The sequence below is a fragment of the Anas acuta genome, chromosome 4 (genome assembly GCF_963932015.1).
Source record: "Anas acuta chromosome 4, bAnaAcu1.1, whole genome shotgun sequence".
Lineage (NCBI taxonomy): Eukaryota > Metazoa > Chordata > Aves > Anseriformes > Anatidae > Anas > Anas acuta.
The window spans coordinates 46,112,313-46,400,670 of NC_088982.1; the positions used below are offsets into that span (position 1 = coordinate 46,112,313).

The following is a 288,358-nucleotide window of genomic DNA, read 5'->3' on the forward strand; positions in this document are numbered from 1 at the left end:
TTACTTCATTCTGATACCACTAATATATCCTATGAGAATATTGATGTCCTGTATTTTGCTTAAAGTAATGACTAACAAAGAAGGCTGAACGTAAAGACAGATTCATTCATCCACTCCATTTGACACAGAAGTCACTTTGGTGGAAGCTGTGTCAATTCTTTTAAAAAACACAAAACATCTGCAACACACATATTATATATATATAAATATATAAATGCTTAGGGATTGGGAGCTCCAGCTGCCGTGAGACTGAAGAAATCCTCATGACATCAGAAAGCAGGAATTATATTTCATTCACCCTTTTTGCCATGGTAAAAAAAAAAAGTCAACATGATCCAGATGTTCCGGGTGTTAAAGAGCGTCTACTTGGTAATTATTGTCCGAGACACAAGCTTTTTCTTTATAGTGCTGAAATAATTGACTTAATCCAGAAGTAAAGAACTCAGAAATACAGCAGCCTTCTTCCATTACTCTTCAGGGTGGAGGACACGGTTCAACATTTTTTCACATTTTGATACTTTAAATGAAGTCACATAGTTTAGCCGTTAGATAAACAAGTCAGAAAACATAAACCAATGAGCTGATATAACTAAATAATGAAGTATTAATGTGGTAAGTTATGTTTCCTACCAACTTATATGAAATAATGTAATTTTTTGTAATAGACGTCACTTAATATTAACAGAATTTATTTGTAATTATTTTCAGTTCTTTATAAGAAAGGTTCTGCTTCTCTTTTTAAAGGGGAGGGGAGAACCCCTGAAGCTTCGAGTGCAAAGCGTATTGCAACTACCTAGTACACATTCACTTTTCCTTTTAAGCTCTCTGCACTTATTTTATTCAAAAATGAAAACGACACTGGCACGAGGAGGCAAGCTGTGAAAGCACCTTGCTCCTCTAGGTCAGCTCAGGCCTTGGGAAATGCACTGAGCACCATCAGAGGTTTACACTGGCCCTCGGTGCAGACACTTAGGGTGCGCTACGGCACAGCATCAGCACCGCTGCCCTCAGAGGCACCAGGGGAAATGGCAGCTATCCCAGCGTAACAGTGAGGAGCAGGAAATTGCTCTTAAATGTAAAAGCTCACATACAAGTTTCCATCATTAAGTTATAGTGGAACAGCACAGTAAATATTTATGGCACATCCTCTGTGCTAAATCTATTTTATAATATTACCAGCTGTAAGGAAAGCACATACCGGTTTTCCTCAGCCTCCCTCACTGGTGAGCTCCCTTCCCTAACTTCGCTGATGACAGCCATCATGACCAAGGAGAGAGCAAACACGGGGGAAACCTTGGAGGAAACCCATCCATTGCAGGCAGGTACCTCCCAGCTGGGGCCTTGTGCTGGGATCATGCCCAGGACCACAGAAAGCAAACTGCAAGAAACGTTCAGAGATCATAACACACCAGCAGGAATGGGCAACACTCTCATCTCGGGCTGACGCTCATGTTTTGGCATTTTTGGCTTTTGCCACTCCAGCTTCACATCAAGCATGGAGCAGGTCAGCAGAGGATACATGCTCATAGGTGTCTGTTGGGGGAAGATCCTCAGTAATGTACAGATCTGGATAAGCCTCCTTCTGAATTGATTTGAATGGACAGAGCCTTGTCCCTTGCCTCAGATACAGTGATGTGATCTACCCCTCACTAGCAAAGAAGAAACGTAACGATAAGCAACAGAAGATATCGTGTTAGGCCATGTTGCACAGCCTGTGCAAATTCAACAGCAGCATAACATTGCAAGCATAACAGGTTAATCAGAGCAGCAGAAAATAAAGTATTTTTGCAACATTCAGACTGCTTCCTCTTGTGCAAGCTCGGAATAAAACAGTTTATTCAACTGCAGGATGCAGACAAATTGAATAAAAGCAGCACGTAAGGAATGCTCTGGCTTTGCCTCTATTTCCTTCAGCCTTCTTGCCGTTACCTTAACATCACAGGTATGAATTCAAAGCCTCACAGGTAATTAGGGCCACACCATTCTCATCCCTATAGCGGGCAATCTGTGGTGATGCCTGGAAAGTCTCCTGAACTCCAGCATACAGCAACCGATGGAATTGGCCAGGCTGATGCCAGGCTTGCAGGTAATGCCTGACCTTAAAAACTCCATCAGCTGGAAAGCAGACGCGAGCCATACGGTGAAGCAACTTATGGCTCCAGTTAACTGAGTCCTTATAGACAAACAAAGTTTGTTTCCTCACACGCTCGCATTATGCACCAAAAAGAGATTGTCCAGAAATGCTGGTCTTCTGATACTGTTTAAGTGAACATGCTTGCAATGGGGATGTATTTTTACAAAGGGTATTTTGACTGCCAAACACTGCAGATCTACACAAGCTGTGACAGTGTTTGCCCACATCCAACTCGCGGTATCAGAATTAATCGCGTGTTGCTGCAAAGCCTGAAATCTGCGCTACCTCCTTCCAGAGGAATCCAGATATATGGCACAAAACCCGAAAGCCTCTGGAACAGCTCCTAGTGAAACTTCCCTGAGGTGATCAGCAAACTATAAACTACAGTTAGGCTTTTATCTCTATCACCCACCAGGTTTGTGAATTAGCTGTGAAAGGAGCTCTTCTAGGTAGACAAACACTGACTGTCAGAGGGGATGTGATGCCACACTGCTGTTTGACAGCAGGCAGGGTAGGAACTAATGAAAAATACGGGCACCAGGCTTATGAAGCTGGCTGGAGGTTCACGCCTCAGCTAAGATACAGGACATTTCAGGAAAAGTAGCTAAAGCACAGATGAAATTCAAGCCAAAGTGCTCATGAAGATGTTACAACAAAGACATCCTCTGCTGAATGGTTGGGACCTCTTGAATAAACTTCCAAACAGAAAACACTAACACGCACTTAAGGGAAATCCTATTAATCTGTAAGGGTTTCAAGAATGTGTTGAAGTGTTTTATTGAGCAATGATTTCCTCACAGCTTTGTAGGTGAGCAAAGTGTTGGCTTAAACCTCCTGTTATTCTCATTAAAATGAAATAAGTCCAGTCTTAAATTGCCCCTGTATGAAATAAAGAATGAGAAAACAACCAGCCAAAACCAAAAACTACACATCCAGAACTATTCAACAAACTACTTAATTACCCAGATCATTCTAACCATTTCTAACATTTTTATGAAAAGGGAGTGAGGAAACACCACCACCACCCACCTCCAGTTGGCTGGAAGACTGAAACTTCTAATGAAGCTCTTTATGCAAGCACCCTGCTTCCAGCAGCAGCAAACATTTTGAGACCCCCCCCCCCCCCCCCCCCTTTTTTGTTTTTAAATCTTCATTGGTTGTGTAAGAAACACACTTACTAGATTCATATTACCAATAATACCCATGAGCAGCATGTTTAGAATTGACTTGAAAACAGAAACTCTATTTCCTTCAGAAATCATTAATATCTGAATTAATGATGATGCCATCAAATAGAGTTACAGACAGAAACACCTAAAAATCAGCAAAAGATTTTGTCTTAGTATTTCTGCATCTAAGATCCCCATTTGCAGCTAAGAGACCCTATTAACACTTTTGCTTCGACTACACAGTAATCCATTAGCACAGTCAGTCGGCAACTATGGGTTAATCAAACTTTTTTTTAATTATACTCATTAAATGTAAAATACTAATCTCCTGATATAAGAAGAAATATTTCTACCACTCATTACACCATGAAGAAGGGTCCCGAAACAGATGGAAAGATCACATCCTAAAGTTGTCTCATTCTCTCCTAAGATTTTTTTAATGAACTCGAAGAGCAGTTAAGGGGCAGGCATCTACACCGGGAAACTCCCATGCCCAGTTCCAGGCAAAGCCTCTGGGTTGATGCAATTTCAGCATTTAGGTGCAAGAATTACACCATTATCATTTCAGGATTATTATTATTTTTTCTAAACATGCATACAAGTCATTTCAGTGCCACCACAAACATTTTATATTCCATTTTTCACTGCAGAAGTGGGGAGGAAAGAGAAAACAAAACAAAAAAATAGCTTGACAAGCAGAGTAGGAGAAGTGTATTCTGTTTTTGTTCACCGCACACTGCAACTTCCCAGAAAACAGGACTCTCTCCTCTTCTTTCCTCCCCTGTTAACACATCAGTAATAACCTTTATGGCAGAATAATCGGAGGTTATCTGACAGTCTAGAGGATTGTGTGTGTTGCAAAACAGCAATTCCATTTGTTTCAACATATAAAATCTTCTCTGGAATGAGAGAAGTTAAAACATATGCTTAACTTAATGAAATTCCCACAGTGAATATTTACACAAGTGAAGATAAGTCTTCATATATGTTTAGTTTTGCAGCAGCCTGGGCAGGCAGGGAGGGAAGAGAGAGAACCATATTTTGTGCCAAAGTGAAGACATCTCATTGTGTTGTTGTGGAAATCATCACACAAATTCCTCAGCCTGACCAGTTATATAGGGCTTGTGCATTTTTGCAGGAAGAAAGAGAAGGCCAGAAAAGACAATAAATGACATCAAGTTGTATAGAAACAACACGATACAGCGAGCTCTACATTCACTTCAGCAGGACGGAAATGCATCTGGATCATCACTCTTTTGTGTCCTGTCTGTGATGCCACCACCAGACTAACCACATTTTCCTTGTTTAGCCCAGTGGCTCGGCATCTCCTATAGATGAGCAAGACAAGGGAACCACTTGGTCACACTCAGCTCAGTCCTTGTGAATCCATAGCTGCTGCTCGTTTGGTGTAGCTGTGAAAGCCACGTGCCACAGCCTCATGGTCCTCAGCACGGAAACCACCACCCTAGCCCTTCATTATAAGCACCACAGTTATCAAATATAGCCAGAGTAGAAGTTCACAACAGACCACAAAATTATACTTGGTGTAAAAGCCAGAGTGGTCCTCCATTTCCACTCACACCTGGTTTTGATCAGTGTATTGGCATGGCATTTTGGCTGCTTGAAGCAACGTACTGGATATGATGCTATACATGGCACACCGTCCTGGAACAGGGGACCACAGAAGCAGCAGTCTCACATGCAACACCGTGCTCCTCGCCTGCTCCCACACTGGCAGCTTTTTCCTCCCCCCATTCACCCAACTAAAGAACAGGGATTGTATATTTAAAACTCCAGGGAAAACATGGCAATGTTAAGTAGTCAAGTACTGAGGACAGAATAATCTGATTTATTTTTCAAAAGCAAGTATCCAATTAGTAAAGGAAATACAATTTACTATTTTTCACCTGCCTCCAACAAGAAAGTGAAGTAAGTCGGGAATAGTTTTTTTTTTTTTTTTTCCACTTTTTCATCTTAATAGAATTAGTGACAGTGTCACTAAGATCACAGACAACTTTTCATACATATTATTATAGTGTTGATGTCAGCTCCAAATAATACATAACCCTATCACTACTGTATACTTGAGCAACATGGGCATGGAGGTGGAGGGCAAATCACTCCCCATGTCATCTTCTTGATGACTGTTTGAGGAATCAGAAGAATTTTTTTTTTTTCAAAAGGGATGGAAGACAAATGCAAAAGCATTTACATATCAGAGGATGAGGAAAGATGCTTGCTTAGGATTGAGACTGAACAAAAACTGTTCTCATGGTCTTAGTGAAATACAGATGTGCACCTATTTTGCATCTGAGGTAAAAAAAATAGCTTTGCACCTAATTTGAACATATTAAAAGGTAATAACATCTCAGGCAATTACAATCATACTAATGTACGGGTGGGTTGAAATGATTGCTAGCAGTTATTCAGCAAAACTCATTTTTCTTTCCATTTACTCAGAAACAGGTATTATCTTAATTAACCTCCATTAAAAATGCTTTATGATTTCTTTTATTAATGTGGTTATTAAATATCTAAAGACAGCACTTGAAATCTAAAATGAAGTATTTTTCCAGATTTTGATATTAGAGAACGGAAACTTTTCTTCTTTTGAAACACGATTATACCAAGTTACTTTGTCTCATTTAAATAGTATTAAAGTAAGGCTTATAAATAGCTTTCGCTGGAATCCTCCTAACATTACCATGTTGCACGTTTAAAAAGATGTGGGTATACTACGCCTAATGTAGCGTAAGGCTCTGGATAAATCTGAAGACAAGGGATCAAGGTGAGTAACCTCGAACAAGCACCCATTTGCAGCTGTATCTGGTGATGGATTACTTTCACCTGAAGCACTGTCAGGCAGATCACCCTGAGCACACCAAGTGCTGTACATGGCACACAATGACCATGGAGATAGAAGTGCTTTATTCCTACAACAGGAGCAGCTTAGAAATAGCCCTGTATTTATGGGCTCCAATTCACTAAACATTTGTTCCTATGAATAACCAGCAACTAACAAGAAAATCCCTACTGAGCTGTAGGGATTCATTGCTGGCAAGAGAAGCTCCTGGCAATAGTAAAGGAATAAGCATTTGCAGAAACAATGTTTCACACATCTACTCTTATTATTTGCCTCATTTTAGAAAACCAGTTTGTGATGACGATTAACACAAAGGTGCTTAGGCATTTTGAACCTGCCAGTCTAAAAGTTTCATTCCCCGAAACTCATTTGTCTCCCACCTCCCCTCAGAGGTGCCCATATTTTTGAAGGGGTTAAGCAGGTGGCTGGGCCTCATCCTGCACAAAGGCAGGGATTCACTTCTGGACTTGCCCATAACCTTGGCAGAGCTAGGCAAGAGTGCAGGTGTGAGCCCTGCCAAGATCTACAAAGCAGATCCCCTTCCTTGCCAGGCTTTCTCGGCCTAGGAAGCATTCTTTTGTCCTTATCATTCTTAATGCGTTTTTTCAAGCAACACCACCAAAGGAAGAACTCTCCCCACCACCACCACCATGTTGTCCATCCCCCTGCCCCATCTATTTGGGAGACGGATCGGGGGTCAATTTAGCCCAGCAGTACCCTTACTGGAGCACCTGGCCCAGAGGACAACATGGGGCTTTAAAGTCACATCTGTGCTGAAGGACATGGAAAGTAAACATCCAGGCTTGGTTACAGGGCTATCTAGCATCTTTCTAAACAGAAGTGACTTTACTTATGTGGAAAAATTACTCCACAGGCCTCTGAGAGTGAGAGAAATAAAGATCATAGATGAGCGCATACTCCATCTCATAGTAAATGTTAGAAAATTGGGTACAGAAAAATGCAAGCATAACTGCGTAACTTAAGAGTTGGAGCACTCATTCGGGATATGCCAACTGGGCTTTGTGTTTGACATTGAGCATGCCATTATTTAATGAAAAATTGAGCAATTCCACAAGCAAAACCAAGAGTGCTCCCTCTCAGACTGCTTCTCAACTCCCTGGCTTAAAGCATTCCCATTAGAAATAGTTAAACGTGGTTCAAACCTTCAGTTAGAGAAGGGATTTCAGCTCTGGCTTCCAAAACCTGTGCCACTATTCTCACCTCTAATTACATTTTTATTTTCCTCTTAAGAGGTTACTGTTCCAACAAGGTTTTCTTTTGGATAAACTTATGAGGAGTACAACATGATGGGATGGCTGCAGTGCAGCCATGTCCTGTGGGAATAACCAGTTCATACCTCTAAACCAAGCTTCTGTGGTTTGCATCTTGGGAGCAGAACTGAATTAAAACACAGCTCAGTATGCCATTAAGTGTCTGATTAACAGTACTCTCCACGTTATTACATTCACTGACACTGGATTTATTAAATCTGTTGAAACCAAACAATGGGGGTCGGAAAAGGAGTGCCAGCAAACAGTATCTTTCTATGTCTTACAGTGCTTCTTCCTTAAGGGCAACTGGAGGCTGCTACACTTCCAAAACTTTCTGGAAGTTGGCCACAGAACATTCTTTTCAAATTGCCATAGACACAGATCGCTCAGATATGGGACACAGAGAGATATAAACAAGACACCAAAAAAAATGAAACCATAGCTGCACACAAGCAGTTGCCAGCAACACATCACAAAAGGACTTTCCGCAGGTCTAGTACTAATCTTACTCCTCCCAAACATCACTAGATGTAAAAGCTACAGACACAGGAAACCATCTCTTAACCTTCTCAGACAACATAACTACTTTAAAGCATTCACAACCTACTGTGCTTTTTCTTAGCCTTCTACACACTTAAGATTTTCCAATTTTAAAGTAAACACTTACCTTTATGACAATGAGGATTACAGCTCAGCAACCTGCTTCTCAAAACAAGGCAACATGACTGCCACAGGAACACCGAGGAGAAGAATGAAGTTCACAACTGTGTGTATGCTGGAAAATCTGTGTACTCATGCAAGCACACTAAACTGCATACTAAGGGTTCAGCTTGCAGAAATTGCATGAACAGAAAGCCCAACAGGTGTTTGCAATAGTCGTCAGCTGGAGAGCAGCAGCAAAATGAAACTGCACCCAACTGTGGAATGATTACTTCAGGACTCCCACCTGCCTCGGTCTGGCTGCCTTTAAAAGATCAGGACTCCAAAAAACACTCTACTGTGAAAAAGGGAATGGGGGCAGGTGATAGCAGAGGGAGGGAGTTTAAATGCTTTTGATTTCTGGGCTAGCATGTTCAGTGTTATTTTATCAGGTGGGTACCAGTTCTGGTAACAGCTTTGTTTAAAACAACAACAGAAATGACACAATGACACACGCGGAGCAACATAGATCATTTCATAAGAGATTTTGTCCAGTTGAGATCTTGTCTGTGCATGCAGCAGGCCAACAGGACTGCCAGGAGCAATTGTAGTGAGTTCCCAGGCTTCGGAGAAACCAAAGACACCGCCTGCTTGTGTCCCCCAGTAAGGACAATGGCCTGGAGGGACACCTGGAGTGGCAGATGGGTGTGGAAAATCTAGCCTGAGGTGCCACTCACAGGGGATCTCTTGCTTTCTGATAAAAACTTGGAAGGTCTTAAACCCTTCTAAGGCTTCCCCTGGAGTCAGCCCCAGTTAGAAACTGTTGAGAATTTTTTGGCCTTCTCTTGCTAATTGAAGTTTGCAGTGACTCATTTTTTTGTGTGTTTCAAAAGTTACTGACAGAAAGGCAAATATTTTGTAAAGTTCTGTAACCTTGCATTTTGTAAAATGTTTTGGAAAACAGCATAACTATAAACCTTCTCCATTTGCTGTTCATGTATGTATTCCTCGTCTTTCTGTATAACTGCTAGATATTTCTGTTTTGAGTGTTTATTGCAGTCTTGAGCCAAATGCCATCTATATAGTATAAAATCCCAATGCCAAACTACCAGCTTTTCAAGAAATTAGTGTAACTATGGGCTAATGTTCCAGTACTTAAAAGAGATGTGATTTGAATCCATTATTATTTACACCATATATTAACTTATAGTTGTGATGCAAATAGTTGCCTTTCCAGCTTAGGAGCATTGGAATTTATAACTATTAGTTTCATAGGTGCTAAGAAACACAGAAGATGCGTATTTTGGTAAAAATTCCTGGCATTGACTGATGGTTCAATTTTCCATTTGAAAGACATTGCTGTTGAAATGTAGTTGAAATGACATTATTCTGAATCTTCCAACTTTGGTAAATTAACCCACTTTGTTATTTTCATAAAATCTGTAAAGTCATGCAATTTTGCAAAGTGAAAAATCTAATACAGAAAATTTCTGCTTCATCAGGATAAAACAGTAAAACAAACCAAGCTGATTTTCAAGAAAAAAAAAAATAAAATTATAAAAGCATCAGTTGCAATGACCTAAAATAGAAGTGCTGCAAGAAATAAAATTAAAAATCTGACCTCCTGTTGCATGCTGTTACTGTATTGCATATTGTTACTGTGTGTTGCCAGAAAGAACAAGCAGACCGTGGTGGTGGTGTTTCTTCTAACAATCCAGCAATAAATGGCTCTGATTTTTAAGAATATGGAAGTCTTACACCCTTTACCATTTTTTCTTATTCTAGCAGTGAATTTCTGCTTAGCAGAAATAAATAGCAGGATTTCATTTTGATCTCAAGATCATAACTGTTTCCAATCTCTTATTCAATACGCAAAACTAGACTTATGGCAAATCATGTGTAGATCACAGTAATTCATTTCTGAAACCCTTCCCCTATAATCAGGTGGAATGTACGCACCCAGCAGTGTACCTGTTTTCAAAGATGATGGGAAAAGACTGTAGGTTCATTGAGCCAGTGGAAATTCCTTCACCTTTTCAACATGCCAATAACCAAACCAAAAAAGACAGCCTTCTGAAAACAGTACAAACTCTTGCAGAACCATATAGCAAATCTGAGTAACCTATAAGGCAAGGTGATGGCAGCATCAAGCTTTACCAAGCAAAAATGCTGAGATCAACATGTCATCGGCTAGGAAGTGCTATATTTTGAGCAAAACATGATTTAAAAATCTCTGTCATCGTACCTCTTTGTGAGCCACAAGCATAGGATGTTATGCATCATCCCTGAAAGCCACTTATAAAGCTTAGAGGCTTCTGAAAATGTTTGATTGGTTTTCTGAAGAATTAAAAATATTATTGAAATATTAATTTACTGCATTTCTTTGGGACCCAGAAAAAGTACACAAAGAAACAGAAAAATATAAACCAGGAGATATAAACTGATTCAAGACAAAATGAAACCAGAATGACTATTTACTTGTGCAAGAGTGGTGGTATTTTCCTTCTGGAGCCAGCGAGTGGCAGCGGACAGTATTTCTTCAGAGAGAAAAATTGCTGGTGGAGCAAATAAGGCCCACTTTGAGCAGCAGACAGATAAACAGACTTGGCAGATTTGGGCAGCAGAGCTAGAAACATGGCCTGCTGTGGCAGTATGGAAGACCATGTGCCGTGCTGAGCCTTACACACTTGCTCTCATCTGCCACGCACCCCTGCTACAGTCAGAGAAGGATGCAAAGGGAGGAGCTGACGCGCTCTTGCTGGCTCCTGCCCCATTGCACAAAGCTGCCCACGGTTGCTCATGCAATGGCACAGGCAGCATGTGAGGAGATCTCTGCAGGAATCACATCACATCCTACCCTGAAGCATGGCATTCAGTTTCCTTCATCCAGCCACATATTTTCTCTGCAGACTACTCTGCCTTAATGAGGATGAAGAAGTAAGCAGTGAGATATCCTTCTGTGCTGCCACCAAAAAGAAAAAATAAATAAATAAAGAAAAGAACAAGCTTTCCAAACAGTAAGTCTTTACCTGTCATGTCTTGCACTGCACCTGATTAAAACTGGGCAATTTGGGGACAGATTCTTGATGGCTGCATGGCTGCTTTGTGCCAGCCCGCACTGCTGCGCTTCTGGCCAATGGCTGCAATCAAGGCAAATTTTAAACAAAGCCTAAATTAGGGCACTCCTCAAGTTGTTTTACTGCCTGTGGAAGGCTGCCCAGTCTGCAGGGGACCACACAGCTGCAGGAAGACAGGAAGTGAGAAAATAGGCCACTGTGAAAACCTTGGTGATTCTGGGCATGCATGGGAGTAACTGAGAACTGGCATAACCTGGAGCCATCCATCTTCACTTATCCATTTGGAGAGCTGAGGGACTCAAGACGTCTTTGGAAATAAGAAAGAACTTGACTCTTCTCGCAGGAGCTTCTGATGACGGGAGTAATATTATTACAAACTTGCAGTGGTGCAGGCAAGGAAGCAATGGGGGCTGGCTCCCTGCCCCTTCCTATTTGCATTCCAGAGACTATTTTTGCACCGGCTGTGATCCTGTTGCAATATCTACGTGGGAATAAATCTTACGCTCAGACTTTATCGCAGATAAGACCACACATGGCAGTAGGCACAGAGCGAGCTCCCTGGGGCCCTGTTCCCAGATGGGGCTGAGCCAGCTCCTCTCGCGTGGAAGCAGCCAATCAGCCGCTGCCAGGGCAGCTCCCCCACTTGCTGCTCCCCGCACGGCCAGGGCACTGGGGACGCAGTCAGACTCCAACTGGGAGAGGAGCTGAACAGGGGATTGTGCTGGTCAGCCTTCCGTAGTGTGTGAATATCCTTCACACTCCAGGAACAGAGGGAAACTGACTGCACGGCTGTTTTGTACCGGACCAGAACAACATATCAAGCCAGCAGCGCTAGGTAAGGGCTGAAGATGTGAACTGCAGTGCCTGGTTCGGGTGTTTTTCAGCAGCTCTTGATATCACATACAAGGAAAATGCCTGTCTGAAGATGCCAGACTGTTCAGAGCCCATGGGAAGCAGGCACCTTTCACATCACCAGCCTTTATTTATGTAGTATGCCAGAACATTGGACCTATCTATATTCAGGCATAGCTTTTGCATGGAAATCTGCGTATACCAGGCAGGTCTCTGGCTTGTTTTTCATCACAAATCTTACAGGACAAGAGCAGCAATTTCAAAGACTTTTCCAAGGAAGCCTCAGGGCTTGTTTGCCAGACTTGCAGCGTGGTATGTGGAGCATGGTATGAGCTGCCCGGCTCCCACTGATGTTAGCAGTCAGGAGGCTAATGGCCTGTGCACAGCTCTGCTGATGTACCTGCAGCACCTGGCAAGGAGCCTGCTGACATCCCTCAGCCCTTCTGGATGTGATGTAAAGCAGGGCAGCAAAACGAAACGGAGAGTGGCAGCATAGTTTTCCTCCGGCTAAGAAATTCTGCAAAGCACAGTAGCTTTGGGGGTTTTGCCTCAATTTTTACAGAGAACCTTCCACTTCCATATAAACTTCCTTAAGTATAAGGTATCTAACAGCATTGCAAAAAAAAAAAAAATTAAAAACAAAACAAAACAAAACAAAAAAAAAACACACCATAGTAAGCAGACAACAAACCATTAGCAACACATTGGCTTAATATGAACAAGTAGGTTAGGAGTAACACAGGACTCATGGTCCTACCAAAATTCTAGTGTACTTCAATTACATGTGTTCCTTCAAAACTGGAGATAAAGGAGGTACTTTTCTAGGATCAAACATGGGGCTGTTGCACAGCTGAAGCTAGTAGCTAATTTAAAATGTAACCTGTGTTTAAAAAAAGTTTTGATCCTTGATTCTCTGTTTATGAACACCTGCAGTTTATATCACACACATTTTCATTGGAAACAATCTGTTAAATCTGTAAAATTATTATGGTGTAGTCCCACAGTATGTCACACTGTGGCAGTACCTTTGATCTCAGCCCCTGGGAAACATTTTTTCATGTGGGCAGCAGCAGCAGCTGTAAATACAATGTTAATACTATTGGGGTATTAAATTTCCCTTTTATTTTGCTGGCTGAAGTCTGAGGGTTTATGCAGTTCTACACTTCCCATATAACACGCTTTCAAGTTTCTGAAGTTTCAAGATAATCTAGTAAATGGTCTGTCTTAGATACTTTTACAGCGGTGTTACAAGGGAAAAAAAGACCTCTCTGTTTCTTTCAAATCTGGGAAAATATACTTCAGTGGTAAATCTTAATCTCTCAACATCTTGATTCTCCCCTCAGTCGCCTCACAATTGACAGCTTTTCTGCTTTAACCTGATTAGAAACAACCTGTTGGCTAAGGCACCCAGCTATAACCTACAGATACCCTGCATGTTGCAGTTATTCACATGTACAGTCCCACATTAATCTGGAAAGAGTCTTTGAAAACCATCTCTGTCCCTGTTGGTTGTCCCATCACAGCTCTGCAGTTCAAGGCCATATGCTGACTGCCATGCCCACACAGCACAGAAATCTGCCCTTACCTTGCTGCTGTGTTATGGAGCCCGTCAGCTGCCCAACGCCCATCCCAACCACACCTGAGGTCAGTGGTACAGAGAACAGATAATGAGCTGAGCAGATAAAAGAATAGCTTGACCTAACCTTTATTGGGAGAGCTAATCCAACTCCTCATTCAGCTGTAGCTGCTCTGCAATAATAGCTTACTTGTTCGAGTTTTATACTGGGAATGGTATAAAGATTAGCCTCTTCTTTAATCTTCCAAGCACTGAATATATTTCTAGAGTAAGAATATTTATTAAATATAATTTAAATAAGCACGCACATTCTGTTAAACAAAAATATGCATATATACACAGATCAGGTTTTTGCCTTCCAAGAACACTTACATTAAAAAGCCTTTAAAAAGGCAGTTCTACCAAATGGTATGAAAAGATTCTGAAGTGTCCAAATTATCTCGACTTAACCTTTCTTATTCACTCCTTTGCATGCTGAATTAGATACAAACCACAAGACCTGTTCTTCTTTGCATGCTTTGTACGCTCTGCTGTCAAATGTGCATAATGACACCCATTTTTGCTCATTTTCGAATACCACTCTAATAGCCAGTTGTGTGCACACAAAGCTTTTAAATGCATGTGCTGGGTTCTGTGCCTTAGGGCAAAACTCATTTTGTGCTCTTTGGTATCAGTATAGTTTGGGAATGCAAGGACTGAAGACTAAATTCAGGTCTAAAACCAGAAAAAGATATAAATAACCTGTTAGAGGAAGGAAGGGCAGGGGGAGAGGAGCAAGCAGGCATGCAGGCAAGCACACTTCCTACTGAGGCAGGTACCTTCCTTTCCTCTCTGAGCTGTGAGTAGAGTTATGCATCCAGTTGGGACTTACAACAGCCAGGAGGCTAACGTCTGTAAATTTTTTGTTAATCAGTCATCAGCTGCAACTTTTAAAACAACCGCTAGCAAGGACTAGAACTCATCCCTCTCCTTTTCCCAAAGAAGAGCTCTAACTGCCCCAGGACACCACGATAACATGACTGTCCTGGCACAATTTCTGCACACACTTCTTCCCACCTCCTTCCATTTACTTATAGGTAGATATTCCTTTAACTGCAGAGCTGTTTCATAGAGGAAAGCCGTACTGAATAGCTGTCAAGCTGAAGATTGGGGTGAAAGGTGGGCAGCTAGAAAGCGAACCCAGGCTGCCCACATTGCCTGCTGGTACTCTTGGAGCAAGGAATGAGGACAACCACCACCTCCTCCTCCTGCTGTACTCCACCCGCGGTCTGCACCATTAGTCATGCTAAGAGTGTGCCAGCTGGCTAAAGCCCCTCAGGTGAACCAGTCTGAGGAATGCCTTGCTTATGAATTCAAATTAGGCTTAAATGTAAATGATGGTCGGGCCACTCCACTCTAAGGTAGTTCTGGGATGCCCAGGAAAAAAGAATTTAAAGCCTTCAGGAAATACTGTTAGGTTTTGTTGTTGTTGTTGTCGTTTGTGTGTGTGTGTGTGTGTTTTTTTTGCTGCAGGTTCAGTCTGCATACCCTCCAACCCAGCCCCACCTAAGGCTGCTCCATCTGAGAAGCTGGACAGCCATGCCAGTGCGGTAACGTGCTGAGGGCTCAGAAAAATGCAAGACAAATAAAGGATTCTGGTGGCCCCAAAGTTATGGTGCTGCTTAAGGGAGTTATAAAGGCTGCAGTATGGGACAGAAAGCCTTAAACTGAGCATTAGGGACCTTTGTTCTTTCAGATTTGTCCTCTTTGGACTTTCTGCAGATTATTGATATGTTAGAAAACCCTGGTTAAAATAATCCAAAATTTTAGGGAGGAAAATTTCACATAACTCCAGGTGACTTTGGGGAAGAATTACACCATGAGGCTGCAAAAAGGTGGTAGCATGGAAAAGAACAACTTGTCTGAAATTAGCAAAGGATGGAAAAGAAGGAGAAATACGTGCTTCTGCAAGAGACGGTCTAAAGTCTAAACAGACTCAGACTAATGATTTAGAGGAGAAGGCCTGAAACACTACAGAAGGCTCAGGGAAAGTACATTTGCTGACTTCACTGTGGAAAGGGACAATCCCAAAATACTTTGTAAGAAAGTAAAAGATAAGATTGCTGGTAGTGGTGTTCAAGAAGAATAAAGAGTTTCTCTACATTAAAAAAGACATGAATACCCACCTAAGTATTTGTGTGGTACATCAGTGGTAAACTGAGAGTTTTCTTTTTGGTAGGATACAATTCTTAAGTTGACAGTGAGTAAGTTTTTGTTTAGAAAGTAAGTAAGTAGGAAATTCTGGGCTGTGCTCTCAGATTCTCCCGGGATTCCACAGTGCCTTGCTGTGGCCAAGCACTTGTGGTGATCAGAATTTGAAACTGGTGAGCTCGGGCCTCTGAGAAGGGGGCAGCATCGCTTCTTGAGGCCTTCCAGTTGTTTGTGGGATGCTGCTGAACGTACGGAACATGGAGCTACGTGAGTACCAGCTCTTTTTTGTAGATAAAGGGTTGGGAAGAGGGGACATTTCCCAACTTTCCAGTCACTTGCTCTAAAACAAGCACATTGCACACGGGACTCGGGATGCAATCACATACTTTAGGGCTTCCATCTCAAAACTGCTCAGGTTATCTCCCAATCCAAAAATTCTGTTCCCCAACCTCTTCAATTCTATGTGCCTACAAAGTTTCATAGAATATGATAGGAACAAAATAAATATATTCAAATAGGAATCATTCTCAAAACAACTATAATTAATGAGAGGACAATGCATTTGCTATGGCAGCTTTAAACTATGTTAATGATATTCTTTGAGGACTGTTCTGCTAAGTATTTCCCATTCATTGCTATCCTAGATAGAAACAAAAGAAAGAATATGCAATTTGCTGTATAAAATCAATAAACTGCATTATGCACAAAGTGCAAAGAACTGAAATTACTTTTGTCTGAGTAAATATTTCTTAGCTGTGTGGCTTAAAAATATTGCAGTATCGTCTATTAAAGAGTTTTTTTTTTTTTTTTTTTTTTTCCTTTAGTTTAGAAATATGGGCTTTGGTCAAAAAAAAAAAAAAAAATTAATAAATATCCAGAAGTACTCTTTCCGTTCTCACAGCATCCAGATACACAAGTTGGAACATTATGGCCTGGATGGGTGGTCTACCAGGTGGGTGAAAACCTGCCTAGGCCCTCAGGCCCAGTGGGTGGGTGGTTAATGGCACGTGCTCTACCTGGAGGCCGGTTATGTGTTCTCCAGGGGTTTACCTTAGGACCTCCCTTGTCTTATATCATTTTTAATGACCTGGAGGGGAGCCTAGAGTTCATCTTCACTGTCCTTTCAGATGACACCAAACTGGGGGATGTTGTCACCCTTCTTGAAGGGGGAGCCACCCCCAGAAGGACGTAGGTAGGCCAAAAGGATCAGCTGACATGAAAAATGAAGCAAGGACAAATGCAAAGGTGTGCGCCTTAAGTGGATGAATCCCCTTCACTGGTAGAGGAAGCCCTGAAGATGAAAGGAAGACACTGATGAACTGAATCAGGTTGAGTGAAGGGCCACCAAGATGGCTGGGGACTGGAGTAGTTGTCCTGTGAAGGGCACTTGAGGGCCCTGGGCCTGCTGAGCTGGGAGAAGGGATGGCTTCAGGAGGACCCAACAGCAGTACCTATGGAGGTTTTCAAGACCCAACTGGACCAAGCCTTGAGCAGTCCAGGCTGACCCTGCTTTGAGCAGCAAATTGGACTAGAGATGTCCTGGGGCCATCTCTAACCTGAATTATTCTGACTCATTAGATGCCTTAAGTGTCCTCCTGGAGTACAGAAAACAGTATATTTCTTTTCTGAGGAGCTTTCTAATCATTACCTTTTTAACTTTCCTTTGTTTTTGTTTAAATTAATGTTTAAAAGTACATCTTCGAAAACAACTGTTCTAGTTTAGGTAAATACTATCATGATATATGTATATATTTAAATTCTGAGTACTGAAGGCCTCTTCATAAAACAATGTAAGCAAAAGCACACCTTTTAAAATGAGATCTAGATGAGTTATGTAGGAATGAATTAATGCCTAGGGATATTCCATCATATTTAAATGTAGAAAAGTGTAATTACAAGTCTACGGCTAGAAAACAGAGCGTCTTAGAGAAATTAAGACTTATTTAAGAAAAATAAAATGAACTGCAAATGCCTGGATGACTTAAGTTTCCTTTTGTTACTATGGCTACAATAAAGAATTACCAAAGGAGGTAATTGGATTGGTATGGTATTAAAGATTTGGCATGCTAATTAGTATTCTCCTTTTATGACTCTGATAGCCACATAATCCAGAGAAATTTCTTCTTAATCACTTAACTTAGAATATTTTAGCATTGTTTTGCAAGAAAGTGCCAAGGCTTTCTTATACCTCTGTCTGTATTAAAAAAAAAAAAAAAAGACTTGGTTCAATTAACATATTTTGGAAGTCTAGACTTTGCCATTTTTAAAACACTCCAAACAAGCATTTACTATCAGCTTTCTAGTGATAGCATTTTCTTTTGCACAAGTATATTTTATAGTATATATATATTTTTTTGATATATAACCATTTGTGCAGTGCCTCTACATTTTTGGCCACACAAAACTGTATGCATGTTTGAACATAAGCTCTTCCTATCTATAAAACAGTCCTTTTAAACTGAAATACATCCAGTTTTTATACCATTTTAACTACATATTTTCACCTTATTTTTCTAACATTTTAAGAATATCTTTAAAGATAAGTCTTTGTGTGTTTGAAAACTGACACATTGCATTTTTCATCTGAACACATATTCTTGTGTGTGTTTCTTTTTTTTTTTTTAGTTCTAGGTTTGCAAGATGTACGTACAGAAATAAAAGCAAAAACATGCAAAGCTGCTTTAAAAAATTAAAGAGAGAAAGAAATAAAAACTTTTCTTGGACAGCCATGTATTCAAATACCAAACTGGTTAGTGAAAAAGAAAGATCACTAAATGGAAAAATCAAGAGGTGAGTTATTTCCATGTGCTAGGCACTGAGCTTGGACTCACATTTTGATTCATTCTTGGCTCTGCCACAGATGTGATAAGGGACAGGCTATATCTAATCTTCTTCTGCCTGAGGCTGTAGTTCCTAAAGCTGATCTGCCCGCTGGCTGCCTCAGTCCTGCCATCCTCCCCTCTCCCTCCCTTCCTCAGCTCTGATGGTGGCTGAGCTATTTCAGTATGAAAAGACATATGAAAGGGTTTTGTTCTCCCCTCCCTCCTTTTCAGCTTACTTTTCTATTGCTGTAAGACACTGACGCAGCCCAAAGCAAGGCTGGATAAACATCAGAGCTCGTTCAAAGAAGAGAGGATTGCTGGTTCGCGAGCAGAGACAAACATGAACATTAACAGCTCTAAGTGGTTATGCTGCCTGGCACAGCAGCTTCAATTTCTCTGTCTGTAACACAGGCTTAGTGTTCATTCCTCCCCTCTTTCCTCTTTATTTATCCTAATTTGTTACCTGTACCTTTTAGGTGTATTTAGCAGTCACCTTAGTTTAGGTCTGAAAAATATTCATGGCTACTTATTAGCAAGATATAAAGAACAAATGCATAAGAAGCACTTAAGGACTAAAGTTAGAGGCACCATGAGGAGAAAACAAATGGATTTCTGCCAGTAATGTGTTAAAATTAAAGGCTTCTGGGAATGTGGTTCAGCAGACGTGTAAGAGTCTGATAAATATTTGAAAGCACTGGAGGATAGTTATACTCTTGCTCTAAATCATTGCTATTAATAGGTGTTTTTATAGATGCATTAACAGCACAATCTGCAATAATAGGACCAAACAAACACGGGGGCTCCCCTGAAAACCTTACTAACCCAAAGGCAGAACTAGGGGTCACCAGGCCTTGGCCACATTTTCATCACAAAGTGATTTGTTTGCTGTTATGTCTGGACTGGAAAGAGTATTCTGCTCCAGAAATGGTAAATGGAACACACTTATCCAATCCATCCTGCTGAGAATCTGAGCAGACAATAATTTTATTTGGCCTTGCCTAGGTGACGTTAAAACTTGTTTCCAAAGCAAAAAGAACAATTGAGCATCTGCCTGGAGGAAGGGCCAGACAATCTTTAAATTAAGGTTTGCAAAACCTTTGTAGGGGAGAGAATCTGAAAAGATGTAAATCTGAACAGAAACACACCGGTGTCCTCACATTTACCCTCTTGTGCCTCATTTGCAAACTGTCTGGGGACACCGAGCATGACTATGTGTGTGAAGAGAACGCTAGTTTTTTTACAATGAGTGGATAGGTGCAATTGCCTAGAAATCCCCCAATCCTGTGAGCATGGAAATCCATTGTGTGTGTGGCCTGAGAATAATTCTTAACGATGCCCATCCACCTGGCAGAGTTTACAGAAATATCTCAGCAGCAAGGGGGCACAGCTCAGTTATGCGCACAGTGGACAAGGCAAGGATCTGCATGACAGAGCAGGCAGCCAGCACAGACAGCCCTTACAAAGAATAATGCTGTGCACAAAAGCAAGTATATTCAGATAATTTTTGAAGTAACCGTCTACAAAGGCTTACAGGAGCACTTCAATGTACATAAGAGGTCTCATCGAGTGCAGTAGGACTGCTGATGTATGTTAACTTAAGCCCATCTGTAGGCCCTTGCAGAAGAAAGCTCTTGGCACATACATGAAGCGTGCCAGTGACAAGGAGTTGCTGACAGTGAGGTTCCTTGAGAAACTGAGAACAGAACTGAGCGCTGGGGAAAGGACTGGTGCTCAAGCACCACAGCACCACAGCTGCTACCAACAGGTGGGCAGCAGGCCTCACACAGGGAGCAGCTTTGGCAGTGCCACTGGGAGAGGTGGGGGAAGGAAAGGAGACATGGGTAGCAAAAACAAGGAAGGAATACAACAGGGGAAGTTGCATTTTCCTTTGCGTATGGCCTCTTATGAGAGGGCTTCTTTCATTCCCTCACAATTTGGTGGTAACTAGCAGACACAGAAAAAGCAAACACTCAATACAAAAGAGAGGTATTTGGCAGCTGCTGCTCTAGTGTCAATCACTTGACATGCAGAATGAAATATCAGAAGAGAAGGACACGGAGTAGACAACCTTGGAAATGTATTTTCCATTAATCATGGCTTTGTAGAGCTGCCAGAGCTGCAAGAGTTCTGCAGCACCAAGAGGTTCACCAAAACCCATACACAGCCCTTACAAGGACATCAAAACTGACCTGGGAAGCTTTAACTTAGTGGCTACCTTGAATTGATCCCACCTCAGGAAAAGCAGCTACATCTTTGAAGAAAACCAGTAAATACATTAGTAAAAGAGTGATCTTTGGGAAACTCTAAACCAGACCAAGGTGGGTTCAGTGTTGTTAACACCACTACCAATACTCTCATGTGCAGAGGACAGACAAAGCCTCTGTAAGAGGACAGCAGGCAGATCTAGACCTGACCATCTTTAGAAAACATTGCACAGATGTCTTCTTTGAACAAGCCTTGCCAACATCAGTGACACTCACAAGTCAAGTACTACATCTGTTACCAGCATGTGACAACCCTGTCTCCCTGCCCTATGGAAACAAAGCAAAAAAATAACAAGTAAATTTCTGGAACTGTCAAGAGTACTTGAATTGTTTTAAGGTCTACAAAAGATTATCCTACTAATTTCATATGTAAAATGTTCAGGCATTACAGGGATGAGCTACAATAAAAACTCACCAAGGAGTCACAGATAAACTTCATTTCTGTGACCTACAGAAAAATAATGCCAACACTTCCCTGACACAAATAATTCCAATAATTTTCTCCAAGCTAGAAAATAGATATAAAAACACAAGGATATTTATCAGGGGAAGACTTACGAATCAGCTGATGACACATCACATCTTAAAGGGGGGTGAATAACTACTACTTCAACAATCAAACATTTAATCTTCATTTGATGCTATTGTGGGGCAGGAAATGGCACACAAGCACAAACATGATAATTGCTGTGTGGCACTAACAACTTATATCACATATGGGTGTTCTCTAGAACAGAAATTCAAGAAACTGCAGTCCAGACCCTGTACTTTCCGTCCGATTTCCTCAGACCCATGTACATCTGTAAAGAGAGCTGTGGAGGAAGTATTCGCATCAACCACCTGCTGTTTGCTGCTATGAATGAGTCAGATATTCTATTAAGCCCTTGGAGTAGGTGGGATTTTCAGTCTCTGAATTGCATATTGAAATACTGCAGTCAGAAGAAATCAGTCGTGTCTGGCGTAATCACTTTGATAGGAAAAAGGCATTGGCATCGCACTGATGTATTATGTAGGCACAGCAGAATTTAATCATAACTCAGAACAGTTAAAGCATTTTTCACTTCTGAAGCTAGAAGCTCCTATAATTAGGTTTCTCTCTTCTCTAAACATAATTTCTCCTAAAGAGCGATAAAAATAAGTGTGAGAGGAAAGGAAAAAATCTGTCATCAATTCTTATTAAATTCTTGCTTGCAAATAGAGATTTCAGCTCAAAGTCTGTAATAATTCCAATCTCATCACAACATAATTGAATGAGCCTGGACTCATTTTAGAAAAAAAATTAGAATTTCTTCATTTTCTTTTAAGACTTGTCCCATATCTTATTCCTGAATAACTTTTTCTATATTAAATAGAATATATATTAGAATTTAAACTAAATGTAGATTAATCAAACATAAATAATAAAAACTCTATTTCATGATCACAATTAAAACATAAAGAATTCTGGGCATGATTTTCAGTACTGGCCTATTCAGATTCTTTTCAAAGTGAATGCCCCCTTTTTTTGACATAAACTTATGAATGATATAAATTTCTGCAAACCACATTCAAATGCATGCTTACCTCATCTATTCAGCAATTAACTTACTGAATATTTCCTAAAAATTCCTAGGTGTTCACTGATTATATAGATCTTTTCAATATATCACAGCAATCTGCAAAATGTCCTATACATTCTAGTGTGATTTAATCTTTCTCTGATACCTTAAAATCAATAAATCTCCTTTGTCCTCCTAAACCCATGATTTCCTCTTTGGAAAAAAAAAAAAAAAAGGCAAATAGGTAAACAGAAAGAGAATCTGACATACGTGTTACTCAGTGTGTTACTCAGTCAGCTGCATGTGTTATTTTTTCCTTTAAGTGGTTACCACAGTGCCTACAAAGGCTATAGCACCTAGTCTAACAAAATTCATTTGCTAAGAGCTGCTATTTCTTTTCCTAAATTTCCACCAAGACCTTTCTTCACTTGAAATGGTTCACATTTCTAGATTTTATCATGCTTTTTACCTACACATTTCCTAAAATATAGGCAAATGAGCAATCAATCTGATGAATTGTGACTGCAAACTACTCAGATGCAACATTGACATCACATAATGAGGACTGTTTCTCCAGAGATGCCTCATCCTTGGTATCTTGAGAGATACGGGTATACTATCCCCGTATTTATTAATAAAATTAATACCTTAATTAAGAATATTAGATGACATTAGCACAGGCTAAACCAGGAATCTACATAGTTAATCACTGTTTCCTGAAATTTCAGAATGCTAGTGTTAGCAGCTGATAAAAACATAAAGGAAGACGGAAGGCTTGCTGGATGTTCTGCTAGCTATTATTTCTTTGCAGTGCAGTCATGTCATGCATATTACTTTATGTTGTACTTTTGTTGTTCAGTCAATGTGTGTCTGCACACGTAAATGGGCAAGTGATGTGTGTTATGGAATGGTGAAAGGAATATTGTATTTGCCAAATCGAACAAGTATGAGTGCTAGTCAATGAGCTGAAGATGGTCTGCATGTACAGCTCAGAAATTGTCAGCTGCCTGTCCCTAATTAAATTTAGCTCACAGCTTGGAAATGAAGGCTTGAACAGCTCCAGTATCAGGCCAATCATCTAAATGTCTAGTCCCTCTTCCCTCTTCTCACATCCTAAATCTAAAAGAAAGCTATTTATAGCCCAGTACTCCCTGAGTCATTTCTTGGAATAACTGCTAAAAAGGGAACTCTGGGAATTAAAAGCAGCAGGAAAAGGCAATTCACCCATCTGCCTTCTTTGTATGAACTTAACCCTCCCACTCATTTAACAGCTATCAAAATCAGAATTCCCACTGAAGAGAGAAACCTGCCATGGACCTCCTCAGGACAACAACTAGTTGCACTGTCACCTGGTGTCGCATTTAACATCAGTCCTCTCCCGATGTCTTCTGCTGGGGTTGTCACCACAGGTACAACATACATTTATGTCCATTAAAAAACGTACAAACAGTTTTTCATGCCTTGTCCAACTGACCCACCCTGATCTCAAGCAAATGCTTGGGTTTCTTCAAGAGCACCTAATGCTTACAGAAGAAAACTTGGAGCTAGAGCTTTCTTATGAAGTAAACATTTTATACGTACAGTTTCTTAACAGAAATTTCATACAGGACCATATACTAATAGAAGATCCATAAAACATGTCCACTCTGACCTTTCTGCTAATATTTGTGAGAATTCTCAATTTTCAATTTCTGAAAGTGGTCTGATTCACTTCATTCTTTGGAGTTTACCTTTCACCAGCTTCCTAGCACAAATGGGAGCCTCATCAGTCAAACAAAGGATAAAAATATATGACTGGCACCGTATTAACTCAGCAAACTCAGTTGAATATTCTTTCCAATTTCCACTTTTCCTGTGACTTAGTGAAATCACCTAGAAATTTATACATCCATATAACAATGAATTCAAGGCAAAACAGGGAAGGGGAAACAAAATAGATAGCATCTTAAGAAAAGAAGAAAGTTCCTGGAAACAAAAATAACTCTCAAAATATATGCCACTCGTAAGGAGCAATTACTGTGAGGAGTTTGTGTGATAGTCTGGTTACTCTTTATTTCATCTGCTTTCCAGAGACTGCATAGTCTATAAAAGGACTGGAAATTCTCATAATGAATACTATAATGGCATTTATTATGCCAGCAGAATTAAGCTTGTGTCAGCACTTCCATTATAAAATCTTGATTTTAAGAATTTGTAACTTGTCTCTATAAATACTGCATGTCTCACTTCATTTCTGAATAAGTCAAAATATTATTGTCTCACAGCATACATTGCTGCAGTGATATTACTGATTTGAAATGGACAAAGGTCTTGATTAACAAAGATGAAAGACAGAAAATAACCTAATTGTTTTATCATTAAATTGCTTATTCTTTTCCAGCATTCTTTTCTGATTCTTTCTGTGGAGGAAGACTAGGGATTTTTATTTTTATTTATTTATTTTTTCCCAAGCTATGTTACAAAATTTACATTTTAGTTCCTGTTTGAAAAATGAGACTTTACAATTAGTGTGGGGGATGAAGAAGAAAACAGTCCCTACACATCTGCAGAAGCAGATTAAATGGTATAAAGGGTGCAAGAGCGGATGTGCCATCCTTCCCGTGCTACCTTACGTGACTTGTATTCGCTGTGACAACAGCAAAGCTGATGTTGCACAGGAACAAAGCAATGTTCAAAGCCTGTGAGTTAATACTTGCTGGATTTATGGATTTACTTCAGAAAACTCAACTTTGAAAGGAGAGAAGAAACCAGGTGTTGGAAGAGCCCACGGTAATTAGACTGGGGGTGGGGAGGGAGCAGCTTTTCTGTTGTCGCTGAGCATAAATGTAAAATATACAGCACTGAAGGCTTCTATGTTTGAGAGATTACTTTCCATGTAATTTGGACTTTTTACTACCCATTTCTTTGTTAATATTTATGTGCTCTTTGTTTTCATGAAACTACTAGCACAATAGGAATGACAGCACAGCGAATTAATGAAAATACTGAATGCACAATATCTGTAAGGTTCATGAATAGATGATAGGAAGACAGGGCTAATTTCACATAAAAGGCAACAGCTGAAAGACAAACAACCAGGGATGTTCTTCCATTAAATGAAAAAAAAAAAAAAAAAAAGGAAAAACACTCATATACATCTAAAGAAGAACCAATTCCTATTTTGAAGCTTTAATACCAGAGCTAGCTAACTCAGTGTCAGTCTGGAGTTACATTACTAATTTCATTTTATATCTATAGTCAATGTAGTTCTAGGGCCTTTCTGAATTATACCTGTTTGGATAAACAGCCTCAAATTTAATTCTCCTGTTATTAAATTTTTATATGTGTAGCTACCAAAAGGAGTACAAATTGGGATTGCTTACAGTATGAGGAGTGAGAAAGAGGAAAAAAATATATATTCAGAAAGGTATTCAGATATAGGATACTGCAAGATGCTTTAGGGTAGAAAGAAGCACTTGTCATGTCTACAAGGAAAACTAAAAAGAATAAAATTCATATTATTTGAGAAACAGTCCTTAAAAACAGAAATAAAGACCATTTAGTTTCAGCTCAAAATGGCTGCTAGTGAAATACGGACATAGATTTCTAATATAGGAAAACACACGGTAGTGGAGGAAAGACATCTGATCTTCTTCCAGGGTACTAAGTGATGACCAGATGAGAAAAGAAAAACGTGTTTCTATCTCATTAACCCCCACATGTCCAAGTAATCCATAGACAGTAAAATTATTTCCTTATTAACCTTCCAACCGTAGGTTGTAACACACAACAGCAGGAAAGACACAGATGCTGAAAAGAAACAATTAATCCTGAAGCACTGGCATTTCACGTAATTCAAGCTGTAAAAATATGATCTGTATTAGGTTGTATTAGCTCAGAACTAGTGGAGACAGACCAAAATGCAAAATATAGAATGTAACCTTGAAATGGTGCTACACCAGCCCTGTTGATTAGGCAAGGAAGCTACACTAACAACAATGTGCACTAATGAAGAGGGGAGGGGAGGGGAGGGGAGGGGAGGGGAGGGGAGGGGAGGGGAGGGGAGGGGAGGGGAGGGGAGGGGAGGGGAGGGGAGGGGAGGGAAGGGAAGGGAAGGGAAGGGAAGGGAAGGGAAGGGAAGGGAAGGGAAGGGAAGGGAAGGGAAGGGAAGGGAAGGGAAGGGAAGGGAAGGGAAGGGAAGGGAAGGGAAGGGAAGGGAAGGGAAGGGAAGGGAAGGGAAGGGAAGGGAAGGGAAGGGAAGGGAAGGGACTTCATAATCTACTCATCTGTCCATGCACTGAAGATGCTTCTGGAGTATCACAAGGCTACAAAATATACAGACATTTTAGTTTAGATTATGCATCCATCATCTAAGTAAAGTCAAATTTAAAATCTACAGTGTCCTCGGAGCACATAATAATCTAACTGCAAACATGGCAGAGTACATTAAGAAAAGATCAGTACTAATTTGCACAATTCTTCCTTAAGAAGAATTACCATTAAAAGAAGATTACAAGCTCTTTTTAACAAATAATCATACCAGTAGTCTTCCATCCTTAGTGCACATTCATTTGTGAAGGAGCTATGCAGGTGCAGCATGATACAAATACTGTGATCTGCAATACACAATCTGTTTAGGTATTCACATTCATTTGTGCTTCGAAAGTGCACTCCTCCTCTAAATAAATGTTGTGCAGGCACATCCATAGAAGATCATGTGGGAAATTGAGCAGCCAACATATTATTTGATGGGACACCATCCAACTCTTACAAACAGAAGAAAACAAGATGCTCTGGAGATCTGTATGCTAGGGAAAATGTCAATACAAAGGGGCAACAAAGCATTAAAAATGGAGATAAGAGGTCTGTGACCCTATTTCCCCCAGCCTGAAGGAGAACATGGTAACAGTGCTAAACTTCTCTTTGCTTCAGCAGTGTCATGAGCCAGAGGAGAGGAAGTACTTGTGTCAGGCAGCACTGTGCAACACACAGCCCTTCCCTCTGTGCATCCCCAGTTCATCTTTGTGCCCACCCAACAATGACGAGAACTCTTTGTTCATACTGGCTGTGTGAGGCCTTCTTCCTATGGCAGATAAAGCTAATTTCACTGCCAACATACTTGAAAATAGACTGACCTTCTTTTTTAGTGTCTCCTAAAAAAACACAGAGGTATTGGGCAAAAAACAAACAAAAAACAAACAAACAAAACACAAATGTCAAAAAGCTTTTCAATTTAGGAAAAAAGCTGATTATTCCCAAATAAATATTTTTAAGATTTCTTGCAGAATGAATGAATCACATTTTTTTTCCTGTTCTTCCCACATGAAGCAATTTATTTCAGCTGTGGGCTTCATCTATGTTTCTGCAGAAAAATGCACTTCACAGTATGTAGCTCTGGTAAACAACTTTGCTGGAGCTCAGATGAAAAGGGAAAGTTTAAAACACTAGAAAATTAAACATAATGCCTCTGATTACTGAAAATACTACACCCACAGTAAAAATGAAATCAGGCACAATAGCCTAAGGGAACACCAAGAAACAACACAGCAAATAGGAGACTAAACTTTCAAAGTAAAGATATTCTTGATTGCATAGTGGGAGAAGATTGCTATGAGATGTACCCAAACTATTTTTTGAAATTCATTTCCCATGTGCTAAACTTAAGTCTCGAAGTACTCATGTCACATAAATGGCAATTGCAGCAGTTCACTCCAACTGCAGGGATTTAGGATTTGTTGAATTAGGTGGTAAGAGACGAGATGTGAGAAGACTTGCTACAGGAATTAGGAAATGGTCAATATACTCAAACTTTTTTTTTTTTTTTTTTTTTTAAGCTACCCATTATTCAGTTTCTCCAGTCACGGTAGATTTATATCAGAGGCTTGTTCCTAAGTTTTTCTGCATATTGCATCTTTTAAACTAATGCTCAGTCTCATGAAATCTTCCTCAGCCACATGCAACCGCAATGAGTTCTCAGGAACGGCGTTTCAGAAAACAGAAACAATACTTTCGCCAGGCCTCCGGGAATTACAGCTCAACCTCCCAAAGCATATCAGGTCATGCAGGACAAAATGTCTCAGCTCAGAGGCTGTGAAAGCGTTGTGCTGACAAACAGCACGAGCCCTCTCTGCCTCCTTCTCCTCCTCCTCCTCTGCGGTATCAGCAGTATGACCCATGGATCAAACATCCTTGCTACAACTATAGAAGAGTTCAAGTTTCAATGTACTTGCCCAAAAGCCAGGTGCTGCCATCAGAATCAAACGATAAATGTTGTCTGCAATCCCACCACAGCCTAATACCCACACAGAGTCAGAAGCTTGTGCAACATGACAAAATTACAGGTTTTCAAGCATCCAGGAGGTAGTGTTTCCCACTACTGCATTTCTTCAAGATGGAAGTAACCATCCACTGCTTCATCAATGGGGCGGCACTTCCAGGCTGCAGCCTTCCCCTCCACACTCCTTCTCCACAGTCCAAATTCACTGACTGATGTCTCTGAGCTACAAACTTTGCCATCCAACTCCAAAACCAGCTTTCTTCTCTTTCTTTCTTTCAAATTAATATCAATCAACTGGGTTATCGGAGACCCTGGGTGCACTTGGAGCTAGCACCAACACAAACCACAATCCACCAGCCTAACCCCCGTTCTGGCTGAGGCGCACTGTCAGGAACTGCAGCTCAGGTCAATGACAGACATACTTTTACTAATGGCAGGATGGCAGACAGAAAAACATACAAGGAAGGCAAGAAAAAGGAAAACATTGTGACAAAACCTACTTCTTTTATGACTTGACAGAATAACAGCATTGAGAGGGAACTGTGGGAGCTGGGTTTCCTTCTGCAGCCCGAGGGGAGCCTTAACCCATAGGACATGGTCACAGCGTGCTTGGTACCCACCAGAGGGAAGGCACAGCAGATCTGCTGAGCACGGCGTGCCCTCTGCCCCAGGCGTGCTGGCACACCAGCCCAGCACATGCCACTGGCAAGGCTTCTACATTCAGCTCCCAGAGGCAAGGTGCCCACTCACAGGCAGGTCTCCGGCACGCTTGTTTCAGCACCTTACGCTGCAGGGCAGACTCGCAGCAGCATAAAACTCAGCTCACCTGGCTGCAATTGAGAGACATACCCTAGCCCTTTAGAGCTCCTCAGATACGAAGGCCATCAGTCCCCAAACACTGCTATCTCCCTTTGTAAACACTGCCCTTAGCCTTGCCTGTAGTTCCTTCAGCCTTCCCACACCCAGGTTCCTTTTCAAAGAAATGTCCCTGCCCTCATTTTCCTTTAGCTCAAAGGGGAGATTTTCAAAGACAATACTAAAGCCAGACCCCTCTGCCCTTAGCTCCCAGGAGGTGCCAGCCTGTTACTTGTGTCTGTGAAGAGTTCCTCTGCCTCTTTCCTTTGTTGTCTGTAGAGATCCTGAGCTTTCTTTTTTTTTTTTTTTTTTTGAATTGACTAACTGCTCTTCTCTGATTACCAACTCCATTGCCTAACTACACTGATACTAATCAGAAACTTCCAAACTTCCCCAAAAGCTTGAGGGCAGGGAGAAAATGCATAGGCTCAGGCAGTCCGCATTCACTTCTTACATGGCAGAGGAGCTTGTACGAAAAGAATATATGAAAGTGAATAAAGGTAAACATTAGATTATAGGATCCTTATTTTAACCCTTTTACATTTTCCTATGAGAAGGAAGGAAATTTAAGTTTTAAGAGGCAAAATAATCCTAACCAAGGCATGGAAGTCCCCTTTATCCCAGTTGGGAATCATTTCTTTAGCCATTTTCCTGAAACTTAAAAATAAATCTTTGCCTGGCCTCTTCTCTTGCATTTATATAAGAGTGATTTCATGACCTCAGTGCTTAAAACTGTCCCACAGGTCACAGAGAAGAAATTTTTTACTGCAGCCATCACTCAGATTGACCTTCAAGGAGACTATGAGGGCAGCCAAAATTCTAAAATCCTTTAAAACTGCTTAAAATAATTAAAATCTAAGCTACCATATCTCAGGCAATGGTTTTACTCCCCACACAAAGTGGCTCAACAAGATCGAGTGTTGTTAGTATAGCGGTGATACGTTAATGCAGGTACTTTATAGAGTAAATTACTTATATAGAGGATCTTGCTCACTGCTTTCACACTGGAAAGAATGCTGCTCTTACCGACTTAAATGCCACCCTGGAGCATGAGTTAGGGGAAATGCAGCGTTGCTTAAATAAATAAATACTTGTTCTTTCACATTCCCACAGGGCAAGAAGAATTTTTAAGTATCAGGATATTTTAACTAGATCTTCATTCCTTTTTTTTTTTTTTTCCAGGAAGAGACTAAGATGATGTCACTTGCCTTTACATATTCTCTCAAATTGCCTAACGAGGACAAGTCTGTCTTCAAAGAAGTGGCTCCTTTCAACAGTGGGCTCCCAAGGGACACTGGTCCCAGCCCTGCATCCTGTGGGTATTTACTTACTGGCCTATCTGTGAGCTGGTGGTTATCGTCGTCCTGTGTGGCACTGTTCCTGGCATTGCTGCCCCCGGACAACATTGCTGCGATGTCACTTCCTAAAGGACTAGCACCTCCGTATCCCGGTTCGTGCTTATGAGGTACCTTTTGTCAGGGCAAACTTCAGTTAACAAGCTCAAGAGGAAAATAACTACATTCTTATGCACAATGTGAAGCAAAACTGAAATGCAGAAGGACTATTAGGTAAGCTATTTGGTAAGAGTTCAAAGGCTATCACTTATACAAGAAACTTGATCTTACTTGAAAAATACAGGTGTGATTTCACACAGGATATTAGCCTAGATATAGGCCTTTTCCTATCACATAACGTAGGATTAGATTATTTCACACCCTTATCTTGAGATTTTAACTTGAAAGTAATGATTAACAAAGCAGATAGGAACCCTTAGAAGCCTATTTCAGGAAAAACTGAAGTAAAGGAATTTGATATTTATCAGATCATAAACATTACAGGGCAATTTGACACTTAGGTATATCCTTCGTGACGTAAGGAAACACTCGACTCTATGCTTACTAATTCTTAGTCCTATGATGATTTTAGTATCTCAGTATTAGGTGAGAAATTGCATGTGTGCTAATCACAGAATCCAGAGGTGGGATGAGATCCCCAGAGCCCACTTGGTCCAATCCAGCTCATGCAGCAGGGTGCCCAGGACCACGTCCAGGTGGCTTTTGAAGATCTCCAAGAAGGAGACTGCACCACCTCTCTGGCAGCCTGTGCCAGTGCTCTGTCACCTGCACAGTACAGAAGTGCTGCCTGGCATTTAGAGGGAGCCTCTTCTGTTCCAGTTTGTGCTCAGTGCCTCTTGTTCTGGAGCTGGGCACCACTGAGAAGAGCCTGTCTCTGTACTCTTTGTCCACCAGCACCCCCAGATCATTTCCCCCAGCTGCTCTGCAACTGAGCATCCCCCAGCATGTGCTGGTGCCTGGTTCCTGCCCAGGTGCAGAACTTTGCACATCACCCTGGCTGAGCTTCATGAGGTTTCTCAATAGTCCCATCCATCCAGGATGTCAGCTACATCAACCACTTCCCCAGCTCTGCATCATCTGCAGACTTTTTAAGGGTTTGCTGTGCCCCATCATAATGCAGGTGTCAAAGGGGGCTCTACCTAGCACTGAGGCCAGGGTACCCTGCCAGTTACCAGCCTCCAACTGGATTCCTACCACTGATCACCACCACAGGGGCTGCCGCTTCAGCCAGTTTTCAATCCATTTTACTGCCTGCTCAGTCAGTCTGCACTTCATGAGCTTCTCTAATGGAGCTCTCTAGCTTAGTTTCACAAACTGCGTGGAATAAATTATTAATTTTACAAGTAGAAAAGGAGCTACATTACTCTGGCATTAACATGCCACATTGCTAAACAGCTGGAAATGTAAAATTGCTAAGGCGTCTGAAAAGAATTTCTCACAGCCACAGATTTCCACTGTGGTTTAGGCCATAATTTTGTCTCTTTTATTTGAGGTGTTAACAACTCATCCCCATTCAGATAATAGTTACACTTTCAGGTTTGTCTCTAATGCTTTCTGGTTGAATCATGGTTAGCAGTGATAAAAACTTAGCTTTGAAAACTGCTAAAATGGTAATGTATCTGAAGCTGATGAAAGAAAAAGAGACCATGCCAAATGTATGAGAAAAGATTGTCTGACCTGACCAATGCCTTAGGGATAACAACATTTATAGTAAGAAAGAATGTATGGCATAGTAACAACACTTTGTAAAAGAATGATTAGTAATTTTTTGTTTGTTTGCTTTTTTTTTTTTTTTTAAATCCTTCCACCAAACAAATAGCCTGTATGACACTGCAGCTTTTATTGAACACTTCATGGTACCTGCAAGTTTCTTGTTTTTTCCTGTGTAAATCATCTGTTCTCCACTATTTTCTTGCCTTTTTGGTAGTGAATTAACTAATCTGCCCTTTTCGAACACTTTGGGAAACAACAGCGCTGAAGTAGATGAACAAGTGGTCTAAAGCAGCACAGACCTTTTGCTTGTTTTCATACTCACAATCAGACTCCTAATTCTCTGTAATCCAGAACCATTTTTTGAGTAGAATCCAGCCTGTGACCAAGGACCATACACAGTTCACATCTCTCAGCAACACATGCACACTGCTCCCCAAAGAGTCAGATGGCATAAAACAGCCAAGAAAGGATCCCCTCCAACCCTGCACCCACAACCAAGATGTGATTTTATTGCACAACTAAGAGAACTTGCAGGTTTATTTTGCCTCTGATTTTTGTTGTTTCTGCTTATATCAAAATTTTGTGCTTAAGCTGTGAGATTTAACTACGCAGCGTAACATTGCATGAGACTGTTGTTATGGCTTACTGAGTGAATTGTAGCTCTGGTTGCTTAAGCCTCTGGATGAAAAAGCTTTTTTACAGCTCAGATATACGTTGTCTTTCAACACATAGCTTCAACGTAAGAAGTGGGTCACAGGAAAACAGACTTCTTTTAAGGCTTATGGGGCATATCCCTTCTGAAGAACAGTGGCGAAAATTTAGATTTGGATTTTGTATGCCCTTCAGCTGTATAAAGTCTGCTATGACTTCACAATTTTGTGAAGTCTCTAAAAAAAACAGTTTCTGCCTAGCACCTCCTCAGCATAGCTATATCAAAAACAAACAAAACAAACAACAAAAAAACTGCTTAACATCTCTAAGGAACTACACAAACTACACAAGCATAAAGATATTTGGTAGGCAGATCACCTGTTTTTCTTCGTTGAAAAGTATAGTCACAACAAAAGAGAGACCTCCCTGAAGGCAGAAGGAATTTGGAGGATCCAGCCTTTTAACACCTGAGGACAGAGAGAGATGTGTTTATTTCACTATTTTGAAGTGAAAATGCTCAGTTTATGACACAAGGATAAAAAATATTAGTTAGGAGGAAGAACTGTCCCTTCTTTTCTGAAATTGTGGAGAACCTTGAAAAGAATGAAGTCAAAGCTTAAATATTATTTTCTTCTGGTCAGTCTCTAACTGAAGCCTTTAAACAAAGCAGTGTTGTTCGTTTTTCATGCAGTTGATAGTTCACAAACATGCTAATGGTACTGATCACTGCCATTCTTCAAAACAATATTCCCTAAACATCATGGCCTTCACTGGCCTCTCTTAAATGAGTCTGATGTAGGTGCTATCTGAGGTTCTGAAGCATACTGCATGGATATGACTGAGGCAGGACTAAGTGAGACAGATAACCAAGATGTATTGCTAACCTTGTTATCTTACTGGAATACTGTCCAGTGAAAGAAAGGCAGAGTATACTGTGAGTTTTTTCAGACTCCAGTCAGAACCAAGCTGTGTGGAACATGTCTTCAGAGTGGCAGAATCTCAGGAAGGCAGCATGGGCATGTTGTGTTCAACTGTCACTTCTGACTTTTGTTCACTAGGCATAATAAAAGCTTGCCAAATCAGCTATATGAAAAACCACTCCATGCTGCAAAACATCTTGAGACTCTTTGAGAAAGAGAAGTGTCGTTGTTGTTGTTTTTGTTTGTTGGTGTCCCTCCCTCCCCCCACTTCCGAATACAGGCCTGTAAATGGGGTGTTCACCTTGATTAACTTCATACATCTAACAGAGCTGCCTCAAGTGGGAGGGCCAGACTTTAACTCTATTTAATGAAGACAGAGAAGCTCAATAGTGACACAGAGCATGATTCAGAGAAGGAATCTAGCTTACGTGCTCTGAATCACACTTTCCAACAACCCGTCACCTTTCTTGCAGGACTTATCTATACACTTATTTTTCTGTTAAAATTTTAGGTGAGCTTCAGTGAAGCAACAGGCAAACTATGTCTTCTCTGAACAGCTTTGTCCAATTTATGCTGAAAAAGTGGTCATGTTTTCCCTTTGTGATTTTGGCAGATAACAAAGAAACAAAAACAGTGCCACTGGGTTTGAAAGGTGCATAAAATGAGTTTGAAAGACAAGTTGTTTGATGAAACATCCCATGAGAATAATAATAAAAAAAAATATAACGAAGAGCAAATTTACCTAAGCTAATTTAAATATCAAATTGTCCCAAACAGCACCAGAAAAGTAGGTTAGATTACTTAGCTTCACCGCCTGGTTTGAATGTGAATATTGCAATTACCATTCTTTGAGAATTTCTGCATGGTCTTATGAGAGAGCTTTGAACAGTAGCATTACTACACTATCTTTAGAAGTCAAATAGAAAGTAAATGTTTCCAATTTTTATGTCCAGAGTTTGCTGCAATTTAAATGAGACTATTTGAGCAGCAAATATCTGAGCAGCAGTAGTATCTGAATTGCAAATTTAAGAGCTTTGACACAGTCCTCCATTAGAAAGAAAATAAGGTAACAGCTTACAGTAGCTGATGCAATATCTGCTAAATAAGGTAGCTTTGTGCTCCTGTCTTTCTTTCCCCTCCATGAACTCTGTTGTATGAGCCACAAATAATTTTTTCTCTTCTTACGCTGAAAAGGAGTTGCAAGCCCGTGCAACCAGGCAGACAAAGAGCAAAGAAACTTATAAGAGTTTAAGAGCCAACAGATTGCAGTTAACGCCCTTGGTGACTAAAGTTCTTGTGCTGCTTCCCATCACTCCCATGCTGACAAAGGCTGACAGAAAGGTTCCAGGAATGTAAATATCTACAAAATCCGTAAAACAAGGCTCAGCATCAGTCGGCAACTCCCTACCTATTCCTCTAGGGGAATTAATTACTTTTAGCCTAAGGCATTTATTAGGAATATGATACAACCTACAAACACAGACTACGCTATTTGGATTTTGTCTATTTACAGGAGCTACTTTATTCCATTCCGTTGTTGGCCTCAGTTGTTGTTGTAGGCCTACTGGAAACAGTCATTTCCCTCTTTACTTCCAAACACTGATGCTTACATTAATACAGTTCAGCAACTCATAGCCTAAAATAGACAGCAATCATTTAAAAAATGCCAAAGACGTAAAACTGAAGCCCACAACTCTATTTCACATTTAAAATCATTAACTTTTGATCCACATTTGCCAGTCTTTTCTTACACGCATGGCATCCTGTGTGCTTAGCTGTGATGATCTATAACTGTGGAAGAGGCACCACTATTTGCTTGTTCACAATTCAAGATTAATAACTTCTGTTATTTTTTACCACTCTGCTGTCTTTTTTGCTTAGAAACAACAAGACATAAATAATTACAATAAAAAATAAATAAAAAATAAAATAAAATAAAAAACACCCTGAGAGGATCACTTCCTGAATGTTCTGTGGAATTGTGGATGTAGAAGCCTCGGCTCACCTTGAGGCCGTGAGGAGTTACACTCCTCAGAAAAACCTGACTGAAAAATTTCCTCCTCAGGCAACAAAATCTTCAGAGGAAGAAACTAAAATGTTATAACAGGAATTTTAAGTACATCAGGAGACTGTAGTCATCAGCAGCGTTGCTCTTGCCCTCTTCTGCTGCATTTACCCCAGTGCTGCTGGCCCAGCCCGGCCTGGCCCACCCAGGCCTGCAGCAGCGGCAGCGCAGCCCTGCTGCCCACACCCCCCCCCACCCCTTTGATTTTACCTTAGTCCCACCTCTTCCCGCCTGCTATTGGAAATTACCAATTTTATTTTTTTCCACACCAGCGTTCCTGTGCTGTCAGAAGGGCGTCTTCAAAACTTCTTGAGACTTTTCTGGGTGCAGGCCCCTGGCAAGCCCGTCCGGCTGGCTACACAGGGGCAGGGTGCAGCATGGCCCCCCGCCATCAGGCCCCCAGGGTGAATTATCCATGCTCGGGGGGGGGCAGCTGCTCTATTAAACAGGAAAGAGGATGTAGCACAAAGCAGGAAAGCTTCACCCTTCATTGCTTAGCTTGTTAGCAGGTTTCCCAAATCCTGTCCTTTAAAACAACTGCATCCACTATGTGTCCCAGCTATCCTGGAAAATGAGAGTGTGCCCCAGCACACGGCAGGTGTGCTGCGCTTCCATGTTCCTTCTATGCCCATGATCCCTTTCCAGAGGTGGCAGCAGGTCCCAAAACCTATAGCTCACACATCTGTCTCACACACGACTTGCTATAGTCCTCCATGCACTAGGCAGTGCAGTAGACTAGCAGTGGCAGTGAGAAGACACAGCTTCAACATGGAGCTGAGGATGGAAAGAGCTCAGTAGGGATGGGCACAATAACGGAAAGTAGGAGCAATGGTGATTTTGGGTCACATTAGAGAGAGTGCTGGGAACGGGGATGTAAAGAGCATGGGGATAACAAGTTCAGATGCAGCATTGTTGGGCCTACAGCAAGCAGCTGGGAAGGAAACTGGCACAGGAAGTATGGGCAAGGAAGGAAGTGAGCCAAAGGCAGAAGGCAATAAAAGAAATACTTGTCACTTTTGGAAAACATCACCCTCCAGATCCTCTGTGCTTCCAGCAGCTGCCTATTCCTCTGCTGCCACTAAATACCTACCCCAAAATGCATGCCATGCCTTCTTTCACTAGCAAGCCAACCGACTGGATGAGACCTCCTGCATTTCCTACAGCAGAAATTTCTGTAGGGGAATTACATTTTTCAGTTCTTCTAATGAATTATGGTACCAGAGGCTATAATTTCTGCTTTTATCCCAAATTGCTTTTTAAAAAAGCTTTTGACATCACAAAGAAATCACAAAATTAATCTTAAAAAAAATAAATAAATCTCTTCAAAACACTTTATTCTGGTCAGGGACTCAAAATTCAAGTAAACCACATTTCCTGTGTGCCCACAATCTGCATTCTGAAATAGGGCTAATGTTCAGACTGGATGATTATATGCTGCATTTACACCAGATATTTGTCTTACTCAGTAGGAGACCAAGGGTGAGGTAAAATAGGCCAGTAAGATAGCATCAGATTTCACCTGAGAATTTTCCAGAACTGGTATCAGAAAGTCATACCAACATGCAAAACCACCATCAAAATGCATTTTCATAATAGAAACAATAACAGATGTTATTTCTAGTTGATGGCTTCTCATCCACACACTTTTTAACATTTTAAATGTTTATACAAACACCACCACATTCTCCCCCACCCCTTTTACCCCTTTTTTTCTTTTTTTTTTTTTTTTTTTGTCTCAGAGTTAAGCAGAATCAATAAAACAAGTGAAAATCTTGGTAACAGAAGACTTTCATTTTTTAACTGACTTTCAAACTAAGTAGAAAATCGCCCTCTTCACTTTTTTCTGTTTTTCTGTATTGACCAGATACAAATATGCAACCACACAGAAACATATATTCTCCCAAAATTAGCATTATTACTTTATTTGGTGATTCATTACAATCTGCAAATCCAATAGTCAAAAAAAAATAAACTAGGCATAATGTTAAAGCATTTTACAAGCAAAATACTTTACTGTTTTCTTTTCAATTTGCATAGGGTGGGATAAGTGTATTGGTTAAAGGATACAAAGTACAGAAGAAATAAAACTGTATTTCATCAAACTGTACCAAAGTGTTATGATCCTGTGAGTGAACAGAATTTAAACAGCTATAAATGTCAATGGAAAACCATACACTTCAACATTAACAAGGCTGCCTTCCCATGACCGTGATGCATCACGAAGGCTGTAAGTCACTGAGCTTCTTATGTCGTAGATCGTCCTACTTAAAAGAAATTAAACAGTTAAACAAGCCAGAATGCATCTATCTATGCTCATTTCTTTTCTACTGGAACAAAGGCCAGAATGGAGAGAGGGAATTATTAACATCAGCTTCTGAAACCACTTACAGTAATGTCTTTCTCTTGTATATTCAGTATCATGGAGCTAACAAAGCTTTGAGCTTCATCCACACATCTCTGTTTATTATTACTGTGCTTCCAAGTTAAAAAAAAATAATAATGTATTTTTTCACTGTGTAGCAACAAACTGTAAAAATATAGTGCTCCTATCCCATTTTAACCACATCTCTGTTCCTTCAACTGTACAAATCTGGCTTTAAAGTTTCACAAAACTAAAAAATAGTTGATCTAGGTTGTAATAAAAAAGAATATTAAATACCTTTGGTAAAAATAGATATATTTAACAAGTTTAGAAAAGCAAATAGTTATATCGTCAAAAGGAGAGTATAAAAATGTACACGATAAAAAATAACAAACAAACAAGAAATCATCGGCCATAGTAGTAAGAATAAAGGCGCTGTTCTTTTCAACGTTTGCTTCCTTAGCTCATGTTATTGTCCAGTCTTCTTTCTAAAAGGCAGGAGCTTTGCTAGAGCATATGGAAAAATCCAGTCTTTCCTACCACCATTAGACAAATTAAGTTTAATTCGGTACAAGACAGTCTGTTATAAACCAAGTTTATAAAACAGAGAATGCTTTGAGTACATAGGAGTTGTTGAACACAAAGAAAGATTTCAGATGTTTTCAGCCAGAGGCTAGATGTACTGGAGCTGTAGAAATGAGCCAGCCAGCAGGATCAAGTCTCCATGATGTGAGCCTTCTAACTTTAATTTTTCTCCTAAATTATAAATCCATGTATTGTCAAAAAAAAAACTGTGGGGGACAAAAACAATACATATATTTTAAATCCCTTATTGATGCCTTTCTCCCATCCTTTCACTGGGCCTCCAAATAGAGCTGTCACACAACATATAATCCCAGTTTGGCTTCTCCTCTTTTTAGAGCTCACTGTAAATCTTGAAGATGGAAGATCCCCAAAGCAAACAACTGAGATTACAGAAGGAGATAATGCACAAGCCCCATAATAGAATCAGCCATTGATTGAATGTGCTTCAAAAGAAAAGAGCACAATTAAATCATGTTTATCCTTCAGTATTCCCTTTGCACACACAGTCACACTCCTCATGGTGTTCCAAGGGTACATCTGTCAATGATTTATGCAATCCCCGAACACCAGTCCTTGGCTTCAGCTGAAGAACCTGAAGGAAAAGAAGGAAAGCATCAAGAGAACAGCAAGTGCTTTATCAGACGCCTAGACTATGAGTTAGACTACACTGGAAGCACACAGGATGACAGGAAGCAAGAAATTGGCTTTCCTCAGCTGAATTTCTACATTTATTCCACCCACTAATTTTTATTTTTGCTTTTACATCGATTCCTTCACAAAAGTGATTAAAACATGTTGAACAGATACTTGCTTGTATCAAAGAAAAGAGTCTTGCAGTTTCATATTTCTACTTCATTAACTTTAAAGGCTAATAATACAGTTAAACCGATTGAATTGTTAGGTAATTCAGGTGTAAATAATTTTAGTTATAACTTCATAACAATGGAAATGAGACAGATACCTCTTCCTTCATGGAGTTTATATTTACCACTAGAGAAAGTTGAACAAGGAGGTGTGGTTATGATGTATCCAAACTGCACCAGTTAACAAATACCTCAGAAACGACTTAACAGTTCCACAGAAAAGTACTTTAACAAGAAAAATACCTTTTCTTTTTATGTAACTCCTCATTAACAGTAGTTTAAAAAAATATATTTACTATAAATGCAGCACAATGTTAAGATATATATTGGCACATTCCTGTAGTAAAAAGAAATTATTTAATTTGCTTTTAGTATTTCCAAACATGCAAATGTAAAAAAAAAAAAAAAAAAAAAGTGCATACCTCATGATATTTTTTGGTGACTTTTGTTGGTACACATTGGCACTCATTGCAACTCTGATGACAACAGGCACAGTTTCCACCACAACGTTTAACCAGAAGACACAGTGGCCAGAAAATGGTGTCAGTTCGCTTCAGCTCCTCCCTCAGTGACACTGAGAAGTTGCGGGGGGTACAACTGTACAGTCGTACTTCCTCCTTTAGGAGGTTGAGATCAACCACTGCAAAGAGATAAACAAACGAGTGCTTTTCTGATTCATAATACAACTTCATGGGTGGTAATCCAACTTGAACACTGCAAAACCCTTGAGGAAAATTCAATTTTGTGCAGGCCATACAAGTTCAGCACACAGGTGTAATACTGTAGTTGTATGAATAATATGAAACCTAAATTGAAAGATCTTTGTTTAGGAGTATTCAACAATTATTTTATAACTCTAGAGGGGTTGGTTCACATTAAATAAAATAAGCTTTGTCTGCTTTGAGTGTTTTTTGAGTGTTGCTATTCTATATTAATTATGGATTGGAGAAACACACGTGACATTTAAGAACACTACAAAACTTCAAACACATTTTTGAGTTAGTTTGCATAAACCATTCCAACCTCTCCCCCACTAAAAAAATGTCAATTACAACTTTTTTTCAAGGGTGGTATAAGTATAATTAAGTACCTCTTGGATATAAATACTTTCTCACTTCTGTGGACAAAGAAATTTAAGAAGTTACATCATCACCAATGAATACTGTATAGACAACAAATAACTGTCCAAGTATGTGTTACTAATCTTAGTATACTCCATTTTTCAGAGGACCCCTTCTCCTTCATAGTAACGTATATATGAATTTCTGTTGCTTTTTAGGCTTTGCCTTCATTTCATGTGTCTTAAAATATTGCTCCACTTTCTAGGCACCTCCCTTGAAATACAAAATAAAGTTATTCATATATGGCACCAGTTTCCCTATAATCTGTTTCCACTGTATCATGCCAGACTTTCACTATATCCAAACTGCTAGTTCATTAAAAGATCAGAAAGAGGGCACACCACTTTAGGTTCCCCTTAGCTGCATAGCCTAGAAATAACAAACCTTGAAAGAGGCATTTAAGACTGAAAAAAACTGGGATTGGTTTAGTGAAAAAAAATAACACATCTTTTAGTGTTGTAAAAATCAGTGCAACTTAATTTCTTTCAAAAAAGCCAGACTAAAATTATCATGATGTGGCATATTTCATCTGAACTGCTTCTCTCCAAACCTACCACCATTAAGGAACAGAAGTAGCGTCCAGTTCACATGTGCATTCCAACTGGTTAGTATGATTTTATCTTCCTGAGCAAAAAGAAAAAAACCTGAAACCCTGTGGTGATATGGCTTTTGAGACTATGAAAATATATGTCTTGAAAGAGCAGAGAGTTTGAAGCCAGCTGCCTCTGAGCTAACTCAAGAATAAGCTAGGAATATAAAATAACACAGTGCAGTTTAAAAATCATATCATTAACCAGTAACGTTATTTCAGAAATCCTTTGTAGTTATTAGTAATAGTTCATAAATAAAATGCTATCAAATAAAGCTGAAATGTGTTCCTGATCTGAATGACCCTTTGGAGAAATACCTTTTCTTCCCCTGTACTAACCATGTGAAGAGCCCATAGATCACCAAGGAGAACTTCAGTCTATCAGCTCTATTTAAACACATAGGGAGTAGAATTTAGAAGATGCACTTCCCGAGTAGACATGCTCACAGGTACTGTCTCAGGAGCAGATCTTTGGGCAGAAATTTCATTCCACATTTCTTCAAATATTTTCTTCACAGACCATATCCATACACTGGCACCCATAAGTCAGGGTTTACTGTGGTGAAGGGTAAGTTAAACACACTGAAGCCTTTTCTCTGCTGACATTTACAGTGAATGCCAAGCTGGTGCACTTCATTCCATCACTATCAGGTTAACATAGGCTCCTAAATAAACAATCTGATTTTTAAAAGTGAGGAGTGTGTAATAACTCCAATAAAGTTACTGATAGGGCACCACTCTGCCTCCCACACTGCAAGAGCATTCCTTGGAGAAAGCTGAGAAGGGAGCAGAGAAAAAAAGAGACAAAACTTACTGGGGAGAGATCTGCTGTGAGAAATTAAAAATGATTTAAATTCTTCTGATCAACTAATAGCTCCAGGCTGAGTCATTAGAGAATGGACATGCCTACCTCCATTAATCTAGGACTGTGGAACGGAGAACTTTCTCCTGTTACATTTTCAAACATGTAAGAAGTGAATTGTCTGAATGAGGATAAAATGCCTCGTACACAAGAGGCATTTCTGTTATTTTGTTATTCTGTTATTTCTGTTATGTTTCTCGTACACAAGAGGCTAATTCTGTTATGCTTTCTACTGGTAGATTTCTACAGAGGCTGAAGTTGCCTGGTACAGTGAACTTCAAGAGACTACACTTATGTATCCTAACACAACTTCTGGTTGGCCCTTCACCATGAGAAGCTGAAAGGAGAAGTTGGGCACTGCTGCCTTTTTTCCAGCAAGGCAGCTGATCCACAGGAGAGGGATGCCTGTATGGCATTCAGCTTTCCTGAGAACTCCAGTCTTTTCACAACAGAAAAAGAATGCATCAATTTTCTGGAACTAGATACAGTAATATGATAGAGAAAAGGGCAATGTGTTAAAATAAGCAGGAAGTGTATTGCACATTTTGCCCCAGAATTGGAACGAATTTGAATGGACCCCCCTCAGATCTACAGGCCCAAATTTTAAAAAGATTCTCTGCAAGAACTCATTCAGCTCTTGGCCACTAACTTTTAGCATCTGTTGTTGTAACGATGGGCTTCAGGAGATATGAAAAATGTCATATTTTGTTGCCATGCTTTACAGTGTATAAAGGTATATTGCTATTATACCTTAAAATGAACCCTTGCCCTACCTTATGTAATTCAATTCTATTAAAAGGTCTGTGGCAAATTTATCTAGTGCTTATATAATCACTTCTTTGAAGTGTGTGAATGAAGCTGTTATTTTTTCAAAGAGTATCTGTCTGTCCAAAATTTATTTTAACACACTGTGGGCATGAAGCTAGATGAGAGAATGTATATATTCCCTTAAAAGTGTTTACTTAACCACAATAAAAGGTTATGTGGATTTCCCAAGTGCACTGAGTTACAGTACCTGTTATAATGTGAACATTTAAACACTCTTTCAACTTGGCTTCCACTCATGTATCACGTTTGACAGAACAGTCAAAGTTCTTTTGTTCAGTACTAGCTCAGGAGGAATGGAAGGTTCTGAAGTAGCACATGAATGGAAAACACTAACATAAAAATAAGGGGAGCAACAAGGTGGGAGCAGAGAAAAATGTAAGTGCAACTGTCTAGCATCTTCTTGGACTTGTAGCTAGTACCACAGTGAACCCTTCTTCTCCCGAGTTTTTATTTTTATTTTTTCCAGGTGGAAATCATGGTTGCAACACTCGTGTGTGGGCACAGATAGTAACAATGGTTTGAGTTCTGAAGCATCTTGGAGATGTTCTTGGGAGTGTACCTTCTTACTGGCTCCTACGATAGCACAGGGATTTTACAAAATTGGTTCTCATGCAATTTTTGGACTGCAAACAAGGAGTACAGAATAAAAATCACTTAACATTTATGCTAGAAAAGTATCTACTAAGTACCATGGTTATATTTTGTCTCTGTGCTTTGTAAAAAAAAATGCAGAATATGGCCTGATGATTATGCAAATATTTCTGTGGGAAGCGACGCAATCATTTTTTGCACTGTAATATATATTTTATTTTAAAGTATGTTTAATATTATAAAAGAATTCAGGACTATACTTAGACATCAAAGCTTGGTGCTTCTTCTTTCCTGGCTATAAGTTTTTGGAAACATTTTATCCAGAGAAAACATCAGACGTAGAAGTTCTGTGGAATTTAGGTTATCTAAATATAGTTCTTCATACAAATTATTAAGTAGGAATAGAGGACAATACTATTCTCTGCATAAAATAACACACACTTTCAATTAGACTTCCATCTGATCTAGATGTAAACTGGTATTTATCAGTTAACCAGTACAGTAATTTGTTTTTTACACTGAAATATTGCAAAAACAAACAAACAAACAAAAAAACTTATATTTAACTATAGGAAAGTAATTTCCTATAATTTGGAATAAGGAAGAAAACAAAACAAAACAAAACAAAAAAATAGGGCATGTTCTTCTCCCAAACATTTCTTAAGAAAGTTTTAAAATACAGCAAACATGCCAATGAAAGGAATAACAAACAAAACAAAACAAGACAAATAAATAGTTTGCTTTCCCTATCTATTGAATAGACCTAGCAGTTAATATTATATCATCTCAACTGGACATATTTTCTGCCCCAAGCTATTAAATTACACAGTAATGCAGTCTGAGGGTGGTCTCTTCAAGATGAATGTGGCAATAGCGTGATATGTTTATTCAGTTGAAAAACCTATTTCAGCGTCTAATTAGAAGTCTTTAAAAGATTTACTCTGATAGTTTCTTTCAAAGATATGTCTTGCAGGGAGTCATTTTTGTCTATATAGATGTTATCCAACACCTGCATTTTAGTTTATGTAAGGTTTCACAAATTACATTTTGTTTTTCTCCCACTTACTGTATGCTCATGGCATACATTTGGTAAATACGGAAACCCTTTAATTAGGAAAGCATTAAATGACTATCTGAAAGACACAGTCCACTGCTGGAAGCTTTTACAGAGACTTCCTCCTCTTTGACTCTTGATTTAGTTGTTGTGTGCATAGCTGTAGCAACAGAGGTAGGGATGAAGGACTGATTTTTAGGCTCTGATCCAAGAATCAGCTGTCAGAAAATTAAATTTGAGTTACGAAAGGTTTCATCCCCTCCCTTTTCTTGCTGATCAGACGATAATCTAGTCTACTTTGCCAAGAGAGGACTCTGTTCAGTTACTCCCGTTTGTCATCATTTTCTTGCTGTGTGGTGGGCAAGGAAGGAGGTATTGTCTGTGTGCTATCCATGCACATGGAATCCATAAAGATGAAATAGTGGGCAGCATCTGGATCACATGTTGTGGAAAATGCAAAAATGTCAAATGTAGATGGAAGAAAATGAGTTGCTGAACAAGAAACAGCTCCACAACTCTCAAAATACATAATCTATTTTACATGTGATTAATGAAGTTGAAATCTCCATGGTCAAACTGGACAAGGACAGTGATTTCATGAGGTATCACCAAAGATAAATATTTAGTTCACGTGATGTAGGGACTGGAACAATTCGAACAAAATAAACCAGTTGTTCATACAATACAGTAAATGTATCAATCAAAGCAAAAATGTTATCCTCCATAAAAAAAGAAATCCACAAAGCTAGATTACATCACTCAGCCAGGATGCCCTGCCACTCTGTGGAAAAGAAAGAGCTCTCAGTGCCCTACAGAAAGATACCCTTTCTGCTTATATTTTTTTTCACTCTGTTACTTTATACTGCTAAGTTCCTTTAAGCTCTACATTTAGCCATTGTCCTTTCTCAGATACCATGATCGCAAGAATAGCTAACAATAATGATCTCTAATGTATTCCTTTCTTGGAATCAAATGTTTGAGGTTGTAGAATGCTCTTAATTACTGTTTCTTCATCAAAAAGCAAACCTGTAGAAAACTGCAAGGCCAAACAGAAAAGTAATTTACCTCTTGATTTTCTTCCATGAATATATGCCTTTCCAAGAAGTTGCCACGTTGGCCTGTACAAGTCTTCCAAATCCAGCTGCCACCGATCTGGCTCAAGGTACCGGATAAGTTCTTCCACAGTACTAAATCCAGCAACGGCATTGTTTAATACATCTAATGGTAAAGCTGACGGGGGTAGCAATGATGGGCTAGGTGCTTCTGTGTGGTGCTGCAATCAAAGCCAAGAGAAGAGTACCAGTCAGAGGTTTAATGGATCTGCTTTGATAAAGTATCGTACTTTATGAAGTTACATAGCTGGGAAAGTTTATAAGTGGCTAGTTTGTTTCCAATGCACAGTTTACCTAATAAGACAAATGACAAGAGTCAAAAAGTGCCTAATTATTCTTCAGCGATAAGTGTAAACAACCTTCCACAAGACAGCTTTCCCACTTCTTACATTCCTAGCCTTAAAGATAGCATGCTGCTATACCTGTTCTTTGAAGAAGTTCACTAAGTGATGGACAAAATTTTAGAAACAGAACAAAGAGTGACTGTGAAAACATGGCCCCATTAAGCACCAGTTACGTTTCATACAATGCTACGAATTATGTTTCTGGTTAAACAATACTTAACAGTAGTAACATCTGACATTGCTATAAGTATTTCTCTCCCAAGAAAAAAATATTCTGAAAAATATCAAAGGTACTTATATGCTGAAACTCAGTACTATAAAAATCTCTGTACTTTCCCGCAGCACAAACTTACTGACAAACTTGCACTTGCTGGTTCAGGGGCACTCAGCAGCAGGCAATTTGAGCAAAGTGAGATTTCTGATTTTGTTCACTCTACTATCCATTTAAAAACTATCTACTGATTTGTATTTTTCCAAAGAATAGAAAAAGGCAGAAAGGGAAACCTAGGCAGAAAGCTCTACAAATGTTACATCCCAAGGCAATTTATCTAAGGACTGCATAAGGAGGAGTAAAGATTTGAACCTACTGCTTATTTAGGAGACAGGAAGGACAAGGAATCTTCAAGTTAAATGCATAATGTTATGTGTGCATTGCTGCCCTCAGCTGTGGTGCATGCAAGAGGGGAAAATTTATTCACTATAAGGATGGTCAAGCTTTGGAGGAGGCTGCCCAGAGAGGCTGTGCAGTACCCACTGCCAGAGGTTTTCACTGCCTGACTTAGGGTTGAAACCCTGAGCCACGGTCTGACCTCAGAGCTGACCCTACTATGAGCAGGAGGTTAAACTAGGGACCTCCTGAGGTCCCTTCCTGAATTTTCCCAGAACATCACATTAAGAAAGATGAACTGGATGTTCCTCCAATATGTGAACTAACATTGTGATCAACATATCTCTATATATAATTATAATATTTAATATATAAATTAATTTAAATCTTAAATTTAAGATTTAAATTAATTTATTTTAATAATTTAAATTATATCTATTTAATATAAGTAAAAATATAAATATGCGTATATAATTCCTCAGCAGACTTAGTGTCTAAATGGCACTCTTGGTACTCCAATGTGAAGTGTAAACATACTTTGTAAGAGCAGTTGTGTTTCTTTACCTTTTCAAAATGATCACAGAAATAGACTGATAAGGAATTTCCAGCTAGGCAAGAAAAAGTATTTAATAAAACAACCCTCGCAGCACTGCATACTAGGTAGCAGTTTTCTAAAATACATATGCCTACCATAGCTGTGTTTCATACCAATAAATATTTTTTCCCTTCTGTGCTCTCAGTTTTGTTATGCATACATTTTTGCTTTTGGCTGAATCTGAGGTTGAAGGGGCAGCAAATGGAAGTAAACCACCACACCCTTCCTATTTTTTGCTTCAAGGGCTTGTCTCTGTCTTCAGGAACTACAGGGACTAAAATGATCTGTTCTGTTTTTTAGCTGTGAGTCTTGTAAAGATAACACAAAACATAAATCTAATGTACTGGTATTAGTAACTTTAGTGTATATTTATCTTGCTTTTCTAATCATATTTTCAATAGTGTGAGTGAAATGGTTGCTTCCCATTCTGGATGAATGTGGAGTTCAAAACGCTGAAGTATTTCTTTCCCTCTTCTATCCAATGCCCGTATTAAAAAAAAATAACATGTTGATACCTCTATTAGGTTATGATAATAAAGCAACAGATTCTGGTCTATAATTTAAATATTTGCTCGTGGCAAAACATACTACTCAGCAAGTTTCAAAATAGTGCTGTGACACTGTAATTCAGCTGGTCAAAAAAAATTACATTTTTTCTTCCTGTTTTTCTCCACAATGTTGTATTTGTTAGCAGGCACATTTCCTGGTTTGAAAGTGCAGGGTTTTGCTAAGGGGAAAAATAAAGTAAGGCACAAATGGTAGAACTAGTAACTGAAGAAAAAAATTCTTCTATTTTGTTTCCAGATGAAGAATTTACTTCAGTGTCTCACCTATACTGACAACTTTTGTTTGCAAATCAAACAGATGAATTCCGGATGAAAATCTGTTGATCTAGAATCTATTTTCACATTTCACAACCTCAAACATGCACACTTAGCAATATATACATAGAAACTAATCCATCGGTCTATGTTATTCTGGATTCAGTAGGCATTTGCCAGAGTTAAAATATTATGAGGAAATGGTGAATCATCATGCTTAACAGTAGCACAATTAAAGTTGTCATCACTTTCTCATCATACTCATAGCAAACCAAACATGAAGAAAAATTAACTGAAACAGCAAAATTGCACAGCTTTTTTGAATAAAGATCAAGATTAATGATGTATTTCCCAATAATCCTAGCCAATTTAAATCAAATAGTTAAAATGCATCATAGAAAATCAATATCGTAAAACTACATGCTGTAATTTACGACATAAATGAAATTTATGAAATTTCAATTGATAAACTTAAATATAAACGTTAATTAAAATGTACTCTATGTACTCTACATTCCTTTTACTTGCTAATAAGTATTACATTTGTTAGTTAAATCTTTTGGATAGAAAAGGACAGCAAAAATGGTACTCCTTCCTTTGACTAAAGTAATCTGTTGGAATTTTATCCAATTTACAGTTTCACTCAGTTTTATCAAAGTTTTTTATCAAAGTTTTATCAATATTTTAGGCTTCAGACCACCTTTTTATTTTTATGCCTGAGGATGCATAATTCTCCCGAAGACAGATTTTGAAAAACACCTCAACAAGGTTCTTATTTCAATGTGATTCCTCTTGTAAACAAAACACTCTACAGCTTTTGTTTCTGTGCCCAGGAAACAATTTCAATTTACTTTAATATGAATAAAGATGCTTAAAACCAAGATAGCGCCAAGAGTTGTGTCTTTACTGTTAATAAAAATGATTGAGGATGAAAACCAGAGCAGAAAACTTAGGATTTCTGCTACCCTGTAGAACAGCCAAGGACGACAATTAGTGTTGGATCAAAAAGAATTTTCAGTAGGTCCGTTTATATTGTATTTCTGTGTGTGTACTTGACTCTATCAAAACAAACACCTTATAGAAATTCCCTAAGGTGTTTACAAGTGTAAAAGAAAGGCAAATAGACCAAATTTAGGCAACAGTTTAAGATACTGGCTTGGAAAAGAAGTAGGAAATAATATGAAGTCTTCACAAAAGTATCCAGCCCTGACAGTTACATTTAACAATAGGCCTCTGGAAGAAACCTAGGGAGTAAAATTCACATTATTGAACTCAGAACACAAGTTATGCCCTGTTGAAGGAATCAAAGCTACCTCCTTTCCCAAAGAAAAAAGTGTATGACACATACATGGAACATACAAGGCAACACCCATCAGTGAAGCCATAAATCTGAATAAAACCCTGCAACATGTGAATTTGAAATTACCCAGCTGAAGCTAAGACCTACAGGATGAAGTAGCGTGCAGCCTAACTTAAATACCTGTGATCCATTTCTTGTTCTGACATGTATTTCCTTAGCATATAATTTAGGCCACAGCTTCATGGCAGAAAGCATCTGGCAGCAGCAGCTCCTTGTTATGTCAGCATGACTGTGTATGTGGCTGCATCATAAACAAGAACTAATCTTTCTAAAGAAGAACATTTCTCCTTTCCATTTTTCTTTAACCACAAGCTTATTCACAGTGCAGACCTCCAACAGCTAAACCATCACAACCAAAAGCACAGTGGCCACTAACACAAACATTATTAGGTTCGCTCTGGCCCCAGGAATTTCATACCATGGAAGCTGCCTCACAGCCTCATCAAATCTTTAAAGTAAGCATAATGGCAATTCCTTGGTATCACAAGCTCCATGAGAGAAGGGATACAATAAACATTTATTAGATACTCAGCATTTTATCTGAAGAATCCGTAAGTATTTTAGACAGATGAAGATCAAGACTCTGGATGTTAAACAGTATGTTACAGCCTTTCATCTTCTGCTGCTATCCATGTGCTATTCCCTTGCACAGAGCCTGCTTCAAGGATCAACCATTCAGAACAAAACAGTACTCGCCTACCACTACACCAGTGAAGCTCTTAAAAACCACCTGCAATCTAAGCAAAGCCTTCCTTTTGGTCCTGCCTCATAGGTACTGACTGTCAAGGTCCTGGTACTGCCCCTCTCCAGTCAGAGAAGAAAGAAGTAATTTTGTTAGGTTGCTGTTGCCAAGAGTGATGAATTTCATGTTTAACAATTCAACCACTGAGTTAAGACTAGTACAACAAAAACAAGTGAGTCAAATACTTGGCAGGACAGGACATTTATGAGTAGTGAATAATTTGTCTACAGAAAATTCCCTCTCTGCAGAAGAAATCCCTTTTTTCACTTCTTTTCTTGAAGGAAACATTGTCAAGAAGTTCCTGAGTGAAAACCCATTCACCAGCTGGCACAGCTTGGAGAAACTATTAAATATCAGTATGGTTTCATCAGGCTAGAAGGCACTCTGTAACAACAAAAAAGAATTCAGAGGAATCTCCCCAAATCTCCCCAACGACGATCAGTACTTTGAAGGAAATAACATATTTCTTCTAATGAAATATCCTTACAGCTTTTATTATTATTATATAAGAACAGATTCAGAAGTATGCTATTAAAACTAGAAGTACATGCACGTTCCTGTAACACAACGAAGAAAGGCTATTTTATTCATTTATAATCACAGGTAGCCCTCCTATTACCATCATTATAAGCTAGAGGGAGAGCAGATATCCAGCTCAGAAAGAGTTTGCCCTGAGGACACAGAAGCTTCTTGGCATAACAGTAACTCTTTCTTTTTTTCTCTTCTCCCATAAATAGATGCAGTGGTGACTCTGAAAACTGTCTACAAATCATTGCCTATCTGAAAAGAATAAACTTACTTGTGCTCATGTAAATAGTACAAGAAAGCTAATCCTTTTGTGAAAGTGTGTCGAGCAAGGATGCTCCGTATCTGGGCTGGTGGGCAACCACCAAAGCAGGTTCCAGGATCTGTCTCTTGCATCCAGCAAAGAAAAAGAAGGAGGAAAGGCAGGTGACCCATTTAGGCTGCCAAAGCCATGTAGTAAGGCAAACGTGTTAACCTGCATGTGACAGAGATATAAGCCAGGGAGGCTGGGGCAGTTCCTGCCCATTGCAGCACTTGCCGCTTTTGCTGAAGTTGCTATTAAATACAGAATCACAGAATCACCTACGTTGGAAGAGACCTCCAAGATCACCTAGTCCAACCTCTGACCTAACACTAACCAGTCCTCCACTAAATCACATCACTGAGCTCTACATCTAGCCGTTTTTTAAAGACCTCCAGGGATGTTGACTCAACCACTTCCCTGGGCAGCCCATTCCAATGTCTAACAACCCTTTCGGTAAAGTTCTTCCTAATATCCAACCTAAACCTCCCCTGGCGCAACTTCAGCCCGTTTCCCATCATCCTGTCACCAGCCACGTGGGAGAATAGACCAACCCCCACCTCGCTACAGCCTCCTTTAAGGTACCTATACATATTGACACAGGACAACAGAGCCTCCCACAAGCTCCCTAATTTTTCTCGTCTAAGCCTCTCTTCATATGCATCCAGGCCTTTCCTTTTATCTCAGTGAGACCCTTACTTTCTGAGTATCCAGGGAAGGTTTTCCAAACTCTACATCAGTAGTTTTTTTAAATGGCCTTTAAGTTGTACACCATTTCTACTCTTGTTTCCATAATCTCCAACAGGAGAAAGGTCACAAGGGAAAGTGAATGGATTGCTTCCTGTCTGTCTTGTCCTGTCACAAGCGTGAACAAAAGAATAAAGACAAATAAAAGTAGTGTTGGGAGCAGCCTAACATTTCCTCAGGTTAGCTGACAGTGTTGAGATAAAATATATTTGGAAAAGTCCCACATATTCCCCCAAATAGAGTTTCTGTGCCGTTCACAGAATTGTAATGGTGATGGAAACAACTGGGACGTGCTCTCAAGGAAATTGGCTGCATGAAAATTGCACAGGATGTCACTAATCATCAGCTTTCTTCCTGCAAATCACAGCTTTTTGCCTGAAGCCTGTGCACCTTCACACCCTTTGAAATACATGGTATAGGAGAGAGAATCACTCATCTGAAGCCAAAGCTGACACCTACCTAGAGCAAGTTCGTGAACTCTCAGAGGATGACATCGATAACAATAATTTCTGGAAGCCATTTTCAAGAAAATTTTACTGATTTACTTTATTCTCTTCCTATGTTAATTATCTGTAATAACATATGTATATACGTGTGTATATATGTACAAAAATACATTTTGCTTTTTCCTGTGTTCACATGTATCAGCAATAATTCACACTAACTCATTTAGAAAATTAGAAGGCGGCAAAAAGAAGAAAATTAAAGCTCACAGTATTGTATTCACGATAAGGCCTTCCACACAGTGCACTTTGTTGTGGTAACTGTAGTGTCTCCTACTCCTATGAAGTGCCTACACAAAGTATCCTTCTTGGATCTGGCTGCATGGAGTTACTGAATTTTTCAGTGTATCTGGATAAGTCTCAATGAAGCAGCACACAGTATTTCATCAGGAATTCATAACCAGTACAAAATTACCAAATTTCTCTGTCTCGTCCTCTGATGGTATTACTACAAAATAACTCCGTGACTCTTGCATTCTTTTGGGCAAGCACTTCACTGATTTATTCTTTCTTTCAGTTAAGAAGAGGAGACAGGTCATTCTACTTGAAACTGCATCACCCGTATCTCTGGCAAATGCAGAGGTCTCAAACCATGACATGTACAATGTCTGCTCACCCTAGAATCCATAAAGCTTGCAGACTCAGACTGCTAGTAGTTACAAGAGGAGTCAATTTTGATACATTTCTACCTTTGCCGTGGGTTTTTACCATATTCGCTTACTTGTGGCCATAGTACTGAATGATAAAAGATTCTAGACAGAAGACCCAAAGAAATGCAAGATCTCTTATGACTCAGATGTATTTTGACTCAGTAGCCAAACACTCAGATATATGTTGAACGTGTGTCCTGACATACTGAGCTGAACAAAGAGCATTTAAAAGCAAACACAGTGCTGCAATGAATCAGGCCTAGAAGGACAGAACAAGTCATGGCACAAACTATCTCCATGACATAGAAAGTTTCAAAGTCAAATCACTGTCAGTTTTCATCTGCAGTCCTTCCATCAAATAATTTGTCTTTTTTGTTGTTGTTGTTGCTGTTTTCAGATTACTGCTGATATGCAAACTAACTTAAGGTATGTAATCCCTGGGGTTTCGTTCCTATAAAGTATATTTGTGAACGTTTAATATCTAAACCATAACTACTCCCAAAACCTTAATCCTTCATAAGCACTAGCTTCTTGTTTATAAATCCCTCTCTTCTAAATAAGACTTTAAAGGAAATTTACAGTGAGCTCTCTTCACTCTGTGCGAGAAGAGCCATAAGAAAAAGAATCTCTACGTTTCTCTTGTGCTCAAATAGTGATTAAGATAGTAGTGTACTTTGTGACGGTTCATAGCGACACTTTGGACTAAAATATTATTTCCTAGGCATACAAAGATATTTGAATGGAAGACTAGAAAGCTGAATAAGTTGTTTTTTTTAACACTTGAATAAATAAACCCTTTGTAAACCCTTGATAGCCTTATAAACCCTTATAATAACCCTTGGTATATTTTTATTCATTACATGTTATTCTCTGGAATGTCCTATTTTGATGAATGCCATCTTAAACCTGCAATTCCTTCCTACAAGGGAAGTCTTATAAATTATGTTATATATCAAATACTGAGAGAGAAAAAAAAATGCTTTTCTGAGTATTAGGATCTCATTATAAATAAATTATTTTTTTACAGTTCAGACCAAAACTCAAATCTAATGCACAGAAATCCTTGGCCCCAATATTTAGCTGAATGTTTGTGGAAAGGTAGAACTAAAAGAATACCAATTCAAATTAACTTATTTCACTGAAGATTTGAAAGCATGCAAGTCCTGTATGCATACGTGCTGTAGGCTGAAATGGGGAAAAGTTTACTCTTCAAGTCAAGGGAAGATTTGCAAAAAACAATCCAAATTATGCTTTAGATATGAAATTATCATCTAAATGGAGGAATATTATTGTTGGACAAGCAGTAATGTAAAAGTCTCAGTGCACAAACAAGTCAATGAAAAAAATCCTATAACCACAAGACTTCAGTAAGCATTTAGACATAGCAGATGGAACGTTAGCTCTTACTGCAAATTGGGTTACTGTGATTATTAATCACCTCATTTATATACACACCTAAAAATTCATACAGGAAACGCACTTGCATCTGTTACATTTATGATTTATAGAAGGATTTTGTTGTTCTGTACACAAAGCTCTAGTTCTTGCTTGACAGACAGTTGTTTACAAGAACTAAACAGTCAACACAAGTGCAGTTGTTCTGAATAGAGGATGTGGTCAGCCATAATTAAAGGACATCATGTTTGCAGATGTATTTTTTTTTTTAATTACTCACTTAAGTCAAAATATGTGGATACTTATAAAAAGATTAACCAAATGGAACAACAGCAAGTGTTTGGAGTCAGGGAATGAACTTTTTTCTCTAAGTTCCCCTTAGGTATTAGAAATGGGTAGTTGTTTTTAAGAAAATGTTTACTTTTCCCAGTAAGTTCATAGGAGGTTCATCAAATGTTAAACACTAGGAATGACTGTTTATTACAACTGGAAAGTGTATTTGGCAAGGGCAATGAAAATGACTTCCACAGTATATGCAATTTTAAGGTGATCCTTCAGTATACATACTAAATTGCATTCCACAACAGGTTTCTGTTCATTTCATATCACAATAAAAGGAACACACCCAACATTCCTGTACAGCAGATACTGCAAATCAGAGCTTGTCCTGCCTTGAAGGTAAAAAGTCCTTGAACAAAAAAATTACTTTGCAAGGAACGAACCTCAGCTCTGTCCTCATGTATCATTCCTTAGTGTCATCAAACATGCTACAGATTTAGCATATTAAGATTTGTGAAGAAAAGTAATTTCTATAAATTTCTTTATATGTAATATATACGTCATAACCTAATGACCCTCTGCCCAAAGGTAGAGGCTATGACTGCATTGACCATGTAGAGATTATCACACTGTTTGAATAAGCCAGACTTCAGATCTGAGCTAGCTTTTGCAGTCCTATACAACTAGCCATAATAGTGTTCTAACATACTTGTAATGTCCAGCTGTATCACTCTTAACTCCATATTTTCTACTATATCTCTCATCTAATGTGACTTCAATATATATATATTTTATAAATTATGCAGATAAAATGCATGATTACACAATAACTAAAAGGCACAATAGTTTGGAAATGTATGCTTAAATGGAGAAATTTCTCTTCCTAAGAAAAACGTATTCCAATACAACTTGCATTTAGAAGTAAAAAAAAAAATTGTAAACAGAAGTTCAAAATCCTAAGCACTCTAGTAGAAGTCCTGGAGTAGAATAAACAGAGGTACAGGAGACCAGAAATTGTAACAAGAAATAGAAGACAATGTGAACCTGTAATGAAGAAGGCAGATCTCATTCAGATGTATTCAGAACAGCATCATAATGCTACACTACTGAGCTGCCAGAGGTGTCTTAGCTGAAATACAATGTTCAGTAATACAATGTTCAGTTTTACCTACAGCATTTTTAAGATACAGGCAGACAGAAAACACTCAAAGAAAGAAAAAAAAAAAAAAAAAAAAAGGAAGAAGAAAAAGAAAACATGAAATACGATAAGATTGAGTGATACAAGTTTCTTTAATCTAGACTGACAGGAGATGTGATAACAAACATGTAATAGAGCATCAGATGATCAGCTGTTCCCTAGTCCATCAATGACAAGAAATAAGATTTATGTTGGGAAAAAAAATATCATAATATGTAAAGCAGCGCAACAGATGATTGAGCAGATCTGTGAAATCTTTACCCCTGAACTTCAGGAACAGTATAAATATATAGCAATAATAAACTGTCTATCTAATCCCTTCTAAGAGTGGGAGAATGGCTCAGAAAAGATCCTACCCAAATTCCCTTCTAGCCTTGCCTTTCTGTATTCTGTATTACACAGAATCTATCTGGTAACCATGTAGTTTCAACAAAACATGTAAGATTATGCTGAGGAAAATCCTGAATTTTAGAAACAAACTAATGCTAAATCATTTTTATATTTACTCCGTTGACTAGATATAACCCCAATTCTTCTGTATACACAATCAAACCGTACTGCACTTTTTTTCCGGTCAGTGATTATTTCTCCTTTTGTACATTTTAACCTATTTTAAACCTTAAAAATTGTTATATTAATGCTGTAATAAAAAGCAGTAACTGCATGCCTATATACTTAAATATAGAATATCTGGTGGGAAAAAAAATATATTTTTTGTTTGCATGTCAGCTCACACGCCTTTATTCATATGAGAATATGGAAATTAATAAAACTACTTCCAATTTTAAACTTTAATTTGGCTACTTTTTCTTGAAGAAAATGAGAGAGTCACAGGTTATAAACAGGACTTCAGAGGAACAGGTTTTTAATAAAAGTTGGTTGGTTGGGAGCAGCAGAAGTTCCTTTGGCAGTATCATTTACAATTTCTTTGAAACCTCAAAATAGTATGTAATATAACCCACTTAAGAAGATGGTTTTAGCATCAGCCATAAAGTAAAAGTAGACACGTTTCTTCCATGCTCTATTTTTTCAATCTGTATGGCTGCTACTTAAAACGGAGCCTTGAAAGATGGTTTGAAAGCAGACTGCTTCATTCTATTTCAAGTACTCTCCCATGAAGTTTTGTGCTGCTTGCAGCATGAACAAATCCATTAAATTAGAATAGGTTGAATTTTAAGGCACCGCTGCAAGTAACTGCCTCAACCTGCTTCTTGGTATTATTAAATATATATATATATATATATAAATAAATAGCCTAATTACTTTTATTATAATACATAAATACACAATGTTTTCTTTTGCACATGCAATTCCTTCTCAGCCCTTTCTGTTAGACATGTAAACAAAGACAGAAGGGAAATCTGCCAAGTAGTAAACCCATGGTATTAACAAATCCAATGTGTTGTAGAGCAAAGTCTGATTCTCCTGAAGACTGCTAATAAATCAATCAATTTTCATTTAAGCCTGACAGATGTTTGGTTATAACACTGCCACTGTCTTCAGGTGTGGTCAAATTATCCCCAACTTTTCTGGTCAACAAGACCAAGTCTTGATTATTTTTAACAAGGTCTTGCTAACGTAATATGAGTAAAACTGGCACTCTGTAACAAAAATGTTTGAAAAATCATGTTATCTCGTCAACCAGGCCATTAATTTTCCTCATCAAGTTTTAAGAGAGACTATTCAGGTTATCGATTATGGCCCCAATCCTACAAGCAGAATTGCTAGTACTATCATGCTGACTTCATGGAATCTTGTCTGTCAGATGGTTGCATCTCCTTTCAGGTTAGTTCTCCATTCTTGCACACTCCAAGACACTGGCGTGTCTTGTAACACACCAGTTATCTGCACAAGAAAGGATGTGCCACACACTGACATAACACTGCACTAATCCTAAGCCTTTAACAGAGCACTGTCCTATGATATAAACACAGCGAGTTGTTTTTTTCCAAAGCAGTAATTTTAGTAAAAGTTCCAAAGCTTTCTGCAAGGTCATTGTTCATTTAATTTCTCATGGACCCTTTTAAAAATTGTTGTTAACATCTGTTTGAAAATTAATATTTATACACTTAAACATACTTTTCTGCTTTCATTTTTTGCTAGAGTTTGTTTACACTTACATTATTTTCTTCCTCAGTCTCCTATTTTCCTGTTCAATGAATCAGGAATACTGGGTGTTTCTGATGATTTCATGGAGAATATATGGAACTAATTACAGAACACAGACATCAAAAACTGTGGTTTTCTAAGCTTTAATTAACTGCGGTTTCATGGGCTGCTATTCATCACAACCTAGGAAGTGGTTCAATGTGGGGTTTATTATCAGTTTAAATAGTCAAAGTGTGAAGCATTGATTCCACCTGAATTTTCTAGCCCATAAAAAACATGGTTTTCTGTGAACTGCAGACATTGTTTACATTCTGTTGAATCCAACGTTACATAAAATCATTTATTGCATTAGCGTACCAGACTGAAAGATCTGGTGAGATCTTTCAAACCACAAGATATCTGTTGATCTGACAGAAAGTGTGCCTCAGAGCCATATGATCACAAAGGCCGAGACCAAACTTTTTCTCTACAGATATCACTTGAATGCTTGACAAAACAGTTTCAGATACATGACAAATAAGAATATAAATTGAAGTGATAGTAAAAAGGCATGTTTTAGAAGTACTGCAGGTGGGATTTCTTCCACATGACCTGCAAATTGAAGCCCCATGAAATAATCTTTTGTTTAGATAACAGAAACCAATTCAGAAGGTTCTCAATACCAAAATGACATGTAATTGAGAGGTACTGCAAAAATTATACTTAAGAAGCCATGTCAAACAAGTCACCTAAATTGACTACAACGACTACTGTGCTTTGCTGAAGAAAGAGTCAATCTACTACTTTGAGAAAATCTTTTCTCTGTAAACAGTCATATAGGTAAGACCTATATGACTGGTCATATAGGTAAGACCTGTTTGCTGAGGTGCTGTTATCATCATGTTCTTAGCTTTCTCCATTATATACTCATAGAACCACAGAATGGTTTGAGTTGGAAGGAACCTTAAAGACCATCCAGTTCCAACCCCCTGCCATGGGCAAGGACACCTCCAACCAGACCAGGCTGCCCAAAGCCCCATCCAGCCTGGCCTTGAACCTTGATCCTTGTGGATGCCCCAGGGACGGGGCATCCACAGCTTCTCTGGGCAACCTGTGACAGTGCCTCACCACCATCTGAGTGAATAATCTCTTCCCAATATCTAATCTAAATATTACCTAAATACACAACTTAATTTAAAACAGTTTTGTATCTTTATCTGTGCAGTCCCGCTGGACAAACATGATGATTTGCATGAATGAAAATTAGTAACAGGATATGTCAGTATAATCCACTTGGGGAATGGGAGAAGAAGAATTGTCATTTCAAGTACATCATTATAAAATTAATATAAGTTGACTGAATTCATATGGTAAAAAATTCCCTCTCTAAAATTATACTCGAGTTTAAAAGTCAGAAGAGAACATTTTGACATTTACAGTTACATTGTCTGCTCAAACAACAGGGATGTGGATTACCTTAAAAAGAACTGCGTTATAAAAAAAATCAGAGAAAAAGACATTTTAGTAAGCAACAAAATTACATATTGACATATCTTTTTTTTTTCCTATAGAAATTACTATATCAGTATTTTCACAGCAAACTAAACCAGTATGAAATTTGAGATAAACACTGATTGTGAGCTCAGTATTATAGTATCAATGCTATCCTTAACACAATTTCCATCAAAGTTAAATTTGTCTTGTTAATCTTTACTTCACTCACTCAGAAGTTTAGAGGAATAGGTAGCAACACCTAGTTACACCTCCATGGACAGAACATTATTCTCAATTTAATAAACAGAGACACAATTATTTGCCAATTAATTGATATATATTTTTAAAATAATCTATTTATATTTGGGTAGCATGGTCATTGCTTTCATGATGTGGTCACTATTTTTCAGAGTCCAATACCTAATATTTCCTGTTGAGGGCAATGGGATCTGTTTGTTTGAAAATCTGTCTGCCAGCAGTCATGCTACCTGCACAACAGAAAAGAGCTAATCAAAACATCCACACATTTCAAAAGCTTATAAATTGAAAAGGGTAACATTATCTATTATTGCAATTTGAACTGTGTGCTTATCACTAGATGAATAGAAGTAAAGAATGTTAAATTTACATGCAATAATAAAACCAAAGATGACACACTGTCAGAATAATGCTTTTTTTTTTTTTCTTCTCCCTGACAAAAACTAGGGGAATATCATTTGTACTGAATGATCCAACAAAGACAGTCTGGACAGTTTTCCCTCCTTAGGTAACTTGACCATAATTTTCACCTTCTCCTTGAAACCTCAATATCTAGCAGCCAAAAAAAGCTGCCATCCTTTTCTGAAGCAGAAAATATCAGTGGAAGGAGCAATGAAGCAGTGGCCTATTACACGTGGTGTTCTGTGTCCAGTAACAGCCTGCAATATTCAGAAGAGATTTTGCTTTACGTCTGTACAGTGGACTTTGCACAAGGCTCAGCTTCACCTTCTGATCCCCCCTACCATATCATAGATGTGCAGGTGTGACCCTTAAGCTCTAGTACTTTTAGATTCATTTTGTCAGAAAAGTAGTAAATTAATTCCAAATTGTTTATCATTTTTCATCCATCTAAATATTTATTTCTAAATGCAACTCAACTTTTTATTCTTAATGACAATTGGGAATATAATTGAAAAAACATTCGACAATTTTTCTTTTTTTCATTGTACTGCTGATTTCACCATATGTCTTTTAGTTCCTGGTGGAAAGCTGGGCTGTATTCTGAAGTCTTTTATAGCAGCAAAGTGTTGGTTTCAAAGTTATGAGCCTTAACTCTACATTTATGCTGCATCAAGAGACATACTTCTATTTTAGAGCACCTAATTGCTAGTTTTCTTTTTTTCCACATGAAAGGTGCCTATGACTTTCTTAAGCAGAAAGGCAATTAAAAAAAGTAAGTACAGTATTTAAAGTTACATATATGGACAGACTGCGAACAAGAGGAGAAGGATTATAGAATTTACTTTGACTAAAATACATGAATTCCAAACCAAAAAGACATTACACAGATGACTCAATAAATGTATTTTATTATTAACCTTTGATAACCCAGAACACCTCACACTGAAAAACCTGAAGACAACCATGTTCAGAAGAGTTCAGTAGATCAGAGTGATTTTTAAAAGATAAGCAAGGGTAACCCTATTAATAGCTTACATATCAAAATCCTATACGTATGGCCTTACAACTGACACATTTTAACGTTGTGGCATTTGGCCCTTTCTTCCCGAAGAAATACAGATGTTTGAATGACCTTGATAACTCAGGTCAACTCAGTCATCTTATTCTCCTTGGCTACCTAGTCAGTTCAGTCTTGTCACCCAGCAGGGAAGTTTGGGGTCAGTTGCATAGAATTCTTTTGACATAAAAATAGTTTAAATAAACCTACTGAAAACAAAACATTTGAGAATTCAATTCTTCAATTGTACTCACTACACCAACTATTCACCAAAGCATGAAAATATGGACTTCTAACAAAATTAACATAGCATAGCATCTGTCTTGCTAAAGACTATCAGGTTGTTCAAGAGCTATTTGCCGTGCTACTAGAAGAGCACTTTGAACAACAGATCTCCCCTGAGAAACTTTCAGGCTAAGTGCTACCAAAAGACATCAGGGCTACGTACTAGAAAATAAAGCATTGGGTTGATTTAAACATGCACATCACTACACTGAAATTCCCCTGATCACTTAACAAACAGCTCTAGTGAGACCTGAGAACTGTTGCACATGGTGTCAGGGCAGAGTTATGGAGTTTCCCCTAGGTATCCTTTTGCAGCTGAGAGGGAAGGGCTATTAGCAAATATCAGCTTCACACTGTCTATAGGGTTACATGCAAAATTTCTTCCAAAGGGTGCGCCATCTGCTTTCATACATCCATTTTTCAAGTGCCTTTAAGCCAGGTCTTTCATGCACTAAATTGCTCCCTTCAATTTGAAGCCTAGCAGTTTAGTTCTCCTCGTAAATGATTCTTAGCATTTTTCTTCCTACAATTTATTGCCCAGTTCAAAACTAGAGTGAAATGAATACTCAAGCAGCCTGAGCCCCTGGAAATGTCTTTTGCCAAACAGAAATTGCCCTCTGTTCTCACGTGCAACGTTTTTGCTTGTTTCCATTTTTTAAGCAATAAAAGTTCTTCATCGGTGTGTACTACCTATCAACAGTCAACATGGAAACAACCCTCCTGAATTCTTTCTCCACCACCCTAGTCAGAGATAATTGAAAGAACAGATTCAACAGCTTTGTGATTATCTAGACTTTCCCATGAAAACAAACCCCAAAACTTTTCAACAAATATCCTGGCTTCTTCAGCCAAGCCTTTCATCATCATCATTAAAAAAAAGTTTTAAGCACTTATGAGAAGCTAACAAATGACAGCTCATAATCCCCATCTGTAACACCAGAGGCCAGGTACTGCAAAGACAAGACAGGTGCAAATTTTGGTATTCCCATAGTGCTTATTACCTATTCCTTTTTAGAAAGGAAACGATTTCTCTTAACGCCACCACCAATACCCCACATTAATCTTTCCTCAAGCAAACTCCCACCCTGAAGCTACTACACAGTGTTATTACCCTGTCAAGAATTTTTCTCCTGAATTTAAAGAGGTGCTTCTGCCAGTTTGTGGCATTAGACTGTGCAGTCATCTACAAAAGCACCTCCATTATTCCATTGTTTTGCTTGTAATTCTGCAATTACTAAGGGTCCTTTCAGATCTGTACCGTATGTAAAAAGATGGACAGATAAACTACACTAAGTAACTTCTCTTTGTCTGTCCCAAAATTTCTCCTTACATTTCTGTTTTCATCTTTCCCTACCAAAATTATGGTAAGAAAAAGCAGCACAGTACACACAAATAAAGAGTTACCAAGCCCCTATTTTAATAGGATAGGACTGTGGCATGACTAAGCTAAAGATAGTAAAATGGATAGGGACATGTCATTGAATGTAACTAAAATAGCAAAACTGAAAATTATGGTGCTGTCTGAAACCCAGTGCCAAGTGTACATTTGCTTACCTCTTTTCTACTATCAAGCATGTCAGACACAACATCTCAGTATTTGAAACCATAAACAAAACTAGGACTGCGCTAGTTACACATTGAGAATAGGACAGAATCACTTTGGTTTGGGATTTGTAGAGAAGCCATCGACATGCTTTCTCCAAAAGCTGTGAATAACATGTTGATCCTGGAAACTGGAAAAAGGGATAGTCAACTAGACAATTATATAATGATTGAAACAGAAATATATATATATATATGTGTGTGTATATATATATATATTATATATATATATAATGTATATATATGTGTATATATATACACATTATATATATAATGTATATATATATATATACACATTACATATATATATATATGTGTTTTATATATATATATAAAATGAGTATATATATATATATATACACACATACAGACAAAAGTACCCCAGGAGGGGAAAAAAAAAAGAAATACTCAAATACTAATGAAAAATGTGAGAGTTGTTTTTTTGTTTGTTTGTTTATATCAGTTTGTTTAATGGAGCCATTTTTCTCATTAAGAACTCAGTCTGAAATGGCAAAATGAGATGAATGACAACCATTTATTTAGTTTTAAATTTTCAGTTTTGATGTTTAACTGTGTTTTACCCTAAGTACACAATCTCATACCCAGAATATACTCAAGACTACAATGGTTGAAAATTATTTTCATTATTGATGTGCTCTTTGTTTATTAGTATGTGTAAACTTCATTGTCTATTAAATCAAGTTGAAGGATACAAGTAACACCAAAGGTAACTGCTATGGTAATCCACAAGGCTGGTATCTCCCCTAAGCCCATCTTCTCCATGTTAATGTATTCTATTCTTTACATCATTAATGCCGACTAGAGTTTCCATATTAGTATCTTTCCTAGATTAATATACAAATTATTATTATTTCTGCTTTCTCATCAGTTGGCAAAATATAGTTCTTTCAGATCATTCCCAAACAGAAATAATATTACGTAAGATCCCACAAACACTAATCAGACCGCTCCCAGAGTCATCACATTCCAGGAGAATTTTGAATTGTCTCTTTGGAAAAGACACAAACACTCCTCTTTCTACGTTTAACTTTTCTTTCAGACTTTTTGATATAAAACAAGGAAAAATAAAAGAGCACACAAAAGCAGAACATATATGTAAGATTACTTGTAGAATACTACAATAAACTAAATGATAAGCCATGTAAAATATGTATTTTAAAATTAATTAACTATGGATGCATGATCTTGATTGAAATACTAAGAGAAACCCCAAAAAAGTTTCAAAAAGTTTGCAATTAATGAAAATAATCACTTACAATAATAAATATTTATTACTAAATGCAAACCTAATAAAAGCTCTTAGCAGCTTATAGACATGAAAGATGAAAGGTAGCATCATGTATTTGAAATACTTTTCCAATCTATTTCCAACATTTTTCCACTTCTTAGGGCATTTAAGGAGGTTAAAAAGTGTTTGCACTGAGCTGTCCTGGTAACTGCTTTAATTTTTTTTTATGGTGTCCATGTGACAAAATGAGATATAGTCACAAGGAAACATGACATTATGATTTTATTAGAAAATACCCTTCAAAGGTTCTGTCTACTTCAAAGTTTTCTTTTCCTTTCATTGTAGCCGCATGGATAACAGGCATCTTCATTTGTGTACTCTTTGTAGTTTTTTGATTTACATGAACTGAACCTGAAGCATGTCTCTATCTATGTATTTGTGGGTAATCTTTAATATCCCACATTAAAAAAAAAAAAAAGTAAACGGAATTCTTTAGTCCTCAGCACAAACCTAATGAAATCCTCAAGGAAAGAATTAGTATAAAAAAACCCCTCTGACTGGCAATGCATCATTCTTTGCCACACACAAAAATTCAATGATCAAATTTGCAAACTTGAGCATCTTTAGAAGTTTATTGATTCATCTGGACTTAGGTTTCACTGTACATAATCAGTGAAAACTCTGAACGCAGATTTTTTTTTAAGAGTCCTTCCCAATGTATGAAGGATTTTCAGTCCTCTTTAGCATCATGTGGCATTCCAATGTGCTAAATAACACTTATACTCTCCCACTGCTGCATTCAACCTTGTCTAAAACTACCCTGACATTATGTTATTTCTCTTCCAGATACTTTAGATTTCTTCTTGAGAAAGTGCAGCTAAAGCCCCTTCTTCACCTTTGTTTAGGAGAGCAACAATGTCCTTTGTGATGTTCCTGGACAGATTTTCAGTTTTTGCAGCCAAAGTTAGGCCTCTCTTGGGCTTTGGTCCTAACATGTGAGATACACATCTGATATCTCTGGAATCTGTGGGCTTTTCAAAGAAAGCGAATGCTAGGTAAGAGTTTTCTTTTTTCTCTTCTTAATATGCACTTCTTCTATTAGTATTTTAATTTTATTTGCATATTTTCATTAAACAAGCTCAACTTTAAAAGATTCTACAAAGAAAACTAACATGCTCAACATCAAAAAAAATCAAAGCTTGGATAATTTGGATGAAATAGAGGAACAATTATTAGATGGCTGTAAACAGATTATTAAACATAAATATCAATATATTAACAATTAATATATTGCTATATTAATTTTTTAATATATATATATATATAAACATAATATTAATCTTAAGTATTACAGTTAATAGCAAGAGCACTACTAACATCATCTCTCCATCAAAGAAAAAAAACACACCTCTCTTGGATTGAAATCTAGGTAGCCATACAGGTACTGCACCAAAATCACAGAACACCTGCCAAATCACTTTTAAACCAGGTCAGCCATTTAAGACCCTTCTCGGATTTTGCTCTTCATCTTCACTTGCATAGAAGAGGGTTAAGTCTGTTCTTAGCAAAGATCTTTGGCAAGATCTTTCATGACAAATGACATGCTACCATATGCCAAAAAAAGAAGGGGGAATATAGTCACCCCCAGCTTCAACTTTAACTGGAGCTGCTTTGTTCTGAGTGCCCTGAATAATTAATAACTACTTTGGCAATCAGTCATGCATTCCTTAATGGCACCTCAGGCATCAAGTATCCCATTCACCCGCTCCCCCAAGTAACAATGGACTTTATTACATCAAGTTTTCTATGCCAAACTTGTAACTGACATAATTTAAACTAAACAAGTCACTAGGAAGACTGAAGCTCCAACACATTGTAGGAATTTATAAGGTTTCCCTCAATTGCATGTGGCTACTATATGGGTTAGAGTTGTAACTGGGGACAAGTGAGAAGAGGAAAAGAAATGAAATACGGATTGCTTTTTGCAGTAAATTTCTAGGAGGTTTTGGTGCCAAATACATGACTTTTAATAAATGCATAGCTGAACAGTCAAAATGCAGAACAACCACTAAGAAGCCCCTAGTGAATAATGCAGCTCACCAGTAAGCGCTGACTAAGTGACAGGGCATAGCATGAAAAGAGTGCCTAAGAATAACAGTCATGCCGAAAGTAGCAGGAGAATTTTAAATTAACACAAGCTAAATTTTCGTGGCAGAAAAAAGTTTTTCAACACTTCCTTCCACTTTACAGTATTCCAGACTAAATGAACTTGCAGCTATAGAACAAAGAGAGCTAACCAAAATTGCAGAATGTTCTTCTAGATGCGCCCAGACCACACAATTTAAGTTGGAAGAAATTCAAGTAATTAAACTGAAGTTATCTAGACCCTCAAGAAATCTTCATGATTTTCTCAGCAAGCATTCTGCTTGTATACAGTATATGCACTGCTTTTAAGCAGTGCCTTATAATGCTGTGTTAAACCATTCTGTAAAATGATGTTGCATCTAACAACATAAGAACTGCTGGGAGTCCTTTTCAGAGGCTAAATCCTACAAGTAAGGTAACCAGATCAATAGCTGGTCTCCCCCTACTTATTCATCATGTGAAAAGTTCGTTTGAAATATAATATACAAAGTAAAAATATATATATACGATAAATTACAGGAGATTTAAACAAAGCCATTCCTCTTGCTCTTTAAAAGACCTGAAAATGTGTCCGGTGCCCCTCTCTGTGTGTGGCCTCCAAATACAGAAACAAGCTTGCACTGTTTTATTTCAGTTTTGCTTCATTTCTCCCCAAACAATCTCTCATTGCTAGTCTACCAGGCATCTACCCCTCCCCCTTTCTTTCAAAAAATGAAAAAATTATTAACTGTTTAGGACCAATTCATATAAGTGAATCACTAGGCAAATCAGTTGTTTTTGCAAGAATTATTTAAAATTTACACTTATTCCTATGGTTGACTACTGTAAATTTTAATTTATCTTGAAATGTAGGATGACGTATCCTTACAATTTTAAGGAAAACACAACTTTCAGTTTTCAATTGCTTTAGGTACAAGCAGCAGAAGATCTAATCTTGAATCTTATCAACACAGACTGCATTTACAATCCAGACAGTTAATTATGCAACCTGAAATATGAAATTGTATTTTGTATAGCTTATTAAAACAGAACTTTTCATGAAAAATCTCTTTATTAAAGAGACTTGGAAATTAATTCTCACAAACCTGTTGTTATACCGTGCATTTTGAATCTGGCTAAGAATTTCTGTGACAGGAAAGGGGCTGCTCTTGCCTGTTACATATGTGAGACAGAAAATAGCTTGGTTTCTGTAACAGTTTATATGTGTACTTCTGATGCATGTAAACTTTATTAGAGGAAAAGAGGGACTAAAAAAATGCATCCTACAATCTCAGCTCTTTTTGCCTACTGAACAAATGTTCAGCGTTAACGATCTAAATATTTTGAAGATTAAAATTGTTTTGAATTGTTGATAATTTAAATCATAGAACCATAACATCATTTAGGTTGGAAAAGACCTCTAAGATCACCATATCCAACTGTTAACCTTGTACTGCCAAGTCTACTGCTAAGCCATGTCCCTCAGCACCACACCTTTTGAACACCTCCAGGGACAGTGACTCAACCACTTTCCTGGGCAGCCTGTTACAATACTTCACGACCCTTTCAGTGAAGAAATTTTTCCTAAAATCCAACCTAAACCTCCCCTGGCACAACTTTAGGCTAAACTGAGTCCTGCATTGAAGATAATTATGCTTACATTTTGGTATTTTTAGGTGCTTTTTTTTAATCCATTCCACAAAAATTGTATCATACACAAGTCAGATAGACATGTAGCAGATAGGATGTAATACTGGAGGGCATCTACAATGAAATCTGTCCTCAGCCCACACAAAGCATCTATTTATGGATTTTCTTTTACCATTTTCTAAAAGTAACATATTTATTACCTTCTGCTCTCTAGTATAAAAAGAGCTTAAACCCAGCCATACCCCAGCTGGTTTGCATGCCAACTGACATTTTATTTAATTTCAAAATTCATCATCTATCAGTCATACTATTCTACTAACAAAAGTGCCCAACTCACGAAAGAGACAATCATGGAGATCAAGCCCTTAATCATTTCAGGGATAATACTTAGTTAGGCCTAAATATTTACAAACATTTAGAGGAATACAACAAGAAATAGCATGTATATATACTACTACACTTCACTTACATCATCAGTACACTAAATGTATTAAATATAAGATTATGTATTGTTGAATAAATGCACAGAATTATTCTATGCTTCTCCATAACTGAAGTTTTGCAAAGGAGGAAAAGAGGGGAAAATGCAAAGCAGCAGAAGCAGTAAGCAAGCCAAATGCATCAAGTGAAGCACATGTCAGTAACGTTAGAACATGGATTCTTTTGATCAATTTTTTATTGAGTTTGCAGATATTTCCAACCAACCAAATACCACAAACCACAAGATGACTTAGGAGTTTCAAAAAGTGAATTATGAGGAATTTAAAAATATTCTTCACTCTCTTTAAATACAGAATATCTACTCTGTAAAAACATGTCAACTTCTGTTCCACTGCATCCTGATGCTTCAGAACATTATCTCATCCTCAAAACTCTATAAACATTGCTTTGCTATCAGAGATCTTTTACATTTTCTTTTTTTTTCCCACCAAGTGACAAATTTGCTGATGGTTAAAATACCCATATTTTAGGCAGTGACTAGTGTTTAGTTCCTGTGAGTTGCAAGTGTTAACCAACATTCAAGAGAAGTCTAAAGTACATTTTTCAGGAAAAATGCAGTGGAAACTGAGTAGTGTGCATTTTCTACTTTATCACTATAGTAAAACAAAATAACAACTTTGTTTTTGAACCAGGTATAATCATTTGGCTGTGTATGAAGCAGCTGACTAACAAGAACATTAATTTCTTCAATCTTCTCTGTAACTTCCCAATGTCCTTTAAGTGTCATGCAGCTGATTTTTCTTATGCTGATTTTTCTTCTTCTCAAAGGAAAAAAAAAAAAAGAGGCTTTTTTGCAGTACTGTATTAGGAATACAAACATTTTATTCAAGTTTCCACATAAACAACCAAGCCCACAACTTCCCAGTCCAAAGCCATCCAAGATGAACCACAAGAACACTTGGTTAGTTAAAAGGCAGAAACAAAATGTAAAATTCTGGAAGACAGATTATTCATTATTGTTATTATTGAGAAATAAACAGTAATTAATCCTAAACTTTTCAAAGATTCTTTTGAGCTACCACTTCAAAGATTTTGTTTTTCTGAAATGCACCAATCCTGAAACATGTTACTTACTGGCACAAGAAGTGTATAATGGATGCAGAATCCAGGTTGAGAAGGAAAATATTCATCAGACACAAATCTTATTCTGATCTGGTTTCCTTTGGAGATTTGTCTGCTTGGCACACTACTGGAACCACACCAGCGCCCTAAAACAGTGCCATCACTAGGCTCTTCAACTTCTACAAAGTCATACCTGAACAGAAAAGAAAATTACATGTTTATTTACTGGTAAATTTCTGTAAACTTCCTCGTTTAATAAACAGAGTGACTCTGTAGCTTGCATTTTTTATTATTTTTTTTTAATGCTACAAGTATGCTATCAAAGCCAGCTATTTTAAACGTAGCTTCCAAGTTGCCACCGGCTTAAATACATAATAAAATCATGCAGTGAGGTTAAAAAAAATAAGAGCTAAGTTAGCATTTTGAACAGACCATGAGTACGACTGCTTGTTCCTTTTATGGGAAACAATTACAATATACAGGATAGGGCAGAATGAAGTCAGAGAAAAAACTGAAATTGCTTAAGCCTGGCATAGTAATTCATACTACAATATCACTAGAAATATACTGCATGTTACCAGGGAAAATTCAGTGGTTTTTTGGTACTGAAACCTTGCCCTCTTGTAATAGCAGTGGTAAGCAGGCTCCAGGAGGTTAAGGTGGTTTAGGGAAACTTGGAAGCACATTTCAAGCTTATGCATATCCCAGTGAGACATTGGTGAAGCAAAGACCTAAATGTACCACGTGTCAGAAAGAACCTGCTATTTTGGTACTACTGACAAGAGATATATGGGTTGGGAGCTTTAAAAGAATGAAACGTACACGGTTTGATTTAGTTTCATTGGTTTTTAACGTGTGGTCTGAGTATCCCTGGGGATCCGTGAACTTCAAATAGCTCCATGAAAGGTAAGTAAGAAACGCCAGTCAGTTGTCATCCATAAGCTTAAATATGCCCCGCAAAGGTCCTCGCTTCCACTGCAGAATGTTTAGGGGCTTCTCAAGTCATAAAAACACTGAAAGCCACTGCTCTAGAAGGCATGTCTGGTTTTAATATTTTAACCTGTTTCATGTCAGTTCCCCAGCTGCCTACTGACAGAATAAACAGTAGGAATTTCAGTCACTTTTCCCCTGCTGGAGCTTGAAAAACTCTGAGCTGCAGCACTCAGAGAGGCTGAGGAAGGCAGGAGAGTGCTGGTGAGAGCACGGCTGGCTTTGGGAAGGCGACCGCTGCCGTTGCCCTGCTGCAGCCTGCTCGGGGGAAGCCTCCCCAGCTGCACTCTCTCTCAGGTCCTGCCATGCACTAGGGACACCCCTCATGGAAATCTAAACTGGTAAATATCCCTCGGTCCTTTCCGAGGGTACAGACAGACCTACTTCTGATGACAGCAAACATCCACACTCTGAAAAGGAAAACACACACACACGCACTCTGCCAAACACGCCGAGCAACGTGAAAATTATTACCTTAAACGTTTTGTATTGAAGCTTTTTCTTGATATTTTTTTTTTCAGTAAAGCTAATCTTTATAATGATTCCCAGTTCCCTAGTTAGACAGAAGGCAATAAATTCTTGTGTTGCATGTTTGTGCAAGACTGACTTGCACATTTATTATCTCCATTTAAAGGACCAGTATTTTTTCCACTTAATTAGAAATGAATGCAATGAATATGCTCATTAACTGTGTTCAAAATGTATTACTGCCATGTACCACAGTTTTAAATCTTTGTTGAACTTATGATACTAATTACTTCATCACTGTCTTTTTTTTTTTTCCCCCCAAACCACTAATTCCTTTAACTGATCCGCCAATGTTTTTACTTTATGATCAGGTATACAACATATCACAAAGGCAACTTGTACATTAATTGCACTAAGATTTCTGAGTTCACCATATTTATCAAATTGATTTTGCGCACTAAATTTTATTTTATTTCTTAAGATCAGGTTACAAAATTTCTAACAATAACCACCTTTTTATTTTTCTAGTTAAAAGTATCAAATAACTCTAACTACTTTCTGATTTGTAAGGAGTGAGTAAGTTAATTATTATGTTTATCAACTTAAGCTTAAGATGTTTGGGGGTTCAGCCATAGTACAGGCATCAGTGCTGCTACCACAACGTACAACTTTCTGCTGCTTCCACTGGTCTAATGTGACCACTGAAGTAAAAGACAAATTCAAATTCCATAGTTTAAACTCTAATTCTATTAGTTGAGACATAAGTTAGAGGACATTCTGAAAAACCCCCAAAAATTCAGCTTTCTGAAAAACACACCAGGTCCAGATAACTCTGTTTCTCTGTGTGTTTTTTAACTTTTTTTAACTTCGGTCATTCTCTCCTTGATCTCTGTATGTGGTATTTGTCAGCAATCTGTCTTTTGTAATCATAATCATTTCCAATTTTTTCAGTGTTATCAGTCCCACGTTGGCCGTGTTGTTTCTCAGTCACCCTCTCCCACCCTAACACCCTTTTGACCCTCAGAAACCCACTTGTTTCCAAGGGATCGATCCAGACGTACCCTCAGCACTTTACAGCACTCACAAGTTCTGCACCCAAGTGTGCACAACTGCCGAAATCCCCGTTTGAAGGATTTACTAAAACCTACTTTATAAGCCAATCAAACATAACTTTCTCATGGCAACTTGATACAGTGCATACAGCACTAAGTGGTTTACAGTGATTGTTCCCTTTCTCTAAAGTCTCCCTCAGGACATGTTGATGATTTATGGGTTTTGTTGTTTTGCCTTTTTCATTTGTTTGTTCAACAAACAGGTTTGGTGCTTGTAGACAAAGTTTCTGTTTTCAAAAGCAAATATGAGATATGAGTACTGGTTTCTTATTTCTGGACACAGATGTAGGCATATCTTTAAGAACTTAGTCTACATCAACAAAAAAGAGAGACTCTCACACATTTCCTGGACATCATGACACTTTTAGCCCCTAACTTTATTCCCATCAGTTATCTAGGTTGAATGTGCTGCAAGAGACTGCCAAAAGGATCTTCTGTGCACCTGAGAATCTCTAGCACTGCACATGTTGACTGAAGTTTGAACTTGCTGTGAAACACAACAAAATAAAGAGGTTTGGATGCTTTAGTGTTTACAAGACTGCTGTGCACAGTGCTGCAGCATTGTGTCACAGGTCTAAAGAGTGGCAGGGCCATCACAGCCATTAAAATTATCACAGAATCACAGAATTTCTAGGTTGGAAGAGACCTCAAGATCATCGAGTCCAACCTCTGACCTAACGCTAACAGTCCCCACTAAACCATATCCCTATCTCCCCATAAAGAGAAGCTTCTCCTCAAAAAGCAAGAAAAGCAGGATAAATAATCTAGAATTGAAAATACATTTTCTACTTGTAATGGAGTTAAAAAAAAAAAAAAGTTTAAATGCATGTTGAAACCAAAAATCCTTCCTTTTCGTGCAGCGTACAAACCAGAAAACCCAAAATTCTTTGGCACAATGACTAAAAAAAATGCTCTTGTGCTGCATCTATGATCAATACATTACTTAAATATTAAACTTGAGTAGTCTCATCTACTTTCCCATGATGAAAGATGCTTTTGCCCTTAGTCACAATGTCGATAATGCCCTCCCAGATATCTGATGCAGAATGTGTATTCCTCTTCCCTAAGGCTGAGATGCCCAGGACCCTGAATTGCATTAAAAACCTGAACAAAACAATTTATTTGAAAGGGACAAAGAAGCAATGTAAGGAGCTCTGAACTTCAATGCCTTTCCAACCAGGAAATATATTTTCCAAGGGAATGTGTTTTCCTCTCCTTTCTCTATTTTTCTGTGGTTTGCACTGTCATTTGCTAAACGTTTTCTGACAGGCTGTTTACTTTGGCTTACAGTTTTGTGACCTTTGCGCAGCCTCCCTCTGCCTTCAGAATCCCACAAATATATCAATGAATGTAAGGTGCAGAAACCCACATGGTAAAACATTTTGTTGTATCAGTGACACTGGATCTTTCCATTTCAAATAGATGTGCTAGACAAAAATCTAGTACACCCATCAGAACAGCTTGAGAAAAGTGAAATTTATTTTACCTTTCCCATTTGATAAGCACTGAATTCTTTTTTTTTTTAATTAAGAAAAAGGAAGTTGATAACAGTCCCTGTCATTTTTTTCCCCTGTGGGATGCTGCATTATTTCTCTTCCAGTTTGTTTTAAAGCATATGGAATTTCAAGGTTTTCCTGGTGACAGCAAAATAAAATACCTACCTCAGACTTGGGCCAAAAGCATCCAAGGTATTCTGGCAGTTCACCAGACAAACTGTTACTGAACAGAACTTAGATGGTTTATATTTGGGCAGCTTCAGTTTTGGAAACAATGGAAATTACTAAAAACTGTCATAACGAAAATACTGTTTTTGTCTTTTTCCAAACCAAATTTTGTAAGGAAAGTTTCTGTGTCCTCTTCCTCTGCCATTAGTATTTAAAATAATTTTCATTTTTATTACTGAAATATTTAAATTTCCTATGGAATAGAATTTTTAGTTTCCATCATTCAAGCTAGACTGCATGGCTGTATAGACAGAAGTGTCAAGGTGCTGGCAAAACCTCATGTGGTCTTCACCTCTTAGATCACTTAAATCACAGCTGCAAGTAATCATACTGTTCTTTGTGAAATAAAAGAAAGAAAGAGAGAAAAAGAGAGAGAATGAGAGAGAGAGAGAGAGAGAAAGAGAGAGAAAGAGAGAGAGAGAGAGAGAAAGAAAGAAAGAAAGAAAGAAAGAAAGAGAAAGAGAAAGAAAAAAGAAAAGAAAAAAAGGGAAAGGGAAAGGGAAAGGGCCAAGCATTTAGCTTGAAGGGTTTCTTTTATTATTATATTTATTTTTTAAAGTTTGCCTGCCTCACTTGTAATAAATTCTGGAAGCCTTCGTTAAGCAACATAGATCTCCAGTAACACTTTATTGGGAAAATTCATGTTTATTTGGGTGGAAAAGGGAATACTGAGGCATGACAGAGGCAGTCAGGTCCATGGTATCTAACAGCAGACCCGATCTGTCTAACCAGCCTTGTTGTTGCCCATAGATCGATACATCGTAAAATCTCCAGCAAAAATGGATGATGAGACATGAAGAATGAAAAGCTCATGATAAAGAGCAGAGAAAATGTGAGGACACTTAGGAGAAGTTCTTTGCTCTTACCCTTACTGCCGCTCCCTCAGAGGTAGTTTTCCTTAAACACTGAGGCTCAGACAAACAAGATACTTCATGTGAAATAAAAATCAAAATGAGATAAGAAATCAAACAGTTAGTTACAGTACAGGCACTTCTGCACTATTTTTCAATTTGTGTGAGAGGAAATCTTACTTTTTGTAATTTTTTCCTCTGATGTGGCCACACAGTAAAACCACCTGCCACCCAAATTTGCAAGCTTTGGAATGGTTATTGAATTTGTTTGCATTCCAAGTGCATTAATTTACTTCATACTGTTTTGCATTTATCGCCAGTACACCATGGTCACCTGAAGAACCGTGGACTTGAAAGGACTGGCCCATCAGTCCACCAAGAAGTAAACGCAAAGTTCCTGAAATCACAAACCTCTAAGGGCGCACATCTGTGCAAGTTCACTATTAATAACTCAACTCACCACCCAGGTGGCAGAGGAAAAAAACTTTTCTATCACAGAAAGCAAAACTTCCAGGAGGAAGGGAAGGGAGAGGGCTCACTGTCTGAAGTGCTGACCCTGTGGCAGCATCTCAGCGCAGCGTAAAACTTCAGTAAATCTGATCCCACTCTGCCTTAACAGAAAATTTTGACTGGGGGCTACTTTGAGCAACAGTAACAAAAGGATATTGGAAGAAAACTCTCTGTCAAAGACTACCAGATAGAAAATTTTTAATATTTAAAATACTTTCTCTCCATCATGTATTTCCAAAAGGAAGCTCTAAAAAAAAAAAAAGGCTCCAAAAGCATAGGACTCCAGAGCATTGGCAATTCCCCTCAGCCTTCATCCTTCATCATGGAGGACTTGGAAGTGCCTTCGCTTTGCAAAGGTTGCAGATTATCCAACAGTTGAGAAATGAGTCACGTTCCACTTAGCAGCTGACAATTTCTGTCGTGCTTGATGTTTTAACGTAAAAACAGAAAAGATGTAGACACAGTAATGATTTGACATGCAATAAACTTCCACAGTTGTAACTGTATTTGCTGATCCTACACATACTGTGTTTTAATGGTCACTGTTAAGAAACAGCATACCCAGAAATAATCCAAATAAATAAGTGATGAGGTCAGCTTTTCATTCTCAGAAAATGATGTTTAATTATACACAAGCATCACTTGCAGCCAATACGGCAAATGAGTATATTATATAAAAAAGCAAGTATCCTGCCATGCCTACATTTTCCATGAAATGAAGACACTCAAGGTATAAACAGAGAACATTTCTAACTGCCATTCACCAAATATGGATTGTAGTTTCTGCGCCAACCTACTCTGAATACATCTATTTTAGAATATGCAGCACTGTACGCTAGGAAGTGCCTTATGGAAACACAGATTCATTCACAAATGTTATAGGGTTGCCATGGTTCTCTCTAATCTTTTCTCATACTGATTAGTAACAGCCTGAAGCTCCTACCATAACTGCACAACTCCTTTGGTATCCTACCTATCCTTTGGTAACCTACCTTGTTATTTAGGATACATTAAAAAAAAAAAAATAATAATCTTTAGATTTCAGTTTTCTTCCCCTTGATTCACTGTATGCACTCATAATCCAAGTGGTTTACATTTACAATGCTGCAAGCAAAAGGGAAAAATGAGACAGGGCTTAAACCCCAGATTTCTACTCTTCGAACAGCTGAACGTTTTTTGTGAAAAGGATGCACTGGTTGTTCGATTTCAATTAACTGTTGCATAACCACACCGCTGCCTACCAGAAAATGCTTCCGTTTTCTGTGGATCTGTTGAAAACTTGGGGCAGCATGTGAAGCTGAGACACCTACTGTTTGTAGGGTAGCTGTTGCCACTTGGTGACAACACACTGGATGGAGAAAAAAACAACTGCTGAAAGCATGTCTTTGCCCTGATGAATAGCACTTTGGCACACAAACACATTCAAAGAATAAAGCCCGACTGGTACCTACATGCACTGGTAAGTGCTTGAGCATCTCCAGCTGAAGCCCATGAATACCATGGACCAAAGGTAACTTTTGCCTTCTGGGGAGAAAAGGGCATTAGCTCTAAACCAAAACAATTCTGCATTCAGAAAGCAACCCTGTAATTATTTAAGCATATTTTAAACATGTCATACAGATCAAATATGTACTTTCAGGAATACAGCAACCACAAAATTCAGTCCTAGATAGCCTGTGCCACAACCTAATTTGTACTTCTATAACTTCTACTGATACTTTTTTCTCCGTCACTTGAATAAGTATCCTAGGATACAGAAGATGATACTATAATCATGCATATAAAGAGTGGACATAAGAAAGGAAGAAGATGGTTTCCCAACTGTTCCTTTTAAAAGACTGATTCCATCTAAAATACAAGAAATAAAAAAAATAAAATTAAAAAAAAATCCACCAAAGCCAAGAAGTCACATGGATTTTTTTCCTTAGTAATACTTACCTACTATTCCTCTGTAAACCCTAAAGAGCATTTTAGCTTGGGAATCGTTTTAGCTTAGTGATCATAAAAATCACATGTTCTTTCTACACAGATTAGTATTTTGTACAAAATCAACAACACTAATGGTGCTCAGAGTTCATATTGACAGTCAATGTTGTAAAGAATTCTTTCCAGTCTACTGTAAGCTTCTACCTGTACTCACACTGTTCACCACAGTGTGTACCTCTTTCAGCTTCTCTGAACCTATGATTATGTTTTTTTGTCTTTTTTTTTTTTTTTTCTAGCAGCATTTTCAATATTTAGTCTAGTATCCCGAACGGTAATTCTTCCTTTATGCATAACCCTTATATCCGGAAATGCACCTTTGGCTCCGGTCAATGATATATTCAAGAGTAAATTTTAGAAAACACCAACAAAGACATTCCTAAAGGACATTTTAAGCTTGCGAGGGGCAGTGCAGGCAACACCCCTTCCCTCCAGCACCCCCAATGACACAGCAGCGTTACCCCTCTCTTCCCTTTCCCTCCTTCCTGGCTGCCTCAATGGAATATCTATGTGTATTTAAATTAAAACACTTATTTCTTTTGTTCAGTGATGCAGTTACATATGGTCTCCTGCCTGCTACAGTAGCACGCAGGATTTACCAATCCAGCGCAGACCATTTATCACAAAGTCCAATATCCTGCTTCAGGACAGGCTCATAATTGCTACTTGAAAAGAAAGTGAAAAATCTCTGTAATGTAACTGAGGAGTTGCAAAATACTGCACAAGGCAGAAAAAACCTGTCTCCAACCCTAGCAGGAGATCAGTTTACACCTAAAGCATGAGCGGAGTTTCCTCTCACTTTGGTTTATACCTAGTTATAAGTTTATAGTCATAAAATTATGCAGACCTACTTTTAATCCATCCACAGCATATGAATCAGAGGCTTGTATGAAACGGTATTTCCTAATAATTGCTGCTAGTTTACTGGTCTCCCTGTTCTTGTTAGTGTCAGAAAGGGGAAGAGATCTATTTAGTTGACCTTGTGAACACCCCAGGACACTCACACATGATCATCTATCCCTTTTCAGGATAAGTAATCCCGCTTTTTGCACTCTCACATGCATCTTCTCCAATATCCTGATGATCTGACAGCAACAGATTAATGTAAATTGTATTATATACTTGCTGGTGCTGCTCCCTAACTACAACTTCATTTGAACAACTTTGTTAAAATGTTGATGCTAGGCAAAGAAGGCAACCGCAGTGTGTAGTGAGGAGTGAGGGAATGAAGAAAACAAAAGGAGGAAGAGATGGGGAGAGAAAATAAAAAATAAAATTTAAAAAAAAAGCTGAGTAACAGGTGAGGAAACAACTGTCTGCCTTGGAATAGGAGAGTAGGAATGCTGATGCTATTCCTACTGATGAGGCAGGAGAAAGCTGCCCATAAATCTGACAGCGAGCCTATGGGCTTAACCATACTTAGACTTCCAGTAACCAGAAAAAAACAACACGGGGAGGAGAGCATGCTACGCACAAACTGAAATGCTGAGATGCCACCCATGGTAACTTCATCTTGCGCTGCGGGGCCTGTCTTTGTAGCTTGCCTTTCTCTTGACACCGGGGACCAAGGAGAAGCACGCTGGGAAGTGCAGGTGGCTGCACGGTGTGCCCCCATCCTGCAGCCCGGGCAGCCACGCAGCGCTCCCAGCACTCACTTACTTCTATCTGTTCATGAGCAGCAGGGAGGGAGCGGGGGAACTCCATCAACAGTAATTGTTCCCAGAGCACCCCAGACAGAAGCAAGACCCGGCAGTGCCACGCTCGTTTTCAAAGAAAATAACTTCAGCCCACGCCGTCAGAAACAGAGCCAACTACGGTAACGTGAAACAATTTTAGAAGCAATAAATTAGGATTAGGATCGTTTACAAAAATATTTTGATACTGTGGACACAGTTTACTTTATTCAAACGGTTTGCTTGAGATTGAGAGGACCAGGAAGGAATTTTAAGGAGCCTAAAATGTTTTCTAAGTCAATGAGTGTAGTCTCTGGTGTGAAAAAGGAGTAAGGGATTATGTCAACTGCCCACTCGTCAGCAATCACTCTCCTAACACTCAACTGGGCTGTGAAAATAGATTTTAAATTACTTGTGAAATAATAGCCATTATAGGGTCCTGTAGCAATGGCAGATTCTAAAAACGAACACTGGATTTACATTAACAGAGGAAAAATGTGGGTGGGCAAGAATGCCATCACAGCCCCTAGGTTTGTGCAGCATGTGCTCCTGATCGTGGCATGCCAGATCCACTGCCCTCCCATTCAGACCAGGGAAGCTCCTTGTTCTAACTCCCTCTGTCTTCATGAGCTTTGATTTGCATAGAGAGTACAGTTTTGCAGCTATAAACCACTGCTGTGGAACCAAGTGTAATCTTTCAGAAACTTAAGAACTGTGTTTTATAGAGCGGTCTCAGTTATAACTGTACTATACTTTGGTCTTCAAGTTTTTAATCTTCTTTTACTGTCTTTGATGTCTGCTTTGTTACATTTACAAAATTGTTATCACACAAATGGTATCCAGCAACTTTTAATATGCAGTAGAGAACCTAAAAGAATGCTTATAATTAGAAGCTTTATAATTAGAAGCCAAGTTCAGATTACAAAATCTGGTATTATTTTTGTCTCGTGCCATGAGTTTAATCATGATTGTTTTTCCTTTCTGTGAATCCATCTACTTTGAGTGTACTGCGGAGGTTCAGCAGGGCAGGAGCTTAGGAAAGGCTTCACTCAACCTTGACCAGTCCAGAGCTTCCACCAACTGCAGCCTCTGCTGGGCATAGTACACACCTCTGCCAGCATCAACTACTGGCAGAAATTAAACAGCAAAATGGGAACAGCTGAAAGATGAGTTACTGTACAAGTGATCACTTAGTAATCAAAGAGACAATTTTACTGGAACCATGGGAAAGGCAAAAGAAAGTCCTTTCTAAAGTAAATAAATAACAGGAACCACAATTGTGTCCAATGAATGCAGAATAAGAAACATTTTTCCTTGTATTTAATTTCAGAAATGTGCCTAATCCAGACATACAGAAACAGATCCATTTACTTCTTTTGATGCAGAAAAACGCTCATTTTTTTCTACAAAACATAAGAAAGCAGGATGCACGAGTGTATTGGATTCCTCTGCATTCATTAAATTGAAATTATATTGCTACAATTGAACTCATATGAAAGAAATAACCTCTGCAGTACTGATCTTCTTTCTTTTTATGTAAAAGAACAAGTTTTGGATAAACAAAGAACTCTGGCCCCAAATTAATTTAAGTTCTTAAAAACTTTGATTCCTACAGCCCATTCTCATCCTCCCTTTGAATCAATTCAGCATTTAAGCCTCTCTTGAAATGGTACCACTATTCAGTTGTCTCGCATCAACTGGAACAAGCGACTAAAAATCAACAACAAAAAATCAATCACCAGAGAAATTACTCCACCTTAACTGAAGTTTCATGGCATTTTCTACACATTGTTCCTAAAATGCCACCTTCCTGCCAGCCGTAAAACCTTTATGTTGCTACCAAGGACTTCAGCTTAAATCACTCGTTTCATAACATTTTTTTCCTATCAGTATTTCAATTAATCTAAGGCACTTGAATACTAGAACTCATCCTGGACATTTAAATTATATAACCCTGTTTCAAACTTTGAATAAAAATAATTAACAAGGAATTTATATGTTGGGGGGAAAGAAGGGTAAAAAGGAATTGTATATTGAAGAATGACAGCTCATATGCTTTTTTTTTATGTATATAATTTCAGCTATTGATGGAATAGCTCCTATCCAAATAGATCTGAATGTAGAACACAGCTACAATGAATTTTAACTTTAAAATGATTTTACTTTTGCTGAACTTGTTATATAGATAGTGATGAAGGAGACATTTAAGTATCACAGATAAGTACAATCATCTAAGCAGAACCCTATGTCATCTATGTACACAGAATATCATAAGGACTAGGTGGCTACAGTTAAACACATTGAAATTCCAATGCAATGGTGGTAAGAGCTTTAAGATCTTCACTGTAACACATCTGAAGCCTTAGAGATTCTAGGGGTACTCCTCACTGTTTTCTGAATTTTCAAATAGAGGTGGCAGCAGCAATTCCTCTAACCTTGAAATGATAAAGCCCAGCTACTTAGTTACATGGGTCACCATGAACATTGTCTGCACCCATTCCTCTTTAAATACAGTTATTTAAAGGTCTTTGTCCAGTTATTCAATGCCAACTTGAACTTTGTACCTACCAAAGGGACTTCACCCTCTGTAATCACAGTTTCTTGAAATAAAAATGTCTGTCAGAAGCATTTAGGACTGTCAGACAGCAAGGACATGTCAAATGTTGAGAGGATGTATTTCATTTGGAATCTACGCTTGATAGTTTGTTCTTAGCACATACATGTGCGTTAATACTGCCACTACAATGTTCTCAAAGCAAAAACAAATAATATGAGGTTGGTTTTTGTTTGTTTTGTTTTCCCCGCTGCAGATCCCAGAAGAAAAAGATGCTGGATTTATTGTTTCATGCACATGCTGTTGATGCAGTTAGGTGCTTCCAAGACGTGGGCCAAACAGAAGTGAAGCATCAATCATCTTTTTTTACTGAATCACACTGGAGCTGCAGCTATGCATTTGTATTTTACTCTACAGGTTAGATGGAGAGATAATGTTGTAATCACAAGAAAGGAAGCTCCATGTGCTCTAAGTTACTCATTGGGTCTTATATTACATGGAAAGCTCCCTTTAGAAGATTATGTAACAAAATGTTTAGTCTTTTTATTGTGTTTACCGTAACTCACCACTGCACAGTATGCATCTGACATAATTTATGTCAAAAAGACAGCTAAGCAAATGTTTTCCTTCTTCATAGCCACTGACTACGGATAATGTCTTTATATTTCTTCTAAATACACTTGTACACTTGTATATCTTCAAAATTTTAACCCTTATCAACACTTTCCTATCACTACATTCAATAGGAACACACAGGATTGATTAAGCAGTTTGGCTGATGGTTTCTACCAAAGACCTTTGATGTTCCCAGAATTGAAGGGAGTAGCTGGGGTGCAGTTCAGTCAAGCAGCTCTCAGAAACGTCATGGAAAGGAGAGGTAGTGAATTTATTGCACATGGCTCTGCATCTTAAAGCATCATCTTAAGTAACCTCAGAGGAAGAACATTCCTGGCTTAAAGAGTTAATTATTTAATTTCATGTGAAAGGAGTGCAAGAGCCACAGTACTACTCAAAGATTTTATACCATGTTACCACTGACAGCTTCCTTCGGTTTCCTAATTTTCTTCAGGCAAACGTTCAACATATTGCACATTAACCAGAGAAGTTTGGGGGGTTCTTTCAAAACTTTTATAGTTCTGTAGGTGAAGCATTTACCTGCATCAACAGATTCACATTTGCAGCTGCCAAAAGCCTCAACCAACAACAAAGAAAAGCCTACAGAACAGACTACAGTTCATATTTGGAGTTATTAGAGGAATGAAGAGACATGGAAATGAATATACCTATCCTAAAATGAAGATGATGTTCAGGTGACATCGAGTATTCAACAGTCTGTCAGTTCCACATTCCACTTGTATATTGTAATCCATATAATCTTATCTACAGTAATTGCACTTTGGATTTGAGACACATTTCTCTTTTATTAGATATAATAAAAGTCAAACAGACTGAAATCACCTGATAATTAGAAAGAACAGCTGCCGCCACCACTGAGATGAACAACTGTTCCCATTCTGTGCACAGCAAGAGTGAGTTTGGCACACATTACTAATGTAGGCAGGATATTTTTTTTCTTTTCTTATTGCAGTTTTGTGATGTAACTCTGCGATGCACAACCTAGTTACAACATCAGACTGCCTGGTAAAGGCAAGCATAGCATACAGGGATAAAAGCTTTGTGATAAATGCCTCTGTGTCAGGAAGGCACGGATATAGATTTCCTCCATGAAGACCATGTATGTTCTCAGAGAAAGAAATCAACAATTTCAGAAACAAGCAACAATTGAGCAAAAAATCAGTCCCTCCTGGTCAAGGAGAGTTACAGCACCTCCCTGATGATAGGAGCTGTCAGGCACAGAAGTCTAATGGCCTAATGATTAAAACAGCGTTGAGGGGCTAGCATCATGAAAATAATGAACTGTCACATCAGCAAAAGAAGAGTTGCTTTTCTTCACCAGAAAAGCTGGACATGCAGAATGTAAATCCAGTATGTCTTTGCTAGCTAGAAATTCCCTTATGTAAGGAAAATTTACCAGCAGTTCTGTCATCTGAACAACACTCCATGAAACAGCTAGGAGACTGCGTCCTTCTTTTGTATTTGTTTTGCTTGGTGGGGAATTGTCTGTTCATAACTTTTTTTTCAAATCAAAGCACACAAGGTGAAATCAAAGTGCACAAGACTGAATTGACTTTAATATTGCAGAGATGTATGTACCCATACCATCAACAAAATAACCTAAATCTATTCAGAAATAAATGCACGGATCTAGTTTCCACATAAAAAATTAAACATGGAGTAGAAAATAGCCATGCAGGATCATTCTGATCCAGGTTCAGGAAGCTACTTAAAGTGGAGGCTAAACTGGTACCTTCAAGGTATCTGCAAAGTGTTATGCTCGTTCTAGATGAAAAGACTGCACAGAATAGCTAAAGTGTTGGAACTGACTTTTGGGAAATCCAAATGCAGAGGCCACGCCAGTCAGATGTAGGCTTCTAGCCACAGAAACAGACAAAAATTTTGCCAAAGCTTCAGGATGCATCCAGGACATTTCTTACCTATCATTGTTTTCTTGTTATAGAACAAGCAAAAGAAGTGTTTTATATGGCTAGATGGGCTTTTGTTTTACTTTTCCCCCTATGTATGAGCAATATTGGAATGACTGATATTTAAGAAGCTTTTAATTATCTTAAACAAAGATACTCCAGTGTATACTCTCAGTGGTCAGATAAACTGACACTATAGAGCCCTACTACCTACAGAGAAGGCTTTTGCATTACACAGAACATGCATCTTGAGAAGCAGGTAGAAGAATTGAGAATATGGGACAAGGACTACTGTAGGTGACACATCAAGTCCTGTCATACACTTCAGAAGGGGGAGAAAGGAAGCCTGTTACAAACTGCAGGATGTTGGAAAGAAAGCCTACCATCTCTGCGCTGCAGATTTTACCTGGTTTCAGTCATAGGCTAGAACTATAGGATCAGGCCACTGTAAGCTCTAGAGTTACACTCACAATAACACATTAAATGTCATACTTTTTTTTTTTTTTTTTTCTTTCTTTGTCACATAAACTTGGCTTTGGAGAAAGTGTTGAGTACTCTGCAGAAACAATACTGATTTGTGCCTTTCAAGAAGGCAGAAACACAGTGGAGTCACAAATAGCATGGGATGCAGTTAAAAACCCTTAGCTTTTCCACATAAAGTACTGGAAAGACATTAAAATAATTTTACTAAGCACTACAACAGCTAAGAAATACAAGACATTACTTATAAAGAGATACTATTGTGATAACTTCATAACTACTGATAATGCAGTAACTTAATTGGCTTGTGTAAATTGTTTTACACAATTAAACTCTGCACTTCAGTTATTTCCTCCACTTGTCACTTACTTCTACTCACTTTGCATCAAAAAAAAGGTACACTTTCCCTTCCTTTAGTGAGATTGTTACTGAATTTAAACTGCAGGAACCCTATCTGTGCTTTCTCTTTTGGTTAAAAAAAAAAAAAAAACAATTTTTTTTTTCTCTCCCAGAGGGTCATATCTTCCAAGTCAAAAAGCACAGTATGTCCTCAAAAGTGCACATACCAGAATTTGCATACATACAACTTCCTGGTATCCATACACATGTATGAGCATGATAAAATTACAAGTGAAGATTATGAGTGACTTATTACTGTTTTTCGATTTGACTAGTGCTTTTGTCACCTTGTTTACTTAAAATAAATGTACTCCCATTAAAATACTATTCAAGTTTAATATTTAAAATATTTTAACTTATCTCACTTTTTTCTTTGCAAGTGGATGGATGAGTCACCCAACCTGGATTTTCCTTCATTTGCTACTTCACTCTGCCATGTGCAAAGAAAAGAAAAAGCTATGTTTTCATTAAAAAAAAAAAAAAGTTGTGCAAAGGGAGTGCACTCATCTGAGCAAAGGTGTACGCTTATAGTTCTTAGTATTTTATATTTGACATGGTCTTGACAATTATTCCCTTCATTATTATGAAGATGATATCTGTCCATCTGTTGTGAACCTCAGCTTCCACATTAAAGCTAAGCGCAAAAGTAACCTCTAAGAAATTCAAATTTGTAATCAAACATTGATGTGAGATATAAAAACAAGCGAAGACCAATTAATTAGAAAAACTGAAAGCAACCATCAAATAAGCATCCAAAAACGAAAAAAAAAAAAAAAAAAAAAGAAATTAAATTAAATTAAATTAAATTAAAAAACAGAACTATTTGGAAAAGAAGGTCTTGTGTGAATTACCTCCCCAGGAACACATCAAAGCAGGATATACCAAATGACATGTTTTATCTGTTAATTTACTGAAAGGAGTTCAGACAATGCACCATTATTCATACGTTCATTTTTTTTACGATCTGTTATTTCTATGGCAGATAGATATGGAATAAAAGAGATTAGGATCTCTCCTCTTTCACCCACCCACAGGAAGCTCATACAACATCTGCCCCTGTTGTCACAAAATACCCACAACGTGATCAATCAGACAGCTTGGCTGAGAACTACATCCATCCATGTGCGTAGTGTTCTCGTTGTTTCTCTCCCAAGCTAAGCAGCCTTCAAATGCTAATCACAGGAAGGAAATATAGATTCAACAGAAACCTGTGCCAGTCATTTAGCAGACAGAATACTTACTGAAGTCATGAAAAAAACAATACTGTTGGAGAATATCAAACAATGAATTACTTTAAGTGCTGTTTTTCATAGAAAATTGAGAACTTGACCATTAAAGGCCATTAAGGTATTGTCTGGTAGTTTTGTTTGAACAGGGATGCTGTACCTTGCATCTTGACCTGAATTACACATCATGTAATGTGTTTATCTATTTTTTCTCTGTAAAATTAGATACTCGTTCCTCTAACATTGATAGTAGTATTTTCCCAAATGTCAAAACCTTCAGCTTAGACATAACAATATTAAACATTCCACATTTCTGTATCCTTGTGTATCTGGGGCCCTGATATTGAATGCAGATGGAGAATGGGGGGACTCCAAAGCTTTCAAGCATAAAATAACTTTCTAGCACTGCAAATAAAATCAGAAGCTAATAGCTTAAGAGATGCATTTTTATAAATATATTGACATGCAGGTGTCATTTTTGCAAAAGCTGAGCAATACTCTTGTTCCATCCCCCACACCTTCCTTCAGATATTGCACAAGTTTAAGCAAAAGTAAACCTACTTGCAGATGTCATCTTCTGGGTCCTCAAGCCCAAATCTTTCGTCAAAAGTAAGCTGTATCCATACATTTTCATCTACTGCTACTAATCTCCACACTAGTACAGTGTTGCGCGGGTATGTATGTGGAAACTTGGGGCTGTGAATACTTCCATTTGTAGTCACAGTAATTATCTTCTCATGCTGAGGATCCTGCACTCCTACAATAAAGAGAGAAAACATGCATCAGTATTGCATTTCTCCTCCTTTTCCTGAAGTGTCTCTATAGCATGCACAGAAAAAGGCCTTCTGTTTTGTTCGCTTCTTTAAAGGAATTCCTGCATGGAAAAATATAATATAGTAAAAACAGACAAAGAGATAAATAACATTTTGCTGGCAAAAAGTTATTCAAGCCCAAGCCTCAGCTGATGTTCAGAAAGCAGAACATTAGTTCAAGTGGAGGTAAGAGAAATGTGTCTGCATATTTCCTTAGACTGCCAAGACTTGAACCCAAGACAAGAGTCCCACAGAAACCCAGAAACCCAAGGGACTACAGCACACAGGCTGCCAATGGCTTCAGTCCTTTGTGACTGGAAACTGCAGAGATCACACAAGGTACAAGGAGAGGTCTGCTCACACCTTACAACTGCCACAGAAGGACAGGTTTCAATTTGTCTCTTGTGAGTGGAGACTTATATTTGTTGGGTCTGGTGATAAGGATTTTGATGGCAGCCTCCCTGCTGAGGGCTACATCAGAACAGTTACCCTGATACAGGAACAAAGCTGGGACATGCTATGAGAAAGCCACCAAGTATATGAAATTAGACATTTACTGACAAGCCCCAATAGAGGGCATTCCTCAAAATTCTTCAGCATTGTTAGACTACAAAGCACATGTAAAATTAAATGCCTTATGTGGCAGCAAATAAATTCAAAAGAAATAAGCCAACTACTTTTGATTTTAAAGCACACAGGAACTATGAAACTGCTTAAAAAAAAAAAAAAAAAAACTCTTCAGGTGATGAATTCACAACTGCGAGTGGTTACCAAACAGAAAGGACTCCTTTGGTCAGCAGTAGCATTGACTATCAGGGACACACAACAGCTCTCTTCGCAATACCTCAAACAACCTCATTCCCAAGTGCCCAACATTCCCAGGAATTCATACTCAGCAGCTGGAATCAGCTTATGGGGGGGATTTAGCTGCAAACAGCAGGCACTGACCTAATCTGCATACCTTTCAACATCATGACATGCAATGACAAGATCCCTAATTGACAAAATTTAATTCCATAAGCACATCAAAGTATATAAAAAAAGCTATAACACAAAGCTTCTACTGTATTTAACATTTGCTTAAAATCTGGGTACAGGCAGGTTTGACGTTGCAGGCAGTAAATCATAGGAATCATCAGTTACCTAATTAATTTATTAACTACATATGCTTGTAGTTTTATACTGGAAAATAATTCACATTCTTTTTGACAATTTGTTTCACTCTGCAGTTAGTTACTTCATTTTCATTTGTTTTATAAGCAGCATTATGATGAAGACACATTTAGAGCTATGTAAGATGTCTATGCTTCAGTCTACAATGAAAACATACACTGCAATTGTTCCTTATTATAACTACATGTGAAGGCTGACAACTAAATGAATGTACTGCAAGAAAAGAAGGCCACAGAAACAGCATTGCAATTTTAAAAGAATTAATCTATACTTAAATGTAATTTAAAGTCTGTCAGACTTTTGCCTTCTATTCTGATGGACTCATGCTTTCTACTTGTGGTATGAAAATGGAAATTTTTCTTTTAAGTGGAATTGCTGCTTATATAAGCTTGATGGAGTGTGGTTTTGCCAGTATCCACACACAGAACTGACAGTACAGTCTTGTGTACACATAAGGGAGGACAGCACGCAGTAATAAGAAAGAAGCACAAACAAAGGAGGCATGAGAGACAAGGTTCCTAATTTAGACACTTCCCTGGGTTTTTGTTAGCTGAGTCACAAGCATTTTTTCTCCAACGTATAGCATGTCAGCTGAGAGCTCCACATTAAACACAGCAGCCAACAATAATAAGTGACTTTCCCAGAGATTGGTACACCAGAGTGTTATTTCCAAAGTATGCAGAGGAACACCATCTCACTGATGACACTATATTCAGTGGTTCTTTTTGTCTTTAAAAGCACACGCGGGATTCCAAATCACCTTGTATCTCACAACATAGCAAGCGTTTCATTTTCTATCATCGATACAATGATAACCACAGCACTGCAAGTAGTCCAGGCATATCAAATGAGAAGTCACTAAAAAGGGCAAAAGAACAAAAAGGTATATTGCAATTTAGTGAACAGGACTTGCCTTCAACTCCTTCATTTGTGAAGGAAAAATGTGTTTTAAATACAACGTTGTTCCGCAAAAACATCACATTCTCACACACATCACTTGCTCCATTTCAAATATTTGCTCTCGCACAGTGGAATTTCTTCTCTTACAAAAGAATTATTTTGTATGACTACAAAGGCAAGTAATTGCTGTCACTGGAGATTTAAGCTTGCTATTTGTCTTCAGATAAGCTGCAATATTCCTTTTTATCCATTCTACGTAAACAAATTGTACCACCATACCATAAAAAGCTAGACTTCTCCTTCTGAGTTCATGCATGTTCTGAAAATTTCTTTTGAGTAAATTGTCTAAAGAGTACGGCCACCTGAACTTGGCTAAGTTGACACTATAGTGCCTATTTTTGTGCGTGCGCGTGTGTGGAATGGCTTTACAATTATTGCCTTTATTTTTAGGGATAAATTAACCCACCTTACACTTAAAAAGGAAGAACAAATTCAGCCAGATTTACAGCAATTGTCTGTGTAACTCCAAAGATACATGTATCAGTCCCTGCTGCCATGACTTGTCTGCCTTTCTGTTTAGCAATCTCCACCCCCAAAAAGAAAAAAAACATGTATATGATTGCACAGACAGCACCGATCAACTCAGAAGCATCTGACTGGGTGAGACTAAGGTAGGAGAGGCACCATCCCAGCTTGGGGGCAGCACTACAACATGAGGGCAACAGGACAGACAGTGGCTTCAGTGAGAAGCTTCTTCGAGAGATGGGCAACAGAGATCACCTGCAGCAAAAGGTTCTGGAAACGGGGCACACCAGATGGGGAACAAACCCCTAAGCCAGCCCTGAGTTATGACACGGTTACAGTTATTAGGGAAGGACAGCACACACTTCACAGAGCCTGAAGCTGAAGAATGAGTCGCTGCAGTTGTCTTTGATGTGGTGCAAGATGCTATCACCAGATTTATTTATCTATCAATGTAGAGAGCCTGTCCCTGAAAATTACAAGATTCCAGGCATTCTGAATGCACGGCAGTGCATTACCCTTTCACTGCAATGGTAACAGATGAAAAAACACGGTATCACCAAGCAGATCAGCAGATGCCACTGTAAACTGAAATTAAACCCACCGACGAGACAAGCTCATTCCTGCCTACTTCAAAGTAGGCCTCTTTCCCCATGGGCACAATACATTTCACAAAGATCAGCGCTGACACTTCTTAAATATAGCAAATACCTCTTCCCAGTACGTTATAATCACTACATCTTAGCGAGGGTCACAGGTAAAACTTGGACAAACCGAGTGCAGCTCTGGAGACTGAAGAGGAGCACCAAGGAAGGAGCAGAGAAACGGCCTCAGCCTTGGGTGCCGCCACGCTGAGGGCAGGTTTGCTGCTGAGGTGGGCAGTACTGATAACAGCAATTTCCAAAGCTTTCTGCCAAACCTCCACTAAGTTCAGAAAGCAACTTTTCTGTAAATAGGACGAGTCCTGGTAATCACAGATTATTAGTAGATATTTCATTGATTTTATTCAGTAGCCCTTAATTAAGAATAGGAGCTTTTAGGCCTTCAGAAATCACCTTAGACCATATATGGCTATCAATGCTTGAAAAACAATGTCAAATTCAAAGAAAATTCTCAACTCTAAATGTTTATGGATTAAGATTAGAGCTTTTTCTGCTATACAGTAATGTTGTAGCATGTGAGAGTCCTCTGACTCAAAACTCAGTAACAAAAGATGACAATAACTATTTGTTCATTACCACAGAACTTCAAAAAGGATGCGTTTTTATTATTTGAAAGGATTTCCTGCAACAATCCTATAACTTTTTATTTTTTTTAACTTAACACCATATTATGTACAGAAACAGACTTTGTAGAAGAAATCCTTTGAAATGTAACATAACATGCTCTTTTTTCCTTTTTACCAAACTTTGAAAAAGCAGCAAGCCTACTTTCAAAAGTAATAAGGAAGGGAATAGAGGAATACCTCTTTCTATCCTCTGTCTCTGGTTCAGTTGCCTCCAGGCATTTCATAGCTATTATCTGAATGTAGCAGTTGAAATGAAATTTAACTCTTTTGTCAGGTACAAAGGAAAAACTGGAAGATGATCTGTTACTAGCAGAAAATTGAAGACAAATACCTCAGCTCAATATTGTTCAATGTGTAAGATAGGTATCAAGCTAAAAGCACCCAAAATCATAAGGATGCTGCTATGAAAGGAGCTGTGGAGACCTCCAGTCCAAGCTCCTGTCTGGGTTACAACTGCTCACACCACAGGAGGTCACTCCACTGAGGCATTTCTTAGCCAACACCCAAAAACTTCCATGGATGGGAACTCCACAGTTCCTTTGGATAACCTGCTCCAGTGCCATACTATCTTCCAGGGTAAGATGTTTTCCTAATGTCCAATCTGAACCTCTCAACTTGCAATTTCGCATTGTGTTTCTCTTGGAGGAGGAGGTTGTTTTGTTTTTATGTGCACTGTGGCCCGCGGCAAGAGTTTAACTTGGTCATGGCTTGTAACCACTCTTCAGGCAACTGTAGGCCTGCTATCAGACTTCCACTAAGTCTTTTCTTCCCCACCTAAACAAGCCCAGCTTCTTCACCCTCCTCCACTAGCTGCCAGCCACCATTAGTCCTGGGCCTTAGAGCCTGGCAGCCCAGATGGTTTTCAGGCTACCCAGCAAGCAGTCAGTTCTTCCAAACCAGAATGCCTCAAGTACCACAAGAAATGCTTTTGAAGCACATAGGGTTTGTTTTCATTATCACCTTTTCAAGTAGAGAGCAAAGAAAACTTCACACAGACTTGCTGTATCTACTAAGATAGCTTTCTTAAGTAGTATGGTTTGTGGCTTCTCTGGGTTAAATCTCCAAGACACATCAAGCCTTTGGTGGAGTTTCCATTCTGAGTTGTTTCGATGCTTTGATATAGCACCTATTTGAAATGCTGATGTGATTCTTCAGCTATTACTAAAAAGAAACCACAGAGAGAAGTGTACAAACCTGTAACACAATATACACGTATGAGCTGTCAACTGTCACTTGATAAATTCACCTTCTGACTAGAAATCTGCTAATTTAAACAAGTACTTGCCACCAAAATTAAGCAAACATAGCAAATACAAACTTACAAAGTACTATATGGATTTAAAGTAACGAATCAGAGACGAGCAGGAGAAATATTACATCTTGTTCAGATTATTCCTCCCTCTAACACACTTACACATATGAAAAAGCATGTAAAAAAATTCAGCTCACACAACTCGAGATGCATACAGAATTGTATTTGTTTTTACTATCACTTTTTAATCCTACAATGTATCCTATTTCTTCTTTCCTTCAGTTATCATTTTGAGTTCAGATTTTTACTGTTACCTGAGGCACTGAGTAACATAAGATTTATCTGCTGGCTAGTCCTTCTCCTGCAGCTAGGACATTACGTGAAGAGGTACACACAGACAAGACGAGCAGAGAAGAACAGCAGAACTGATCTTCAGGAAGCCAGGGTTTGGGAAGCTGGCCAATGAAGAAAGGACAAAAGGAAGGATAAGAAAGAGAGGGGGGAAGACATCACTGGAGAGCCAAGCATGGAACTGTAGTAACAGATGTAATGAAGTTTCCACACAGCTGCATGACTTAATGTCTTGCAGAAGATAATCATGACTAGTCATACACTAACAAACCTTCTTTGATTCCAAATTGCATCAAGAAACAAAAATGAGTTGTTTTAAAGTAAAATACTTTATTTTACAAGTTTATACTTTATAACCTTCAAGTATTCTGCCAGCCCTTTGCCTAGTGCTCTGGCTTCTGCTCAGAGATGAGGATGGCAATTAAACATTTTTTTGTGGGTGTTTTTTTTGTTTGTTTGGTTGCTTTTTGTTTGTTTTCTTCATCCTGTGCATGGCAAATCTTTTCAAAAATAAAAGAAACCTCTATTAAGATCTTTTTTCAGACCAATCACTCTTGGAAGGCAATCTTGGTTCTGAAATTCTCAATACCTTTTAAAACTAGATAAATACTGTATTTTAGCCAAGATAAAGAATTCCTTTTGCTAAATGTTAGATGAGGTAACTTTCTGGTGTTATCACATGCTCTAAGATCTAATTACTCTGGAGTGTTTCAATAAGCACTTTATTCCAATGTCCACAGGTAAAGTCTTGGCTTCACTGGAATCAATATTCAAGCTGGCTTGAATATGAAAGGCATTCCATCCCTATTAAATACCTAATGCTGTTGGAATAATTACTTTATAATAGACTGATAATAATATCATCTGCTTTCTTCAGTCATGGGCCAACAATTATCCTGAAATAAATATGAATATGCAAAATACCAACAGTCCTCTAACAAATAGGATTTCAGTCAAGGACTGCGCCCTAGTGCCATCCTCTTCCATTAAACTACAGAGCTGCTACTTTGAGTGACCCAAATCTTCTCAAACAGATAAAGCTGTAATTAAGGACAGAAAATTCTGCACTCTTTCCTCAACCCAAAACCCTTTAGATAGCTAGTGAATTAAACCAGAATCATGACTTCTGCTTGAGATGGAAATGAAGAAGAAAGTATTTCCAACACAAAGTTTACTGACGACTACACTAAAGCTGATTCCAGGAAGATCACAATTATTTGTGGGTGCACTGTTATTCCAAAATGCACACTACAACTGTCCACTCTAAGATCAAAAAAAGGTATTGGTAATTGTAAGAATGTACATATTTAAAAGACTACAGACTGGGTATAAAAGAGTCCACTTGACAAATGCAGATGGAATAAAACATTAAGAAGTGACTGATTCCACATCTGTAATTTTTAAGCAAAAAGCATATTAGACTATCATTAGAAGCACAAACTTCAGCAGTATCTTTATGTTGTTTCTTCTGAAGATTATTTCATTGGTCTATATGGTTTAGATAACATCTAGGCATGTAACTCATCTATATGTCACTACTGTATTAGATTCAGTGGAAGAATTATTCATAGTTCATCAGTCAAGGTGAATGAGATAGAAATAAAAGTACTTGTATGCACAGCAGAAGAACAGCTGTTTATATCCTTATTTTTCTTTTCTTTAAATGCTTTGCAATTCATTTGTATTGTTGTGATGACAAAAAAAAAAAAAAAAAAAAAAAAGCCATAATGATCTGTAACTACTCTTTTATTTATTTTTTATTCCTAGAAGAGGAGGGGGGTGAGAAGGGGAGGGAAAGGAGAAAAAAAAAAGGGGGGGGGGGGAAGAGGAAAAAACACCATTCTGAGTGAGTCACTCCCTTTATCCTCTCAAGGACTAACAGATAGTAAACAGCTTCATGATCAAGTGTCAAGGGCAGACAGCAGATACAATCAACCTAAATACCTGACCTTCATCCATCAACAGTGTGAGGTCATCACCACTTCCTCATCTTCCCACAACAAAACCTCTTCCACTTCCTGAATTTCTTATAATAAAACCTTTATTAACATTAGTCTTTTCTTCTATATTCCAGAGAATCAATCAATGCGCTACATAATATTTTAGATGTTTTCAAAATCAGTTTCAAATTTTTCTCTTTCACTGACAAATAGGGAAGTTTTACATATTCTGCACTTCAGTCCCTCTATATAAAATGACATGAACAGATGCTGTAAGCTGTCAGACAAAGTTGAAACAAAGCCTAACAGTATATATTTTCCAGGTATCTTGTGAAAATCAAAACAGCAAGAGCTTCAGTATTTTTTAATAATAAGCAGGTAAAATGAGTAGTCTTTGATGATAATGGAGCTCAGCTAGGGAGGAACTTCTGAAAGCTACATACCCAAGTGTTAACAAACACTAACAGTCTGGGACAGGGGGAATTTTGAGTCTCCTTGAAAAAGTACAACTTACTATACATGTACATGGAAAAAGTTTTCAATAACAGAGAAATGCTGTAAGGGTTAATGCTGAAAGAGAGCAGAAAGCAAGAACAAACAGTAAACTAGTAAAGATTTGTACCTACACCTACTAAGAGATAAAAAAGTTATTTATTTACTCTGAAGGAAAAAAAAAATGTTAAATGTTTGGGAAATTTGTGTGGAAAAGCTAATGAATATTTTTGAATATGAAATCTTTCCAATAGTTCTGCTACTCAAAACAGTCACCTTTTTCAAAGCTTTGCTAAATCAGTTTCCGGTAGGAAAAAAAGCAAACTAAATTCTTAATTAAACACAATCAATACAACAAAAATGAGTACTAAAATGGTATCTATGGCAACAACAGAGGCTCAAGTGAATGTGAACAACATTGCATATAAATGTTCAGACCTGGCATTTTGAATTTGTTTTCAATTTTATTAAGACAGAACTTAAAAACTACACCCAAAATAAGCTTTGTTAGTACTGGAGACCACACACATGCACACACACGGTATCAGTCTGTCTTGAAAAACTGTACAGTCTGAGCAAGGTAGAAACAAGGGAACAATCAGCATTGCTAAATTGTGCATGGCACAGGAAAGGTTACAAGTCCAAAAAGATAACTTCAACAAAACCACTAAATGAATCTGGATCTCTTTTAATCTCAGTTAGAAGCATTAGTTTCAATGCCAGCTCTTAAAACCTTGTATCTCATTTTCTGGTACTAGATATGGCTGCCAGTATGCTTTTAAATACATGTGATTCATGTCCTTTACAAAAAATTCCTCAATCTGACCCAATTGAATCTTGATCTCAAGTCAGACTTTGTTGAAAAGCAAGGCTTAATTTTATTATGCCCTTTTTCTTTATGGTTCCTTCAGTTTATATTGTGCAGCACTTGTTAAGAGCAGATACTAGTAAACATTTGGGAAAAAGATTATCCATGGTCCATGTGGAATTCAGCCTGAATAAATAGACTCCATGGATACGGTATGCGTTAACTAGCTACATCTCATTTTAGCTTTTATTCAGAGTGAAAAAATATAAACCTGTCTTTAACAGGTTTCAGGAGGTAAAAAAAAAAAAAAAAAAAAAAAAAAAATCCCTATTGTTCAGAAATACCAGTCCTGAAGTGTATTGCTTTGTTTTTTCCATTATTTTGGTATTTGCGTGGATTTTGCTTTTAATTCTTCCACAGTACAGCACTATAATGATAGTGATTCAAGTATTTATAAAGATCACCAATCATATTTCAAGTTCTGAAAATAAACTGTTCTTCAAAAAACTGTTCTCAGAAATACTACTGCTCAACTAGAGGAAAATATAACTCTCAAGGATGGTAAACATTTTTAGTCAGAAAATTACAGTGATGAAATTCTGTAAGAGGAGACAAAAGAAAACCAAAGATCTAAGGGTTTTTTGTACACTACAATTGAAATGTGACTACAGCACATCGAGAGCTAGATCTAACTATATAGCAAGACTAACCAACTATAAGTGAATCCAATATGACCTTCAGTTCACTGTTAGAAACGCAGAGGGTCTTAAGCAAACTTATCAAGTTTGTGCCAAACTTTTTGTACAGAAATAACATTGCTACTGGAAACTCTACAAGCCAGATTAAAGCTGCCCGAGGCTCGCACTGTATGTACAGAAAACGTACCTCTGGCGTATATCTATGTCAGAAAGGCAAGAAACAAAGAAAGTACTATAACAAATTTATTTGGGATCTATTTAGGTTATTTTCAGAACTGGACTACACCATAGTCTCAACTACAGAGATACAAACCATTCCATCTTTAATATCTATTAAAGTAAAAAATATTTTAGCTGTTACTAACCTGCTAAAAAAAAAAAATGGAAGACCATAATGCCTTCATCTCATTACAATTTGATTCCTACGAGACGATTTGGAAGAAAGTAGTTATGCAATATAAATACCGATCTACAGGAATATCTATAGTGCAACTGTTACTGAACTGGAAGAAATTTAAGCAGAAAGAACCCAGCTTCAGTGAGCATGATCATAAAGGTGTCCGAGAGCGGCCACAAAGACCGGTATCTCACGGCATGGGTAAAGCAGTAGACTATTTTAAGCAAAATCACTTCCAAATGACTCTTTTGCTAATCTAGTATAGCAGGTGTTCTCGAGGAGGACTAACAGCAGGGTGCCAAGGACCATCGCAGTCGCAACTTATTTCCCTAAGAAGATTATACGCCCTGCTGTATGAAAATCATTGGTATACTAAATCAGGCTTTAGTCCCTGGAGTGACCACAGTTCAACATATTTCACATTTAACTTATTTATTGACATACAATTTGTTATTTCCCATTTCACACAAGAAGCTCAAACATTTATCACTGGATCATCTAACATTACTTTCTGCCTACTTTTAATATCCGAAATCTTCCAGAATGCTTACATGGAATAATCTGAAAAAGCTGCACAATTGTAAAAATGAAAAGTGAGACTTGGAACTCTCAAATCACTCCAATATCCCTAGTTCAGGATAACTTTCCAATTTGTAAGCCTTTTTAAAACTACACAAGGGAACTATTTTGTTCCCAATAAGGGTCTTGGCAATGCTGTACAGAGATCACCTCTTTTAACGTAATTTGATCGTCCACAGCATCATATCAAAAGCTACTGTTCAGTTTGAAACCCAGTGCAACCTCCAGGGATGCCGCTTTCCACAAGGGTCTTTCAGCTTCAGTACTGCTTGGAATCATATCTAAGCAATCTATGGATATTCAGTCAGATGTGTCACTTTACATTTTTTCTTATGATCATGCTAAAACATCTGTAAAAGTTTTCAGCATTCTTAAACTTCTTTGGAAAATGCACATGGGTATGGTGGTGATGAGGGCTGGGGAAATCAAGGGTTAAAATGCACTTTACCTAATTCCCCTGCAATTCTAGAGAAAAAGCAAAGGGTATAAAATGAAAACAGACCCCTTGTCTTAGTGGTGTGGCTGCATGACTGGCTTGAGTGGCCTAAGGGAACATGTCCACCAATAAATAAGAGATGCTTCTCTGATGACTTATATTAGGTCAGCTGTGTATTAGGTCAAGATATTTGATGAAAAACATTTCACAGTCCCTTCACATGCTTTTCAGATTGGGTTTTGGATGCCTAGTATGGTTAAGTCAATATCCTTGCTTGAACTCCTTAAGGTTGAAGGTGGAACTATTAATTTCACAGGCATAGAGCTGCATTTGTTAACTGTATTTTGAACAAGTTGAATCCAAAGTTCGCATCATATTGCATGCATCTCAAGCTAAGGAAGAAATTAAATCCCAGGACTCTATTTGTTAAAACAAGTAAAAGTGATTTTGCCCACTCACACTATAAAGAGACTTAAGTTTCAAACCCCATGCTGTAATTATAAGAGAACTGTCTACTTTAAGATAGAAGAAAGCTGTTATAATTTCAATGGATTGAAATTGTGCCATATAGAAAGGCACTGCATTTCTCCAGTGCATAGCAGCAGGTTGCCATGCAGAAGAGAACAGCTTTTATAATCACAGATTAATCACAGAATTTCTAGGTTGGAAGAGACCTCAAGATCATCAAGTCCAACCTCTGACCTAACACTAACAGTCCTACACTAAACCATATTCCTAAGCTCTACATCTAAACGTCTTTTAAAGACCTCCAGGGATGGTGATTCCACCACTTCCCTGGGCAGCCCGTTCCAATGTCTAACAACACTTTCGGTAAAGAAGTTCTTCCTTACATCCAACCTAAAACTCCCCAAGCAAATAAATAACATCTTGATGCACACTTCATTTATAATGTTATGCCCAAGAATTCTAATGTGTTCCCAACACAAGGTATTTATCAATGATGCAAGTAGATGAAGCTGGTGATTCAATTGCAAAACAAGATAGGAACATCAAGCCCTCAAGCTTATGCTCTCACGTAAATTAGAACAAACAAAACAATATATACAGAGTCTAACCCAGCACCAAAATTAATGGGCTGTTTGAACTGCTTGGTGATAAACAGTCTACAATAGCTAAGTGTGCAGATCTGAAGCACACAATGGCTGAAGAAAAAATATTTTTCATATCTAAAAGTTCACCTCTGCAGAATTTCAGCAATACCAACATCTACAAGCTTTGATGTTCTCTAATTTTGCTTACTTAGCCTACCATAGCACTGCATAAAGAATTATATATACACACAATGTTTAAGATGAATCTGAAATTTGTTAATTCAACATTTATTGAAATTTCCAGCCAAGTCAATCTTTTCTCCTTATTCCTAAAACGCATTAGCTGAAGTCTATTTTATGAAAATCTTGCACAATAAAAAGAGTCCAAAGTGCTATAGCAGCTGTTTGAAACTGAAGGCTTTAAGCTAAGATTTTAATATGCCACAGGTAAAGTATTATCTGCACATCAAAGCCTCACTGCTGTAAAGAAATATGAAGTGCTGGATGCCAAATGTTGACTGTCTCCACTCTGAAACTGAATGAGAGCAAAGATTGCTGAGTGGCAAAAAAAATCAACTGAGAACCTGGCTTTTAAAAAATAATATATAGATTACTAACACTTTAGAAGTATTTCAAATAACTAAGTACAGTGAAGAGTCTTGGCCTGTTGCAGCAAAAGCAGACAAGTTAAACAATGCCCTTCATAAACCTGTCTTGATAACTGGAGATTTTACTGTTTGAAGGTTCCTGCCTCGTTGACTTGGCTTCAGGGAAGTGATTTGATTTGCCTCTTGCTGGTTGCAATTTAAGTTAGCACAACTCACTTGCACAGTGACAGAATGATGCAGTTAGCTTCTGATAACTCTCTGTGAGAAGAGTATTTTAAAACATCGGCACTACACGTAGTTTTCCTGAAGATGATCACTAAACAAGCAAACAATACCCAACCAAACAAAACAAAAATTCAAGCAAGGTTCAGAGGCAATTATTAAATCCAGAGCTGTCTTTCGTTCACCTCACTTAGGTGTAGGTCCTCAGCAAGCCTAAGGGCATAAGAAGGCGAAGAGCAGAAAGAGGAGGAGGATTGGTATGTTCTGGTATTGCCTATTTACATAAAATTAAATGTCTCTACGTACTTTACACTCCTTCTGGCTCAGGTGCTGCTATTCATCCTGCCACTGTGGTCCTTGTCTGTGGCCAGGGTAGTGCAACTGATGTACTGCAGAGTCCGTCTCAACATGATCAACCCTGTTAGCCAGCACATTACCAGCTATGTACTACTGAACATGTACATAGCTGGTAATGTGCTGGCTATGAAGCTACATGCTTCATGCCTGTTACATGCTTAATGACTAAGCTCAAACAAAAGAAATAAGGCAAACACCTACTTATCAATGTCATTTCTGAGAGTATAATACTCAATGCTCTGGTCTCTCAGTAAGGCCCTGCATGTCTAAACAAGTGTTCAGACACCCAAGTCAGGTACTGAAAAAAGTATAAGCTCCAATACATAGTCAAATATTATACAAATATATTGCACGAGTCCCACATTACTAAAATGGTTCTTTTCACTGTGAGTGTCATAGACCCTTTGCACTGAGAAAAGTTTCAAATGAGCCTTTGAGTTGAGACATCATTGTTAAAACAAGAAAGGCTGAAACACAATAGATGAAAATAAATCTTGCTTTAAAACTGGACTTCTTTTAACCCTACTAAATACAGACTAGCTAAAAGAAACAATTTCCTTCATATGGTACTGACTTTAAGATTCTGTTTTCAACTCTCATTTCCACCAAAATCTTATTTCAGAGAGAACCTGAACTATCAACCTGTTAAAGATAATTAGAATAACCATGGACTGCATCCTGCAGTAACATACACATGTAGATAGGAAGAACTGATTTAATTACATATTTTAATAACAATTTAAAGTAGAAAAAATCCCTATATACGAAACTCTCATCTAACCTATTTAAACATTCTTGAATGAAGAATATGAGGCATACCGAGTTGACAGCTGCACAGAGAAACCACGTGCATTTATATATGGGAATTGACTGAAAAATTATGAAAAATACTTAGGCTCTTCAATCAGTTAATATCTGTTGTATTCAGCAGAAATAGCTCTGTGATCTGTAAAGTCTTCTCAGGTTTTATTCTTTGACCAACCAGGAAAAGATTTCTAGGAGTAGGATCTCATCCTAATCTTTTCCATGTTTATGGCTTGACTAATTATTGCTAAGCGCTCTTCTGGGAGCAGTATCAAATCTACTTGTAAGATCCAGGGAGTTCACAGCACAAATGAGAAAGTAATTAAGAAGAACACCAGCGCCACATTATCATCTCATTGTGAAATTGGCCAGATCTGATGAAGCAGCCTGATCCGACCAGGGTCTGGGATAGCACTCTGGTCAGTATCTTTCTTTTCATACCACGGTAAAAAGCAATTTCTTTAAACTTGCTGGTCAAAACAGTAAGCAGGACATGCAGTTTACAGTGGTGTTGGCACTCTCAAGCAAAGAACAAATTGGCTCTTCTGGTGCACCATTTTCCTTGGCCACATCCTAACTACCTACTGTGTTAAGAGGATGCTACTTAACCGGGAGATAACAGATAGAGGAATTAATGTGTATTAGGACATTTCATACATTTAGCTTACTGATAGGATTTCCTCTGGGAGACTTTCCACAAGGACTGGAAGTTTCCACAAGTGTCTGCATTTGCACTTTGTCCAGCGTTGCTTATTATCCTTACTACTTCTAGGGACTAATCTAGGGAAATATTAGGCAAAAGCCCAATTGAAACAAAGTAACCTCTGTAAAGTAAAAATAGTATAGATTAATAAAGGGGCTGGAAGCACAGCTCCTTTCTTTACTTTGGCAGCTTTTCACTTACAGCTCCCTCCAACCCCCAACAGTCGGAAAATCAGTTTTCATTCCATTTGCTAGTACATCCTGCAGACGACAGTAAACCTGCTTTATCCATTTACGAAATCACTTGCTTTCCTTGCAATCGCTGCTAAAATTCAAGCTGATAACAAAAACACTCGCTCACTCTCAGGCACGCACCATTCCCCTAGCCCCCTGTGCCCTGCTATGGGACCAGAGCATCACAGGGGATACAGAGCCCGCAAACTGGACACCCCCTCACAGCTCAGCCCCAAGTCCTTCCTTGTTTCCCAAATCAAAAGCATTCAGTTCCAACCATTCAGATTTCCTAGTCTTGTAACTCCCTCCCTGGTACTTCTGGAAAATGATGCACAGAAGCATCGAGCCATATCAATACTTATCAGCACTTCCCAATTACATAGCCCAGGGACTTGTTAAATGCATCTTTTACAGCTTCAGTATTTACAGTTACTGTAAGAAGAGGAGAGAAAAACCTGCTTCCTTACTGCTGTTGTACATTTCATTTTAATAATATTTATTCAAATTCTGGTTTTGAGCCAAAACAATCGTCTCTCCATGTTAAAAGGCAGAATGTCTCTAAACCTTTGATTCTAACTCCCGTGTAAATACAAACGACAAAAACAACTAGTGACAAATACTTGCTGTGTCTATCTACTTACAGAGATAAATCCTGAAAGCTGATGAGAGCCATTCTCTTTTTCAACACAGCACATAATTATCTTTTCACCAGGCTCGTATTACCAACCAGTCTGGGCTAGAAGACCAATCTTACATTGTTAACATAAATTCAGTTGTAATAATGGTGTAAGATTTCATTGTCTTAAGTCAAATCACAATGTTAACCTAAAACAGCTAATGACCTCCAAATCTAAAGAACACACATTAAACTGTTCTTCTGTGTGTATTAAACAGTTCAGCATTAAAGTCTAGATTTTACTATTATCTTACCATCAGAACACCAGATATTCAACACACTTTAAAATTATTTATTATTTAAAAACAAAACAAAACTAAACAAAAAACAGTAATCTGAGACTTTTTTCACTATTAATACCTGAAAGTTTAAGAGAGCCACAGTCATTTGATGACACAATCTACTGGAATCCTTCTCATCTGCTCCTGCCCTCTTTTATTCCATTTACATTACAGCTGGTAATGTGGAAGAAATCCAGATGTTATGTAAAACAGCTGCAAATGTACTTCTATCTAAGCCTCCAGTGCTTTTACTCATACACAGAAAATGCTTATACTGTCATTGTCTATGAAAGCAGTGCACCAAAAAAAGAAAATAGGCAGCTGCTATGCCTTATTAACAGCAGCCAAAAGGAACCCTCAGCCAAACTATGATCTTGACCTAAACTTGGGTACCAGTTGGTTATCCAGTTATTCATTTAATGAAAAATTGTATTATTTTGTGCATCACATCAGGGGCTTTTTTCCTGTGAATTACCATTTTTCACTGTATTTGACTTTTTCATTTTGATCCATGCACAACAGCACTACTTACAAGTTGATCAACCCTTCTCTTGCAAACCTCTTCAAATCCTGTTTAAACCTGCCATCCTAGTCCATTAATGAAAATGAAAGCCTATTTTTTCTCCCATTCCATTGCCTCAACATGAACTCATGCTGTTTCCAGTCACAATACAGTGTTTAGATAGACTAAGTGTTAATCCTGACTGGTCAAAGTAGGAAAAAAAAAAAAAAAAAAAAAGAAACCCCAAATAAATGAAACTTGAACATTAATATGTGCACAGAATACAACCATGTTAAGCACAATTTATACAGAAAGTTCATGTTGTTGGTTTTGTTTTATTTTGTTTTTAGTACCATGCTAATATCAGATTTGTGAAACAGAATAAGAAGTATCAAATATCAGTGTTTGCATACATGTTAAATATGAAAAATAGTATTTGACCAATACTGAATTAGAAAGTGAACCAATGACAAATTAGGATACAATCTGGGTAAACCTGGTATATTTGACAGTTTACATCCGGATGGTAAAAAATGATTCCAATTCTTTATGCCGAAACACACACACCAAATGTGAAGGAATACTTAACTGCTATATTTCTATTGCCAGGAAAGACTATGGGGAAAAAATAAAAATATATCCACTTGTGATTAAGCAATTTCATCTTGAATGGCACTATGGACTTTGCCAAATTTTAATTACTAGTCATCATACTTGTTCCCAAGACTGGTGTCTTTGCAAAGAAGGGAGGGGAAGCCACCAGGAAAGAAGATCTGCCTTTTACGATGCAGAACCTAGTCAATGCTTTTGGCCAAATTAAGAGACATTCTCTATGTACACCCACACACATACACACTCACACACACACAGACCCCATCGCGTGGGCTCTCCGCAGTGCTGCTGCCCAGCTCTGTATCGCCCTTTCCTGTTTTCCACCGCGGGGTGCTCTCACAGCACTTTTGTGTAAATAAGCAGCTGAATGCAGTCTGACACAGTGAATAATAAAGGTACTAGCATGAACATTCACTATAAGGCATAAATTTCAGTACATTTGTTGTTTTCCACTTACAGGGACAAATTTAAAGCTTTCCACAGAAAGCACAGAAATTCCTAGATATTCTCATTTCAGCATAGAGGTCAAAGGCCTTTTCTTTAACCAACTTATGCAAGCAAAGGGAGAGATGTACTGTCCTACCTTCTGCAGAATAACCCCATTTTCTAAAATAATAAGTAAATAAAAAGCCAACACTAAGTTGCTTTCCATTTTTTTTGGCAGATTAGTTTAAGCTACTTTCATCTCTACAGAAAGATAAAAATCTAGACAACAGCAGAATATAGATCAAAACACCTTTACCCATCACAAACAACTCCAAATTACGGCTTGCAAAACAATAACACTCCAAAGTTTATTCGCTGTGTCTTTGCTTCAGAAAGATTTTTTTTAGACATTTCTTCTACAAGCTTACCTTCTCTCCTCCTTCTGCATAACTACAAGACAAGTCTAAAAACACAGTGGACCAAAAAAGTTCCTGAGAGCTGCAGTAACATTGGCATAACTATCTTAGAGTATAAGGGTAGACTATAACTCATCTGCACAGGTGCTTACAATGTTTGAGTATTTTGCCATTTAATTTCATTTATTACTATCTGGGCACTTGTGCAGCAAACATGAAAGAGTTATAAATGCTTTCTGGAGAGAAAGATGAACCATTTTGGCACCCAGGGTCAGCCTGCAGGACAGGGTACCACATGCATGCAGTTAGGGAACAGAGCAGCTAAACAACCTGTTTGTACAGCTTACTGTTTCAGCTGTCTTCATGCTCTTACTACAGCTGGACAAGCTATGAGAAGTCCACGACAATTAACTATTTTGTTTTCACTTTTCTTCCCCTCCCTAAAAGATGTAATCAGTCACTTTCATTCTTAAGCTTGTAATATACAAAATTACTGCCATGGTAATTTAACAAGCGATACTCAGTCCATCAGAATGGCACTTACAGTGTTAACTAATGTGCATCCATAGTGACAAATTACTTGCAGTAGATGCTTCCAACAACAAAGGTCATTTCTCTTTTGTTTGCAGTACTATCTGATAAGGAGGTTTTTTAAAAAAACATTTCCTAGTAGGAGAAAAAAAATAAAAAAAAAAAAAAAAAAAACACCTCCCAAACTTTCAAGATTAATTATTAGATCCTTATGCTTTGTTATGCAGTGGTGCTGTCTCTACTCCCTTGCCGGGGTAACCTAGTAGGACTCTAACATCCTGCTGTTACCTCCTTTTTTCTGTCAAGCTGTATGTAAATATTCATAATTTTTGATAGCTGTATTATGTAAATACACTTTAAATAAATCTGTATAAAATATCTGAGAGCTTACCCAGTCTAAATACTATCCCAGTATTTATTCTCACTACTATTTGTGAGGTCTCTGATTTCTGTAATCACTCTTGCAACTTACAGCTCTCAAAATCTAAATGACGCACAAAGAGAGCTTCTGCCACCTCCCTGGGGTCTACTCTCAGAATAACACATTATTCATAATCATTAAGCCTACCAGGATGTGCTCCTCAGGAGTATCAGAGCGGCTGAATTAGCAACATTTTCAAAGACAAAAAAAAATAATTCTTCAGAGTAAAACTTTTCTTTCAGACTACATCTGCCTGAATTCCAGAAGAAAAAAATATAACCAAAAAAAATGAAGTTAAACCTGTGTTTGCATGGCTCACAAATGGAGAGTCAACTTTTGTTTCACAGAATCCAAGTTACAGTTTGGAAAGTTATTATAAGCACACTTGCCATCTGTACTCGAATGCTAATGGCGCAACTGGATTGACTGTATATGGACAGAAATGGTCTCAGAAAGATTTGGATTACAAAACAGATAAAATATAACAGATGTGCCCATCAGCAGGCAGGCTGGCATTCACTCCACAGCAGCTGAGGCTTCCAAGAGTAAGCATAGTAGAGTAATTCACATGAGCTTGCAAGTCAGAAAAAAAAAAAAAGGCATAAGTTCAAAAGTACCCTAAATTTGAGCAGAGGAAAAAAGAAGAAAAAGATGTCTGTCTTGGATAACAGATTATGAACAAGCTGTAGCTTTAGACTGTCTGGTATTGTTCCACTCTGGGTGTACTCTCAACAGACTAGATACCCCAGCCCTGCAGTGATGTGGGCACATCAGCTCCGTCCCACAAAGACTCCAGACCCGCCACGGCCCACGTGAGGAGAGGGAGAACCCAGTGATGCCAACCTGGAAACTACTTTGCTCACCTGGTCCTGGGCATCAGAACGCCCACAGGCACCCAGTGCCAGCTGAATGCTCACGCTGAGCAGCATCAGGCAATGGTGAGAGGCAGATTGCTTTGCCTGTGGTCCTTGCCGCAGGGGAGAGCACTGCCTGCAGCTGGCAGGAGAAGCACGGCACACACAGTTACACAGCCAAACCTCGGCTCCTGCTCTGGGGGCGAACACTTGAACTACAGCTAAGCATTAGGCACTTCTATCAATTAAGCACCACTTTCTTCCCAGGAAAATAGAGATGGGGAAAAGCCTGGGAAAGTCTCCTTGAGCTAGGAACTGACCAGTTTCCTCAATCCCATGCAAAGAGGACTACCACCATCTCTTGTTTCTGAGTAAAAATTACCAAAGCCGGTTAAAGATTTATACTACTATTTATTTTCTTTTAATCCGTGTGCTCTGACAGTGTTTCATTTGTAAAGACCATAATTTACTGTGCATACAACCAAGTCCAAGGGGGGACAGAAAAAAGAAATCCATCTTTTGATATTTGCCAAGCCTCTACCAGAATGGCAAGCACATCTGACAAAGTTTTATCCTCTTTTACTAGTTCTGGGAAAAATAAAATACAATAAAAAAAATTGACAGATAGAAATACTGTTTCCAAATAGAAAGACAGAATCTTGGAGGAAGCCCAATTTTCTTCCACTCTACTTCATCAGGTCATTATGTCACTCTCAGATCAGTAAACTGCCAAATATTTCTGAAGCAGCCTTCAGGAGCACCAGATGGCATTATTCAGAAGTCTTATAGTCCTGGTTGTACCGGATGGCTCACTGGCATTAAAATTTTTATTTTCCATATGAAGTCCTACTTCTGACCAAAAGAATATTTCCACTAGAAGAAGTGTACGTGCTTAGAGATGACGCAAGGCAGACTGCTTTTTGTCTAATAAGTCTCCAGTCTTCACATGAAATTAATACATAGTTAGGTGGCAGACTAGTTAAACATTAATAGAGTATCTTGTTTAAGACTCTAAAGAAATAGTTCAAAATCAGATGTTGGAGATTTAATGCATCCCAATCAAGTCCTGACAATTCTGAAAATTTCAAGTTCTTGACTCGTTCTAGTTAGAATACCAACATAGCTACATAGCTTCTAGTCTTGCATACAAACACTTTACCTTTCTTTTTGCCACTTGCAAACATGGTTTTAAGAATAAGCATCAAAATCTCTTAAAGATGTCTCTAAAGGCCATTAGAAGTACTGTCTGCAGAAGAATTAAATGTCTGAGTTTAATGCCTGAATTTAAGCAACATAAGAATATGGTGGATAAAAAAAAAAAAAAAAAAAAAAGGAATATTAATATCCCACGTAAAGGAGGTACTTTGACAATGTCCTTCTCTCTTCCCAATACAAAGAGGAATGACATCTAATCCACTTTGATGCAACTGGAACTCTGTTGGTAGAATAAATGTGAAGAGTAAAAGCTGCAGCGCTTAATTTTAAGTTGTTTTCCTGGCTAATCTGGTCAATTGCTTAGGAAAAGAAACCAAACAATGAATAATGGTACAGGCTACTACCACTAAGGACTGATATGCTGGATACCTTTGAGAATCAGTGCATAATGTACAGAACTAGACTTCAAGTGCACATGATTTACAAAAGCCGTTAATTATCGATTAACTTTTCAGAAGTCCATTACACAAAAAAAGGGCAACAGAAATGGTGAATGATACCATCCTGGCTATGAAAGAGTTCCCCTCCTCCTTCTCCCGTTTCTGCTTCAACTGAAGCAAAAAATTTAGTTCTATTTTCAAGCTATCATGCTCCTGTTGCTAAAAATGGGATGAGCTTAATCCAACGTTCCTAATTGTGTTTTTCTTAGATTTCTGGGGGCATTTATAAAACAATGCAGGTTAACAGTCATGATCAGAATTAGCAAGCTATCTGGACAAGATGAACACATGGTCTCCAGGAGACTGCATATGAAAAGAGCTGACATTTCCAAAACCTGCCAGTTGTACATGGGACAGATTGCTTTCAACAGCAGTCAAACATCATAGTCTTTAGAAGCAAATCCATAATGTAATGTCTCCAGCGTAAGATAATTTTAATAATGAGACAGACACAGACAAAGAACAGTTGAGCCAAAAATATCAAACATTACTGGAAACGTTTCTCTTATTTATATAAAACACCCAACAATGTCTTTGAAAGGTACTGAAGTAAATTAATATCAAGGCATGCAGCAGCTGGGGGAAGTCTGGTATTTAGCAGGGGATCCTCACTTGCAGGTCTTATTTCTCTAAAGCAACCACGAGCAAAAGGCAGTGCAGGTTTTTGTTCTTTGAAGATTATTCTGTGCTGTTAATTTTGATCACTCTGAAATAAGAAAACAATGTTGCAACACCTTGGTATGTTAATGGCAACTTTAATAGTTCTTTATATGGACTGTAAATTTACAAAATCCCTCAAAACAAACAAACAAAAAACCACATCAATAAGATACTTTTCTCCCTGTGAAAGGGCTTGTTATTTACAACCTCAGTTTTGAGAGCACTTATTCATGCGCTTAATGTTAAAAACTGCAGTCAGTACCACAAAGGCCAACGAAATCACACATGTAGAGTTATATCTACAAAAAAGCACACAAGCAAATTGCTTTTAATATATTTTGTTTTAATAGAGTATCTATAGAAACCTTCATTAAAAAAAAATATTTTTAGATGACATAAAAGAGTGCCTCAGGTCAGTAGTGGTTCCTGCAAAGATTAATAATTGGTATAAGACAGAAAATGAAGGGCAGGTATGTGTTTGTTTTTTTTTTTTAATTAAGAAAAAAAAATAAAACAAGAAACAGTGTTGTGAGCACCGCTGACAGTGTATTAGTGATTTTATGAAGCAGGATAAAAAAGATTTGACAAAAAAGTTAATTAGAACAGCCAACTTTTATAAAAAACACCAAAAGCATGAGAAGCTGAGATGATAGTTCACAATTGCCAATGATAAAACTGGATATATTAAGCATCTAGGCACACTCAGGAACAGTATCTCTAAGGAGACCCTTTGAAAATAGCAGGTCAAACTTGAGCTGTGATCAGAAACATAAGCAACATAGTAAGAATGTTATGCCAAAAAATAATAATAATAAAAAAGGCAAGGAGAAGGATCCAGAGAGCTGCAGTCAGCTTCAGTTCAATTCCCAGGAAACGACCAGAGCAAGTCCCAAGAGAAATTATTTGCAGACACAGGAAGGTGACTCACAGAACCAACTATGCCCTTACGCAGGCTGCATGCTCTCAAGCAACCCATCTTGGTGGGCTCTGTGGAAGAGCAGGCAGCAGCCCAATTCATTTACCTGGACTTTGGCAAGGCTTTCAACACTCTCCAACACAGAAGACACTGCACTTTTCCTTGTGGTCAAAATGAGGAGATATCGACTGGATGGGTATCACCCATCCAGTTTTCACCCACAAGGTGGGTGAAAAACTGACGGGGCCTTCAGGCTCAAATGGTAGTGGTCAATGAAGGAATTCATATCAGGGCTGATAGCTGCTTAATATTTCCACCAGTAGCCTAGGCAAAAGGAAGCAACACGTCCTCACCACATCCAAAAATGAAAACAAAAGGGAGAAAAGTGCAGGCAGGCCAGAGGGCAGGGCTGCCAGCCAGAGAGGCCTCAGCCAGCTACAGGAATGGCCCCTTGAGAACCTCCTGATGAGAGGATGCACTGCGAGCTAAACACGTACCCAGCCAAACAAGCTGATGGGATCACTCCCCTTGACTCTGCATTCGTGCATGATACTGCATCAAGAGACCTGTGCCCAGTGTGACGGATGTTGACAAACTCCATGGAGTTTGGTGGAGGGCCACTAAAACAGCCAGGAGTGTTTGCAGCATATGTTGCAGGAGGAAAGGCTGAAGGAAGGACATGGGTTTGGTCAGCCTGAAGAAGGCCATGGCAGCATCAAGACACAATCTTCCACTACCTAAAGTGGGGCGACAGAGGAGACCGTGACTCAGGGGTACAAATAGCAGGAAAAAATCCAGTGGCTACACACGGCAACAAGACACGTTGACTGAACACATGAAGCAGTCAGGCACTGGGACTGTCTCCCAGACGGCTGTAAATCTCCATCTTTGGACCCCGAGCAGCCCCAGGAAACTTCTTGCTGTGAGCAGGAGACTGGACTAGGTAACCTCCACGTTTGTCTTCCAGACTAAATGAGTACATAATTCTCTGAAGACTAACATGTTACATCCTCAGTATGATTCCATGAAGCCAGAAAAGACTCAGATTACAACTCCAAAAGCTAAAAATGAACTTGTCATACTCATTAATATAACAAAGTTGATTTCTTCAGACTCCAAACACAGAAGTTCAACCACCAAGGTCTCAGTTATACCTGAGACCTGCTTTCTGAGGCACATCTTCCCATTACCTCTGCAGACCGGCTCCTAAGACACTCAGTGTTAGGAGTGTTGTCGGCATAGGGACAAAGCTCTGAAACATCTGATGATTAAGTAGGTGACTGTATGTAAGGCCAAATCTTTTCATGTGTGCTTTTCCTGTATGCTCCAGGCTGTTATCATAAAGAAATATAAATGGGAATCCAGAATACAAAGAGCCATTCAGAAATGCTACTGCTGTTGTATGTCGAACTACTGAGAAAGGTATGTTTTAAGACGAATACAGAGCTAGATTACCTTTGACATTAATTCTGTTCATAATACAAAAAAAAAAAAAAAAAGGAAAGAAAGAAAGAAAACACAAGGAATTTAAATAGTGAATCCGAAAAGATAAAGTACCTAAAAGGCTCTATCCATGGGTTTGATTCTTTCTACTTTTAACACCCACAATATTAAAGCAAATATAAGGGGAAAAAGTCTTAATCTTGAACTTTTGAGTGGTCTGTTTTCATGGAACACAAAACCTTGCAGAAAGCCTTGTTTTACACTTTCCAAAGTAGAAGTCACATCTCCTACATTCACAAGCTGTGTTATGACAAAACAGAGTAGAACAATGCAGTTAACACTGAAAATTCACATGAAACACCAGCAACAAGCTATAATTACATAGCATGGAAATACTATATATGTTAATATATATGCATACATGGAAAAATCTGTGTTTATGTATTAATGATAAACACTAGCAACAATCAAAAGCAGGGATGATTTTTTTTTTCCCAACTCCCTCCCCCAAATCTTGAAGAGGGGAGAGACTTGACTTTTATATTTCAAAGGAAAAACCATAAAATCCTATATGCAAGTTATTAGTAAATGTAGCTGTCCCTCTGATAAGAAAAGCAGGTGTTGCTTATAATTCGAATGACATTTGAGCAGTATTGTCTGCATTAACAGGATTATGCTTAGTAGATGAAGTCTGCAATTTTGCACAAACAGGATTTACCATAGGACTGAATATTGAGAAAGTTAGTAAAACATGTATTATAGGAAGACAACTTTGAAAAATACAAGAACAAGACATTCATTCCCATTTAAGGTTACACTATCTCATGCAGCAACATGTACAGAAGTTACGCAAGATAGTCTGTAAAGTTCTACTAAACAGTAACAGAAACTGCTAAAAAACTACTACTGAAATGCAGCAGCTTTGAAATAAACAAATCTCCTTAAATTGAATTAAGTAGAAGAGTATGAAAATGTCTACCCATGGCATTTCTCCCTCATGAACTCAGAAATATATTTTTGGAATTTCCAACATGTTTCTGCTACAATGTATCGTAGCAGAAAAGTGAACAGAAGCCCTATGATTACACCTCACAGAATTTTTAATAGACGTTAATACTTTGATTCAGAATTATGACAAATTCTACCAACTGACACTCTCATCAGGCTTGAAAAACTATTCTGAAAATTTCCGAAAAGACATCCTCCAAGTATTCAACTCCTTTTGTGGAAACAATAGACAATGCAAGATGCAAGAAATGAAACATTACTTGCACATGCTGCTTAAAACTGATGTAGGCATATTCATCAAACATTTGCAGCTGGATCAAATACTAAAAGTCCCCCCTTATACAGAATTCGTAGGTGTATGTGCTATAGAAATATTCCAAAGAAACAAAAGGATGAATATATTGGTTCCACCAGCTGGAAGATTCCTACCTACATATCAACATTGAGACATTCCCAAAGGCCAGTTGTATAGATAGATAGATAGATAGATAGATAGATAAACTGCAGAAGAAACCAATATGTACAGCTTGACCTTTCTTGCCACCATTCTAGTTCCTCCCCTCAAAAAGCAAGTCAATTTTTGAATAAAAATAACTAAAAAAATACAATGTAGTGTGATCTAACCATGCCTTTTCTTTAAGTTACCATATTTTTCCACTTAGTTTCTGCATGGCTTTCACATTTAACTGAACCTGAGTGCAAAAAGAGACTGCTTGATTATATCCAAAATTATCTAAAAGAAGACAAAATAGCTATATTTCTCTCAACTCATAAGGTGTGAAGCTTCTTGAGCTAAAATGGAGAAGAAAAAATCTTAGTTTGCGTAAGATGTCATCTTTCTATATTCAAATTTCTGATGAGAAATTGGAAAGTGACATTGCAGGCATGGATTAACTCATTATTTTATATAGTCTCTAGCAGTGACTTACATGCCTGTGCAAATCAAGTAGATTTTAAGTGAAATATCCACTCAACTCGATGGTTCAATCAGTTTGTTCAAGTTACCTTCTGTCTTTTTCCATTTATCTTAAGTCCTCCAATCCCTTATGTCATACCTGAGTTAATGCTTAACACCACAGACATTTCCTGCTAGCAGTTGTTATACCATTATTCTCACAGGCTGATTTCTACAGGAATGGGCCCTTAGATTACCATGAGAAATTGTAAAGTAAGTGTATGGAGCCACAAACTTTATGATTCCGTAGATAATGTTAGGAATAGCCAATCAATCAATACTAATGTGACATACCACAGGTATTGAAAACATGCAACAAGGCTGAAGACAAATGAGCAATAAAAGTATATGATAGTAAAGATTCTTCTTTGCTAATGCAGAGGAGTCTCTGGCAGAGGTGGTTGGGCAAAGTCCTCTAGACTAAGCGTACCAAATCAGCCACAGCGTGCTGCCAACCAGAAACAGTGTCTCTCTTTGGGATCCTCTTGCCTCTAACGCTATGCCCAGCTAACTGGCAGTAAAGCAGATTTACAGAATAAAAACAAACGGGTATTATTTCTTCCTGACTCTTTTCTTCTGATTATCTTCTGAAAGCTTTGTAATTGAGCCAAAGGTAATTTATAGCCAAAGTTAAACAAAATGAACAACAGGAAACTGCAAAGTGTTGGATTTCTTTACAGGGTAGTACTCCTAAAGGTAGACAAAACAAACTGGCTTAGGGAGGCAGCTATAGTAAACTACGCTTCATTAAACACGTGAAGAGTATAATTCTGTTCAGTAAGCTTTTGTTAGATTTCTGCTTCCTTGAAATAGAATTGGTCATAAAAAAGAAAAAGTGAGGTAACTTTAAAGGATTCTAGCAGGAAGGCATCTGTCGTTCCGCAGACATTCGATGCATTCATTCCCTGTTAGTGAAAGGGCTGAGGGAAGCGAGGAAACTCCAGCTCCTCAGGACTGCACAGCAGCATGCTGTTCAAGCTGTCCCACAGTAGGATGGCCAAATGAGGTTAGGGATTGTAGCTTTTAACACATTTTCCCCAAAGCCATGCTGTGGTCATTGCTCCTGGGACCAGCACTGCAGGAAAAGCATTTCCACCAAATGAATTTTCTCTTGTGAAGGACTTAAGAAATAGACCAGCAAACACATCCACACAACAGCCCACACAAACAGTTCATAACCCCCCTTTTTCAATACATGTGTATTTCAAACACAAGAATTTCACTGCAAAATTACCCTTACAGCGCTTCAGCAGCTCGCGCCCCGCAGGAAGCTTTCATTTCCTTTACTCCTACATTCTCTCTGCACAGCACCTCCATTTGCAATTTCAACAAGTCAAACCTTGTAAGTTAGCCTATGCTTCAGTCACCTCACGTTCCCTCCCAACAAATCATTAAAGAGATTCAGTTGTATCTCTATGTTCAACTAGATTGACAAGTACATCTGCAGAAAAAAAAAAGAAAAAAAAAGTGAGTAATGTTTTTTTTCTTTCAAGGGCCACACTGGGTTAGTCGCTTCTCAGGTTAGCTGGAAGCAACCAAAATCCTGCAGACCAGCACCAGACACATCAGCAGCCAAGAGGAGGCAGGGTTTGTGTCCTTCAGGTACTACCATTTCTCCAGCCACTGCCCTTACCAGTACAAGGGGCTGCTTTCAGCCCACATAGGAAGCACACCCTGGCTTGTCCTCAGGACATTACAGCTCCTGTCTTGCTAGTGTGCTGTAGGGTCAGAAAAAAAGTTTAGAAAAGGCAACAAGAATGCTATGGAACAGCTTCTATCCAAGGAAGAAGTAAATCTATGACTTAGGATTTTTCAGCCTGAAAAAGTCACAACAAATGGTAGCAGGCAGAGCAGGGGGCTCACAGAAAGATGGGTGAGAAGGGGTCCAGCCACTGAGGAACTGCAATTGCAAACGCGCAAGACAGTTGTTCTTCATGAAAATCCATGGCTAACCTGTAAACATTTTTGCCACTGAGTACTATGAATACTGAAAGTATACATAGATTAAAGGGCAAGTTGGACTTGGTAACCAAAGTCCACTGTGCAGAGAAACTGCCTCGGACTCACAAAGTCTCTGAACTACAGACAACTAGAGCCTGGGGGTAAATTCAGTGATGGTATACGCTTACTCTCTTATAGATTTCCCAATCTCTTTACTTCTGGACACTGATCAGACAGGGAACATTGGCCTGAGCATACTGCTGAACACACGTATGACCATGTTTTACAGAATGAGTTATATATTTGCTGGTTTTTCTTTTAATCGCTTCCAATATTCCACATTTGCATCACCACTGAACTTCTACCGTCTCCATTATCCTAAATGAGAGGCTAGCGTAATGGATATGAAATATATTGATTTTTACATTAGTAATTGTTTCAGGTCAAATCAGAATTAAGAGTACCTTGCCGTTATTTAGCATAACTCCATTAAATAACATTGCAAAATGCAGAAAAAGGATGACCATCAGGTTATTTAAGTACCATCCTGTAAACTGCATCACAGTCACTAATACAAACGCAGGATGCTTAAACACAGAAGTTAGAGGCCTAATATATTCCAAACTACATATGCACTCCCTTCTGTTTTCTCTTTGCCTTCAGCAGGACCACCTTCCCTGCTTGCCCACAGCAGAGCTCCTTTCTCTGCTCTCCCTCCAAGCACCTCAATACTGCATTCTCTGGTGCCCCTACAGAAAAACAGAAAAAAAAGGTGCAGGACCACCACTTCCCCAGCCTTCTCTCTCTTAGGAGAAAAGCAGAAAATTGCATCTAAAACTACCTCCTATGCTAAAGCGGGCATTCGACCACTGCTACGTTTTGGAACAAGGAAGGTCAAGGCACTAGGTTTTTCCTCCCGTTGAGAAGGAAGATCAGAAACAGTAAAGAAATAATTGATTGGTCCTATTTTTACCCATGCAGGGCAGACAGTGCCTGTTCTTTTTCAGCCTGATGCAGATAACTAACTACATATTTCCTGCTGCCTATGATGAAAAAAATGCATTACTTAACCACAAAAATACAGCCAGTGTTGACAAGAAATTGAGATGCAATTTATAAACAAAATGCGATACAAATGACTTTGGCTTCCTTCACTGACATTTAGCCGCCAGTACATGAAAAGGTCCTAAAAATGAACTACAGACTCTAGGCTAAGAAACAATCATTTTCTGTTGTTGTTATTTGTTCTTCTTAGGAAAAAAAAAAAAAAAAAAAGAAAGAAAAAGCCTAAAAACATAAAAAAGAACCACACTTTGTTTATAGCCAATTAATTTCAGGCAGACTGCCCTGGATCAATATTTATAGTATTTTAACCAACTGTTGTTTAAAATAAATTATTTAATTCAAAATCTATTAAAAATAAATTCCCCAGGCTTGCAACCTCTGCAGTTTTACTACTGCAGCAGCACCAAGCGATTGGCAGCAGCGCGAGGAATGCAGGTGTTGAAGAAGAGTGCAGATGGGAACACGGCCCTTCAGAGGGCTTGCCTCAAATCTACCCCGAGCTTTGAAGATAAGGATATTTCAAACCTCTGCCGAACGGGGGGAGGGAGACAGCAAACAATCTTAACTCTTCTCTTTCAAGAAGTGTTTGACTAATAAGGGTGGTGGTCTCCTGTGCAAACTTGATGTTCGAGCTTGGGTTCAAAGTATTCTCGGGAATACACGGGCTCCTTTTGTGCAGAACAAAATAGGTTTGCTCCAGCAGTTCAGCATACAGAGCCCTGCATTAACTGCTCAGGAGGGCAAAGTGGCCAATGCAGAAAATCTTGCTCCACAGACTACCAGATTAACAATGTACAGGGTGGAAATAACTTTACTAAAGACTTCTCAGATTCACATTGTTTCATATGCAGAAGGCTAGCCAGATCTGCATTCTTCTCCCCCACAGAAAAAAAACACCCTCAAAACCCCTTCTGTGGTCCAGCTACACTGATGAGACCTACTTTTCCAACATCCATGGGAAGTATTGCTCTTCTTTTTCCCATGTCTCTTTAGATAGAGACTTTCCTCTTAAAGCACATAACCTACCTATCTCGAAGAAGCAACAGTGAGCAGAATCTGAAGAATGCAAGCTTATTTTGGACATAAATGTATTATATTACTTTCTAATTCAAACAGTAATACACAGCAGCAAGTTCAGATTTGCTACGCACACATCCAACGCCACCAAACATAAACATCTTCCTTACAACCCGTAACAATGGGCACACCGCTTTCAAATGCGATGATCACGTGCACCCAAACCACAAACATCCATTCTTAACCCGAGCTGCTGAAGCCCTTCTTCCCACTGTAAGCACTGACTACAATACCGCGTGCTCCTCAAGCAGCAAACTCGCCTATCTCAGCTCCTCCTAATTAGAGGACAAGGCTAAGCTGCTGTCTAAATTTAACAGGGAAGGCTGAGCTGGGAATCTTAATTCTGGCCTCAAGAGTGCTCCAGGCATGTCCATGTCCTCCAGCCACAGCCCACAGCTCTCAGATCCTCCAAAGCCAGTAGCAGGACTTCTGCCTTCCCTGTCTGCAAGGAGCTGCTCAAACTGTACTCAGGAGCTCTTTGAAAGCCTTGCAATAGAAAGCCAAGTCACTAGACAAAGAATTTGTGACTTTCCTCAACATCACCAAATATCCATAAATTCTTAACAGCATCCCTTCAGAAAGGAGTCTCAAGAAACATGCAGTTTGAGCCACCATATTCTACAGCGTAAGTAATTCACTTTAAGGGAAGTGGAAATTAAAAGGATAGTGTTGAGTATTTTGTTTCCCCCCTTCTCCTTTCTCCTCATTTACAGGACAGAATTGGTGGAACTTAGGAAAAAAAAGGAAGAAGTTCTGTTACAAAAAATACAATTAGTGGAGATTGCTGCATCTCACTTCATGTTGTTTGTGGGTTTCAAATCTCTCAGGAACTGTTTGTGGGTGCATGTTAAAACATGTGCTCATTCCCCTAGTATAGCCAACCTGCATGATTTGTGATATGCAACTTTGAATTAAGAGCTGCAGCCTCACTACCACTGTATCACTTACCACGTATCAGACAAATAAAGCATTAAGCAAAAGACTGAATTTATATCTCAGAACTTCACAAAAAGAGAAATAAAGAGGATTTCCACAAAACACTTATGTCTGAAAGGAAAACAAACACACTAGAAAAAGTTTCAGACTCACTGCTTCAGTCCTGTTAAGTATCTGAAACATGGCTGTATTACAGACAAATCAAAGAACAGAAACACGGTACCTATTAGAAGGCTTGGTTTGAACTGAACACCATCACAAAGTCCTTAATTCAATGCGTTTTAAACTGCTAGTTTCCACATGAAACTCTTGACCAACCTGCATATATCCCAGATTCATTCTATCAGTCACATCGTTTATTCATTTTATTTCGTCTGCTTCCAAAGAAACACACCTCCTTAGAGGATGCAATTTCTCCAGTGGCAGGTGCATTTCACTACCTTTCAGTCATTTCTTTTTAAGTGTTCGGTCATTGTGTATCTAAGTATTAGGTTTAAATTTCAAAAGGTTTTGTCTAATTCCATGTATTCTAAAAAGGATGGAGCCATTCACAATCCAGGTTTTTCCCATACCACACACAACCATTACACATTTCTAAATAGAAAAGGTGTTTAAGAAGCAAGGTAAATTTCTCAAACTCAACTGCATCATAATTAAACACAGTAAGCAGTTAAGGGGAAAATACAGGAAAGACAAGTTGATTTATAGTTAGTAAATCTTCAGAGAGGACAAAGGTTTTTCTTTGAAGTTTGAGGAACGCAGCTGTCACTCTAATTTTGACTTCAATAACTCTTGCTTTGCTGTAAGTAGTCATATTTGTCTTACAAGTCAATCTTAGCGTATCTAAGCGTTTTACTGATAAAAGGTAGGATAACCTGAAATGGTTCAAATTAAATTTGAATGGTCCACTGAACCGTTAATGATGTCTAATCCCTTCCTTTTTGAGAACTTGGATGTATTTTCCAGGAGGCTGTTGAATCAACTACCTTCAAATAAGCCTAAGAAGCTTCTTAATTCTCAAAGAGATTCAGAACAAGAGAGTAACCAGATCCAACTTGAAAACAGGAAAGAAACCTAGTGCATAATTCCACTTAGCAAGTTAATGTAAAACACACAAACCCAAGTTTTGAAAATGGAACCCAATATGCTATATATACATGAAGCTTATGTCACGATTTTAATACCTATTTCATAAAACATTCCCTTGCAATAACATCTTTTAAAGATGTTCAGACTCTGTTAAATATTTAACAAGCTTTCAGATTGAAAACTTTGTGAATGCTTTTGCTGACTGCAATGCCAAAATAGTCACCAAACCCTCTTAGTTCTAGCTATAAACTACCTTAATGTTAATTATTAACCATCTTTAGAAAACTTCACATCTAAAAAAATAGAGAAACATTAATTTATAGAAAGATTTGAATCCATTTACATACTTTCACATGTAGCATAAGCAATAATCTAAATTACACATAGCTTTAAAGGCAAAAATCAAATGTCTTTTCTCCACCAATGAGCAGTTTGTAAGACTGAAAAATACACAACTAAAATCCAACACCTGCATTTTACTACTTACCTAATGATATTGCTTTAAAACAAGAGTTTCTTGGATGTTATGATGTTCTTGGAGAGGTAAATTAAAAAGCAGCATTCCTTAAAAAGGGAGAATGCAGGTATCACTGAGGCATATTTGGGGGCTGAAATAATAAAACAGCCACACCAGAATTTATTCCAAATGACCATGAACTCAGCTGCTCTTTAAAAGGAAAAAATATGATTGTTGTTAGTTCCTCTAAAGCAAGACTTCACGTGGTGTGAACTTTAGAATATCTACACTGAAGGACAGTGGCTCAAGTGCAACTCACACCTGGTTCGCTGCTCATGGAGGTAAAACATCACCAAGTTCTCCCTACTGCTTTCTTCCATTGGAAAAGACAGTGCCCCACTTGCTCAGATCATGAGCATGCTCCAAAACCAGCACCATCAGTCAGTGACTACTCCTGAAATTGTGGTGACCACTAAAATGGCTCAATCTTACGTTATTTTTAAAGAAAACTTGATGTGTTTTATCATGAAATGAGGATTAACATCAGCAGTACTGCATTCTGCACTTTCTAATTAACTGTATATTGAATGACAGAAGTTTAAAACAAATATAAAGCTGTAAGTCATTCTTAGCACTCCAGGGACCAAGGCCTCAACAGTATCTTTCACCAAATCTCTCAAAGGGATGGGTTAACATGTTCAGCTGCCTGCACTGCCTTCCCTCCTTCCCTGTACCAGGGATGTTAATGGGGGTGTAAGTACCATTCTGAACTGTTTAATGAACACAACATATTTTAGATTTTCCCCACTCTGCTTCCTTTAGGAAGATAAAGGTTACAACACCTGCCTTAGAACACCTGCTATAATACATTTTTTGTAGGATATTGTGTTTTTGCAGCATAACAATGTATATAAAATACTGTCTTATTCTGCATTTCTAAAATGCAGAGGTAGGAAGCATAGGAAGCTAAGCAACTGACAGAAATCTCAAGGGAAGCATGTAAACCAGCCATTTCTCAGATCATGTATCCCTGTCCTAGTAAGAGGTCTTTAAATGATTATCAGCAGCTTCCCTGAAAGCAATGCCTGATAAAAAGAGAAAGCTGATGTATATTCCACTGCTTCATACTGGAAATAAGCACTCTGTAAGGTCCCTTGACAGTTTTCATCTTAGATGACTCTTGGCAGGAGGACAGGATGGGGCATGACAACACAACACACACACAAAATAAATTAAAAAAAAAAAATCAGCATTCACAGCTTTCAGCATCCCTTTAATATTCTTTAAAATTAAAAACTATTTATAACATATATACATATAAAATATATATTAAGACATTCTTAACCTCTAACGAGTAAGAGGCAGTGGAGAAAAATGATTTTCCCAGCTTAAAAATGTTTGTGTAAGCTTTTTAGTTTGTTTGCAACTCTTAATTATCATCATTTTCTTTACAGTTCCTGGGGAGCTGCAGTGAGAGATGAACCTTGCAACGCTAATCAAAAAGTTTAGAATAAACCTGACTTAGAAAACCAGACTAAGAACTGTTAGTGAACTGACTCTGGATCAATTCTGAACAGGACTGGTAGCACATAAAGCTGTGTCTTCAGAACAAGCATGCAAGTAAAGAAGTACTAACGTGAGGTTTTCACTGAGCTAGTGCACAAGTTAAGCCAGCCGGCAGTCTCCAGTTCTATTTCTCCGTAACCAGAGGGAACTCTGAAGTGCACTTTTGTAAAGTAGCTTGAATTTTAATAAATAAATACCATTTAGAAATCAACAGGAGTAGGAGAGGAAATCAGTTTTAAAGGTCTGGCAAGGCCACGGAAACTACACAGCCCAACATATGCAATGCATGGCAGAAGTTCACCCCATCACTCTCCTCAACCTCGGTATCTTCTGGGTGGATGCAGCACAGGGCTGTTTAGTTACCAGTTTTTCCTCACACACACCTAAATAACTTTTTTTCTCCCTTAGAAATTCAGTCATCTCAACTTTTTTTTTTTTTTTTTAAGCTTTATTACATTTGCCTTAGGTATTGCTTAGCTAAAATGCACACATTCAACTCTTAATTCCCTATAAATAACTCTGCAACTTTCCTTTGAGCTTTATCCAAGCCGTAACAGTATCTAGCTCCAAAACCCAGCTCCCTAGGGTGCTATGCTCTAGAGGAAAGTTACAATTGCCCAGCATCTCTGCTTTTCATACATTAAGTTGAAAGAGTGTTCCTTTACTACCACATAGCCTCACAAGTTTCCACTTACTTTTCAGAGTCCTCCCTGACACAGCTATTTTCACTGCTTCTTCCTTGGCTTGATATGACTGGAACATGGCCATTCAAAGAGCAACATTGTCTTCTATCCACTTTTCTCAGTTCTTTGCTATTTGGTGTCCATTTTTTAATCTGTGAACTTTTTTGATCTGGGAAATACTCAGAGACATTCTTAACGTCGGATTCTGCTGTAAATTTTATTATGTTATTTATGTTATTGCAATAACATTTTTCATCACTTTTACTAGAAAGAGAACAGTATCAAAACACCACAATGCAATGTCAACACTTCGTCAGCTTTGCTCTTCCGAGATTCAGGTGAACTGAAGAACGGAATTGGAATTGACTCCTAATTTAAATATTCACAGAACCACAGAATGGTTTGGGTTGGAAGAAACCTTAAAGCCCATCCAGTTCCATTTTTTTTTATTTTTATTTTAAGTTTAAAACCATTGCTCCTTGTCCAGTCATTATCTGTCTAAGTAAAACATTGATCTCCATATTGCATGAAGTAAGTTCAGCTGAGTAGCAACCTTTCGCTCTATTTCCTTATATCCTTCCTCACAGCCTCCCTACTTTCCATCTCCCTCCAATCTTCAAACAGGAATTTGAGACAAAAAAAGAACCTTTAAATATAGATATTAAAAGTTTATCCTGCTGCAACAAAAAGTGTGAATTGCTCATTAATAAAGTTCTATAGTTCAGCAAACAGAGCAGCCTTGCACATGCATAACCTTTTACTGTTTTGCTCAGAGAAGAAACTAATTCATGAAATTTTCAGACTATGAAACCTTATCATTGTTACTGCTCTAAAATGCTTCTAATGGAGCAAAGGCAGGTCCCTTTATATAAACCTCTGTTGCCACCATCTCCAAATCTAATCCTGCACTCACTAAATTCAATGTTTTCAACTTGTTTTTAAAGCAACACCTGATTTTTCAAGAATTAATTGTAAGACACCAACATATATTCATTTGTCTTATCTATCAGTAAAAATAGGTTAAAAAGAAAAAAGTATCATAAAACATCATTATTTCATTCTAACATTTAAGACAATTATGCAAATTTAAATTAATCAGTTCACTTCACACTTGACTGTAAGGCATTAGGACTAAGCAGTACTTCAGTGTTCAGAGTTTTTCCCCTTATATATTAAAAATTCTGTTGTCACTGATAATGTTCCATGGGGAAAGCTGGCAGAAGGCACCATAATTGCCTTCACTTGCACATTATCAAATTTCTTCTCATACAAACTTCAGGCTCCACAGGGGAAAAAAAATAAAATGAATATAGAAAATTAAATATAAAGAATACAACAACTTAAATATATAGCAACAACATGTTAGAACAACAACTCAATATCAAGTACTGCTTTGAAAAAATATCATCCCATGTAATGGAAACTTTTTTTTTTAAAGACAATTTTTCACGTGAATTTTAATATATATCTTTGCATAAAATACTATGCAGCAATTTAAATAATAATAAAAAAAAAAGTTGCTGTTTTTCCTATTTCAGCTTGGGATGTCCTCCAAATCCTTTTATTTTATATAAATGCTTCAGCCAAAAGTTTTTCCTTCAGTACAGATGAATGGTTTACGTTAGTTGGACTTTGGAGCCTTTCAAGACTAAAAACACATGCAAGTCCACTCTAAGGAAACATTTTGCTGTAATCCAAGATTAGGACTTACAAATTAAACATACAATATTGAATAACCCAGAAATTTGCTCAAGTCTACATATCTGTACTTGACTGTAGTGTTCCTTATCCTTGTCCTACAGTAGGGCAAGCTTTTGTGGTCTCTGAACTGTAGAAAACAAAAAATTGTCAGAGTAGAAAAAAACTAAATCACACAAATCCTTTCTCCCCCCTCCCCCATGTAGTTTTATTTATAGGATTATGAAAATAAAAAAAAAGAAGTCATTAATGTATGAACACTGGAAGACAGCAGCTAACCTCACAAGAAATATCATTGACATTTCAGGTGTGTTTCCTGGTATTCCTTGTTCTTAGAGAGGGAGAGGAAAAAAAAAAAAAAAGTGGATTCCTTCAATTCCTTCAAATGTTGCCAGGAAACAACAACTTAAACATTTTTAAAAGAAAGGAAATTCAGGTTTACAATGTCATGCCATGTACTACACAAGGACGTTTCCTCCACATACCAGGTGTATCTAGCAAAAATACAGATACATTGCAGTGGAAGTCGGTCTGCCTTGAACAAAGTTTAACAAGCTTGTTCCAGTGCCAAAAAAAAATGATTGCTTGATGCTAAGAACAACTGGTTTATATTTGTCATTCTGAGGAAATCATAAATTGTATTCTATTTTTAAGGTTTGTGTTATTCAGAAAACTTCTATGTATAAACATTACAGAAAAAAATACATATTAGTTAAAAATACTGAATATAATAATAAAGTAACTGAAGTACATGTGAAACTTCATGTAGCTCTTGGCTGGTCTTTTGCCTTTGCAAAAGGATGACACAAAAGAAAGGAAGCAGGATTAATAGTGTTTGTGATATGAAGACATTGAAGTAACAAGCAAAGTGTGAAATTGCATTGCTAAAAAGGCAAGTCTACATTATCTTCTCAGAATGGGACCTGACAATCAGTTTCTTCACCGTATGGCTGCATACTGTCAGCTTTTTAAAACAAACAAACAAACAAAGGAAAAAAAAAAAAAAAGACTATACACTTTGGCTTATAAGAAATAAAACAAACACAAAAACACAACACTAACAAAAACAAACAAACAGAAAAACCACCACAAGCTTAGACTGAGCAGGACCAATTATGTCAATTAGTTGCAGTCTTCCCAGCCATCCCAGAGTATTTACCATTTTGCTGTTCCCAAGCAGATGGATTTATCGGCACATGCATCTGTTCTTCTGAATCTGCCATTTCTTTCATTTTTCTGTTCCACCACAGAAGAGGAAAGGAACTGATAAACCTTCTCTTTCCTCTGATTTCCACATCCTCTCTGATCGGATGGAAAGGAAACATGAGAACTAAGTTTTTCCTTTTATTCCCGATCTCTCAATACAGATGGGTATTCTCCTCTCTATAGGAAGGCACAGAAATTACCCTCAACCACCACAGTATCCCTTGCTAATGCTCTACTTCTCTTAAGAACATTTTTCTGCTGTGAATTCAGCTTCTTTCTTCTTCACCACTTAAAGACTCAGACTCAATGTTCTCACAAAATTCCTCAAGCAACTACCCTGTCGCTCACAAGAATTTCCCATTACACTATTTGAGAAAATAAAAACACAGGGTACGTGTGTTTTAACCTTTATACAGGTCAAAGAAGACAAAGAAGTCCTGTACTACCAGCTATTGGAAGGAATAACGAGCAGCAGGAACAAGGGCAGGTGAGATATAAAGCAAATTAAAATTATTCAGCTTCACTTTGGGCACTGACCACTCTAACGAGGAACATCACAAACCCCTCACAAGGCATGGGAAGAACACGCTCTGTTTGCAAGAGGAGAGAACAGTTTAATGCATATATAGCCGAAATGTGTCTCCTCAAAACCTGGGGTTTCTGCGGAGATTAAACCAGCAGGGAACACTTCCCCAGGGAGGCCTGCTGCAGCATGCCTGGTGGGCCTCTGCTGCAGAGCCCGCTGCTGACAGGAGCTGAGCACCACGACCTGTCCAAGGCCAGCCAACACACCTGGAGATCAAACAGCAACTTCATTTAATAAAAATTAAAAAATAAAATAAAATAAAATAAAAATCCCCTTGTGATCGTTAAGGAAGAAGTGGTTTTTAAGATCTGTTCTCTGTGTCACTGCTGCCTGAGGGACTCACAAGCAGGGCCTCCTGTCAGAGCCATGGTATCAGAGAGGGCCAAGCAGCACAAGCACCACTCAGGGTCAAGGAAAGGATCCCCAGTGACTTCAGCAGGATTCTGTGTGCCCACAGGCACTGTGCATAGCTGATGGCTCGGCCATCCTCTTGTGCCTCCTGTTTTTATTTATTCAGATGTATATTTTTAAAAAAACAGTTGTCTGAGATGATTTATATATGATTTATTTTCACATAAGAAATGTGAAATGGTTTTCAAAGGCATCTGAGAACAGAATTTTGTGGTTCTGCATTTTCCAGAGAATTAACTACAATTTCACACATGCTGTAGATGAACTACAGCCCCCTCAATCGAAACAGATACGAACTGTTCTTCAACATGCAGAAGATTGTCATTACTATCAGAGTCGAGTACACACGATTCAGAGCATTTTAGCATTAGCAGAAGATATAGTACAGGCAGTGTTACAGTGACACTGAAATTATCACGCCTCTTAATAGTCTAACTTCTGGAAGTAAGAAGAAATCTGTGATTTTTATGAAATTAAGAAAAAAAAAAAAAACAGCAATTTTATTCTTGTAACAAGCCTGAAATTATGTAGAAAACACCAGGTTCGAGTTCAAGTGACAAAAAAAATAATCAAAGCATCAAAACAAGACACTTGTTCCATATTATATTCTGCAAAGGTGGCAAGGCTGCTGTTTGTTCACTACGAGTTGCTGAGGCAGTCATTTTAAACCAGGTGTCTTTGACATTTTTTCTGGCCTTTGTCCTTTAAACTTTTCTGGAAAGGGCTACTTAGGAGGTAGACCAGGGAATAATAGTATCAGCTTTAAAAAGACAAATGCCCATTGCTGTATCCACTGTGGTTTGCAATTTTGTTCCGTGTTTTATATCACAGCCATTGACTATGAGATCTGTAAATTTCAGGGCACCTGAAATTAATGCAGTCCATGGTGATGATAAGCTGCTGATGTGAGCAGGCGTTCTGTGGTTATGAGGATGGTTCTGGTGCTGTGAACATGCCCATAAGCAGAACCCACCTCAGATACAGCCACAGCCAATGTACAGAGCAAAAGCAGAACCATTCCTTGCAGCAGGTGGCAAGACAGTTTGCTGTTTTAGGAACACCTAGCACTGACCTGCAACTATCTCAACCTCTGTTGGCTCATAAGACCTTCCTTCGGACCAGACCCAGCCATACAGCTACAGACTTGGCAAAGTAGGTAGCACAACTGCTGCTGTGTCACCACAGCAATTGTGCCCGTGCAGAGCAGAAGGCGAGAAAAAAAAAGCCATCTTTTTATTTCCTGGGAAAGAGCTCTCTATCTGTTCCACATCAGGTCAGTATCAGGTCTAAATCCTAAGTAATGGAGTACATAATGCAACAGCAGCACTTTACTGAAAGCTGAGATTAATGCAGACATAAGAATTTAAAACCAGTTCAAAATATTCTTAACAAGCCTTGTACTATTTCACTGCATTTGTGGGGGCCAGAGAGGGGCACTCCCTTATTTTAAAATAAGCAGCAAGGCTTCCCATATTAGCTTTTGGGAAAAGTGTGCATGGGATTCGATGTTTGCAGCCCAGTGTGAAGCTTTGAATAGTGCAACTTTAAACTGATAAATGTGTGACTAATTCACGGATTATTTAAATAGCATGCACGATATTATACGGACGCTGCTCAGATTTCTAGCACTAAGGATTTGTCCATGTTCTTTCAGTGAATTCCTGCTTTTATAGGGATAGAATTAATATTTTGTAACCAATCTGGAATGGAATGGCTTGCAACACTTAATTTCAAAAGCACTGCTAGTTTTGTGTACACTAGCATATTTATAGGGCTAAAAATTCAACCATATGCACAAATTTAAGATTCTGTGACCCCAAATTTATAGTACATTACACGTCACCTGTCACTTCACTACATTTGTTACTTCTGAGAGCTTTGCTTAGTTCCAGGGATCTTCAAAGGCTTTTCTTCAAAGCTGCTGGGTGTGGGGGTGATACCAAGTTTTGCTGTTATAGCATTTTCCACAAAAATGCCGTATATACATTCATATGCTTGCGTATATACACACACACATATATGCATGTATAAAATACACACCAGTCAAAGAAAAAATCCAGGCCTTATTTTATCACCTATTTGGCCAAAACCAAATACCCCTTCCTAAAAACAAGCTAAAAATAGCTTCCCTCCCCCCCCCCGATAACTATGCTTCAAAATGTCTCTTGCTTCTATTTTCTGTTGTGTGTCAGGTTCCAAACTCATCTGCATCTCCACCAGGTTATCACGCAACTGCAACAGCACATCTTGATGTGCCTACAAATCAAGACAAAATGCTCTACATAACCAACAAAGTAGTCAGCTCTGCAAATCCTACCAGTTTAATTGACTTTCAATAATATCTGCAAAAGAATATTTGGGATTTTTCAGTTTCCAGTTTAGTTGTCCAAGATATTCTACATTGCAGGACCATTCCATCAGCACATTTTCTTAATTTCCTGTTATTTTCAGCATTTATGATTTTTGCAGAACCTGTTTCTGCTGCTTCTCTGATGAGTATACATGTATATATATATACACTTCTCTGACAGTAGAAGTGTAGGAATGCAAAAATAGATCTTTAAAACAAGCTCGTGGGCCAGAGAACATTACAAGCATGCTATAAACTAGAGCAACAGTTCAAAGTTAATGTGTGGGACAGAAATTTAGATCTCAGCAACTTTCAGATTTTACTTCTAGGCCAGGAAAGCTGTTACTACTAGAAATGGAACTTCATCAACCACCACTTATATGATCTTGGGGACTACTAAACAAGTTTTACCCAAAGAAATAATATGTAAAGTAAACTATTACTGTTATTAAAGGGTAAACAGCAAAGATTGATGAAGCAATTCACCGGATACCTTAGAAACATACCCCTCATGAGAAAATCTGTGCCTGCACACTGATCTTCTATTTCATGCATATCCCAGAACATTTTGCAAGTTATGTGTAATTTATTGCTGTCTTGCATACATCCTATCTGTTGGTTTCTAGCAAGATCAGTACTAAATGTAAAAAACAGCGTAATTCAAGCAGTCTCCTCATACTGCTCAAGCAACCACTTTTAGAGCTTCTGAGAGGACCACCTCTGTGAGCTCAACTTTTAGTAATAAAACTAGGATTAAAAAAAAAAAAAAAAACACAGAGAAAGAAAGATAATGAAGTGTGGAGGGGGCACGGGTGGGGGGGAAAGATGAGACTCCTATGATTCATGTTTTAGATGTAAACACATTGTCCAATTCGTAAATAGCTCTCACTGCTCAGCACTGGTGTCAGCAAGGGTCAGGGCTTCAGGACTCCAGCCACGTTCTGATACCTGCCGACTCAGAAGAGAAGTACTAAAAAAAAAATAAAAAGAGTAATGGTGTCAATAAGAAGCACCAGCCATGGCAGTTCAGTGCATTCAGTGTCATTCATTTCACCTTCGTAAACAGGAAAAGAAACTCATCTCACATGTAACATCAGGGCTCTTAAGATCCCCAGGTGTTCCAAACTATTTCTTGGCTTTCGGTCTAAACCTATAGGGTAGCAATGATCTTACAGAGCACAGCAATGTGAGAGGTCTTTTAGATGTGTGGACATAACATAGGGCCACAATTTACCACTTCAACAATAAGATATTAGGACGCTGAGCCTGTAAGCTCTTCGGCGTTTCATCGGGATCGACTCCACTGGCTGTGACTGACCCCAGTTCTTGTACAAAGCTGTATGCCAAAGATCAGGGGTTAGTTCTGCCTCCATACACACACCCAACAGGATTTTGCTTGTGCCTTCTTACGGAGGAAAAGGCAGCTTGGTTGAACAGTGCTGCACTGCTTCGCATCCAGAGGACATCGCTCATCTGCCTCTCATGTCCACACAGTATTTTAATGCTGACAGCGTGCCTTTGATGATAAACTAAAAGCCTTTTCAATTTTAAATCTTCTTATCGCTCTGGTTTAATGTCTCCTCAATTTAAAGCAAGAAAACTCTCCTTTTATGGTATCACGCCGTGGGTTTATATAATAGATGGCTTCCCTTCCATGAGAATTTGGCTGCAACAGCCTTCAACAAGTTGCTTACATGAAAATCCAGCTTTTCTCATGCTTGTCATGCAATTAGAGTTTTGTGGTCGCTGAGTATCTACATGTTTATCCACACTGCAGTTCTTAATAGTAGTGTTGTACTAACAGTACACTTCTTTGCACTGGTTTGTAAGCAGAAAAGATTTGCACTGGAAAAGATGGGGGAGGGGGGCAGGGAGATGATAAAAAAAATATGGAAGTGTCTTAGAATACTATTCTAAGAATACTTAGATTACTTGGATGTATTTACATTAAGGTAAAATGCAAAAAAAAATCAAAAATTTTTTAGTAACAACTGGAAAATGGGAGTTATGCGTCACCCTTACTAGACGTTGCAACTCTTTCTGATATAAAAACAGAGCTTTCCAAACTTGCGGCAATTACATTCAGCACTAAATTGGGAAAACACTACGACAGTCAATCCCAACTCCAAATTCAACTCATCCAAGTACATTTGTAACTTCACATGGACTACAAAAAAATAATAATCTTGTAAGTCCCAGTGGACACTGTTTTAGTTTACTTTCTTTCCATTTAGGTAAGGCCAAAATTACTTTTTTTTTTTTTTTTTTTTTGTGTGTGTGTGTGTGTGTGTGTGTAATGAAAAAATGAAAAGAAATCAGCAGAAAAGCCATCAAGCCACAGTTTCCAGCACATCTCTTCTAAAGGTCTGTCCTCCAGCGCTATGGATGTGAAAGCTGTTCAGCTATGATGCTCTTTATCCACATTTATATTTATGAGTTTACAAGACTCACACATCATGCTTCAGTATGCTCGTACAACAGAAAACTAGACCTCATTTGCTGCTTTATCTCCACTGATACACGAGGTACCTAAATGAGAAGGGGACTTCACTATGTATCCTACGTACTAGGGATACATAAAGGGGTCTCATAAGTATCCCACTATATCTCAGTTTTATTTTGTTTGCATGCTTCTAGATACTAAAGCTATATAAGATTCTCTTTCAAATTTGATATATTATTGAGACAAACACTGGAGGAAGGAAAATAACGGTGAAATGAAGTCAAGAGTTTGAACTGACTAACTCTGCCCACAGTACAGCTGCTTTCCTAAGTTTGTATTTATCAAGTGGAATAAGATGCTAAAAATGCAGCCCATTAGCAGCAATACTATCTATTGATACTGATATGTGAACTATCAAAGTCTAAGAATTTAAATACTTTACTGTATGAATATATTTTCACAGGCTCCTTGATAATGAAGCACTATAAACATAGCTCTCAGAGCCATATTCCACAGATCTGTGCTTTTTCTTCCCCCAGTATGGGCTGTTCTTTTAGCAGATCAGCTTCACTCAGGGCTGTATGAATGAAATAGGCACTGTCACTGCTTTGTGGAGAGCATGTGCATGTAAAATGAGCATGATGTACAGCATGATTACCAGTTAGAGCCCAGGTGAGAAGTTCGGCCAAGGAGCATCACCTGCCTTGGGAGACAGCTCATGTGATGACAAAGCATCACCTCAGCTTGCTGGAGGTGAGGTATTTCTGGATATGCACGAGAGCAGAGCTTTAGGCAGTCAGTAACTACTGCTACTTAGGGCATCAAGAGGTGTCAGCTACCTCCAGGGCTAGCTCATGTCTCAGCAGGAAGATGTAAGACAGCCATTTTAAGATGTTGAAGGTAATATTTGGAAAAGACCATAAATACTTAGCCAGAATCATAGGAGAAAAACCCTGGGAAATCTAGAGAATGAAGCAGGCTTCCAACCCAAGGTCAAGTGCCTTAAGTATAATAAAACCTCACCTTCCCTCATGCTCATCCTGTGCAACACACAAACTTTAACAAAGACAGAGAAAACACTTCTGTCGATTACATTAACTTTGAACTATGTAAGTTCAAAAATATTCTTTTTTCACCACAATTTTAATAAATTAGCCTTAGTCCTGAACTTGAGCAGTAACCAAGACATACTATTATAAATGTAAAATTGGCAATAAAATCTACTTTAGTTGAGTCTAATGTACTAATACTTAGCAATACTGCCTCATCAGTTTAACAGTACTTCAGTTTTCTTGTCCAAAAGCTTAAAAATCCTATTTAATATTCTATGAAAAATACAATAAATACAAAAAAAAAATTACTGTCTGCTGTGAATACAAGAGGTTGATTCTAAACAGACAGAACTGGAAGAAGTTGTGAAAGCAAAAGATGCAACAGCTTCACAGTTCTGACCTTTAGAAGGACCCAGCTCTTTAGCAAACATGAATTCTTTTGTATTGGAGGTGAAATGGCAAATATTTCCTGTTATTAAGGAAGGTTTTGGATTACTTTCTCTTCACTCAAATGCAGGACTTCAGATAACTAACCGCAATGACAATAAAAAGACTGTTAAGACTATCCTAAAGCTGTAATAAAAAGCAGATCACACTGCTGTTGGAAAGAACAATAAAGTAGCACATGCGGTCATCACAAAAATTGCATTAAGCTTTTTTTTGGCGGTGCAAACAATTTCAGGGCTCTGACAGCAAAGAATTATTCATCTCCTAATTTCAGGTAAAAATGACAACATCTATGGAACATAAAAACTAATGACCTACTGCTTTAAAGGTGAAGAGATCTGAAAATAGGCTGATTTTTAACCCTTAGGTGTCACTACAGTCAGAGCTCCCACAGTTACAAATATAGCTCAATATTGCAACTTAGGCTACACAAAGCCTGTGGAATTTCTAACACAACTTTGAACTACAGAAAGGTTTTGTCTGTGGGGCTTTTGATTGATAATTCCAGAACTGCAGAGTTTTGCTCCTTTATTTTCTACATACCACTTTTTCAGCTTCAATGAGTATAGAGAATGTCATCTGCCTCATCGTCATTCCAAGCAAGAGGCAGTCTTTAAGTACCCAAACCCAAACCCACTCCTGTGCAGTTCAGATAAACAAGTGATTTTAAATGGAGATAGACTATAAGCCAGACAGAAAAGGGCTCTCCAGTTCAGTAAGTGCAGGTAGTCGGGTGCAAATTAGCATTTTGTAGTCCCAATTTGTGATCTGACTACACTAGAAGCTCAATGGTATAGTGCAGCACATGCTTCTATTTCAGAATGCCCTAATGTAACAAACCTATATAGTATGAATGTATAGTACATGACTGTGATACTCATGTAAAACATTAATGGACTCCATGACACTGTGTACGGCTAACTGTGGAGCGAGTTTCCTAGACAATCACAAGAAACAGATCAATATGACCTTTGAGTAGTTCCCAGTCCATCCTCCTGCCTTCAGCAACAACATCATTAACCATCAACTACAAAACCACACAGAACAGAAAATAACAGCTCCTATAATCAGCCACCAAGAACAATCACAACAGGCTACAAGTAGGAAAAACAGTACAACAGGGAATCAATGTGATATGCAGAGGGAAGGAGGAGGGGGGAATAAAAAGGTAAAATAGCAAAATGGTGTCCTGGCTCATAGAGTGAGGCTTCACAGAAGTCTAACATCAGTAAAAAGGCATTTAACTCATCTTGTATTTTCTTTATTTTATTTTTTTTTAAGTTACGTGCAACTCCAGCTAATGACACGTGGCACACCTTGTGGCTGGAGCGATACTGGAACACCCTCAGTGACAACAATAACTGAATTCTAGGAATACACTAGATCCCCCTGAGGCCCAATTTTCTCTGTTTTAATCTGGCTCACTTATTTCCACACTTAAGTAATAGCTTTGCTTCTTGCCTCTGGCTGAGCAAAGTTCAGGATTACGCCACTAATTAACTAGTGGCTCTGGGATTTTTAGCCTACACAAAGTAATGAAGAGCTAAGTTGAGAAAGTGCCCTAGAAAGCCTATTATGTCAGTGATTCTTGCTTCTGTAGAACAGAAATCGCCTTTTTGGCTCATCTTAAGGCAAGAGATCATCACATAACTATTTTCTCCCCAGTAAAGCTTTCCCAACTTTCACACATGTAAATTAGACAAGAACATGTGTTACCAGCTGCTTCGTGAGCAAGATATGGCAAGCTGCAGGTGAGAGTTCACCTGGAAGTAAATCAGCAATAGGACAGAATTGGCAAATCCAGTCTTCTTGGGTGTCGTGCCATCATTCCTCCCCCCAGCCCTTTTCTCTGTTCAGTAATCCCCTGGTGGCATGAAACCTGAAGAAGTTTATTTCACAGCCAACCCTTTACTCCTTATTAAAAGAGGAGACTAACGGCCCACAAAACTTAAGAGTTTGTGGCCTGTGCAAGGGCTAGCAAATACAAGCACTACCTTCTCACTCCTTGAGAAGTGTTTAACTACATATTTTCAAAAAGATTACATAAACACTGGGCAATGCAAGAACACAACCTTGGAGAGAAAGCTCCCTAGATCATGAAAGCATCTGCAAGGTAACCTCAGGAATTTAATTCTTGCCTGAATCCCCACTCATACTGACTGACTCAGAGAACTTGCGCACACACACACAGCAAATTTAGACTTCTGTGGTCTACACTGAAGCATGAGCCAACTGGGCATTTGCAGAACGGTACAACCAGAGACAGCTTAAGTGAAACAGAGCCATAAGATATATTTATTTTATTTTATTTTTTAAGTACAACAAAGCAAGCTACCAAAACACTTGATCTCACGTCACAACTGAATATGTAAAATGTTTGAGAGCACTAGAACTCAAAATATATTCTTGTTATTTATAATGACATACTTTTTTTAAAATCACAGCAAGCTGAATATTGTTATTTTGACCTAATTAAACAGGCCAGCAGTTGAAAAAGCAATGGCAAGTCTCACATCTTACAGTGTAAGGCACCTCCAGGAAACTAAGTGAGAATTTGGCAATCTACCCCTTTCAGTAACTGGCAAGGGATTACTCCTCCTCCTGTAGGCATTTTTTTCCCTCTTTTCCAGCAAATATTAACGTTTCACAGCTTTATCTGAAGACAGAAAGCAACTGGTTGAAGGAAAAGCTATCTGCAACCTTTTAGTATACCAGCCAGAGTGGAGCACTGTGTGTGTCACAGCATGAGCACTGAAAACATTTTTTAATAGCTAAAAAAGCTATAGGTCTTGAAGGGTATTTCAAGTGTTTCAAATGATCCACTCCAGATTATTTGCAGTCTTCAAAGCTGTGATTATCAAAAGTCATACAGTCAGTGGAAAATGAAATTCCACCTGGGCACATTTTTTGTATTGCACATTACAGTTTCCCTAAAGCAGTTCACCATTTCATACAAGAGAAAGAAAACATTTCATTTGTTATGCCCTCTGCAGCTAACTTGTTTCATCAATACTGTTTCATTTGTGCCTTCTATATAATCACTGAATGTTGTAGTATTTTCATTTTTAAGTAGCACTGACATTGAGGTGTTCTGCATCCAAATTAAGGGGCTGGATATCAGAAACTGAATCAAAGATTTCTTTGACAAGTGAAAGTATAGGCCTGGTAGTAGTTACTATTTTTTGAATATTTTCATACGTAAACTTTTAAAAAAATCACATTACTGCTAGCGTATGTTGATCTACTATGATCAAATGACACTGAACAGTTGGGAAGAGTTCAGTCCCCTAATAAGCAGTTATCAATTGAGTCTCTCCTGATAAGCAGACATTTTGAAAAGAAGAAACATGGTCATGGGAGCTTGATCTAAGTGTTATTTTTAGAAGTAAAGCTGACTGAGGCACCTCTACTTACCAGGAGCACAGAATGAAAAACCTCTTATTCTAAAGTATACTTCTACTGCAAAAAGAGAAAGATTTTTCTGCCTTCAACCCCCCCAAAGCTCTTTATTTAAACCCAAGTTTAGGAAGTATTATCTCCAAGTTTCGGAGCGGCATACTTGGAAATGTGTAGTTCTCTGGGCAGCTCGCAGGCAGGGGGAAACACCCCTTCCTGACCATAAAAGGTCCGAGTGCATGTTCTCAAGCGGAAAATGTGTGGGATCCTATTTACAAATGTATAAATACATGCCATTCCTTTGCGCTCACAGGCACAGTTGAAAGCCAGCCAGAAAAGGAAGTACCAGCAACTCGATCCGAGATTTCCACTACATTTCCCCTCGCATGGGTTCACTTTGGCCTGTATTTTCATAGAAGTCTGATTATTTTAGTGAATGAAACCACATCATAGTCTCCAAATCAAGAAAAAAACATGGAAGGGCTTTATAAACATTTCAGTTAGCATAACAGACATCCATTTCTCTTCCTTCATCCCCCCAAAACCCTTAGCCCCTCGTCGGAGGGATACAGGAGGCCAAGGAAGAAACCCCAGCTGGTCAGTATTGGATGCAGCAGCAATCAAGAAGCATCTCATGGTGAGTGCCTTCCCCTCTGAAGTTTCCTGAGGATGAGACCCGCTGGCAAGCAGCACGCCACCAGCTCATCCCTGGGGACATCGCTCATGGTCCCCATGAGGAGCCAGGCTTGGACGGCTGCCGTCGAGGGGGGCCCTACCCCACATTTGTTCCTCCTCTAGGAATCCATACAAAGAAGGAAAAAAGAGAACTAATAATTTAGAAATTCAGCTGGCAGGCTATCTTTAAACATAGAAAGCAATCTTGAAAATTATTTCTTGTAAGACATCCCAAAGGCAAAAATGCTTACCAAATAACTTCCCAGTGTAAGCTTAAAGCTGAGCTTTCAGTTCTACAATTAAAGCATATCATGTTTCAACTATGTCATCAACATTACATCTAGAACTGCAGAATTTAAAAATACTACCCGAAGACAAGTAGCTGCTATTATCTTGTACTTTTCTTTTCACCTCTACCTCATGTGGTTAATGGAAACTATCCACCAAGTAGGTATTATTTATTGTGTGTGATCACCAGCACTTCAGATCAGAGAAGCCACCAAATACACAAGATTCCTTTTTAATATACTTTTCTGAGAACATGTATTTACTTCAGTTGTAGTCAAAGCACATACAGAATGGCAGCCAAGTGATGATTTCAGAGAAACGATTAAGGTACATTCAGGTGAAGCATCTGGTAATCTAAAGGATCTGCTTCTCTTTATTTAGAAATAAAGAAGAGTCCTAGAAAATATTTAGTTTAAAAAGGGGAAAAATCTCATTCACCATTATACACAAGGTAGACAGAACATATGACATTAGCATTAAACTCACTGGTAAACTGCCTTACTGTAAGGGTGGTGAGACACTGGCACAGGTTGCCCAGAGGAGCTGTGGATGCCACATCCCTGGAGGTGTTCAAGGCCAGGCTGGATGGGGCTTTGGGCAACCTGGTCTGGTGGGAGGCATCCCTGCCCATGGCAGGGGGTTGGAATTAGATGGTGTTTATGGTCCCATCCAACCCAAACCATTCTGTGGTTCTATGACATATAAGTCAGGTAGGATAGAGGGCAAAGGAAAAGGGTGGGAAAAGAGCACCTCCTTTGCAAGATCTAAGGATCATTGGCTACACTGAAGAACCCGCCTACTTCTACACTGGGAAGTTGAAATAATCAAAAGCACAAATTATTTATTGTCATTATGATTAAGACAAGCATCTCCAGGTCTTCTGCAACAGAAACTTTCTTACACCCACCTATATGTCCTTCTCTCACATTAATAGCAAGTGGGTCACAATTTCCATGCCACTTGCACATTTCATTTAGAAAGCTGCCATTCACTGATGCCAGTATTGTAAAGGACTATTCAAACACACTAGTAGAGGAACTGGACCTGTGATAAAGTAGGAGAAAGTCTCCACTGCTTTTAGAGTATTAATGGAGGAGTATATTTGGGTCCTGAAGGTTTACAAACCAAATGAAAAAAAAAAAAAAAAAAGCTATGGGAAGAAAAGCAAGGCCAAAACAAACAAATCACCACTTGACACCACAACCTGGTGTTCAAGAAAGAACACTTCACAAAGTTTGCTTCCCATTTTTACAGTCACCACCTGAATGCCAACATCTCTTACCAGCACTAAAAATGATGTATTTGAAGCAGAACATGGAATCACCTTGTTCCCGTGAAATTTGTGGCTTCGTATCAGTGTCATTCTCAGCACTCTTAGGTCCGAGCACAGCAGAAAGCAGTTTCTCAGCATCTTTTCCACATGCAGAGCTGCCTGTCCTTCAGTGACAGGATTACACTACCAAAAGGGAAACTTGAGTACAACAAACCTGCAACAAACACACAGAGAACCAGAGAAAAGACTGCTACTGCAGAGAAGACTAACAGTGTACTCCTATCCTGAGCATTGCTTTCCCATATTTTTTGATGCTTGGATAGCCAGACAATACATACCTTATATGCATTTTTATTCATACCTACTATACCCACACACATATGAGTGTTTACTATACACACACACTATACAGGAGAAAAATGTGGAAAATCCAAAGCCTGGAGCAGATCTCAGGTGAAGGCTCCACAGCAGCAGGTCAAATCTTAAAATCGCAAGCAAAAACGAAGAGCTAGATGATATTGAACAGAATTATCCAAGGCTATACGTGAAGCAACCAAAATAAGTTATTTCTTTATCTGGGATGCGGTTAGACTACAGAATTTCTCATCACCAGAAAACAGAGATAGAAAAACTTTCCATTTTGAAATATTTTGGGCTACCAAAACCCAAAAATCTGTTTACATCTTTCTTAAGAAAATTTTGACTGTGAAATTGGTAGAAGGTAGAATAACAGATCAGAGAATAAGATAACAGACCAGGGAATTATCATTATATCCTGGATGGGTACCACGTTGAGCTAAGCAGACCTCTTATTTGGCCTGGTATACCTGTTAATACCTTCTAGATATTTCTCAGGGAGTTGCCTTGGCACACAGACCACATTACTAGTACTTTCTTTTAATCTACAGTATTGTAGATCACAGAATTATACTTAACCTTATCTCTTCCTTTTGGCCTCATTACCATTGATGATATTCAAAATGCACATATTATTCCATATCTTTAATTACTTTTCCTTGCCTACCTTTAATAAGATTGTTTCATCTCAAATACAAAGCACTTCTTTTTCAGTACAATTGGAATAGTTTTCTTGAGTTCTCCTTAGCCTAATTTTTAATAAGCTAATTAACCCTCAGTTTTACATCTTTAAAAATTTCCAGTTTCAGAAGGTAATTTTGCAATTCTTAACTAAAGTTTTCTTATTAAATAGGAGCCAAATGTTAGCAAGCTTTTTAATCGTTCTGCCCATAACTCAGATCCATTTCCCTTCTTCTTCTTAAAGATCTCAGCCATACTTTCAAATCCCCATGCCACAACTGCTACAGCTTCTTCTCCTCTGCTTTCCACAACAGGTTAATAGTGAAACATAATAAATAGTTATCTTTAATCACATCATTCTAATCACATCTTTCATGTAAAGATCCCAAACAATTCTAAAATATATCTTAAATTGCATAAGACTGGGCAACAGAAGAGCAATTATATTCTCAAAGATCCAACAGGGGGATAATCAACTCAAAAAGTAGCTAATTAGTGGCTGCTCTGAACCACTTTCATGAAAAGTACAGCAAGAAAATTAAGTATTTAGGAAGGAATTCACAGGACCTAAGAGCAATTCTTCAATTTGAATTTGGTCAGAGCATCATGCTAGCCCTGCTGCAAGTGGTAGGTGACTTCAGCCACCATCTCAATCCTCCTGCCTGAGAGGATGAAAGAAAAGCACACACAAAACAAGACAAAACCAGCAACTACAGGAGCACCACCCTGTCACTTTCAGTACAGCGGGGACTATCACAGCATCTCCAATCCCCACTCTAATTTATATTTCTTCAGCAGCCTGCTCGACTAGCGATGAAACCCAATGTCAAGTAAATTACAGAACAGAACAGGATAAATAGCTAGACTTTGTGCTATCCACTGCTCATGCTTTATCAATATCATGGCATCACTCAGGTAATACAACTGAAGTGTTATGCTGATAGATGGTCATTACCTAAAGCCCCTGGGAATATTTTTGCATCAAGGAAACGATAAAGACATCTACTAGTTGATGATCCTGGATGATTTTTGCAGGTACTTCAAGAAAGTTGTTAACGCTGCCTGACACCTAATGTATAGCTACAGCTGGCAGAGTGGTAAGTCAGTCCTTGGGGTGGCATTCAGATCACTCGGTAACACCCTGCAGTTAGATTAAGGCATTACCAGTTTCAGTTGAGGTCTTTAAGTAATTCCTGTGTGTGTGAGAAAGCTATGGAAAGAAAAGAGAACCATACCAAGCCTGAGAAGTTATTGGCATAGAAATCACTGTAAGAGTAATGGTGAGTTATCATCATCTGAAGCCACTTAGAGAATTTTTCTAGATGCAACCTCTTTAAATATGGTATTGTGTACATAAAGGGAAAAAGAGAAGGAAGAGAGCTAGAAGCAGCTGGGTTGTACAAAAGCTGCCATTTAGCTGTATCTGTACAATATTCAGAAGACTTCAAGAACAATTCCAGAAGGTAAAGAAATCCCAGAATAACAAGAATTTTTAAGATCTGTTCCCTTGTCTTAAGGAAAAAGAAACCTAGATGTCAGAGAATGAAAGCTGATTTCTTCAAGTTGGATCTCATTGGCTTACAGAGATTTAAGTTTCTTATAATACTGTTTCTTTGACTTGGTCTTTCGCTTGGCTTCTGTCACTTCCACTTCAAGCCAGTATCAATGGAACTGCAGAAGACAGCATCTTAATAGCATCTCTTCCCACACTGCAGAGAAAGTACTTATTTACAAAACCCAGATGAAAATCAGGTGTTTTTTTTTTTTTTTAATGTAAAGTGACTGCAGAAAAATTACTTGCTGAATATGGTAAACATTCGATTGACATCTCTATAACACACACGGGTTTTTTGATTATTTATTTAAAAACCACATTCAAGTTCTGATCCCATCATTATAATTATTTTCAACAAGCTTTCCTATAGAGATTCTCTACTGCTTTCTACTAAAGGTAGTAGTAGGAAACAGCTTGGTCCTCTGAGCAACTGATTACATTATATCGACAGCATGTTCTTCATAGTCAAGAGATCTTGTAGACAAGGAGTGATTTGTTCTGTTCAGTTTTCAGGAGCCAAAATGTAGACCACTCTGGCTATATGCAGGACTCTTCCCTCTAACCCAGCTGCACCAATGGGCAGATGATAGCTGAGCACTGAAAGCCTCATGCTGACCATTAAAATGTTTATTTCTGCAAAAGATGATTCCAGGGGCTTCAGGACAGTTCACAGAAGTTATCCAAGCTCCTCTTCCTCCTCCAGTTACCCCATCTGTACGTAAGTGCACACCCAGCCCTTTCTGAAAGGAATCTTTTTGGCAGGTGAAAGCTGCTGACCTTCCTACCCACTGAACACTGTAACCACTGCCTGGATCACACTCTTTTCCCTTAGGGCTCAGTTTATTTAAAATAATAAGTCTCGCATAACCACCACCACTACTCCAAAAGAAAAAAAAAAAAGTTAAAGCTACTGTTTTCCCAAGAGCCTTAAAATGGCTCCCCTTGCATTTTTACTTCCTTTTCCTTCTCCCACCATCTTACCACAGGAACACACTTGTTTTCCACTACTCCCTCTTTATCCAAAGCACCCACTGACTTGTATAGCCACTTGGTGCATCACAACAGGGAGAAGGCTTTCAATAAATGAAGTCAGGCATAAAAAGGTCCTTCATCTAAGAGATCAGAAATTAAAATAAAAAAATAAAAAGTTTGTCGGATGTTATTGCTATTTGCAGCAAATCAAATAGTTTTGAAGTATAATATAGAGTTTTAGGCCAAGCACCTGTGTATCTAGAAACTGGTGTGCACTGACACTCAATGCTCACTGTGACAAAACAACAACTACTGTTACTGAAGACTTTAAGTAATTAGTGTAGTTTACATTCTCACAAGCTTCTTTGCAGCCTTACAAATTGCAATTTATGTCCACAAAGACTGCCTCCCTAGAGTTTATAAATACAGGCACTCTTAACTGTAAACACAACTCTTGAAAGAAAGCATTATGTTCCCACTGTTTTTTTTATTTATTTATTTTAACTACAGACGAATTACAAATTACTGCTTACCAGAATCATGCATAACACAAGCTCTGAGCAAAGCTCCTCATCCCTTGCAAATAATTAAAAGTTAAGGGAAAGGAAGAAAGAGGTTTTGGTGGCAACCTCATTTCTCCTCAGACATGCTTCAATCCTTATGAAATGACATGCTTCAAAGGTGCCAGGAATAACAAAAACAAAACGTGATTGCCCTGCATCCATCTAAGCAGCAAGGTGCCACTGCACAGCTTGTTATGCTCTCTTCTCTTGCTTTAAGGACGGAGCTCCTAGTGGCCACATAAGGATGTGCCAGATGAAAATTCACAGGGACAATTTTCAGAGAGAGAGAGGGACATGATTTTTCTGTTGCCATTAAGTTGTGTTCTATCCGCCCCCCCCCCCCCCCCCCACTTGGATCCAGATTTTTAAAACTATTCTCATTTGCTCTAAGTAACGAAAACTACTGGTGCAAAGTTCTCTCTTAAAACTACACTGAAGACACATAAAAGACAAGAAATTCGAAGACCACATCTGACATTTTGATTGTTGGGCACAAGGAGAAAAGAGGAAAAACCATGGAGATTGCTCACGTTGAGACTCTGGTGCTGATAAAAAGCCTAAGAAGCTGCCACTCTTCTCTGTACTTCATCAGACAAAAATATCTGCATAACACTGAAAAATGTTTCAGTATAAAAAAGAGTTAAAGTATGGATTGCTCTTCCATTCCCTGGATATGAGTGCTTTGATTAACATGAAGAGTTCATTTCTTCCTCTCAAAAAGGTAAATCTCTGCTCAGGTTGATCATCATGGGGTAGTAACACGAAAGCCCATGACTTGCCCCAGGATGTTGTTAACGAAGCATGAGAAGTCTGTCACGCACAAATCCTGTACTGTGAGGAGCAGCATCTTGAAGATCCCATAGCTACCCATGCTGGAGAACAAACCACACCACAATTCTGCACTGTATATGAAAAGCAGATTGCAATCTTTGCTACTTTCAGCTTCGCATCTTCTCAGGGCAAAAAGTTTTCCCACTCCCCTTTTCAATACTTTGGCATGATGTAAAAATCAGGTGATGTGTCTAGCAGGCTTCTAAAATAAAAGATATTCAAGCACAGCGTTATGAAAAGTATTTGACCACATTTGGTAATCATCATTCAGCCATTTACTATAGTAACAAAAAGGCTACAGAGAAAGAGCGTTTCTTACGCAGTGTGGTTCACTGCTAACATTTTTTTCTCCAGTAGATAGCTTTCAACATTAATTTCCTTTTCACATCTGTCCATCCCTTTCAACATACACCACTTCTCTACATTACAATACAGCCAGTGCTGTTCTCTCTATCCTGCAAACCGCAGAAGAGATTGTTCCTCCCTCAAAGACAAAGAATGTTTTTTGTTTTGCTTTTTGAAACACTTAAGAAATTACACAAATTTGTTTTATCAGCTGCAGTTTCACATCTGTCTATGAGTACTTTAATCAGTGAAAATGTAAATGGGGTAGAAGTCCTTCATACAGCTTAGGAAAGGCACTGCAAGAGCTATAAAAGAAAATAATGCTCGAAATATGGAAGTATGATTAGCTTTTATCTTTCAAACACTACTTTCCATAAATAAACTTTATTACATTTCAATCATTATTAGATTTAATTTTTTCAGATAAGAAAGCAATCCACATGCTGTAACTGATTTTTATAGCTAGACAACCACAAGCACCGTAGCAAACATGAATACAATTGCCGCGCTTGTTTAATTTCATGTTCTATGAATATAAACAAGTCTGAAAAAGAAGATGTCTTGCTAGATGTTTCCTTTTTCCAGGCTTTGAATTAACAGCAGCAGCTTGATCTTGCAAATTTGCATCATGTCACTTCTTCCTAGTAACTAGGTCTAATGCTTTCCCAGCTTCAGTGCAATTCCTCATACACTGAGGCAACTTCTTGGGTGCCTTAGTAAGGAACTCTTTGCATCTTTGACACCTACCTAAAGTGCTGTTGGTGGACGAATTCAGAGACTAGAGTTAGTCAACCAGTAATAAACTATTTGTAAGGAAATATTCATTGTTAAGGGAACAGTAAGTACAGTAAACTGCTAGTGCATAGGACTGTGCATTACAGGAAATAGCACGTTTAGAGCTGCCTTTATGTTAAGGATTTGACTAAAACAGTGACAGCAGTTAACTAAATGCAGTCTATTACCACAGATAGGAATTACTTTACAAAATCTTCCCAGGGTAGACTTTGAAGCAATGAATATCCTGAAAATGAAGATGGAAAGGAACTAATGTAACTGAAAAATCAGCTACCTGTGACTAAAATATAACTGCATTGTACTGCTGTCTTTGGCACTGCATTGCCAAGGGAAGGCAGAAGAGATCAAAAGAGAAAGATGAAGGGTATCATGATTTATTTATCAGACCATTCACTTAAAGAACAACAAGAAATGAAAAGGTTTAAAAACTTCTTCCACATTTGTTTCTAAGATCCTGAGGAGAGGCAGGGGTGACAGGGCTCTGAAATCAATAGCTACTCTATTCGAGTAGTTGCGCTCAGGAGCAACATCTGGGTGCAGATGCAAATTCCGAAGCCAGATGGAGCGAGCCAGCTGCAGCACACAGATGAGACATTATCCCTCTGCAGAGCAGAGCAGCCACATCCAAACTGCGCACTGGGCACAATCCACATGTTCAGCAGCCCCCGCTGCCTGGAAATAAATGAACGTGAGAACAGCTGACACACAGAAGAGCAGGGAAGAATCCTTTCTTCCCTCACCCTGGAAAATGAAAGTGAAATGTAAATACTGTTTGTCATATTACCTAGCAGTAGTTGATCTTCACGTCTACAAGCAAGACTACTATTTAACCCATACACTATTTCATTTATTGTATGTTTGGGCATCTGTTTAACATACTGCTAATTCACTTTTAATATGGTCAAAATAGTTTTAGCTCCAATATTACCACTGCTTGCCTGAGTCAACTAAAACCAAGAGTTCTTGCGTTTTAAAAGGTACAGAGAACATTCTCATCTGAAATGCACATACTGAACAGAAAGATTAATAAGCACTTCCTGAAAGTGAAAAATGCTGAACAAGTCAATCTAACCCAAGAATATACCTCAATAAAAAGAATTAGAACAAACAAACATTAAGCACACACATACATAAAAATGTCAGAATAAACCACATACAAGTGCACATAGCTATAAATTTTAATTACTTAAGACCATCCATTAGGCAACCGCTGCTAGAAATAAATGCTCTGTTGTTACAGTTGTCCACAAGGAAACTAAGCATCCATTCCATTGTGAAGTGCTTTAAACATTTTTAGACAAATCACAAGATCAGGCGTTTCTTGTTCTGTTTTTAAAATAATGAACAAGAGAACTCAGCTTTATGCAAGGGCACTGTTCCCATCCCAACCCAGTACTCTCAGAGATAGTGCTGTAGACTCTAAAGCTTAAGCTGAAAGAGACACTACAGATCCTGTACGACAGCATCAGATGTACCACAACATTAGTTTCTTTCCCCTAATGCAAAGAACTCTACCAGGTCCCCATTTTGGCAATGTGATTGTGTTAAAAGCAGTTACAATGCAGGAACATCTCCCAGCTGCTTCAGGTGTTAGGTATCATTGTTACACAGCACCTTCAAGTGTAACTTGACTAATGAGACAAATTAGAGAATCAGATTCTCACTGATAAAGCAAGCACCTGCATCAGAAAGATGTTTATATTTCTACTTCACAGCAACACAAAACCCTATTTCCACCCACAGCAGTAAGGTGATTTTACAAAGCAGACAGATGCTTGAGAGAGCTTTCTTCTCTGTTGTACTCTAGAGAACCAACATGTGGCCCACCTGAGGTGCTAGGTGAGATTGCAAACAGCCTCAGAGCTCTCCCTTCAGATGAAAATTAAGGAACTCAAAACCTCTCTGGCAGCTCTGGGTGGACTCAGCTCAGGACACCCACCTCCCCACCCACATGCTGCTTCTTGTTGATAATCTGGTATGAAGTAGCAATCTCCAGTTGAAAAAACATAAAAGGTGGCTGTTCCCAACATCTCATGAGAGTCTTTATGTTATCAAGGATGCAATAGACTTAGAGTATGTAGAGATGTACTGACCTCTGAAACACTCTGCTGGCACAGATTCTTACCAGTAATGATACTGCTCAGCACAAATTCAATCTCCACTTCAGAAGAAATAACTACAAGGCTGAACCAGTACTGCAGGTAAATACTTTGTGAATTTCTATGCCAGCAAGTACTACCAGAAAAATAAGGACTGCTTAGCAGAAGTTTAAGAGAAATTGGACTTGTAGACTCTAATCTGACTATAGATGGGCAGTGCTCCCAGGGGTCAGGCATTTCTGAGTGTTATGAATAAACTGCAGGCAATGCTGGCATGCATAAACATACAAACATCTTCATCACATCTGCCAAGAAAGCAGAGTGAGAACAATGCAGTCAGCATCACGAGAGCTGAAAGTCATTTCACGTTGCGAGAACACATGTATTCCTACAAGAGCCCATGTCTGTTAGTTCTTATGCCCTCCAAAGATAGAACAGACTATTTTAACTGATAACAGATATTACCAATTTTAACTATCAAGCAACACAAACACTACTCATCTCCTACAGAACACACAGCATTCCTGTTGTTTGTTTCCTATCTGTTTAGGTAGGAGTACATACAGGATTGTAATGCATATTAAGCAAGATAAAAGTCCTGAACTAAGTTTGTCACAGCATTTACAGCATCTACTGGAGGAGAAACCCCACAGCTGGTAGGCTGGAGGGAAGAGAAGGAGATATTTCTTCTATTTGATGAATTTTAAAATGTGAAACTCTACAGAAATTGGAATGATGAAAGTCTGACAAAGATTAATTGGGAAGACAGCCAGTGAGGGAGCTTCCCCGTAACTATTAAACATGGGATGGAAACAAACAAGCTTAGAATAGCAAGACAAGGCACTAAAATACCTTCCTCCTTTTCCTCCCCCCCGCACTAAGGGAAAAGTCTGAAGGAGACTGAAAGATGTCCATTTACAATGGAGACTGAAAGGCTATTTTGGTGTTTGAGATTTATACTAGAAATAAGAGAATGCCTATTCTCAGAAATTATTAAAGAGGAGGCAGTAAATGCTAATAAAACAGAGTTGTTGGTTTTTTGGTGTTTGTTTTTTTTTCCCCCCCTATTTTCTTGCAATTTTGCTGTGACACAACACAAAGTAGACCCAGCAAGAATCTTTAGTCATTTTTAAAAGTAGCATTTGGGTAAGATGAGATACAACAGTTTCATCTCCTTGTCTAGGAATCAGATTTGTTTTGAAGCTATTGCTTATTAGCTCAATGACAAGGCTTTACTTCACTTTCAGGCCTACTATAGTTCTACAAGCAACAAGTATTTGCAGGTGTGAGTCTCCTTGCATAACAGACATTTAATACACTTAAGCCTTGAGATATTATGGTAGACCACCTCTCAAAACTGTAGTTTTGAAACACAAGTTGCCCACAATATAGATGCAAGAATTTTACCATCTACATGGACAACACAATATTCTTTTGAATCACTTCCTGAAGAACCTCTTCAAATGCTATATAATCACACATATACATTTCCCAGGTAAGTCATTTTCACTGCTACTTTGTTCTGTGTGATACATGTATATAGGTAGCCTCACCCGCATGCCTCACCCAATGCCAAACTTGGACTGTTTTCATTCTGAAATGACCTTCAGATTTTAGAGAATGAAGAGTTATGAAAGGCAGCTGAAGTTGCATTGGTAATAACAGAGCTGAGCAGCCCCATCTCATGAGAAAGAAGGCACCCTACATTAACTGACACCAATGCCCCTTCTCTAAACTTGAAGAAATTGTAGAGATAAGCTTACGTTTACACTGAAGTAAATAAGTCTACATAATGTTTTTTTTTTTTTAATATGCAAAAATAGTAGTTATCGTCTTTCGCATTCGATTGCACTTCCTCAGTACTTTCTGAAACATGATTAAATGGCTCACAAAGGTCTTGTGAGTTTGTGTGCCACAGATACAACATTCAGTACTTAAATTTGGTCCAATGTAAGTTTCTGCAACTAGTAGAGTTTAACTTGGACCACAGTTGCTGCTGTTCTGTACAAACCTATTTATATGAACAGAGCAGAGAGCCAAAACGGTTGCTTTGTAATTACTTCAGGCATGTTTGAATCCAGGAGGGAAACTGTTTTAATTTATTTTCCCCTGGAACACTACAAAGTTCCACTACAGCTTTACAGTGTAACCAGGCGTATCAAGAAAGAGCCTTCATTTACCTAAAAAGAAAATAAAAAAAAAATCAATTTATACTACTGAATTGTTCTTCTATTTCTCTGCTTCAGCCTGAATGCACTGAAATGTTTGAAAATACTGTTTGAGAATTTGTCATCTATAGTGTCAGAGACATTTTGGCAGAAAAAGAAAGTCTTGTTGAGGGCAAAATTCAGTCAAGATGACTGTAAAATCTAATCCACACCTTTGAATTTGGACTGAATATCCATCACTTAAACGTCTTGTAAATGACCCAATTTGTTTACATGGCCCTGTAGCTTTTTATGACTTTTCCATAAAGAAGTTATTACATCCATTCCTTTTATTTTGTTTGAGAGCGTTTGAATGAGCCCCAGAACCACAAGCAAGTGAAACAGACTCTCTGCAGATGGAAGTGGCCTCATATAATTCACCACTACCGGTAAAGGAGTCAGAACAACACTTTCAGTTTGGAAATGCCATACCTTCACACACAGCAGAAGAATTTCCTGTGCCATACGTCTTTTTTAAGTGTTTAACTATTGTATAAAAATGCATGCTGGTTTCCTGTCCATCAGAGGAGGAACATAGAGCCACTTGGACTAGGGTCTCCCATTGCTTTTACCAGGCATGAAGGCAGTCGGACAGTTATGATGTAGTGAAATAAACAGAGCGGGGGGAAACAAGTGAAACATCCCAAATAACAGCTTAATAACAGACTGGAATTTTCTGGGAAAGACTAAAGCCAATGATTAGGATCAGCAATAGCATTATCCATTATTTCACAAAATAGAACCTTTTCCAGCCAAGTCACTTCCCCACCTCATGGGCTTTTAAACAAATGACACTTAAAAGGCAGCAGAGAGATTAACAGGATTGGATTAACATTGAAGCTATGGCCAAAGCTTCGCCAATAACATTTTTCCAGCGTAACTTACTCTTCAAATATAACACTCCCTGGTATTTTACACCTGGACTTTCCCCTGACAAAAGTTTACTGCTTTGCTGATGATACATGCCAAATCAAGTAATGGTTTAAAGCTGTAGAGTACCAAAAACTACAAGAAGGGCACCACTCCTGCCCCTTCTAGTGCCTGGGCCCAGTCTGAAGACAATTTATCAGATTACAGGACCAACTCACTCATTAACTGCAGCATTTGACCTGCTGCATCACTGGCATCTCCCTAACAGTCATGTAATTTACTACCAACTTGTACTACCAACTCAATGTCAAAAGCAATACAAAACAAGACTAGAAGTACAGGAAACACAAGCAGCAGTGTTTCCTTTTACCAACATATCTTTTGCTTTCTGCAAGACAGGCTTCACATGTCAAGAACAGCTGAGGAAGGGTGATATAGGAGTTTTGATCCAGCATCTGAAGTTATCACAGGCTATGCCACTCTCCCTCACTCTCAGTAGGCCTGTAGTGCTGTAGGTCCCCTACAGGAGGTCCCCTTACAACAGCTACCTAGCTAACAGCACCACTCACCCAAAAACCTCAAGCCACACCTCCCATGGCGAGGCCAGCAGGGAATGCAGCCTACATCCCACCACCACCTGGCCAACCTCGGCATGTACCGTGCCATCCATAGAGCATCAAGCACAATGGTGCTCACCCAGAGCTACATCTGGATGCTGTTTTAATATAATCACTAACCAGTTCTCACAAACTCAACAAGTCTTCTGAACTCTTAAGACAGACAGGCCTTGCTAACCTTGATTCAGAAGGCCTCAAGGATCCAAGACCAAGGAATTATTTGGGCTCTCTCCTTCACATCAATGTTTTTGATACTACTTATACTCTCTGTGTACAAGACTTTCTCCATAAGGGTCTGGCAATCTTTCTGGCCTTCTCCCTTCTTACCCATCCTACCAGCTTGCTTAGAAACTGGTTAGTTATGGGAACATGTAGAGGTGCTACTGTACACATGCTAAGTAAGATGGGTATCTTCAAATAAAGAAAAACTGCTTAGCATACAGCATACTGTAGGATCACAAAATCATCCACAGATAACCCAGTAACAGTGGAAATTTATAGAATCTCAGCACAAGGATGTTCAGAAGACAAGATCAGAAGACGGATGAACCCTAAGGCTAGGATGTCTGTGGATGGAGGCATGAATAATGTTTCCTGATGTTGCCACCTTACAATAATATCCTACGATCTAACAAAGCCTCTAGGAAACATGACGTTTATATTTTAGCTTCATAGTAGCACATAGCAAAATTTTCACTCAGCTACTTGAAAAATGCATTTCACATTCAAACACAAGCTACACCAGCTTTCCAAAGAGAATGAAATTTCTCATTTCTCAGTAACTCCTAAAAAACTAATCACTCACACAAATACATAAGTGCTACAACATCAATGGCAGTTCTACATGGCAGTGCTAATCACGTTTTGTTATGTAACTCTGAAGAAGTCCTACATGTTTCCTCTAAAAATCTATTCCTGTACAGGACAATTTCTAAGAAACTTGCACACTGGGAAGCGTACTTTCCATGACACACATTTTGCAACTAAAAGCAAAAGCACGGCTCTCTATTAAAGCAAAGGGCTATCTGTAAAGGAATTTACTTCCAGTAAAGCAAAGCAAGCTTGGACAGTGTGTGCTCTTTCTAGTAATCAGGATCTGCCAGGCACAGCAAAACCTGGAAGAAGCAACTACCCAACAGCAACAAGAACCCCAAAACCACCCCGCTATAAAGCAAAACCACTGGTGTGGGGTGCAAACCACCACTTTGCTATTACTTGTTGACTATGTAATAACTAGATACAAACAGTTCGGATAATGTTTGGCTTCTATAAAAGATGTTATGTTTATATGAAGACAAAGTCTAACATAACACCTTTGGTTGTATAACTGTCACTTTCTCAAGGTATATCCTGTGCTATTTCTGTTATAAAACACCATATATGACTGAAAGAAACTAAAAACCCCAAAACAATGCAACAAGGCCTTGAAATCTCTTCTGCAAACCTAATAAGAAACAGTTACTGCAAAAAAAAAAAAAAATGGATTTTACATGTTTCTCCCTTAAACTCAAAATATTAACATATTTAACAAACATAAAGAAAGGCAAGAATGCCTACATTTCTGGGACAAGTAGCAAATAGTCTGTACCTTTAATACCTTCTCTTTTAACTGCAATACAAAAATGAGAGAAGCAGCAGGACTACAGAGTAGTTTCGAGCATGATTCTGCCAAGCACCAGGCAATATGCCAAAAGGCAACTAGAAGGCACAAACCTGTTTTTAAAACCATCTTGCACTGCAATTTATCACAGCGTTGAAGAACTTCTCTAATTTGCCACAATCTTTTTGCTTAAAGTCAAAAGAGGATGTGGTACAATTCTTCACTCTCCAGGAAAAGAGCTTTAAAACATTTCAAAACAAGTCTTGGATTAAACAGAAATAGATTAAACTTGGGACAAATTGCATCACTATCATGTTTCCCTTCAGATGATGTGTTCATATTTTCTTCTTCCTTTTCTTCTCAAAACAAAGGAAATTTCTCCTACCCAGCAGTACTGGCACTCATCAATTCAGCTAGCCTCAGCAGTAGTGGCATTGATTCCCACTGCTTTCAAGTATGCTCTTTTATCAGAGATAATTTTGCAGTCAAATTCAGCAAAAGCACTGACATTCTCACCTCCAAGAACTGAGTGAACTGCATCCCTCAGACATAAACATGCTCTTTAAGGTGTTGAAGCCTGAGTTAAATGATCTTTATCAGAAACTCCAAGTCATGATTCCATGCCTGTCCATGAATTAGCTGCAAGCTCCTTTGAAGATGCTCAGACAACCAGGTGGTTCTGAGGCCATGGACAAGCTGAAGAGAAGACAGAAGGTCCCTCTGGCCCTTCAGTGCTTTGCTAAGTTCTACTTGCATCCAGCAAGTCTTCCCAGGGACAACCCAAGATAGGCATGTCTCAAACTCCAGCATCATTATTATTAGTACTTTTTTGAATGGACTGCAGCACCTCTCATGTGAGGAGATGTTGAGAGAGCTGGGCTTGCTCAGCCTAGGGAAGAGGAGGCTTAGGAAGGATCCCATCAATGTCTGTAAATGCCTGCATGGGGGAACCAAAGACAATGGAGACAGGTTCTCTTCAGCACAAGCTGGAATAGAAGAGGTTCCCTGTGAACACCAGGCAGCACTTCTGTACCATGCAGGTGAGTGAGCACTGGCACAGGCTGCCCAGAGATGCAGTAGTCTCCTCCTTGGAGATCTTCAAAAGACACCTGGACATGGTCCTGGGCACCCTGCTCTGGATGGCCCTGCTTGAACAGGGGCTGGGCTAGGTGGCCTCCAGAGGTCTCTTTCCAACTCAGCCATTCTGTGATTCTCATCTGAAATTGACTGCAAGAAAATTAACTTTTGTAGGTAGTTGGTTCTGGTGAACTGCTAACTGACCTCAATTTTTTGGTCTTCTGAAGACATTCATTGCTACTTTCTAAACATACATGCCACATAAGCTATACTGTCCGCTTCTTATAGCACCTGATTTTACATTATCTTATCTAAAAGACATCTTCATATTTCTCATAGAAATTCTAACACCTGATGCCTGTAGCTGAGTAAAATTATTGTGGACATTTATCACATCTTTCCTAAGACAGCCAAGAGAACAGAATTTAGATTCTCCTACCATCTCACATTGTAATCAAGTCTGGCCTAAACTAATAGCATCACATAAGCAGGTACACTCAGGCCCCTAGAGTTAGGTCATTCATATAAAGCGCTCCATCAGTAGCTCCCTCAGACATTGCTCAAACTACAGAAACAGACTGAAGAGGATATACAAACATAGTATTGAATAATAGAATGAGTAATAAGAACTATAATAGAAAGATGAAATAAGTAAACCATCCAAGTAATCAAATTCAATACACAAGAGATTTAGACTTATTCCTCAAAAGAAACTGAGAACCATTTTTCTCAACTCCTTACTGCAAAATGGAAAAACGGTAATAAATATGCCAGACAGACTTAAGAGTACTGACAAAGCCACCTAAGTCTGAAAATCCATTCAAGCATAATCTGTTTTTCAACACAAGAACTGTGGAAGTCAAATCCATGCCATTAACTGAGAGCAATCACTACACGCACCACTTACTACTACTACTTCAGTTTCCAGAAGATGGTTGCATAAACTGCTTTGATCCTCCAGATGAATATTTACTCAGTTGAATTACAAATAAAAACATTAAAGATAAATATTTTTTCAAGAAAATCATATAAACTCCCTTACTGTCGAGCAGAGTTTACAAGTAAACCTTTTCTTAAAGGAACTCTGACCATCACAGAGGTCCAATAAAAACAAGGAGGTAGTTTTAAGTGGTTTCCAATGGAGCTATACCAGCCCCACAACAACCATCACATTGAACTCTCAGAAGGTACCAGCAAAAGACTGTGTTCTAAGTATATCTAATTTAGAAGTACAAAGAAATATTTATCCTAGGAAATTGCCACCCAAAATGTCACGCACTGTGCAAGAGAAACAAGAGTACTTATGTCTGCATTTAGCAAATATATCCAATTGAGTCAAACCTTGATTCTGAAGTTAACACTCATTTAGCCAATAAATAAAAAAAGCCTCCAATTATGAAAAAAAGAAGTCCTTAAGCACATGCTTACCTTCTGTAATACAAGTAGCCCCACTGAATTAATAACAGGCCATAGACATCTTCGGTATCACCTCGAACCAACAGCTACGGCACCCCTGAGTACAGCCCAGCAACGCTGTAATCCATTCTACAGCAAAACTTCTTGGCCATTTAGCAGTTTTACAAGTAGAGGACAGAATTTTTATTTGTAGACTGTGAGTGGAAAAGCTCCCTCTCTCCTGACCAAAGATTATTTGGCATGCGAACAGCAATATCTCATTCTCAAACTCCAGGGAGTTTTAACCTGCCTCTAGCTAAAAGCTATACAATCTTCAGATTGCAGTAGAGTGTAAAAATCACTCTAATTAAACCAAGTAAGAACTGGTTTGACCAGTGTTACTGATCCCCCAAATAATTAAAGTCAGTTAAGAAAAGCCAGGAGTTGGTATTTAATTGTACTTAAACTTTTACTAATATTTGAGAAAAGTTTTGTAGTTGCACTACTAGAAAACAAACTTCAGGTAAACTACAACAATAACCTGGATTGTCTGGAAGTATGAACTACCACAGAACACAGTTTTAGCACACTTTTAATTTCTCCTGGATTTGCATTTATTATAAGACACAGTGACGGTATCTTAGAGCATGCCAAATCGCATTGCAAACCAGTTGAAGCCTGACCCAAGGCAGCTGCATTTCTGATGCACGTGAAGAGAATCCAGCTTACACTGCCATGTACACTTACACTCATTTACACAAGTCCTGCTGCCAAGCAGTGCGATCTCCCTTGGGCACTTCATCACTGGACTCTCACTGCTGGGCCCTGGTGCCCTGTGAAGGCCCAGCTGCATTACCAAGCACCAGGCCTCCTACAGAAGGCTGACCGCACAGCGGGTTTCCTCCCAGTCCTGACAAAGTTAAAGCAAAACAAGGGTAATTCTGCGCATCTTGAGATGCTTCAGTCGCACACCATGCCTACTGAACAGACTGCAGCATTACAAAGTTTGAGCACATTAGCACCAAGCCCTTTTGTCACAAACCAGTGCCCCAAATCCTCCAAACACCAGGTAAACTGGGTGGGGGGCGAGGGAGTCATTTCTCTCACACAGAGCAGATAATTTCCTGTACTGTGCACAGAGTCTGATTGGTTTCCTGTCAGAGCAGCTGGGTCTCCAGGTCTTTTGATCACTTTCCTTTGGCCCTGCACAGTTGCTCTGATTAGAGATTGATCCCGGTGCTGCTCTTTGATCAGCTGTGCTGGCAGCCCGCAGGTGCCATACATCATCACATTAGCAGGCCACAGCAGCATTAAGCTCTCCTGCTAGATTTGCTAGCACGTTGTGTGTCCTATTAATTCGTAAAATGCTTGCAGACGTCCCCAAATCTTTGCTTTCTATTAAAGACATGACGTAGAGCGCTTTTATCAGGGGAGTCCCAAGTTCAAAGTTGACAGAACTGGTCTCAAGTCTGTGTTTTTGCTGTGTTTCATTACCATTCGCAGAAGTTTGAGCACTCCCAGCTTCTCCTTTTGTGTTGGCTGTGCCCAGGCAGAGAGCTCATTCTAGCTGACATGCAAAATACTATTATTATTTTTCCCCTTACGTTAAGCACCATGGTTTCTGTAAGTGTGTGCTAACGGCCTTAACTTTAGATATTTTATACGAAGAGTGGTTTCACGCGGTATGTAACGTTTCATTTTGCGAAATACCCTTTAAAAGGGCTCCGTAACAGCCGATCGAGAGGAAAGGCGCTTTAAAAGCTGAACACCGTAAATCACACGGAGTTCAGAGGCTAAGCAAATCACACACACCCCCAAGCTGCCCGTGCTGCATGAAAGGCTCCTTTCTCCAGCCGGGGAGGGGGGAGCTGCCGCCTGAGAGTTCCCCAAACACCCCAGGTACTCCCGGGAGAGGCTCCCGCTCCCCAGGCACCACAACTCCCCGCTCACCCACACACAGCACCGGCCCCGGCCGGGCTCCCCGGGGGCAGCAAAGCCGCTGCCACCACCCCTCCCCTCCCCTCCACCGCCGGAGCCCCGCTCTCCGCGGAGCTCCGCACCCCCCCGAAGGGCTCCGTTACCGTTCTGCTCCTTGGCGCCGGACAAGGCGAACTTGCTGCTGAGGTCGGACTCCGCGGCGGCCCCCTGCCTCCGGCCGGCCAGGGCAGACGTGAGCAGGAGCAGCCCGAGGAGGAGCATTGGGCCGGCGGGGCGCGGGGCTGCGCGCAGCGGGCGCTGGCGGAGCGGCACCGGGGGCCGGGCGTCTCTCAGCAGCGCCGGGCGCGGGGGAGAAGGCGGCACCGAGCCTGCTCCGGCGGCAGAGAGCTGCAGGGTAGTCTCCACATAATCCCATCCAAAACTTTTTCCTAGAGCCCTTCTCTGCGTCTCCAGGTTTTGTTTTTCTTGGGCTTTTTTTTTTTTTTTTCAAAAAAAAAAAAAAAAAAAGGATCAAAGCAAAACCTGGACCCAGCCCAAGCTTCCCGAGGACTAAACAACTCGGGGCCGGAGCAGCCGGGGCGGGCGGCGGGGCCGCTGCCGCCGAGGAGCGCGCACCTGTCACCGGCCGCCGGGCAGGGACGGCTCCCGCCCCGCCGCGGGGCCGGGCCGGGCTCTCGGCCGCCGGCTCCCCCCCGCCGACCGCGGCCGGGACACGCTGCGGGGCACCCGGCGCGGCCACCGGCGCCCCCGGGAAGTGGCGGCGGGGCGAGCAGCCGGCACAGGCGAGCGGGGAGGCTCCGCCGGGCGCCCGTCCTGCCGCCGCGGAGCCCCCTCCGCACCTCTCTCCCGAACTCCCTTTCCCAGGAGCCCTCTCCCTAAACTCCTCCCTTCGGTCCTGTCCAGCCCCCCCCTCCCCAGCTTTAAACTCCTCTCCCGCGTCCTCCTCGCTCCCCACCTTCGCCCGCCCCCGGCCCGCCAAGCCGGGGCAGCCCCTCACGGCGCGGGGGGAGGACGAGCCCTCCTCGGGCTGAGCTGAGCTGGCCCCTGCCGCTGCCCCCTGCCCGCGGCCGGCTGGAGGCACGACAGGTGCCGGGGCTTCGCGCACAGCCGGCTGCTCGCGGCTCGGGCCTGCCTAAAAGCCAGGCCCCCGGCCTCGGTAACCGGGGCGAGAGGCTCCGCTGAGCTGCCCGGGGCCGTCTGCCCGGGGGTGGTACTGCGGGGATGGGGCTTGTGGCTGAGGGGCTGGGGGTCCTGCAGGTTCTTGCAGCCCTAAGATCTGGTGCTGGGTTAAACACCTCATACAGGGCGCTCCCTTGATCCTGGGAAGTGAAACACGAAGGGAATGTTTCACAAAAGATTCAAAAGACTCTGAGTGCAGATGATTTCTCTTCTGACAGAAGCTGCAGCTTGAGCTACCTTCTAGTGAGACCTGTAGGGCCCACGTAAACAACAGAGCCCCTGCCTTCTTCTCTTTGGCACTTCACAGCTCTCTTTTGCTGAAGTGCTGCATAGCACACTGTCTGCTTTACGCTATTTGTAAACCAGGCAGGGTCTGTTTTGGTCTTTGTTTCTACTTGGCTTCAGAAGTCAGAACTGAGCTCACAGCAAGGGGTATCCCCCCATTACCACTAGTGAGGACTCAAGGACTGATGACACGAAGCAACCATTAAGACAGTGTTCAAACATCCTTGCTGGAGCTGGAAACCTTTCCAGTTGGTTTGGACTCAGGTTTGAACCATGACTATGTGATGGGTCAGGGTAACAGGGCTGTGTTTTTTTGTCGTGGCGGTGTTTTTTAATAGTGATTTCAGCCCCCCATAACTCTGAGGTGGTTTTGGGGACAGGCGGGAAGAACTATGTAGCCATGGTCTCACTGTCAGAGAAAGACACGGAAGAGAAACTGAGTCTGCACTACTGGAGTCTTGAGTACACACTACGTAGATGTCTTATCCTTTGACCCGGCTCTTTCCATTATATAACTGAGCTGTTTCTTCGCCTCAGCCAAAGTAACCCTTGAGACAGTGATAAACATCCCCTCTGTTCCTAATAAGTGACATATTTCTAGTAGCAACTGAAAGCTGTCCAGCCAAGCCGGGCTGTGTTCTGAAAGGCAGGCTTGGAGCATACCATAAATAGCAACCCTTCCCTTACAGAGTGTGAAGAAATAAAGTGACTGCACAGAACAGGCTGGGCAGTTAACTTTTTATTATTATTATTATTGTTGTCATTAGTAATTTTTTGGCTGTCATTGCTGTCATTTTAAAATGGAAAGAAAAACAAGAAGTACTGCTTTCCAGGTCTCCTAAACTGATGATTACAAGTAGTGCTTCTTGTAATCAAGTAAATAAAGTGTTTCACTGTGTTGCACTGTAACTTAACCTCCATTGCCTGATGATTTATGGCTGTTTTTGTTGTTGTTGTTGTTGTTTTGTTTTTGTTTTTGTTTTTGTTTTTTTCTTTTAATTTCAGGGGACTGATGATGAGTTTCCTCCAAAAAATGTGGACCTAATGTCTCAAACTATGCACATGAAAGCTAAAGCATCCAACATTTTCCATAGCTTTGGGAGCTTTAGGCTGCATCAGACCAGTGTTTCATCTGGCATCCTGGCTCTGACATTTCAAAGGAAAATGCAAGAACCCCCATAGTGGATGAATATGGAATAACACTGAAGAGAAAACTTTATTCTAAACCTCCTGTAATTACAAATCAGGGTATATTTTTGATCATTAAGACTCTACATCTTTTCAAAAATGCTAATACACCCAAAAAATGCTAATCACACCCAAAATGTTGTATGTTAATCCCTATCATCATAAATGTCCAATCTTTTCTGAAATTCATGCTGAGTATTTATCACCAGGTGTCTATGGTTATTTTTAATCTTATTGCTCTCGAGTTTCATCAGCTATATTTATATGTTTGAATTATGAAAACAAGTAAATAAAAAATATTTCACTTCTCCATTCATTTTCTGTGTTACAGCCTTATCATATCCTTTCCCAACTAGCCATTTTTACTACATTTTCCATCTGATTATACCTCTATACCTTTCAAAGTCCCATCTTTTTTTGTTATGTTGTATTTGGGGTAGGACACCAGAACACAAAATTCAAGTGAAGGTCTACTCTTAACATATATAGTTGACATAGAGTATTTTATTGTATAAAGCATTCTTTATACATGCTTTTATCTTTTTATTGGATCTACACTTGCAAAGATCTGCAGAAGTATTGTCATTACAAATGCTCTGAATGGCTAGAAAATTTTAATAAACCAACACAGGCGTGCTTCAGATCATTCCTGCCAGTGCACATGACATTGCATTACCAATACTGAAGCTCACATGGGACCACAGTGCCAAGCCATCTAAGAGTTACAGCGATTCCAGTGCCCAGGACATATTTCTCTGGATTTCATTATGAGTCATCCATATTTCACTACCACAGCACTCACTTTATTTTCTTCATCTCTAATAAATGCTTTAAGCTATACAAAGCTTTCTATTCTTGACTTTTCTCCATGCTGAGAATTACACTTCAGGCTTCTATGACTTTTGTCAAAACAATGGTATATCTCATGTGACAACTACTTAGCTTACGTTATGTAGTCTTTTTGATGGTGTATCAAGGTTTTTTTTCCTTTTTTTTTTTTTTAAATTTTCAAAGATTTTGTAATACAGTCTAAAATTGTATATCATGTATTTTTTCATTCAAATATTGCCACACACAATTCTCCAATTGTCATCTTGAAAGAGTTTGAGACACCAGTTTTGCTCTGTAGAGGAGCCACAATGATTTGTCAAATTTTCAGATTGTTTTATTATGTTGTTATTTTTTCAACATCCTCATTTAGAACTTTTCTAAGCAAATTTTCTAGTACTCGAATAAAATTTTAATTATCTGGATTATCCCACAGGAATTTATTTTGCACCAATTCCAGAAATAATGCTGTTGAGGCAAAGCAACCAGAGGAGGCAATGGGAATTTAACCTGTTAGGACTCCAGAGACCCGTTGTGATGGTGTGCAGACTTTGTATTCCTGAACTACAAAAATCATTGGAATGAGAAAGCTTTCTCCCTGATTATTAACTTGAAGAATTATCATTAAAGTATACACATCACACTTTTCACAAACTACTCTTTCATCAACAAAAATAATTCCCCACACCAGTGCCATAATGCCATCACAGCACCAACAGAGGTGCTGTGACTTATGCACATTCCACCCAATGTTCCATCAGCATTTTGCAACAAGGTCTCACCACAGTTATCCCCTGGCATGGATGGGAGTTTGTGAGATGCACAGAAGTTCATGCACTGTCCTTTATGAGTTGAAATTATACCATGAAACCCCAACTGATTTCAGGTGGCTTTAGATATCCCAAGTGAGTTCTGTAGGGAAGGTTTTCCCCTGTGGTGTCTTCAGAAATACCTTTTTTTTTCTTTCTTTCTTTTTTCCCCCCAAGGTACGCTATGAGGTAAGCATTTCTCTTCTGAGGAGGCACAGGGTGAGGAGTACATATCTTGGGGAAAAACAGGAAAAGGCTAAGACATAAACCCATTTTTATGCATGATGTACAACCAAAGGAAAATGCTTCAGGACATGTGTAGCTCCACAAACACAATATCAAATTCCTGTCTCACGAGAATTAGAATTAGGTATTTACCTAACTGTTGGCAGGATTAGGATCCACTGTTAGGAAAAGAAGATTGATTCCCTTGTCTCCCCACCACTCATTTTCTATCATGAATGGGGGAAAAAGAAATTCATGTATATGTACCTGTATACATGTACATGTATTCCTGTATACTGTGAAAGTACCCATATATTCTTTGAGAGATCATACCAAAGAAGAACAAGCATTTTGAAAAGCTTAGCATGTCATTTATAACTAACGTACATCTTCTCATCCAGGAACACAGTCAAATGTCTGCTTTCATGCAAGGTTCTCTTGATTTCAGTGTAGTTGCATATGAACTGGTTGCTGGCATAATAGGGTTGATGTTTAAATGCTTGTATCACATTATGGAGTTACTTGTAACTGTGCAGAGAAGTCTTAAACAGTTATTAAGTGTTATGCTTGTATGAAATCTTTTATGGATGAGTGTTAAACATGAAAACTGCAATTGCAGTAGAAACACTAATTGTCTTTCAGAAAAACAACAATACAACTTTCTGCTTTCATGATCACTGACCAATAAAAAATAGACATTTGTACAAATAAACACAACTCCTGATCTTACAAATGTCAGATGAAGAGGCTGCATAAGCAATTACACAGAAAATAATTCCTGAATTAGAAAGTACTCCTGTAAAGGAGGTAGCAGTAAATGTTTTGCAATGGATTTGTATGAATTTATTTATTTATTTTATTATGCACTTTATTAGTTTATTACATACGTGATAACAGCCTGTCTAATCTGTTCTTTCTGCCGAAAATACAACTGGCTACTTTGGTTTCTGTCGTATACCAGACTGTTTGCAGAGTGCTAGCTGTCCTTTCATGTCCATAACGGAACACTGCTCCTTGAGGAACAATGCAAAACTGCAAGTCAGAACGTGATGTTATTTACCATTAAACAACTGACAACTTTCATCAAATTATGTTATGAAACTCTCATAATTGCTAAATCATTTGTAATTGGTGCATGATACTTCCTTCCTTTCATTATCTACTTAATTTTAGTATTCCAGACTTCTTGTCCATTCCTACTGAATTTGTAAACAAACTGGAGACTTGTGATCCTCTTTCTATATAAAAATGTACAAACAAATATGTGTGTGTATATATATACACATATATATAAGAATGAATTCCAAAGAAGCTTCAGTAATGTTGATGTTATACAGTGCTCAGACACAGACAGACAAGAGCTTTGAAGATAATTCAGTCACTTGGATCACAATTCCATATAAAATGCCATTTCTATACTGCAAATACTAAAATGTGATTTGTGACTTATAAATACACCTAAAGATAAGTATTTGAACACGTACTTCTAGATATGTGTTCATGTTCATACCTTAAGTGACCATTTTTCAAATCAAATCAAACCATTGAGAACCAAATTCATTATTGTACTTTAAAAGCGTTGGTTTACAGTAGTCCCATTTAGATTACAATTCTTTTAATAACTACATACATGTGTATCTAGTCCAAGCTATGGGCAGACTCAACTTTGTTTTATGTTGACTCTGGGAGCTACAACCAGAGACAAGATGGAAGGAGGCCCACTAGAGGTCTCCCAAACTAAAAGAATGCTATACGCACCTCGGGCACCTGGTAGCTCATTTGGGTTTTGATGGGCTTCCAAAGTCAGCAACTATAGGAAGTACAATGCAGGTAAGTCACCTGGGCATTATAGTACTTTTGCTGAACTTCAATGCAGGCCGTACAGAGGCCTGAATGGGTAGTAGTAGCCAGTCTTGAAGTCTGGATCGTCTCATGGGGCATGCTAGGAACATGGGTACTCAAAATATTCACTTTCTTCTCCTGTATGCCCTCAGAGTAGAGTACTCCTGTGATCTTTGGACCTACACCTGATTCTGATGCTGCTCAGTATTCCAACACTGTGTGCTCTTACGAGTATACTTGAGTAGGTGCACAAAGGCCTGTGCCCAAATGGCAGTCTGGCTCATGCACATGTGAATATTTGCTTATTTATGACAGTGTGTCTGATGACTTTGCTGAGGTCAGAAGGCAGATACATTTTCTGGCTGCTTTTTATTCAGATTCCAGCAATTATTGATCAATAGCGTCTAAGGGTCTATCAGCATACATGAAATCCTGTCATGATCACAACTGAAGATGGCATAAGACTCCTCTGTGATGGTTCTTAATAACTACTGAATTCTGAATAACTATTGAATTTAGTCTTTCTGCCTGTCTCTCTTTTGATAAGCAGTGCAAGATGCAGGTTTGCAACCAGAATACAAATATTGGATTGTAGTTCCAGACATTCCTAACATCTGCTGTTAAAAAAAAAAAAAGTACATATCACAAAGACAGTTGTATCCAAATTCAGTAAAATTAATAATACACTGTGCTGTTCAAAACATATATAGATACAAATGGGTTATTTCATACACCAGTAAAAACACTTAGAGCATTATGAGATGTTTTTTCTTCATACCAACATGTTTCTAAGCTATTTATATATGAATATTCGAATGGCTTTGAAGCTGCTCTACAGCGAAATGAAGCTCAGCTGAAGGGGCAGTGGCATAATTTGCTGCCAATGTTTGTAATGTACCTATCTATCAAAATGTACAGACTATCTATCAAATATGTATATTAAGATCAGTCACATTAGCTATTTGAATAGAATATTTACATTTATTGAGTTTTGAGTAGAAAAATAACATTTGCTTTGGTGTCATAGTTATTTTAAATATACTAAAGGATGTTATTGATACTAATAACTTTGACCCATGAGTATGCTTAATTGAACTATGTTTTGAATATGCATATGGCACTTCATTGTTACTCTTCTGGTACTCAATTCTACAAACAGCAGGAGTATTGATGAGGCAATTATGTATTTAACTTCAAATCCAGGAGAAAAAAAAAAATCTTTACACATTACATTACATTTCCTCTCATTTGTCCTAGTCGTGTCTCTTCCCTATTCTTCCCCTTTTTCACCTCTTCCTCTCTTGTACACATCTCAATTAATTATTTAATTAAAGCCTTGGCCTCCTAATCTTATCTCACCACACTTAAGTACTAGCTTTCCTAATCCACATTCTTGCCTTCATAACTAGTCCTCCAATACTGCCAGATTTGTCTCCTCTTTGTACTTTGCCCTGTCTTATCTCCTGCCAGTCTCATGGAATGAGAATTTCCCACACCTTTAGTCCGGCTCTCATGGCACTGACTAGTTTGCAATAGCCAGAAGGAGCAAATCGGTAGAGCAAAAGAGGTGGTACTACAGATCCAGCATCCACTATATGGATGTTGGAGGAGATCTTTCAGTACGGTCTCATAAGAAAGTTCAAATGCTGCAAGGCCACTGTGAGACAGTAATCAATGGTAAGAGAGATACTTCAAAAGTATCCTTATCTGGAAAAAACACTAATGCAAACATACCCAATGTCTTGTTTGCCACATCGATTTTTCCCAGCCCTCCCTCTGTTATTTTAATCTATGGTCTGTATGTCACTTCACTGACATCCTCTTTCTGCCTCTCACTAAGGCAGCTTCCCTGTTCCACATTACATGGAGTCAACTGGAGAGAATGTATGCTATCGATTCAGCCCAATCTAGGCTTGGCAACATCTACAGAAGCACACCAAAATTTTATGCAGGCCATCTGGAGCTTTACCAGAGAAGAAGTGAAGAGCTTCCAAGGAACCAATCTGTAAAATATGTCTTTACTGATCACATGCAAATTATAATTTTCCACGTTACCTAAATTTACCTAAAACAACAGTAGGCGTGTGTTTTTGGAAAAATAAAAAATAAAATAATAAAAAAAAATCACTCTCTAAAACCTGGAATCAATGGAAACTGTTGAAAAAAAAAAAGAAAGAAAAAAAAGAAAAAAAAAGCTCTAACATGGGGGGACATAGAAAATCATAAACACTGAATTTCTCATCAGCTGCCTCATTCACAGAACTATCTGAATTATTTTGGCAGAAACAAGGTTCAAGTTGGTGCACGGAGACTTTCATCCCATGCATTTTTCCAAATTCAGAAATTGGAAAAGTCTTTTAAAAAATCAGGTCACCTTGGTATATGGCAACAATTCTAATATTTTTAGAATCCCTAAACATGTGCATTAATATGTTTCAAAAGCAGGTATAGGTTCTACAGGTATTTTTTAATTTGAAAATGCTATAGACAAGGGCTTAGGAGCTTAATTCTACCAATTTCCTTCTGCCTCTTCCTACGTAAGTAAGTAGAATTTTTGCAGATTAAAAATTGATTAGAATGATGTGAGATACTGAAGAAAGTTAATTTTTTATGTGGATATTCATTAACTACACCGTATAAAATCATAGACAAAAGCATACTTTAGCATTAATATTTTGAATAAAGCATTACTATTTATATCTGGAAATCAGGTAATGCTGCAGAAAATTTAAAGCTTAAGAACTGCCAGTTGGACAAGACTATAAAGAATGTACAAATGACACAGTATTCATACCAGTAAATTCTCATTGTTATTTCCTTGCCAATTCACTAAATGGAAATGTACTACAAAGGAAAATAATTTTAAAGCTTTTTCCAGTAATTCTTCAAAGCTATCCTACTATTAATCATTGGAGTTCACGTCATCCAGCTAAGAATGCACAATATTCCGATGTATTGCCAACATTTTTCTTTATTGATCACACACTGGCATCAACTCACAGCATTTTATTCCCACAGCACCAGGAAAAAAATAAGAACTTCAGCTTCACTACCATCTGGATCACAGATCATCCCATAAAATGCATTCAGGTTGACAGTAAGTCTTTGAAGTACTTATTTCATACTGTGTTTTTGTTACTGTTGTATGTTGTGCCCTGTCACAATCCATTTTGAAAAGAATACCACTCCATTACAGTCCAAATTTACAAATATGAATATATATATAATTATATATACATAATTATAACTATAATTAACATTATATTGTATATATGATTAATATTATAATATATGTATATAATTATATATATATAATTTTCTCCTTAGAAAATGACCTGTCTCGTGGGTTTGTAAACATAAGTAGTGATGTCATCCCCTAGTGCTTCATGAGCATGTTAGTTACTTTCAATAGCTTACAATTTAACCGGGATCTGAAGTTGTTAGCATCTTTTTGGATGCACCTCACAGGATTAGGCTGCAGTTCAGAAAGCACAGCAATGCCCAGAACGAATTATGTGCCTGAGTGTGTATCTAAGGAAGCACTTTTATACTGTGCAAGTGACTGACCTCCAGAGATCCCTTCCAACCTCAACCATTCTGTGATACTGTGATCCTGTGATCCTGCCCACTACACTATTGGATGAGAGCCTAAAAACTGTGCTGCATGAGGAATCCTATCACATACATAGGATCGGTAAGCCTGTTCATGCCTAAATAAAGCAAATAAGACTTGATCCTCTATAGCTCAGCACATTTCTGCTCAATCCTGTGAACCACTGAACTGAATAATGTTAGTTCCATTATATTCATTAAAAAAATCAAAAATAATGCTATGAAAGAATGCTCAGTCCTTCATGTAATTGGAAATTAATGAGAAAGACAGTTCGATGGTGAGGTCTCTGCATTCTGTTCAGCTGTCTTGTTTATAGCATAATGAATGGATTTTGATCCTTTTTGATGAAGAAAATAATGAGACTTCTCATTTCAGTGCTACACCTGGTCATAATCAAGTAAATCATACCAAAGCAGGATGATCATTCTGAGAGCTGAGTAAAGCTATGGAGGAAAAGTTATTGCCTTTCTTTGTTCTTCAGTTTGTATCTCCCTCCTCAGTGTTCAGGACCCATGCATTTCTATTCTTTTGTTTGTTTGGTTGGTTTGGTTTGGTTTGGTTTGTCCATCTTATTTACTGCATGTTTTTGTACTTACTGCTCCCTACAGAACCTATATTTGTCACATAAACTTGTTTGCTATGTTGCATACCTTTCGAGAAGAAAAGTTTTGTTTGCAGAAACAAGTGACTACAATACCAGATTTTCCATCAGTGGAAAGCTAAATCTTATGAAAGCAGTAGGCATTTTATTAGGTAAAGACAGCAGGTGACAGCCAGTCATCTATCCCTTACGTGCCACTGTTCAACAGAATTTTGCTGATGTAAAGAGAAATTAGTGCTCGTTTTGTAGTAGAGACTAATTACTATTTTAAGGTCATTCTCTATCTCTTCTACCAATTTTATCATCATGGGCCATATTTATTCTTCCAGCAGAAGATTCTCATATTAAGGAAGAGCTGTTTGTGAGAGCAATTCAGTCAAATTAGGACAACTCTAGCCACTGCATGAAAGAAGATAATTCAGTCATCGTGGTCTTTCTTCCTGCAAACCATGGGCAGCCAAACATCCATGTACAGTAAGAACCTAGTTATTGCAAATGTACTTCTAACATCCACAATCTTAGTTGAGACAAATATATTGCTTTAGGTAACATAGAGAATTTAATGCTAATTGAATAAATTAGAACAATATTATTCATTGCACAGGCTAATTCAAAACTGCTAATATAGTTATCAGGCTGAAGTCAGAGTTGTTTTATCAGCTTATTCTTATGTGCATATTATAACATTGGGAATGGCTGCTTCATGTTGAAACAGTGAAAAATTCTAAATGCTTCTTGCAAACTTCTATTTCTTTTTCCAAGGTTGTTAGCTTTGATTTGTATTTTTTTCTAATACTGCACAAACACAGACATATATATATATATATATATATATATTTTTTTTTTCAGTACAAAGTGCATTAATAGCTTAGGGCAGTATTTTGAGTTATTTTAGGTAAATATGCTTGTAGAATGATGTTTACAGCTGTTAAATAATATCATTTTGATTTTCAAGGTTATTAACTCAGGTTCTAACTTGCAATGACACCATACAAAGACAATAAGCAATATAATAAAGTGTATAATATTTTGGAAGTTAATAATCTTGAGAATCTGTCAAGTAACAGTGAATAAAATAAACATTCACGCCTCACTTTGCAGATATGAACTTGTTCATTTTAATGTATAACAGGTTGCAACACCCAGAAGGAAAAAGAAAAAGAAAAAAAAAAGAAAAAAAGAAAGGAAAAATAAAAATAAACCCTCCCAGCAACACATTCCCTTTTCAGTAGTCACTCATCACTCATCCCCTGGTATATCAGGGACAGAAAGTGAAGTGAGTGAAGTGTAAGAACCACCAAATGACATCTGACATATATTCACTAAGATCTGCTGAAACAGCTACAAAAATGAGAGCAGAATGGAAAATTTCAGCCCAGAGAAAACCACTAAGGGCTGATTAAACAAGGGCTAGCCAATTTGCATGCAAAATTGTGCTAGCATAGCCATGCGACTTTTAGCATGTGAACTGGTAGATAATTGCAGTATGATATTCTGCCGTATGGATATATCAGTCCCCTCAGAGCGTCTGAGGTTTTGTCCTCTGGTCCAGCTCAGCTTAAATCCAGCCTAATCATATCCCTCCCTGTGTTGACTTCCTGTGGATCCTCATCTGGATTTATCAATGGGACTTTAGTTTACTGTTGTCTAAGTCATGCTGCAAAATGCTTATGTTCTAGCTTATTTATCCCTCCAGATACTCTCAACAGCTGGAAAAAATGAGTGCTTTTGTTGTTGTGGGAAAGCCAATGTTAATACTTACAATTAAATACTTTCTATTCCAACAGCAACTGAGTAGGTTGGTAAGCAACAGGTACTAAAAATAACCACCTAAAGAGGCAGGTCTCAATGAGCTACACCCAACCCTGTCTCAAGGGCTTACAAATATTTGTATTAATTTTTGGTAAAGCTTGGACTAATAGAGGAGCTTTGGAAAACTGGAAAAAGCAAGTGATTATAGCTCTGTTTCAGTGGGAATGGGATATAACATAGTCGTTGCCATATCATGACCTACTGCAAAGTGAATTTGAATTTCTTATTGGTAAATCCTCAGTTACTTAAAAAGATTGACTGGAGTGATACAAGTAAGAAGACGTGACTTTGATAAATTAGTAGAGAAATAAAGGTGATTATATTTCTATCCATTAATTGAAATCATTCAACACTGTTTATGGCAGATAGAGCTTAACAAGCTAATTCAACCTTTTTTCATGAGATTACACACTTAGTTGCTAGAAGTAATAGTGTTGATGTAAAATGCCTCACAGAAGTTTGAGCGTACAATGTGGTACTGCAAAGCATTTTGATTAAAAGATTGGAATGTAAAATCAACAAAAAACGGAAGGTAGACCAGTTTGGAGCCTTGGGGCTGAAGGCAAGAAGAGCATCTTGCAATAAGTGCTCAGCTTCGTGATTCAGCACATTTGTACAGGACTCAGAGGAGCAATACCAAATGACACCATTTAAAATCTGACCCTTGAAGGACTAGGTGAGGAACCTTGCTCTCACCAACACTGCTGTAAAGCTAGAATCATTTTACTTACAGCTGTGAAATGAGGACAGGACGTGTCCCAGTCTGCATATTTACAAACAGAATCTAATATGAACTGTCATTGAGGAGAGTTCACTTCCAACCAGCTAGGAAGCTTTAATTACTTGGAATCACATTGGCCTCCAAATTAGGATAATATTAAACCGCATTGATTATCTACAAATCAGGAGAGTGAGGCTTCCTATCTAAGGTCTACTCAATAAGAGAGTGCCCAGAGGGACAGCTGCCACACCTGCAAATAGTTTTTTATGATGAACCACCTCTGTATCCTACGAACTCAGTGAAATCCTGACTTTGGCTGTATGACCAGCTGTGGTGCTGTGGATCTTGCTGGTTTGGACTCAAAGAATGAGTGGACAATTCAAAAAAATGGTGTCCTGGTGCCCCTTTTCTCACAATGCCTACAAAGCCCTTTAGCCAAGGATTTGAACGTACCTCTCAAGAGCACCTTCATGATTCTTTTGCTCTTGAATATAAAAATAATCATGAAGGTGCCCCCCCAAAATAGTCTTGCCTGGTGACTAAAGCTCTGCACTAGGAGTCATAGGTCAAAATTCAGTAAGGCTGAGAAACATGGTAAACATGGGCCTCTGCATGGTGTATGGAGGTGGTAACCACTGAGGTACTGAGTAGAAAGTATGGGCAGCTGTTCTTCCATCCATCATTTAAATGTATATGCAGTTAAACAGGAGTTTAGGCCCTAGGAAGACTTTGTGTGTGTGTGTGTGTGTGAGAGAGAGAGAGAGAGAGAGAGAGAGAGAGAGAGAAAATACTTTCAGCTGTAAACATGCCTGTCTGACATTCTGTACAGAGGCAGAGAGGAGATCTGATCTGTCTCTATGGATCTACCTACTCGCTATCCACATCAATTTATTTTTTAGAATATGCACTGTTGGGAATCCAAACGTTAGGTAGCAGTTCTTCTCATACATCATGCAGGGGAGCCTTTGCACTTACTCGGGACTGCAGAGACCACCTCATGGTAGAACATTTTAATAAGGTGCTGAAATACTTAATTCCTATTAGGATTCTTCTAAAAATACTTTGTTTGATTAGCAGGTCTTTTTAAGTTTCATCACAATGTGACCATGGAGATCAGGCATCATGTACTTATTAAAGCTGACATCTGAAGGTTTTTCTAAAAATAAACTCCCACTTTGCAGAGAGGATTTCTCAATCACCTTACTCTTTTGTGGTATTTTAGGATAAAAAGACATTCCAATGACTGGAAAATGTCCAAAAGGATGTCTGGAATATTGCAAAAAAAACCCATAGGATTCATGAATTTATGAGATTTGGGAGATTATCCTATCATATTTTCTAGCTAAGGGCCTGAGGAAACAGGCAGTGCATCATTCAGCTTTCAGGCTCTTTGTCTCGATATATTAGATGATACATTACATGTCCTCCCATGGTGTGAATCACCCAAAGGACGAGCATAACGGATTATGTCTGACCTGCCTGCCCCTCAGGGAGTTATTGCTACTGCCAACGTAGTGGCTTGAGTACTTAGTAATCAGAAAAACTGGGTTTAATTGTCTTCTCAAGCTAGCTGATGGTGGCCTATTCGCCTCTCCTCATCAGACAAGCTATGAGGATGAGAACGTTCTCTACACTGCCTATTAAAGTGATGTTAGCAGTAGTGACAATAACAGTTTCACTGGATGAGAGGAAAGAAGCATTGGCTCCCTCAGTCTAGTTAACATTGCTCAGTGTGGACAGGAGAATACAAAGCCCATATTCATACTAGAATTGCATATTTCCTGCTAAAATTTAGTGGAAACTATCCTTTGTACTGCTGGGCCCCTTCCATGGGTTTTGCTGGAGAAACACTTGGTCTCCTGCTTGTTCTCCTGGGAGACCTGCAACCTACTAAGTCAGGAATGATACCGGACAGAAGCAGCGCCCTGGGCATTTAAGTGCTTGAAGATCTCATAAAAAAGGAGGCAACAGTAACTTTAGGTGCTGCCAAGGCCTAGATTAAAGCTAGTTGTTTTTGTTTACTTCGGTTGTAATGTCAGACAGTTGTGAGTCATGATACCGGACAGAGACAGAGCAAAGTGTGCTTAATTCATCATTCAGACTGATGAGTATTTAATTAGCTTAATTATGTTTACAATACTGGGAAAATGACTTTGTTGTTTCTCAGATGGGCAAACGCATGCATAAGGAAAATAAGGAGTTATTTTAATATCAGTGTTGCCTGCTCTCTTGCTCTACTCAGAAGTCCAGATCCATTTTTCCTCGCTTTTCTGGACAGGTTTTTAATGAAGATAAAATTATGAAATTATACAGTGAAGTGTGCCCGAGGCATAGAAATGTGTACCTGGAAGAGACTTCCTGCATCACCACGACCTCCCTTATCTGAGGGCTGTATTTTAGAATTAATTTTCTGGAACATTGCCCCCAGTATTCCAGATGAGATTGTTGCTTCCTTTATTAATACTTCTTCATCACTGCCTGAAATATTGAATCTAGTTGGAAACCTTATAAAACGCTAGTCCTTTATATTGCTAATGTATTCAGGTCTCTTCTGTGTTGCAAATCCTAATAGTCCTAATCCTAATAGGCTCATAACAGAAATTCTTATTAATGCCTTTTTCTCCGAGTTTAAATTTCATACTATTTTTCTTTTCACAATTATATTTCTAAGTCTCATGGTCATTCTTCACGTATAATAAGCTATTCTGTCCCTTCTTAGTAATTCCTCCCAACTCCATCAGCAATTTTTGCTAACACATAGCCAAAGTCATTAAGGAAATAGAGATCATTTAAGGGAAATATCTATTCAAAACCTTATTGAAGAACATATCCAAAGTTAGTTTAAGACACCGTAGGATAAATAATTATCTTTTTAACCTTTTGCCAGTTACCAGATTATGTTCTAGCTATGGAATGGATATAACCAGGTTGTTTACAGCTGTATCTTGGAATCTTTAAATGAGCTATACGTAATTAACATCCCAGAAGCTTCATATTTCTGTTCAGAAGGATATATTCCAATGTTTTTTTGATTAAAAAAATCAATAGTATATACCAGATTCATGTTATATTAAAATCATGCAGAACAAATGAAGAAAAAGATTGTTGCTCCTAAAGGGCTTGCAGTTTAACAAGGAGCAAAATTGGATTAGACAAAGGTCTGGAAAAGTAGTTTCATAACTACTACATGATACAGTCATTCTTAAAAATCCAAGCCAATAATGAACTCATCTGCCTAAATATCAGCTTGCTGCTTGTGCTACTGAAAAGGTGTTTCAGGGAAAACTGAGGGAATGCTTCTAAGAGACCAAATCTTACTTTATCCAGTGTTTGGAAGAGAACCACAGACATGAGTTAATACTAAACCTTCACTTAAGACAGATTGACATTTTCTCACCAAAACTCAGCAATTTTCATAACTTCTTCTTGATGAAACTGTATATGCTTCCCTCAACTTTAATCAAGTAGGAGTTATTAGGGTTCCTACAGGATCTGCCAGGCAGGTTGGCAGCAGCAACAGCAACATCTCTGATGTTTTCATGTGCTGATGAGCAGACGGTTTCCAGGGTCCAGAGGTCCAGAGCAGATCTGCCAGGATGTGTTCAAGCACCATTGCTGGAGAGCCATAAAACCACAGGGCAGCTGGCCTGGCCGCTGCTGTTAATGTCACGGCTTCAAAGAGGAGATCAGAAAGCTCTGTCTCACCAACGCAGCCAGGCTGGCTTAGAGATTCATTTTCAGCTGTGATCTGCAGAAGTAGCTCTGCGTAAGGTTCAGCCTCTCAAGAGCAGGCGAACCCCATGAGGAGAAGGAGAAATGTGGTGACTCTGCCACCTCCCCCTGTGAGCAGCCATTCTGAAAGCCCTAACCCACACATGGGCTCAGGGACAGGGAACCAACAGCTGAGGGAGTCCAGCTGGCTTACCAAACACCACAACTCCAGTTTCCAATAGGGAACTTTCCTGGAATTTCTGCTTGCATATCACTGGAACGAAATTAAAGTTACAAAATGTTGGAACTTCCCAGTCTTACTCATATTGTGAGTCAAAAGAAGTGGATCCCAAAAGTAAGTTGAAGTTAAAAAGAAACCACTTTTACGTGATTTTTTTTTTCCCTAGAATAGAGATACATAAAAATGTCATGAACAGACCTGGAAATGAAAGACTAATGAGAGTCAAAGCCTCATGTTAGCATCTCAGAGATGCTCAAGTCAAGTAATATTATCAGTCCTGCTACCATTTTTGCATAACTTTCTTCTTTTTTAAAAATGTTCGACATACAACATTAACCTTCCATGTAATGAATTTGCCTCCATTTGTTCTTCCTACATTTTCTATGCATAACATATTTCTTTGAATTTATTTCTTCAGTGACCTTTTATCCAGGTCATGTGTGAAATGGCTATTGCTAAGACTTAGTGTTTAAAATGTGCCTCTTTGTTTTGACTGAACAAGAACTAAGCTTGATGTTTTTTTTCTGCCATGCTTTGAAATTGGCCTTCCAGACATTACAAAACCCTGGATTTCTGCACCTGTTCTTGTCACACACCTTCACTCTCATCTTAGAAGGAATAAAATCAAAAGGGACGTATGTATGGCCAAAACTAATTTTGTGAAACAATGCTTCTCTCTCTTTATTCTTAAAAGCTTTTTTTTTTTTTTTTTTTTTTTCTAGATAAACATAAAATTTTGCCATTGTCATTTGGACTGAGATGCAGGTCAGTACCAGAGAAGTAAAGAGAATGCAGAAAACCTGTAACTTGTTTCTGTGGTGCTGCAGACAGAAAAAAAAAAATTGGCTTAACAGTCCTAAAATATAGTGTATTTATGTTGTAATCACATCGCTTAAAATCCAAGCTCTAAACAGTAAGGATATAAAGTAAGGATATAAGAATTATAAGAATACACTTTAAAAACAAAACCTTTTAAATAAGTTTTCTGGGTCTCTCTCGCCCTCATTGAGACCTTTTATAAGTCCCTAAAAAAAAAAAAAAAAAAACAGACAAGAGACAGTAATTGGATTTCCAGACCTGTCTTTATTACTTGAGCTAAAAAAGGGATGTCCAGAGTGAAATGCTTTAACTTCTTGCCAGAATAGAATCATAACTAATATGAACTGCCTCGCCTTTTTGCTTCTCTTGGGAAAAGGGCCACTCACATTTAAAAGGAATCTGATACTCAGACTTTAGAGATGTACGAAGTATTATCATTAATTGCATCTTGATCTGCAACAGATACCTACATGCCTATTCAGAATTAAATACAAAACAGAACGAGGAGCAAAACTAAGAGTAAAATGAGTATTTACAGCTTTTAAAAAATGTGTAATTTTGTTTGGTTGGTTGTTTTTAACATGACCACTTTCTAAACTAGAAAATCTTTCCAAAACCATACACAGACTGAAATTCTGGTAGTTTACGGCTTAGGAAACCTGTTACTGTCTCTAAGTAGCAGAAATCTGTCTCCTCCTTTTTCCATCGTAGGTTTCTCAATAATTTCCTAAGAACTATGAATTCATTGTTGACTGAAGTACTCTAAGATGACACCAGCTCTATCACACACACAAAAAATAAATTTAAATAAATCTTGGTTTAGATGTTTAGATGCGCCTTGCTTTGACATCTTGAAATTGGAAACACCTGGACAATGTACACATAAGTACATTCTTTTCTATGTATACAAAATAAATTACTTGGTCAGATTTTACTGTAGATTGGGCATATAGTATATATGATTTATTATAATGCAGTGTTAAACATCTGTAGGTTCCTTCCTATAATGAGAACAAAGCATTAAGTCTGAGATCATTTTTCTAGCTCGGGAAATTTTCTGGTATATCCACTATAGGGCAACATCCTCAACAGGAATGACTCTCACATTTGGGGGAGTCTACAAAACTGGACACCTGAATAAAGTCCAATCTGACAGTGGAGCGCTGCATCAGTGGTTTCATATTCAATGCTAATATGAAAATTTCCCCATTCATCCCATCACCGAATTGTACAGGGAATCTGTACAGGGAATCCACTATCCTACAGGGAAATCCTACAGGGTTGAGTGGTATTTTTGGTTCAGACATCACCAGTAGAGTATAAAACAGTAATATCTCAAAGTCTGAAGTGTTGGTAAACGTGATCATGCAGTTAAACTAATTCTCTAGAAGAAACAGAGGTCAAAGGATAATCTAATTTACTCTCGGATTGGTCTGTAGTACTAGCCAGTTTAACATACAGACAGAAAAGTAAATGTGCATTTTAATTCTGATTACACATGAGGATACATCTTTATACCACATGGTACCAATTTTATATAACTGTATATACCCTTTGAAATTATGGATGGGCATAGTCTGGTTTGCAAATCTATTTTTTTAGCATATTCTTTATACCTCATTTCACTTCTACACTTTAAGAACATAATTTGTTATCCTGAAAAACCTTAAGGAAAACATACTGTAATTGTGGCTTATAATGTTGCATATATATTGGAGAGCGAAAAAAAAAAGGCTATTGCCACAGGTTTCTAGCCCACATCAATTTGCACAATGTCTGACTAATTTGGGTAAACTTCAAACATGCCCAGTTCATCAACAAAAATTTAAAATTTGAACCTCCTTAGCGTTGCTTAGAAAAAAATATCCTGGAAACCTACTACATGATCCTTTGTTTGAAGGTATTAATTGCACTGACCAATATCCAGATATCTGACTTATAATCTGCTCTGCTCAAACATGACTACAGTTGGAGTATTGCACTAAGAGCAATTTAGCATGATATGTTAAAAATATCTTCCAACTTCCTTCCGTTCCACCCACAGCTATGGACCCAATTATAGTGTTCCTAAATCCTGTCTGGACGTGTGTTAATTTCACCAAAAGAACCAATTAGAAAGTCACACTGTATATCTAGGGAAGCTGTAAAATATAGCTGCTAGGTGCCCCCTTGGTTAAAAGAATGAGGTCATATGAACCCCATTAATGGTATCAAAACTTAAAGTACTAACAGAGGTAGCAGACAGGTTTTTTTAGCACCGTGCCTCAAGATGGTAAAATGTGTAGAATATACATTTTCTTCTTTTGGGGACATGCATGAATTTTGCCTGAAAACTGGTTGCATTGAAACCTTGCTTGGATGAAGCAGTCTTTAAGCAGTTCAGCTAATTTGAGCATAAATTTGTGTAAGCTCCCTAGTGCCTTTCTAATGTTTTAATCTATCTGGATGTGTAATCTGTTTATTATTTTATAACTGATAAAAAAAGTCACTTTGCAATAGAGGATAACTTAACCTATACAGGATGAATGCAGCCAGGTGCCATGCAAGGAGACAAACTACCCACTGACCCTAGAGATTTTGGGTTCAGATGTGAGTTTCAGTGCCCTGGTTTTAGTAGCCCAGAAGGAGGTTCTATTCCAAAAGGCAAGAAAAAATGAGGATGCTTGTGAGCAAGCAGATAATAGCGTAGTTATCTGACAAAAATGAACGTATTTTTCTCTCCAAGACATTTTTCTGTCTTTGTGATGCCCTTGAACTAGAAGAAAAAGGCTGTGCATCAGCCTTAAAAAAAAAATAAAGAGCTCCTCAGCTTTTACTCCAGAATTTGCTCTACCATACGTGAAGATATTTTATTTGAGTTGCAGTGCTTTATTTTACCCTGCTAGTTTTTGTAATTCAAATCCTCAAAGATTTCAGGTTCTATAATACAGAATCTTAAGAATATAGAAAATGCATTTTCTGGCTAATTAAGAGTTTTTCAGGGAATCACTTATCTAGTTATAGAACTAGCCTTGTTCAATCCATCACCATTACATAGAAAGTCCTGGTCTTCCCCTGGCTTATACGTTGCTATTCAAAATGGGACTGTACTTTTCAGGATCAAGTGAACTTTTTGTCCTCTTTCACTTTTGTGTTCAGAAATTGTCCTTGAACTCTCTCCCTGAGGAGGCCTGTGTGATAACAACCTGAAACCGAACCCTAGCACGAAATGACATTTAAAATTAAATCACACGTTTGTTTATAGAATGTCTGACTGATTAAATGTCTTAAGACTGCCAAGGTTCCCCTTGTGTTGCTAAAATAATTTTAGAAAAATTGTTGTTATGTAACATCTGTTTACTCCCATTTGTTCCTATTCTGTCTGGTCTGCCAGGAGAGCCTTCCCTGACCCCTGGTCGTCTGTGCTGGCCCTCTGACTTTATCTTTTTATTTATGTATTTTGGAGCCCTGTTCCAAATAAAATCCTAAAGTGGAATAGGAAGGAGTGTGAATGTTGGTGACAGAAATGGCTGGAGAGGAACCTTTGTTGTTCTTGGCTGCAGACACTTCCAGGCTGAACAATAGCATGTTTTCTTCCTTCATTTCACAACTGCCAGCTTTCAGGGCAGGAATTTCAGTATACTTTGGAGGGGTGTAAAAGCTATAATCAAATGCCTGTGGCAGGTAGACAGGAAGTTTGCAATAGGCTATTAAAGCAGGAAAAGCAAGAAAAGACTTTGAGGTTTAAAGAAAAACAAAACTTTTTCAAAGCGTGTTTTAAGGAGCAGCACCTACTGCAACTCAATCAGCACTCTACCTGCTGATGGCTCTGCAGCCATGCTCTCCACAGGGAGAAGAATGAGAAGTCACAGACAGGGATTAGCTTTGTCTGTCATGCAAAATGCCCGTAAGAAATTGCTTTGTATTCTCAAACCACAACGTCAAACATTTGTTAAAATGAAAATCCTAGATAAAGTGAGCACCGGGATTGGCTCTCTTCAGTGATTTATGTTAAAGTCCTATAAGCATAGTTAACAGTTTGTAATTGCTAGACCCAAAGGGAGACAGAATAAGACATGCACTTTCAATGAAAATGCACAAATTTAACTTTAGTTGTGCTTACAGGTTGCTGGTAGGATGTTTTCTCATTTATTTTAACTATTATTTTCTTTGCTTAAAAACATCCTACACTTCTCTCAAATAAAATAGTAGGTAGTAAACTCCAATAATGAAATAAACAAAAAAAAAACACCAACAGCTGGGGACTTGTCGCTAAAAAATGAATGTTTTTGCATGGGCTTGTATTTGAGCACAGAGCCAAGGCCTTGCCTGAAATTGTTTTATATCAGGCACCATGCAGATAACACTCCAAAGGAGAAGGAAGGTCTGCATCATCTGCTCCCTCAGCTCTTCATGAAACACACTGAGTTATTGGCTCTTCCATGATCCCTCCAAAAGCCAACGAGCAGAGGAAAAGAGCAAGAAAAAAACTTAGTCTTCATTAGACTTCAACTAGTGTAGGATGGTGCCTTTTCTATCACGTTTATTCAGCACAGTGGAGGCCTCTTCCATGACTGAAAAGGCCTTTGCTGAAAGAAAATAATGCTCTCTTAGACATTATGGGTTACAAGCATTTCTATGGCAAATTTTCTGTGGCTTTTTAAAAGTCAAATTTCAGTTTTGAAACCTGGAAAGAAGTATCTGTGAAATTTTGACCATTTCCCATTGGTAAAGGATGGGAGGACTTCTACAAATCATTGAAACCCTTTACATAAAAGGTAACTCCTGTGTTTTATTCCATACAGACCTCTTCACCGTACCTCGTAAGACTAATTTCATACAACCTAGGACTGAAATTATGGATATGATAATATATATATGATATTATATATATATATATATGGATATATGGACATACATCCATATGGATATATGGATATCTGGGCCTTAAAACTCCAAAACAGATTGCAGCCAGGCCAGTTGTCCAAGTTGCTATGTAAATAAAAACATTACAGCATCCTTACTGAAAAGGAAGCCCAACATCTTCATCGAAACCTAAACAATCTGCTGGATTTGGTAAATTTTATTTGTTAAATTATGCCACTCCTTCAAATATGAATCACTAACTATAATTAAGCATGGGATTGGGCCCTGTTTGTTACAGACACATAGTCCAGTAGTGCTAATATTTACATATCTGTCTGAACTTGTTCATGTAAATAATCCGACCAAGGCCATCCCTGAGGATGGGAATATACTAACAGCCAACATGGTCTCACAGAATATCTTCCCTCTCTCTTCTGTGTAATAATTTGAATACACTTTTAAAAAATGTTCTTTGTACTGTTATCCTTAGAACCACTTTTATGAGTTTACAATTGAGTTTTATGAGCAAGTCCCAAAGTAACATCATGAAAAGGATGTAAGAAAAATGAAAAATGAGTTTTCATTTTACAAATTTACAAATGAGTTTTACAATTCTAAGTACAGTAAATATAGTATTCTGTTAAGAAAGGAATAATCATGGCCTAAACTTTCACGAAGAAGTAACCCTTTCAGCCTGAAATCCTTCAACTGTTTTATACCAGTGAGGGTCTCTGAAAAATATAACACAGTGAAACAGATTCAGTAGACAATCTCAATCTTCCCTTGATTTGGTAGTCTAAAGAGGTCGTTTCCAACAAGCTTTCCTGTCTGCCTGTTTGTTTTTATTGCTCTACAGGGATAAACTGGTTTACTTTTAGTAACTTTTACAATTGTTTAGTCTGACTTCTTGTGAGGTGATTCAGTCTTAAGGAAACTGATTAAAACCAATGGCTTTTCTTTCTTTCCTTTTTTTTTTTTTTTCCACAAAGCTTCCGAAAAGTCTTGTTGACCAGGAAATTTCTGAAGGGTTGGGTAAGGTTATGAAGTCAATAGCCTAAAGAGGAAACTGCTGCTGGCAGTTCTGGGTATGTTGAGCAATTATATTTTCGAGTAATCCTTGTTTGTTTTTAGCTTTTATGGTAACCTTTCATGAGGTTTCATGTGGCCAGTGTTTCTCCTGCAGGGACAAAACCTGCTTGAGCAATTTTTTTATCTTTTTAAAATTATTTTTTCTTTCATAACCTAAAAGTAAATAATAATTACTTGTACAAGCACAATACTGTGGGAGTGCATTAGTAAAAGCAGGGAAGTGCAGAGTATTTGTGTGCATGGTTATCAGGAGTATATGCAATTTTAGTAAGCAGTGATGGGAATTTAGCCAGCATTTTTCATTTTTCTTACATCCTTTTCTTTTCATGATGTTACTTTGGGACTTGCTCATAAAGAACTCCTGGCAAAATTTCCCTGAAGTCACAACATTTCAGTTCAGACTGAAGATTATGCTTGGCACCAGGTCCAAGACCAATAATTAATACTAGAGCGGACTGCTCTGTATACCCCACTATTTATCATGGTTAAAAAGTCAGCTAGCCTCCAATATAATAAAAATCTGAGATTATACTTTCAGCTACTAGTTTCAAATAATTTAAAATCAAAGATTTGTTCCAATGAGTATCTCTAAAGTCCATAAATGATTAAAGTGACTTTGTTTAGTTGTTTGCTTTTTTTTCTAAAAAAAAAAAAATCCAATAGAATTTAAGCACTGAATAATTATTTTATTATTTGTAGATATGATCTCAACTAAAGATAATCAGCAAAACATAGGCAAAATATACTTCAAATTTCCATATCACCAGAAGCCATTCTTCATGTGTGAGCTTTTGAATAAAGAAAAACAAGTAATGCTAAATGAAATTAGATTTCATACGGGACACGCCCATCAATGTGATTTTTCAAAGACTTTTAGCTTACAAAACAGGAAAAACATGTGGCTAAACTGTGTGGCTGTGAAAACGTTACCTCACAGCTTAGAAAGTACTGCCATGAGATAGAATTTCCATATGGAAAAGTTCTCTCACTGGTGGGGCCTTGCATCATTCATCACTTTTTTCTGTGCAAAACAAAAAGAAATAATGAGAGTCTGTTGGTTTGACTAGGAGGAAAGGGTCGGTTTAATTCCTCAAATAAGAAAGAGGTGGGGTATATATTGATATGTATTGTCAATTAAATATGTGCAGTCAAACTCAGCCTATCTATAAGTAAAATGTTTTCACTTTTAAACAGAAGAAATAGGTTAGGAATCAAGGAGAAACAGTGAATGAAAAGCAAATATAGCGGTTAAAAAGTGAAGTATCACTGGAAGAATTATACAAACCGATGAAACACAACTCTTGCAAAATCCATCACCTTGGATGACAGTGCAAACAATATTTTTTGCCTGAGTATGACTTATCTCTAAAAGGAGTCTAGTTTCTGTTGAATTCCATTCAAGACAGAAGTTAGAAAATTTGGTAATTTGAACTGGTAAACTCCCATTTTGCAGGTCAATGACATATCTTATCACCATCATGACAACTGCCGGAAAAGATTTTTTTTCAGCCTGCAATCCTGCATGTAGGTATTTTGGGAAGCATTTCTAGGCTGTACTTTTGTCAAATATTTTTCTCACTTTCTTACTGGGAAAGGTATGTATTCTTTATTCCTCAGGGTTTATCTAACTAGTGATTAATTCCTATGGGGAAGAAAGACAATGACTCTTGATACTTCATGCTGATGTTTTCGTCACTTATTTAATTATTACAATCCTTTGAAACACAATTACAAAACTTTTCCAGAAGCTTTGTTAAACATGCTTTGACCCCTATAAGTCACCAGTAAGCGTTGCGGCAGAATCTCTTGCACAGATCCCACTTCATATAATTAAAATGTGGGGCTGTGTTTGCCTCCTAAATGTCAAAACTTGATCCGCTGGAGCCTGGGAGATTTGAAGTGAACCCATCCCTCTGATGGGTCAGAGCATGGGGGCTGCAACCGGGGCACTTGGCAGCGCCAGGCACTGCCAGTGAATGGAACTGAATGGAGCTGAGAGCTGACATGGCTTTGTGTCTGTAACCAGATGGGTGCCTGTAGCCCACACAAAAGGATTGAGGCTGTGGAAGGTGGTGAAGAAAAGGTCATTTCCTCTGTGTACGCTATTTCTGACTGCTCTACCAATGACTACAACTTCCATGGAAACCAACAGGAGTTGCCTGCAAGCTCAGGAGCAGGGAACAGAGCAGTGAGAGAATACTTTCGGGGCTTATTTTTATCTTATTTTATTTAGCCCTGTTTGAAAAAAAAAGGCCATTAGCATATTGTGTTTTGCAAACACTTTAATGGATAAATACAGAACAATACAGAAAGAATCTGCCAGTGGAGTTACGGTCTTAAGGATGGTAGAAAGTATTTGTCCACACCTCCCTGCTGAGTGGAAGGATTACAGGATTAACCAATGCCTGCCAGCCTTGGAGGGCTGCTTTTCTCTGGTCACTTATCTCCCATGCCAGTTTTTGTGATTGCTATCATTTGCTCTTTCCTTTAAATGATCATTTCTTTAAATTCTTTGCCATTTCTCTTTTTATAAGCTGCACATCAAGAAACAGTCTAAACTGATCCTTGCATCTGCATCTATTGGAAAGAGTTAAAAATACAGAGTGCTTAAGTGCCATGACTTTCCTGTGAGATGTTAGATTTGTTATGACATCCATCATTTTTCAAAGAGGAACTCAGAGGATGGAGGAGAGATAATGAAACTATAGTTTATCAGTCTGCTGCTAATGATTTAATCTCATTGAGTAAAGTTCATAAAGCAGGGAAACCTATTATCATGTTTTCTAGATGTAATATGTGAGAACTAAACATTTGCTAAAGAGGAAAGGTAATTTTGGCAGAGAATAAAGGAGAAAGGAAATTTTGCCAGGCACTGGACTGTCTTCAATTTTTTTGAGGTAGCTGGAGTGAGGTCATTGGCAATGCTCACTGTGTTCTCAACCACAGTTGTGTTTTTTTTTTTTTTTTTTTTTTTTTTTTTTTTTTCTGTCATTTTTATGTGTAAGGTATTGCAGAGAAAACTGCCACTCTGAAAACTAAACAGGTTGTCATCTTTGCTTTTAAAGCTCTCCACTGTATAAGCCATTGTCATAATCCACCTGTATGTCAGATTCAGGGATTGTGTTATAATATCCTTAGATACATGGAGATGCCAGAGACTGCAAAAAATCTCTTTACTTTGCCAAAGCAAATAAATGAAGGGAAATCCCTGAGGGTATGGGGTGAATAGAACAGATGTGATAGCTTTACTTCACATTCCCTGCTTCATGCATAGGTGCAACATAAGACATATAGTTTGAGTGTTGTTATACTTAGCCAATAGTCAGTAATAGAAAAGTCTTTTTTAATATGTGGGCAGCTGAATTTAAGTCTTATCAACCCTAAGGCTTCTGTAAATTATTCAAGATGCTGAACTCAGGATAATTTATAAAGCTCCTTTTGAGTTAAGGAATACAGATCAAATGTACATCGCTTGAAAAGAAAACTGCAAGTTTCATCCTTGTAATCTTGCTGTTGTACTCTTTCCACCCTAATAAAATGGGATATTTTTTTTCTACTGCAAAACACAAAAGAGAATAAAGGAAAAAAGAAGTTGCCAACTGGCTGATTTCCAATTTACATGGGTATAACTGAATACAGAATCTGCCCAGTATTCAGCTTTATTTAGAAACATAGGCCCTTGTCCAGCTCCCATTAAGACTGATGAAAAATTCACTTCATTGATTTCACTGACAGTGGATTGAGCCCATTAAGAAAAATGAGTTTGGTGGCAGGGCAGAGACAGTCTCTGTATAGATCGGGAAGGATGCAATCTTTTGTAGACCAAAAGAACAGACTTTCACAACTTTAATATGAATTCTAAACAAACAAATCTGTTAAAAAATAATTCAAAATGAATCATAGTATGGCTCAGGTTGGAAGGCACCTTAAAGATTATCCAGTTCCAACCCCCTGCCATAGGCAGGGCAGCTCCCGCCAGTCCAGGTTGCCCAAAGCCCCATCCAGCCTGGCCTTGTACACCGCCAAGAATGGGGCATCCACAGCTTCTCTGGGCAGCCTGTGCCAGTGCCTCACCACCCTGCGAGTGAAGACTTTCCTCCTAACCTCTAATCTAAATCTCCCCTCTTTTAGTTTAAAACCATTTCTCCTTGTCCTGTCAGTATCTGACTGAGCAAAAAGTTGCTCTCCATCTTTTTTATAAGCCCCCTTTAAGTATTGAAAAGCTGCAATAAGGTCAGCCTGAAGCCTTCTCTTCTTTAGGCTGAAGAAAAAATGAAGTTAGTACCTGTGCACATTCATGTTTCTCTTATTGAGCAACACTGCTGGAGGAGCATGATGTGTCTTTTGGTTAACCATCAAAAGAATAAGAGACGTGTTCACAAAGATTGGGATTATATCCCCAGTGTATTGGTCACTGCGACTGCACTAACTTGAAAGAGAAAACCATTTGCCATGGTAGACTTTTAATAGATTATTCCTATCCCACAGCCTAGAGAGAAACAGATAAAGAACAGTTATTTTCTTCTACTGACACTAAGTGGCTTACGTGAAGTTAACTCAAAATGACTGTTTCGCTCTAGGGGAAGAATGGCTGCACATTTGTGATTTAGTGTACCAGAGGGGTTGAATTTGCCTTGCACTCGCAGTTGGAGTCTTGCAGGATTCCACACTGTACAACTGTTGTGCTGGGAAATGATTTCCCTCCTGGTGGAACCAAGGTAGAAGTCCTTCATCAGATTGCTACTGACTCATCACACTTACAATACAGGATGTAGTTACCCCTTCACGCATGTGTGCTGAATGCCTTTGATCAGATTATTAGCACACCCCTTATTTTTGGTAAGGATGCTGTGTGCACGTACAGTCCTAGAACCACACAGAATTAAAGCACATCAAAACCATGTTCCTTTCCTTCTGCTCTGCACCAGTCAGCAGTATAATTGCAACCTCTGTGCCCCTTAAAATAAAATCAGATCTTCAGCCACTGAAGAGGAACAACACGTCTAAAGAATGGCTCCAGTTTGCATCAGCCTAGCAACAAAACCCAAATCTCAGCATAGTCCATGAACATGAAGGGAGATGCATATTTTGCCAGATTTAAGGAAATGCCTTAAAGGGGTCAAAAGTATATGGAGAAATATTACAGGACAGGTAAGAATGGTCTGTATCTGAGTCTTTCTCCCCATTAATGGTGACAGTTAAGGGGAAAAAGGGCAAGTATAGGGTGTCCATTCAAATCATTCAGATTCTTCGAAGGTCCTTTTAATGAATACATTTTTTCCTTTTCCTTTCTTTCTCATTTTCTTTCTTCCTTCTTTTCCCTTTTCCTTTTTTTTTTTTTTCCTTTTTGTTTACTTTCTCTCTCTCTCTCTTTTTTTTTTTTTTTTTTTTTCCTTTTTTCCTTTACTGTCTAAATTAGATCCCAGTCAGGGTTCAAGTTCATTCAGGAGATGACAAAACCTGACCTCACTTCTGAGTTGAATTCACTGCTGGGATAGACAAGTACTGCAATTCTGTCCTAAAGCAAAGTCAAACAGCTTAGTTTTGTGTAGCCTTCCACCGGCTTCCACAGTACTTTCAGGGCTAGGAATCATCTCTTACCAGAAATCAGCAACCAGCAGCCTTGTCTCCCAGCAGATCCGGGTAGGAGATTACTGGGTGAGAAGAGCTAGTGCTGCTCTGGATGGCTGGATCTTCTTCCATGTAATTGCTATGTGGCCAGATCAGGCCAAGGTATAGGCCAGGTTTGGGTGTTTTGTCAATCAACGTTCAAAGGCAGCTCATATTTGAACTGAATCATCAGTAAACATCAGTGGCAAGCTTTAGGGAAAAACATGTTTTTAGAATAAAGATCTTTTACATGTGGCCTAACTTCTAGTTAATCTAATAAAAGGTTACGGCTACACTTCATTACACTTCTATGTTTGCATTAGTTTACTTCTGTTTTAATAACAAAACTGCTACTCTGAACTTGTGCAGTAAATAGCTGACTGGCAACCACGGTGTTTTGAAAGACAAGGAAAACAGCAATAAAAAATAATTTAAAATACACTACAGTGATATTCCATAATTAGAGCTCAAAATTCTGATCCACATAAACTAAAAGGGATTTCTTTCCATTAACTGTGACTGAGCAAGGACAGTCCATGCTTTTGAACTAGTCAGCAAGTCTCTTTTGGTTTGTTTTGTTCGTTAGGAAAGCTCAGTGGAGCATTTCACAGATAATGGCAGCATGTTGCATAGAAATGTATCAGTTATATGTGGGTTTCCCATTCGTAGGAAATGGCAATGATAATTTCAACATTTCTACATTTTGCTATGATCTGTAGTTCTATAAAACTCCACACCAAGGTATTTATTAACAGAAAGTGTTCCGTTCATTTACATGCCTTTACCAAAATAAACAGCTGAGTCAAGCATTGTCACAGTGTTCTTGCATCCATTTTATGCAAAAAGTCTAGTGCATGAAGTGGACTTAAGACTGTAAGAAAACGAAGTCACTCCATTTTTGGCATGACTAACCTAGCTACTGATCTGAAAATTCAAAGAATCCGCAATTACTAATACTTGTGGAAGTTAGCTACAAATTTAGACAAGAAGGTAGAGAACAGGCCTAAATGCAGTGCTGGAACTGTGAAGCCTATGCCTGTTCTACTTTATTAAACTATCATGAAAAGAGAAGAAAGGAGGAATGTGAAATCCTAGGAAGCTCACTGTATTTTCAGTATCCAGGGACAGGGCATAAAGTGTATACACTGCAAAGATGAGGAGCTAAGAAGCACACAATACAGGCTTGTCAAAATCTGCCAAGTCAACTGTTCTTTGACAGAGGTGCCAACCTACTCTACAAAAGAATACAGTAGAAGCAAAATAAATTGACTTTAATCAGGGAGGCCTTTGTTACCTATCCGAACAAAAAGGAATCTTAGTCTGACCATAGGGATGAAAATAGAGACTAAAGCAAGCACGGTTTATGCAGTAGACAAGGTCCAAACAATCTGGTGTCAGAGAGACCAGGGCCTAGTGCCAGGGAAGGAACAATGTGGGCCTGGCTGCTTTTATGCAGTCATTTGACAATCTTCATCAAGTATCTTATGACTGTCAGGTCTTTATATGAACAGCTCTGGAATTATATAGCATACAGAATAATAGAATGGTACTTTGGCACTATATTTTTGGGCAGGCAATATTCAAAATCAAGTTTCCACTGAGTTCTGCACTCAGAGTGACCACAGGATCTGTGATGTTAATCGCTGGGTTCCAGAGAAGGACTAACATAAAATACAGATCCCAAATCCAATAAAGTATTTCAAATCACACTAAAGGATATGAATTTTAGCTCTACTAAAGACAATGGATCTCCTGACTGGACTAAACCAATATAGTATTTTACATACATAAAAGAAAAAATAAAAGAATAATCAGATATAACTTGAAAAGGAGGAAATATGTTTTCAAAACCAGGTTGTTTCCAGACTAAAAAAAAGTTATCCCTAGCAACACTACTGTCAGATTAACGAGGTATGAGTCTCTCCTAGTTCAAGACAGGAAGGGCAATGTTGTAGAGGACAGAAAATTATGCTAAGGATGCAGCAAAAGGTCAGTACATTCTTTAACAGAGTGACCACAAATGCTAAAACCTCTGTCATCTCTGTTTACAGTTAGACATGCAAATAGAATTAGCAGCACCAGAGCTTTCACCACAGCTCCTTGAACTTCCAGTGTTAGATTTATTTTTAATGTCAATGTAAGGTACATCATTTACAGTGTACATTTTGGGTGGGCATAATGTCTAAAATACTTGTTTCCATAACAAGCTGCCATTGTAGCATGAATGGAATTTCTACAGGGATTTCTGGGTAACATGGTTTTGGAAGTTTCTATTTTGGAAATTATTAATTGCTATTATAATTGCTGAGAAACCATGTAGTGTAATAACTAGGCACCAACTGTATAATTATGATTACTCTGACATGTATTTTTCAAACTAGGAGGACATGACCTTTCTTGTGTGCGTAATTGTATTCAAACCTCTCAGAAGTATGTTCAGTCAAGAGGGTTCATATAACAGTGATTGCTCCAACTACTAATTTTCTCCAACATTCCCTATTCTTGAAAAATATCCCTTTAAATAGGGTCTCACATACCTACATTTGTGCCTTAGGGATTGTTCTTCTTGCTGAGTGTATTCATTCTCCAGTACTTGTGATAATGGTTCTTCTCAAGTCTTCATTTCACTCCTTACCCAGAGAATCTGGTAAGGAGTCTGGTATCATCAGGGCATTGAGGTTTTCTGAAAGAAAACCAAACCAACCAACCAACCAATCAAACAAACAAACAAACAAAAACAAACGAAAAAAACACAGATCTTTAATTTCAGAGTAAATTTAACAGTGACTTTCAGGATCTACTAAGGCAGATCCTTTTATCTGCACAGATTCTTCACCCTGGTGTTGTGTGAATATAGACATTCGCCTAGAAACTGCATTTATTGTAATGATGTCCCTTTTATGAATTCCTAAATCTGGAAGAGGAAAGAGATCCTGAAGTTATAATTGATTAGATGATTGAATATGATTGAATATGATTGAATAGATGTAGAGAATACCATCTTTCCAGACTAAGAATCAAACTATGCCTTTATAAGGAGGTTTTGCTGAAGCAGCTATCTGAAAGGGGAAAAAAAGTATTTTTTTAGGTGGCAGATACGTGATGAATTTTGGGGCTCTAGTCCAGTTTGGAGTCAGAGCCTGGGACAAGCACCATTCCTTCTAAGACAGTGAGCATCTTGTGGATTGTAAGAAATTTGCCCTGCAGGCCTTTGGCACCATATGTCTAGCAGGTAGCTGACAGCTGTTCACACAGTGCAAATCAAGAAGAATTTAAGTAAGGAGCAGTACAGTAAAGCACATCAGCAGTGTGATTTAGGCAGAATGCATGCACTGTGGTGGCTGAAAAGGAAATGTTAACATGACGTTGTAGGATGCTCAGTTCTGTCCTCAGGAACATCTACATTTCGTCAGCCAGAAGGGATCCTAAGTCATACTTAAAACTCTTATTAGCTGGAATTGCCTGGACTTGCACAACCAGGCATCTGTCTCTTCTCTTCTTTCGATACTGTAAGTCGAGAAAATAAAGACAGGCATTTAATCCCATGTAGCACATTGCATGCTATAAGTGCCTTTAGAAAGTGTTTATGTTGCAGAAAGTATATAACATTGTTGAATGACATTTCAATAATAACTGTCTTCCTGTTCAAAATTCTCTTCAATGTGTAGCTATATTCTTCTGCTCATTTATACAGACATAGGTGCAGTACAGTTATTCATGAGGCATGCAGTTCATGCCTGTAGCATGTTGATAACAATTACTACTCATGCATTAACTCTTCACAAGTCATTTATGTCTACCATTTATGCATGAACAAACACTGACTCTAAGAGCTTTAAAGCTGACAGGCTAATCCTTTTCCCCACTGACTTGTATCTCAATTCTTAAATGATGGTATAATCCATGAGAGAAATGAAGTTGGCACTAAGTGCGTTCAGCCAATTAATTACACAGTTATACAATTCTATTGAAAAATGTGAGTGTGGATGCATACAAACTGGCATTTTTGGAGTTATTAATGGTTTCACACAAGATTGGTGTATCAATCTTTCTAAGTTTTCTAAAAGATTACCTTGCATGTAGAAAATGAGTCTGAATCATTTTAAAGAGAGGTTTAGCTGGTCTTTTAACACTTCTATGATTGTGTAAAATATTTTTTTAAGGTACTGTGGTTGCTGTAATGTATAATGAGAGTTTAAAGTTACTTCAATGTCACTTGTAAAATATTCCAACAAAAGGAGAGGTGAAAAACACACTTTTTTTTTGACAGTTATTACATTTCTCAGACTGATGAAGCTGTTTTAGGAACACACAGAACTTAGCATAGCAATATAATTAGTACTAGGCCCCAGATTTATTTGCATAACAACAGGAACTATAAACTTAATCACTTTGGAGATGGTTTATTATGTTGAAACCTCTCTACAATTTTTTATCCACTGATAAGAGTAATGAAAATCTTATTAGCTTCAGTGACCTAGGATTAAACTTTAATCTCTTTAGTGATAACACCACAGAACCATGGAATCAACGACTACTCACCTACACCTCCCCGTCTGGAAACTCCGCGCGATACATGGCTGTTTGTATGCTACTTCACCTCTGCTTTTCTTATGGAACAATCTTTTCGGTGATTACAGGAAATGTACCCTGTTCTTTCTTTATGTTTTATCTCAGCTTTGGGGTCACTGTAAAGGTACATACATTTTTATCAATAACAGAGTGGGGGAAAAATCTTGAAGTCATATACACAGTTTAGCAGTGCTTTTCTTGTGGAGATCTGTCAGTAAAAGCAGTTACATAGGACATTTAAGTAATACAATGATCATGCCTTCAAGGAACATATGTTTTGGGCATCTTATATGACCTGATTTTATACATACTCACAACAACAATAAGACATGTAGCTGCTTCCCGTAAAGTACAAGCATCAAGTATGATTGTGTCCGATATAATCAATATATGCTATTTATCCATTAACCACAGAAAGCCTATTATACACCAGGCTTCTTACATTTGCCAGCATGTTTGAAGGTGCATGTTTCTAACTGCAGTCTCATTCAACTTAAATAAATGAGACTCTTCAGAGCACATACATCTCTCTCTAAAGTCTTCATTTTAGAGCCTCCACCAAAGCACAGCAGTTTGAACTTGCCAGCATTCAGATCCCCCCTGTATGAATCATTGGTCATACTCAGTACCTGTAACAGAGAGAGATGAGGGACTGGAACATGAAGGAGGACAGATTATGATGTTCTTCATCTGCTTGTTCATCTGTTTGTCAGTTTGTTCAGTGCTGGGTTTGTTACTTGATGTTTTTGTAATTCAAGATGGAATTAAAATCACCAATCTTTTCAGAATGAGGAAAATCACAGATTTCATAGATCTGATCATTGGTACCAGAAGGAAAACCTTTTATGTTCATATTTTGTCTCTATTTCTTATGAAATGAGTATATACACCTCTTAACAACAGTAGAAAAAGAAACAAGAAAAAAAAGCTTCTAGCATCCTTTTGAATTCTGCCTTTCTTAGGAGCCCTGTAAAGGAGCACCTTCTGGGTGATCACCACAGTCACCAAGATTTGACAGGTTGAAATGAAAACACCTGTAATTGGAAAGGCTGCAGAACATGAAGTCCTTTTTAAAATAGTATTTTCTAACTGTATTAAATAAATGCATCTTTTGCGACCCTTGAAACTAATAAAACTTGATTTCCAATCCATGTGGTTCTTGTGGCTGACTGGCTTTTAAACTAAATTAATCTGAAAGCTGCAGCATGGGTTCTTCTGTTGTTAGAAATTTAAAAATACATACTTTTCTGAAAAAAATCCTGATAAAGACTTTAATAAAATTTTGTCTATTTGACACTAGAAGTTCTTCGGTCATAACTTCTTCTTTGGTAAAGCAAATACTTTATGAATGAATATATTTGTGTTTAAAGAATTTATACAAACTCTCTCTCAGGCAGATTTTCTGATGTCTACCAATCACTCCTGCCAGTCTGCTTTCTTCCTCCTTTTATTCCTTCTGCAGAGGCACTAACTGAATCTCTCTTCTCAGCAAGCTGTCTTTACAAAACATTCAGGACTTAGTATCTCTGAGTTTTTAGCTTTTTTATTTTTTTTTAATGTGATATCAATCTGTTGAAAAAAAAAGGATTGCAACAAACCATTTGAAATATGCATGCATACAGAGTATGACTTCACAAAACTCATTACCTTAAGAAAGCAGACTAAAAAGAACAGTAAAGCCAAAGAAATTCTCTCTTATACAACTGTGAAATATTTTCTGAGTGACTGAACAGCAGACTGATGGATTTTCATGTCTCCATGTTCCACTACTGCAAACTAAAGTCAAGACAAATATCCCTGGGCTGATCACTAGGTGAGGTCTTGCTATATTCTGCCTGTGTTTTACAACTGTTTTTGACTGATCGGGATAATGCCAAAGATCAGGAATTCCTGGGGATTATTCCTGAATCAGAGAAATGTGCACAAGTATTCCCAACAGTTGATACAGCAGCAGCTGTGTGCAGAAGATAGCCAAGTACACCCCTGTGCTCTGGTAATACAATGAACGCAGAGAGTTGGCTTTTCCCTTACACATTCATTAACTAGTAAAACTTCTGCTTACTTTTTAAATTTCTCTTTAATAGGATCTCTGAAATACAAAACGCCACCAAAAACAATCCACAGAACCTGGCCCATTATTCATGATCAATTGGCTCCCTGGCCCCAGGAGCAGGAGTTTTTTTCCCCACTACTTCCTATATGGACACTGTGAAGCCAGCCAGCACTGCGATACAGCACCCGAACAAACACAGACTGTCCTTCTAAATCCTGCATGCATGAAAGCGCTGGCTTCTCCTGGCAGGTGTTGTGCGAGGCGGTGGAGCGAACAGTGTGATTATCCTGGCCCTGCTGGCTTGCCAAGAAGGTGCTGCTAGGTAAATAAGCTGTGACCTTGGCCAGATTTGTACTGGGGGAAGATGGGAGAAGAGGCTTCTTCCCACAGACCCTTCCCTATCAGCACTCCTCTGATAGCTGGCAGCTAATTTATTCAGGTGCATTTAAAAAATCAAGAGCTACTGAAATATTTCTTGCAATATTTGCTATTATTTGTGAAGTGTCGGACATGTAAAGATATTACACAGATATCATACTGAAGCATCTCCTTTATCTAGTCTGTGTCACATGTTTCTCACTTTTATTAGCTTTGGAAAGATATTAGCCATGTGATCTTATTTTCTGTGACTCCAGGGGGTGGATAATACTTATGTCTATTTCATGATTTGTCCTGCTGATGTACCACAAATACTCATCCATCCTTAGGTATCTTTGCTGATGGCTGCAACTGGGTGCACTTGCAAATACCAGCAGAATTGCAGAAAGCCCAGAGGCAGTTACATACTTTGAGTACAAAAGGAGGTAAAAAGCACCCAGGCTCTATGGCTGCAAGATGCAGAGTGCAGAAAGAAGTGCTTGTTGTGGCTGCAGTAGTGCTCATAGTGATTTGCTGCTGCTGCCGCTACACCTTTCTGTAAATGCTTGTTCTGCTCTTCTGTGCTCATGCTTTCTTAACATAAACTGGGGCCAATCTGTTCTCAGATCAAGCCTATCTCTTAATTTTCATGGCCCTATCTTCAGCAACACAACAGAAATGCAGAAAAATGGAAACAGCAACCAACAGGCAGCTGCTGTATACATGTATGGCTGTGTATGTACACCATTTGGCAACACATTTGGAAGGTCATGGGAGTATTATCAGAGAGTGTAAGTCAGTTAGGATAGGAACATTACTCAGAAGGTGCAGCTGAGGGTCCCTGGCATTGGGTATTACTGAATCTATGCACTTCTTGCTGCCTGCCATGGCCTAACTCACCAGGTCATTTTCCCCTTTTCCATTTGCTAAATTTGTGCTTTTCTCCACTTTTTGTTCTTATATTCCAGCTTAAGTGGTGCTTCATAGCAGCATGATAAGGATTACAGGACGCTGCAGAAAGCATCCACTGATGCATCACACTTCATTTCCATTCCTGTTCTGAAGAATATGAAGTGGTTTTTATACATCTCCAGGTCCTGCTGCTCTTTTATTTTTGTGCAGACCGAAGCTCTGGCTGTCTATGGGGAATCACAGATTCATTAAGGTTGGAAAAGACCTCCAGAATCATCTGGTCCAACCATCCCCCTACCACCAGTATCACCCACTAGACCATGTCCCTAAGCACCACGCCCAACCTTTCCTTGAGCACCCCCAGGGACGGTGACTCCACCACCTCCCTGGGCAACCCGTCCCAGTGCCTGACTGCTCTTTCTGAGCAGAAATGTCTCCTCATTTCCAACCCAAACCTCCCCTGGTGCAACATGAGGCCATTCCCTCTGGTCCTATCACTAGCTATCTGTGAGAAGAGGCCGACCCGCAGCTCCCCACAGCTTCCTTTCAGGTAGCTGCAGAGAGCAACAAGGCCTCCCCTGAGCCTCCTGTCCCCAGACCGAACAACCCCAGTGCCCGGTGCGGCGGGGCCGAGCCGTGCCCGAGCCGTGCTGTGCGGCGCGGCCCCGCACATGCTCACTGGGCGCCGAGGCAGGGCCGGAGGCAGGGCTCGCTGCCAGCCGCCGCTCCTGCGCTCCGCCCCGCGCCCGCATCGGGAGGCCCCGCTCGGCTCTGCCCGGCTCTGCCCGGCTCGGCTCGGCTCGGCGGTGAGCGCTGGGCCCCGTCAGCACCTCGGCCAGCGCCGGGCCGCTGCGGCGGGGGAGGCTCCGGGGGGCGAGGGAGCGGGGAGGGGGCGGCGGGACCCCGCCGGCTGGGGCCGGGCACGGGGCGCTGCCTGCGGGCGGCGCGGGGAGAGGGGCTGGCGTCCTCCGGGGGGCGGCTGGGAAGGGGAATGCGGCTGGCGCTGAGGGAGCCCCCAGGTGCCCCTGGCCTAAGGAAGGGGCCTGGGGATGCCCGTGGGAAAGGCGTGGAAGGAGCCCGGGGGTGGTGGTGGTCGGGGGCTGGGGGGGCAGCGGCCCCTGGGGCATCACCAGGTGGGACTGGGTGCAGTGGGGCAGTGCCCAAGGCTCCGGGCTGTGCCCAGAAGCCGCCTTTGCAGATCCCATTAAGTGCTGATGCCGCATCTACAGTCCGTGCAAAGTAGTCATCTATGGGTAATTTCATCCATGAAATTAAATTTGCAACCCTTTCTCATAACCGGCGTTGAAATTGTTGCTGTTTGAGGTGTGCAGAGGTCAAGAGGCCTCTCAGTTCTCTACCTTCTCAAAGGCTGGTTGGCCACCTTTAATGGAGCCAATAGATGGTACTTTGGTGAGGAATTCTCTTCCACATTTCTGGGGATTTTGAGTTAGGCAGCCTTTGAAGGTCATCACATCACATTTATGTCTTCAATACACTGGACTCGCACTTATAATCTGTTCCTCACTGTGATTCTCCTAACTTTGGGAAGCTCCTTGACGCTCACAAAATTACCTAAAGTGGTTTCGTATCAGATTTACACCTCAACAGACTTTCCTGTGTCAAACTGAATTTCTAAAACAAAACGTTTACTTTTTGTACATACATGTATATGTTTCCATTTGCTGTTTAACCTACTATGTTAACCCTACTAACATAAACCTCTTTCTTTTCCCTTGCCATAGACCGAAGGTTTCTTTGAAGCTTAACCTTCAAGATGAAGTTCTTACTAGCGGTTTTCTTTTTGGTCTCGTTCTCCTTATGGATGGAGGAAGTATATTCCAAAGAGAAGTCTTCAAAGAAAGGAAAGGGGAAAAAGAAGCAATACCTTTGCCCATCGTACGTTCCGTGTTTCTTTTGCATTCTTGCATGATTGTGATCCTGACATATATTTAAGACAGGACATTGCATGGGAATTGAAGTGGAAGGTGGTGCTTTCCATTAAAAGAGGGATTTTGGGGGTGGAAGTGAGACGAGGGCTTAACCAGTGACATAGCAAAGTTCTGTCAACCAGTCTGTTTCTTCTGCAACAGGTCCTTTGTTTCAATGAAAAGAGAAATCTAAGCAATAGTAAACAGATTCTTAACAATGAATAAAAATATCTGGGGGAGATTCCAATGCAGTATCTTCTATCTATGGGCACAGAGTAACGTATTTCTGTAATGTTATGCTGTCTAGCATCATGTTGCAAGTATACTATCTTACTGAGTTTCAGTTTCTGGTTAGCTTAGTTCTGTAAAAGAGGGCTTGTTCTACTCACATTCTTATTACATGCTGAATAGAACTAATATCTTAGCATCTTCCATCAGTGATTTACAGTACTGTATTGTTTCTGGAGGTGGATAGATTGTTGGTATAAAAAGGCCCTTATGGTGCAATCTCTCTGTAAAAATACAGAAACTAAAACTAATCACTGCTTGATGATTGCCCAACTGAATAGAGACCATGTTCAGGACACCCATTATTGCTTCACACTAAATAGAATTTCTCTTTCTGACACCCACCACGTTTTGTGTTGATCCATAGGACAATGCAAAAGTTTTATTTGGAGAGTCTTTTTTGTCATTTCCATGGCCATCATTTGTCATCTTTTTAGTGTTATTGTATAAATATCTGAAGAAAAGATGGATGGAATATAATGATTTATGAATAGATGTAGAAAAGCAATGTGCCTTAAATGATGAAGTGGCTCAGACAGGTTTAAAACACATATCTTCAGAGACCATAAAAGAAGAAGACTGGAAGTTGAGACTGGCTAGCTAACATTTAAAAGACTTTTTGCAAGGAAAAGAAAAAAAATAATGGAATAACCAGAATGAAGCACTGTTTAAATGATACTTTTAAAAGTCCCACTCTTTTTAAGTATCAACAGTGATGTTTATTTATAACATTGAATTTTAGAAAGTTTCTACATGCAGTGAGCGTTCTCATTATTTATTATACTGGCCCTAAAAAATGAGACATGCCTTTGTATTTGAAAACATTAAGATACAAGTTTCTAATGTGATTGTGACTCATTTGAAATGCCCCATATTCATTCTGTCTCCTTTATGAAGTTACATTGAGCTCTGTATGGAGCTTTCAGTGTGAGCTACTATAAGGACTTCTGGCAAGGAGAGAAACGCCATGGTTCCAAGACAGACATGAGCACTGAAGTCCTTAGAAAGGAAATTCCACAGCTGGGAGCAGAGTCCAGATCTGCCGTGGTCTCAGCGAAGCAGCCCGCATTTTCCTCATTTGGGACTTGATCTTAATTAGAGTTCCAAACATTGATGGCATTTTATCTTGAGAAGTGTTGTTTTGTGTTTGTTTTTTCTTCAACACAGTATTTCCTGGTATTCTGTTCTTCTTGATACCAGTTAATATTACAAGCAATAAATATGACATCATTTGTCACCTCTATACTTGGTGAATAAGTGCTGTAATTTTCTAGGTGAAGTTTTTACATTCCAGCCAGTAGAAGCTTTCTGTGAAAACCCTAGTGTGATCCCGTGTTTGTTTGACATACCGCGTGTGCCGTGCTGCTAGTTAGAATTAATTGCCATAGCACTGAGCTCTATCATTTTCTGAATAGCGAACAAGTTGTTGGTGTCTCACTTGGCTGAAGTTCACAGCTTGAGACAGTCACTTGTGGTAGCGGAGCTGCAGGATCACTGGGCTTGTGGCTGGCAGCTAGACAGCCTCTGAGGTGAACAAGCAATCCGAGTGAGCTCTGTCATGCTCGCATAACTCAGGCTGCTGAGGACAAACTTTCAACCATCAACATGTTTTTATAGCCTTTCACAAAACTTCTGTAGTTGATGACACTATACCTTGTAAAAGGGGAAGCCTACTCTTAATGTTTTCTTTCCTGTGCAAAAAAAAAAAAAAAAAAAAAAAAAGATTAATATTTCTTTAGAAACAAACCAAAACGCAATGCAGTGGAGTGGGAATTAAGTGACAATGTGAGGGTTGATCAAAATTAGTCTCAGAGAAAGTGGCTGAATGAAAAATTCACTTGTAAAGCACAGGGGAATTCTTCTGAAAGAAAGCATTTTATCTTTTTCAAGAAGGTTTATAGGATTTTATGTCATTTATAAGATTGAATGGTACAAATTCCTAATGAAAACATACAAAAGTTAAAACCTTAATCTACCTTTAATTTTCTTTGGTTACTAGTGCCGTACAGCTTAAAGCTTTATTGTAGAATACATTGTCGCTTGTTTCCTTACAACATCTGAAAAGTTAAATTCTACCTCCGCAAGAAAATAAAAAACACTGTTAATTACATAAAGAACAAACTTTACAAATTTTATAATGGCATTAAAATATATGCAAATAATTTCCTAGGAAAGATTTATGCTGAGCCTAATAATACTGCTTAGGTTCTTTAGTTTGACATTCAGAAATGGATGGTGTTAGGACTGGTTTGGCTTTTGGACTTTAGCATGAATTTGTATGAAGAATGAGCACACCTGAATTTTTATGCATATCAAGCACACAAGCTTTTAGCTAAGTATACCCCTCTGGCATGAAATTAACTGTAACAGAAAAAGCTGAAACCAAACTGATTAAAAAACCCATAAAAAGTTCATTATTGTCTCATAAACAGATATGTACTTCCTTCAATTAGGAAAATTCTATCTTGTATCTGGGAGCAAAACCTCGTACTTGTGATTATTCATAATGCATCTCTGTGTATTCTGTGACAGTGGCTTGATAGGCCATCTGATTTTCATTTATTTCTGAAACTGTTTCTCCCAGCTTTTTTTATTGAGGTGTTCCAAGAAGCTGATGCTTAATCACTTGTTCTTATCGTGATTTAAGGCTTCCTCAGACAGATGTAAAATTTCACATCTTAAATTTAGATCATTTTCTTTCTTACCTCAGGCTTTCCTAGTGGAACAGAGAGTAGTTATGTCTTATGCCTGAATGTTTGTTGATTAAGAAACAAATTGATATATTGGACCTATAAGCCCACAACAGGGAGTTTTGCAGCATAAGTCTGGGAAGCTGGTTGCCACAGATGCGTTGTGCAATAAAATATGAAGCTTTAATGTAACAAAACTCTTGCCTTTTGTCTGCATGGAAAACATCTTTAAAAAAAAAAAGAAAGCAAACAAGAAAGAGACAGGTCTACCTCTTCAAGAAAATCCTTTAACAGGGTTACAGTATTCTCTTTACAAAGCTTATTTTGAAATTCACTATACTGAATGCAGATGACCTTGATGAATTTAGCCACTTGATCTGTTTGTTGGTTTTAGACCATCCATCAGCCATGTTACCACTGTTATTGGAGTGACCAACCAGGTCACTCCAGGTTGTTGTGCTTCTGCAGTGATCTACGAGTCCCTGGGGCATGGAAAATGTGAGCAGTGAAGCCTCATTGCAGGTTCTGGTGAAATAGCGTTTGAAGTTTAAGGCCTGGAAGAGAATATGGAATGGGTAGTTGTTTCTAAGTACTACAGCTCTTTATCAGAGTGTGTCACATAGGTTAAGCACAAGAATGACTGCTTTGCATGTTTCTTGTAAATGTGAATTCAGCTTATTTGAATGTTTCAGGCAGTTTGAACAGATAAAAATGAGCATTTTGTTTAAACAGTTGCCCCAGGCCCAGCCAGCTTTTTGAATAGGTACGTATTATTTGCCTTCTAGTACTGTCATTATTTTGCAAAAGTTGCCAGATGGCAGAGGAAGTTTAAGAAGATACTTCATTTTAGTCATGGTGAGCGCTAATGTTGAGGATAAAATACATAGACAGACATGTTTGGGATGGAAGATGTGGTCAAAACAGATTTTGTCTAATGCTATTACTTTTCCCTAGCGTAACTTTCTCATAATTCCTCATAATACCTGTTTCTGGTAAACATGTTGGACACGCAGCTGTGACTTTTTTCTAAGAGCACTGCTGAAAGAATGTTTTTCCTTTTGTTATGTCATAATAAATACTTCAGTTATTTTACAGTGTTCCAGCTGCTGCTGTTATCCCACGGTCCTTGGCAAGCCAGAAGTTCTCTCCTCAAAGCCACTTGCAAGATCTCTAGACAAATTAAATTATAAGGAAAGGCAAGCTTGCTATGACTGTTAGAGAAAGCAAAGAGACGTGTGTGTCAAATAGCAGCTAACAAAATCAGTTACAACTGTGCTCACAATCCCAACTATCCCTGTTAATTACAGTTTTAGTATGACTCGGCTGTTCACCTGCACGCTGTTAATTGCCAATGATCCCACAGGGAGTCTAATGCTGAGAGCATAGCACTGATCACTGAATCTCACTCCTTTCTCTTGATCTTAAGCCTGCTTTTAAATAACATCCCTCCCCACTGGTGTGCATTTTCCCACGTGGGGATTTATATACACGTAGATGATTAAATAAATACTGTATGTTATCTACAGAGCCTTTTTTTTACCCACAGAGCAGGAGTACAAATCGTGTTTTGGCTTGTGTTCAATAAAGCATATCAGCTACTTCAGAAACTGCAAAATGGCCCTCGAAGCCCTCCAGAAAACATGGCTTGTGCCATCTGCCAGGGCAGAAGTTTAGAAAAGTCACAAATGCCAAGGTTCAATAAACAGCCGATTTTAAAATATAACAACAAAAGACAGTGGAACTGGAGAAAAAGCCTTTGATGTGTTCAAAGCATAGAACTGTATGAAGGTCTGTCCTATACATTTCTCTTGCTTAACTGCTGGCTTGTGCCAAGCTTTTCCCATAAAGACTAAAGCAAGTTCAAAGTCTTATATCTTGGATCCTCTCCACCTTCCTGTGGACAAGGACTGTTTTTCTCACCACGTGCCTGGGTATACATGGCCTCTCTATCTGTAGTGTGTAATCATCCCCCAAATGTAAATGGTGGGAAAGTGGAATCGACTCTGTTGTCATTCCTGCCATGTAGAAGACATTGTTGATGGTTTGTGAATGTCTTCACTTGTAGATGTGATGGTAGGTTTGATATACTTTGTGGGGGAAGATGGAAGAAAGTTGAAACAACAGCCTGAATTTAGTTGTGGAGGCAGTTATATTTCACAGTCATTCTGAAGATAAAGACATTGCAGAGCTCAGGTCTGGTTCCTGTAAAAATTCTTTTGCCCCATAGCGACAGAAAGTGGTCAATGGTTTAATTATTCCATAGCATGTAACTCTCATGGAAAGCCATGATCCCAGACAGACAGGGCCACATTCCAGGAGGTCTGGGAATTTGTATTCAGAGTGGATAAGCATGCTGGGGAGTAAAAGATAAAGCTGTATAAGCAAAACGTAAGTTATCTTGTAAAACAGTAATTAACTATGGTAAGTTGGTTCGCTTTCAGTAATTCTTCCTCTCAAGCGAGCAGTGTTCGCTCCATTCTGAACACTGTAGTGATGAGACAATACAACTGTGCAGAAGAGTTACAGACTTGAGCACTCTAATTCATGTATGGCCTACAGACTGAGAAAAAATGTGGATCAGCAGGTTAAATTCCTTCCCCTGAGCCTAAGTGCGAGGAAAACCTTAAGACTACATTTTGTTCCCAGCGCCACCAAATGAATCTTTGAAAGACAAATTCCAAAAATGTCACTCCATTTATGCTTTCTAACCAAGATGGTGCTCTTATCAAGATCTATGTCCTGTTCGTCTCAGTGTTTATTTAGAAAAGAGATAGGGACATTGGGACTGAGGTGGAGAAATGTCTGTAGTTCTGGTTATCATATGCCAATGATATTTCATGCATGCTTGTGATGCCAGCACACAGCAGAACAGCATTTCTGTGGAAAAGTCACTTGGGTGGTGACTTCAGTAGGACGCAGAGGTCCCTAAGCAGGGAGCAAACAAGCACCATTCACTTGCCATGAGCAGTTTGAGTCTGGTTGGATGAAGTACTGTACTAACCTGGTTTTGTGGGTTTTGGGGCCGTGGCCTCTGGTGGGCAGATGAATAGTCTTGCTTTCTCAAGCTTACAGAAAAATAACAAGGAATGCCATAAACACTCCTCAATGTGTCCAATATTGAATGTGAAACCAAAGCTGACCTTAGAGGGTTCTGCTAGTCAAGGACTGAAGTAGTGGCCCTAGCTGAACTATTCATATCACCCAGCTTCAGGAATCTTGCTAGCATGCCCATTGCGACCTATTCTCTTTGGGCTTTCTACCACAGCAGATGAAAGAGGAGTCATTTTATTCAGTCTGCCCCAGCAGGGTTTATGTTTTGTATTGCACTATGAAGGAACCTTTCTTTTTGTTCAGCATACTGGATTACTTCCAAATGCAGGGACTGAAGTTACGCACCTAAATTTAAGTGTTTAGCTGTCAACTGCATTTTGTGAGCATGCATAAAAAGTTATTGAGATTTCTGTAGTTTTAATGTAATTTGAATGACATCACTTTGCATTGGAGGCATCATAATTATTCTCCCTCGTAATAGAGATTTCAGGTGCTACAGTTTGAAAATGTGGCTGTTAAGCATGCTTGAGATCATAGAGATTGCTCACAGGAATTATATAGTATATCTTTGATTTGTATTAACCTGTTTTTGTGCTTTGAGTTACTGCACTCAGAAAATCAAATGCCTTCAAATCAGAACACTGATAGGTATCAAGGAAGTAGTACATGCAGTGTATGGCAAGATGACAGGTACTGTGTTTCCCAAAACTTATTCTTATCATTCCCTGATATCTACTGCCACGTTATGTGACTAAAGTGTCAGTTTCCATCACATAAATTAGATAAACTGTACTAAAACCTCTTGTTTTGGCATTATGTAGGACATTTTGCTGGAGATCACAGGGTGAGTTGGAATATATGTATTTTTATCTGTCAGACAGTAATCTATGCAAAGGCAAAGCTTGATGCTAGGTTATCCAAGCTATGAGTTCTAAGTAAATGCTGACAATAGAAAAAGCATGCAGCATGTTTGGATTGCAGTATATTATAAGATGGGATGTGAATTAGCTTGCCTCTGATATGTGCCTGTTTTTTCCCTGATTGCCATGCCATAAGTAAAAAATATAGTAATGTGCTTTTCTAAAATGAGAGATTCTTCAGCATAGTGGCATATTAAGAACAGGGATCAGGGCAATAGGTGAATTAAAACAACAGCAGTGAAGGTTTCCATCCTCACTTGTGTAGAATAAATGTGTTGATATTCTTTTTTCCAGCCATCTTCATGTGGCACTGTCTGTGATAAGGACTCCTTGTAACTTCAGTGAGCTCTGGGAGGCTAGATGTCATGATAACCCAACGGAGAGAGACATAATGTCTTCTGACACATTTGCTTGACACAAATATAAAGAAGTTATTATATCAGTTTCAACCAGGAGTATGCCTCTTCTTTGCATGCATATCTACTTATCAAAACTTCTGGATTTTGATTAAGGAATTATGAAGATAATTATCTATTGACATTAATTTAAAATGTTAATCGTGTTCTCCAAGGGCTGCAATAAAATGTGTGCAGCTGCAGTGGAGGAAAGACGAGATGGACACCTCCCTGTGTATCTCATGCAATGCAGTACTTAAAGTCATTCTTTTATTCGTCAGCGATACCAGAAGTAGACTGGAGAGAGGCCAGTCATATCCCACTGAGATGTCGTGCTGACAGACTAAGTGTATTTTGTTTTCTTTCTGGCTTTAGAGAGCACTGTTCATAAAGTGAGAATACTGATTGCTCTCTCCTTTCTTGCAGAAAATGAGAAGACATTGTGCTTTATTTACTTTTTTCCCCCACAAAAAAAAAAAAAATGTGGTTTAGGCAAAATTTTGATAAGGCAATTTCTAGCTTTACTATTACTTTCTTTTAAATTCCTCTTATAACAACTGTGAGACTTCAGTTGCATTACCCTTTGCTTGTTATGTACTGTGTCTTGACTAGAACTGATAAATTACTTTGAAAAATATTGCTGCATTGCTACATTTCCATTTCCTAATGCTTTCCAGCAGCTACACATGCATTCCTCGCAGGTTGAAATAAATGTATTAAAATTGCTACATGTGCTGCAACTAGTGGAAATTTAAGGGGAACCTTTGGCTCATTATCAGCTTCTCATATGAAAATTCTAGGTCAGATAAGGAAAGGTGGTAAGTAACTTTTAAAGTTGGTGTGAGTGGTGTTTTGTGGGAACTAGCCTTTAGAAAACTGAAGTACTGCTTCTTTTGGGAAGGAAGGTTTGAGCTCCAATTCTTTTTCTGTCGTGTAGCCTACACATCAATTCAAAGCTCACTGTTCCAGAATGGCCAGGTAGGCAGGGGTGGTAGTGGCTTTAGATGGGTATCTCAATGGCTTGAATCATCTCAGCCAGTTACTCCATGCTCCCAGCCCACCCTGTTCAGCGTTTAGTTCTTCTGCTAATTTATCACTCTGCAAGCGGCATAATGTCTGAGCTTACCAGAAGCTATGCTTATGTTTTATTGATTTCCAAGTGAAATTTTGATCAGCAGGGCTCTCTGAAGGAAATCCAGTCCTTGTGAAGATGTTTAGTAGCACAAGTGCTACTCAGTGATGGTAGTTCAATTACAGCATACTGTGAAGGACTGCAGTGAAAATACACCCAGTACTCAGCAAAGCCTTTTTCCATTCCACCACTTTGTTCAAAGTCACTGTTAAAAAACTAGTGATTACTGACTCTAGGCTTCTTCTCCCAGCTCAGAGTAGCCAATGCTGTTGTACTTCACTTGGTTCCTAAAGTGAGGAAAAATGTGTGCACATGACACAACTTCAAAACACTACCCAAGGACTTGCAGTAAATGTGATCATGATGCTCTTCACCAGAAAGCAGTGCTGCCACGTTTCTTCCTCACAGCAGTGGCTTCCCCCACTGCAGTAAATGTCCATTTTATGACCTTTGAGGAAACAACCTGAGCACATATTTGTATTAACATCCTTCTGCAGTGCAACACAGACCTCACAAAATTACAGCTTTATTCCTTTTACTTAAAGAGACAAATAAACCTGTCAGAATGCCATCTGTGTTTGGCTTTCTATCGCTGTTTAATGCTCATTTTTTAATTTCTTTTTCTTCTTATTATTATTTTGGATTTGTTTGCAAATACATTCTGCAAGCATCTGTATTTAATTTTTGTCAAGTTGTCCCATGTGGTTCAGATCATCACTATTTAATGACTATTACCGTTATTACTATTTAATGAACTTCTTTGAACAATCCATAAGAGAAATATAAAACAAATTGGGTTTTAAGTTCGTTCATTTGTTGTTGTTTGGTTTTTTTTTGATATTTCACTAATATTGGGTATATATGAAGCCTATTGCTTGTGTTACAGAGAATACAATAAATAAAATTTGAGTAGCCACCTGATGTGGATGTGTTAGGTGTTAAGATGTGTGACTTGCAAGGAAGCAGTGCCATGAACCTTTTTGTGTCAGAGAGAGTGCACAGAATGTTGGCCTTCCTTTTTCTACAGTAAAATGAACATTCTTTTCAACCCTGTTTCTGCTACAAAATGGAAAATAATCTTAATATTTAAATTTGTGTTTTTCTGTTGAATTATTGGCAACTGCGAGAAAAGCATACAAAGCTGGTGAATGATGTTTCTGTAGTAGCCTCTTCATTGGTCAAGGTCAACACTGCAAACTGAAAACAAACCTCAAAGTGACAGAAGTAAATCATCTCTTTTACATATATGTACTTAATGCTTCAAATCTGAGTCAAATATAAAAAGCCTAGGAAAATTATTGGAAGGTGAAATTATCAATTATTTATCAAATAATTTATGAATTATTTGAAGAAATGAGAAACCATCTTGGTATTTAATTTCCCTGATATTAAATTATCAGAGTTTTATAGTACACAGTAAGGACATACTAGTGGAAGTTAAGACACTGCGAAAAGGAAAAAGTTCCTTGTTTTAGTGTTTCAGAAATTAATTAATTATTTAATGATTTTTTTTTCTAGTAGTCAATAAGAATGATGCTGAACAGAAGCTACTGGAAATAGACATCTTAAAATCAGGATGTATTTTATTAAAAAAAAAAAAAAGGCCAAAAGCCTTTTGGAGAGTTAATATTATCTTCAATAAATGTTTGAATAATGCAGAAGTCCCAGGGGACATGAAGGAAAGTGAAGGATGAGATGAAAACTAGCAGTGAGCCAAAACGCGATAAAGAATCACCCATAGATCTGTCAAGCTGACATTGATATGAGATATGAGAAACAATAATGCAAAAGAAGAATTAAGCAGGGTAGGTGGGGTAATAGAGACAACAACAGCTGATACTAGTTAAGGAAAATATTTAGAAATTTAACTGGATCATTTTTTTAAATAAATTTGTACATTTGCTTGCCGGAGGCAATAGTGTTGATATATATGACATGCCTCTGTAGGGTGTTTGTCTTATTTTTACATGGCATCCTGATTATTAAGACATAAAGACTGAGGGTTATCAGAGTATTCAGAAAATGGAGGGAAAGATGAATATGAGACAGAGTTCAAAATTGAAAATCATCACTGAACAGGTTCTATAGACAGTACAGAAATTCATTTACAGGACATCATCAGACTGCCAGGTCCTTAAAGTGCATGGGGTGGGGACCGTGCACCCTTTCTCTTGCTTTTTATTCCTCTCACTTTCATGTTACTCTTGTACCCATATTGACCTGTCACAGGTTCTTTTTAATTTTCATGATGGCTTTAATTTAACACCCAAGACAATTACATCAAGATAAATGGAAATATTTTGAAGTGTCTTGAAAAAAACAGAGTGCAAGGCCTTGTTTTCCGTAACAAACCCCCAGTTAGTACTTACCAATAAGACTATGCAAGGGCTGCAGCTCAGTGGACTAGCTGCCTCTGACATTTGGAAGCAAGAGGCTGCCAAAAGGCGCTCCGTGTTTTGTCACCTAAGTGCCTGTCAGTTTTCTTGTGTTCCTAATCTGACAGTCACTAAAAATAGTTAAGCTGCCTGTTTTCTCCTAATGAAGAAATCATTTCCCTCTGGATATGTATTAAGAGGGAAGGGAGCAATTAGTGAACTTCTTACTTATTTGACAGGATTTATTTTTTTATCTATTGACTTTATTGAGTTTACAGTTAGAGTATGTGGGAGAACTGTCGTGTTTGTTACAGCTTCTTGAGAAATACTAAAGCATCTCAAAGAACGACTATCCAGTATGGAACCTTCAAATGTTTGTTTGTGAAATGACTTAACTTCAAGCACGTAGCTGTTTCTGTCTAAATAGTAATGAATACACTTCTTTTTTACAGCCAGCAATCAGCTGAAGACCTTGCAAGGGTACCTGCTAATTCTACAAGCAATATCTTGAATAGGCTATTGCTCAGTTATGATCCCAGGATAAGACCAAATTTCAAAGGTTTGTCAGATAATTTTTGCCTTTTTATTTAACTTTTGGGATTTAACTTCTGCTCTTTTCACACATAGAAAGTTTATATGATATTAAGATGATATTCACAGTCTATGTTTCTTTTTAAGAATGATGGAAATTTCCCTACCGTGTGAAAGTATAGGAGATATCTACCCTTTGGGGCTGAAAGATAATATATCAGGACGTCATGATCATAATAGTGTCTGATGCTTTTGTTATTATTATGCTTGCATTTTTGTAAAAGATTTTTTTGAAGTTGAATTAGGTTTTGTAGAACAAGTTTTTAAAATATCTTTTTATCCCTACATTTTAATTTGGCTTAAATAGTATCTCTGTTTTACAGTATTTTAAAACACTAAACTTCTCTATAAAGGTTCTTTAAGATGACTTTATAAAATTTGGGATCAGCAATAACACTGATGCAAATCATGCGGAACATATCTTTAAAGATATGTTAATAATACAGCTTGCATATATGAGATTTCAAATAGGTAATGATTTTAAACATATTCTGTGATTTTGAAATACCTTTCTTGTAGGCAACTGTTGTAGGAATCTTCCATGTAGGCAAATGTGATTTCCTTTCATGTACAAAAAAGACTGGAATACATATGCTCTGGAAAACCTCTAGTAATCATACAACTGTGAATCACACTTTCCAGGAGTTAGATTATTTCCCTGCTGGAAAAAAAACATAGAAATTTTATTACATTACAGATACTGTAGTTTACATAAATCAGTTCTTTCTTTTTAAAAATTATACATGATTATACATATGTTAAGAGATACTGTAACACACATATCAATATATTGAGAAATTGTGAAATCTATAACCTTTGTTGTGTTTTTGAAGAAACCAGTTTCAGATGCTCTATTTAACTAAGTTTTATAAATTAATTAAACCCGATTCTCAGCATGTTTCTTCTTATTCTCTGTAGAATCATATTTATTTGATTTCAGCACTGAACATTGTCACAAAAAATAAATGTCCAGCCTCTGTTATACCTGTTCTTCAGCATGATAAGCTAGTTATAGCAAAGCATATTGCAGATTGATTTATACTTTTGATATCCCTGGTGGCAGTCTGTTAAGAATCAAGACTGAAGAAAAAGGGAGGAGATGTAATGCTAGCTCACAGGGAGCTGGAAAAAAAAAAAAAAAAAAAACACATTTTCTGACAAGTGATTTGCCCATGTTAAAACGTTCCTCATGCATGACTGATTTTCTTGGACTGCACTTCCTATTTAGATCTGATAGAGATGGAACACTCCTGGCTACCGGTGGCACAGTGGGTGTACCGTCACAAACATCAGGAACTAAATGATTATGTTTATTGTGTAACTGAAAGAGCTACACTTCACTGACAGGATTTAACGAAACAAACAGGTTCACTTTTTCAGTGAAATTCACTTTTTTTCAAGTGAAATTTTATTATAGCAATTTTCTGGTAAACAGAAAGAATTACTTGTAACAGTGTAAATGAGGTTAGATGCATGCATCTGATGTGTGTACTGACACTCTCAACATACAGGTGCTAAATAAAACTAGTGGACCATAATTAGTTCCCAAAACCATCAGGCCACTTCCCTCTGCTTCATGATAACCCGCTGTTAACACCAGATAAATGACTGCCTATCAGTTCCCGCGGGGTGACAGAGGGCACATGTAGCAGCTGTCACACCATCCCTCTTGAGCTACAGGAATCCTGGCTGTGGAAAAGAGAAAAAAATCCAGTCCATCTTGATATCTTCACAGCTGCTGGCTTCTCAAAATTTTTCTTGGCAAACTGGTAATCATTGTAAAATGGAGCAGCTTTCTGACTCTCTCTTGCTTGGTAGCTAGGAAAGCTGCATGAAACAATTTTTATCTCCCCGTATGCACACTTGTGCATTTATGCACTTGACTTGTGCAAAGTAGTATCCTCTTACAATGTAAGTAAATGTGTCATCATAAATCATGTGCAGGTAATTTAGGATGATAGATCATCATCATGACTTTGGCAGTTAAATGTGTTTGCTGGTAGAAATGTGAATTACTTCTATTCATTGTACTGCATGTAAAAGTAATACTGGATGGGGCATTCTGTGATAGCTGAAAATCATGGAATTTGAAAATGATTCATATTTATGGGCTATGAAATGCTTTAAGCTTAGCACTCTAGACTGAGATTTGTTTTTATGTTTCCTTATCACTAGGATGAAAATAGTTCTCATGATTTCCATTAACTTTCAGTGGCTACAGATTAACCATAGCTTTTGAAATCAGCACGTATATATTAATTTGAAAATATAAAGCTGTGAAAAATATTCTTATTGTGATAGCAGTACAAAGAAGCCTCAAATGAAGGATAGTGTGCCTTTTCTGGATTGTGCAGCTGACTAGAAATCTCTCCTTTTTTTTAAAGGAATTCCAGTCGATGTTGCAGTAAACATCTTCATTAACAGCTTTGGGTCAATTCAAGAGACAACTATGGTAAGACTGAAATGTAATGAATGGAGCACACATGCAGATTTTCTTATAAAATTAAATTTCAGGGTGAGGATTATGAACTATAAAGTATAAATGATTGTTTTGACTGCACGGACTGAGAAGCGAATTAATTGGGCTAGTGATAGACTGTGCATTACGCTGTGAACGTAAACCTGTTAATCCATTTAGCTCACAGATTGCCATAGCTTTCAGAATCTGATGAACATAAAAAGAAATCTGTGGTTTCTAAGACGCAAGAAAAGAACTTTTTTCCATACTTTGTTCAAAGGAAAAACGCATTTGGAAAGTATGCCTGCCAGTTAATAAATGTGTTGCTCTGTGTATTAATAAAGGAAGTACTTGGACTGTAGATGAGAAGGGAAAGAACATACATGCATAAGTCTCGAGCATATAGGTAGGTTCTTTGTTGGTCTGAGAACTGGAGTAAATCATAGAGGAATACAAGGAGAAGAAAAAAAGGAGCAGACCATCAATGACTGTACTCTTTCTCCTGTTTATTTGCTGTGTGAGAAAAGATAAACTGAAAACAAAAAGATAGACTGAAGCTTCTAAAATAGTTTTCTCAGTTCAAAGTATCTCAACATGCCAATAACAGCACCAAATAATCCACATTGCACTTTTGACTTGTTGTTGTTGTTGTTATATAAAGTAGAATCAATTTCAAAATAAATGTAATTCCAGCAAAGCACTTTCCAGTATTCTGGGACTTAAAGATCTTTTTGTAATGATTTTTCCAACAAATGCTGTCAAAAATATTGCGAAATATACACTCAATTATTGAAGATGTTATGACCTGATCAGGGTTTTTCTTTTGGGTAAGAAAGATGGGAGTGCACCATGTCTTACCAGTATGTGGGAAGCCACAGCCAGCGTGGGTACTGAGACCGGAGAGTCCTGAGGCACTTCCAGACCATCCAGTGTATAAACAGCTGCAGTGATCTGCTGTGTCCAGCATTGAGAAAGTTCCCCAAATCAGGCTGCTTTTTTAATGCCGTGGTTAAGGCTGCATTCCTAGTACCAATGGCAGAGAAGCTATAAGCCATAATATGGCTAATAAATAATAAACCACCTCTTGTTGCACATGGAAGTAAATACCCACTTAAAATTCAGAACCAGTGTACATGATACGCTAATGATGTTTCACTGAGACTGCAGAGTTGCTTAAATTTAAACATATGCAATGGCTGAAGCATTTTTTAGCAGCTTGGACAGAAATTTCTGTTTCTGTGCTAGGAGGGAATAAAGGATTTAGATTTGATTGCAAATGATAGCAAGTCAGCAAATGGCATTAGCAGGAAGTGATATTAAAACAAAGAATGTAAGTTTGCTGAAGATACTTTGAGATTTATTTCCTGAAAACAAAAAGGGGACTGCAGTTTAAAGGAGCAGGGAGGAAGAACAGGAAAGTAGGAGTGAGATACATGTCTAAGATGGCAGGTATATTAGGCCAGATGGCCCTTTCAAGTTTTTTGAATTTATTACATGCTTTAAAAAGTGACTTTTACAGAGGCTTTTTTACAATTCACCCACATCCAAATAGTAACAAAACATGAGTGTAAGGGGTGTGCCTTGACCCCCCAAACTAAGCATCTTCTCCACTGCAATGCATGTATGCCTGCCTGTGAATTCCTGTCTCGTTGCTCACAAATTTACTAGGATGTTCAGCAAGATAAGTCATGCGCTCCTTCATATTTCAGAGCTTCAGACACCAACCTCAACTTAATTTATGCTTTTACTTAGATTTCTATGTCCAGCCCATCATTGTGATATCTAAGCATGTTAATGTGAAGCCCGATTTACTTCTTGGTTCCCTTCATGTGTCAGAGGACATTGTCAGAGGCACTGACAAAAGAGTTAGTTGATTTGTTCTTACATATATCACTTGGGAAGCCTTTTGTCCTGGAGTATAGGATTCTATGGACATACAGGAATTGCTGCTCTCTTGAGCATAGGCTGGTACTTGTCTTCACATGGTCTGGATAATGCACCAGACAGCAACAAGGCCCTCGGTCTTGGAGACAACTGGTACCTCCATAATCACAGAAAAAGTGTTTCCGGTAGCTGAGTACTCAGTTCTATGAAGGACCAGTGGAGCCTCCTGAATTCAGAAAGGAGAGATATTTGCACACAGTAATGGAACTGCTGAAAAAGGTTCCTCCGTGCTGGAGAAGAAGGTAGCTGTCTGCATCTTTACTGTGTCAGGCATTAGTGTGAGTCATGAGGAATATTGATTTCTTGACTGATTCTCTAAAATTATCAGCAGCTACTAAACTGGTTGAAGTGATATCATTACTGATAAAATAAGCTGTGAAATAATACAGTTGTAAGTATTCAGTGAATGATGTATTGTGATTTTTGGCTCTGTAGCCACTTCTGGCTGCGCTAGCTAAATTCAGTTTTTCTGCAAAAATCTGCATGGGGATAAAACATCCTGTTTGACCAAGCTAAAGGCACGTTCTGCACCATATCAGCATTCGTTTTGCTGGGTGATTGAAGGGTGGGGGAAAATAACCATGAGTGCCAGGTGATTGGAAATGAGGTGGTGGGGGTGGTGAAGGACCCAACAAAAAAATGGGTGCAGTGCCTGTTACAAAAGGCCATTAGGTATGCAGATTTCCTTTCAGTTCGGGAGGCTGTTAAAGAAGTGAAGAAGGAGATAACCTTCAGTAAGGTGTAAGATGATCCACTCTCAGACCACTCTCTGAAATAGGCAACTCTATCCATGGAATTAATGTCTGGAACCTCTAACCTGTAAAGAGGCCCCTGCAGTGTTCCTTGTCATCATATCATGGTGGCTGGTTCCTTGCATAATTCAGGAATCCCACAAAGTTTCAGGAATCTCACACAGACACGGCTTCTCTAAAAAATACAGTAACCAGTGATTCAGTCTTTTCACCAACTGTAGCCAGGCCAAAAATCCCAAATGACACGTATTCAAAAATAGCATGTAGTAGAAAACTTTCAAGAGTGTCATTAAACTTATATAAATGATGAAGACTGGGGGCTCTTTGCAGATATTAAGAGAAAATACGATGAACAATAAGAACTTGATGCAACTGATCTTTGACACAAGGACCAGCATTTTTTCTTAGCTTTGTATTTCCTTTTTTTAATCTCATGTAACAATAATGTGTCTCCATCATCTGGGATTGATGAGTACAGCAGACATGGAGAGAAAGGCGCATTCTGCTAAAGATTACATGTTTAGACAGGTTGCACAATCTGTTCCAGCTGAAAACAAGGCAGTCATTGGACAAAAGCCAGTATATTAAAGCAGAGACAGATCAGGAGGCAGAGGTGGGTGCTGAGACAAGAACTTTACTCATTCAGGGTTAAAATGGGAAATAAAAGTGTGGCTAGACTGAGGGCAAGGAAGGCCAGAAACAGTCTTACTGGGACCAGACCTCTGCAGCCTGTCCTCTGTGGGCATGAGTTGTCCGGCAGTAGATCAAACTGATTGTCATTATCAACATCCTTTGACTGGCTAATGACAGGGGAAATGATTTTATGACTTAATGTCACATTCCCTGTTCTGCTCCTTTGATGGGGATCAATTATTTTTTTCTTTCTGTCCTTCTAGTCCCAGAACTATTGGTTTTCTTAGCTATGCAGTTGGCTCATCATCAACAAAAAAGAGAAAAGATGACCTTCTGCTGATGTGGAGTCCACTTAGTTTTAAGAGAGAAGGGAATTTCTCTGTACAAAAGCATCAATAAGCTTGAATCAAGATTAGTGGAGGCATGGCCCAGAAGTCTATATTGCTTTATTCAAACTCCCATGAAGAAAAAGAAGGGGAAATATTTGCTCCATGTCTAGAAAAAGTAGGGTTCATGTTGTATTGTTGAGTACTAGAGATAATTACAACCTTTTCATACATGCATCAAACAGGTAAACTGGAAGGAAAAGAAAGGAAAGGAAAGGAAAGGAAAGGAAAGGAAAGGAAAGGAAAGGAAGGAAAGGAAAGGAAAGGAAAGGAAAGGAAAGGAAAGGAAAGGAAAGGAAAGGAAAGGAAAGGAAAGGAAAGGAAAGGAAAGGAAAGGAAAGGAAAGGAAAGGAAAGGAAAGGAAAGGAAAGGAAAGGAAGGAAAGGAAAGGAAAGGAAAAGGAAAGGAAAGGAAAGGAAAGGAAAGGAAAGGAAAGGAAAGGAAAGGAAAGGAAAGGAAAGGAAAGGAAAGGAAAGGAAAGGAAAGGAAAGGAAAGGAAAAAGTTAACTACAGAGTGAATAATAATTTGTACAGCTAAAATGGAGGAAAGCTTCCAGTGAGCTCCCTTCATCTGAACTCATGTAACTTGTTTCCTTCTAGTTCTTTGGAGTACTTGTCTGGGATTCCCATGCTAACTCTGCTTTTGATTTTGCAGATTTGTGGAAAAATACAGTGATTATGCCACACTTAGAAACTGTTACAGACCAGTCAGAGATTCCTAGGGATAGGTCCTTTGTGTTATAAATACCCATGAGGCTATAATATTTTAGCTGTACTAATGATCTGTCCCTTTGTCTACACAGGCTATCCTCAGGGTTTGTATTTGCACTGTAACATTTCTTCTCAGACTCAAATGGCAAAACACTTCTTTCTCCTTTACTTTAAAACCTTTTCACTACTTAATTAATCAATTTATTTATTTATTTATTTTAGTATTCATGTGCTTAAAATAAATTTCAGTTTTCTTCTTTTAGTTTAAAAAATCCCGTTTTCTACTTTACTGCTCTGTTAAAAGAGAGTGCTCTACTCCTGCTCGGTTAAAAGAGACTGCTTTTATGCTTCCTTTCTTTGTATCATTGTAGTTGATATAGAAAAAGCTTTTCATGGTCTAGTGTTGCTCCAGTTTGCAGAGAGAGAAGTGTTGGCTATGCCTAGATTCTGGCCTGAAGAGTATTTCTGGCCATATGCCCACTGTGTAGGTTACATTTGAAATATTTCCTAGAAGGCCTCCCCTTTTGACATCCCTGAAAAACAACTTGCCTTCTGTTGGGAGTTTCACAGCAAAGCAAAGCCCCGTAGAACAATTCAGTGATTCTTTTTTTACCTCCCAGGTCCTCCTCACTCCAATGGTGACTCTTTTTTTCACCCTAGTTTCAGGCTTTGCAATTGTTATGTGACTGACTCCCTTTTATTGTAAAATGTTGATCATTCTGCAATATTCAAAGAACATCTGTAAAATGTATAGGAGGAGGAAGACCATGTGTCTTATGCAGAACATTTCTTCAGCACACATTGAGCCTAACTGCAGTGCACATTGTGAACCTGAAAGTTTGTTTCCCAAGGCTTAGAGGACTAGTTGCAGGCTTCTTCCAAAATGGATTATACCAGATCACAGCCTGACATATGCTGTATTATTTTGTATTCTGCTAAAAAAAGCCCTTCTGCACATTATTGTCTGTAGCACCAGTTTTGTCTCCTGACATCTCTTTCCTTCTCTGGACATTTTCTGTATTGCCTCAAATATGGGGTCAACTTCCTTTCCAAGTACAGTGTCACAGTTTTCTAGTCATTTAGGTAGATTTGAACCTACCTATTTTACGGGGAATTCTCTTCCATTGACTCCAATGGGAATAGAATCAAGTTCTTAAACTGTCACTACAGCCCATTGTTTGGTATACTAAAGATCATTTGTAATAGAGCAAGGAAAGAAGTAAAATACCACCCACCTGATCTTATTACCAATTCTTATTTTGACAGTGCATTCTGATTTGCAGTGATTTAAACATCTTCTTCTGAATTAGGGACTGACCACAGCCTCCATTCCCCAATCCCCTGAGCTGCTCAGGAAGTGGAGAGAAGGGGGAAGGTGTTTTTAGTTTGCTTTTCGTTTCTCACTGTTGTAGTCCACTAGTGATAGGTAATAAATTTAATTAATCTCCCTACTCTGAGTCTGTTTTCCCTATCACAATGGTTGTTGAGTGATCTCCCTGTCCTTATCTCAGCCCTTGACCCCTTTCTATCACATTTTGTTCCCCTTTCCCTTTGAGGAGGGGGAGTGAGAGAGCAGTTGGGGTGGAGCTCAGATGCCCAGCAGGGTAAAACCAGCACAATGCTTAAGCTGAAGGCAAGTGTTGGATAGTGCTTATCATTTGCCTGTGGCTGTAAGATTTTTTTGTTTGTTTGTTTTGTTGTTAAAATGAGGGTAATGCACTTGTTTATGGGGAAATTGATTTTCATATTATGCTTATGAATTTTTCCAGTATGTAGTATTTATCCCATATGGTAGAAAATAATTGTTTTCACAGAGACAAGAAGTCCATCTGGAATAGGAACTTCAGAAACAAGCAAATAATTTTCGATTATCTGTATATAATTGAAAAGATGCACTCTGAGATAATGACCTGAATTCCCTCATATTCTGAAGTTTCTCTGTGAAAGCCTTCCAGTACTAAGTCACTTTATGTTATCCGTTATTTTATACTGCTTCTTTACTTTGACAGAATGATATAGGCCTTCGTGTAAAGAAAAATTAGACCACATATATTTTTTGTTTCAAAAACAGACTGCTAAAGAGTAACATTTCTCTCAGAACTATGCATATTAATAAATGTTGCTTCACATCTTTACACTTAGTCTTTGTCCTTTGCTTTTCATCACAATGTAGTGGAAAAACACATTACACAGCTTAGTATTTTAGTGTAGTAAAGAAATACCTGGGCTGATCTGAGTGGATAACTGGACATGGGAAGGTGGGCACTGTGTTCCAATTAACCGCATAAATCAGTGGGGTAAACTATTCTGCATGAGGTCTTAACCAAATGAAATCCTTCCTGTTGGAGTGAACATGAGTCTCTAAATGCGGCACTTGGTTTGGACTGTAAATATAGGCATTATAGTAAGTACTATAGAAGAGAACTTGCACTGTATCAACACTAAAATGTGTAAGAGGACACTAACTTGTACAGCATGCCTTTATAAGATTAGTCTGCCATGTTGAATACACTGATAAATCAAAAATATGTCAAGAACCTTCACAGATACTGAGCGTTTCGTTATAATTGTAAAACAGTAGCAGTTCATATCTCAGGTTGCTTCTTTGTGCTTAATAGATAATTACAAAAACCAAACCAAAACAAAACAAAACTCACCATAGAATATGAATAGGAAAACCAGAGATACAGTTACATTAAAAAAAGAATTTTATTTTTGTCTTACTTTGTTTAACAATGCCTTTTTTTTTCTTGGTATGTGATCTGCCTAGTTTACATTTACATAAACAAGAGGCATTGGCTTAAATGTAAATGTGAAAAGCAAAAAGACTTACATGTAAGACTGAAAAATCATAACTGACATACTGGGTCAGATTTTTCCTTTGGATGCACACAGCTTTCACTGAGGACAGAACGCATGTGAGTATCGTTTTGCCCTGAGACACATGCTACTCCAATTCCCAAAGGCAAAATTTGGTTCTCATTGAACGTGGCTCTACTACTGTCCATACTTGAGTAAAACTCCTGCTGAATTCAGAGGAAAAATTCCTCTATGTAAAGTCTTGATTTTGTCTTGATTTTTGTGACCTTTTCTGCACCTGCTTTCATACATGCTACCTTAGCTGCATGCTGTCCTCAGTTTTCCTACAAAAATAGCCCCAAATCACTATTACAGGTCCCAAGGATGTGTTCTCTGTGTGTAGTTTAAAATCTGCTATCTACCTGGTGGGTTTTCTGCTTTTATAGATGGGCACATTGCCATCAGTGTGTCACCTAGCTGACTGTAGAATAAACTGGAATTTACACTTTCAGGATATGTTGATAGAAGTGATGCTGTGCCTGCAGCTGCAGTAATTCAGTGTAGTCATGCTATGGCTCCCTCTGCATTGCTGCCTGCTTTTATTTATGCCTATGTAACTTGGCTACTATCAGAGGGGATGCAAAAAGCATCCTGGGTGGACAACTTGGTCGTTTTTTAAAACAAACAAACAAAAAAGTTATTGTATTCAAAGTATAAAACATAATCTACCTTTTTGTAGTAAATTTTATTAAAATTGACACTTATTAATGCTGCTTGAATAGTGATTATCTATGTGATAGAAAAATCAGGGCATAAATTATTTTTCTTTAGTGAATCTGATATAAAGGTCTTCTTCTTTTTTTTTTTTTTTTTTTTGGAGGGGGGTAGACTTTTGGCTGCTCTAATACATATGTATTTTTCTTGCCAGGATTATAGAGTCAACATCTTTTTAAGACAGAAGTGGAATGACCCTAGACTCAAACTACCGAATGATTGGAGGGGTTCGGACACACTGACAGTGGACCCAACAATGTTTAAGTGTCTTTGGAAGCCAGACTTGTTCTTTGCAAATGAAAAAAATGCTAACTTCCATGATGTCACTCAAGAAAATATCCTTCTCTTTATATTTCGGGATGGAGATGTATTAGTCAGCATGAGGTATTTTACTGAAATATTTTTACTCTTTCTTTTTTTTAGTGAATTAATGGCTTGATATGAGATACATACACTGTTAGATTAGTAACACATAACAGTTTTTAGCTAATATTTAAATATATATGGCCATTATTAAATAATGATCTACTAAATGAAATGTATGAAAATAAACCAGAATGAGTTTCAAAGCATGTGAATTGATAGCCCAGCAAGTGCTAAAAATTTGAAATGTATATACATTCATCTATCATGTTAAAATAACACATTAAATAAACTAGTATTAGGAACAACATTTAAACACTGTTGATAATTGTCAAGATTCCTGGAAGCATAATGAAATGGATGAGATCTCTGAAGTAAAGCCTTCAGCAAAGCAACGTAATTTTCTCACCACTTGAATTTCTACATCAACTAATGAAAATGATGATTACTTACTAATGATATAAGGAAAGGCAGATATTACAAAATTTGCATTATAAATGTTTTGTAAAAGTACTAGGACATAATCCTGATTAAGGTCTGTGCCTTAGTGGATATAGAAGGTCCTGAAATATTTAATTTTATTGCAATTTATGCATACTTTTTTGTGGTTTTAATTTTATTTGTCAGTGTACACTATGCCATAAAAACAGTCATTCACTGAAAAGAAAAAATTGAATTGATTTCCCAAAATCACTGCTACTTTACCACTTAGAGGGAACATCTGAAATTATGCATTACTTCTTTGTTCCCGTAGTAGAAGTGGCTCCAAAAAAAAAAAAAAAGAAAGAAAATGGGAAGAGTCTGGTGTGGTTTTTTGCCCATTCTAAATCCAAGGATGAGAAAAGTCAATCTCAAGACTTTTGTAGGCAGCAATCAGAAAAGGAAATAAATTGAAGAACAGAAGCATTTCATTTGGCTCACTCCAAAGGTCCTGGTTCTGATTTCAATTGTTTATGTTGCAGTTTTTGAAGTCTGTTGAAATTCTTATTTCAAAAATGGAAAATCACTTTCAGCTACAAAAATAATTTCTCATTTGAAACAGCAAAAGTTAAGTGAAATAATGAAAGCATTTCAAGCGTTTTTCCAAAATGGAGCTATTTATAAATGAGTTTATTTCAATGAATGTGTTTGGTTAGTGGATTGTAAATTTTTCAGTGAATACTAATAGAAGCGTTTCTGATGGAAAAATACTTCTCCTTAAACTTCTATATGCCAAAATCAAATTCAATATAGTTTGAAAATAATGTCTAGCTCTACAAATGTTCTGTTGATTTTACTAATTCACTGTGTTCAGAAATGATACTGATGAAGGTAAGATTAATTTTTTGGCATACTTATGTTTGGTAGCATGCTACTAAAATTACCATTTTTGAAAATGTATATTGCTATGCCTTGACTTTTTAGTTTACAGAAGTATTATCACATATATGAATTGAATCTCCAATTATCAACATATATGAATGAGAAGATACATGTGAGAGAAAGTTGTTGCCTGCCTAAATAACTACGAATTAGGAAACTGAATGTAGGAATAAGCAGTAAGTGTTCACATGGAGGAAAATAAGTAGTGGACTCCTGTAGAAAAATCTGTTCTGCTGTTCCACATAAATCACCTGGAAAAAGGTGAACAGTGAATTGGTGAGCGCTTGTGATGGTGCTAAGTTATGCAGAATAGTAAGGAAAGAGACAACAGGGAGAATTACAGAGAAATCTAATGTCTAAGCAACAAAGTTAGAGATGAAATTCAATGTAAATAACTAAGAAATTATGCAAGTTGGGAAAAAGTTATTCTAACTTTATATATAAACTGGTGGGTTTGAGTATTACCATGCAGGAAAAAGACCCTTGGGTAATAATGCTTAGTTCTCTGAAAATGTCAGCTAACTGCTCAGTATTCACTGAGAAAGTGCTGGGGATTCTAGGATGTTGAAAAGATATGGAACAGCATCCTTTATAAAGAAAAGCAAATCAAAGCAGATCTTTTCACATCAGGAAAAACAGTAATTAAGGTGATTGTATGGAGATATCAAATAGAACAGAAAGAGTAGATGGGTGGTGATTATTTACCTTTTTTTTTGCAGTAAAAGAATTGTTAGACAGGGTCAAGATAGATGCAAGGAGACCATTAGGGTGTGCAGGATAGTGTATTCCTAGCTGCAGAATGCCATGCATGATTAAAGTGTACATGGATTCCAGAAAGCAATTGGAAGCAAGCAGCTTCTGGAAGGACAAAAGTCTGTCGAGCTCTCTTAAATACTGAAGGATCACTTCTGGTTTAGGAAGTCCTTGAGGCACAACTTTAAGAAGGCTGTTGGAGAAATTTCATTTCCTGATTGCTCTAGTCTCATATTCTTCCTCAGGAGTCTGCCACTAGCCACTGCTGGAGATGGGTTTCTGTTCTGTATGGAGCTTTGGTTTGCTTATTCTTAAAAATTATGTCTTCTGCCATCTATTATTAGTCCTATAATTTGTGAAATACTGTATGTTTAACACTCTATATAAAACTGTATTGTCAGACTACTAGAGATACTTAAAATTTCTGGTAGAGATATTTAAATTGCAAACTGCTACTTAAAATTGTTGTTCATTTTTTCTACTATTTTAGAAGCTGAAAGTCAAATATCTAAGGTGTGTGTTTTGTTTTTTTTTTTCTTTTATTTATTTATTTATTTATTTTCTTCTTGCAGTCTGCTACTTACAGGGCAGCTCACTCTGTTTTAAAATTCCATTTCTGTATTTTCAGATTGTCTATTACGCTGTCATGCCCTTTGGACTTGACCTTGTTTCCTATGGATACACAGCGCTGCAAGATGCAATTGGAAAGCTGTATGTAAATCTTTTTCTGCATAAAAACAGTTGTCTTCTAGGCATGGCTGAGAATCAAACCAAAATGATCAATTCTGTATTGTTTGTGTCAGTGTTTTATAATGAATCTTGAAATTAGCATTCACTGATTCCTACCAACATATAAAAATGTTTCTTGTGGCTATGGCACCATGCACTTGTTGTTTAGCTTTTGCTATCAAACACTATGACAACTGATCAGTATTACAAAAATGTATTACAAAAAGTATTACAAAAATTTAATCAAATGGAAACACAAGTCTTTTGGAATAAAGAATACACAGTTTTAACTTACACAACAGTTTTAACTTACACAACCCGTGCTTCTGTGTACATTGTCAGGGTCCAATTTATCTCCTTGCATTGATGATGAACAGTATTACTTGAATCTCCTGGGAAACATCAAGGTTAATCAAAGCAGAGCAAGGCATCCTGGTGGGGACCAGGGCAATAATAATGATATCAGAGCTCTACCATTTAGTTTTGAATTGCTAGCCTTTACCCTTAGAAGTGCAATGTGTCCATAGTATTAGTGTTTTGCCCGTCTCTGATATGTATATACATTAGCTGAAGTAAACTCTTATAGTAAACTCAAATCAACTTGTGGTTGACCTAGAATTAGTAATATCAATGGAAGTTAGTTAAAACTTAATCATCTTTGTAATCAACTTTATTTAAACAACTTTACTCTCTCCATGCTGTGTTACTGTTTTCAAATTTGGGAGGAGGAATGGATTTTCTGCTCATTTGCAAAGATTTTATGCACTAAACTTTCTTCTATCTTTTTATTTCATTGTCTAAACTAAGAATTGTACCCATGACCCACAGTCTCCCTTCGAGTTCCAGTGGTGGGCCTGCTTCCTCTGTTAGCCATTGGCAATTTTATTCCACTAAAATATTTTAAAATCACATTTTTTCCTGGTTGTTAGATTTCCAAAACAAAAGAGGCTGCCATTTTTTACCAAACAGTTCCCTGTATCTGCAGTTATGATCACCAATTCTACACATTCCCTTTAGAAGAGATTTTCACTATCCAGTAATTGTATTATAAAAGATCTTAGTGTGTTTGTGATTTGCTGCATGTTGTAAAGAGGTGAAACTGATTGTATGAATCAAACATTAGAACAAGTAATTTTTTTTTATATTACTTTCAGCATGGAGCTTTGAGATGTGATTTTATTAAGTTATTGTTGATCTTAGAGAAGTTGGATTATAGACAGTTTAACTTTTTAAATGACAGCCATTTTTCAAAGATAAAAAACCATCTCTCCAATGCCTCCAGAACAAGAATGGTTCCTTAAACATTTCTCAGAGTCTTTGAATTGGGAACCACTACATCCCAACTCTTTTACATTTCCCCATCTCTGTTCCCATTTAACACACATTATCTCTGTATTCAGTTAATCCTTAATAAACAGAAGGTAGCAGAAAAACAACATGTAAAATCATGATTATGGCTGCATATTTAGTTAATACTGCTTTATGTTTGAATATTATAAGCCTAACTTTCACTGCCTCTCACTTAGTGGTGTTGTATAAAGCATGGTTTATACATAATAAAGCATTGGCACTCAAATGTATGTGGAGGTCTGTCCATATTCAGGACAGATCATGAAGGCACAGAGGCACTGAATTGATTTCAGTAGGGTTATGCATCTACTTAAATTCCTGGTTATGCATTTCCTAAATGTCAGTGTTTTCATCAATCAGGGCCTTTAATGTTAACAACTAAGCAGAAAAGTTGTTTTACACAAAAGCCAAGATTCATCACAGTAATTAGGTGCATTGTTACATTTTGTTGAAGTTCCTAGGACTTGTGAGTGTTGTTGAAGTTCAGTATATTTTTCATGCTTTGCTGAAGTAGAGTGTGAATGAATATGTAAACTTCAAAGCTGTGGATTGCTTTATTTGTTTGGACAGTGAGCACTGTCATGAACACCTCTTAATCAGTGTAATATTGCTAATAACGTAATATTACACCTGTCATCTATTAATTTAGATCTACATAAAAATTCAGTTGTATATTATTTCATGTTTTGTCTAATTTTTTGAATGGGAAGCAGAAAGAAAGAGTAAAAGAAATAATGGTACATACATGCTAGATTTTAATACTGGAAACACTGATTATGATGGTCTTTATTATTTCATTTTGTTCTTGTAGTTGGTTACACGACTGATGACTTACGTTTCATCTGGCAGTCTGGAGATCCTGTACAACTAGAGAAAATTGCTCTGCCTCAGTTTGATATTAAAAAGGAGGATATTGAATATGGTAACTGTACCAAGTATTATAAAGGCACAGGTAAGTAATCAAAGTGTTTTCCTTGGTAAAAACTTTAAGCTTCCTTCAATTACTGTTTATGGGTGATGATTAATACCCATAAACATCGATATTACCCATAAACATGGGTTCTTGCCTTACATTTTATGGGAGGAAATAGATTACTTGTAACTTACCAGTAGTTCATATCATAGTAACAATCACGTATAATAATTACTGCAAACAAATTCAAATACAGAAATGTCTAAGTTAAAAGTGAAATTAAATGTTTGTATTGGTTTTGCTTACATCTTCCGATCTTTCCATCACCATTTTGTTTCTATAGTCCTGATAACTTTTTATGCTTGTAATATCGAACTTTTCTGATAGACATTTCATGTGGAATTATGTTATATGCAGCAAATAAGGATAATTTTGGTTTTCTGGTCAAACTTTTGTTCAAAAAGTGGATAACATTAGAGTATAACTTCAAAAGCTTCCCTCTGCAGGTTCTTCCTTTCTCTAAGTGTTCTTGAAAGTGTGTCACTATAGAAAGCTGTTTGCAGTCTAAACACAGAGCTATTTGACCTATATTTCTTTAGTCCTGTGGTTGTTTTCTGGGAGTAGGTACAAATTTCTACAATGGTTTCTGTATTCTGGCTTTAATGATTAATCTTTTCTACCTTGATTGATTCCTGCTTATAATTATATCCAAACTGCTCACATACTGTGGCAAACACAAGACTTCCTATAATACTTGAAGTCAGCAGGATGTATTTTAGTCAGTGCTGTTGCATCATATGCACAAATCTTCCATTAAAACTCTACAAAGACGGCTGTGGTGCTGAAGCATCTTTGTAATTTTCTTGCTGAATATTCAGCTGCAGTTGTTCTTGAGAGATCTCAGGTAACATTAATAGGGCTTGGAGTTACGGAATTTAGTTTGAAAAAGATAATTAAAATTTATTTCATTTTTTTAAACTGCAAAATGAGTGAGTTTTTAGCCTACTAACTACACAATTCAGTGTCTCAGGTATTTACATTTATAAATAGTATGAAATTATCCCTTCTCAGGAAAATGCTGCACTGGGGAAAGCACAACCAATAACTAGAAGGCATTCAAATCTAAGTCTAGAAATGGCAGAAGTTTACTTAGGAGTGAGAAAAATAATTTAGTCTTAAATAAATAATGATTTTACTGAAAAAAATAGGCTACAAAATAATGGAAAATTAAATGGATCAATCTTGCGTTTCCCAAATAATATTCAGAAACATGGGAAAATGGGATGCAATGTAAAGAGATTTGCATTTTATTTGAGGGAAAAAGGGAATATTTACTCCACATTGCTATCTTGTAACTGTGTTTTCAAATTTAGCATAATTTTATGTTTTGTCCTAAGTCTGAAGTTAAATATTTAAAAAATATTTGGATAGTTTAAGCATTTTTAGGATTTTTAGTACATTAAAGAGAAATGTAAGAATTACTCACTGCACGCTTTACAGTTAAACTGGAAAGAAACTAGCATTGCTCTTTCAAGTTTCAACACCTTGTGGTCACAAGGTAAAATGACATTGTGCAAAGTGCTCAACACAATAGTCACATTGTTGTGTGTGCATGTGATTTGAACATTAAAGAAAGGACATTAGAGAACCATCAGAATTAGTGGAATGACATTACATTTAACAAAGTTTTCGTAATTCTTTTGTTGCTAATCCTTTTTGTTTAAAACTGGAGATTATCCATGTTAATCTTATAATCAAGACTGGAATTAACATGTCATTAATGCAATTTGGACATTTTGGTATGCTGAAATATTTCAAAGGCTATTTTCAGGATTCAGTAACTGTGTGATTTACTTTAAATTCTTATATTGAAGGCGTTTCAAAAAGCAGTTTTTGCACACAATTAAAATTAACTCAGTTAAGGATTTTATCAGGTAATCAAGAGGCAGTGTTGCATGTACAAGCAAGTTTTCAAAATTACGGCTTATGCAGGAGATTCTTGCCAGCTGCAAAGAACTTAATCTTTTCCACCCATTTATGTCAACTGATGTTTTATAATACCTGCCTAAGTAGAAAGAGGGTCAGCAAATTTGGTGTGACTTTTTATGGCAATATATTGATTATTTAAGTTTGCAAATTGCCTATTCTTTGTTTACCAAAATGTATGACAGATCCAAAAAAGTCCACAGAAACTGATGGTGAAGGCAACGGATATTCTCTGCCTAATGGAGGATGATACAATGCCATACAGAATGCATTTCTGGCACAAAGCAAAGAAATAACTATTTTAAAGGTCACCCCCTGTTTGAATGTAAAACCTACCAATACCTAGAAACTATTCAGAAATTATACAGGTAGAATTTTCCAGACTACAGATCGTTGACTATGATAGAATGAACTGTAAAATACCATATAGTGTCTTCAACACAGCAAGGGTATATTTCCTTAATGTTTTATCATTTTGTTGTTTTAATTATTGCAGTTTCTAATAATATTTTAAGGTGACTTATCATTTGAGGATACTTAGTTGATAAAAGATAGAAGATGAAGATAAATAAATATATTTTTGATAGATTCTACATTTTAAATTAGGTATGCACAAACTCTTTTTATTTACAGATATATACTGACTTGGGTTTTCTTATTGTTATAATGTAACATAGAAATGCCTTTTCCTTGTAATACAATAGTTTATGATGTTTTTACAATGTTATTGTGTTAATATTAACATAAAAATGCCAGTTCTGCTAAATGAGTGAAAATAGAAACACAGCTGTTTTTCTGGTTATCAAACTACCCAATCCTTTTGTTATCTCCAGCAAATCCCTACTATCTGTGGCTTTATTTGTTATTGAATTCATATTATTAGACATTTTCTGAAACATTTGGTGCTTTAGTTCCTCATTTTAGAAGCTTTGAGGCAATATTCTTCACTTTCAAAATTTAATGTTTTTAGAGCCTTTTGTACAAAGTCTGTACCAATTTTAGAAGTTACCTATACCAGCTTTCAGTACTGGGAGAATCTCTGCATAGAATCATATTCAGGTCACCTCTTTCCATTCTAACCTTTCTAAACTAACTTTTTTTTTTTTTTTTTTTAATTCCATGTTCTTCACAAATTAATGCTAAGTAGGATTTTCAGGTGAGCTTAAGCCAGTGTCAAGATGAAGCTGTAGCTGCTGTTTACATCTGTGCTGTGAAAAGACAGAGGGTACCTTATAGATTACAGAGAGTATGACATGCCAAATCACAGTCGTAGGTTACATTGATCTGTACTTTTGAATGCTTTTCAAATTGAACTTCTTGACTTTATAAAAAAAAAAAAAAATCAAATCAGTAAAGCTTTACTCCTAGGATAAGTAGAAAAGGCCTAGAAGATACTAATCTGAAAAGGTTGACCTGCAAAGCATATTAAACCTTAATATGCATTTATTTCTTTAAAGGTTATTACACTTGTGTAGAAGTAATCTTCACTTTAAGAAGACAAGTTGGATTTTACATGATGGGTGTTTATGCTCCTACACTGCTAATTGTTGTTCTGTCCTGGCTATCATTTTGGATCAATCCTGATGCAAGTGCTGCAAGAGTCCCACTGGGTAACCTGCATTCACACATACTGTCACAGTCCACTTAGCACCATCGAGCCATTCTCAGTTGCTTTGAAATGACACTGGACACAGAAAGCAACTTCACTTCCATTATTTGCTCATCATTTTCACTGAAGCCTTCTCATTCCTAGTCCTGTAAAATCCACCTCCACATTGAAACTTTGCTTGATAATGGTTCCAGCACTTATGTGATGGGGACACTTTCTCTGCTTCTCGATACCTGGACAAATCTGATCTTATCTATGTGTGGGTGATGCTGCAGACACTGTGTCACACTGCAGTTTATAGGAATTTGAGCATTTAAAGAATGTTTGAAGTAAGAAAGCAGGATGATGATTAAAGCTCTAAATAACTACCTCTTGCAGCAGGTTTTCTGAAGACTAATAGAAATGGAATGATGTAATGATGTTTGGAAGAGAATTAGCACAGTTGTTACCTGATGGGTTTTATTTCATTAGAGATTCATTTCATGAGGCACTTCAGTCTCTTGCTTTCATGCTGTGTAGCACAGCACAGTAGGCAGGCCCTTCATATATTACGAGATTGTAGGACATAGAGTTAATCAAAACAATATTATCTTAACTAATTAGATTTTACATGGGACTTCAGCTTGGGGGTGGCCCAACCTGCAGTCCCCAGGAACTTGGTGATGTGTAGAGCCAGGCTTTTGCATCCTGACATAAGTCCTGCGCAGCCTCACATGCACAAACGTGTGATGATACGCCCGTAGGGTCAGGACCTGCCCCATCACTGTCCCAGTCTGTGATCAGCAGAGGCTTGCAGTAGGGGGGAGCTGTAATCCCTGGGGAGTGGGAAGGGTTCTTGCCAAGTTTTGTTAAGTTGAAAAGTTCCCACATAATGCCCAGGTCTGTGTGCCGCTGCTCAGGTCATCTGCCATGCCTATTCCTTCTCCAGCGATATAACAACCAAAATAAACCAAGAGCTACACAAAATGTGGAGAACCATGACTGGAGTACTTCTTTTGGCTTCTCTGCCATGGTTGGCTGCCTTTCTCTTTTCTTTTTACAAAAACACCTTTTCATTACATTTTTAATAGGTATCTCTTTTTCAGAGGACTATTTCAAAATAAAAAAATATTTTTCTTGATCTGAAAATAGTAATAATTATTAGTAATCGGGGAGGACTCACAATCTATATTAGTTAATAGCAAGAAACAAATACAATCTGTTACTTTGAAAAGTAGCAAGGATGCATTCCACAAGGTGAAACATAAGGCATTTTAAGAAAAAAGCAGTCTGAGGCAAATATACCATGCTTTAAATTAAAAAGATAGAAACAAGAACTGAAAATATTTTTCATGTAGTGATCTCTAATATGATCAAAATCTGAAGTGTATTTCTGCTTTTGTAATCCTGAACTTTAAATAGCTGACCAGTCAGGTTTATCAGTGATATATTACATTTATAAGAGGCATGGTGCTGATTTGTATAACATTGAAGTTTTTATGACTAAACATGCATGCTTATTTATTTGTGTTTCTCTCTTTTTATTTATTGTAAGTGTTTATTGGCTCCTTTTATATATTACCATTTCTGAAATAATGCATTTTCAAATATATTTACCATTGGCTTGGTTATGTGACTTTTTCTGTATCCCCAGAGAAGCAACAAACATTAAATCTGACCATCCTTTAGTCATACATCAGTACTTAGCGGTGCAAGTTGATAACACCCTCACTGGGGTAAGATTTATGTTTCTGCAGTTTGAAAGAGGGCTACAATCTAACTCTTCTAGCTACATCCTTGGAATAAAGTTGACCTTGAAATCAAACAAGATAAACATTTCTGTGAAGTGAATCATTTCAAGTGAATGATCTTGAACCCCTAAAGAAGTGCTGCTAATAGTCATTACACTTTTAGTAGTTAGTAAAAGGTCTCATCTCAGAAGTTTCCAGGTGATTTAGGAATGCAAGATACTTTGCAAAAAGAAAAAAAGAAACCTCAGTATGATTTTGCAGTTTGGTTACTGTTCTGGGAAAAAGGTGTATTTTTGTTTGAAGAAAAAGGGTGTGTCCATCTAGGAGCTAAATAAGTTGCAAGCCTTTTTTCCACCCATAGCATTATATTCAATTAGATCATCTAGTGGTAGGGAAATCCCCACAAAGGACATGTATCTGGAGAGCTCTGGCTAAGCGATATAAAGCTGACATCACTGAGTTCGTCTTTCTAATTACATGTTGGTGTCTCAGCTTTTAAAGATCCCTACAGAGGACTTTCCAGTTCTTTAAAAGTGGAAAGTGTTCCAGTATCTTTTTAAAAAAATACTCTCTTTCCTTCATTGCCTGGTGATCCCCAATGGGAGTAAGGTCTTCCCTGAAGCTATAGGCGTCTGAGGGACTTCAGCCGTCCATCCAGCCACAGTGGCCTGAAAGAATGGAGCATTAGCACGGGCTGTAAGCAACCACATGCCACAAAGTACCTCCTGTGACCGAGCACTTGGGGGTACAACAGAGTAATTAAATGCTTGGAGTAGTGATCAGTGATATATATGCCTCACATACAGCGGACAGCCAGACATGCCCTCCACAGGCCTGCTCTCAGCGCTATTTCAGTTCAACTCATTTCATTTTATAAGACTGTTGCAAATACAGGGTCTCAAAAGGAAGACCTGACCATATATTTGTAAACTGTAGTATGAAGAAGGATTGGCAAGCTTATGGCTTTTAGTTTACTAAATTTAATGAGAGAAGAGAATGTATTACAGATACCAAATTATAAGGAAAGAAGGGCAGAATGTTATATTTTCCAATAACATTAGTGAGATGGAGCCAGAACTATTTTAAAGCAGTAATATAAAAGACAAAACGCTATTTTATACAGCATGTAATTAACCTGTGGAATTCACTGCCAGGAGATAGTGCTGAGGCCAGTTAAATTTGATGGATTCAAAAAAGGGAGATTTATTTATCTGGCAGCATGTGCTGAAGTGCTTTGCTGGATTGGCACTTTGTGATACTATGCATATGTAACCATTGGTAGAATTTTTTACATAGTCACTGCACAATCATGTTTTCAGCTGCGAGCTAACTAACTTTTGCGATAGGGATGAAGAAGAAAATTCTTTGAGTGGATAATTTGGTTATTAGGTGTTTAATGCAGTCTTTCTCACATCAGTGAACTACAAATTGCATGCTGGCAGCTTGTCTCATCTAGTAAACTTACCTGTAAACAAGCCTGTAAACTTAAATTGTTTGGTTGTATGTGAGGAGATCATTGAAGGCTGGATGTTGGTGGCCTACTGAAAAAGAAAGAGGGAGGATGCAGTTTTTGCCTATGTGCAATCCTACCAAACAAATGCACTTTACCATTGAGAGAGATACCCCATTAGGAAGAAAATTGTAGATGTATTTCCAAGAAAGGCCAACATTCCCTTTACATTAGAGGTCTGGATGAAAGAACTAATGTCCCTTCCCCTTAGTGCTTCCAAAGAAGAAAAGGGTGTTTATCCCTACCCCCTTCCTTTTTTTTTTTTTTTTTTAATATTTAATCTTGCAGTTTGTTTATTCATTCTCCTCACCCATGCTGGAGCACTGGGCTTTGAATTGTGTTTGATAGGTACCTTGTACAGCCACTCTCAGAGGTGCAACTTAGAGCTCCATTATAGGGAGCAGTCTCTGAGGCCTGGGCTGCTCTGATCTGGCAGCAGATGGCTGCTTGATGGAATATTTCTATCTTTACAGTTCCCTTGAAACCCAGAAGGTTTTCTGTGGTTTCTCTGACCCTGAGAATGAAGTTTTCATCCTAGTAACCGAAACAAGTAGAAGGTATCAGCAAAAACATGGGCATAGGCAGAGAGATGTCCTTTTTGTGCTAAAAGACAGTACAACCTTACTTGCACTTACTATTGCAGTTCATAATGATCCATAATTGGTGCTCAGCCAAAAACAATTGGTTGGTCGCTGAAAACAGAAAAATGGGGACTATTCTTTGCTCACTTTCTATACTTCCAGGCACGTTTGTACTTGAATGCATCAGATATAGTATTTTGAAATGAAGTCAGGGTGGACACTGTTTGCCATGTCATTCTGATCCAACATAGGACACCTGGCCATTCTCTATGATCACAATGGCCAAAAAAAAAAAAAAAGGCAAAAAAAAAAAGCCCACTTTTCAATTTTATGTTGATAATACACATTTATAAATAAAACACCATAATATTTTGTATTTTAAAATCATAACACTGTAGTCATTTCTTTATACTTCCTCTTCAGTGGCTTAGCAGCTAAGTTGCCCATCTGAGATTAATACCATATAAAGTATGTTACCAATCTTATTAAAATCTAAATTGGGACAGTAGCAAAAGAAAGCTTGATATTTATGATCAACTAGAATTTTATACTTGTATAGGCCAATTCAGATACTTTATTAACCTTCTCACATCCTCGTTTACTTTAAATGGATCTGAAGAAAATGATCTCTCTATGAAATACAATTTTTTTAATGTTTAGGATAACACGTGTGACCTTTATAGGAAACATAGTTATGGCTAAGTGAATATGTCCTTACAGCCAACATTTTCTGTAGTTGTTGATTACATTTCATGAAGCTACCCACTTATAATTGAAGGTGATTTTTATCATGAAAATTCAAAAAAAAAAATAAAAGGGAACTTAGCTGGGAGGTCGAAATAAGTTTTCCCTATGTGACCACTATTTCTAAGGTTAGCTTTTTCAAAAGGTAGCTGTTCATGCTACTATTCCCATTTCACAGGTGCCTGTGGGGAATCTATGAGATCAGACTTGCATTTTGTCTCTTGTGATGTGAGCCCTGTGTTAGTGGTGATGTTTGGAAGCCTTGTAAAGAGCACTGTTTATTGAAACCTAGACTGACGATGAGTGTGACCTTTCAACATCCTTTGCAGATGTACTTTTTTATGATAAGGGCTTCCTCAAAAGCTCTTTATCTAGAAAGCTTTCTCTGGATACTGGAAGCTCAAACAAGGAGTGTTCATAGACCCTCAGTCACCTCAGTGTTTTCATCTTTGTGGTGAATTGTGAACACAGACTTTTTAATGCACTGCTACATTCCCTTTCATCTTGAGTTTAAATATTATACTTGTGACCAGGTCATTCAGAGGATGTCTCCTGCTGAAGCACAGTTCAGGTTTCTGGGGCAACAGTAGCTGTTCAAGTCTAAGTTAAAGGACTTGGAGTTTTTTGATTTAAATACCATATATTTCTCTTCCATCTTCTCAGAATTAGATGAGCATGGTAAGATAAGTCTCTGGAAAGCCCATTTCCCAGTTGTGTGATGCAGTTGTGTGGGGCAGGAGAACCACAGCAGCCAGTTTAGCTTCATTTGTTGCTCCATTTATAAAATGAAGGTATTCGGTATTAATAATTCATCATTAACCACAATACCCTACATAAATATTCAGTTTAACTTACTCATTAACTGAAGGCATGTGCATTTTGTATACCTGTTGCAAAATATGCCTACCGCTTTGTCAAGTCCCATTTGCTGTTACGATTCATCATTCAGTGTTGTCTGGTTCAGAGGAAGAGCATGGCAGGTGTCATTAAGGGAAAGTTCACTTTAATTGTTATCTTGTTTTTCCCTTTGCAGGTATTTTCTCAGTGCTCAGCTTGGCATCTGAATGTACTACTCTTGCTGCTGAACTTCCCAAAGTGTCTTATGTGAAGGCCTTAGATGTCTGGCTGATTGTTTGCCTTCTCTTTGGGTTTGCATCACTGGTTGAGTATGCGGTGGTTCAGGTAATGCTAAACAATCCCAAAAGAATTGAAGCTGAAAAAGCCAAGATTGCCAAGGCAGAGCAAGCTGAAGGGAAAGGTGGAAACGCTGCCAAAAAGAACACTGTGAACGGCACGGGGACTCCTGTCCACATCAGCACTTTACAGGTAAGAGCTGTCAAGCTGCATATGCAAAATCAGCATTATCCTCTATTAACGTAGTTCCAAAAATACACTGCTGTAATAGCTTTGGATGGTGCTTAATCTTAGAAGTGGCCAAGACACTAAGAACATACTGGTAATTAATGGCTAGCCGCCTGGCCAATTGGTCCCTAGTGATTTGGGGTCAAATGTCTAAATGAAAAATTTATCTTTTAATATCTTAGTGCTATGGTTGTTGCTGAGCTTAAGGTAAATAAAGCAGCAAGCAGCTTTACAGTTGCTATTTTTCTTTTAATAATAAATAGCAGCTGTCAAACTGTAACTATTCAGAGGACAGGACTTTCAGTCAGTATTTGTTGAGAGCGTACTCAAATAACACACATCTCATTGCTTTCCTTGGAGCAGCCACAGCTGCACCACATTGCATGTGAAGAATCTCTATAGCCAGGGATTCAGAAGTCTTGACATCTGTAAATAAAGGACAATCTGTTTGTCTGTCAAACAGTTCCTGCATTTCTTGTGTTGCCAGATAGAGTATGGGTAAATCGGTCAGAGCTCATTCTGTGGATAAAGATTAGATGTACATCTTAGCTCAGGCCAAAGTTTTCCATATGCCTGAAGAGTTACCAGACATTCCAGGCCAGCTGCCCCCAGTCCTGAGTAATATTTAGTTGATATGTATTCTACAGAAGAAAATACATTGTGCTAAAATATGCGGAGTATGAATTTGGTTTATAGTTTTCAATGGCTCAACAATTTAGATGTGTAAACTAAAGCTATTTGGCCAGATCCAAGTGATAATATCAGTAGCATACCGTATGACTTTAAAGCTTCTTTAAAGAGGGAGTCATTTATGCCAGGATGGCAGAAACCCAGCCCTAGTATAAATCTGGCATTGCCCCATGACTAATTACCCCCAATTCAGAGGAGTTGCTGATAGCACAGAGCACTTGACTACCGTAATTCTCATCTGATAGAGCCTCCTGGGAACTGTTTTGGCAGGCAACCAGGCTCAGCTTAGAACAACCCACTGTCTGCTTTGACTTGAATCACAAATAATTCCCCAACCCTAGGCGACATGGGAACTGAGTAGAAAGATGGCTTAGCCACAATTTTGCTTCCACTAAACTGAATGTGTTACAATTGTGGTTAACAACTTGTGGGTCAAAAATTTACCTCTTTCTTGTGACAAAATAGTTGCAACAGTCCAGCAGAGCAGCATAAAATCTATTTATTCCTATTTGGAGTATTTAACAAGTGTAAGTGTAAAGCTTAATCAATGACAAGATTAATAAAAAACTTTTTTTTTTAATAATTAATTTATTTTTTTGGTAATTTGACTTTTGATAATACGAACTAAAGCACATTGCTAAACTGTTGACTCTCCTCAGTGTGTACACGTTAATGGGTGCACAGGGTGCTTACCATTGTCATAGACACAGAGTATAAAGTGATAAATTTTGCCATCTTTGCTATCCTGTCATCTTTTAATATTTTTTCCAAGAAGGTAAGCTTGGGTATACAGTGTATTTCAAGGCTCAGAGGAAGGAGAGTCATTACCCACAAAAATTTAGTAACATTCCTCATGAGTGGTGTTTAACAGCAGGCAGAAGGCTTTTAAGATTCAAACCTTAGTCTGCCCTCTGGGATCTTGCAGTGTCAGGTCCAGCATGTCATATTTGTCCATATTCAGTGTGCTCCCTGTTTGTTATAAAAGACCTTTGGCATTCAAATATCTGTAGTCTCTGCAACAGTAATCTGTGTTGGATTTATATGGAGTCTTGAGTTTGTGTAGCTTCTGATGATCTTTACGCAGATAAAAAACATTTGTTTGTTGAGGCACATTGGAAATAAGTACACAATGACATAAAACCTGGCCATGTGGTTCAATGGTCTCTTCCCCATATGGCCAGTGATTGCTTGTGTCCAGTCACCTGCTTTGAAATACAGTCTACTTGAGGAAGGGTGATATGAGCTGGGACTTGCTGGGAAGATCACTAAACTGAGAGGAAAGATGGACCCTGACAGATGAATTGTGTGGGGCCAGGATGTTATATGGCCATGATGCATTCTGGAGAGGATACAGGTTGGAAGGTTGGGACAATGACAGTCTAGCTGAGCTGAGAGTTAGTGGAAGTCCCAAAGGAACAGCAGGGCAGGGACTGCCTGCTCAAGTCACTTGGCAAAGAAGGGTGTTCAATTTCCATAACTATGTGACCAGGGATTGCTTTATATTATAGAAAAATTCCAAGAAAGTTGTATTCATCTTGTGATAACTTAATAAGCCAGAGTTCAGTTCCAAATAGAAGTGATGTTTTTAAAGTGTGAGATACATGAGAAGTGAATGACAATCTGAGGACTGGGGAGCAGAATGACTTACAGGCAGAACGGCTGCAGTATATTGTTCCTGAAGTGCTTCCTTTTGCTTAGAAGAACAAAATTTTTCTGAAGAAGGTAAGAAATGAAGATCAACAGGTTATATTATTCTGTACATCAGAGCAACATAAAAGAGAACATGAATCAAAGGCAGGTACAGCTGATGTGGAAATAATTCAGGTAGAAATTGTTCTCAGGTATACACTGAAAATACACTAACATACTTCTGACTGTCATAGATTTGATCACATACAAACAATTTGGCATATGTCCAAGTAGGCTAAATGGCTCAGAACCACATATAGAGCATGTACGCTATAACTGCAACACTCCACCAGACCAGTACATTTTATTTCAGTAAGACAAAGATGAAATTAACTTCTCAAAGTTACATGTTTGGATCACTGAATCTATACTTGGATGTTATAAATAAGCCATATGACTTCTAGAGGTGTTGAACATCTCGAGGAGCAACTTTCAAAAGAATGATACATTTATATTGGTAAACATGACTTTAGACGCTTACATGCATCTACAGATGCACAGTGTTCTATTTATTTGAACGCTATAAATATACCTAGCTGAAAACGCCTTCTCTGACCTAGCTACCCCTTAGGAGTACTTGAAAGTTCTTAACACTGGAGAAGCCTGTACTACACTCCTAAATCAGAACAGGTGTAAATCTTTCTGTAGCTCTGACTCCTAATCCAAAACTAGGCCTGCCCCACAACATTTGGCTGGCTCCCATAGAGAGCTAGCGACCATCAAGTAAAGAATGCATTTGTCATATGGCAAATATGCAAGGGAGGGAAATGTTAAAGAAGCAGGTAATGGAAAAAGCTGTATGATGAAAGGCATAAAGAATAGGAAAGCCAGAGTGCCGTCACAGATCTTCAATTGCTGTTTCTCATCAGGGGTGTGTAGGACTTTGTGTGAGGAGAGAGCACATACTGTGATAAATATCTGGAAAGACGTAGGTGAACCAATACATTCTCCTAAAGGACAACTTGGAACTGCATCCCTGAAATGAATGTGCATCCTTCAGAAATGTTTAAGGATGTTCTAATTCTTTCCTCAAAAGAGGAATATGGAAATCCAAATGCACTATGTCATGAAACCCAGAAGGTGATACTAAGGAAAAAGTGAAAAAGGGCATAGCTGGAAATTTCACTGTAGCTGGACTTGAAGCAATGGATAGACCAGATGGGGCTCAAAGGTAAAGCCAACAGGAAAAACTTAAAAGCACAAGACTCCAAGTTGGAGAAAACCGAAAACATGAATAATTCCATTTACAAATGCTTCTCCAGCCTAAATGCAGCACTTATTTATTACGAGATACTAACTAAGAGATGCTGTTACATAGTCATAAGTTTAATTAGAGGAGAATAAAGTTTAAAAACAGAAATTGCTTTATTTCACTTCAAAATTCACCTGAACCCAAGACCAGGAGCTTGCTGGAGTTGCCCAAGCTGCAAGTCATGCTCTTGCTGCCTCTCACTGGGGAAGAGGTTGGTATGTAAGGTGCAGCAGGGACATTGGGGTGGGAAGATCCCAGGCATGGGGAGGATTTGATGAAGCACAGGGAAATGAGTGAGGGATATTGGGCTCACTCCATTTATGAAAGATTAAAATGGCATGTGGTCTGGAGACTTGGTATATTTTGTATTATTGAAAAAAGAGCCAAAACAAAGGACATGATTGTACCAATGTTTTTACACATACATTTATTACTAGAAATTGGGTAAAGGAATAAACTTTTCAGTACATATCCTAAAAATAAGAAGCTCGATGCCATTTGTAATACCAGGTGAGGAGAAGAGGTCCCCTGTATCTCCTGTAATAAAGTGTGTCAGTGTCTCCCTGGAAATTCTTAAATGAAAGCACTTCTGACACCATGTCAGCAGTCAGTGATCATGACTGGTGGTCACCAAAAGTGATAACGAAGATGGCAGAATGAAAACAAAGTTCACAATTTGGGAATTAGCGAAAGATGGAGAAAGCCTTCTACGGATGCATAGCTTCTCCTCTCTACCAAGTCCTGGGTACTGGCAGGGGTAGAAGCTGTTTATTGCCAGTATACACCAAACCCCAGAGCCAGTGCTTCATGACTCACAACCCCTGTCCAGCAAAAACCCCTTGAAGATCAGTGCCATTTTAAGCTCAGAGAGGTTTATCAGTATGTCTTTTTGAGTAAAGTCAACAGGTACATTCTGGCAAGATCGCCCTGAATCTGTAGAAAAAAAAAAAAATCAACATAAGCATTTGTACTTGTTTTGCTAGGAGCTGTAATGGCTATGCATGTACAGGCAATAAGCCATAAGTAAACCATTTGGCTCCCTTAGCTCATAGTGGCTGCAAGTAGATGCTGTTCTAAGCAGAGGAGAAAATTATGCAACCTGGTGGTAACTGCTGGCAGTGTTTTTTTTATTGGGAATCCTCAGTAGGAGTTTGAGTTTGTTTCCTAGCAATGCAACACCATACAGTGAGAAAAACAAGCAAAAAGGGAAATGTTTTGAAGATGAATCAGTTTCTTTTTTCTTTCACTGGTGGCGTGATTACAGGGAGCACTGTTAACTCTAACAATACCCCTCCATTTGAAAAGTCACATTTTCATCAAGCCCATCAAGCTGTCCCCCACAGATAATGCACTGATGACTGAAGTGAACATTTGCTAAAAGAATGGCTCTGGCAGATGATGAATAGGTATATGCAAGTGGTGGTATTAGCTTTAAACCCAGTTATTTTTTACGAGAAGTAGTGTTGTTGCTTGCCTTATCTTGTCAGAGCTGCATCTAGTCTCTGAAACCTGATATGTGTTATGTTCATCTCAAACTGATTTACAATATATGTGACCACTGGTGGTGACCCACGGCGACCTGATCTTCCCATATTGTGTTTTCACTTTGAATGAGACTCAGACACAGATTTTTATTGTAGAACCACCAGAAACCCAGTTTACATTTTATCTTGTATGGAAAACCACAGGCTACAGTCTATTTTAATCGTTGCTGACAGCATTTCAGGTACAGAGTAGGTACTTTCTGCTCTAGTGACTCATGTATCCATCCTTAGAGATAATTCAGAACATGAGTGTAAAAGCCCTGAGCAATCTCATTGACCCTGATTTGAGCAGCAGGGCTGGACTAGATGATCTCCAGAGGTCCCTTCCAACCTCAGCTAGGCTGGGATCCTGTGATATTTTGTGTATAAGTATTTTTTGTGCTGTAGTTTGTAGTTAGTAGGGTAATAAGAATTCACAAGGAATACAGTATCTGGAATGTGATAACAAATTCCTCCTGCCTACACCATAAAACATACTCAGTCTGAATACCCACTAATGCTTAACAACTACTTTATTGATGATCTAAATCCATCATTATGGTAAAAGCAGGAAAAGAGCACAGGACAAGTGCAAGAAAGATTGATGATGGAATTTGTTACAACTATACCTTCATCTGGAGGACTTTTGCACAAGTGGCAGGACTAGAGACAGATGTGCATGCCAAAAGAGGTTGGGTGAACGGAAGAGAAAATTTTATGTCAGAGGAGAAGTGCTTTGTAGGTCAGAGAATGCTGCGTTGCAGCAGGGAGGCATCCTGCAGGGCTCGTGCTGAGCTTGAGAGGCTGCCGGTGCTATAGCATGTTCAAAGCTTTGCTAGAAATTATACACGTTGAATTCCTCATCTCAAAAATTCCTAAATCCAAAATTGGGATCACAGGATGAATGATCAAGTGAAAAGTTGATTATTTTTATTCTGTTTGCACAAAACAAATTTAGTCTAGTTGCAGTATTCTTGGTATTGTGAAAGGACAGATTTGATGAATTTGAAAACCATTTTGTCTCACCTGTCTGGGATAATTTAAACAAAAAATATGAGTGATGATGGTGAGCTAAGAACGTTTAAGACAGCTATGGACCAGAAGAAGAGCTATACTAATTAAAAACAAAACAAAAGAGAAAAATTGAAAACAGACTCCCCAGTGACTGAGTGACTGTAAACTAACTCATCTTCAAGCATGTCTCTTTTCTTCTTACTGGCAAAAGGAGAAATGGATAGCAAATAATAGAACTTGAAATCCAGAAAATATTGGAAATAGGAAAAGTATAACAACAACAAAATGACAAAAGGGATATATATTTAGCATAACTGAGGTCAATAGCAGGTTATTGCACGTATATAGCAATAACACAAAAAAAAAAGCCACAAGAGTATTATCCCAGTATTAGATAGAGGTGCTGCAAGTGTCAAGAATTAGCAGAAAAGGCAGAAGTGTTTGTCAAATACTCCAGTCTGTGTCTGGGGAAAAGCCAGATATATTCAGTCAGATGATGAACTAGTTTCCATCGACAGTAGCTAATGAGGATGTTAAACAGTACCTATTAAAGTCAGACATTTTAAAATCGTGTTGTCAACTAAAGTTGCCTGTAAGATTTTTTAAAGATATGGTCCATTATTGCTGTGAAACATAAATGTTGATTTTGTAATAAAACTTTTTAAACAGGGAGGGTTCCAGAAGACTGTAGGAAGCTAACTTTGTGCCAGTACTTTTAAAGGCTAAGTGGAATTATGTGAATAATTATAAGCCTGGCATCAATCAGTGGAAAATAGTGAAGAGCTAATCGGGGCCAAATAATAATAACTCATAAGTATTATTATTAATATTCATAATTCAGCCTCATGTTAGCTAATAAATTTAAATGAGGCAGTGAAATTAAAGATGATCTCCATGTTTATTGATTTAATCAAACAATATATTTTTAAAAAAGATTATCAGTTAGTTTGACAGAGGTAAGGGAATGGAGGTAAGAAACTCTGAAGAACATTTGGCTTCACTTGTCAGCCTGATTACATCATCTGAATTATGCAAAATCAAGGCTAGATTTGTTACCGTCTGTAAGTACCAGCACTTAATCAGGCTAAGTGTAGTCATGCCTCGTGACTGAAAATTGAAGCCAAATAAATTCAGGTTAGAAATAAGGTACATATGTTTGAGGGGAACAAGGTTGTGGAAAAAAATCCCCATCCTGGATTTTTTCTTTTGAAGGAAAATCTAGTGTAAGTGGTCCACACACTGCCGCTTTGGAGCATAGCACTCAGGGCAGTGGCAGGTGCTGAGTGTGGCAGTGAGCATCCTTCAGCTAAATTTTTGAAAAGGTGGGAATGGGTCATCACAACAGACCTTCTGTCTTCTAGGAGTCCTTTTTAGGTATTTCTGAACTGTTCATCAAAGGGCAGGTGTCCTGTCAAACATAAACCCAGACAAGGTGGCCCACTCCTGTGAGAAACTGGAACTATGTCTGCATTTTGGGCCAGGCCCCAAGAGCCATGGTGCCTTTCCCTGCCCTTCTCCACCTCCGCACCGGTGGGAGGAAGAGCAGCTGCCTGCCTCTATCTGGGACATGGCATTCACAATTCGAGTGGCACTCCCTCCTTCCCAGACACCCGCTCCCTGTCCCCAGCGCAGTAGGTCTGGAGGAGGCATTCTGCAGGCTGGACCTGGCCCACAGGTCACGATGCTGAGGCAGGGTGAGGTAGAATACACAAATGTTTGCCTAGGTCAACTTCTGTGTCAGGATGAAGCTGAAAGTATGTAAGAGGTATGGTAAACCATACCTCTTTAACAATGTTTTACCTTCTACACAAATCTTTCCTGTGGTACTCTAAAATCAAGTCCCATGGAATCATTTTCCATTGAGATGGTCCTCATAGCCTTTGGTAGGCATCGGGAATATTGTTACACTTCTAGCACAGACAGAGACAGGGTTAACAAAAAGCAGTCAAACTGCATTTAATATACATTACCTCACTTGTTTTAGGAAAGGCTGCAGGTGAACTGAAGAGGATTTAGATGAAAACAACAGAAATACTGGGGAGTTGAAGAGATGTATAAGACAAAATTAAAAAATATGTCCAGGCAGAATTTGAGTATAGAAAGTAGAAACACATGAGATGTAAACCCAGAGAAATGAAAGGATTTTTTTTATATACAAGAGGCATGTACTTAGAAAATAAATATTTGGGCCAGATTGCTCTTACAAGGAAAATTGTGTCACCCTGATAAATCACTATTACAGCTGATACTAAACTAAGAACAGCTCTGTGTGAATGTGGTGTGAACAATCTTCTACTTGTAAGGAAGAGGTGACCTAGAAGCTATTCCCTCAGTTCTCCTTCCTGCAGGTGAATGAGAACTGATTTGTCAAAGCCTTGACCAGAATACTCTTTAGGCTTTAATACTGGAGTGGGAACAGGAATATTCTGTGTTGTGCAAGGAGAGCATATAGGTGGGCATTAGTATCACGGAGTTTTACAATATATCTCTAGTAGTATGAAGAATGGACTCATACTTTTGCAAATCCAAAAGAAAGCCTGTAATTTCATACATGATTATATTTCTCATTTCAGCCCTACTAAATCTTACTAGTTTTGACCGTGAGAAAATTAGGAATTTGATAAATATGTAGTGAAGGAATAATATTCCTGTGACTCTTGAGTTAACATGCAGTCCAGCCCTGCAAGTTACGCTTCCATTGCTCAAGGGTCTGCTTCACAGCTTGATTGAAGACATCTAAGACCAGAGGGGAACTTATCAGATCACCAACTACCACAGTTCTTGTTATTCAGGATAACCTGTCAGTTGTCATAGAGAAGCTAATAATATTCTCCAGAATATTTTTCATTCATATGTAAGTCTGGTACCATAGTCCATTCTAATTATTTTAATAACTTACAAAATGTGCTAATGCAAATATCCTGAACCATCAGCCTAAAACTGCAGGAAACAAGAGGTGGAGAGAGCTGAGAGAAGAATATCTGAAGGCTTTGTTGTAGAGGGATAGACTGTTGGGAACAAGAGATGGAGAGCTTTTGGAAGAACTAAATTTTAGTGGATCAGTGACTCTAGAAAACTCCAGGATAAAGTTATCTTAATGTCAGTTCCCCATGTCTTACACCTGGTTTGTGCACCAGCTCTTTTTGCAATAACTCTCAGTTTATATACGTGAACAAATGGCATTAATAATGCAGTTATGTTTCATAACTGGTACCTTTCTTTTTTCTTTTTTTTTTCCTGCTTTTCTGTGTACTCCACATGGAATGAAACTTTGTGAGAGACTTACCAAAGTTACAAAGCACAGTGCTTTGAAAGAAGTCTTCAAATTCCTTCAAGCTACCTAGCAGTGTAGGGTGATCCTCTTAGAGGTTTGTTGTACTTGAAATAGTATCTTTCTAAAATGCAAGGAAAGCAATATCAGAACCTTTTTAATTTTTTTTTCCCTAAAAACTCTTCCATTTGAAGGACATCAAATACCTTTTTCTTTTAAATATTCATTGTATGTGCCATTAGGATTGTCTAGTCTGTAGCAGAGGGAGATTCACCTGGGATTGCTGCTTAGCACAGTAGTACTTGATCACCAAGATCGTTGATGGAACTGTGAGAAAGACAGATATTTATCTGCTCAATTTTGATTTCCCAGTTACACCATTCTCTGGGGTACCAGTGGGAAGCATGGAGAATGGTGTCTCATCTTTGCTGCATAGAATCATAGAATCATTTAGATTAGAAAGGACCTCCAAGATCATCAAGTTCAACCACCAACCTAGCACTGCCAAGTCTATCACTAAACCATGGCCCTAAGTACCACATCTACATGTCTACATCCCTTCTTGAATGGTGACTCAACTACTTCATTGTCTTTAGAGAGGCACCAAGGTCTACAAAGAAAGTGCCTTCTCGCCTTGTACTTTCAAACAGAGATGAGATTTAGGATCTCAACCTGGATAGTATGTAGAACCAGAACAGATTTTAATTCTTGGACCAAACACTGAATTTTAGGGTTAATTCTGAATGGATCTTCCAGGTCTCAGGAAAATGTAAGTATTGAATAGTATCTTTCCTGAAGATTCATCAGCACAGGACTTATTTCCAAAAATATTCTCTCCAAAATTACTCCCTCCCTTTCCATCATCTTAAAATGAAGGAGTCTAACTATAGCAGGTTGCACAGCATGAGGCACCTTGTGCATGAAAAATTACACAATTATGAATGTTTGGATTAGTTTATATGATTGACTGATCATCCTTAAGTACTTATAAAGCAACCATTCAGCAAATTAGGCTGATGTAATGTATCCCTATCAACAAGTAATTTCCTATATGTTTGTTTGCGGTGTTCTCTAGCAGCTGCATTAAGTTTGTTAATGAAATATGGTGAGTAGATCATGATTCCCCTCACTCTTTATTTCATAGGTTGGTGAGACCAGATGCAAAAAAGTTTGCACTTCGAAATCTGATCTGAGGTCCAACGATTTCAGCATAGTTGGAAGCTTGCCAAGAGATTTTGAATTATCAAATTATGACTGTTATGGGAAGCCCATTGAAGTCAACAATGGGCTTGGGAAATCTCAAGCCAAGAACAACAAGAAGCCTCCTCCTCCCAAGCCTGTCATTCCATCAGCAGCAAAGAGAATTGATCTTTATGCAAGAGCACTGTTTCCTTTTTGCTTCTTGTTCTTCAATGTCATATACTGGTCCATATATTTATGATAAATATTTTATTTATTTTTTTCATGTGTAAAATATATACCATTTCATTACCCCTTCCCAGTCATGAAGGCCACTGTGTGAAATTATTTGCATTTGCAAAGCAATATGTTGCATTTTGATGCCATGCGATTGTACTGAAAATATGGCATCTGAAATTTGAATGAAAGCATGACACTGCAATGTCTGTGCTCCTGCCAACGTTCTATATAAATGTACAGCATACATCCTGCTTGAGGAATATATGAAAGATAACGCATACGACATTATAAAGCTGAATAACTCTTTTCAGTCGTTAGTAATATACAGAGATTTAAAGTGTTTCTGACAATGACACTGATGTGCACGTTAAGTATTATTAAAACCAGTATTCTAGTATATGTAGTATTTAACAGCTTTTCTGCTGACTTTCAGAGAAAAAAAAAAATCTTGCTCTTGTATAATTTTAGATGGTGCTGTTGAAGGAAAAGCTAAGTTGTGAAATATTATTTAGTCCTTGTAAGTGAGGGCAGCATTGATTAAGCTGAGCTTGTCTATGTGGAAAAATAAAGATCAGAGAATTGCTAATTTTGTAAAATCAGCTCATTTAGGAAAAAGAAAAAAGAAATTGTATCCATCAAGCAAGCACACTTCAAAAGTGTGTGAGAATATGCTGACAATAAAGCATCGTGCCCAATTTTGACTGCTGTTTCCTTAGGCACAAGTTAGGTATGGCATCTCAAAAACAAACAGTCTGCTTTCTGGACTAAAGGTAGCAAGAGTGTTGAAGAAGCATTACAAGGTGCAGTTCAGTATCAGGTTATATTATTCATTTTTACATTAGTCTGTCCTCTGGCCCATCTTTTCTACTGTCTTGCAAGCATGCCGTAAAAAAGTCAAAATTACTTTTTTTTTTTTTGAATCTGATATGTTACTCATTTTGCTTTGTTTATCGCCTTGAAAGCCTTCAGTTTAAAGAAACTATTTGTTTTCATGTTGAAATCCCATTTTAACACTAGTTATACTTTTTAAGCTTGCCTGTTGTAGCACCTATGACCAAAGCTAACAGCTAGCCACCAGTAGAAGTGAAGAAGAGTCCAAAGGTCTAAGGCCCTGAGACTGTTAAATGCATCATGAATGCTTGTGTCTATGTGCTAATTAATGGCTGCCCTCACCTGCTCATTTATCTGGCTGCTACTTTTTGGAAAATAAGGTCATGTGCATGCAACAGTTCTGATCAGAGGCTGCTCTCAATTTTCCACAGGAAACCATATGACGTGGAGACTGAAGAAACACAAACTCCCCAGGGTGTGTAGGGCAGGAATCCATACCTGTGGTCTCGCATGAGTGCCAGGGTACACCCCTCTGTAAGGGCAAGTCATGAGGTGAAACACAGCCAAATGAAAGCTTTTTGTACGTAAGGCATTTGAGTAGTATATGTTCCTTGGGAACACATAGGGACTATGCTTCAGCTCTTGTCAACATACCATAGAGAACTACATTTCCACTTACAAAACTGGGGCATAATATTAAGTTAAAATATTGAAATATGCCAGTTCTCACTAACTTGGCAATTCATTGAAGGCAATACAGATTACTGGCTCCTCATAAGAGAGGAAAGGACTGAATTACATACCCCAAATATTCTATAAGGTAAAAACAGACAAATTCACGTGTTGTACTGCAGTTCTAACTGTTATGTGTTGAGCCCATGCAAGGCATAAGACTCTCCTGTCACTTCTGTGTTGCTGTCTGCTCATGGAGCATTGTCCATGTACCACAAACTTGCACATTCAGAAGGTCAGCTTGGGAATATATAAAGAGAGAACCAGGTCATGCTGGTTTCACCAGGCACCTGATAGATCCTGTGGTTTACTTGGTTTGTGGTTTTCATTTGATGGAAACTGTGGTTTTCTAACCAACTCCACATTGAGATCCATAGCCCAATACTGGTTTTAGGTTGGCTTTCCATCTTTGAGATTCTTGGTGATTACTGGCCTAACATCTTTTTACAACTCATGACACAAATTCCTACAAAAGTTTCTCATTCCTGAGTCTAGAAGCAGCAATTCATATTTGGGTGGAAGAGATCTGTTGTTCAGAATAAAGTTACGTGCTTTCCACCAGCTTCCTTGCCATTTTCTCATGGAGATTTCAAAGAATTTATTTGCTAGGCAGCCTCAGTTTGTCCTTTGTATTTCTTTATCATTAGAGGAAATATAAGGGAGATCCCAAATGTTTCAGAAGAGAGATCCTAAATTTCTCCATGTTGAACTGGGGGAAAATATGATATCATTAAGGTCTAGTTCAAAGTTTCAGAATTTTTGCCTATTGAAGGTATTTACAGAATTGTTAGAGACTCTAAGAAGCAATAAAGATAACTCACAGAGATGAAGGAAGGGAGGGGTAATTTTATATATACAAACAGAGTGCTATGTTTATACACATTATTATTCTCATACTTGTATTTTTTCTTACAGTATTGGAAGGCAAGAAAATAATGATCCTGTGTTAGAAATTATATGACTTTTGGAAGATAATTTTCTTGTTAGAACTCTTATTAAATGATTTATCTGTAATTAATGTCCACATTTTATCTGTATAATCTCAATTATAGATTTTATTGTTAAAATAATCTTTGTTCCTTCTTGCTTACCTGCTCACTTGATGGCTTTTGTGTTTTATCATAAAACATGTGATCACTAATACATTGTAATTGCTTTCCAACTCACACAAAAGGAAGCAAAAGGAATGTGTACTATTAAGATAAAGGCTTTTCTTTCATTACTGCACAAAGACTAAGGTCAGAAACAAAGTTTAAGAGGAAATTTGAAACAATTTAAAATAAAACAGTATCAGCTATAAAGTATTAGTATTTTTACTTACACTAGATAATATTGCAGTATTTGTATTATCTCAGAATATATTAACTTGTCCTACGGAGCAGTAATAATTGATTTATTTTATTTTGCTTCTTTCCACTAAAGGTCATTGAAAGTTTTACGTACCATATCACATTATGGTCCTCCAGCACCCTCTAGTTGTAAAATTCTGCCTGTTGACTTATTTCCAGAAGAGGTGCAAATATAAAACTGTATAGGCAGTAAGGGATGTTACTTTATATTATGAAGTAAAAATGCTAATAATTTAAAAATAAATGGACATAAAATCAATGGAAAGATATAGAAACATGCCAGCAGTATGATTTGAAAATTGTAGAAATTAGGACATTCAAGCAGTAGCAAAGGTGAGGCTTATGAAGAACACATTAGTAACTGGATTATCTAGTCATGATGTCTGAACAAACTGCATGATAGCAAAATCTGTTTCTAAGGGAGACACCATCTGTGTTTCAGCTGACATTTGCTTGAAGTTCTCCTCTTGACTGGTAGGCGAGTTACAAATTTCTACCCTTAACATAAACATCAGTATTTCTTTGGCTCTTAAGCATAGAAGGGTAGCATCCAAATGGCTCACTCCTTTCCTTCAAAGTGTTATGAACTTGTAGGTATTTTTCTGCTTCAGGTTTTCAGAACATATTCAGACCCGTCAACAGGGAGTGCTACTGGAGATGAATTATTTCATTGGTTAACTTTACCCACAAATTCAAGCTATGCAGTAAGTAAAGATGTGACCTGAAAAGTGTATCAGCTGCTATGCATTAATACCCTGTTAGGATGCATGAAATGTATTGTCTGAAGCAATTGACATCATTCTCAAAGTGTGATGGAAATCTACACCTTACTTTGTGATGCTGGCTAGACTCATATTTGATATCCAGTTGCAGGAGCAGCTCTATGGAGCTTTGGACACCTCTTTTTTTCAGTCTTCTGTTAATTCTGGCTGAGATGGTAAAAGCAAGCAGTGTGCTTTTCAGCAAGAAAAGGGAGCTTATTTCTGTAAGTGCAACTTAAAGAAGACTGACCACTTACTTAGAAAGTAAGGTTTCAACCTTTAAGGTCTCTGTATTAATTTGGCCTTGGTAACAGGACATCTGTGGGTAAAGAGAAGGCTGCTTCAGTGCCCTATTATCCATTAAAGATAATGTACTAACATTGCCCTTTGGGGTAGATAAAATGAGCGCAACCCACAAAGATTGATCTGCCTGTGGAAATACACTTATCAGTTATCCTACCTTATTTTAAAATATTTTGCTCTGTAGAGAGACAATAACTTACTTAAGAGATTCTGTCATATATATTTAGTTAATTTATTAAGAGACTTTATAATACAGTTGAGAGCATTTGTCTCTTCTTCAAGCAGCTTACCATTGCAGTTATTGGATGACTCGTGCTGAGGATATTTATAGAATAGATAACAATATATTATTTATTTCCAAGAGAGCGCAACCTGAGTGTATGCAATGTCAAGTGATTTGTCAGGCTGTAGAGATAACTTAGTGCTGAAATGAGTACAGGAGTGGTATATAGCAGATAAGGGAATGATAGGACACCATTACTTAATGCTTTGGTATACTAATTCTGGGATTAAAGAAGATAATGTTGAGAAAAAGAGGAACTTAGGTACAGAGAGATTAAATAATAGTTTTCTTTGTGTCTACAATTTAATTTGCTGGATGTAGTAACAATATCCTATAAATATAGCCTTATAAAAATACAGAGATTAATGTCAAAAAAAAAAATAAAAAAATCTCACCTGTGGTGCCAGAAAGATCCAAAACCTATTTATTTCCATAGGAGACTCTACACTGGAATAAAGGAGGGCCAATGGTATTTACAGAAAACAAATTCATCTCTAAACACATGAATTCTCGTTGATACAGTTACGTCTATACCGCTGTAGAAAATATCTGGGCTGCTTGCAGCACACCCTGACATTCTGGCTGACTTCAGGAACTCGCCCACCTACCCACCTACCAGAACCTGTCCTCACTCTGTCAGTGGTAGCAGTGCCAGTAGATGTTAAAAATAAAAATAACAGGTCTGTTTGGAAATCTTTCTGAAAACCCTTCAATGCTATGAATATGTCTACACTGCAGTCACTAAAATGTCTGCAGCTAATGCAGGCTTAGCCAAATTAGCTTTAAACTCACTGACTTGGGGACCGTTAGCAACGTAGCCATGGCAACGGCAAGCCCAGGCTGAGAAGACTACCTGCTTGTGTAGGAAATTAAAAAGCAGACTTTGGTGTTAACCCCCACAAAGCTTTATGCTGCCTTGACTGTTGTGCTCAGGCACTTGGTTTGGAGTCAGCTTGTGCGGGCGTTTGCCAGCTCGTGTCTGTGAAACGTAGATGCATGCCGTGTGACGCACGGTGGGCTGGAGCTGAATTATTTTTTCCCACTGGTGATGTGAAAGATGCCACCGTAAGATACGTGTCTTGACGTCATACAGCACTTCTGCCATACTTGATTTTGTGTACTGACAGAAGTGTTCGCTGGTAGTGCCAAAAATGAAACTCATCACATTGAACCAATGCAAGTGTGAAAGAATGTGTGGGATTCGGCCCCCTGAGCATGAAGGTGGTGGCCTACTGAGCCTCAGTCATACAGACTATTCCGTTGACACGTTAAAAGAACCATTAAAAAATCCAAAATGTAAAACAGGTGTATAAACCACGTCTTTTAGCACAAGAACCTAAATGGCTTTTCCTATTGCTGCCCATGACTCTGGTTCTGGGGCAGAAAGCAACCAGTAAAACAACACGGGCTACTAGGAGCTGCTGTCCCCCCAGGCAGTTGTTAAGCCATATAAAGTACTTTGAAAGAAAGAGGTCTCAAGACTGTAGAGTAGAAAGAGTAAGTTTTTGGATAACTGTTTTCCACCTGATAAGTTCTTTGGGCTGTGGCAGTAGATGACTCGTTTTTTTATATCTATCTGTGCATGTCTGTTTCTTTCCATGAATATCCACAGTGGGAGTCTTTGTTCACTTGGGGAAGCAAAGACAAGAGGTTTTGGGGCCCAATAAACCCTCCTGAGGATAGGAGGCCAAGCTGCTGTACCACTGCCTCCTACAAGACCTTCCAGCTCAGAGGAATCCTTCTCTAATGCCACAAATTGCAAGAAAAATCCCTGCTGAAAACACTGCTGCTGCTGCTGAGAGGAAAAGCTGTGCGTAGGCAGCCCCTGCATTTCCACCCTCTTTCTCTGCAGTGTACATCGTGATAATCAATAGCACTGTTTAGCTTTTCTGTTCTGCCAAGCACTCCTTTCATTGAGCCGGTGTTATTTCTGCACTAGCATGCCTCAGCTGTCCCACCTCTCATCTCAAACAGTCCAGGCGAGGATCTGCACAGGACCCCATGCAGCCCCGGTGCTCGAGAATGGATGATCGGGGACACATGAAGAGGCTTGGGGCTTCCTGGCTCTTCAAATTTTAATGCCAGTTGCATCACCCCATTTCAGTTATGTCCCTATAACTCAGAGTAGCATGTAATCTGGATAAAAACTCTCTACATGCATTGCATTTTCTAGTTCAGAGTATTGAATTTCTTGTCAAAAGCAGAATAGGAAAAAAAAGTAGATCATCTGTCTTTTTTTTTTTTTTAATGTTGATTTTCTCTATTAACCTTAAAACTTGCTTTTGACCCAGAGGCTAGGGAAATATATTTCTCAGTGTTTAATAAGCCCTACGTTGTCACAACAGATTTATCAGTGTCTGAGGCAAGCTCATTCTTCCAGATTCATTTGTTTGTTTCTTTGACTCCCAAAGGCCAGCTCATTGGGAAATATTAATTTGCAGACTGGCTATTTCAAAAGCATAATGCTGACAGGAGCTGGCTGTAAAAGCTGGTGTCTTTGACCAGGACCATTCCAACATCTGTTTCTGCATCGGACAAAGCTGGTCTTTCTACCACCTCTTCTACCAACCCATCCTGCTCAGTCGCAGCCCTCTGTGGGGTGTTGAACCTTCTGGAGGTGCTTTGGGGTCAGGCAACTGTGGAAACCATCTTTTTCTCAAGCACATACAAATAGTTTACAGCATCCAGCATGAGCTGGATGGATCAGTTTCTAATCAGCTTCATGCTTCATGGAATTAAACTTAAATCTTTATTCTTTCCTATTTTCTAAATTTTCTCTCTTTTTTTTTTTTTTTCCTATTTTCTAGTTGGCTGTTTCACTGAGGTGAAAATTTATTAAAAAAAAAAAAAACTTTCTTAAATGGATAAACGCACATAAATAACAGAACTGAAGAATGCATTTGGCCCACCATGGCCAAAAAAATTAGTTCCTGCTTGTTTTCTCTGGACTTAGAGCTCTTCCCTTCCTGTGGTCATCAAGCCAAGAAAGCTCTGGAGGATCTACTACTGCTTAAGTTCTTGTGGCTGCCATACAGGAGCACACACAGGGATGAATTTTGTGCTTTGTACCTCCCCAGAGTGGCTGCACTCACCACATACTAGTTATGGCTGCAGTTCCCAGACCCTGCACCTTAGCAATAGCATGTTCAAGACTGTCACCAGTCACTACTTGATGAAATTTTTAATTTTTATTTTTTTTTTTTTTTAAACAGAGAGGCACTTTCTTAAGAAAAATAAGAGCAAAAACACCATAGTAATATTCCCAGACACTGCAGTTTCATGGGAGTGTTTTATTCCACTACTGTAGAATACCGAACATTATGAATTTCACCATGGGAGACTTTAAACAGAAAATGCATATCCAAGTTGGCAGCACTTTATTATCTCATCTGTTACCCATCAGTATGCTTTATTGCTCTATTTATCATATACTTCCATATTGTTCCCATTTCAGGAACAGCATTTTAAAATGGGAATCTTTCTAAGCATAGGAGTTATTAAAGCATACTATGGTTTATCCTATTTTTTCAAAAGAATATAAGATGAAGGTAGTGTATTTTACATTACAGTATTCTTGCAGCAAGTTTACTACTGTCCGTGAAGAAAGTCTTGATGAAATTAAATAGGTGGAAAAAAAATTTCATGGAGTGTGCAAATGAAACAGCCAGGAATAAATCCATTTATGCAAGACTCATGCTGAGAAGCTGATGAGCTTTGACAATTGGAATAAATTATATTGGCTGGAAGGAGAATCCATCCTTTAAAGACAGGACAACGCTGAACCTCATAATAGTTTTCATTTGGCAACTGAAAAAGATAGCTTTATGGAAAAGACTGGGCGGTCCTGTCTACTAGAAGAGAGCATCTCTCCTGCAGTGTGGTTTTTCTACCAGCTCATGATGCAAGAATGCAACAGATGAAGTTGTCTCTTCTCTGGCCAGGCAGTGTGGTGACTGCTGCTAGCTGCCAGGCACATGGTGCATGACTGACTGGTAGCACAGCTCCGCGCAGCCACACTCCGAACATCCTTAGTGAGTGGGGGTCTGTAGCTAAACACAGTACCCAGTAACTAAAGAGAGCCGGGGGTTCTCTTCTCCAGACCTCCTGTGCAAACCCGGCAAACTATTTCTTCAGTTTTCTTACATTCCTCTGCATCAAGGGTGATAACAATGCTGCTTTCTTTTGCACTAAGGGCCCTTTGCTTAGATTGGTGTGAATAGAGTCTCTTGCTATGTATTGTACACTGCCTTAAGGCACTACTGTGATGCACACAAATAATTACAAAAATTATGTTAATCATTAATAATAGTTTCAGTCACATACGGCAGTGACATCTGTATTTGTTGTCCCCCAGCCTCAATATTTCAGGAGGTAGTCTGCCTCTGATTTTAAGTCCTTGATGTTCCCCATCATTTACGATGGTTTTAAAGTCTACTTGCTTCTTCTTTACTCTTCTTTACTTCTTTAAAGGGAAGAATGTTTGTATACATTCTTCCTTTAACATTCCTCTTTTCTGATCTCCAAAATAAATTCTTAACATAATCAAACAGTTCCTTCCTTGGATCCAAATTCTGCAGAAGAATTTGCAGAATAACAAGTGAAAAAGTGGTATCTTCTATAAAGGTACATTTATTCATTTATAATTTGGTGGATATATTAATTCATATCCACACGTAATATAGGAGCATTTGTATGACTGAATCTGTTCATTAAAAGAGATTGTCAGGATTTAATAATTTAGCAATATTTTCTTGTTCCATGTTAACATTGCTACTGTTTGGCAAGTATTTTTGAAGTACATCAATATCATACTGTTTATTTTTTCAGTCCCATATAAAATAAATCAACTGCTGCCATGGCATAGAGTTAGCTATGTGGGCCAATGGATATGAAATCACACACTGGAGTAAATCCTTCAGCTGAAAGTTCAGAACAAGTGTTGTCACATATAATGCAATCGATAGCTAGTTTTCTTTTTTTTTTAAAAAAAGAAAGTTGGTAATATTTTACTAGGTTGTTAAAATTAATAATGCTATATTGTAGTTACTCAGTATATTACTAAGTTAATTACTAGAAAAAAAAATACTTTAATAAAATGGGTAACAAAAACAACAGACATATTATTTGGGGTTTGCTATCTCAATCCTTGAGATAGAAAGCCCACTTTAGACAATACAATTTCTCTTTTATAGAACAATAATTCCACACCAGCATAGATATAATCTATGTTTATATGCTGGAAATTAGAAGTAGATTCCATCCATTTACATTAATCACAGGTAGCTTGCTGCCTTCTTCAGGATGAAGGAAGCCTACCCTACATCCATAATCAAAAGCTTCCCAGAGCCCAAGATGGGTGGTATTTTCAATCCATTTCAGTTCACTGTTGTTTCATGGGATATTGCTGTAATTGATTATCCGTAGGCATCACACAAGCTTTTGTCAATATAACCAAGTTGTTGCTGTCCTAATGAGATGCCGTTCTGAGATGTGCTGTAATTAAAAAATTATAAAGTAATCCAATGATGATTGGAGAAAATGCCGCTCCAAAGCATAGCATTTAGACCAGAGCCAGTTCTCTATGTGCAGTGCTGCAACAGCTGTAAAGAAGCAATATTCCTTTCTGCTGCCTTGTTCATCAGCAGCTTTCAGAGGGCTTGAGAAACTCACAGTTTTCCCTAACTGCCCCAAATACCCGGACTCCTCTCACTGTAGAGAAGGTCTGTGCTATGACCGCTTTTCTGGGATGCAAACATTGGTAGGAACCAGGAGAGTATGGAGACGCAGTTGAGGCTAGAACTTTCTGCTCTCTTTCAATTTCCCTTGGGTTTGTTTGCATTTCTTCTGTTTGTTTGTTTTCCTAGAGGAGGTCTTCTGTGTTTTGGGTAAGCTCATTTCACTGCACCTGACATTTAGCCGCAATCACTGACCAACTGCTAAAATTGCTGCTGTTGTTTTGTTTTGTTATGCTGCTGAATAATAGGCAACCCAGCAGAATACGTGCAAGTAGTGCTGAGGGTTCTCCTTCAGAAAATTCCATTCTGGACCAGTATTTTCTTCAGATACTGTCAGTGAGCACTTTTGATAGTTCTAGTTGTAGAAACTGAGATCATTAGATCACATTAACGGGTCTGTTTGTGTTAACAGAAAGGCATAAAGGCTGTATTGACAGTGAAAGAGAGCACACGGTAGCTTCAGCTGTTACTGACAGGTAGGGGACAGACAGAATTTGGGATAGAGGGTGGACTATGGTAGGAGTATGCCAGAAGCTGGCCACATATTTGTTGCTGTGGCATAAACCTATTCTTCATCTGCAAGTTGTTTCCCTTTCTGGTTGGTTTAGACTTAGGGAAGTGATTTTGCTAAATTCAAGCTTGGGGTTTTGTTGTGTAGTCTTAACTGCTGTCTTTGAGCTGCTCATGAGACTGCCTTAGCTTTTGATCTCTGCCTTTTTAAGCCCTTGATGCACTGTGCTGTGAATGCTGACCCATAATGAAAGCAACTATACATGTACGTTTGAAGATGCTGAGAACCCAGCTATCTGTGCACACCATCTCTCTGCATACATCTTATTTGGGCAATACAATTAGGAAAGAATAAGGTAAGCCTCAGGTAAAAGTACATCTAAATAGACACTAATAATGGCTAGCAGTTAATCTGTATAAGATAACTTTCCTTCACAGCATAAATGAAGTTTCAGTAAAGACAAGCAGCATTATTTGGGTTGTTTTCCATGAAAAAAAAAAATATATGTATATATGTATATATGTATATATGTATATATATATATATATATATATAAGCAAAAAATTCTATATTATAAGCTCTGCAATTAAATCCTGTATTTGAAGCAATTATGCAATTAGAAGAAAGTAATTTTCTGTGCATTTACTGTGATGTAGATGTAGTTCTAGTCCTAAGTACATAATTAAGTACCTCATGAGAATTGCTTGGCTTTCCTTACAATTCTCTTTTTTTATTATTATTTTTATTTTTTTCCTTCTATAAAAGCTTGACGTTAATACTACATTTCATCACAATTAATCTCTGGGAAGATACGCCCGTACAGAGGTGAGAGTAAAAATATCTCTTATCTGTACCATGAACTAGTTCTGGGGCTGAGCCACTGGAGTGGCTTTTCAGAACTAAAAATAAACTTCAGTTGAGCACAACTCTGCACATTTCTGTGATAACTCCAGTGAGCTGCTTCTTGACAAAAAGATTTTCTGAAAATAAAAATTTTTGATGCCCAACAAGTAAACAGGGAACCCAAAAGACATTTCTGTTGCTTAAAGATTGTAATAATTAGGATAAGAAAGCTGATGTTTCCAACAAAAGACTTCTAATCTTATATCCTATTCTTAATGTGATACTTAAAAGAATACTTTTAAAAATGCCTGCAGTAGGTAATTAAACAAAAAAATCTTTATGTCTGTTGGATATTTCCTGAAGAAAGGAATTATTATCTTGTCTCATGCAATTCTATTTATTCCTACAACTTAATTTACTTTTTATTGTTGCTAGGTGCTTTATCTCCATAGTATAATTTATGCAACAGCACAATTTATCTTTTATTTACTTATATAATAAAAGCATTATTTTAATATTTGCTGAAAAGATATTGTATGATTGGTATCATTTTGCTATTATTTATATATATTTACATATATATATGTATATATATAAACAGGCCATATTTAATCTGTTACTCGCTATGGCTTTAATTTCTCTTTATTTTCCTAGTGACAGAAGCCCTAACAAAACCATCAAGTGATAGAAGTAAAAAATAGGCTGTAATAACACAGCCTTGTGAGAAGGATGTGAGGGAGATCGCATAGGTGTAGTGGTTTCATGAAGAAAGAGGAACTCATAGGAGAGAGCTGCTCCTGCACTGTGCAACATTAAGAAAAGCTGTCTCAGTTGGATTAAGGAGTTTAGCATAAAAGTTGGCTTACTGGCTCTATTGTTGCTGAAAGCATCTTTGCAAAGCTTATTTGAATGCTCTCATGAATCCCGCATGAGGTCACAAAACAAGTCACTGTATTGATGTGTATTAATACTGCTGTCAGGGCTTCCATTCTCCAGAACAGTTTAGTCTTCAGGAACTAATTTTGCCTTGTCAGGCTATAAAAAGAAGTTATATCTCTCAGGCTGTTAGACCTTGGCGAGCTTTCAGATCTGTAACAGGTTAAACTTCTGAAAAGATCAGCTGTTTCCTCCATGTTTCTAGGGTAGATGGAGTAGGCATGGATTTTATGGGTAGCTTTTATGAATGAAACGTTAACTGAGAACGTGCCTTCTCCATGTTGAGATAGATGATCATTACATGGGCCATTTCCCACGGACCAGAATTTGTCCAGTATCCTTGCTCGAAATACTGCCTCAGCACTCTGTTACTGTAATGACAGAAATGACTTCCTGCTATTCGTAATTCAGAGTGCAGCCATAAGGAATGTTTGAGCAAGCATATACAAGGTGTTGTCATCAGTGGCACATACTAGCCTTGATTTTCAACCTGTCTGTAATTTGTGGACAGGCATTTTTTAGGATTCTGAAGATGTGAGACCACTGCACGGTGCTACAACAGCTGAGGGAAAAACACCCATCTTTTGGGAAAATTGCTTCTTCTCTGCAGAAAAAGGGTCCAAGTCACAAGTGAGAAAAATGAATGACAACAACTGCACATATGAATAACAAAAATGAATAACAACAAAAACAAAAAAGCAAAAACCAGTGGACTATAATATTATCGGCGGCTTTTATTTGCCTTTTAACATTTTAGTATGTGGTTTATGAATGCAGGGAACTAAAATTGAGAGGTTATTTGACAAGTACCACACCTTGGCAGAGTGCAGTCCACCAGTATATGAAATCCTACATCTTCGTCAGCTCCAAGGGGCTTTTCTTTATGAATAACGAGTGATACATTACTCACAGGTGACAGAATAGATGCGAGGCTTAAAGAGGAATTGCAATGATTAAGAACTGACCTGAAGAATGGATGTAGGGTTCATATTTCAAACATAGATGTCAGCGTGGAAAAAGGAATAAGAACACGTTGAGAATAAAAAACAAGGCTCGAGTCAAGGCTGGCGTTGCTGATGGAACAGATGGAAAAGGTGGCAGATGAAAAGAGAGAGGATCAAGGCTGACTGTTGCAGTCTAAAGCAAAAATCCCAACACATTTGAATTAGCTGTGCTCCACAGGGGAAATGCGGACGGTAAAATCAAAATAACAGGAGAGAAAAAAGATTCTGATGGCAATGCTTTGGGAAACAGATGGAAAACCAGGCGAGGATGAAGACAGCAAGAAAGAAGAGAGGTAGCAGGTAGGCAGAAAATAATTAGGACAGGAATAAGAAAGGTATTACTTGGGACTGAGATGAAGCAATTGACTTTTTTTTTATCCTGTTGGAAGAAATGGCACTTCTAAAAGAAGTCTTGGCACTTCTAAAGGGAAAATATCACCAGACAAGAATTATGGATTTAGTATAATATGGTAATTCAGAATCCAGTCTAATCTGAAAAGGTTCCCTGGTTCCCTTTTTTTTTTTTTTTTTTTTTTTTTCTTGGAGTCTTAATAATGCAGTTTGTTATAATCTCAGTGGAAAAAAGTGAAGTAATCTATAGGAGATTTTCCACACATGGGTAGCTCAGCACATACATAAGTGATTTTATCTGCCAAATAAATATAGCATTTCTTGCAAATAGTAAGAATGCAAGCAGCTCAGGTAAACATAACAAATAATAATAAATCCCAAATCAATATTAATTCCTTGTATTTGTTCAGCTAAACTAGTAGCAAGCTATACTGTCTCAGTTATTCAGCAAAAGGAACTTATAATTGTATGATTATCACTAATTAATTTAAATTAGTTACACTACTGGATAGTGATGTAGCTATTTTCACCACCAGAATCACATAATAGGAGTTAGCATAAGCAATTTCTCAGTGCACCTCATATCTAGTTATGTACTGTTAATGGGAACAGTACATGTTTGTTAATCAGCAGAGGAAGCAGAATGAGCATGGGAGATCAGGATGTACTCTTTATTTTTAAAAAGACTCTTGAGATCCAAAATGAACATATGGGACTAAATAAATTAAGAAAGATTTGGAACTTGAAAGTTTCATTGGTATTTCCTCTTTATTTACATTTAATGGTATTTGCAAAAGTTCTGCAGATTCCAAAAATCCAAATACTTTTTTTTTTTTTATTGGTAGGGAAGAATTTCATGACCAGCAATAGGAAAGGATTCACACATTGGTGCAGTGTTTTTGCATCTACAAAAATAACATATTTAAAGATTTTTGTAATAAATATTTTTTACTATGAAAATTATCCCAGGCATAAAAATATTGATAGCAGGTAAGGCCAGACAGGTTCACCATAGCCATTTAGTCTGAGCTCTAGCCAAGGGTCTTGTCAGAATTTAACCTTTTCAACAAGGACTTTTGGAAAAGAAACAGATTTTCAATGAGTATATTGTAGTATTGAGGAACTCACTAAACCCCTCAGCATGCAGTTGTGATGGTTAATTGAGCACCGATAAAACAGCAAAACAAAATGTAAATTTTATTTCTAATACAAATATGATTAGTATCAACATTCAAATACTGGATTTTTTTACTGCAGTCTACTACAGTCTCTTTAATTTCTCTATATTATTCAAGTTTCTTTCCTAAAGTATATACCCCACAGCACCAAGTCATTCCTGACTGATACGCATACGGAGCAACACTGTTTCTGAGTGTGAGGCAAAAATTCCTCATTCTTCAGTTCTTTTCCAGTCCATGTCTCCTGAGCACCTGCTAAAACATATGAACATTTGCTTGAACTGCAGCCACTGTCTCAGCCAGGATTGTGCCAGGATGAATTGCTGAGGAAATGCTCCTGATAAACTCCTATTTATTTCAGATTAGCACATATATTAGCCCTTTTAGCTACCTTGCTGGCTTCTACCTTGGGTTCAGACTATTGTCCACTGGAATCTACTAGATCAAATATAGCCATGATCAGATCCTGCTCTCTTTGTAATACATGTAGGTAACAAATCTATCCTCGACTTCTATGAAATCAGGATTAGGCACTTAGCCTTTTTAGGAGGTTGACATCTTATTATTGGATATCTGGCCTTTTGTCATCTGTCTTTGTTTTCATTGCTATTGCACTGCTATGTTCTTTTCAACAAGTGATTGATGCTTATTATTAACAGTTCCCCTGTTGATGCTTTGTTCAGATTCTGAACTAATGCATTTTCATATGAGCTTTTATAGTGGATTGAGAAGAATGCATATGAAAATATAATGTTTTTAATATTCCAACCTTAATTACCTCTTGCTAGATCCTTTTCCTTTTCTTGTTAAAAAAAAAAAAAAAGTTTTGAATGTGATTCTCAGTAATGTGGTCTAATTTTTTTATGCACAATGTTAATGAGTATGTCTATTCTTAGTACATGGTCATAAATTATTATCACCTATAAATTTCTTTTTTCTTCATTGCCTGCTTGCATCTTTTTGATTAGCACAGGACTGTTATAAAACATGGAGCGCTGAAGAAAGCCTTATTTTATTATCGGCATTTTTCCTTGTTATTAAATTCTGATTAAACTGTTTTCTTGCTGATTCACTAGCCCATGCTGTCCTTTTGTAGTTACTCATCTCAGTTGAAATCTTCTATGTTTTTGCTGGCACACCAACAGTAGAATATGGCCACGTGACTACCAACTTGACATTTTTTTCTGCATGTTCTAACATGATGATGCAAATCTGGAATATCACATGCACATACACGGACATATGCACATTATGCATGATGTATACATATATACACACAATTCTTTAATGGAAAAATACGCATTAGAAAATCAATGCCCGGAGTGGTATCAGCTGTGACTGCCATGGAAGGTATTAACTCACCACAGATAAGCTGTGCAAAAAAAACCGCTTGTAATTGGCAAGTAACTTCTTACCCAGATCACCTTTATTTTACCTAACTGCTATGCTATGTTATGTAGATCTTAGGTTTGAAGGGTGCATCAAGGACGCTGACAAGACAGAAAGTGGGTTCGAGGCCTTCACCTGTATACTGGCTCAGGTGAGTGTGCTGCTGAGTAGTGCCTACTGCAGTGGGATCCAAACTCAGTCAAGCATTTATTCACAGTCTACTGCAAATAATAAAATCCAATTTCACCATCTAACCAGACAAAACATGTATCGCCATGAATTATTCTTGCTGTTTCTGAAGGAGATCTTGATATGCATGTGGAATAGCACTGTTCTCTATGACACAACAAAACAAAACCCAGCTTAGAGATTTAAATCCTTTCCATACCTGTAAAGACAATTAGGTCAAAGAGTGGGGGGTTCTAGATTTCAGTTATTTGTGGGCATGATTGTAGATTTAAAAAAAATATATATTTAAGTTCATTATGCATCTGTAATGTACATTGGCAGGTTTTTGTTTTTTTTTTTTCATTTATAATAAAATATTAAAATACAATTTTCCAGCCGAGATCTTTGTTGCATTTTAACCTCATTTGATATGTATAAGGGGACTCTTCCTTACTTAGACTTGGGTGAAAAAGGCCCAAGTTACTGATTTATCTGTGCTCCTGTTCAAGGAGATTGGCAATATCACACTAAAGCACCTATTAGAAGCAAATACCTATACATTTCATTGCCCGATGCACTGTGAGGATGACCTAAATGTGAGCTTTCTGCCAATGTCTTAATCTTTCAGCCATCACAGTGGTACTGTTTGCTCTTTTCACAGAACTCAGTGGCAGGTTGCATCATGGAGCACAGAAGATGGTTATGGGGAGGGCTGGGCTGGGGCTGCAGCCACCCCAACAAGGTGACAGGGTCTGCACACTCATCGTGTTCCTGCTCTCCCTCCTTTTCTTTTTCAGGCTCATCTCATTCCGTGGTGAGAGAGAGGTGATGGCATGAGAAGAGACAGAAACTAGTGTGGAATTTATGGGTGAAATGGCTCGAGTGAAACTAGGGTTGTCATGAATTGGTGATGGGTAAAAAGCCTCAAACTGCATACTTCCCATGTGCTGAGGTTATGTGCTTATATTGGTATCTGAGTGTCTGGAGCTTTGAGACCTTGTTTTGTCTCTGGAAAGGACAAATTAATAATAATAGTAATAATAGTAATAATAGTAATAATAATAATAATAATAATAATAATAATAATAATAATGATGATGGAAATGCAATACAGGATCAGCATTCTTTCCTATGTGAATAATCCTCCTCTGTTACTAAATTCATTTTTTGAAAAATATTCCAGCAAATAGTCGGTTAATAGCAAATCTAATGCCACAGCCACAGCATTGTCAGCCTGCTTGTCCTTCTCCAGGATGCGTGTGTCCATGTGTCCGTGTGTGTCCGTGTGTGTCTGTGTGTGTCCGTGTGTGTCCGTGTGTGTTCAGCGCGTGCTGGCACAGACTGTGTGCCAGGCTGCACAAGGCTAAATTTAGCTTGCAGTAAGTACTGCGCCCAGCCAACATCGCTGGGACCCATCCTGAGCAGCAAACCCCCTTGATACAGGACTCACGGATCACCCGGGCAGCCTCACACCTCCGAACTTTCCTATCCGGGCCCAGCAGCCGGAGCAATGTGCTGCACCTGGGGGGCGGCCGCGTCGCGGTGAAGCCCAGCGACACGCGCGCGAAGGAACAAAGCACCCCCACGAATAAAAAGCAGGATTCGGGGTTAAATATAGATCATTTTCTCCTCCCGCGGCCGCATCGGGACGGGTCGCGGCGCCCCCGCTCCTCCTCCTCCTCTTCCTCCCCGCTCCCCTCCCGGCGCTGTCCGCGGTGCTGAATTCTGCCAGCGCGGGAGCGCGGAGGCGAGGAGGAGCGTGCCCGCGCGTACGCGCTCCCGCGGGGCTCCCTGCTCGCGCCGGCGCGCGCGCGAGCGAGGGCAGGGCCGGTCCGGGCGCGCTCCCCCCACTCCCCACCACCACCGCCTCTCCCCCCCCCCGCCTTATTTCCGGAGCCGGGACCAGCAGCGGAGCGGCGGCGGCTGCTCGGGCACCGGCTTCATCCCGCTCCTGCCCCCGGGGCTGGCTCCCCGCCTCGGAGCTCGGCTGCGCACCCAGGAGGAGCGCGCTCCGAGGAGGAGGAGGAAGGATAGAGGGAGAGAAGGAAGCAAAGGGCTTTTTCCGTGGCTTCGTGGATGCTCTACTTTTCCTGGAAATGCAAAAGATTATGCATATTTCTGTCTTCCTGGCGCCTGTGGTTTGGGGACTGATCTGGGGGGTGGATTCTAACAGCATCCAGATCGGTAGGTGCCCGGCTCTCCTCCTGCCGGCCGTGCCCCGCTCCGGCCCCTCGCCGCCCCCCGGCCCCCGGCTCGGGGGCAGCCCCGCGGGGGTGGCGGTGCCGGCGCTGCCCTTGCCCGGCCGGGCTGACCGAGGCGTGTGTGCGTGTGTTTCCCTGCAGGGGGGCTGTTCCCGAGGGGCGCCGACCAGGAGTACAGTGCGTTTCGGGTAGGCATGGTTCAGTTTTCCACCTCGGAGTTCAGGCTCACGCCGCACATCGACAACCTGGAGGTCGCCAACAGCTTCGCCGTCACCAACGCCTGTGAGTACCGGGGGGCGAGGGGGCAGCCGCCGGGCAGGTGCGGGAGCCCCGGGGGATGGAAGGAAGGAAAGAAGGAGGGAGGGAGGGAGGGAGGAAGGGAGGCAGGAGCCTTAAAATGGTTCCCGCCGCCCCCGCCCGGCTGCTCGCCCTCCCTCCGAGCCGAGCCGAGCCGGGGCTGCCGTGCCGGGCGGCCCCGCATCCCGCCGGGCAGCCGCGGTGCGCCGTCAGCCATTTTCCTCGGCGCCGCTCTCTCCATGGCGCCGCGCCGGGGCTCCGGGGCCGCAGCCCCCCGCCGAGCCCCCCGGAGCCCCCTCGGCGGCGGGCAGCGTGGGCGGGCGGCGGGGCCGCGCCCTGGCTCCGCCTCTGGCTCTGGCTCTGGCTCTGCCTCGGCCCGGCCGGGGGCTGCCGGCAGCGGGCAGAGCCGCGAGCGGCTCCCGGAGCGGCTCCCGGAGCGGCCGGGGGTCCCCGCCGCCCTCCCCCCGTGCCCCCGTTTCCATCGCGAACCGGCTCCCCCCAGCGGCGCGGTCCCTCTGCTCCTCTTCCCTGCCAGTCCCTGCCCGTCCCCGCGTCCCTCACAAGGGGTGCTGAATCCGGCTGCTACTTAACAGCGACAGCAATTTTCCCCTGCCGGCAACCTTTTTTTTTTTTTTTTTTTTTTTTTTTACCCCTCCTTTTGCCCCCCAAATTCAGCCACGTTATGATAGGCGAGGCGGTGTTGAAGAGGGGTGTCTCGGCACAGGCTCTGGGGTAGGTGGTGCAAGAGGGCAACCTAAGGAGCTTTCAGCTGCATGGATGAGGGGTACCACACAGCAGAGGGATAAAGAAGGTAATATGCTCATTATTACCTTCTTTATCCTCATACGTGCTGCTGAAAGCTCATGAAAGGCTCAAGTCGGAAAAGGTCGGAGCATTGTACCAGCCTCATTAGGGCTGCTCTGGTAATTCCTGCGAGCTGCTGGGGAGCGCTTCCATCCCCAGCTAATGAGGGTTTCCAGCAACCAGAACAACACATGGTTGAATCTGCAGTATGCGTTACCAGGTCTGTCGGTGAAGTAGGGTATTGTGTAGTGGTCTGCATGGCGTTCTGCAAAAATGTGATGGTCTTCTGTGCTTCTCAATTCTCTGTGGTGAGCAAAATCCTGAAAATGGTTTGTTTAAAACAGAGTGTGTTTTTCCACTGGTACTAGAAATGAGTATTTCTTGACATGTCTGTGTCATATATGTGCCAAAGACTGTGTCTTTGAGAAGGTTAAGCAATTGCATTTTCCTCTAGCCCCGGCAAGTTTTGCACATGTGTATATGTGCGTGCAGAACTCTTGCAATATGCAGGTGACCCATGTAGGCTGTAGTCTGCAGTGATGTACTTCCAGCAGAAGGGAGTCTTCTGCCCACGTTTTGGGTTTTCCTTTGAATGTTGTCCAAGGCTTACATTTTCAAGCTGTTCTGAGAGCACCAAATTAAGACATAAACTGGTACTCGCTTTTTAGTCACCTCAGTTGATACTGGTGGTTTAGTGAAGTTATCTTGTCAGTTGGTTTTAATTAACTAGTGAACTATATGCTAAAAATATGTCAAGTATTTCCTTGATTACCTTCCAAGAAAGGTGTGGCCGGAGGAAAAGGAATTCTGAAGACAAGAAGCAAAATTCAGCAATTGGTAAATTTGCAGAGGCCTGTGTGCACAGCTGGTTAAGGAGGATCCATTTTCTTCATCCTCTTTTTTCTTCTTTTAGTTCATTTTTATTGGAAATATTGAAAAATCTGCAGGTGGTTATTTCAGAGTAGTGCATGAAAAACCTGTGTCCAAAACCAGCACAACCAACAGTTAAGCAATGTAAAAGAAGGTCACAGAAACGTGGTGTAACATGGAGCTGAAAAAGCTTCAATGCTTGTCCAGGTATTTCACTCCACCAAGAGTTCCCTTGAGCAGTAACAGGCTTAAACCGTAACAGCAGTAAAGACCTCTTTCTGCCTTACGAACAACAACCAAATTTTGTAAAATCACCAAGTGGAACACTTCTATTGTGGCGCACCCATGGGGCAGCAGGCCTGCAGGAGGCCAGCACGGCTCTTGGCAGGATGAGCTTCCATCCTGACAGGAAAGCTGGGGCACGCGGTTCCCGCCACTTCAAAAAATAGATGAGGAAGAAGAAAGAAGGTGTAGGACTATCTCAAGGAAACTTCACCCTTACTGTCTGCACATACTCTGAGCTTATTCATGGAGCACGGAGTCTTTTAATGAACAAGTCTTATTACTGGTACTATTTTTAAATTAGGTTCCTAAACTTGCAGAAGGGAGGGCAGCTGTGCTCATGTACCACTGAAGGTTTTGAATTGGTGTAAGACTGCTCAGTCACTTAAAGATACCAGCAGTCAGGTACAGCAGAGGAGGGGTGGACTCCCTGTTTCATAGTGCTGTAGTGCATAGGTTGCCTTTCCTCACCCAACATATCTGTAACAAACAGTCACTTTAGGCTGTTGTGCTGTTGCAAGTCCTGGGTGAAGCTGTGCTGACAGGTCATCAGGAGTAGCTGTTGGTATCTAATAGCAGTTTGCCACCTCGCAGGGCGGTGCCACTAGGAGGCTTCATGGTTTTGATGGAGGGATGGTGCTTTCTGCAGCTCAATGGCACAATTAAGAGAAATGTTCACTGCTCTAATTGCATCCTTTAAGAGAAATGGGCTAGACTTGGCCCTCTTTCTGAGTTCTTGATGATTCAGAGGATTACAATGTAGGCACATGTAAAGGCACATGTTAACAAAGCAGATCACTGTAACAGAGCCTCCTTGGCCTTTAAAGGCTGGGGCAAAGGTACAGCAAGCGCTGCAGTTAATTCACAGGGTGGAATTGGAAGGTATCCAGAAATTGGACTTTATCGTCCTTCAGCAAAGTGTAATTGAGTCTAGTCTAACTGGAAAAGTGCTGACCATAAGTAGCATTGGATTTTTTTTTTTTAATTCTGTCAAAAGAATAAAAGAAATTAGTGAAGATGAAATCCTTTCCTCTTAAGTCCACCAACCGGATGAGGGATAGTTGTGTCATGTACTCATATATCTTTACACTGAAAGGATACTGGAGTCCTAAAGAGAGATTTCCTATGGAGTGCTATAAAACCTCCATAACTCTAACAAGTTTTTCACGTAGTAGTTTCAGTGCAGATGTAATATATGAATGATCTTAGATGTTTAATTCTGCTGGCTCAAGAGCCAGTGTGGAGCTTTTCTGTCTTAAATCAAGTCTTACAGCTCTGCAGGGATCACTGCACCATGACATTATGACAAGGGGATGCTGATTCATGCATAAACCTTAGATCCTTTCATTATATCTACAACCAGCAGCTTTGAAAACCTATGAATATCTAGCATGTTGCAACTTGTGAGTCACGATAAAGGTTTTCCCAGCCATTTTGGAATATAAAGCTGTAGATGGCATCCTTAAAGGAACAGCATGCAGTATACTCCTAGCAAAATAATTAAAAATTAACTCAAAAATCATATCCTGTAGTGGTAGTGATGGGACAAATATAGGTGTGTTTATTTGAATTAAAATTACTATGGACCTTGCATGAACATATTTTGTAATGAAAATTATTTTGAAGTAAAAGAAGAATTTTAATAAATACTTACGTTTCAGTTCAATTATATTCCTGGTCCTTCCCATTTCTTTTTCATGATAAAACATTTCTCAGGCTCAGTGAGCACTCATGAAATAGTTTCTGTACTCCCCTGTAATTAAAATGGACAAGATGAAAATGTGTTTTCTTAATAAAATGATACGTTTTACGCAGGTTGTAGCCTAAAATAGGAACTCTTTTGCTTTTGCTGCTCTCAGAACATCTCTCCCCTTGAAATCAAGCTCTGTAGCAAGTCTTAAACGTTCCTCTTCTCCTGAGAGTTATACCTAAAGAAACCTGAGTCGTTTATTGTCTGCCAGTGCTGTCCCTGCTGTGCCTCTTTGCTCCTGGCTTGCAGAGAATTCTCACACAGATGTGGTCCAAGACGTGGGCAGATACAATTGTGACAGCTTTGGCTTGGCTACTTGACTTTTCAGATTTTTGTTACGTGATTCTTGCATTAATATTGTCCATATATCTGAAATAAAAATTTACCATGCAGTTTTGGACATACTATGAATTTATATTCTTTATAAACCTTGAACCTTTTAAAAACCTTAAACCTTTTAATAGCAGTTTGTGAGTAGCATCTCAGTCAAGCCTTAAATATTCCGGTCAAACTCTTAAATGAACCAGTATGTCAGTCAGCCTTTTCAATATATGCATATGTTTACATAAGCTTTTATTTATCTTTAATATATTAAAATGTATGAAGTTTTCTTCATTTATGCTAATAAAAGCTTTAATTTACACTGATTTCAACAGGACTATTGATTGAGCACATAGCTGGGGATGTATTTAAGTCTTGGCCATGCATAGGACTTCTGTACTATCCAGTGTTTGTTACACATACTAAACCAAGGGCCAATGCATCAAGGAGTATTGATACTGCTGATTTCTTTATTTCTTTTATCAGGCTTTTTATACCTCAAATATTGTTGAGATTAATATTGTTGAAATTAAACAGATACCATTCTTTTTGAATAGCTGACCATTACTGGGGAAGCATATATTAAAAAAAAAAAAAAAAAAAAAAGAGTAACGTGTTATTTTGAAAATACATTGAACAGGCAAAGCTATTCTATGACTGTTACTTCAAAAAAAAAGTTATAGCAAAAGGTCATTTAAAATTAATAATTCTCTAATAAGTGTTGGTTGTACTAATTTTTAGGAGACTAAAAGGAATAAATAACCCACAGTAAACATAAATGCATGTGTGCATGTATGTATGTCTGTATATACGTGTATGCATAACTGTAAATTCATGTGTAATTTTGTATATATAATGAAAAATAGTTCACTTTGGATGTCACATAAAGAAAAAGCAGGACATTGGTTAAACCCTACAATCCATTTTCTGAAGAGGATTATCTCAGAGCTCTCACTAGTAAGATAATTTATCATTTCAAGTCAGCGTTCTCACCCCTGTAAGTGAATTGAGTGCATGAATTACTAATATTTTATATTGAAGGGTCATGCCTATATTCTGGAACCAACCTACAACTGAAGCCAAGGAATGTCAGGTCAGGCTGAAAACAACATTGAAAAGCTGTTATTTTAAAGGTTGTTATTATAAATACCTGAATTTGTAATTTTTTCAGTTGTATACATCAGACTATGTGTTTATCTATATTTAAATGAGTTTCTCATATAACAATTTACTGGAACATTCATTTCTGAAATGACCAGGATTTTTCTGTATTCTTGTAACTGTTCATTGCATTTATGAGAACATGAACACAGTGGCATCTGCTTTTAGAAGACTGCAGATTAATTTCTTCTGTGCTACAGATTTCTGAAGAGGTGCAGGATAAAATCTGTGGGTTTTTATAAGAAATATGTAGGCTTGTATAGCTTTGTTATTTTGTATTGAAACATTAATATTTTCCCTTAAGTTTACAGAAAAATCTGCCTTGACTGCAGGTATATTTTAGATATTTTAAATATATTTAATATTTTTTTATATTATTTATAACCTTGCTAAAACTGAAAAAGGGCTTTGATTTAGTTAACTAAGGTCTTCCAATATTGAATTCTTCATGGATAAACAAGAAGGAGCAAGAAAAAGCATCAGACTAACACAGTGAATGCTTATTTAAAAACAGCTAAACAAGAAGTAAAAGAAGACTTTAAACAAGCAGGTGTTGAGCAAATTCATGTTGTATCTCCTAAAATCAATATCTGCACTCAAGAACTGTTAATTTTTAATGGAATTACTGCGTGGTATAGATGTCTTTAATTCTGTGCAGTTGATTTAAAAAAAAAATAAATTTTTATGTTTTTCATTGTCTTTAGAAACATTCTCAAATAAGGCAGTTTATGGAAAGATTACTTTTTTTTTTTCCTCTCCCCCAAAAGTTTCCAGTTGGGAAATGAATATAGAGTTAACATTTTTGTTCTGAATCTGATTTCATTTACACATACTTAATGTGTTTAGCTATTGCTAGTTATTTCATGAGACATTTCAAAAATTTACAAGAAAGTTGCTTACTGTTCTGCATTGAGGTGGGGTTCAGCTTCAGCTGCTGCTGTCTCCCCACACATTTTCTCCAAACCTGACCTTAGAGAAATCAATAGAGCCTTTTTGAGGCCTTAAATGTTATATGCAGTTCAACTAAAGGCAACAGAATCAGGCACAAGAAGTGCTTTATTTCAACTCTAATCTACTCTTTTATTTGATATCAGGGAAGGATATTCAGGTCTGTATTCATTAGCTTAAATCGGCGTGTGATTGCTTTGTGTGCTTGGGGTGCTGGATGTGTAACTGAATTACCAATCACTTGAGCTAGTCCTTGAATGACTTGCTGGGCTTTATTGCACATCAAAATAGTATTTTCATTACTTAACTGCAGAAGGTAAATGGGTTTGCGCTTTTCATTGCTGAAAAAGAAACTGAGTACTTTGCCATTTGTGATTTGGAATGGACACCTTTTTTTGCAGAATGATTTTTTTGATGAATGAGAGCAGGACAAAATTGCGTAAAATGTTCATCTTGGCCCTGACTCAATCAATGCATCCTCACACAACTGGTACAAGAGTTTCAAAGCTCAATAAGGGGCAGTGGCTGGTTGTGTAGAATCTTCAAACTAGATACATGAGCACATGCTTGCTGTGCTATCCCACCTATTCAGCTTAATCTTGACTTCAGGTACTTAATGTTACATTTGGTTTGATGCTGCATTGTTTCAGGCTGCTGTGGTTAAGGCTGTCATACCGCTGTAATTTGTTCTCAGTGTGAGTGTGTTCCTTTACAGGTGCAAAAACACCATTTGGGGTGGAAAAGAGGCCTCGGCTTATTGCATATACTGTGAACTGATTTTCTTTTACAGACTTTGAAAATTGCAAGTAACAGAATAACATAAGCACTCAGTGTGATAGGTAATTGAAACAGCAACCCAATAGGTAACGTGGAGATTTTCTTGTCATTCTTACTGAGAAGACTGCTTTCAGGGGTCATGTCAGCAACCGTGCCAGAGAGCTCAACAGAATGGCTTTGCAATTGCTCTGCAGCATGATGAAAAGATTTTTTTTTTTTTTACATTATTTTTCTTGTTTTCTGCCTCTTATGAATGGCAGAACTTGGTAGTTACAGGACTCTGGTTTACATCCATAACACGAGGAGGCTAACGTGGTTTACAATCCCATGTAGCGTGGATCTAAAATAGCTGAATGTCTTACATTCCCTTGTGTATGCGTGAACTATCTCAGAATGTCTACAAAAATATGCTAATAAAACAGACTGTATGGCTCTGAGCAAGTTGGAGCATTTTTTTTTTTGATATTACCATAAATCTTTGAAATTTGGGATGCTGCGGGTCTTCTTGCTGAGAATGTTCCTCACAGGTACTAGTTGCTAGTTGTTTCTGACGAAATGTCTTCTAACCCAAAATGCTGATGTTTTTTTGTTTTGTTTTGTTTGCTTTTGTTTTTCCCTCATATGACTAACAAATTCCAAAACACTGTAATAGTACAGCCTCAGAGGGGTTCTTGGCACAGATGTGGGAACCCATGTGATTGTGCCTTGTGTGGGCATGGTGACACCAGGGAGTTCACTCCAGCTGTAATACTTGAAAAGCCGGGTAAACAATTTGCATGGCTAGTGTATACCAGGCTGATACTTACATAAGCTACAGCAGGGTTACTTGTAGCAGAAGCTGGATTGATCTGATCCACACCAGAGCTACAGTGAGTGGTTAGGAGAATCATCCAGGATTTAACCCTTTTCTTTCATACCTGCCCGTGTCAGGCAGAGGATCTGAATTTAACCCTTTGCCTTTCACATCTTCATTGAATGCCCTGAGTCCTGGGCCACTTCTTTGACGTCCATCTTCTTCTCTATCACTTTGTCCTTTTTCCTGACTCTATTAATTTTTTTGTTGTGTGTGTGGGGGAAATATAACATCTTACTTTTGTCCTGATGCTGGAAGGGGGAGAAGTAACTTCTGGGTTTTGAGAACAGAAGACAATTTCCTTCTCTATTGTTGTTATGATCAAGCCCAGGGGAAAATAAAACCATTAGGGAAAATTTTTCAGTTTAAATAATTACTCAATCAACAAATGTTGATTGGCCAGATTTATACACAGCTTAAAACTGTTGAAGCCATTTTGAATAAACACCAGGAAATATTGAACATGGTTATAAAATTGTTATATTTAAAGACTAGATAGATTTGAAGGTTCAGGAAATAAATGAGAAGTAAGTCACTGTACATAATAAATTGCAGTATAAATTTATAATTGCACTCACAGCCTTACATCTGCCAGGTTTTCAGGTGCTTTCATTTGGTGAGACTGAATCTTGGTGAAATTCTGGAAAGTCTGTCTGAAAAGTCATTCAGTCCTTTTGCAGAATAATTAGATTAGTTCAGCAAGCCTTACCAATAGTTTAGGAATCCAGAGTGATGAGGCCACTATTTTTCTCATATAAATGGTCATGTAAATGGTCAAGCTTCTGCTGATGGTAGGAGCAAAAACAAATCCAAATTCATATGATGTATGAGGGTAAAAGATGACTTATGGAAAGAGGGGAGGGATTAAGCACTTCCAGAAATGTACTGAAATATTTCAGCATCAATTGGATATGCAGAATGTTTTTCAAACTTTATGGTACGTGCTCATATATGGCCCTGTTGTATGTGGGTTTTGTTGTCTGTTTGTTTTAAAGTAGTGCAAGATTCATCATGGAAATTAGAAAAGTTATTAGTCCATCTAAATTTATTATAAATTTGCAAATGGTACTGTTAGCTAAAAGGCTAAGATTTGGTCTCTGCTTGTGTAGGTAAAGAGGAAAAACATGTTTGCTCTTTTTTTTGTTTGTTTTTTTGATTGGATTTGACCATAGATGTTATTCTTTAGTAATATATTTGCATAAATTTGCATTTTTATCTGCTTTTTTAGTTGTAGGAGAATGAGCTTTGGCTTGACTTCATAGAACTCAGCAATGAACTTCCACTATAGAAGTAAGCAAGCTTATAGAAGTAAATGAGCTTCAAATACTGCCTTTTTAGCAAGTGGAGCACTTAATGTTTGTTTGAGCTTATCTCTTTACATCTGTTTCAATATGATAAAAAGAATATATTCCTCAATTTCTGGTGGAGACAGTTTAAATTCACTTGCAATTAATACATGTTAAGACCCAGTTTGTGATGCTTGGTCTATCCTGGGTGACCTCATGCTCTAGAATCATCCCCTCTAAGTCCTACATCTGGCAAGCTACGGGGATGCCTCAGATCCATCAGTGTCCAAAATAGCACTCAGTATATATACTTAGTAATACGAACCATCTCATCAGTCTTGTGAGAAAAGAGTATGTCTGTAGAGACCCAAACAACTTCTAGGAACTTTGACAATTTTGTAGACTGTATTTCATTGATATGTGACTTCTATGTGTATGTTGCAGAATTTACAAGCCACTTTCCAAAGTGCATCTCAACTGCCTTAAAATCCAGATGTATTAGGGAAAAACAAAAACAAACAAACAAACCAAAAAAAAACCCACTTGTTTCTCTCTTCATATAGGTGAAATATTTCAACAGCGCAGACCTAATGCTCAAGTTTTTTTCTTGTTCTCATAGTGCCTCAAGCAGTTCACAAAAACAAGCATTGCTACTACTGGGCTGTTAAAAAGACTGTGAAAGTATTTGTGCTAACTATTTAATTTTGACACATTGGCTCCATAGCGGAAAAAAAAAAGTGCCTTTAAAATCAGATGTCTTATTTCCTAAATATCACTTGAAGCTTTCGGAGGAAACTAGCAGTATTAGTAGGAACATGGTTAACCTAGCCATGTAGGCTGCTTACCAACTATGTGCTTTGTTCTGTGCACTGCAATTTAAATGTCTTTGATTTTGGTCTAATTCTTTTTTCTTCTTCCTTCATTGTTCCTTCCTTAGTCTTCCTTTTCTTTATTTTGTCTTTGCCAGCCAGCTAAGTATACCAAAAGTGCAATGTTCGGGAACCCTCCTCCATCTCATTAGAATTGTCCTCTGCTTTCCAGTTTCCAGTTTAAGAACTCTTTGCTCAAGGACTGATTTTATGTAAAATACAGATCAGGTGGGGATATAATGACGATAGTGATGGGTATAAAATGTCTTTTTGATTTTTTTTTATGAACGCTTTCTTTATTACAGCTCGAAAGACCTCACCTTGTTCCAAAGCAGCTCCCTTAGTGAGCCTGACAAACCAAAGAAGAGACTATAGCTTGACAGAAGGGGAGAGGCGTATCTCACTGCTGCTGTACTGTGGGAGAGTTTTCAGAAAGAGAAGTTCATGCAGTTCACGTCTGTCCTGTGCATCATTCTAGGCTTGTAAGCCAGTGGTTAGGTGTGCACATCGCAGGTCAGGTTGCTTATAGCATTTCTGGGAATTCTGTGTTCTGTAGTCCTTGGTTGCTGTGGGTCCTTCCTAGCTCTGGTGACACGTCTTCATTTCTCTTCCATAAAGTAGGCTGATACAGGCCAGTCCCCAAAGTGACTTGGTAGCAGTGGTGCATGACACTGTCATGTGTACAAACCAGGAGCTTAACGTGAGTCTTGGAACTGAACGAGGCTGAAAGCACCTGTGTTACCTGCAGTGAGTGGGGAGAACTAGGTGCCCAGCAGTGAAACCTGCAACAGCTATCGCCTAATGGAAAACATAGTAAATTAGCCTAAAACACAGAAAGTTGCTGTTGAGAAGCTTCAAACTGAAGCTTTCATACTAAAGCTGTTCCTTCCTTGTCTTGGGTGACTGACTGCAGCTCTGAGATGAAGGAAGTGGCATCAATGGCCAGAAGCTACTTACTCAACTATTGTGGATTTAAGCTCTCAGATTGTATAGTACTCTGCATGATGTGCATATCTTTCACCTGTCTGTTGGAATAGCCCAGCAGTATAGTAGGAGGTGGAAGAGTCTGGGATCTTGAAGGATGGTGGGAAAGAAGAGCTGATTTTTTTCCTGTACTTAATGGAATACATTTGCAGCCAGGGTAGGAAGGATATCTTGAATGTTTGTAAAGAGAAGCAATCAATTATACAATCACATCGCTTTTGCTCATGATTTCTCTTTAGAAGGAAGTTTTTCATTTTATCTTGTATTGGTGGACCCGTGTTTTTCATCCTGATATTGTAGTAGAAGTGTCTTTTCACCACTCTTAGGAGGGATTGCAGTGTGTTTTTTTGTTTGCTTTTTCAAATACTTCATTACTATTTTGGAATTACCGTTGGTATTCAATGCTGAATATTTTATCTAGTAAAAAATAACATTTTCTTTTAATCCTCATTGGCCATGACCAACCAACATGGTACTTGTTTTCCCAATGGCTGGTGGCTGCATTGTTTCTAGGTTAAATTCAGGGTAGGGCATTTAATCTGTAGAGTTCTATGTATATTCAGCTTTGGCTATGTCAATAGAGATTTCTTCTCATTTAACTGCTGTGGCAGCTGCATTCATGGACACTTAAGCTAACAGTCACTAGATTTAAAGATTAGGATGCTGTTGACAGGATGTTTTCTATGAAGGATCATCAACTCTGTGTGCTCTGTTTCATCCAAAGTATTTGCTTGAGGAGATGGTCAGGAAATAAGAAGTGAAACTGTTTGTAGGAATGACATTTTCCTTTTGGACACCAGATAAAATAACATTATCTTGTTTAAAACTATGCAATCTTCATGTAGGGAATGTTGTGTTCATATCACAATCCATTGCTATGAAGGAGACAGGTGATACCAATAAAGTACTCAGGTTGTTTCCTCCCCTGTTTTTTTTTTTTTTTTTTTTTTTTTTTTTTCATGGATTACTGAGCACAAAGAATGGAAGTTCCCTTTTTCCATTTAGGGTGATGTGCATAAGGAAAATACGTTCCTATTGCCCTTTAACGGCACCTAATATATGCTATATTGTACGCTGATTTTTCATTAACTGTGAAGTTTTGCTTCCTGTTTCTACAAAGAAAAGCTAACAAACCAAAAAGCCTTGTGAAGATCTAGATTATTTATCAATAGCATGAAAAGTGAGCAGTTTAGACCTGGAAGTCAGAAAATTGGCGTGAGTAACTGTAGTGATATGCTGTTGAATAACAAACGAGTGCATCAAGACAAAGATAAATATAACAGCCCTATTCTGGTGTGTCTGTACCTTTTTACAGGCAATGAAATAACAGTGATGGCAAAATCTTATGCAGCCCTCAGGAATAGGTTTACTAGATTTTCCTTCAAATTCTGTATTCAGTTGATGTAAATTTCCCTGACAGCTGATATAAGGCTGAGTCCTGAAAGGTCCAGGGTACCTTGCATGCCAGAAACAGTTATTTGGAATTGCAAAAGCTCAGCAAGACTGTGATTCACAGGATTTGACCCAGCCTTCTCCATGCATTTGGAAACAGTTCATCCCATTTTAGCTCGCTGTGTAAATATGAGAAAGCAAATATATGCAAAACTTTTGGACTTTTAAGAAGATGTATTCAAATAGACATTACAGGGGGTTCACAGATGGCTGAATTAAATGATAAGTTATATATTACTAAATTACTGAGGCTGATGACAGGTAGAGGCCATAATGCTAATCCTGTGAAACAGACTGGGTACCAGTGTGTGCTACCTTTCTTTCTGTTTCACATGTCTGGATTTCCTTCCCGTGCAGAAGGGTGTGTTTGAAGGGGCATTCAGTGCTCTTGCACCCCCCAGAATGCAGGCAGGAGATGAGGGGCTGAGTAGGGCTCCTGGGCCTGCTGTCCAGCTGTAGACACACTCCTTACTAAAATCATGCCATTTGTGTAGGTAGCAATACTACTAGCTCTTAAGAGTTAGTTTGGCATATACCAACTAGTTGGCTTTAATAAACTATAGTCAGTAAAACAGCAACAACAACAAAAAACCTGTAACGATTCTGGGAATTGTCAAGATGGAAACTGTTTGAACTGTTGCTTGTCTGTCAACTCAAAGTGAAGTATTATTCTAGGGGTTGTTTGAAGTGGAACTTAGCCAAGAGAAATCTTGTTGGAGTTGGTTAGACTGAAGGAAGGATGGGCTGTGTATGCTTTAAAATGTATCTTTATATTTAAAATTGTTCTTCTCTGACTGATAATCTGTAACCATACATCTGTCTATATCTCTTTCACCATTTTTTGTCTACTGAGAGTTTCTCTTGCATTATATCTATGTGCCCATTCACTCTTTCCATAACATCTTATTCTCTTTCTCAATACATGTATATTCTTTTTCCAAGTTTCTCTTCCTTTCCACTTCCTTTCTTGTCATTTCTCATGACCTTTCTGTTCAGTGCACAAATTACCTTGATGCCAGACTGATTAACTAGATAGAGGCATACTAAACTGTCCCAGCACTATGAGAGGATTTCAGGATTTCTTTGTTCTTCCTATTAGTCTATCATGCAAGTGAATTTCATGGAAGTTTTCTTTTTGAAAAATTACCTGTAAGATTAAGATGAGCAATTAAGCTCTAAAATACTTTGAAGTTACTTTTCAATGGCATAGAAAAGAATATATGTTTAGGAAAAATATGTGATGATAATTAAGTGATTCATAGTGATCATATGTGGCATAAAGCTTTTATGGGTTACCATTTAGGATGCATGAGTGACCAGCATGAGTGACTTCACCTTTACATACATTTTTTTTCCTACTTATTTTGCAACTGGCAAATAATCTCTTACTGCCAGGAGGTGCTGGCGCTATTGTGTAGTGGGCTATATCCTCAGTTACTCTACCTGTGTCAGGACCAGGTCTGTGCCACAGCCAGTGTCAGGCAGGAGTTAGGAGAAGAGCAGGCAGTTGGCATTCTGGAGTTGGCCACCTTGCTTTTGAGGAACAGGTGCTTGGTTATTTGGATGTGAGCTGCCCAACCAGTGACAGCATGGCTGGGAAATGTGTAGAGGCTCCAAGTATTTGCTGTATTGCTGTTGTATTCAGTACTCTGGGATATTAGTGATTCCCCTGGTGTATCGTAGGTGACTTCAGATGCTCATTTCTGGTTTATCTTCTGCTACACTGATTATTCCCTGTCCAGAGTAGATGGTCTCTCAGAAGTGCATCACAGGCAGGAATGGATGAGCATGTGTCAGGAATGCAGCACTTTGAATTGTTTGCATTGCAGAACCAAGGTGGGGGAGGGCAAGCCTTATCAGCCTCCCATAATTAGGGACAGTCTTGAGTTCACACCAAGATGCCAGATTTACTGCCATCCACACCAGGAGCTGAGCACAGCAAGGTGGCAAAAGTGTCTCTCTTAGCTTTCTCTTTATATGACTCAACCCTTGCTCTGGAATACTTGGAAGTAGCAACCAATACATACAAGCATGCATGTTTTCTGTAATGTGTAAATGAAGATACTTAAATTCCATAAAAGTGTCTTTTTCTTTCCATTAAACTAAATATATTGCCGGAGAAAGATACAGCATTGATTTCCTGATAATATGCAAAAATCCTTTTTCTGGTTGCAATCTTCTGTGGTTTCAAGTTGCATTAATTCTAATTTCTGCTAATTTTAAAATAAAATTCACTAAAATAAAAAAAAAAAAGTCACTGTGCTACCAAAAAATCATCGTACACTTTTCCCACAAAAGATTCTGATTGTATTGTGATGTATCCTTCAGGGAAACTGGGTGCAGTCTTTCCCATGCTCTTCTGCAATTCTTATTAGTGTTACCTTCTGGCAGTGCATTCCAGTGTCATTACAAACCCCAGAGCCTGTTTTGGATGCTCATGCTGCCAAATTCAATCCATGTATAAGTTATAGACTTGATACTTTTTCTGGGAGAAAAAATGCATTGCTATTTTAAGAGCACTCCTCTGTTGTTGCCTTTGCAGTGTTCTGTCTTGTGCAGCATTAACAGAAGTGAAATGTTTGATATAAGAAATTGATTGTTTTACTATGTCTAATTTAGTCCTGAATGTGAACAGCATTGTTTGCATTTTTCTGGTGTTCTGTTTTAACTGTCACAGTGGTGTGTATTTCTAGTCTGGGACTTGATATTTCCCCTCAAGAAGAAACATAAATTGAAGCGAAGAGAAGCTTTTTGATCTCCAGTTTGTGGTCTTCTTAATATTAGCCAGTCCTTTATTTTCAATAATGTTTGGTAGGATTCAAAGGCTTACATTGCTCTAAAGACAGACTCTTTTTCAGTGTGTGGGCTGGTGTTTTTCACCAGGCTTTAAATTAACTGAATTTTTAAAGTGGACTTGTCTTCAGGTTTCAGTGATTCTGTGTGGCATTTTTTTTTGAGTTTTTTGTTTGTTTCTTTGTTTTTGTTTTCTATATTATTTACTGGAAGACTTAGTTTACCTTATGCTCTAGTTTAATGAAGCATATATGCTTTAGAACATGATATTACTTCCTAGTAATGCAACGAAAGGAAAGGGCTTCTGCCAGTCAGCTTGCAGCATAGCATGAACCAGTCAATTACAACGCTGAGGATCCTGATTGTGAATGCACGCTGTTATCAATCAGATATAAATCATATGTATAATCACCTCATATCAATCACACCATTACTATTCTCACATTGTAACTCAGTGTACATAAAAGGCTCAGGATCTGATTGTGTATCACTGTTTTCTCTGGAATCCTGGTATTCATTCCAGATTATTTCCTGAAGCATGTCACACACTGCTGACAAAGGGAGTACTGAAGATGATGAGAGGCAGTTTAGACTGGTCTGCATCTGTCAGTAGTTTTGAGGAATTTGAACTAAATAGCCTTTTTATCAATTACTTTTTGCATCAGACTGCTAAAATATACAAGATTGCTAATTTGAGACCACTTTGCATAGTGTTCCAAAAGCCTGAAAATACTTCTATGTTTGTAAGCAGGTATTAAGAGTGATTGCTGTATGTTTAGCAACTGTGCAAACAGTTTCATGGTTTGCACCATGAAACAACTGTAAATAACATCTAGTTTGTGCTGCAGAGCATCATCTGCATTTATTTGCATTGCATTCATGGCTGGATGTCCCAGGAGGTATTACAGGTTTATTATACTAGATGTTGTATACTAGATGTTGCAAAGCTGTATAGTGTCAGTCCTTGGCCCAAAAGGCTCACAATGGAAGTATTCAAGCGAGACAGATGGAGAACTTTCTTCCCTCTTCTCACATGCGGTGCAAATAAGGGGTGGAGGAGGATTAATTTTTTTTTTATTTTTTTATTTTTTTTGCTCAAGGTTGTAATGGATGGCTACAGCAGAGCTGCAAATGAGTCTAGATTTCCTAAGGGCTGGAGAGAAAACAAGAATTGTATTTGACAGAAATATTCAGTGTTTTGACTTTGGTTTCCTTTCTAATAAGTGAGGGAAAGCAGTCCTTTAGAAATTTCTTCTGGGTAAGGAGAAAAAAAAAAGAGGTGGTGGGTTGGGGGAGGGGAGGAGGACATGTGAGAAGATTACAGATGGGGATAGAAATACTCTAGAGCATTTGTATAAATGGAAAACCAGAACCACTTTCTCCTCTGCATGATTCAGGTGCTTGACCTATTTGTTGTTTCAAATAGTGCTAATTACGGAAACACTTGCACTTTCCTTTCTGTGTCTGGCCCAAAACTCTATTCTGGACCTTACAAATTCTTTTTTGGGATGAGAGGGAAGAAGGAATTGGGGAGAAGATTAATTTCAACAAAAAGCTTCAACTGATAGAAAATGTCTTATCAAAATGTTTCTGACCACCATCATGCTTGTATCCCACTCTAGACTTTTAGTAGTCTTAATTTTCTTAATTGTTTTACAAATGCTTACAAAAGCATTACATTGTTTTCAGTCAAGAATCATATTCCAGGCAATGTGTAGAAGGGCCATTTTTGCTGACATTTAAAATTTTATCTCTCATGCAGAATAGTAACTCTTATACATGCTCTCAGTGTGGCTCTTTCCAAAAAAGATTTACAAAAAACGAATAAAATATATTTTTCTGGTATATGTACTTTAGAGAAACCATGAATATGATTTTTTAAAGACTCTTTCTCAATACCATTTAATACTAAGTTTACAGGTGGGGACATAAACAGGGGTTTGAATTGATTACTGGTCACCATGAAGTCACAGAAGTAATTAAGGCAAACGTAGAATCAAGACTATTGCAGAAATGGTCTTAAATATAGACTTTCCCTGGCCATGGAATAAAGGTCTTTTCAATGAGCTATAGTATAAGATCTATGATACATCTGTGTTAATCCTTTACTTCCTAGATGAAATGTAAGACTTTATTTTCCAGTTGGAAAATCTTGCATGGATCTTGTCAGTTTTATTCCATTGGTGTCAGTAGGTATTTCTAGCAGCAAAGAACAAGCGAAGTGAATGTATTTTCTACCACTAAAAATGTGATTCTTAAAGATTTGTGCAGAATCTTGTTTTGTATAAGATAAAGCTGCTTCTCTTTAACAAATGATCCTCTTCTGGTTGTGCATAGTGAGTGAAAGGCTTCCTACCATGTTTTGTGTTATCCTAGATGTTCTGGACCCCAATGGCTGTTCATTATTCTCACTGAAGATACAAGTTATATATATATGTATGTATGTATATGTATATATATATATATATATATATATGTTGTGAGTTTTTTGTTTGTTTCTTTGTTTTTTACTACCTATAAATATAAGGTACTTTGTACAGAGATTACAGATGATCTCCACCATGGTAGGAAACTACCTTCTAGCATACAATAAAATGACTGAATGGGAAGATACTGCCTGGAAAAAAAAAATCTCAGTTTAATAATCTAACTACCTCCTAAACTGCAGAATGGTAAGATCTGTTGGTTTGCATGTAAATGGCAGAAGACCTTCTAGTTTAAAGAACTCAGAACTATTTTCCTCTGCTAACCAATGTTGCATTAATTTTTGAACGACTTCAGTTGCACGTTGCTTATCTATGACTGGACTGTGAATCGTTGAAATGCGTTAGTCTGTTGGATGATGAATGGGAATAATACTTTATCATCTTAATCTTGTTGGCATCATTTACCTTTCATGTTTTCCTGGTTGCACTGGTGGCTGTATGCCAGTTAAGAAAACAGAGGGATTAATCTTGGCGGGGATGTTACAAGTAAACAGACTGGTAGTGCTGATTCTATTTCTCATTGTCTAGGAAGACGTCGGATCATTTTTGGTGTTCTCAGACTTCTTCAGTAGTCTTCAATAGACCTCTGATTAGGTTAGCAGTATCCTTTGGTTGACCCAGTAGAAAGCTACTGTAAATGTTAGGATACTAATCAGGATCAATGTGTTTAAACGAGAAGGTTACAGAGCTTATCTGGTTCCTGTATCAGCAACTTGTTTCTCAGTAGTAAAAGAAAAATCAAATTCTCAAATTGTTTTCTTCCGTGGCTGGATTAAGCTGACTGTGAAAGAGTCAGTCCTGTTATTTGTTGCTATTTTGTATTGCTGTTGTTTATCACAGAAAATGTGATTAAATTGCATGCATCTGGTCTTGGGGGAAACTGTGTTTCAGTCAGTAGTTTGTAGGCTTTTATCAAACTGAGATCATCTTAAATGATCATCCAACCACCCATTTAAAATGGGAATAGTTTTGATTCCCACTTAGCATTTGCAGGTTGAACAGCTTATCAGTCAGCAAACCAAGTAATAACTAGAAGCCTAAAAATACACTAACTGTTAGGTGGTAAGAAGCAGCAGAGCTAAAATGCATCTTGATAAATGAGGAACTGTGAAGAATTCAGTGTTATATAGTGATACACATATTGGAAAGGCTGAGTGTTACGGAACCAGACTTCTACTTGAGATGGAGAACACTGATTAAACAAGATAAACATTGTTTAGTGGGATCTCTTCATCTTCCTCAGTTGGTACCATCTTGTCCTCCTTCCAGTATCTGACCAGAATTCTCAGGAACCAGAAATTTGCTGCTTCTGTTGTTATTTCAGAGATGTAAGTGTTCAAATGCACTGATGCTTCCAGCATCTATTCTTGGTTTTCTGTAACATTAATTCAGACCTAATCTCTAGTAGTCTAATCAGTTTCAAGACTAGCTGTAAGAATTTCTACTGTAGTCTCTCTAATTGCTGAAAAAACTTAGGCAATATTTTGTATTAACTATTTGTTTTTGGTATGCACTAAACCACAAATAGGTAAGATGATAGCATAGTTGCTATTAAACCAAAGTTTTGCATTCTCTGTGTGTGACAGTCAGCTTGGAAAGTAGTTTGACAGTGTAGTGATCATCAGGCAAAAGCGGGACTCATTTAATGAGCAGTACATTTGAGGTATTACTTCCAAAATATAAAGGAGCGTAATGAATGGGAGGAAATGAAAGCAGTGTTCACGAGACTCATGTTTCTAGTATAGTCCTGATGTGCTATAGTATCATATGATTAGATTAAAATAAAATTAAATATTTCAATGTGTTAGTGACACAAAGGATATCAGCTTCATGCTTGTAGAGAAAGAGGAAAAGTACTCTGCAGTCTACAAAGAAATGATGGACTAAGATGGGAGAATACAAATTTGAGCTATCTTTTTCTGCTAATTCAAGTTCCATTTTTAGACTTTCCAAACCCAATGTTAAACCTCAGCCAATAATTCTATCTTAGGGAAATTAATTTTTACTTCCTTCTTTCTCTTTTCCAGCTTGGATGATGATTCTTTGATTCTAAAAAAGGAGCTAATTCAAAGATTTCACAAGGACCACTAGAGACGGAGCAGGCAGTAAAACAGAAAAGAGATATGAAAAAGACCAGTGCTATCCTCCCGGTATTCCTGTTTGCAATTGGACTTGAATTAAATGTCCAATCTGTGTTCCTAGAAATAACATCAGTAAGGGTTGATTTTACTGCTCAACTTCTCTGTAAAGCTAAGAATATGTTCCAAAATTCCCTTGACTCACTGGTCAGAATGCACCCTGTGATGGTGACAGAAGAGCAGGAGGTATACCTGTAACTCTGCTTTTCTATCTAAATCAGCAGTCACTGATTTATTCTAGGTTTAAACAGATCAGTTGCATGTATCTTCCAGAATGTTTGGACAGATTTGCTTTGAGGTTCTCTTCATCTTTTCCCCATTAGTTTGGTTTCCACTCTCAATCCTTTACTTACATTTGAAGTATCTGGTTTGCCTTGAAGTGTGTTGTTCTTATTTATCACTTCATTATTTTCTTCAGAGGTTGTTTGCCACAAGTCTCATTTATTCTGGTTTTCTGCTAGCTCATTTTCAGGTGCCAGCTGGTATTTTGTAACAGCAAATATACATCTCCATAGCTTTCTTCTCTTTTGTATTTCGTCTTTCTAGAAAATGGATTGACTGAATGTCTCTGACAGGAATTTCTCTCAAATGTATTTCACTTTAAGGTCATACATTTGTATCTATAAGGTCATGTACTAACATCTTGTCACTGAAAAAACTAGTGTGGATTGCCAAGGATACTGTGGAACTGTTGCAGTGCTGCTGCGTTCATACTAATGGAATTTCAAACAGTGGATATTTCTGGTTTTGATGTGACCATAGTGTACTAGCTGCATGGGTCTTATTTTTCACAGTCTGTAGTTTCTACCACTGGAGTTTTTATCTTTAAGCATGCTGTCCCAAGGCCTTCTAGTGAGGCATTTGATACAGTTTCCTTACTTCAGATTTAAGTGTATACAGTCATGAAGTTCTGGAAAACCTTGTTGAGAAGACTACTCAAAAATATTCGTCACCCCCCTTTTCCATTTCCCAGTGTTATTGGTTTTCATAGGCTCATTGCAAATTTCTGCTAATGCAAATAAAAATCTTGACAGGGAGTTTAGCATTTCTTATGTTACTTAATGGGTTGATACTCTTAGCTGCTTTGCCTCTTCCACATAATATGAGCCTGACCTAATGCCCTCTTTTTGTCTTTAGCTTTTCTACCCTGACTGAACTGTCGGTGTTTGGATCGAGCACTTAGTACCTTATGTGAACCTGATGTGGGAATGTGGTCATAGGTAGATAAGCTTTCCTGAAACACTTGCTCTTTTGGATCTTAATTCTATTCACAGCACACCTGTGATTCCCACTTTTTGAAGCACTCAACTATGCCTCCATTTTTATTACAATGATACTGAAATATGCTGTGCATGGAATATCTTTCTCCACTAAAGATTATACAGTCAATCATAGTAATGGTGGTTCACCACTGTCATTACACTTGTAGATGGAATTGATTTTTCTAATAACTACTAGATATTCCAGGCCTTTGAACACAAAGGGAAGCCTTTCCTTAATCTCCTCGGTTGTACAAGTCACACCTTGAAGGACTTACAGTAATTTTAATGATTTCTAAGGTGTTAGTCCCATTGTTGGTATTATTGCTGCGTTCATTACTTAAAAATCTAGAAAAATATTTTGTTTTTCTTGTACTGTCATTGCCTCATTCTCTGATGTGGGTGCCCTTACTTAATCTGCTAGTATGACTCATCTGGATGACGCAGACTAGTCTTTTTCCTGCATTGCAAAGCAAAGGCACTACTTCCTTGTGCTTTGCATCGTTATCAAATTGTATGGATTCTTCACAGTTTCAGATAGTCTAAAAATGCCAGTTGCCAAAGAGCTTAACTGTTGAAGGGATGAAGAACAGTAACACAGGGCTGGGCAACTTTTGGTGCTGCAACTGAAAGAGGTTGAGGTCATGTCATGGTGAAGGGAGACAGAAAAGCAGTGTATGCAGAACTTTCAGTTGAACACCTCTGAGAGCAGTGGCACAGCAGTCTTACTAGCTAAGGTAGAGAAAGAGAAAAGGGACACCTTTAGTGGTTAAACTATGGCATGAGAAAACAATAAGGAATGTGCAAGGAAGTTCTTTAAGTGGATAAATTACGCTTTTCCAGTGATGATTATGCAGTTCTTTCTTGGCTTTGCCTTCAGGTGTCACAGGAATTATTCTTTTTTTTTTTCTTTGTCCTGTTTCATCTGCTTTCCTCTTTGCAATTAAAACATGTCCAATTTTGTTTTTCTTTTGTTGATTCTTCTTTACTTATAGAAAGCTGTATTAACTCAGTCACTTGTCATAAACATCCTTGCACTGTGGATTGAGATAAGTACAAGGTACATCTAATTGTACTGGAAGAAAAGTTTGTGCAGTCTGCCATGAGCATGTAATGGCACAGGTCTTTAATCTAGGCTATACTGTATTGATTTTTTTTAGGTTACTAATTAACATTATGACTGTTTGGCCTTTATTGCAATGTTTGAAGGTAAGTAATATTTCATCTGTTTTTGTGTTTTGTTGTTGTTTTTTTTTAATTTTTATTTTTACTTGTAGTTGAAGTTTTATGTCATAAGGAGTATTCCAGAATAAGAATGTGCACAGGGGATTTACACTGTAATTAAAAAAAAAAAGGTGTAATTCCTGCATCATTTGTGCTTGTAATCTCTCTATAAATCCATGTTCTTAGATTCAAAAATATATATATATATATACCCACTGTTTTAAAGTACCAGAAATGACATTTGTTTTCCAAATAATTATCCATGAAATGTTACTGAGAACTTGAACGTAAAACCCTCCCCTGTAAAAGGTGCTGCAGATGCTGTGCAGTAAGTGCAGGTTAATGGGTAATAAGTAGGTTAAAAGATTTCCTTTTTACAGTGACTGGAAACTCTGAGAAGGTCTGCCAATGCTAAAATAATGCTTCATATGTAGCTGAAAAAACTATATATATGTGTGTTTGTGTAGGTACAGACAGCAAAATTAGGATAGCTTAGCTGAAGTCATAACATTGATGTATATTGCAAGACCTCCCACCAAGGACATGATCTGGCAAACTAAACCCTATTCATTTCTGTATGTTAGTATCATAGGAGAGTTTTCATGTGCTTTGTCAATTATGTTAAAGCTTTCATTATTTGGGCTTAGCTCTTATAGTGGATGGGAGACTCCTTCATGTATGGTGAAAGTGTGTAACAGAAGATGCCAGTGGGTCAAATATATGATCCTGCCCTGAAAGGACAGTGATTTGGGTTAGAATTTGGGAAACTTTCTCATCTCTGCTGTCTCTGAATTTGTATAAAAGTGGTAGGCCATTTTTTGACTCAATCAAAAAGTTGGCCGTATAGACAGCTTGGTTAGAACTCAACAGTTTCTGCAGCACTGCCATGGTAATTAACAGAAAGGACTGGAAAATTAGAGAGGGCAAAAATCAAGCATTAAACCATGCTTTGAATAAGTTGTTCTTCAAATCATCATTTTAATGAAGTCTCACCACTTGAGTTGCTATCCCCCAAAAGGAATCCAAGGCAGAGTAAGTTTTTAATGGAGCATGTGTGATAAACACAGGTCAAGTCATATTTTTTACATAAAGGATGAATAATATTTGAGATATACTTTGCCTAAGGTAGTTAGCACATGCTTGCTCAAAATTTGACTTTCATGGTTGTCATTTGAATTTGTCAAGGAAGGCTGTGACTAGTTGCATTTACATAAACAAGGTCACTCATCTCCTGTATTTGTGTGTTAGTAGTGGAAAAAAATAGAAGATGAAACAGGTTAAACCTTTTGCCATCAGAAGTGTTGCTAACCTCTTATGTTGTTTCTGCTCTGTATTGCTCTGAACTTTTATTTTACACTGAGGATTATTCATCTCTTTCAGCATTGTGTGGAACGCAGCACTATTTGTATTGCTAAGTGTGGAGTGTGGTACTTGTTTCCTCTGAAAGTTCAAGTAACCTGGCTTTCTTGTTACAGATAAATCAAATTTCAGGTTAATTCCATGAATAACTAGTATATTTTACAGTGCGTTATACCTTTTTAACCAAGTAACAAAAGCAATATAAAATATTTTATATTTTTAGACACAGGAAAATGCACACTTCCTTTGGTGTGCAACTGTACAATAAACCATACATATGCAATGTACATGGTATTTAGTTAAATAATTCAAAACAAGTAAAAAATAATCCTTTTAACTTAATTCATATAGTCAAAAGAAAATTAAAAAATATTTTCAAAGTATGCATGTATTCTGTGCATTGCGTGCAGATTTTGTAATCGGGAAAACAAACCTTATCTTTATATTTGGATGAGTAATGTTGTCCAGAATTATTCTTGGCAGTGTTATACCTATGTGACTTTTAAAATATTACAAGGTAGTGACTTCAAGCCTCAGGATAAGTAGAAAGGAGGAAAGGTTGTGCCTTATTTCTGATTTTCAGCAGCCTTTGTTGATCTATTTTTTCCCTTGTCCCGTGTTCTTTTTCATGTAAGATGTCAAGATATCACACAATTTATATTTAAATTTACAATCTGTTTGTTTATTTTTGTCTCTAATTCTTTATTTATTTTCTTTAGAAACTGTAAATATGCATCTTTTTCTGATTTGATGGCTACATATAAAACCTGCAGGCTGCTATAAAAATAATACTTCTATTTGATTTGCATTTTTATCGCTCCTCAAATTAAAAGGGAACAGTACTCCTTCATTCCTGTTGTTCTGGATTTGGTTCAACAATATGGGCTAACAGTTGGTGCAAAGAAGTTCTGCTGAGGGAAGGGATCTGCATATAAATTGATCAAGACATATGGCTGAAGTCTCTTACAGAAGTTCAAAATTTTGGTACCATTCTGCCAGTCTTGTCTACATAGAAAGGCCATATTTGGCCAGCATGCATTTGACAGAAGGTAGCACAATGTACGTTATCTCCTTTGTTATTTATCATTGTCTAAACAAGTTTGTTATCACTGTTACATAAAATATTTTAATGAAGCTGAAGGCTATAAAAATGTAACTTTGTTCTGGATAGCTTGAAAACAAACATGCATGCATCGACTTGCCTGGCCTGATAGAGTGAGTTCACAGTGGTATAGACTGACTGGTTTCATTGAGCTGGCTGGAGAACCAGGTTTTCAGCAGGCTTTCCTTGGGTGCCCGCAAGACAATTAGGCTTCTAACTGCTCTGTTCAGACCTTCTTTCATTCATGCATCATTGAGGGGTCCTGTGCCCTGGGGGTGTTGGGCACAGAGCCCCTTCTGCAGCTCTTTGACCAGCACCAGCACACTGAAGCACGAGGGATAGCTCCCAGAGTAGGAAAGCTTTCTGCCCCTGTGCAGAGTAAGGCTTCACTTCTTCCTTCACAGAGCTCTTCTCTGTGTTACAGCAGTACTTTGAATTAATCAAGAGCTATTTGCACAATGGTGAGTGAGCTTGCATTATTAAGCTTCTAGTGTTTGATCTGCTTCCTGTTTCAGTAAATAGCAAAACTTCCAATGACTCCAATGAGAATAAGATTAAGCTGTTACTATATTTCATATGTTTGCATAATAAAATTGTGGTTCTAGCAAACATTTCCAATGATAATCTCAGATACTGAAATGCCAGCTCTGCTTAAGACAGCTCTGAAATTAGCTTTGTCTGTTTTCTGTATTTCAGAGAGGATGAACTGGGGCATTTCTAGTTTTCAGGGCAAAGCATTTCACAGCATCTCCAAAGAAAAGAATGCTTGATAAAAATGATGCTTGATGAAAAGGTGCAAGAGCTAGATGGAAAAAAAAAAAAGTTCCAATACTGGTTTAGGTAATAGTTTAAATGAGAATATCTACAACATCTTTTGAGTGCCTTAACATAGAGAACAGCAAAAAAGTCTGTATGGATTTGAGCCTTTTCTAATTTATGAAGCAGCAGAGTTCCTGTGTAACAAATCAGCAGTGTTTGTCTGAAATACAGAAGCCTCTCTGTCAATTTCTGTTCCTTTAGGGGACAGAGCCTAGTAAGCTTTGACTTCTTTAAACAGCTTCTAGCCAGGTGGAAAGCAAGTGAGGGTGACTTGAGGCAGATCTTGTTCACAATGCAAAATGGTGCTGAAGAAAGAACAATAGAAGATCCAAGACTGGGGAAAACACCTGAGCTGAAATGTTGAGGTTTACCACCATTAGAAGCAAGCCAGAATAAATGAGATCTTGATTTTGTACTGATGACTTTGTTTCAGAGGAAGTCGGGGAACCTGTTTGCTGTTGGTCAGGCACTATAAATTTGTCCTTTAAAAACGCAGCATCCTTGTTCCGTGATTTATAGCACTGTCAAAGAGCTTTAATTAGGACCTGTTCTCTAAAGGGAAAAGTGTATAAACAATGCTCCATATAATTAAGTATTTTTGTCACATGCAGGTGTAATGCAGAATTTCCATTCATTTCTTGTAGTAAATTCTAAGTAAACTTACACAACAGAATTGGCATAACGTATACAACTGAAAGAGCTGATCGTAGCTTTGTCGCACGGGTCATGAATTCAAGTGAAAGAATACACACCTGTGCTTCAGTGCTGGATGCTGCCTAGGATGAGCCATATGTTTAAATAAATACTACAGAGCAAACTAGGTGGCATGCCACAGCTGAGATCTAGGCACGCCCTTCACTTCACTGCTTTGAATCCCATATGCTACAAAATGCTGTATTTTGTTGCA

The 288,358-nt window shown here is 38.3% G+C and overlaps 3 protein-coding genes and 1 long non-coding RNA gene across 16 annotated transcripts in view; 2 read left to right on the forward strand and 2 right to left on the reverse strand.

Annotated features, from left to right (window-relative positions):
• The window catches only part of LOC137856100 (uncharacterized), a 44,817-nt gene extending 36,449 nt beyond the window's left edge, over positions 1 to 8,368 (reverse strand). Inside the window, exon 1 of one of the 2 annotated variants that reach the window (XR_011096198.1) lies at positions 8,105 to 8,368. This is a non-coding gene — a long non-coding RNA (uncharacterized lncRNA). The remainder of the gene's footprint in view (positions 1 to 8,104) is intronic. The other variant, XR_011096197.1, reaches the window with a different exon arrangement.
• A 29,737-nt stretch (positions 8,369 to 38,105) lies between these two features.
• Positions 38,106 to 157,161, reverse strand: PDGFC (platelet derived growth factor C). Of its 3 annotated transcripts, none has more exons than XM_068681061.1 (7): positions 157,009 to 157,161; positions 156,197 to 156,523; positions 87,091 to 87,286; positions 70,029 to 70,209; positions 46,131 to 46,338; positions 40,443 to 40,660; positions 38,106 to 39,749 (listed from the first exon to the last, which is right to left on the reverse strand). In XM_068681061.1, exons 2-7 carry the CDS (start codon positions 156,312 to 156,314, stop codon positions 39,633 to 39,635), a joined length of 1,038 nt encoding a protein of 345 aa, XP_068537162.1. In that variant the 5' UTR covers positions 156,315 to 156,523; positions 157,009 to 157,161; the 3' UTR covers positions 38,106 to 39,632. The 3 variants fall into 3 exon arrangements, with proteins under 3 accessions (XP_068537162.1, XP_068537163.1, XP_068537161.1); XM_068681062.1 differs by lacking the exon at positions 157,009 to 157,161 and adding an exon at positions 156,669 to 156,947; XM_068681060.1 differs by lacking the exon at positions 157,009 to 157,161 and having other exon boundaries at positions 156,197 to 156,947.
• Positions 157,162 to 194,011: 36,850 nt separating this feature from the next.
• On the forward strand, positions 194,012 to 245,906 carry GLRB (glycine receptor beta). Of its 2 annotated transcripts, XM_068681063.1 has the most exons (10): positions 194,012 to 194,171; positions 195,108 to 195,261; positions 206,597 to 206,703; positions 209,120 to 209,187; positions 217,347 to 217,576; positions 220,299 to 220,381; positions 222,561 to 222,701; positions 226,106 to 226,258; positions 231,856 to 232,148; positions 242,768 to 245,906. In XM_068681063.1, exons 2-10 carry the CDS (start codon positions 195,140 to 195,142, stop codon positions 243,062 to 243,064), a joined length of 1,494 nt encoding a protein of 497 aa, XP_068537164.1. In that variant the 5' UTR covers positions 194,012 to 194,171; positions 195,108 to 195,139; the 3' UTR covers positions 243,065 to 245,906. The 2 variants fall into 2 exon arrangements, with proteins under 2 accessions (XP_068537164.1, XP_068537165.1); XM_068681064.1 differs by lacking the exon at positions 226,106 to 226,258.
• Positions 245,907 to 261,370: 15,464 nt separating this feature from the next.
• The window catches only part of GRIA2 (glutamate ionotropic receptor AMPA type subunit 2), a 90,422-nt gene continuing 63,434 nt past the window's right edge, over positions 261,371 to 288,358 (forward strand). For all 9 annotated transcript variants that reach the window (XM_068681074.1, XM_068681067.1, XM_068681065.1 and 6 more), the window contains exons 1-2: positions 261,371 to 261,600; positions 261,759 to 261,899. In XM_068681074.1, the coding sequence (XP_068537175.1) occupies positions 261,513 to 261,600; positions 261,759 to 261,899 (229 nt within the window). In that variant the 5' untranslated portion in view covers positions 261,371 to 261,512. The remainder of the gene's footprint in view (positions 261,601 to 261,758; positions 261,900 to 288,358) is intronic.

What these genes read in the sequence shown, in the direction of transcription:
- PDGFC (XM_068681061.1), bottom strand. Translation starts at nt 156,314, where the DNA reads ATGCTCCTCCTCGGGCTGCTCCTGCTCACGTCTGCCCTGGCCGGCCGG. An exon ending in CCAGAAGATGACATCTGCAA is followed by an intron (nt 70,210 to 87,090) that starts GTAGGTTTACTT and finishes TTTTCTGTTCAG; the next exon opens with GTATGACTTTGTAGAAGTTG. An exon ending in TCATGGAAGAAAATCAAGAG is followed by an intron (nt 40,661 to 46,130) that starts GTAAATTACTTT and finishes ATCTCTTTGCAG; the next exon opens with TGGTTGATCTCAACCTCCTA.
- GLRB (XM_068681063.1), top strand. Translation starts at nt 195,140, where the DNA reads ATGAAGTTCTTACTAGCGGTTTTCTTTTTGGTCTCGTTCTCCTTATGG. An exon ending in CAATTCAAGAGACAACTATG is followed by an intron (nt 209,188 to 217,346) that starts GTAAGACTGAAA and finishes TTTTCTTGCCAG; the next exon opens with GATTATAGAGTCAACATCTT. An exon ending in TCCACATCAGCACTTTACAG is followed by an intron (nt 232,149 to 242,767) that starts GTAAGAGCTGTC and finishes TTTATTTCATAG; the next exon opens with GTTGGTGAGACCAGATGCAA.